Consider the following 277,077-nt stretch of genomic DNA (forward strand, 5'->3'; position numbering starts at 1 on the left):
TTAAAAGAAATGACAGTGGATATAGATGACATGCTTGATGTGTACTTTCCCTTCCTAACAACACTAATGATGAGACTCTTGCCTCTTTTCCACTAGTATTTATTCAATTTAATCTTGGCTCGACTATACTCTCAACAGTTTGGGTCATTTTCCATTACAACTGAGTATCACCTCAATGTGTGTGGGGTCTTCGTAGCAGCACGGCTGAAAGTCCTGTGAAGTAATTTGTATGCGACACAAACACAACACAACAATGGAGGCTGTGGAGGCGATTGAATACCTGCAGGTCATTCTATGGCTTTTTGTCAGTTTAAAGGACCACAGTGTTTGTTTTTGTGCAGCCATTTCCCTCTTTGCAGGGTATCAAAAATGCCGCTTTTAATGTTTGTGATGGAGTTGATCTCATGACTTATCAAGCGACTGGTTAACTGGTGGATTATAACCAGTATGTTGAGTGGTTAATGAACTGACCATCACAAGCATCTGTTTTTACAGATCCATTCCAGTTTGTCACAACTGGTTTGAAAATACAAAGGTGATCAAAGCAGAAAACGCTCAGCTTGAGGCTACATAACAGGACACTACGGGTGGGTGAAGTTACAGTGACTATGTACATATTTTTTTACTATAGTCTGAAGCTAAACTTTGAGTAATAGCCAATAAGGTCTATGACCAGTTAAATGAGAAAGTGATATACACCATAATGGCAAGTTTCCATTTAGGGTTCTTTTAATACAAAAATCAAATATGCAAGTGTGACCGGTAATAAATCTGGGGACACAAAAAACTGAGCTCTATTTCTGTATAAATTATCCTTGTACTACAGTTTGCAATATATATTAAAACAACATGCAAGTTGTAAATTGAACCCACTACTAAGTCTTCACAATGGCAAAAATTACAGAACCCATTTTGTTCTATAGGACTAGCAGACTTCCAACAATTTGTTTCAAATGCTTGTATTAAAGAGGGCAACACAAAATATCATTAGTGAATGTAATATATATCCCAAAGTAATAGCAGTGACATTTCAAAGTTTAGCTCTAAGACCACTGGACTTAACAGAATCTCCTGAGAGGTGTGATTTGAGTTGAATATTAACTAATGACTCCAGGACTTTCATCACCACCCTTCTGCGGAGAGACTAAAATTGCAGATTTCCAGACCTGAGGGAAAACTACAGAAGATTAAAGAGATATGTAATTTGTTCAGAAAGGTCCATAGCTTTAAAAAAAAATATGCAATTGGTCTAGATTATCCTCACCAGTTGCAGTGTATAGCTTTAAGTGCTTCCCTGAGAAATGTGAATTGAGAGATGTCATGTCACCAATGTTTATTCTGAAGAACTCATTAGACTGGGTCACTAGGCTAGATTAGCCTGTTGGAATTATTTAGGTTAGAAAAGCCATCTTATAGGTGCTCCTTTTGGGGTTGTCACAGCAGATCATCTGCCTTTATCTCACCCTCACATCCTCCTCTGTCACACGAGCTCTGTGCATATCCTCTTTACAACATTTATAAATCTTATCCGTGGTCTTCCATTTTTCCCTCCTCCCTGGCCGCTTCATCTTTGACATCCTTTGTCCAGTGTATCCACTATCTTTCATCTCCACATGACTAAAGCATCTCAGCCTTGTCTCTCCAACTTTGTCTCCAAACTGCTCAACCTTAGCCGTCCCACTGATGTTCTCGTTTCTAATTCTCTCCATCCTGGTGCCAAAGTGATCTTCAGATCTCCCACCGCTACTGTCTTTTTGTCACTGCCATTTTCACCAAATCATTCATCATAGTAGGTCTCATTACTGACTTGTAAACCTTTTATTTCACTCGTGCTGCTGTCCTTCACTCACAAATCACCCAACACTCATCTCCACTCACTCCACCTGCCTGCACACTTTTCTTAGCCTCTGTTGTACACTGTCTGTGCACCGTAGTGCTCTTTCTCAGCATGAAGCCATACTGCTGCTCGCAGATTGTCATCTCTTTTATTAAACTAGCTTTAGCAACTCTTTCTTCTGGCTCATCAGCTTCATCCCTGTGTAGTTAGTACAACTCTGCACTTCAACCTTGTTGTTGAAAATCAGAACTCTTTCTCTATTCCTGAAGCATCCTCTCTTCTGGTTAAAAACTCTACTGTCCTCTTTCCTAGAGATCTCCATGCCTCCACGGGTATGTCATCTGGACCAGTCAATTTCCACTTTTTATATTCTTTATAGGTGCCCTCACTTCCTCCTTACTAATACTACACTTTATTATTCACTAACTTTCCTCCATCCATCCCTTTCTCTCTTGCTCTCTGTCTCTCTCTCATTTTATTCATTAACTAGCTTCTCAAAGTGCTCCTTCTATCATCTTTTGTACTTTTCCAGCTCTATCCTTAATCACCCTAACCTGCTGCACATGCTTTCCAGCTCAATTGAAAAAGGCATCTCTGAGTGAGTTTTGCTAATTGAACAACGTTATAGAAACTGGTAGGGCTTGTGTTGTTGGTGGTATTTATAACAGGAAGCACAAAATGTACACCACTTCAACTTCTCACCAGTAACAACAGCATCACAACGTAAAACCCCCTTTACCCTTGACCCATTGCCAAACCAGTAGTTAAATGTTAATGGATATCAGAGAAACAACAGAATAAGACAGTGATTGCTTGCTGCAGCATAAAAATAGTCAAATCATTCTATTGGAAACAGGAAATGTGAACAACAGCAAAAAGTTTGTTCATTATTAAATCATTTTTTTTCTCCAATCCTGCACTTTCTGAGTAAATAAACTTGAACAATAAGAAAGCAGTCTTGTGCAGACAGCTAGATGAATAAAAAAGAGATGGGCAACTAAAAAAGTAGTACTTAAAGTACTTTTGAGTAGACTTAACTTTATTTATGAGGATTCTTGTCACAGGTTTCACTTCCCATTTAAAGAATTCAATAGTTACTCCTTAGCAGTCTTGGTTTTCTATTTGCTGCAAACGTTTCTCCGCACTCGTGCAGTTTATTATGGTTGTAGTTTTTCTTAAAGTTAAAGATGTCTTTAACAGTGTGCTGCAAAACAGTATCCAGGTAAGAGCCGCTGGGATGAAGCACATCTTAAAGACAGAGATACTGTAACAACGAAGCTCCAACTTTCAAAGGAACAACTAAAAAGGGTTCAGGCTGTAGTGCAAATGATAAAATTGATGTTGAGACAGCGATAACCCTGGAGACTAAGAAGTCATTGAATTTGGAGCAGCAAGATGTCAGACCTTGTGAGCAAGAGCACTCTGTTTGAAGGTAAAATCCTCCGTTCGCTATCATACTCAGGTTTGTTGTTGGCTTTTCTTCTAGTATGAGGGAACAGAGACCGATCACCAATTTTTATGCGGGTTATAGTTCTGTTTATTACAACATGCAGCATGTCCATACACAGAGCAGCGGTACTTACCATATACCATATCAACTGCATAGTCAGCAGTTTTGGATTGCTTTGTGACTCTGAGTCATATTTGCTTTAGAAACATTTGATACATATTTTGTTTTTTCACAGTTAGAAACAATTCACAGGGGTTTGAAAAGCATAATAGAGCAATTTAAATATATTCATAAGATGTAACCTCTTTCAGCAATGCTTATCTAATTTCATTATGCTAAACTGTTTTGCTGTTGCCAGCTACACCTCTGGGGCTCAGTCACATCCACATTCTGCTGATAATACCAAGGGCTTGTATTATTATTCCTGCTCCTCCTGCATTGTGCTAGCAGTAATACGAGCTTGGTTTCATATCCTGTCACTGAGGGCGGCAGCTGACTTCACTGGCTTGCTTGCAGCCCCTATTCTCCGTCAACTTCCAAAGACGATGCTGAGCATGTGGGCTGGGAGCCTTATTCCACCTCCAGCAACCTGCCAACAGTAAAATCAACCTCCTTGTATTTTCTGGTTTGGAAGGAAACCTTGGCCATCGGCTGCAGCTGAGGAGTTCTCTCTCACTCTTGCTCTACTTGTGTCCTAAGGGGACAGATGGGCTCAGAAGAGTAGAAAATAGAGACTAAGGGAATAATTGATATCAAGGAAATAAATGTCAGTGTTATACTGAGCTGAATATTTAATGCAAAACACTTGGTTAAGAAATTAGTGTTTGCATGCTTTTGATTATTGAAATTGAAAACATAAATTCACTAGGTATCTAATTAGCTTTTGAAACGGTCTGACTAATTAGGTTTGCTGGTCTGTCAGTTTCCCCTTAGGCCACCTCCTGTTGCACTGATGCTCCTTTGGTTCATGTTAGACTTCATCTTCTACATTGTAGCCTTCTATTTATTTTTAAAGTTTCAGCTACGATACAGTATTTATCTATAAAACTGATTTATTTATTTTTTTATGAGAGCTGGATACTTTGCAACATTCTTAGTCCAAACAGCTTTAAAAGAAAAATGTAAACACCCAAAAGAATTCAGTGTGGACGTCAACATTGGGATCATAACTCCTTCATAGCGAATAAATATAGTAGAGCTGTACATTTCAGATTTTCATAAATACTTGATGTAATGGAGAATATCACTGATGAAGTTGACCTCCATGACAATGCATGGGAGAATGATTGTCATGGTCTGGTTGGGCACCTGCAGGTCTCAGACAGCGGCTCCTCCTCCTTTAGGCGGAGTCCGGTTGCCCCTCCCTGGCTGACCACCTGTGAGCAATCGTGCCAGCGGTATATCAGACCTGCGCTCTCAACCATTCATCGCCTGAGTATCTGCTATCCCCATGGTAGTTCAGTGGAGCATCATAAACCTTGTCCTGACGCCGTGTGATGACTCACCTGTTTTTTCTTGTCCTCAGAGATAGCACCCGGAGTGGAGATCTCGTTCCCCTCCCTCCCGTCCTCCTGGACCTGGGCCGCCTGCTGCTTACACAACGTGGCCTGCCGGCCCACCGCTCACCTGCCTGCCTCCCCACACCTCGACCGCTTCCGGGCTTTCCGCTCCACCTGTCCCCTCCATCTGAAACCAAGTAAGGCAATTCAATTCAACGGTGGAGGATTGTTGGTTGTCTGCTGGATCCCTCTGATCGTGATCTCCTCTTATTCCAGTGCCCCCGGTCCCTACCTAGTCCTGTTTCTACCTCCCCGCTGCCCCCGCTGTTCAGCCGTCTCCTAGAGGTGTCTAGGTCACCCTCATTATTCACCGACAAATCCTACGCGCCACTAGTGTGGTGGCGTCACTTTGTTTTTTACCTTTGTTTACCTGTGGGCGGAAATAAATCATTTGTTCTCTGTCACCTCGCTTCCGGGTTGGTTTCTGCACCTGTGTCCATCCCTGTTCCCTCGTGCCGCTGAGCCGTGACAATGATAAGGCGACTCTAGTCATCTCCAACCTCAAGAGGTCTGCAGGATAAGATCAGATCGATGATACCTAATGAATCCACATCCAATTACACAGCTCTATTTTATTCATTTATTGAACAGGAACCAGTTACACATCCAAAATATAAGTGTGTGGCTGTGGAGTGCAGTAAGAGGGTGTATGCCATGTGATGGAGTGATGGTGTGGTTTCTGTTAAAGAAGCTTCACTAACTCAGTAAATCTATGCCAACTGTCCCCGCAAGTAGCTCCGACAAAACTCTTTGCGCCAAAGCCTGTACCTGATTAACAGATGGAATCATGTCATCTGATTTGTGCAGAGAATGCTTTGAATCAATGGTGATTGGCCAACCAGCTGCTGTATGCTTATTTATTTTCTCTATAGATGTGGCTACATTATGACTACAGATAACTGGCTGGCCTTTCGTAGAGATGACCCCAACTTTGCGTAGCAAAGGTGCAATTCACTTAATTTGGTCAGCCAGTAGGCTGGAAAAAAAAATCGGTGGGAGTGCTGGAAGTCTGATGAGGCTCCTGGAGTTCAGAGTTGCCACCTTTAAAGTAGGTACCTTGATCAGATTATAATTCGAATGGCTTTCTGCATCTTGCGATGAAACAGTCCCATCAGGAATGAGTCATTGTCCATGCTCGCCAGCATGGACAATGACAGTGCTTGGGAATGACTGGCTGGCTGCACCACTGCTTCCAGAGGAGTGCTAGCTCCGCTTGCCTGTAGTCCTCTGTCATGGGTGTCAAATCAGCAGCTGCCCTATAGATGGCTAGAACGTAAGCTTTCAGTAAGTCCTGGAAGGAACTGAAAGCACCGGGATCAGGTAGCTGTGGATCGGGGATTATGGTGATCCGTCCACAGAAGATGACCTTGCATAGCACTGATGGATCACGATGGGATCCATCAAAGGGATCCACTTCCGAAAGTAACACATCCAGGAGCATAGAGCCCAACAAAGGACAAGGGAGGAGATGGCTAGTACCACTGTGTGCAAATGAGCTACTGAAGACGATGCAGTCCTTGCCATTGTGATGAACCAAGTGGTGCAGTATATATCAGGTGCTGACATTAGTCACCATGTCTGCTGCGGTGAGTTTGCTAACATAGCCTGCATCCACTTCTGAATTTCACAGATATACTTGTCTACTCTTACAAATCAAATCAGAATTTATTTATATAGCACATTTAAAACCCTGCCGAGTCCAACCAAGTTGTGCCTAAAGTGCAGCTGGTCCTCCTTGTGGACCCAGATATCCAGGCTCCACTGGAGTCAGGAACTGGGGGTAGTCAGAGCCAATCAGCAGCAACAGGTTGAGCTTGACGGAAGGAAGGGGAAGACCTCACAGGTCTTCTTCAGTGCTTCAACAGGATGTGAGTGTCACACTAAAATGTTATATAATCATTAGCTAGGAAGCACGTAGCTAACTTCCTGCTAACGTCTAACTCTGCTACACCTTGTGAATCCTCTTTTTTATGGATGCCTGGATGTTAAACACCTGGGAGAGCAGCCACGCTTGCCATTTAATTGGAGCTGAAAGAATTCAGACTATTTCCAAATTTCAGTGGCGCCTCTAACTTTGCTTCATTTTGGAAACAAAAGGAACACTCAGATCCAGAACTGGCTAATAATGTCAGACAAAACCACCAGATTACACGTTTCCCGGTAGCCCTCCACACTCTGTTTCCAAGTGGTAAAGCAACTCCATCTGGCATGCACACACCTGCAGTCAGAGTGAGAATTTATAAGTGACCTGCATTTAACTTTATGTGATTTCAAAATGTAAAACACCTTACAACCTTTATTATATTTACATACTGTGCGAGTAATACTGGATATTTATGACTACTCAGAGGAGGATGTGTGTTTAAGTTGCTGTGCTCACTGGAAACTATTGCTGGGTGCAAACAAATTAGCTAATTGAAGGGAAAGGAATGATTAGTGATAGTTGCAGGGGTGGAGGAAAGGTAAAGAGTGCTCCACAATGACAGCCATCAAAGTCTCTCCCACTGGCCTGACACTGCACTGCTAACAAACAGGGTGTCATTGTAATAATAGGTGCTGAGTGGATAACCTTTGATCCTGCTGAATTAGTGATAAGGCTTACTGAGTGAGCATATACCTGCCTGTGATGGAGGACTGTGCCTCCCACAGCCACTCACTCCAGTAACTGGATGCATCAGGAAGGGTGAGAACAGAAGGTGATAAATGTGTTGGGGGAAACTTTTTCAAACAGAAATAACACTAAAGATGACTTTTTTTACATAAATTAGGGGGACTCCTGCCATTATTCCACAGCACAGAGGCCAAAATTATGCACAAACCCAATTTACCAGTGGCGTGTACCGTACTGTCTGAGATTTTTTTTTTTAAATGCCATCACATCATGGAAAGCAAGATGAAAGTTAAGTTAAATTATTGTTGGCTGAAATTACCTGCTGCACAAGACACTAAAACCATAATCTGTTTTGTACGACATCAAATTCAAAGTTTCATTACCTTCTCAAGACGTTTGAAAGAAACAATTTGACAGAGAAATTAAACTAATTTAGCTGTCAGTGTGCCGCGGCACCCGTGGCACAAAGTCAAACCCTCAAGGCCGCCCAGCTCATGGCAAACTCTTGGAAGCGTGCTTATCCCCAATGTGAGGCGCATGACTCACTACTGATGTGTTGTGACATTTCAGCCCATTCTAGTGAGCCTCACTGTACAGGTATGGAGATAAAGAAAGTAAGGAGTGAAAGTTTGTACAGAGAAAAACTAACAAACACACAAAAAAATGATGAAGTAACAAAGGAATAGTGAAAAAAGGAAGCAGAACTAAAGAGGGTGACAGATAAAAGAAAAAAGATGGAAAATGAAATAGGGCTGTGACCTTTTCACTCTTTCTCCATCTGTTAGTCAAATGTCAGCTGTGACAGGAGAGAGCAGTGTGTTATTAGCAGTGTGTATTAGCAGTGTGATAAACAATACGTTGAACCTTGAATCCTATTCTCCTTCTTCAGAGGCTTTTCTTCTAACTAAAATGACTAGAACATCCTGTATAATAATCATGACATGTCATCGCTTAAGTGTTGTTAGATCTGCAGGGCTACAGCTCTGAATATTTTATGAATAGCCTCAAATCTCAAAAATGACAAAAAATCACTAAAGAATAGCCTATGGTCTGTCACGCCAGCTATGCATTAAAGCCCCCAAAATAATACATCTTTGATCAAAAGGAAAAACTTGGATGGGTGAAGGTGGAGGTGGATCATTAAAGCAGGAGATCTTACTGTAAGGACTTTGATTGTACTTCACAGAACTTGGCATGCATGCATTTTATGTGAGAGCACTAGTTGGAGGGTTTTTCATTGTTGGCATCTGGTGGGAAGGCTACTGACGGTGGAAGAAGAGCTATCTTCTGTTGCATTAGTGGCTGATGAGCCAGGATGAGAGAACTGTCACTGGCTCTGCTTCAAGCTGCTGGTGATGAAAAGGGCTCTACAGCTGATTAGCATACCTCAGTGGTTTTTAATATTGACGCACAAGGAAGCACGTTTATGAAAACCAGTGTATCCAGTGAATACCTTTACATATCATTGTAGTTTAAATATTAAAAGTTGCATAGATTGTGATAAATGAGTGTCCAAAAGCATCTGTTTTGAATACCCTTTGAGCCTGACAGTACTCACTGTGATATTAATAAGAAAGCAGGATGGCATTGCTTCGCCTTTGTAGATTTCAACTCAGAAGTCTTCAAGTGATAATTAGTTTTTGTATCTCTTTTCTTTTGCTTGAAAATACCGTTCTTGAGGTTTGGATTCTTTTGCCAGAGCGTGTCTACATCTAGCATTCATTTATGTCATAGTAGTTATTTTATTTAGCTTTATATTACTGGGAGAAACCTGAGATTCTGTGCAAAAGCTAAGAAAGCATGAGAGAACATACAAACTCCATGCAGATGGGTCCTGCTCACCCTTGAGTAGGACTTCTGTGAAACAGCAGTGATAGCCATTGAGTCACTGTGATGTATGAAGCAGATCCTTCTCTGCAACTGATGTGGCAGCTGAAATGAATGCCATACAGAGAGAAAAATTGAGGGACAAGACTTGGAGGACGAACGGGAGCACGAGAGCTGAAGAGATGAAGCCAGGAACATGAACACAGCAAATAACAAATAGCATAGAATGTGTGCGGTAAATACTGGCCAGTTACAGACATACTGTTATTATGATGTGTGACTGTCAGGCTATGTGAAAGAATAACTATTTAGTCTAAAAGTGTATTAATAGTTAACATAAAATACCATTGACTGGCTCCTTTATATCAAAAGAAGCTAGTTGAGGTGGTTCAAGCATCTGACTAGAATGCCTCCAGGGCGTCTCCTGGGTGAGGTGTTTTTGGGCATGTCCTACCGAGAGGAAGCCCCGGGGCAGACCCAGAAGAACACTGAAGGGATCGCTGGGATGGCTGTGGATCAGAAGTCAGAGCAGGTCATCCACTAATCAGAAGGTTGGTGGCACCAGGTGTCCCCTTGGATGAACTGGAAGAAGTGGGCTGACAGAGGGAGGTCAGGTGTCCCTGTTGCAACACGCCTGAATACAATCAGTAGGTCATTAGCAAGACTTTATAGACCTTAACTGCATGCTGTGGTGGTGATTCAGCCATTGGATTCATGTTACAGCAGCTCATGAGTGAATGAACATGGTGCAATAAAAGTACTTTTAGAAGTATATTTTTCTCAAACACTTACATTAACTTAAATTTACTTGAGTAGGGTTAGGGGTTGCCACTTCAGCATGCAGTCAAGTTCTATACTCTTGCTAATTTTACTAATTTTACTCAGGCGTGTTGCAACAGGGACACATGGAAAAGCTTCAGGACAGCGGCCCTCGAGGACTGGAGTTCGAGACCCCTGGCTTAGACTGTTGCACCTGCAACCCAAATCCTGATAAGCGGCAAAAATGGAAGGAATTTGACTGCTATGCTCAGGCAATCTGGTTATGCTTGTTATTTTATTATCACATCAAAAATGTAAAGATTTTGCTAGACTTTAGTTGAAATGTCATCCACATCCTTAGTATGATCAGAGAACAAGAAGAAAGAGGTGGAACTTTTGCTCCTTAGCCTTCCTGTGGTGCCTTAGATTGAGTTCAAGACCCTGATGCTGTTCAGAGCCACACCGCTGACAGCTGTCAATGCTCAGGCCACAGTCTTTCATCAGCCGTTTGTCAGAACCTTGGTCCTCTTAAACTGGGACCGAATCCCCTGGTACATGATATCATGCAGACAAAACTCTCCTCTTCTCCTGATGAAGTATTCAGTGGACTGAGACCAAAGATTAATGAATGCCAGATCGTGCCAGAACACGATTTCAACTCTGCCCAAGTAGAATTGGCACTAACTGGCATTTTGTATAATTTGGCACTTTATCTGTTACTAATAAAATCTCTGAATTAATTTTCTAAAAATATATCTCTGCATTCCAATTTCTAAACTAAGAACTGGCTGGGGCTAATATTTTGTTTAGTCTATGTTCACACAGAATCTGAAGGTTTTATTTTCACATATAGTAGCTAATATTGAAGTACACTAAAAACTTTAAATAAACATGTGTTTTTTACAATCCACCTGAACAGAAATTGTCAAAATAAAGGTCAGCTCATGTAGTTGAAAACAGTATTTGGAAGTGCTAAAAAAGACTGTTTATATAGATTAGTAGCTGAAACTAGAGGCCTTTTCCTGATTTGTGTTTGGCATGAAAGAGCAGGTGTTGGAATACATTAAAATATTATTTATTAACATAACTGTTGCAGCAGTTTTTTGTGGACAGATTACCAATACTGTGCTTTATAAATTCAATTTACCACTGATTTAGCTTAAAAGCACATGACAGTTGCAGATGATGTGCAGTTTTCATGGTTCATATGCTGGTGAGTTTTTTCCTGGATGGTTTGAGGAAAAGTTACGTAACTGTGGGGGTTAAAAAACACCGAAACTCTGCCAATAGTTTGGCACACAACTTCTTCCTGTAGTCTGATCAACTCCATAATGGTTGCTTCTATTTATTGAAGTATTTACCACAACGTCTAGAGTTTGCAAACTCTGTATAACTTTCCCTCTGTATAACTATTAATGTCTAAGCTTCTGTACTGAAATATATTAAAACAACAGTAAAAGATTACATAATCATACACTCATCTCTTCAACCCAGCTGCCGGGGCCACAGCACTAGTTTACAAAAATCAAGAGTTGCACGACAGGCCGAAGCACCACAGTGGAGCATGCCAGAGGATGTGATATCAAACATGACAAGGAGACTGCAGCAAGAATAAAAAGGATACCTAATATGATTGGGAACTGAGTAGTTTATATCAATACAATGAGATCAACACAATGTGGTGCTTGTATTTTCTAAGCTCTATACAACTCATTCACACCAGCACTTTTTTTCTATGTTTAAGTGTTTTCCAGCTACCATTCAAACACCAGTGAATGCATTGGAGAGCAACTTGGGGTTAGTATCATTCCCAGGGATATTTGGCATGTAGACTGGAGCAGCCAGGGATCAAATCACAAACCTTCCAGCTCGATTATCTGCTATGCCTCCTGAGCTACAGCCATCCCAATGTGAAGAGAGAAATTGTCCCATTGGGGATGGAAGCTGTTGTTGGATGTGTGTCACTGGAAAAACTAAGGTTTGTGGCATTCAAAACACAGGTAATTTCTGCAGTCATGTGGTTTCTATTTATATTTTTCCCCACTGTATATTTTGTTTGATGTCTGAATTTTAATTACTTTTATGCTGTAATTTCAAACAATTTTCATCCCAGATTTATTTTTTTAATTCTGTTTGTCCTAATGCCATAAATCAACCACGTCCTTATTAATTTCATGTCTCCCTTGCTCTATTACATTTTCCATTGATTGCAAGATCAGAAAGAATAAACTTAGGAGGCATGTGATGATTAATTTGCCCATCCCTGCTGTTAGCTACATGCCGGGCCAACAGTGCATTACCAGGGAATTACAGAATACTGTAATTACTCATTTATATTCACATTTATAGATTTAAGAACCATATCTCCTTTTGAGCTGACATCTTTGATACTCTTAAGTATCGATTTGGTAGCTGGGTTTTTGTGTAAATTCTATTTCCACAACTTTTGCATAAATAAGATGTAATAGCGGCCCCAGTCTTGCACACTTTCTTCATTTAGATTGAGTACATACATAGGTAGGCAATGAAATGCAAGCACTTTGAAAAAGCTCAGCTATCCAGAGGACAGAGCTCCAGGGAAAAGACTTGGCAGACCCTGCATGTGGTATGATGCAATGGGCCAGCACTACATGACATCAAGAAAAAAGGCAACTTTAGATCAGTTTGAGAATGCCAGATATGAAGAAAATGTAATATTTTTAGGGCAAACATCCATTCATCTTCTTTCACTTTTTGCAGTGCAGTTATTTATAAGAATTGCATGCTTGCCCATATTAAGCACACTGCACACTGTAAAATATGTACTCCCAGAAGCATCTCTTTGTAATCCAAACCTTCAGTAAATGTAAGCCATGCATACAGACTGCCTCCTAACTTATTTTCAACCTAGCCCTGAACTTAAAGAAGAAGAAAACAACTTTACTGCCTCCTGTAAATTGAACAGGATACAGAAGCAGTGTCTAGGTGAGGGTTAATACAGTGTGGTGACAATCTGTCTTGCATTCGCTCCAGTCATCAGACTGCAGCTGACACCCATGTGCATATTGCCTTTGTCGTCATCCATCTTCAGAGCTGCAGAGCCCTTGAACTTAAAAGTCCCAGACACATACAACCAAACTTAAACGGCCAAGTGTTATCATGTAAACTTCATAGCAGAGATACTAAAGCTTTTAGGTAGTTTTGCTTTTTCTCATTACGTACTTAAAGTCGGCCGCTAAATATTAGCATTGTGTATAGTCTGATCCACTAAGTGTGCTTACATGTACATGAAAACACACTCAAGGGGTCACCTCATGTAGTTTCCTGAATTTCACTGTTGGAGTGGAGTGGTTTAAATAAAACCTTGACTTTAGAAGGAGAACTGTCCATCTTGGCTGTGTAACAGTGGTCGGCTGATGTGGAAGGAGAAATGTTGCCCCAACATTAAGGACTTCAAGTAGCTGGAGATCCAAATTATAACTGAAGGCAGACATGGAAAACACACAATCAGTAAGTTGGAATTTTCAGTCTATGTGGAGGAAGAAGCAAAATGCCAGTCTATTTACATTCCTACTATCAATGTGGTCGTGAGCTCTAAGTTGTGACTGAAAAAACAAGGCTGTCTGTACATTCATCTGTACATGGTCTATAGGCTCACAGCCAGGGACACAGTGAGAAGTAGTTATAGTAGAGGGAGCCCAGAGTAGAATAGCTCCTGCTTCAAATTTTAAGGAATCCACTAAAATGGTTTAGGCATCTGACCAGGATATCACCTCCTTGGAATTTATTTCAGGGAATCCAACTGGAAGGAGATCACAAGTCACACAAAGACTGCACCAGAGGGATTATGCATGCCCTCTGGCTTGGAAACACACTGGGATCCTGACCAGGGTTCAGAGATCTGGATTACTTTGTTTAGACTATTGCCTCTAAACCTGATTCTAGACAATGACACAAGAGACAGAATCAAACTGGCAAACAGATCAGGCCTCTTAAAGTCCACCAGTGTGTGAATGTGAGAGTGAATGAATAGTGGAATTGTAAAGCGCTTTGAGGGTCTCGAAAAGCGCTATATAAATGCAATCCATGATTATTATTATTGTTATTATTAAAGTTGTGCCTTTGCTGTGACGTTAGCAGGCCTATTTTTTTTCTTTTGACTTTATTTGTTTTATTTGTCCTTCCATCCACCCATCAGTCCATGCATCCATCAATCTCAGACTTGCAGGGCAGTCTGGAGTCTATCTCTGCTGTCATAGGGTGAAAGCCTCGGTACCCTGGAAAGGTCACTAGTCTATCACAGTTGAACCAGAATATGCAGAGAATTAAATTGAAGATAAAAATATATGTAACTGCTTGCAGAAGCAGAACTATGCTCTACAGCACTAAAAGATGGTGCTTGTAAAGACACGTCTCTTTTTCACAACTGTGATCAAAGCTATGGTAAATGGACTGGTTCTTATATAGCACTTTTCTACTCTGTCTGAGCACTCAAAGCGCTTTATACAACTAATTCATTCACCCATTCACGCAAGCACTTCTAAGTATCTAACATTCATACACATTCCGATGGATGCATCGGAGAGCAACATGGGGTTAGAATCTTGCCCAAGGATATTTGGCATGCAGACTGGAGCAGCCTGGGATCAAACCACCGACCTTCTGGTTAGTGGCTGATCTGCTCTGCCACCTGAGCTACAGCTATCAAGTCCTTCAGTGATCATTTTTATAATAATAACTTAATTTTGTTAAAGTATACGCATGCATATTGGTTATAAGGGGCTGCTTTGTTTATTTACATTCAGAGGCAACTATTTGAAATGATTTACGGAGGAGGTTTTTGTGCTTCTTGCCTTGTTTCCAGAGCTTACATTCCTTTGTGTAGTGGTGACGTCAGTTGTGAGCTGCAAGGAAAAGGCACAGGATGTTGCTAAGTCCAGAAATACTTGACCTGATATAAACTTCACTGACAGGAAAACTTAACATCACCCACACCACCCCCACCCACCTCTGAGGTGAAAAATAGCGTAGTCTTATTAAAGCTGCCCTCTCATTAAATTTTAATCTTGCAGTTCAAACTCGGATTACTAATAATTCTTTGACATTTTCACATTTAAATACTTTAATACGTTTTATATAATAACGTTTTACTTTTTATTTGCCTGCTGTGTCCAGCTGTCACATTGTATCATATTTTATACTGAGGGCTTTAAAGCTCTGGCACCATCGTTCACTAATGTCAAAGTGTATTTGTACTGGTACATTGTAAAAAAAGCATAATAAGTACTGATCATCATAATAGTGCTTGTGTATCACTATTAGTGGGGAACACCATGTGAAATTGGATCCACAGTTGTACCTCTGAGTCAAACTGCCCGTGACAGGAGGTTACACTCTGCAAACTGGTGTAGTGAAGCGTGCACTTCAGTGTACCTGGGTACAAAATTAGGATTTGAGCCTGTTTGCACTTCTTTCTGTGGCTGTTTCTGTGTCAGTACTTGTTTTTGAATGAGACTAAAAAGAATCAGACTGAAGATGATTTATGTTTCTTATGATTACGAAATTCCACAAAAGACCAAAAACAAACACTGGTTTGAGACTAGGCTAAGTAGTACTTTAGTGATGCCAAAGAGAACAATCTCACTCCCTGTATAAAAACAGACTATTGCTGCTGTTTTTATGACTAACAGACTACTTTAAAAATCAGCAAACCTTTAGTAAAGTTCTGTTAGACATGCACCTTTGCACTTACAGTGTTTTTGCTGCTCCTCTTTGCAAGTCATTTGCTAAATTGCTACAGTAGTTTTAGACCTTTTTAAAACATTTATGACACGAATTCACACAATTGTAGAGAAACAACGGTTGAGTTTTTTCTTATCTGATAAAAGGAGTGGCTTTTTCTAAAAACAAACGAGGCTTCCTTTTTTTTCTGAGATCGCTCAGTCTTTGCATGTTTTGAATCTTATTTTAAATAATCGGTACAAAGGTAATATTTTAGTTGATGATGTACAATGTGATTTACCCCTCAGGTGTCCTGTTAAAGTTGCCACATGTATGTTTCACAAAATTTAAAATCAGAACTTGCTACAGTTCAGTGCTTACTCTGAATTCTGAATGTGTTTTTATGAATCAGTGCTGTCCTGGAAATACAGTATTTTATGTTATAGTGGTTCGTGTAATGCTATGTTATATTAAGTAGCACTTCATCATGCTACAGTATTGTTTGGCCTGTTTGTGTTGCTGGCAAACTGATATATTTAATCACACTGACAAATGTAACAAGGCAATTACTGCTAAGAATGCGTAATATTTGTGAATGTAAATTAGATTTTATTTTGAAATTTATACATTAGGATGCTTTAATGGAGTTCTATGAGTGTATGGAGGCTTATAAACAGGTCATTTAAGTCAGTTGCTAGGCAACACAATGGCACCATAATGACTGATTTAGATAAGAACCTTGAATGGCCCACACTGGGTGAGGCCTTACGAGGTGGTTTTTCTGATTTAAATGGGAGGAGAAAACCTTTTTAATTTGGCTAATCTCATTTTGCTGACTAAACATTTGCTCGGTTAGTTAACATAACCTGAAGTAAAGTCAAAGTGGAAAGCCGGACAGAAAAGTAAATATAAAAAGCCAATATGTTTACTGTGTTCTGTGTCTGAGTGGAATTAAAATCATCTATCCTTTGCACTGAACTACGATCAGCAAAATTTCTTTATGCAGGCATGTCTCAAGGGGAGATTACAGGCTTTTCCAAGGGCAAAGGAATGCTGAATTTTGAAAAAGAGGATAATTTAGAAAGAAAACTAAATTTGCTCTTGTTTATATTTATGTAAGAGACAGTAAATCAAGCCTACATAGTTTAGCATGCTAAACATCTGCAGCTGCAGAAGATCATTTCATTTTTTGAGTTCCAGCTCTGATCTGCTGGTTTATGAAGCTATAGTATTATCTCAAAGCACAAGTAAGATTTGCATAGGATGTTGGTGCAAAAGACTTTTTCTAATTAGTAATTGATATTAAGATAAGGCTACTTGGAAACTTGCAGACGAGAGCACAGATTCATGAATCATTTTAGAGCATGTTTCACTGGAAAGCACAGTTGATTGCATTTAGATGGCATTCAGCAATTTTTGTTTAAGCCTGGAATTAACGTTGGACTGGAATTTGAATAATCAGCAGAGCTCATTTCACTGATCTGTAGTCTGACAAATACAAATTGTTCTTTCTTTTCAAAAATGATGGGTAGCATTAATTCCAGGCTAAAGAGGAGATGCTGTGGATTTGTATTAATGAGCATGACACAGTGAACTTTGCAGTCTGTAAAGATGCCCTTCGAGCTCAGCGTTATAGTCAGGTAGCCTTTTGTTTTTGGGTGATGACACAAATTTATCTCTGTACATCACCACACTGAATATGATGTAGGCAAGGTTATAATAAGGGCAGGTAGTATTTGTGCAAGGTTTCTGTTCTGGTACTCTTTAAATTAGTAAATATTATTCAGTTTACAAAAATCCACCTAAATAAAATACACATTGCACAGATGGAACCGCAATCTGAAAAGATACTAATTTAGGCTCATTTGTAACTTTGGAGCATAAAACACATAATAATGGATTGGATTTATATAGCGCTTTTCAAGGCACCCAAAGCGCTTTACAATGCCACTATTCATTCACTCTCACATTCACACACTGGTGGAGGCAGCTACAGTTGTAGCCACAGCTGCCCTGGGGCAGACTGACAGAAGCGAGGATGCCATATCGCGCCATCGGCCCCTCTGGCCGACACCAGTAGGCAAGTAGGGTAAAGTGTCTTGCCCAAGGACACAACGACCAGGACAGAGAGCCCGGGGATCGAACCGGCGACCTTCCGGTTACAGATACACTTCCCAACCCCCTGAGCCACGGTCGCTCCATAAAACACCACAAAGCATAAAACACCACAAGCTGAGTGTTTATTGAGAGCAGATTGTTTGCTTAAATGTCAAGCACCCACCGCTCAGCTAGTGCTGCACATGGACAAAATGAACAGCTGCTGACAAAGGCATTAGCTGACACACACAAGCACACGCAAGCAATCAGGGCAGTGAACATGAACAACCCAACTGTAACCACGTGTGTATCATTAACATTGTATCTCCAGAAGTCATAGATGCCCACTCCCTCCAAAAATGCAAACTTTGACCTGTGAGTTTCATTCTGCTCTTCCTGGTGTACGTTCGATGACAAATGCTTATTTCAAACTACAATAAAAGGAGACAGGATGTGTGAATGTGAACTATTGATACAAATTCTGACCCTAACATCTGAATGTCATAGCAAAAACTGAGACTCATTAGACCAGGTAATATTTTTTCTAATATTCTGTTGTCTGATTTTGGTGAGCCAATGTGAACTGTAGCTTCACTATCGTGTTCTTAGCTGACAGGAGGGATGTGTGTTCAGAGACATGTATCTGCATGTTATAATGAGTGGCCATGTACTCTACAGTATGTATTATTGTAGGTCTCTATCTTACAATATAAAGTGCCTTGAGGTGACGGCTGTTTTGATGCGGTGCAACATAAATTGAATTAAATTGAACTGAATTGGGGTTAGTGTTAGCAGTCTGGCTTCTTTCACCAACAAAGATTTATTGCCAAGAAAACTGCAGCTCTCTGTTTGTTTGTTTGTTTGCTTGAAATCATGACCTTTAAATCTTAGAAATTGTTGTGTGGGAAAACCTCAGCAAGTGTACATAATAAAGTGGCTGGTGAGTATAGATATCAAATGTATTTGTGAAGTTTAACTGGTCCCGAAATAAACTAAAACTCTGATGCCTTCATACTTGGATATAAAACAGTTTCACCCTTTTTTTTTAAAGGTGTCTGAACATCTGTCATAACAGACTGTTCCACCCTACTTACAACTGCTTGTTTTTCAAATGTTAATGACATATAAACAGCTCAGAAAATTATCAGGAGTAGATTATTATGCAGTTGTTGTTTTTTTACTTTTTTTCCCCAATTTGTGTTTCATGAAATACAGGTAACATCCATGGTCTTGTACTCTAAGTACTAAGATTTTGATTGGGTATTAAAGAAAACAGACAGAGAGCATTACTCCATGTAATGGTCTGCTCAGAGACATTATAAAGCCTGAATTTAAGCCATCACCTTTTCTCTGCATTCTTTGACTGTGTGACATTAGACAGATACAAGTACCTGCTCATTAGCGTGAAGTGCCATAAAAATAAAACAGTATAATTTCGCTCACTAAACTTGAAGCACAGAATTTTTTATGCTTGTATTATTAGCCAGCCTCAAAACAATCCCAAAAGACACCAACCTCTCACCCTGGATGTAATTTTTCAGTCCTAAATTTGAAAATGTTGTAAACAAGCCTTCTTGCACAGACCCATGCATACTTGATGAGTAGCAAGAATCCTTGTGTATAATTACTATGATTGGACAATTGACTTTTGGATTAAAGGTTTTCTCGGGGCTGAATTTCAGTTTTTTCATATTATTATTTTATTTCACAACATGGTGCTAGAGCTGAGATGTTTTGACCTGTAAGAAGGGTTCAAGAATCAGTTGCGTGTCCTCTTACATAAGGGTAGGTTTACAGCAGCAGCAGAGATGCAGTAGACAAACCATGGAGCTCACTATCACTCACATATTGTTCAGGTCAGCACTGCAACACGTTCCACTATGATGACTTTTAACATGAACTCCAGGCCGTGCTTACGTCCAAACCTTTGTCTAGTCAGCATTTAAAGGTCGGTATGCTTGGTAGGATTTAAACTGACAGACCGTGAGTGAAGACTCAAGTTCCGGGGCTTTCACTGGCATCAGGCGTAAGGATTAATGATCTGATCCTGATTCGATCGTTTCCACCACACAAGAGAGCTGTAAGGAGCTCTCTTAGTGCACTGTGTGGGCATGTGTGTGCACATGAATGTATGGGTATATGAGAGAGTGGACTCGCCAGAGCTAACCAAATCAGACAGGTGAGCCATGTGGAAACAGCGTTATCCCGGGGCAAAGTGAGGGGGAAAGAACCTCACTAGGATTTACTGTACAGTCATGCATAACTTGGAGTGGAAAGTTTCTAAGAGATAAAGGTGTCTGGCTGTGTGCGAGTCCTCAAAATACAATTGAGCTAGTGTTTTGGTGCTTTAATTTCCACAATAGCAACAAGACTTTATACAGACCAAATATGGGTGAAGTTTTCAGAGACATGCAATTTCTTTTAGCACAGCAACAACACTTCATGTCAAAGCCAGTGAGACCAAATAACCAACCTCTTACTCTCACTCAAGTCCATAAAAAAATCACGTCCTTCATCACCTTAGAAAGGCTTGGTTAATTTTCCAGTTATTTATAATCTATATGGTGACAGAAAACTCATTAGTGTCTTGTCTGTGGAAACACATCCCATATTGCACGCCTGAAGTGACAGAGAGACCACCAACTCCATTCCCTCTAGATGAGATGTATTGATGTCAACACAGTTTGCCTCTCACTGCTCCTATTGCTTTCATTTTTATTCTTTCAAATACCTGATCCTTCACTGTCACTAAGCTGCTGAATGAGTGCTGTGACCAATAAGATGTGGCTGTAATATAGTTAATCACACAATTTTGTGAATGTGGTGAGACTCAGTTTGTCCCTTGGTCTGTCCAGCCAAACAACAGTATCAACAACTATCTGATTGGTGAGCTAAGACACACACACTGTACATTTGTAGTCCCTGGAGAATGAAACCTACATATTTCAGTGCAGCTGTGAGTTTTTGTCTAGTTCTCCCAGGAGAGTTACATGGCTCAAATTCTTTTGACAACTACTGGTTGGCTTGCCAAGAAATTTACAGATATTCTCTCTAACATGCGGTCGGCTCTGGTTGCAGCCTACGTTTTAATGCTCCTGGTCTGGTACTGCTCTGAGTACAAGTTGATACTTGTGTATTTTTTAACCCTAATTGCAAACATACAACTTTTCAACTGGATCACATCACTTCTTAATCGAGGATAATAAATATTCAATGCATTAATCAATTAAACAATAATTTGCCTGAAGTGGATATGCTTATCACACTGTACAGCTGTCACTCTGTCTATTTGCTGTTAGCTGCTATTTTCCCTCAGCTGAAGTACAAGTTTTGGACTTCAGTTTCATTTTTAAATGTACATCTGTGGTATCTGTACTTCTATTTACTTATCTGAACATTAAACCTGCAAGCTACTGGAGTTTCACCATTTGTTATACTGACAACATGTTACCTCATTGTTCAGACCCGCTTCTGCTACAAGTAGCTGTCGAAGCTAAGTAATGCATCATGTTTTGTTTGTAACTTGCTGTTTTTGCATCTTTGGCAGTACATACAACCCTGCACAGACTGGAAGCAATTGCATTTTGCTCAGTGTTTGGCACTTTATCTTGAAGCACTGTCGACGTATGTGTGAATCACCTGTTTTAATCTTTACATCACCAGTTACACACTTTTTTCTCCCTGCTTTTATTTCTCAACTGTAATAGAAATGTGTGCTTCAGCAAGCATAAAAGTGAGGTGGATGCTCACTGATTAAAATTTAAGTACTTTAAATGCAAAGTGATAATTAACACTACTGGAAGTAATGTCCAAATAACTGTCCATAATCAGCATTTCACACTTTATATTGGTTAATCTGTGAACTTTCCTTTAATCTAAGTAGATCAGTATATAGGACGATTTAAACACACATACATATACCACCCAAGCATTTCAGCACATCACACAGCCCAAATCATCCCAAAAAGGTTTATTGAACATTAAAATGAGTTCACTGTACTCATATGACCTCCACACATACCAAATCGCCCCAGCTGCCGGAATATTACCGTTTTCAGCAGCTGGGGCGATTTGGTATGGTATGCCAAAATACTACCGTAAAATAACAGAAAATAACCATCCCATAGAAATACAGTTATTTTCAGTAATGAAAATAGAGTTTGTTGTGCTAATTTTACATGGGATTCTGCCTTTTCCAAGTGCTTTTAACATTAAATTAGGAACATTTTAACGTGATCAAACAATGAAATCACCTATAAACAAAGTCAATGAATGTGGCAATATGAATCATAATACGTAAATGTGCAGAAATATATAGTTAACAGTTGGTTTGAATAATAATGGATTGCATGCCCTGGGACAAACTGACAGAGGAAAGGCTGCCATATCGCACCATCGGCCCCTCTGGCCATCACCAGTAGGTGAAGAGTCTTGACCACGGACACAACGACCGAGGGTGTCCGAGCCGGGGCTCGAACCGGCAACCTTCTGATCACAAGGAGAACTCCAGACTCTTGAGCCACGATCACCCTAAACAGCAAAAATAATAATACTTATGTGATGTAACACAAGCTTATAGGAATCGTGTTATATACTTTTCCATAGCATTACATTTGAATTCAACAGTTCAATCTTTCAAATCAATCAATTCCTACCTATACATTTATTTTTTAAAATATATAATTAGCACAGCGTGGCCGTGCAATGTTTTGTATGTTTTTTTAGTTTTTATTCCTATTAATTATATTTTCGCTTGTTACTTCTGAATTATTGAATCAGACCTAGATGACATGACATTTTCAGCAAAATTATAATTCAAATACTCCTTTAATTATTGATTATTCTCATTAATGTTCGATCATTTTATATATTTTTCCATAGTATTACATTTGAATTTAACAGATCATTCTCTCACATAACAGACAAATATTTGTGAAATTATGATACATTTCTGAATGTATTTTTACAATCTAAATATGTACAAAAAAATATATTTAAAAAACAAGTAAATTGTGTTCTACTATATTTACAGTGATGTTATGTTATTTTACCTTTGACATGTAAAATCACAGTCTACTTATGTAAATTTTATGATATTCTAGAAAGACAGTACAAAATTGTAAAATATACAGTAAGATACTTTGACATTACTATTTTTTGGAACAGTGCATAAGCATGTTTTTGATGGGTACTTCATATTAGTAAGGTATACCAACTAAAATATCTGGTGAGTGTATAATCTACAATATTTAATTGTGTATTTGTAAAATAAGTTAAAATATTAATTTTGTCATCAACTCATATGTTTAATTAGCATAATAGGATATAGGATATACTTATGATAATGATTGCTTAGACAATTTTAATAAAGCCCTTTAGTAAAAGGAATATCACTGTTGACCACTGAAGTGTCTTTTATTATTGTATATTATGAAATCATTATAATAACAGTTAGAAGCACACGATTTTTTGTGCTGTTTAATCCAGCCTTTCCATGAGAATATTTAACTTTCGATTAATTATTCCAAGATACAATGAATTTTTAAAACTGTGTGCTTCAAAACAGAACAGCTTCCAGTAAGAAAATCCGGGGTTAACAGAGAAGCACTCTAATGATAAAGGACTTCGGGCCTCCGGTAGGCAGCAGTCATTAGTTATATCTGTGGCAGGTTTGTCATGCAAGGCTGAAGATTTTAACCGCCAGTGAGACAGTGTGACTTATTCACTGAATGAGCACATCTCAATATTTCAACAAGTTTTGTGGGCCATGAGCTGAGCAATCAGAACTGGCTCAAAATTTATGACGCTTGATAGAAGCAGACACGAAGGTCTCCAACTTTCCTCACTGACTGACTGCACAGTTATATTGTCCCATATTTTTCATGTTCAGTGAACTTGTAAATATATGATAAAATATAACAGTACTAAAAATAATACTCATCTATTCTTTTGCATTCATGACTCAAAAGAATATATATAGGATGCTTTATCACAAAGGAATTAGCCATTAATGTGCTGATATAAACTGCTGGGAGATAGTCATGTACATTTGTGAAGTATTTGTTCTTTCTAATAACATTCATGTTATACTTTAATTCACTGTAGGTCATTAAAGACCCTCAATCATTTGGCCATGATGTCTTGTGCATATTGTTCAAGAGTTGTCTACTATTACTGGACATAATACAAAGATTTGGTTGCTAGGGAAAAAATAGTGATGGGCAAAGCAAGGCTTTGTTATACGCTGGAATATTCAAAGTAGTTGTGCCAGAATTGTCAGGGTTTCAAAATAATCTAACACCCATCTCCACAGCTATACTTGCTGGACATGATTAGATGATTTTGCTTAATAATGATAAATAAAGTGTTGCCTACTTCTAAACATAGCTACATACTATACCAGACAATTAATAATTATAATCAACAAGTGTTTTGGTGAATTCCCCATGCAAAAAAGCAAGAAAAACTGAGACTGAAGCTGTAATGAACAGTTTGTTTCAGCAAATACTATCCTCTCTTTTTGTGTTAATGTACATGTAATCTTTACATATTTGTCATATGTAAAGATTTTTGTTTTAAGACAGGAATCAATTATGACTTCAAAATTCGGCACACTCGTTGGTAAACATAGGTTTTGCTTTGTTTTCTTTCTTTTCTTTTAACAAAATATAAAGCTGTCAATGTACAACACATTGTTCCTGTCACTAAACTAGTGGTTCATGTGTACTTTGAACAAATGCAGGGGGTGTTGTTTGACCTCTACAGCTCCATCAGCAGTTCCACAGTGGGTGCTGTCAAAAAGTTCCCACAGAGTGTCTTATACTGTGGTTACAGTGGCTGCTGCTCGTAACGTCTGTTGAGCTTTCTGTGAGTTTGTAGTGTCATCAGGTTTGTTCTACACTCTGTCACCCTGCCAAGTAGATATACTAGAGTAACATGTGAACCATCTCCTAGTGTAGAGAAATTTGGGGTTACCCTGAAGTTAACAGGATAAGACGAAATCCTACATTTTTGTACAGACCTCAGGACACAATGCTGTTTTTAGAAGTCAATAAAAATGATAAAGTTGAAATTCAAAATGAGTTTGGAAAAAGGTGTCCAATAAAACTGAAAGCACAACTCAGCATCAAATCAAAGTGGAATTTTTGAAAGGCACGAGAATTAGGATCAAGTGTGTGTGTTGTGCTTGGCAAGAACTTGGTGTATAAAGATCTTGCAATGGGTGAGACTGGTGTATATAAGCAACATATACTGGACACTGGCGCAAATACCAAAGCAAAGTGTTGTGAGGGTGGGAGTGAAGCTAAGGTTGTATAAAAATAAAAATACAGAAAAACAGTTGCTAATCCCACTGCAAGTGAACACAAAGTTGACCAAACCAGCTACAGCAGCAGCTGGAAAAAGTTCCAAGTCTACTTTCTTGCATTATTTTAAAATATAACCTGTTTTATATAATTGATGTTGTTCAAATTAATTGCAGTTTAACCAGCTCAGATGAATAAATATGGAACATGATGATCAGTGTACATGAGTAATCACAAAAGAGATTACAGACCATAATTCTGTCCACACACATGTACATGTATGAGCACCGAGTGTAGGAAAGAATAATGAATAACTGAAATAAAAAAAAGAATAATGAAAAGTAAATAATAATGATTGCTTTGGAGTTCACCCTGATTGAAGTGGTATAAATTAAGAGGCTTTACTTAATGCTTTTGATTGCTGAATGAAAGATAGACAGAAAGACAATAGACTGGTCAGGTTTGATGCTTGGCTTCAATTAAGAGCAGTTTCATTAACAATATCCTGGTTTAGCAGATCTATTGCTCTGTCTGATCAGATTGGAGTATGGGGGTATGGCTTACTTCTGTATGTTTGATGTAAAACATTATTGCAGCTAAAATGCATTATTTGCCATTTTGTACATTAGGTGTAATGTCATTACCTTCTAAATTATTATTTGTCTAAAGCCACTTTAATGTTGTTGCGGTTTTTGGGTTTTTTTTTGGAAAACAAGCATAAATGTTTGATCAACAGCAGAGCAGACATCTGCCACAGTAATATTTAATATACTGTACACATGCACATATTCCTTAATGCTTGCTTTTATATTGAGTATGAAGTTTACTTGCTGCTTTTGTGAGTTCATAAATGTTTCATGAAGCAAAGTTGTTTGTTTGTTTTGTTTTTTTAAAAAAGCATGAAAAAGCCTGAAGTGCCAAATCAAAGAATAGCTTTTGGAGCAGCTTGTGCAGCTGCTGTAACCAGGGGTTAAAGTGGTCTGGAATGATCCAGAACGGTGTTTCAGATAATGAGCAATTAAATCTGATAGGCAGGTTAATGCAAATTACTGTTGAATGAATTCATTTTTCATGTGCTGTACCCCGGCGCTGCTTCCAGTAATGGCATGGAGATACCTGTTCATGAATAAAAAAAATAACGTCATCCCATTACCTGCTTATACCTTTAATGCATCAGTTTCTTCGTCCTTGTGATGCGTTCATGATGCTGACGTAAAGTTGTGGTTACTGTATTTTAGCATCTAGCAAGTGATACAGAAGAGGAGAGAGCTTGTTTTAGGTTGCAGGTCATTGAAAAACAAAACTTTTAAAGGCAGCTCAACAAATATCACCAAACACACGAATCGTTTCTGCACAGTTAATCACAAAATGTGTCTTTTAGCTAATGTACAGCTGCTGTTTTCCACAGGGAGAGAGAGAAAAAACAAAACAATGTGTGGCATTAAGAGCTGGAGAAAGATGTAAAAAAAAAAGAGAGAGAGAAGAAGATGAGATTATTTTCAAAGGTCAGCACTGCTCAAGAACTGACATTTGCTAAACTGGAAATTTAAATCTTACTGTCCTGATTCTTTTCAAATCAGATATGGGATCTATAAATGATGTATTTCTGAATCATATTTTACTGAAACATCTTGCAGGCCAAATAGAGGTATGCTTATTTTATGTGATTCAAGCTTTGAATGAAAATACTGTAAGTCTACTAATCACAGTGGTGCAGGAGTGCATGTTAAATTGGTTAGTTTGGTTAACATTAGGTTACATCAAGGGCAGCAGATATCCATTTAAAGTGATGATATTGATTAGATTCACTGCCCAAATACTTTTATAATAGCTTCATAGTGTATAGGGGCTGGGAAATAGCTTGTAAAACAAATGCTTGTATCTTGTTGAATTCAGTTGGCTAAATCCACTGCTGTGACTATCAGTGTAGCAGCAAAGATCAGCTGATTACAGCTTCATGATACAGGCTATTATAGGACTTACTGTAGCTCATTATGACACCTGATCTTAGGGTTCCCCCACACCTGCTAAAATCCCTCTTATGGTAAGTGCCTGCTAAATATTTAAGTCTTATTTTGATAGACAAACAAAGGGCCCATTGTTGTTTATGTTAATGAAAATGCAAAGAATTTTACATCTCATATAATTTATATGTAGCTTTTGCTTCACAGTTCACAACTGTAATGGTTTGGTTAACATAGCATGCAAGCACAGAGTCATATTTAGCTGCTCAGGAGCCAAACTTTTCCCTCTGGAGCTGGTGGAGACCAAAAGCAAAGCAAAAATTAAGAGTGAATATGTGTATATATTGACTGGGTTATGTTTACAGATGACTCCAAGCCTTTACCACAGTTTAAAATGCAATGTAGGGAGAGAAGATGGAAAAATATTTTCAATAATCCTTGAATGGTAACTACGCTGCAGGTTGTTCTGCATTCACTCAGCAGGCTTTATGGATTTGATACTGCACATACAGTATAACTTAGTGCAGCATTGCATATAGAAAGTAGATGCCTGTTCTCAGATTTTCTTCTGTTTATATGATTCTCCAATGTGTGTGTGTGTGTGTGTGTGTGTGTGTGTGTGTGTGTGTGTGTGTGTGTGTGTGTGTGTGTGTGTGTGTGTGTGTTGTTTACACCACACCCTACAGGAAATTAACTGACTGCTGATCTGTGGACATCATGGAAAGAAATAGATGACATCTTATTAAAAATGTGTGCAGTGCTGCAGGACGTGGATTCAAATATAAAGGAGAATAAGAGTTTTTCTTTGCCATCATCTCTTTTTGTTTTGAAATTTTGCAGGGAAAAGGCTTATTTATGTGTTAATGTTTTTGTGTACTAAGTGAATGTCCTGATCTCATGTGCTCTGATTACCTACTAGAGCAGGAGTGAGCTATTCAGGGAGAGGTGAGCTCAGCAGCCTCACAACACTGCTGAGAGTTGGTTTCTCTAGTCAAATACTCCCTTTTCTATTTTTTTATCACATGCAACAATAAAACCATCATTCACATAATGATTTTATTGTCCACAGCAAAACCCACAAAATTTTCAGTAACAGGAGCTGATACAGCCTTTTAAAGGCAGCTTTGCAACACCTACAGTCCTATTGAATTTATGGTAAATACTTATATTGATGGAAAAACATCCTCTATGATGCTTTTTATCTTTTAACTCGATCACAGACCTTCTGCAATACATATTGTAAATTAGTCCTTTGGGAGCCACAAACATTTGTAAAACCAGCCAATTAGTCTTTAGTCTTAGAGATTTTTTTCTTATGAAATTAAACAGTTTGTGGTTTTTGTTTTAAGAAAAATCTACAGCTGTGTGTTATTGACAATATGGGACTGTATAATACATCTCACCAGTAACAGTGTAATTCCCCTAGAATTAAATTGAATTTGATTGTATTAAATCTGAAATTACAATATCATTACATTTATCTACAAATGTTTACTGGTAGATGTATTAGAATATGATTTAACATAGGATGAATTATTTAAGTAGTGTATTTTAGTGTAAAACAAATACAACTTATTCTGTTAATACGCAGTATTTTAGGCAGACAGGGCATATTATGGAGTGACTAAACCTTCTAACTTGTCAGGATAAGTTTAATTTTTTTATTATAAGATGGAAAGACAGAACAGTTCTTATCACATTTGTATATATATTAAGAGAATGTAACTGAATAGTCAACAATCCATCATGCAAACCACAAGAATGCATAATTGCAATACAATTTACAAGACAGAACAAATATTATTATTATTTCTTCTTCACTATAAAAACTTGAATCTCTAATCCCGTTTTCTAGTGAATCTATCAGTAAGCATTTGTAGGAAAGTTTAATTACATTGTAATTGCAGATAAAATACACTTTAAGTCAAATTACAACCTTAGTTGTATTATAAAGTCCCACCACATTTTCTAATAAAAGTGGGGAAAGAAGCAAACACGGATGTTGCTAAAGAGCATCTAGCCTGTCATACACAATATAGTATGTTTTTTATCTGCCTTTTATTTGGGGTTTTTGTTGTTGCTTTGTTTTTTATTTTGCCAGTAAAAGCATGCAATTAGCACTTCAGTGAAGCAGCCTTAAAATATCCTTTTTATGTGCTTTGTATTGTCTACCTTTGTGAGCCCGAAGAGATCATTTTATAAAGGTAACAATGTTTTTGTGATTCTGCTGAGAATGACTTTGTGAATCCTTGTAAAAATCTTCAGTGAAGAGTGATAATAGCAGCTGAAAGCTTCCCTCTTTTTCCCACGGAAACCTCAAAGCTGCCCCGGGCCTGAACCTGTATGCCTCTGTCAGCTGGAAAAATATTTAGGGCAGTTAACCTTGTGCACTATAGGAGACAGACGCTTAAGAGAATTTTAATGTTCGTGCCCTCAACTGAGATGTTTTACCCCAAACATGCACTGCTATTATGAATATGAGAATTTATGCTATAAACATTCAAGATATTATAAAACGACTCTCTGCAGTATAGCAGAGCTGAGCTTTACTTTTTTTAAATTTCCTTTGGCCTTTAACACCAGAGGATTCTCTGTGGCACATTTTGTTCTGTGAAGATGAAAAGCCTCTCACCGGACAAACAGTGATAACCCCAGTGACTAGTTGTTTTATTCAGCTTCTTATTAATTACATGCTAAACAACCCAGAGCGGCAGACTCAGACTGTGTTTTCACCAAGTGTGATCGTTTTAAACTTCAATCTATCATGAACACGATGCGTCTGATTTGTGGTAAACTCGTCGTTCTCTGGAAACTGTAAGGCGATCGAAAGAGGCAGTTATGTAACAGCTGGTTATGGTCGCCACAGAGGTGAATGTGGGCTGCTTCTTCTTCTTCCCACACTTCTCTTCCACCTGATTATTTGGCCACCATGCTGACTTAAAGCTTGTTGTATGGTGACTTGATGGCTATCACACCCACACTGCTGTCAGATGAAAGCTTTGTCCTGTGTTATCAAACTGGGAAAACCTCTGAGAAATCACAAAAAAAATCAACCTAATTTCAATCAAATTGCCTACAACAGCAATTAGCATTTTGCAGCCAGATTTTGACACTTTAAAGGCCAAAATGAGACTGATGCAATCTGTGAAACGCAAATGTGGACGACTGTGAGATTATGTTAACATCATCCTTAAAAGAAATCTGGAAAAAAGGATGTTCCATGGTGAACCAAACTTAACCTTTAAATTCCAGGGATTAGAAAGGGGAACGGCTCCTTAAAAAGATCAAAGGGTGATTAAAAATGAATTTCTTGCTGTCTATATATGGTGGAGTAATTGAACATACCTCAACCTGCATCATTTCTTTCCAAAATCAAAATAGAGCGGATACATGGTTAAAAATACTGGCATTAATGAAGATGCAAATGCCGGTTTTCTGTGTTTTGATGCAACACTCAGAAGCAGCTGTTCCGATAAACAGTTTAAAGTTTTAAACCCCTTCGGAGATGGTCGTTGACCTGGTATTGATCATGTGCTTTATCATATGAGCAAGTGTGAAAAAGATGTGGGTAATTACCAATCACCAGGGGTTAAGGGTGAGACAACTGTGAGCTGTTCAGGTGACTGTTAGTTGGTGTCGTAAGCCACCACCTGTGTTCAATGATGTGCTAGGAGTGGACAAAGATGGCGTCCTTTTCTGCCCTTTCAAACATTCTGCCTTCTCGATCCAAAATGTGAACATTGGCACCCTCGAAAGAGTGACCTTTGCCCTTTAGGTGTATTTCTACCGCTGACTCGTAGCCTCTTGAGGCAGCTCTTCTATGTTGTGCTCTGCATTCGTGGCGTGGTTATTTTGTTAATCCCACATAGGAGTCCAAGAATTTCTCTCTGCACCAGACATGAGAACCTGAACATCCACACTTTCCTTCATGGTTTTTATAGAAATTACCATTTTCTGTCTTTTAAAATTACAGTGCCGGTTCAGAGAGAGTGACACAGGAGAACCCAGAAACATACACCTGCTAAGTTTGAAGGAGATCAGTTGAACAATTAATAAGACAGAAGGTTTAAATATGCTGGCCTGCTATCTGCATGTTGACCTGGCCAAGTTGCATCCTGACTCTTGACCAATGACCATGAATTGAAAAGACAATTAAGAAGATGGATGATATGATGGTTAGCACCTTTGCCTCAAAGCAAGAAGGTCCTGGGTTCAAATCCACCGTGTGGCTGGGGCCTGTCTGTTGTTCCCACTGGGTTCTCTGGCTTCCTCCCACAGTTCAGTTATTGAGGTTAATTAGTGATTCTGAATTGCCAATAGATGTGAGTGTGAGACTGGGAGCCTATCCAGGTTTTACCTTGCTTCTTGTCCTGTGGTAGATAGGATAAGCTCCAGGCCCCCATAACCCTGAAAAGTATAAGTGGAAGAAGATGGATGGAGAAGCCATTAAAGATCACATCTCTTTAAACTGTGCTTTTGGTTTCTTTCCCTGTCCAACATTTCTGTATATTTCAATATCTTCCCTGCTTTTCTCGTATTTGTGATGGATACTGTCTGGTTCTATTGGAGACTAATGTTCTTATCCTGGTATTTCACCTTTTGGCTCTCTGCTGGTCAGAACACCAGTCAAGATAAACAAATCCTCCCACTACAGATTATGAGTTCCTGTCTATCAAACTTTGCTTTGATTCTCCCATGTGGGTTTGTGCAAAACAGAATGACAGGTCACCAAAACTTTCCAATTAATGAGATAGCTCTCAGTCAGTGTGGCTTTGTGTTTACAGCTCTGGGTTTTGTTTGTAGACACTCTGAACTCTGGACAAGCTGCAACTGAAAGAAAACAACAGATCCTTTCTGCTGTCTCACTCAAGAGAATAGAAATACAGCTGTAAGGATCACCTCAGACAACTGAATGTATCTGTTTATGTGTGCAAACTGTGCAGTGTTTGATTTACAAGTCAAACAGCTACTTTAATTCACTCTGAAAACTTTTGTCAGTCCTTTAATATTGCAACGACAAGGAGGTCACATATCCAGCAACAAATGCGTGAGCCAAATATGCATCAAGCAATGTGCGTCAACACACAAAAATACCAATGCATCCATGGATATCAACACAGACGTCACTCAAAATTGACTTTACACCCAAATACAGTCAGCACTGGCAAAAAAAAAACAGCCCGTAAAAGGTTGTGTGCCCATAAAAAGAAATGAAATCCCAGATTGATTTGTCTCGCAAAGACAAAAATGGGAATTACAAACAAAAAGACATTCCCCGTGACAAATCGATGAATCCGCTGTCATAATTACAACAAGGATCAAAGAAATAAAGGCTCTAAAAACGGCTGAAAATGGGTTCAAACAAACATAATAAGAACACCGCTGGAGCTGCTTCGGGCTGGAATTTACTCTCTTATTACTTGTACTTCAAGATATTGGAAAATGTCCTCAGGCTGTTGGAAAGCTCAGTTAAACAATCTCAAATGTATCAAGTACTGATGATAAGGAGCAACTATCTCTGAGAGTAAAGTGCGAGTAATGAAAACTTGAGTGCCTTTGCCACAGCTTCATCAATTACCATAACAATGACTAAAATAACAATCAACAAGCACAAATTCTGCAATTAAGTGCTTTACATTAGGTAAGTTCTAAGTTGTGTATTTTTCTTCATGTTTTCCTGGACTTTTCTTGTCCAGTTTGAGTACCAAAAAAACAGCCCTCCTGTTTTTCCCCACGTTTAGCTAATGTGTGGCCCTCCGTCCTGTGTGCATTTATTCTGTGCCACATCATCTTTGTACCGTGCGTCGAGTGTTCCAGCATGCTCTCTCCTTTTTCACTTGACCCTGTTTTTATTCTCCTAGTTTCTGCCTGTTCCCTTTGGTTCAATTTGCCTTGCTTGACTGAACACCAGTGTACTGAACCCATTTTCTTTCTACCAGTAAAGTCGTCACTTTTGAACTTTTACTTGGTCTGTGGTTGAGCATTCAAGTCCCATGGTTTATGAATGTTATTATGAGTGAGTGACTTCAAATCAGATTTCTGAATGGCATGGCTCTCACAGTTTCATAGGTAATTTCTCAAGGACCTAAAAAATTAAGTTGATGTTTATATATATTTTTCCTTCCTTTTATTGAAATGCACACATACATAAGGCAACAGTAACTCAAACAGCCACTCATTACAAACAGGGTATGCAAAAAAGGATAACACACAATATCACAAAGCTCAGATCATCTCAAACTGGTTTCTTGAACATGACAATGAGTTCACTCTACTCAAAATACCTCCACAGGCACCAGATCTCAATCTGATAGAGTATCTTTGGGATGTGGTGGAACAGGAGAATCACATCATGAATTATCGTCACCAAATGTCTTTAGCACCTTAACTGATTCAGAACCACTGTCTTTACTGGAAGAGAAAATATATATAAAATCACAATTATGAAAACAAAGGAAATTGACTACAAAACCAACTCAAAATTTAGTTTTTTGAGGAGTTTTTTGTGGTTCTAATTAGGAATTAGATGTAGGATAAAAGTCGACATCGAGCTTTTAAAAAGGCTGTTTCTAGGGAGTTCACGGTGTCCAGTGTAAGGCTGTGGAAAATAAATCTTTGTGCCGCTAACTGACAAAGACATAGACCATGGTATGCCATAGACCAAAGTAAGTAATAAATACAATATTCGATAATAATAAATCATGTGGGCAGTTTTTGTTTTGGGGGGGTTTTTGTTATCATCGTCCCCGTTTTTGTTTGTTTGTTTGTTTGTTTGTTTGTTTTTAAAGCTCCCAGTTTTTCACTATTTACAGTGAAATTTCTGTCTTTTACACACAATAAAAATTATTGCTGAAATTGCACTTTTCTTTCTTAGTCGTGTGACGGATTCTATTTAAGTTCTTTACACTTCAAGTAAGGAGAATAATTTGGAGTTGTTTTCTTCATGGGGTGTTGGGTTTACTCTTTACTTAAGCTTTCCTTTCCACTTAATGAATGAAGCTGGGCTGTATGTGAACTATAATGTAAAATAAGTTTGACTCCCGTGCTTCTTTGTAGTCATTTTACTACATGATCTGCTGCATTAGCTGGTTATGCTTATGTTATCACTCCTCTTCTTTCTTTGTGATCAGTTAGTAGGTAACACTTTGAACATATATGAAGTCATAAAACACCTCTTGTCACTGCGCCAATTTCCCACTGCAAGACTGGCTGGCATTTTTCAATCTTGAATTGCTCCCACAGTTACCAGCAAGAGCAGAGCTGCTGGTGTGAAAACACCTGAAGGCTCAGGCAATCTGAATGACTGAATGCGGCTGTCATACAGGATCCACGTGTAACCAGGGTTATTACTGCTCTCATTCATTCCTTTGTGAAAATTAAGTCCTTGAAAACTTTGGAGACATGTTGTAGCTAGAGGACGTAAAAATAGAACCTAGCCTCCAAATTGAATGTAGTTAGTTTAGAGCCGGTCTCATTCCAGTCGAGTCTTCTTTTTCATGGCTCTGAAGCTCGTTCCTCCTTCCTCCACATGAGGACAGTGATTTGCATTTTAAGGTTTGTTTCTTCACGATTCACGAGCCTGCAGACTGTCAGCGACTTTGCAAAGATGATGACTTTTAGCAATACAAGCTAATTGGGTGGAGAGGCAGTTGTTTTTGGAAGTATTCCTCAAGCTCCTACATTTTCTCCATATTTTGTTTTTTGTTTTGTTTTTTAACTTACATGATGTCTAAGATTGTTGCAACTGGTTGCCATACTAATTTGGCAGATGGCGATGTGTCAGCTGCTCATTGTTTTTCTTTTAGTAAGTGTGTATTGCAGTTCCAGAAGCAAGAAAAGTGTGATACTTACTTTTTCTGCTGCAACCATTTATTTTTTTTGTTTGTTTGTTTGTTTTTTGTGATATATTATGAAGAAAGAATTTGCATTGGAAAGGGATGAACGGTGGTAAACTTTTTCCTTGAACACTTGTGAAACAGAAAGCTGCCTGTTTTAAATTCATTTCTGTCCTCCCTCTATCTCTGCTTCCATTACTTGAATTGCCAGATAGGATATAGGAACACTTTTCCCAGAGATGTGTTGCTTGTAAGACAAGCCTCTGTGCAGGAGGGTAAATGTAAAAGTAAAGTGATTCACAGTGGGGGTTCGTGTATCCCAGGCACGCTCCATTGCACAGTACAAGCCATCCTGTACATCATTTTTCATGGAAAGTTGTCATGAATCGCTGTGCGGCAGGCAGGAGTTGGACCCAAAATGCAGGACTCACAGACTCGGGGAGGTGAACTCAAAACACAGCTTTATTTGCTGGTAGAACAAACATACAAAACTAGACTAAACTGGGAAACCATAAACTAAGAACTCACAGGGAGACACAGGGAGATCCACACACAGCATGAGGGACGACGTGACACTGACTCAGAGAAACACAGGGTTTAAATACACTGGGAAGTAACGAGGGGAATGAGACACAGGAGGGCACAGATGGGAGAAATCAGGACTGACGAGACAAGCAAAGCAGGATGCATTCACATGAGACACGGACCATCAAAGTAAAACAGGAAGTATCACACAGAGACGCGAACTTGACACAGTGGAGACAGCAACTAAGAAATACAGAGACATAAACCATAAGGCAGAGGTCTAAGAACCAAAATACACAGGGAAATACTCAGCTGGGAACACAAGAGACTAGACTAGAGAGAGTAACAAAAAACCAACCATGAGAACATAATGCACAATGCAGAGTGACAGAAAACAAGAAACTCAAACATGCAAAGACACAATTACACAGAACAGAGGGGACACAGAGAGACATGAAGGGCAAGGGATCAAAACTAGAAGCCATAGAATAAATCACACACAAGTACAATAATACAAAAATCACAAAGAACTAAAAACGCTGGGTCAGGAGACCCAGGACTGTGACAAAAGTAATCAGGAAAATGACGATATGGTTACAGCTCATGCATTTCTTGGTGTCTCAGTTACCGGGACATTTATGTTTAGTCGTTAACTTTTGACTGTACTTCTTTAGTAGCAACCAAAACCACATTTCCACTAGATAAACAAAATTATATTTTCTGTCCAATATGTGTGATACTGCATGGAGTTATCAGTCTTGGTGCATATTTGTGTGCTTTTTCTTCTCCACGGTATTTGCAGTAGAGATATTATTGTGAGCAAACTATAACTTACTAAAAGTAATAAGACACATGCTGCACTAAAGCCTTGGGCCACTCCTCATTTCTTTATATTTTCTGAGGAAAATGGGAAATAGGTGGAGCAATTTATCAAAAAATGTGGAACTATAAAATGAAAATGTATAAGGCAATAACATAGACTGTGCATTTATAACCAGCTTGAAAATCAATATTTGGTATGACCACATTTATTCTTCAGAAAACTCTGAACTTTCTTGTAACTTCCTTAAACAATCTTCAGGAATAGTTCTTCAGGCATCATAAAGGACATTCAGAGCTCTTCTCTGGATGTTGGATGCCTTTTTTCTGTCCTCTGTTAAAATGATCTCACACTGCTTTAGTCATGTTAAGGTCCAGGCTCTGGGGAGGCCAGTCAATGACTGATAGTGTTCTACTGCGCATTTTTCTATGGAAATGTGTTTGGGATCATTCTGGAAAATTAAACTGCTGCATTCAAATGCTTTCCAGATGGTATTGCATGGTGGCTCAAAATCTGACTGCACATTCCAGAAATTTTGACAGGATCCCTTAAACCAGCAGTCCCCAACCCCAGGCCACGGACTGGTACTGGTCCGTGAGTCGTTTGGTACCGGCCCGCAAGAGTTGAGGCTCTGGTGGGGAATTTATGATTTTCACTGTTTTTATCGTTAACTCGGTTTCCCTGGGTCTTTTCCCGTGTTGTAGTTGTGTGACTTATTTTGAAAGAAATATTTACACGTTACCATAGTGACCACAGAGCATTAAGGGGCAGAGAGGAGGATGTTACTCTCAGTGTTGTTGGCACATTTCAGGAGGACGCTGCTAATAAGGTTACACAGTAACACAGTGAATTTGCATTTATTATTATATTTACAAAATACCACAGTTTTTGTCTTGGTCGTATCATTTTATTTTGGTGTATTTATCCGTGACACCTTAAAGGCCGGTCAGTGGAAATATTGTTGGACATTAAACCGGTGTGTGGTGCAAAAGAGGTTGGGGACCGTTGCCTTAAACCACTTGTTGAATTGCAGCCCCAAACCATGACAGAGCCGCTGCCATGTTTTACAGATGGCTGTAAACACTCACTGTTGTCTCTTCTGGCCTCTTCTCTACATACATACTTTTTTTTCCTGTTTCTTAAAAATATGGCTTTCAGAGAGCTTTTTATGCCCATTACACCTTCAGACTTTCAGCCTACACAAACACAGCCGTGTATTTGCAAATTTAATTTGTCAGCAAATTGATTTTTGAACATTGACATGTTATAGCCTCCATTTGTGATTTGTATGTTACCCATGCACACAAGCAGCTTCTGTGAAATAGGCTCCTTTAGACACAGCACCTTACCAAGCTGATGTGATGTGTGTTTTTTTCTCAAGGTCACCCACATCTAAGTACTCTATTACTCTAGCTAATAAAAGTAGTAACCCTGGTTCTTCTCCATTTTGCGCTGTGCTGCAATTGTACTGTCACCTAGTTTCAGGAAATTACCCTTCAAAGTAAATCTAGTTTCACTTAATTCACCTCGTTGCCTTAGTTTGATTAACATTTAATGCGGTCAAATTGTGCTGTTTTTTTGTTTGCTTTAGGCCTTGCTTTGACCTGCGGTGCTCTCTGAATCATGGCAAGCTTTGTCTTTTTCTAGGTCATCCTGTGTGTGTGTGTGTGTGTGTGTGTGTGTGTGTGTGTGTGTGTGTGTGTGTGTGTGTGTGTGTGTGTGTGTGTGTGTGTGTGTGTGTGTGTGTGTGTGTTTTAAATCAAAGCTTTCTTCTTGTTAACACCTGCTCTATTTTCTGTACTCGGACATCTTATTAGCATTGATGCAGATGACACTCAAAGTTTCGCTTGCATGTGTAATTACTCATTAAGAACTACACTGACAGTGATTTATAGTATTTTAGTACAAGTGGGTTCTTCTTTCCAAGTCACATAAGAAAGTAGAACAAGGGGGGAAAGGAAGATGCTGAAAGAAGGAGAAAAAGACTGACAGAAAAAGGAGACCAGTGTTAATGAGATTGTCTGGGACAGGAAAGCAATTTGAGATGTTTGCCTTGCAGACTGCGATCAGCTGTCATGATTAATGGTCTGAATTTGTTTTTTCTGCCACTTCATTGCGCTGATCACCTCTTCTTTCTTTCTACATTTCAAATAAATAAGAGTCATTGCTGTAGCACTGATACACATTTGATGCACACAACCAATACAGAGACTGCAGGAGAACCGTAACATAAAAGCAACCAGAGAAAATTCAGAAACACTGTACAACCCTCCTGTACTTGATTTTCAAAAAAACCTATTTTCATTGCTGTGTACTTTCATTTCACATTTGACATCAAAACTACTTAGTTGGGGCTAGGAACAGATTGTGATTTGGATTAAAATACACCCCTTCACACCGTTTACAGCGATGTGCAGACTTACGGGTCAGTTAAAATGTGACACCAACTTGAAACTGGGGCACCAAAAGACCCCTTGAGCGTATCTCAGAAACCAACTACATGAAGACAAGTTCATATTTCTCATTTTATACTATTTGTAAACCTTTTATAAACCACATCTTTTTCTTAAATTGCATGTTTTCATACTTAAACTTGCTATTTTGAGTAGAAAGTGCATCCACACTTACAAGCATGGCTACCTGAAGTGCTCTATGAGGACAGTGGTGGATTTTTTTTCCTTATCTTGGTGCATAGCAAAAAGTGTTTGAATGAATGTTTCATTCTAAAGAGCTCACTTTTAAAGTTTGAACTGGAACAGGATGCCACCGTTGCAACAAGTCAGTTTGGGAAATTTCTTCCCTCCTAGATATTCCAAAAACAACTGTAACCACAGCAGCTCTTCATCTATGTTAAACTCTCATCTATGGAAGCAGCTGTGTGGTAAGAGTCACACCAAGATACAGAAACTAGCATGAAATCTCAGTGAAACATTGCAAACACAATTTCAGGTAAGTTCATAACACACCATGTTCAATTTAAGGCAGCATTTCTGTGGTACAATTCACATACTACCAAAAGAAAGTGCATGGCGTGAGCAGAACTGTGTGTTACGGGAAAGTGTACTAAAGGCCTGCATGTCTTCTGTCTTCCATATGGTGGTTTGTTAGAAACTATTATATGCACGTCCAGAACGTTAAACCAGCGGTCTCCAATCTTTTTTGCGCCACAGACCGGTTTATGCCCGACAATATTTTCACGGACCGGCCTTTAAGGTGTCGCGGATAAATACAACAAAGTAAAACTAGTACCGGTACCGAAAAAAAAGAAGATTTATTCATAACACGTGTGAAAAGACCAAGGAAAACTGAGTTAACGATAAAAACGATAACAAAATAACGCTAAAAACCGATAAAAACCCTGAAAACCATACATTTCACACCTGAGCCTCTACTCTCGCGGCCCGGTTCCAAACGACTCACGGACCGGTACCGGTCCGAGGCCCGGGGGTTGGGGACCGCTGCGTTAAACTACTTTACTAGTTAAAAGTACTAAAGATGTATTATTCTCGTAAAAATAAACCCATCTATATACTACATCTATTTACTGCACTGCAGTGCAGCAAAGCCAGTCACAGTAACGCTGCATCAGTTTTCTCCGTCTCTTCCCTCACTACGGCTCCCAGTTGTCGTTTTTGTCAGACCGAAGAAAAGACCTTTGTTGTTTTTCTCATCATGAGGGATTTTTACTCTTTTAATCTGACAGTGGATTACAGCTGTAAATGGAGCTCGCCTACACAGACTGTCAAGAAAAAGCAGAGACACACAGAGAGCAGCTACAGTCAAGCGCCAAGCTGGATGCATGTTATATTTTAGGATTCGTTCAAAAGCAAATGATAAAAAGGTCAGCGGAAGTCCACATTAATATGTCTATTGAAGGTTGATCTTTCTATTGCAGTTTAAAAACAAATAAGTAAAAAGTAACTCCATCTTTTTTTCGATGCAGTATTTCACTTAGTGAGCAGGGTGTTGAGTCTAGACGACCCGCTGTACATGAACAGTCAGTGATTTTCAGAGGGCAGGCAGAAAGAGAGAGAAAGAAGCAGAGTGTGACAGAAAACAATAAAGGAAACGTGATTACCGGCACCTATCATTGGCTTGTTTGTCAAGACAAACAACATTCATGGCCCTTCCAACATTCTTCACCTCAACACTGATGATGAAAGCCAGAGCCCTGCTGTCTCCCTTTACCTCTTTTCTTGATACTCATATGCACACACACACAATATCATCTAAAATATATCTTCTTTTTCTCACTTCTTCTTCTGATACTACTTCTTTCACCAGTACATTTGATCTCTCAAGGGCCTTTGACACGCAACTGTGGAAGAAGCGAGAGAGGAAACTACCTGAAGTTCAGTTCCAGGTTACAGTAAAAGCAAAGAAGGTGAGTCATTCCTCGTGTCTTGCCTCCAGGTTTCACCCTGACTCTGCAAAGAGGGAAGTTTGAGGAAGAGATTTGTTCATACCATGGCTTCTGCTGATGGGTTATTCATGGGAATCTTATTCAAGTTGAGCTGTTGACTTGCAAGCAAGTCATATTGCTGAACTCCCAATTCTGTGTCAACCTCTCAGAGCAAATGATGGTGCAAGTCAGCAGTTTCTTTCCTGAGCAGAGCTCCCAATTGAGAAGAACGCAAATCAAAAAGTTAGTTTTTATACAGCGATAACTGGTAACTTCTTTACCACAAAGTCAGGAAGCTTTTCCGCCATTATCATTCAATTTCCTTCAGTGTCCAGTGTTGTGTGGTCAATTTACAGAAAGGAAACTAGAGACGATGAACAAAAAACACAGATTTTAATCCGCTCAGTAAAACAGATCTACACATGCTTTTTTTTTTTTAATAATATTAAAATATATCATTAATGATTAAAAAATAATAATTTTTACAAATCACAGTTGAAATAAAAGGATTGAGCAATGTGTAACTTGGTTAACTGTCCATATCTATAAGGCAATAAAAAAATAATTTTAAAAAATAGGTGCTGTATGAGCAAAGCAGCTAGGTTAATTTAGTACATTCATCCAAAAGTGACTTCTCAGAAAACTTTCCTGTTTTATTAAACAGAAACGTTGAAGTTAGCAGAAATTGCTTCCTCTCCTTTGTCGAGACTTTAATACAAACATGCAAAAGGAGCAATAAGAAAACTTGTCTCTTAAGATGACAAATCACAGTGGATTCTTTTACTTGCTAATGTCAGCTCTGTTTCCACAAACACATAGATTTTTACTGATTTTCCGTCAGTCTCAATCAATCAATCTCCCATCAAAGACCAGAGTTTTATCTACAACATGCAACAGGACATGGACATTAAATAGAAAGTTGCACATTCCAAAGGATTCAGATGCAAGCAGAGTTATTCCTGGTTCCAGAGACAACAGGCAACCTTCGTTCCAAGATGGCAGTAATTTAAAGGACAGTGCAAACAGGCAATGAGAAGCATATAATACATAACTCATATGGGGAGAGCGATCACTTTTGCTTTGGTTTTTAATCAATGTCTATTTTTATATTTCTCTGGACAAACATTGCTTCCCTGCTGGCTCTGACAGAACACCACTGTGTAACCACCTCGCAGAGCGACACTCCTATAAATTAATGTGATGGCAGTTTAGTGTGTTGTCACATCTGTCGTCAAGCCGTCTTATGACTCTACTGTAAAAGTCGAAATGGTGCTCTGAAATCAGTCTGTAGAAAAAGAAAAAAAAACACCAAAGATCCTCAATAGATAAGCCTCCTTCTCCATGCTGACCATCACTTCTATTGACCTCAACAGAAAAAAAAAACCTCAATACCACCATGTTGGGGGACTGAAAAAGTAATTTTATTATTCTACTAAAAAGTTCAGTTCAGATTTCTAATTATATATTAAGATATTAATATTTGGGGGTCCCTCTATTGATTAATTATTGCCATGCAAAATCTTACAATGTGTGATGTTAAAAACAGTGTGGTGCAAGTTTACTCGTCAGAGGATCCAGGTCAAAGTTGAAATTCTTAGTTTACAGTTTAATATTTTAAACAAAGTTCACTGTCCTAAAGATGAACCAGCTTATGTTCATTTCTTCAGTTTGGTTGTATATTTGTTATGGCCTGATCTGAGCTGTTACTGACAGACTTACTGGTTGTTATTTTTGCAACATGGGTCATTGGTATCAGTCTGTGGCAGACAATAACTGGTGTTGAAGAGCATGTGGAAGTTTGTTTGCCTCATGAGTGTCCCATCTGAGATACTTTGTTCAGCTGACACTGTATTAACATTAGCTCGCTGTTGTTGTTGTTTTTTCTTTTCTTTATTCTTTTTCTAGGCTGCAAACACCAACTTTTTCTTTGTTTATGACCTCAGGCGCCATTGCCCTACAGGGACCTTCATGCTGGCATACTGTTCCTGCCTTTGTGCTTGTTAGAGCTTATACCAAAGTCCCGAAGGAAATTCACGTAGAAGACTGGCAGCACAGAAGGAGAAGCCTACTCCTCTAATGACATAATGCATGAGAAAAGATGGACTGAAAAATGTACAACTGGTGTGTCTATCTACAACAGTGGGGAGGAAAATACAATGAAAGAAGGATGTGAGCAAATATTTATTCCCATTACTTGTAACAAATATGTCTAATTTTTGTGGTCATATCCTGTGTCACTTTTTTCAGAAAAAGACTTGCATTTTGTTCGATTCTCACAATGTCTGCTGACACAGTGGCTGAGATTTAAAACAAAGGAGGCACTGAGAAGAGAGTCAGCCTTGAATGGATAGGAGACTGTGGAAATGTTGCCTATTAGACAGGTACCAAGTCACACATTGACATACATTTGATTACATGTTGCCACACTGAAGATCTGCACTCTCTCTCTTCATTCCTTCCCGTCACCCACAATCTGTGTTTAAATACACCAGCCTCTCCATCCTCTTGTGGTAATTGGATCCAGTGCAGGGCAGAACAGATGAGGCGGTCACACAGATGGCTTCTCACAGGCTTAATCATGCATTTCAGATTCCTCCTAACTGGCAATTGGAAGTTATATACTATTGGACACCGCGCATCAAGGAAAGGGGGTTTAGCCAGAGTCAGCCAGATGGCCTCTGAACCCTGCTCCAACCCAGATGGAGTGAGGAAAACGTTTACTGTGACAAAGACCCCTAAATGTTTCAAACATTTGGCTTTTCAGATGCCAAAGATTTAACAGCATTGAGGCACAATGATCAAGGATTAGTGGTGGGTTGTAATGACGTAGATTTAGCCAAGTTTGAATCTGTGGTACAAGTGTGGTGTCTTAATGGAGCATTCCCACGACTGAGACAAAACTTCTTTTCGATCCAATTCTTGTAATTAACAGAGTGTGACCATCAAATATATCAAAGATGGATGGATCGATAGATGGATGGATGGATGGACTTGAAATGCTGGCTTGTATGGTGATCTTGCCTAGCAACTGAAGACTCTTGAGCTATTTGTCTTTTTCTTATATCTGAATGCTCTACATCTAGGTGATTATGTCCACTCAAAGAAGCGTTACCGGCATCTTTCTCCTAACGCACCACTGAGCAAACATATTGTACTTTGAGTTTACACCTCCCGGGGCAGTGAATTGTGCCGTTTCTCTCCCCCCTCTGCTTTCCTCTGTTTTTGTCTCCACAAGTTCTTGTTGCTTTGAGTGAAAACTCCTGAGAAATGAAGGGAGATGGGGACCAGAAGAGAACGGTTTCTTAGAAAGAAGTGATTTATTCCCTTGACTTTCCACCGGAACGTCATGAATAAATTCAGTTAGGTAAGCATCTATACATGGCTTTCCGATTGTTTGGTCTTTTCCTTGGGGAGAAAAGATGGGAGGGGTGCTACGGTTCACAATGTGTGGATATTTTACTCTTGCAGCATCTCAGAGAGACAACTCAGCTCATATTTTACAGAATCTCTGCCCTACAAGGCAAAGTCTATACAGTTTCCATAATGCCCGTGTCATAATTCCAAATCTATTCAACATTTATCAGATAAAAGGGTAAAAATTCACTCTCAAAAAAGGTCCAAGGATCTGAGTAGCATTGTATCGAGACTTAAAATCTTCCCAAAATTAATCTTCCCAAAGTTGAATTTCTAACCAGACAAGAAGATGTCAACTGTATATAACACTACCTACCAGTGTATGAATGTGAGAATGAATGAATAGTGGTATTGTAAAGCGCTTTGGGTGCCTTGAAAAGCGCTATATAAATCCAATCCATTATTATTAATCCATTATTACCTTCTTCCATGGTAAATGAAGAACTTGTGCTTTTCGTTGTACAGTGGAGGTTATATGTGGTTATAATAATAGAGGAAATTATCTACTTTACAACATTTGATGTAAAAGCAATTTTAAAACAGCCCACCAAGACCTCAGGTTGGCTCATGATGTCCAGCAACAATAAATTAAATTAAGCACTGCCACTCAAGTTCTTGCCAAAAGACTCCCTTCTCCCTTTTCACAGTACTGTGTTTTTGTCCGTTAGTATGTGTGCTGTTTTTACTCAATCCAGCTCTCTGCTCTGGGCATACAGTAAAAAAGAAAGTGCACATTTAACAGACAAATACATGAGGTAAAACGTCAATAAATAGGATGTTAATTAGCCTGACTAATTTATTTTATAGGGGTGGGTTTAATAGTTTTCAGTAATCTTATTTAGAAAAGCCTTTAGTCTCCAGAAGCATCTTTTTTCAGAGTAGCCTGTAGGAGGAGCGCTGTTCCTATCCCCGTTATTTAATATACTGCCTTGGGAGCAGAACAGTCGCTGTGTTGTTCTTAACTGAAGTTATACTCTCCCATTCCCAGAGGTGCAACACACACTCTTTTAACTGTAAGGTTTTTCATGTCAGGACGCAATACAAAAATCTCCTGATCCTTAACGTTATCTAAAATCATTTAAGTACAACCTCAGGTGAAGGAAAACAGATTACACGCCTCATTATTTATTTAGCAACAGCCAAAATTAAGAATCAGTCCTGTGAAAAACCAAGTACACCCCACGATTCAGTAGTTTGTATCACCACCTTTAACAGCAATATGAATTAATCATTTTGTCTCTCGTGTCATTGAGGAGGAATTTTGGACTACAAAGTGAAAATCTTGTAAAATCGGGAAAAAGGCAAATATTGTCGGGCAGTTTAAATAGGGACAGGAAACAAGTTAACCTTCTCACTCAGATAGTACTATTTACCTCCAAATAAGCATTTTACCACTCTTTGTTTTTCTGGATTTGCTGTCAGTCTTTCCTACAAATGTGTGCCTACAATTCTTCACTAGAAAAACAGCACTGAGGAGTTTTAATGATCCTTGAAGCCAGCAGAACAGCTCAGCGAGCCGCATGAAAGGATGAACAAGAAAGGAAAAGTATTATTGGAATTTAGAGAAGCCATGTTATGTCTGTATATGAGAGGTATAAAAGTTACCATAAAATTTCATCATGAACTTGCAGTGTTTAGATTTTGAATTAATGAAGCCCTCCACACTGGATTAGAGCGCTGTGGATGCCCCGCGGTGCAGCATCCCTGAAGGCAGTTCAGGGTTCAGTGTCTTGCTTCAGAGCATTTTATCTGTGATGGTGTTTTATTATAGATGCAATACCACCAACTGAGCAGAGATTTCAGAGAAGTAACTGAGCAGTTTTTATTAGCGTTGTCAAAAAATATTAATATATATATAAATGAGCATTAAAAACTTCAGGCGAGGGCGTTCCTATTCTACTGTATAGCACATAGCAAAGACACCCACTGTTTTAACAGAAAGACAAGGACGAGCCCCTCTGCTGGTTCTATGAGACCTACAGGCAAAGAGATGCTTTGAACATGACATGCTGATGTTTAGCAAGTATTATCTTTATCATGTCCAGCATCTTTATTTTGGCATGTTAACATATCAACACAGTAATTATAATTCATCCTGCAGAAGACATGAAGGTGGGGACCAGATTTCGTGGCTGCCATGCTTAAAATTGTCACGCGAGAGCACAAATGTCAAACTCATGGTGACACTGAGACACATGAAAATCCATTTTACGACTTGAGTGTTGATTATAAGTTGCGACATGTTGCTTTTTTATAGTCAGTCACTCTTGATGTCTGGGCATGTAAAATCTTTTACACATGCTTTGTCTTCTTAGCTCCTTACTTTAGCAGAAAGGCTACAGGAATTCCAGTCATTCTTTTTAAGATTTTATTAACGTTTATTACTGTATATTTAAAGGTTGAATACTCAGTGAAACTCCTGTGTATATAACTTTTTCATTAGTAATATTTTAATAGCATTAATAAAGCCATTTTACAACCTATAAAAACTAATAAATGATGCCTTATTTGAAAATGCTCCTACTGTTACTGTTCTGGATTATCTAACTCTGCTTACATTTTTAGAAAAACATGCACATAGTTGGACAAAGACTGTCTGGTGGATATTCAGAAACTGTGGGTATTAGCAAAAGTGTCTTTCTTTAAAGGACAGCCCACAGTGCTCTCTCTGTTAGCCTGCCGGCAGTATGGATACAAGGCCAGCATTTCATTTAATGTTGATTGATTAATGTCTCTGTAGTGAGAACATGGAAAAAGCTGAGGGTCCCATGTGACTCCATTGCAATATAGGAATAGAGACGGCGCTTGTTCCCTTGTACAACCATCTATGATTGTCAAGGAGTGGCTTAAATATGACTGGAGATGTCTCCATACACAGTGTTACAGGAGAAAAAATCAATACTAAATGTTTAACTCAGTGAGTTTCATTACTGCTTATCATGAGCAACTCCTGATTCTGGGAGCCTTTCTTCCCTCTTCCCTTGATGTTCTTATAGAAATCATTTTCCTTTTTGTTTGTAATGGAGGAAAAATATCCTGGAAAACCTGCTTTTAAACTATTTTCTCCAGCTCACAGGTGGATATGTGGGTGAGCGCAGCGCTTTGGTCTGAGTACACGGATACACTGCTGTTCTTTAACGTCCCAGTTTGAAGGCCTCATTAGAGATGTTCATCACTGTGTGGGGCTTCTGTATGCAAACATCTTTCTTCCTAACTCCCTGTGTGTGTCTTCTGAGATTCTCCACCAGTAAAACAGTGAGAAAACCCGGTTTGTCTGCAGGCTTGAAGTCAGCTAAACTTTTCTCATTAAACTGCAAAAGCGCTGCCAAACTCTTTCCGTTTTATTCAGTTTGTTAATGAAAAACTTTAAAGTTATGTCGAACAGGCAGTTAGGGCTTTTTCAGCTTCTCTAATGGTGCATGTATGAAGCAGAGAAAGACAAAGCCAAGTGGCTCCTGTGACTCGATGCAATTCCTCAGCTCTCACCTGATCTAAGAGTAATATTTACATTTATTTTGTTGGCATGGAATGTGTAAGCTTTTGTTTCTTTATTGAGGTAAGGTTTGTTAGGTGCACCTGTTCGACTGCCCATTAAGATGAATATCTAACAAGCTACCGACATGGGGGCAACGTGATGCTTTTAGGCAGGTGGACATGATCAAGACAACCTGGTGACGTTCAAACTGAGCATGAGAATGGGGAAGAATGGTGTTATAGGAGACTTTGAAAGCAGCACGATTGTTGGTGCCATTCAGACTGCCTTCAATATCTCACCTGTCTCCAACCAAGGATGTGTAGTAGCTCAAATCAGGGGCCATTCCTGTCATCTCAGAGCAGGACACTGAGGCTACAGTTCACACAGGATCACCAAAATTGGACAACGGAAGACTGGAAAAACATTGTATGGTCTGGTAAGTCTCAATTTCAGCTGGATTAAATTTAACAAGACATAAATTGTCAATTAAAGTCAGAGCACATTAGCTTGGATAATATATTTTACACACTTGGGATGTTATGCAAATTACATGGGAAATATGGTGTCTTTTAACTCCAGCTTTTAAAGGTGACCTCGCTATTAAAAGTCCACATCTCACTGATTTGACACACAAACTGGCTGTGTAGATAACAGACGGCTGACAGGTATGACCACCATCATGTTTAAGCATTCTCTGTTTCATTTCCCTACCATACATTGTATTTGTATTCGTGCATGTCCAAATCCAAATCTGAAAAAGTTGGGATGATGTGATCATCATTTTGTGAGCTTAATATTTTATGTGTTGTCAGTGTCCTATTGTGAATAAAATATGGGTTTTATGGGATTTGCAAATCAATATATTCTGTTTTATTTGCATTTCTCAGTGCATCAATTACCTTCAGAATCAGTGAAAAATTTGCAATAGTTGATTAAAAAGCAAATTTGTGTTTGAAATTTCCCATAAATCTTTGCTGAAAGCACATGGAAAGTCACTTGAAATTAGTTTTTTCACTTTTATCACTTTCCTCTGTCTATATGAATGATGATCTGTACAGAGGTTGCTCTGTGTTGCTCTTTATTACAGGTCATTTTGTGCAAGCGAAATCAAAAATAATTTTGAATTTCACAGCTCACAGTGCAGGATTCCAATTGATTCCTTTGGAGAAGGAATTTGCCCTGGATGAGCTCCATCGGTGAAGGTGGTTCGTGTGTGCGTGTGCACCTTGAAGGTGCATGGGTATATCGTGAGCTTTACTGGCTTACATGCTGTGCTGCTGGGAGGTCTTGGTGAGCACCAGGATAAACACATACCTGCATACTCATTCAAATGCCAGTTTGAAATTCCTACTCCTGCTGACAAAGAATGGAAAGGCAAAAGTAAAGCTTTCCAGATGCCTCTGGCAAAAACATTAACTATATGTGAAATGCATTTGTTTCACATACTGTAGCTCCGGGGTGACTGCCTTCTCATCTGAGAATCACCTATTCATGGCGATGCTTTACGGCATACGCTTAGATATTTATTTGAGGAAATCCACTGAAAGAATACACTCTTTTAACTTTAATGGTAGCCATATTTCCTCTGTGTTTGCAATTATGTGAAAATCACAATCAATACACCGAAATTGCCTGTCAGCTCTGATAACCCTGCACAGTTACAGGTCTTTACCCCTATCTGCAAAGCCAAGTTACATAATCAGCGGAGCTGCAGAGCAACTCCTAAGCTCAACAAAATCAGTGATGCTAAACGATGAGGGAAGAATGCCAACCCCATTTAGGTTCTTTTATGTTTTTGGCTTGGCAAAGATATTCCTTGTACCTTTTCTCATTTTAACTACCCAGAGTTGGAGCTTTGCTGCTGACCATTTGTGCCTCTCTGTTCAGGGATCTGTCAGTATGTGGGAGTAAAATGGAGGTTGGCCTTTTTGCACTGTGGCCTGAGATCATGTTGGCTGAAACCTTGGGTCACTACAAAGTTCGTGTGAGCAGGCATTCTCTTCGTTCTTCCCTCTAAAGCTGCTATAATTTTAAGTTCAAAGAAATAAAAGTGAAACAAAAATAAAGCACTTTCAGCTTCACAGTGTCACTAATACAGTAATATAGTTATATCAAACCAAGTGAAATTTAGATAGATAGATAGATAGATAGATAGCGACCGTGGCTCAGGGGGTTGGGAAGCGTATCTGTAACCGGAAGGTTGCCAGTTCGATCCCCGGGCTCTCTGTCCTGGTTGTTGTGTCCTTGGGCAAGACACTTTACCCTACTGCCTACTGGTGTTGGCCAGAGGGGCCGATGGCGCGATATGGCAGCCTCGCTTCTGTCAGTCTGCCCCAGGGCAACTGTGGCTACAACTGTAGCTGCCTCCACCAGTGTGTGAATGAATAGTGGCATTGTAAAGCGCTTTGGGTGCCTTGAAAAGCGCTATATAAATCCAATCCATTATTATTATAGATAGATAGACTTATTTCATAATTTTCACTTTTTTATGAGATTTCTGACATCATGCTTTTGATATTTGATATTAGGCTCCAATCTTAGGACTGATCAGTTTTGGGGGTTTTTTGTTTTTTCGTAGTTTTTTCTGTCATAACTTCTTTTGCTTTTAGTCCCGTAGACTAATATATGATTAAAACATTTGCTGATGCTGCCTGCAGCGTCCAAAGCCACCCAACCCCAGCGGTGGATACTTTTTACTCTAGTCCATCTACCATTTCCCTTGCAGCCAGAACAGCATAGTTAATTCACATGTGGCATTCGATTTAGCATGTTATTGATCAGTTTTTCCAACACAAATTCAATACTGTAGAATCTGGGTTTAGCAATAAAAGAGGAACTGATTTAGTTTGTTGCACCGCCTCACACACTATGTAATTAGGGATTTGTTTTCTTTCTGCTTTCCCATGAGACACTGGTGCATGTGCGTTTACAAAAAAGAACAAGTACTGGGTCGACCATCTGCAACCACTGAAGGGTTTTATTTTGCTTAAGAACACTGAGCAAAGTGTGCATACATGTTTGCTGCCACAGTGGATGAAACAAGTCTTCCAAAATACAGCCTTATCACGTCGTGAAACAAGGTAAGCAAGTGCTTCCCATTTTTTAAACAGTCCACATCAGAAGACAGGTAGCACTTGACTTTTGTTCAGGATACTGAAGTCCAAACTTGGGATCATAGTTTAGGTGAAGTTACACACTAGATGTTAAAAAGGTTCACTCTCATTACCATGACAACTCTCTGTTGTCATGGTAATGCCATCAACCTTTAAAGCATAACTTTAGGCCCTAATGACCTATGGGGGAGGACAGTCTCATCAGTCAGGAGTGCTTCATACAGTGAAATAAAGGTTTCTGTGATTAGTCGTTTTCTCATCATGGATTTCAATTTCTGAATCCAACTTGTGACTGCAAACCCAGTAGCAATCTCTGATCACTGCCGTCTCTGAATTTTACAGCTGCTCTTGTCTGCCAATGGATATAATGACTAACTGAATGAACAGAGTTGCCCCTCTGTCACTATAAATCCATTCAATTACACTCAGAGGTCAGTGAATAAAAATAAGGCACTGACATGGCCTACTGCACCTCATGTTTATATCAACGTATTGCTGCTGCACACCTTGAGCATGCATCATCTTGCAAGGGATTTTTTTGAAAGGTGTTTATGACCTTTATGTGGGTTCAGAGCATGTGGTTATGTATATTGCAGTCATAAACACGCTCTATCATTATATGCACTTTTTCTGTAAAATGTATATGCATGCATATATACTGTATGCATACTGACTAAAAACACAGGCTAAAAGCAGAAGCTGTTGAGATAGGATAAAATAATAAAAACATTTTATGAAATGGGAAATATGTTTTTGTAACAATAATAAGAAGAAGAAGTAGTACCAGATAATCATTTTTTTCAGTGTATTGCTGCACAAATAGAAGGATCTCAGCTTCCTTATAGAAATATTTCTATATACAGTCTCTGTGCTGGTCTTCCAGTTCAGCCTGTTGTCAGTGTGGATGCCCAAGTACTTATACTCATCCACCACATCAACATCCTGTCCCAGGATAGGCCATGTAGCTGTCCTTTTCTCTCTGAAGTCTCTCTGTGATGTTATTCACATTCAGAAGCAGATCACTGTCGATCGAGGACGCTGAAGATATCTACCTATTCGGAACCATGATAACAGGGTTCTCGCTGATCTCTGATTTCATTGCAATGTTGACCCTGTGCTAACTTGCATATGACAAATAAAACTGAAAACTGAAACTGAAGCTGATCGGAGCTGGCTTGACCCTGGCTTATCGGAGAATTAAGAAAGCGGAACCGGCTGTTCAAACACCCCCAAGGCTGCCCGCTGGGATTCCCATTCCCATTCCATGCAAGGCCACCTGGGTTGGCTGGAAGACTGTTTACTTAGCCTGGCAGGGCGAAGGACACTGTCTCAGCTGAACTATGGACACGCACACACATACATATACTGATACTGATAAGCACTCACCGACGCACCTCCAACGCTTACCTCCCCTCTGATGTGGACATCGAGTCAGCTGGAGGCGCAGTCGAAGATTGCAGCGGTCCCAGATCAGATGTACACACTGGAACACTTTCCCATGCTGCTTGTCTGTGTTTATTGTGCTACGGTGTGTTGATATCTGTGCATTCCTGTATTATCCTTTTGTGTAACACATTTCAATGTTTTTTTCCTCGCTACCTAGCCTGACCTGTCTCCCCAATGTGATGTTTGTGTATTGTATGTACGGCCGGCAAGGTCTGTCATCTCGGTTTTGGCAAAAGACCTGCAACTGACAAATAAAGGCTATCTCATCTCATCTCAGACCACTCCACAAAATCATCCCCTAGTGCTCTGTACTCCTCCTGCCCATCACTAAGCTGTCCAGCCACTGCAAAATCATCAGAGTATTTCTGTAGGTGGTATGACCCGCAGTTGTACTGAAAGTCTGAGGTGTACAACATGAACAGGAAGAAAGACAGTACAGGCCCCTGTGGACCGCCTGCACTTCACCAAATCAGACAAAGCACCACCCAGTCTCACATACTGCATGCAGCCTGTCTGTCAGGTAATCAGTAATCCATGAGATGATGGACGTGTTTGCTGACATTTCTGGTAGCTTCTCTCTCAGTATCAGCAGCTGAAACATGTTAAATACAGTAAAAAATCTGAGAATCTGATCCTCACCATGCAGCTGTTACAGTTTAAATGGGTGTAAGCTATCTGCATAAGAGATAATTGTCCTCTCTTGAATATATTGGTAAATGGAAATTCTTTTATGATCAAATCCCAATTAGTAATTAATGAACATAAATAATTTTTAAAAACTCAGCCATCATCTCTCATTCCAGAAATCCAGTAAATTTCAAGTAAATGAGACAAAGCAGAGGGAGACATTAAATACAGAACCAACCCATCCTAACCACTGCAGGTTATTTTAATGGGGAAATTATTTTTTTATTATTATATCATCATTCATATAATCAGAAGTAAAGGTGTATATAAATATATTTTTTTAAAGCCTGAAGGCACGAAAGGAAGGCTGATGATTTATCTGTATTATTTGTGAAGAGTTGTGTTTTAATGTGTTGCTAATCAAGAGTAAATGCAAAAATAATACATGTGAGTGTCGTATTTTCCCCACGGCGCAGTGAACTGTGGAGAAAATCCTTGGACTTTTTTTCTGTGGGGAACAGTAGAAGTAGTTATTGAATGCATTTATGCTGTAAATATGGTTTATAGATTTTGAAGAGAACAGTTCTAGTAAAATAGCATGTGTGAAATGTGTGAAAGCTTTTGATTTTTGAATGCTTGCACTCTCAGCGAGGCCCGTGTTTTTCACCATCTCACCAAACAACATCTCCATCTTTTCCTTTTGCTCTTTATCTTTTTCTTAAAGTAACTACTAAGAAGTTGTCCAAGGGTGACCTCAACAGAGACGGCAAAACCTTTCACCGGATGGTTCAAAGAGGACATCTTCCCTCTGGAGCACTTCTGTGTGGATCCACATACAAAAAAAATGGGAAGTTTTCATCAGGAATAAAGTAGATATGTTATTCAAACTGTGACCCAGACGTGCTCCTCTTAGCTAATCTGATTTAAAGCTATTTTGGTTGAAAAAGGATTCAGCAGTATAAGCTTGAGACTGACTCTGTAGAAATAACACATTACTAAAACATCAAATAGAAGCTTAAACTAATCATCTCACGCTGGCATGTGGGAAAAGGTCTTTTATCGCTCTCATTACTCACACACTGTGTGAGTTTAATGAACACCGTAGGCAAACGTTACCAATATACGGTGACCGTGTTGTGATTTCTCAGGTGTGTTGCTCCAATAAGACCGGTCAAATAAGTTAGTGCTCACGTTCTTTATGAAGTCAAACTAAAGCTTAAATAAGGTTTTGTTTCAAAACCAGAAACATGTTATTCTGAAAACGTGAGGAGAGTTTAAATTTAAGCTGAACTTTGTATGTTTTCCTTATAGTAGCTTCACAGTTGAAGCACCTTCTTTTGGGATGAGGGTAGGGCATTGTCTATAAATGTTGGAACCCATAATAGGCTTGGCTTGCAGGAGCAGTTTCAGACAATCATGGTCTCTTCAATCTGTTTCAGATGGTGTGATTAGAGAGTGATCTGCTGCTGGCAGCATCACAAAATATCTCATTTTTGGAGCCGTCACAGTAATTTCTCCATCTGTTGGTGGAGACATAACGTCCCTCCTTAACGCAGGTAGACAGGCAGCAGATTGGCCTCCTGCCTGATCCTCAGTGGGCGAGCTTTTATAGAAGGCATGTGTGCTTTTAGTATGTGGATATCTATAAGTAGACAGGATAGGCCAACATAGAAAGGATGGTGTTATCAGCTTTTCCTTCATGGACTATATACTTTAATCAGGGGGTTAAGCAGTATTTTCAGCACAGTCACAATCATGTAAAATCAGGAAATACTATAAGACTCGAATGCATTGCCAAAACATGCACAACTAATCATTTTAACATACTACGAAGTACTTGAATAAAAACCCAAGGCAGGTGCATGCAGAGGTTTTTTGCTAAAGGATATTCTTGGGAATCTAACCAGAGGAAGTAAGACGGGAGCTACATGGTACTGTCCTGCTTTAGTATAACAGATTTGTCACCACACATGTTCCGTTGTGCTATAATAAGATTAAAGTGCAAAGAGCACAGACAGAAAAAGAGAAGAGGTGACCTGAGAATCTGGGTTATTAACTTAAAAAGAAGTCAAAGAAAACTCCCACAATGCACTGTGAGTTTAAAGCAGCTAGGGCGACGTAGAAAAACAGGCAACCATACACCATCAAAAAAGCAACTTAAGTTCACCAACATATACCAAGTCACCACAACAGAATGTCACAACACCATATTTTATTAAAAATAACAATATTATTGATATTTTTATGATATCGAGAGAAAACCAGAGAAAGAATCAAATTGGTGAAATTGCCATTGAACTTTTTATAACTTTTTTATGTGTTTTCTCTATTTTTAGGCAAATGAATTGAATTCTAGATGTGTGTTATCATAGCTGTACAAAGCTGTACAAAGAATTGAGTCTTTGTACAATCTTTGAATTGAGTCAGATCACTTCACGGATAAACACAGCAACGTTAGAAAAGGGCTTACAAGATCTAACATCTACCATTACTGTAAGGGTGTAAAACCACTAGCTAATACAGCAATCTAATAGTTAAGCAGCAAAAGACCCACAGGGCATGATGCTACCACCATGCTTGACAGTTGGTACAGTGTTAGGTTTGAAAGTCTTACCTTTACACATCTAAAGATACCCTTTCTTAGTTGGCATCGTCTCAGTCTGTGGTAATGTAAAACTTGCTTCACTTTGGATACTGACACTGCTCTTCCAGCAGTTTCATTTATGGAGCCTTGAGCCTTGTTCCTGGGTTATTCCTGAACATCCTAACCAGTTTTCCCTCATGTGAATGTGACATATATCTATCTGTCTCGCTACATTACTGACTGACTGACTGACTGACTGACAGGCAGGCAGGCAGGCAGAGAGAGAGAGAGAGAGAGAGAATTAGTACACAATATCATAAAAACTGGGCAAATTCAAACACAGAGCAGATGATAGCCACACTCAGACAGCAGTTGAACATAAAATTATCATTAATAAATGATGATTGAGCTCCTGTAATGAGCCCAATATAAATCTGATGACTGAGCTACCCTGGAAGATGATTAATTGCCTTTATTTCTTATGAAAGATTGGTTCTCTTTTGTGTCTTATTGGGTTTAAAACTCCTTCAGATGAAACCATGTAAGGAAAAAAAAATCTCTAAATTTTCTCTTATTTCAAGCCTCAATAGTGGGAAAATGGGGGTTAATTTATAAATGTGGGTGAACCTGCAGCCAAATCCTTTGCTGATTTAAGTTATTATCAACAGTCAGCACAGAATGCTTAAATAATCTGAACATATGATTGCAGAATCCCACCATGCAAAAGATGGGGTTATTAAGTAATTCACTTAATCAGATGACTGAGAAAACAGGTCGACATGTGTCTTTCAACCATCTCTGAACAGGTGCTTTCATTTCACTGGGTTGCTTTTATATATTAAATCTTTAGAGGACAAGGGATTTTTAATGCTTTAAAACACTCACCTGGTTATTTTTAACCTCAGAGCTGGTCCTGTCTTAAGTAGAGCAGACAGCAGAAGCCAGCTATTCAAGGAGATTCAGTTGTTTCAGTTCAAATCTTCAGTGTAATTTTAAGCTGCACACGATAACCTGTAGCCTACTTTAAAAAATAACAATAAGTAAAACCAGTCTCAGTATGATTATGTCCTAAATAAAAATGATCCAGCGGTTTCTAGAGAATAATACTTTAACAATATTACAGTTATATGAACACTACTTGGAAGTGTCGCAGTTCAACACTGCCCTCTGCTGGTAGTTAAGCTTGGTTCCAATGAGAAGTTCCCACATGCATAAATTGTATTTTTTCTCAGTTTTTTTTAAATTTTATTTCTCTACAGCTGCACAAAATTGTTATACAACTCAAAAACTAGTGGGTCAGATGTCAAATTTCATTATGTTTTGATTTTACACATTATGCAAAATCATGTAAGAAAAATAAGCAACTCCAATGTGCTTTTCCTGGCTTAGATTACACATAGCTCTGCACCATAAACTTGTTTTTGAAGAACATCTACATTCGTGATGCTTCTTGACAAATTTATTTTTTAAAACCCTTTCAAAAGTCTGAGTGATACTTTTCATATTCCAAGTAAATATAACCATGAATACACAAATGCTACCTTCTTGTGATAGCTACTAATACAACTGCCTACACACAATTTTTAAAGAGAAGCTGCACTCACAGCAGTGTCTTCGTCTTAAACATATTCATGTTGTAGTAAATGCAGTTTACTTCAATGAGAAATAAAATAGTCATGACACATTTTATAAACATGTATTCATCTTTATTGGCCAGATGAGTTTAGCTCAGACAATAACTCCATATTGTTTCAGAACATCTGTGTATTTTGCAATCTTGGACTCGACGTTCTTTTCTGCCTGCTTGGTCAGATTGATCAGTGTCTTTTTCTTGGTGTAGCGGAGCTTAGACTTCTCCTTTCTCTTCTCCTCCAGAGTGGCTGTGATAGCCTGGTACTTCCAGCCAACCTCATGTGCCAGACGCCCAAGGAGGGCGAACTGAGGGAGAAATGAAAAACCATATGAAATCAACAGTTCACAAACTGAAGAGAACAATGTTACACAAACTAAATGGTTGTGCCTGCCAAACTCAAAATTTACAGCCGAATAATCGTAAATGGAGTAACCTTATTGTCACCCTTTATTTTCTTTCCTTAACAAAAAACAACCTTGTAGGCTCACCTTGCGAGAGGGCTTCAGACGCACAACTTTAAGAGCAGCTGGGACAACCATGCGCTTCCTCTGTAAATCAAATAAAGCAAAATCAGATAACGAAGACAACAGCACATCTGAACTGCTATAGGCAGCGTGTCTCAGACATCATTTCTTTTCATGGTTACTATTCAGACAAGGCAGTTAAGATGTATGGCATCACAGACAGCACAGTCAAAGCCACTTGTGGGGGCCGTAAAGATTAAGGAAAGACATTACCAGCATACCTTGTCATAGGGTGGGGGGATACCATCAAACACCTTCAGCCTCTCCAGAGCAGCCTGACCTCTCTTGGTTTTGTGAGGCAGCATACCTGTTTAAAGAGAGATTGTGCTTTAAAAAAATAAAACAACCTCAGTTTCCATCAACATATGCTAAACTGAAAAAAAGTCAGATGTCTGAAGTCTGCTTCATCAATAGATCATTAGCTTTGCTATAAACAGCTTTACTGTGCTAAGCAAGTATCATAGATGAATGCAAATACACCCCTTCATGTGCCGGTAGTGTCACTTCCTCACCTCTAACGGTCCTCCAGAAGATCTTGCTGGGAGCCCTGAAGTGGTACGGACCACGAGAGGGGTTGGTGTTCATCCTCTTGCGCAGGAAAGCCAGGTACTTCACTGCAAACAGGCACATGATCCAGAAGAGATATACATTAGCCACATTACACATACATCAAGATACATGCAAGGGGCAACCATTGCTTTATTAAGTAATGCTGATGCCTCAGATGGTAGTGCATGTAAGGTTTTCTCATGGTCTGTGAAACTCAAACTAGTAAAACATCACCGACAACAAGCATTTTAAAGGACTGAAAATAGGACATAACCCTACTTACGCTTGTTACGGTAGAAGTTGCCAGAGATGTTGATGCCTTCACATCTCACCACCACCACTTTGTGGCCTAAAAGACAAAATGCCAAAAGTTAATCCCAACAGTTAAAGAGAGTAGCAAACAGGTGCAGATACTGTTTGTTTCCTGTCTCAGATGGTAGTGCATGTGAGTTTTCTCATTGTCGTTAAACTCAACCAAGGCAGTTAATACAGTCATCATCGACAGAATGACACAACAGCAGCCAACTATGAACACATTGTTCATCAGTCTTACATGCTGCAAAACACACTGTGCGACATGGATCTGACACAAGTCTGGAAGTTAAAGGTAAAGTTTCATCGTAGCATTGGTCGGTCTTTGTAGCCATCTGTGTGTCTGCATGTTTTGTGTGATTGCATCTGGACCATGTGTAGAAAGAGCATACAATGCTCTCTGCAGGACTTTTGCACAAACAGTCATTTTTCACATACAAAATGCAAGTGTTTTTTTTAAAGACATTACCCACCTGAACTACACATGAGGACACAAATATCAAATTTTTTGGAATGGAAATCAAATACTCATCCTTCTAGTGCTCGAATAACCGTATAATTCCTAACTGATGCTATGTAACAAGAGCCAGTAACTAGAGAATTCCCAGAGCAAGTGGACATCATGAGTATTTTCAGAAACAATACTACTGACACTGTCCACAGTTCAGGTGTGTAAAACTATACTAGATTATGTGTTACAATCCAAACCACCTTATTTTGCACAGTTTACCTCCAACAGCACCCCACAATGGCTCAGCTATTTCAGGTTAGTTTGCACTGCATTCCTACTGAATGGTCAGCAGGTACAGCAGCAGTCTCATTATGAGATACTGCTACAAAATTTCTGACACTGTCAGGATATTGCTCCAAGGAGTCCATGCATGTAGTGTGATACAACAGCTAAATTCGAACCTCTTGACTAGGACAGTCCAAAAATCGCACAGTGTATACTTAACTTAAATTGTTTATTATCAAACATTTATATTGTTTATTACCAAAATTCCTATTAATCTCTGAAAACTTACCCAGAAGAACCTGTTTAGCCACAATGGCAGCAAGTCGGCCGAGCAGATGGCCCCTGCCATCAAGCAGCAGAACCTAAAATAAAAGGTGGGGGAAAAGGATATCAATGCTTTATCCTCACCGTGAAAAAACATCCTAGTAATTCCCCTATAATCTTGTATAGTAATGTTAATCAACTTGCATTTACTATCTACTTGACAATCGTCACATTATCAGCCTTGCACTAACATACAAGTTAAACGGTAATAAAACGCATTTAACCCCATCACTGTTTAATAAAGGGGTTTACTGTGAACTGAACTGTATTTCTGGCTCCACGTCACTGTGATAAATGGCACATGGGACACTATTGACTTGCCGGTTGAGACATAACGTTTGCTTAGCATCTAAACGAAACCGCGCTGACGATTAACCTTGTATTTTTTGAGTTGAAATGTCATGAAAGGTTCCCTACACAGAAGCAACGAAATACCACCCATTAAATTTAGTTAAGTTTGCCGGTACGTTTCCCATACGACCATATATCCAGTACACACGTTAAACCTAGCCTCGCAAGCTAACAGCGTTGACTCAGGGAAGCTGCCATGATGAAGGCACGCTCACTCGGCTATAGCGAGCTGCCTCAGACATTCCCTAAAAATAGGTCTCAGAAAAAACACTGAGCAAAACAACGACTACACAAAGCTGTCCCAAGTTATCGCCAGTCGCTTAACTGCAAAACACAAGGTTTTATTTTGCCTACAGAGCTGAAAAATGATATAATATCTCCAGAGCAGCTTCCCACCTTATTGAACCGGTCCGCCATGATGTGCGAAAAGAAAGACAAACGGGGTTGCTCGTGGTAAAAGGCAGGGGTGGGCGGAAGTGACGACAGCTTCCTTCGTTCTCGTGGCTCACAGGCTATGAAAAAATAGCGCCACTGTTGGGCGAATTAAGTTCAGTATTATAAATTACGGTATGTATACTATTATGTATTATATAATTATATATTAATTATATAGCAATCGCAGTTTTGCTTTGCTGCTCCAGGACCTGGACAACTTGTTGTAATTCTGCTCTCTACCAGAAAATGCTGAATGAGAATGTTCCATCATCAGTTTGTGCCCTGAAGCTCAAGCACACTTAGTTTAGGCAACAGGACAATGATCCAAAATGCACCAGTGTCCACTTCTAAAGGGGAAGGGAGAAAAAAATAAGTGGTAAAGTCCTTTCAAGCTTGAAAACTCAGTAGATGTACCTATGATATCAATTTGAATATCCTAGGTAGGCTAGGTAGGCAAAAAGCAAACAAAGAAAAAAGAAATCATAAAGGTGTTAAATACTTTTAAAGATCTTAATAGTATTAAATTTATATTACCCTACTTCAGATCAAGATGGCTTTAAGGAGCAGTTTGAAACACATATTGACCAGGTCACATATTTGTGGTGCCAGATAACTTTAATTATCTTTTTTTTTTTTACCATTTTTATATCTCACATTAAAGGTGTGCTGGTTGCAGCTTAGTCAATTTTATCACTTGATTTGCTGCCTATTGTTGCTCATTGAAAACAATGTTTCTCACAAGTTCACAAACTGTTCACTGAAATAAAACAGTTGCATGAAGCACAGATTATATTTAGTCTTTTTCACTTTGGCATTGTACCTGTGACATACGGCACACCAATGAACAACATCACACAGGAAAATGTTCTTGGAGAGCATGCCATGGAACCCGTACTCATTTCTTTTAATCAATTTTAATACCTTTCAAGAATTTACATAAGTACCATCACTCAAACATTCATGACTGGCATAACACAGTGCACGCAGAAACTAGTGTGGTTACTAAATGAGTCTTGGACAGTGAGGAGAAAAAAAACAAAACTTTTGTTTTATTTTAAAGGCTTCACTCAGTCATCATGCTTCAGCTTTCTGATCTTTCCCTTGTGGCGGTCAATCTCGCGCTGGAGACGTTCAATCTCCTTTTTGTGGTGATCAATTTCGTCCTCATGGTGCTGCTTTAGTGCTGCCAGCTGCTCCTTCTCCTTGCGCCTTATATGAAGAAAGACAGATATCACGCAAGCTTATTTTCATGTAGAAGAGGTGGAAAAAGTGGACAAAAAACTGTCTCTATAAGTTGAATTTCATACTTGAAGTACATCTCCTCCTCTGCAGCCTGCTTCTTCCCCATGGATCCACCTGCCTCTCTGATAGAGCCTCCACCACCACCACCTTTCCCGGCACCTTTACCCAGCTCACCCAGCTGAGTGGGTGGGGAAGTATTTAAGAGAAAAACAAGTTTAGTGAATTAACTCAGCAACAAGCAAAAAAATAAACAAACCCCAAAACCCAATAATAAATGCATAAATAAAAAATAGAGCTCTGAGTATTTTCTATAAAGACATTTCTTTAACAGATGGCAGCTTAAAATTAAACATTTCTTAAAGTTACTTTCTTTCTCAACTTTAGTGATCAGGGCTTTCTGTGTGATATTAAGGTGAATCTGCTGGACACTGTGAAAACAAGCCCACGTTGAAGGTCAAGGTTTTATATTTTTTGAGTGGGTTAAAAGGCTTCTTTGTTTCCAAGGTGATAATGGAGATATATCGAACAGACCAGAAACGCTTTTTGAGCAAAACCTAAACGTCTGAGAGGACAAAGCAGCTCACAAAACCAAATTCTTTTTCTGAATAGTCTGACAGGTGGCAGTGCATACAAAATTAACCCCCTTGGCATATATAACCTATAATTATTAGGTAATAATGTTCAATTAGAAAGCTAATACCACAGTGCTACAGCAGGTGAACCTGTCATTAAGGTTTTCAGCTAGCAAAAATGATGAGGCTAAACATGTCACACCGCTGTATAACGGTTACACGGTATTTGCAATGAAGTGAGGCGGTTGCAGGACGTTTATTACCTGGTCGGATGACATTCTCAGCTGTGAGGTGACAAAAGTCCTGATATTAGGCCTCAAAAACCTCGCCATGTTTATGAAAACACCACTGACAAGTAGTGTCGAGCTTGTCCTTGTCCACAAAAATACACCACAGGACGGCGCCATTATGTCCAAGGCGGGGGTGCCAACAGAAGATACGTTAGTTCAATTAAATGATACATTTAAAAAATCTATTCATACGATGATGTATTATTTCAATTTATCTGCTAAATATATTTCATATACATAACATGGAATAATAACATAGTGCAGAAAAAACACAGTGTTTAATTCCCGCAGTGGTATGGTCTTAAAAATGGACACCGCATTGCCTCTCTTTACGTAGCAGCTGACCTTATAATTTTTGTTATGCTACATACCAATAACGCAACACGATGTGTGATTTTTTTAATTCATTTTTTAATTAATTTAAATACTATATACATTCACAGCTAGTGAACAAAAAGGGGTTTAAAATGTTTTTTAAACAAAAAAACAAAATCAACAATAACAATGGTTATTTCTACTTTTTTACATAGCTTAATTAAATAACTTGTGAATTGGGTTTTTTTTAAATTGATATTTTAGTACACAGTAATTTTTTATCTAAAGAAATAAGTTTATAAAACATCAATTTATTTTTAAGCTGAGCATCAGGATGGGGAAGAAAGGGTATTTAATTAACTTTGACCATAGCATGGTTTTTATAAGTACTTCAAAATCTGCTGATCCATTGGGAATTTCCCACACAACCATCTCTAGAGTTTACAGAGATTGTAGGAAGGCAACAGTAATTCAAATACATGAATGTACATGCCAAACCATGAACCAGATGGGCTACAGCAGCAGAAAATCACATGAGGTGCCACTCCTGTTAGCTAAGGAAACTGAAGCTACAAATCTCAGAAGCTCACCAAAATTGGAAAAAAAAAAAGAAAAAAAAATTCCCCTGATCTGATAAGACTTACCTTTTGCTGTCATATTCATGTTAGGGTCAGAATTTTTAAAACAGCATGAAAGCATGGATCTGTCTTGCCTTGCATTAATGGTTCTGGTGTTGGTGGTGCAGGGGATATTTTCTTGGCATCCTTCTAGCCAAAGATCAGAACATCTCTGTACTCACATGACCTCGAGTCTCCAGGTCTCAATCCAATAAAGCATATTTGGGATGTGGTGGAACAAGAGATTTGCTTCATGGATGCCCAGGAACTGTGTGATGCCATTATATAATTATCAAAATCTCAGGAATGTTTCCAGCATTTTGTTGAATCTATGCATTACAGATATGGTGTAAAATGCCTCAATTCATACAGAGAATATATCTATATGAATTAAGGCAGTTTTGAAGGTATAAAAGGGGTCCAACCAGGCTGTGCCTAATTAAGTGTCCAGTGAGCATTTTGTGTGTGTGTGTGTATACACACACACACACACACACACACACACATATATATGTAAAATTAAAAATATATTCCAAAGTCATCACTGGATGTAAATCTTATCTTTTGTGTGATTTTCGCAAAATTTTTTCTAAGTAAAACAAGCACCCCAAATAAGATAAATGCTTAGAAGATTTTATTCAACACTGCAAAGAAAGCATACACCCCCTCTCTGAGCAAACCAAACTCTGGCTCACGTGGTGAAATCTTGCCATCTCCCTCCCATAAGTCCCCTATAAATACTTTGCTTACCAGGTATCGCTGGCATGAAACAAAGAGAAAAACCAAACAAAAACTATGAAACTCTACACGAACTTAAAAATTCAAATCACATTCAACATTTTTTTTTCAACAATTCACTCCATATATCATTACTCTAATCACCAAAGTTACATATGTACAGGTATGGTTGGACCCTACATGACAAGCAGGTGCTTAAGAAAATTAAAACAGCAGCCCCTCATTGCATGTAAAAAACAAAACAAAAATAACACGTCTAATGTAATGTTCAAACGAAACATTTCGCACCGCTCTGTTCACTAGGTGATCATTATGGGTACAAAGAGGAGAATTGGAGGCACTCGTATTTTGTCACTGTGACAAAGAATCTACAGAGTTTCTCTTTAAATAAAAATTAAAAAAAGCACTGAATTGATTAGTAGACTCATGAATATTCACTTGAACTTGACAATAAATGTTGCACTTGCTGTACAAATCAATCTGGCCCGTGCATCTGTAAAAAGCATTGTAATGAGTAAATATACTGTATGACTAATCATCTTAAATTAATATAAATAAAAAAAAAAACAACTTAACATTTAACAGCCAAATAACTTGTCAATTTCATTTGAGCTTCATACTTAGAAGGGAAAAAGAAGGATGTACTGAATAAATTGTACAAAAATAAAAGGATTTCTAAAAACAAATCTATGAGTGCAATCTGAGAAATCTGATATGTGCTCTGACAATTGCTTTTTTCTTTACACGTTGTCCAGATCTATCACACACAGCAAGTGTGTAAATGGTTTTTCTGAATAAAAGAAAAAGAACAGTACAGGCTTAGATTTTTTTTATGGTTGCCTTGTGCTGATATGTTTTGGTTTTGTTTAAAACTAACTTTCAAAGAAAAAAAAAAACAAAACAAAGTATGGCAAGTGAAGAAAAGGATAAAATAAGATAAAATTTGCTAATGGGGGGCAGAAGGGAAGGAAAAAGACCAGGGTGCATCACAGGGCCAGGAGCGGTCTGCGGAGGCCCTTCGGAGGAGGCAGCGGTCGCCGCTCCCCCTTCCTGCCCCGTCAGTCTTGCTTGGTGTTGCCCAGTGCTCTGAGGCGCTCAAGGAGAGGAGGGTGGGAATAGTGCCACATGGAAAACAACCAATCAGCAACAGGGAAGCCCAGGTTGTCTTTGTTCAGCTTGATGAGAGCCGAGTAAAGCTCTGAGGCTTTGCCCATGCCGCGAGCAAAAGCATCTGCCTGGAACTCAAACCTGCGACTCAGGACCGTCAGACAGAAAGACAGAACCTACAAAAGCGAGGAAGAAGAGAAATATTTAAACATCTCAAAACAACAGGGTTTAATTATTCAAACTTTCATGATCTCACACATACCTCGTTGTAAGGAGAAAAGATGAACTGGAAGATAATCATCAAGCCTATTAATGTGGGCTGGCTGTCATCGAAGCCAAAAGCTACAAACAGCTCCTTACGTCCAATCAGAACAGCAAATAAGGAGAAGCACAGGAAGGAATTCATCTGAAGAGATAAAAATAGATTCAGTTCAATCTCTGAATGTCTGTAGTATGATCTAATCAGGCTTTTATATGCTTTGGGATAAAACAAAAAGACATCCATCTGGGAGAAATCACCTGACTAATGACGATATTCTTGACGGTATGACCAAGCTTCCAATGGCCAAGCTCATGACCCAAAACAGCAAGGATCTCTGGGTTGTTGCATCCTTGTTTTTTGTTCTGTGACAGAAGATTCAAAATCAGTCACCTAAAATTTCCAACAACATCAAGCCTAAACATTAATACATTTAATACTTTGGGCTTTTCCCAATCCTTTATTAAAGGATTTTAAAAGCAAAACAGAGCTTAATGACAAAAAAGATATATATCTTTCAAGCTCTCAGACCAGTTGTTATCAAGCAAAAATCAACCAAAGTGTGTTTCAAGACAAGTAAGAATACTCTGTCTTTAAAAGTGTTTTTATGAATCAAGTGAAATTCTTCGCAACCTTGGGCTTGGCTTTAGACTCGCTGGATGTCTCATCACTCTCTGGCTGCTCAGGCTGTGACTCTCCAGCCTTGTTGAGCGGCGAGTAATCCTCCAGCAGTGTGTCAAACAGCACAATGCGTTTGTTCTTGAAGAACCCGTAGAAGTATGCATTGCTGTGTGAAGAACGTTTAGAACCTGGAAACAAGACAAAAATTCATGGATCTCCAACCAACCATCGCTCCACAATGTAAAAAAAAAACAAAAAACAACATACTAATGATTGCAATGTAATAATAAGGGGCTTGATAATGTAAGGAAAAGACTCTAGAACAACAGAGAGAAATCCCCAACAAACGACCCACAATGAGCAAGCACTCTGTGACAGTGGGAATGATAACTAAAAAGACACATTCAAGACATACCTTCAACTACGTAAATTTTGGTGAGGGGGAAGCTTATGCTCTTGGCCATGGCTTCGATATCTGTCTTTAACTCTCCATCTGGCAATGGTGTGAATTTGTCAAACAGGGGAGCAATGTAATCAGCATAGATGGTTACAAGTACCTTAGAAGACAGAGATGACAGGATGTATTACAGGTGTAGTATCAACTATGTACTTCTTTTGAGTTTCTCACTAGTTATCTGACAAGAAACCCATTTTCTTATTACACAGTGATGCATTTTCAACGTTTTCACAGAGCAAGGCGAATGCGCCACTAACCAGAGAAACGACCAGGGTAAAGAGCCAAGCATAAATGAAGAAGTAGTCTCCGCCGATCTTTATGATGTACAGCAGCAGGGAGGTCACAGGAAGCAGGATGCACTGAGTGACAGCAAACTTCTTCACGGCATCTTTGAGGAAAAACCCCAACGTCTGAGAGGAAGAGCAGACATTAAAAGAGAACAGAGTAAACAGGAGATTAATACAGTGTGTTAGAGTTCTGATTTCTTTTTACTTCTTCACAGATTCTCCGGTCTTTGAATTCATTTTGGGTTTAAACAGACAAAATTTCACAGTCAAAAACTTCAGTCCATCAAAGTTCTTATTACATTTTAAATCGTTTGTGTTTTTGACATTAAACAACAAAGACACAGCTTCAATATGAGCTCTGGAGCCCATCAACTGTGGTAACTTCAATCCAATCAAACTCAAGTTAGTCTCGGCAACAAACAGTGAGTGCATTCCAGCCAGTGTACCTGCTGATTAAAGCCGTGCTTCTCCTCAATGACGAAAGTGTTGTACAAACTCCAGGGGAGTCCAGTTATAGCACTGAACAGGGTAGCAAGCGTCAGAAACACGAGGGACTGGGTGATCTCGTATTCTGGACCAAATCCAAAGCGAGCAGTCACAGAACCAGCGACAGCCCACAGAAATGGTATTCCACCCAGTAGCAGAATCAGCTGAAACCGTTTTGAGCACAATATTTTAAATGTGTGGCATACAGAATGAGTTACTAGGCTAAAACAACGGTGTCTTTTAGTTAAATGATCTTACCGTCCCCTCGGTCTCAGAATAGAGTCCAGACCAAAAGCTGAAGTTGCTTTTATCCAGCTGGTAAAGACGTGACTTCTCAAATGTTTCAGAATCCATGATCTTGCCCAGCTCCTGCGGTACATGGGTTGTTGTTCTATATATCCTCCTCTGCAGTGTAGGAAGACGTGCGCATAAAGTTACATTAACAGTGAAAATCCTCAAGGTACTGATTTAGGGATCCAATGCAGTCAGTGTAACTGTCCAAGTTACGTATTTCAGATGTGCATTTTTCAAGTGTTAAACTCAAAACTTGACAAGTATCACATAATATAATCAATACTAATCCAATTTGATGTTTTCCTTTAAATATGTGTTTCAAAGAGCAACTTTTTAACTTGTTGAGTCAATACTATACAATCGTGTGAACGATATTGCAACAATTCGACCTTTGAGCTGGTAGGTGAGGCCAATAATTTGTGTGGGGGGTTTTTATACTAGGGATACCAAAATCTACTTTGCAGTCTTTTAGCTCTTAATCACTAAATTTGAACTAAAGAAATTTCACAGAACAAGTAAACATTGCCTACTGCCATGAATCTAATGATTTACAGGAAGGCCAATTGTGTTTGATAATCGTGTGAATCCTTGTCCATATTCTCATAAAACTTGCTCTCTGCACTCTTTCCATGTGTGTACTAGCATATCAAGACTACGTGATAATGTTCTCGGTTAAAGACGTTCTCTGTATTATTTGCTACATCAGTTCCTGTTCCTAGAGGAACTACACCCATCCCAACACTGTCGTGAGATACTTTTCAATGTGGCTTAACTGAAGTGAATAAAAAAATGTTTTAATAGGATTCAAATAGCTTCATATTTCACATCCACGTGTCTGGGCGTGAAATAGACCAGTAAACATTTCCAGCAAGATGATTATGGACTCATAGCTTTGTGGTTTCGTATTAAGAAATCTTACGCTGTTGTGTTTTGAAACTAAATACCTAGAATACTGAATAGCAATAAAAGTCTAACCCTGCTAAACGGACCCCTTGGTCGCATCACATATTCAACTGTCAGAATATCCTATATTAAATGCAGACTTTATGAAAGACACAGCTCATAGTGAGTTCACGGGAGATTAAAATCAAACGTTTTAACCACTGTCAGCGGTTCGTTGATTTACGCTCTGCTTTTATTATAAAGCAAAGGGATTTAATCTGGTAAACAATTGACTCACCTGTCTGTAAGAAAGATATGCCTCCCAAAGGTATACTGTCCATGAAAACCCTAGGACAGCGTAAAATATCTGCTTTTCCACCGGCAGGTCAAACATAGTTTCAACCATCTTTGCTCTGTTACTCTAGCAGTTAGCTAAGCAGGCTAGCAGCTAATTAGCTTCCGCTCTACACACACTCACAGACAGCTCTTTAACCGTGAATTATGGGAACTATGCCCCTCCGTCAAATAGACAGATACAGACTAAAGTTTAGATCTTTGCATCCAGTTTTCATTCCTAAGAAAAGTCTAGGCTTTTACAACTAACATCATTCCATTCATCTCAACTACCGACCCCGTTGGTTATGCGTATCAACGAATTCGGCACCCAAAGGAACGTCTTCTATAACTTGGTTCCGCAGTGGATTTTCTTAATTTGACTGGCTCACTAAAGAGTTCAAATTTTTGTATTTCGAGAAAACACCTTTATTTCAACCCCCATTAATAAATATTCTACACAAATATTCGTGTAAAATGCAACTACGAATGCAAATGTATATTCACACTATTTAAACTCCTAATAAAGCATAATTTATGGTTTTAGAGTATTACTTTTTTTTTTAAAGCACTAGAACTACACGTTTATTGCTGGCGGTAGCGGCCCCATTTATCCCATGAGCATGATAGCTAAACAGACGTGGCAGCGCAGGAAATGTTGACTTTTGCTACTTAATTCCTCTTCTCGGTTCATTTTGATTATTTACATGCAATCACCACCGATAAAATAACGGTTTTTACTTCAACACAACAGGAAACGTGTCGGATCCTGTACCACACCCATTTTATTCAGTACAAAGTACGCACACATATAAAGTATATATTAATGTGGCTTTTCATATCTATATAAATATGGATTTAAATAACTAATAATTTACCTTTAATTAAAAACACTTTAGACATGTAAAATTTTAAATACTAAAACCACACAGCTGCCCCCAACCCTTCCCGTGCACAGAATCTGTTTATTTGCAGTGTCGCATCTGCAAATTTTAACCACACATGTGCCAGGCAAACTGGATTCTGACAGACCTTCCGGCAGGGCCTCCTGAATACTTCTCATGAGCGAATACTGTAATTCACTGAAAATTAAGCCCAAAGAAGTGTTGCACAGCTAACGCTGGACTGTTTGGAGTTTAGGAGTTTGGGACTATAAACGATGTCCGTCTTTGCCTGATCCATAAAATAATGTAAAGCGCTAAGCTTACTTTTTCAGTTAACAGTTTTAATCTGAGGGAAGACAATAACATTTACCAAGAAATAAGAAAATTAGTAATTTACTTGGAAATTTAACAAACTAATAAACAATCCAGAGAGTCAAGACTGTAAATTCATTTCCACATTTATTTTATTAGAAAGTGTTACATACATGTTGGCCAACACCTGTCCACTGCAACCCAACACTGACTTATTATAAACTGAGGTGAAAAATAACCAAACGTATTCCTTCATGGACTTTGTAGTAAGGAAATATTTTCAGTCACATTTTCACAAAAGTGAAAAGGCCTTGCAATTCGCTACTGACCATTTCCAACAATCTGAAAAGCTGTACATTTATCTCAGAGAACTACAGTATATACACTTGTGACCAGGATTTAACATAATAGGTGTTATCTGAATGCTTCATTACAGATGTCTAAAAAACCCAAACAATCAGCTGGATCTAGTGTGCAGTGTTTAAGCTTGTTTTTTAATTTTATGCTAATTACTACAACTGTTCAGTTTGGCAACTTAAAAATAGCAAAAACATAACAGCATCATCATGGTTGGGAGAAATAAAAATACTGATACACAGCTGTGAAACTAAAAAGTCATTTACCATAGCCATGTTAAAAAGGTGCTCGGTTAAACTAACTTCCAAGAAGCAGTTTGCTGTTGTTGGTGTCTGTTGGGAAGAGGTCAGGCAGGGCGGTGGTGCACACGGGTCTGCCCAGGACCACCACGGGTCTGAGGTACTGAAGCTGTTTAATTGCCAGGTCCCCACACCCAGCCAGGGCTTTGTCCAGGATGGACTTCAAGTTTTGGACTGACGTGAAGTCCCCAGTCATAGAGTGGGGCTTCAGCAGTGGGGAATGAGTGCGTCTGCTGCGGGTGTGAGAGATTCCTAGCTGGTTGTTCTCTTTGACAGAACAACTACGTCTGAAAGTGTCCCGCCGTTTTGCTAATCCTGTATTTTTGTCTTTTGGAGCGGTTTCTTGTATGAACTTAAGAAATGAAGACTCAAACCCCATAGGCTTATAGCCAGCAATGTCAAAAGCCCGTGGAGAAGCACTACGAGACTGAGAGTCTTTTACGTTTGAAGGCTGTTCAGACAGCTCGTTCATCCTTTTCAGGGGCTGGCGAACGGGAGGACTGGACAACGTTACGGATCCATTTAATGTTTTACTACCATCTTTGTTGCCCGATCCATCTTGGAAGCCCTCTTCAGTAGTGAAACGAAGTGAACATGGTGGTGAGAGATCAACAGTGACCGGGCGGAGCAGAGGCTTGATTTTATCCAAGCTCAGTCTCTCCTCTGGTTTCTGAGTGCTTGGTGTTCCTGCAGCAGCGTCTTCAGCATGCCCGCCTGTGCTCGGCTCACCATATAGCACCTCGTCTGCACCAACGAGGACACCATTTCTCTCAACAGGTGGCAGCTCCTGCTCTTCTTCTCCAGGGAAGCTCAGTGCATCATGATTGTCCTCATCCTGCGTGTCCCCTTTGATGGAATGAAGACTCACGGGTGCAGGCTGTGCCCCTGCGCTTTCCGACTCTGCTTGGTACTCCATTTTAAGAACCCCATTAGGGACGCACGTGCCTGCAACAGTCGGTCTGGCGGACTTCCTTTGAATGAGTTCTTCGAGCTGCTCGGCAGTAAAAACAAGCTTATCTTCATTCTTAAAGACATCTTCTCGGCGCATGTGGTGGACCTTCAGGTAGTGACGGTTCAAGCTGTGCATGTACGTGACGACAGAATCACAGTCCTGAACCATGCATGGGTAGGCCACTCGCAAGCAGCGATCCTGGCACATCTGTAGTGCTTCTTCGTGAGATCTAAACACGTAACTGCTGAAACAATTTCTTTTCGCTCGCTTTTTTTCTCCTGAGACCTTTTTCTCCGCAGCACCCTCATCACCCAGTTGTTCTGACGTAGCTGTCACTTCAGGCTTTGGACTCTCAGCCTGTGCGGTGGGTGAACCAGGTTCCTCTTTCTGAGGACTCTCTGGTGTGACTATAAGCTTCTTTTGACACCCGGTAATAGACTTCTTGTGAGTGCTCTGCAGACGTACCACCAGCGAGTCGTACAACTCGCAGTGACTATAAAGAGTGTGCTTTTTAAGCGCACCGTCATGGCTGAACACTCTTGTGCAGCCGTCATACTTGCACCTTAATAGCTCAGGTGGTTGCGAGTGGTAATCACGAGTGTGACGCACTAAGCTGCTTTTAAGGTGGTAGGAAGCATTGCAGTTTGCAAAGTGACATTTGAACTGGGGTTGAGGTTCATCTGAGTTTGGGAGAGGCCTTTTTTTGGCAGGCTCTTTTCTCACTTCTGGACTGTGGTGCACATCAATATCTTTTTCCAACAAAAGCTGAGAGCGATTGTAATGATGTACTAACTGGAGGTGGCGCACAAGACCTCCCTGGGTGGAAAAAGCTGCATCGCAATTTTTTGCCACACAATGAAAAGGTTTACTGAACTTATCAAGTATATAGCACAGATTACTTTTGGCTACCAAGCGTCTTGTCGTTCTGACTTGCTGTGTGGTCTTATCTTCACTTTCCTGTCTCTGCTCATCTTCCTCTCTACCCTTTGCCTCATCTTCCCCTTCCTCTTCAGATGGGGAGTGATTATCAAAGTCTTTTCCATTTTCACTTATCGCTGTTGAGTTTTTGGTCTCTTGTTGGTGTTGCAACTTGGGGAGCTCTTTCTTTTTTACCTTTAGGCCGTGGTTTGTCAAAGGCGCTGTTAGTTTTTTTTTAGATTTGGACACTTTGTTTCCCTCATGCTGTACAGATGTTACACTAATCTGATCTACGCAAGTCTCACTCATGTTATGGAACTGAATATAATGGGCCCTCAACACGTGTTTTTCCCTGTGGCTCTTGGAACAAAGGTGGCACACGTAAGGCTTAAAACAGGTGGTTTTCAAAGAAGTCAACCTTTTGGCCTGTTCAATGGTACGGCCATGTCTGGTGTTATAGTGGCGCAGTAAGCTGTAACTTTGAGCCGTTCTAAAGCCACAACTTTTCATCTCACAAACATAGGGCTTAGCACTGGCTAGTGATTCACTACCACCTTCCTCAGTGGTTGCTTGTTGAGTGAGGACTTTAACCTTTTCCTCTGAAAGATGTGGTCTCTTCTGAAGCAAGACAACAGGGGGCTTTGCCATAATTGCCTGATGAAGAGATATTTGAGACGTGTTTGAGTCCACGCTGGACTGAGTGGGTTCGTTTGGCAAACTGTCGGAATTCAGGTCCAGTCTACTGAGCCCGATGAGAATCTCTTTGAGAGCATCGTTTTTTGTTTGAAGGCTTAAAGAGTTTGTTTCACTGCTTTTGGGATGAGTGGAAGCTTTTTTTTCTTGGCAAGTGTCCACAGGTTGAAATGGAGTTGGGTCGTTTTGTCCCTTCTCTTCATTCTCCGGTTGATTTTCAGACTTTATCCATTTGGACTTGGATCCCTGCTCATTGTCATGTTTGTGTTCTTTGTTCTCCAGTTTGAGATGTTCTGGGTGAGCACATTTAAGATGTCTCTGGACATCTCTGGCTCTGGAAAACGTCATGCCACACTTCTCAAAGCCACAAGTGAATTTACTTCCATCAAAACACACAGCCACCAAAGTCATTGTTGCTTTGGGCTCTTTGACGTCAGATTCCTGCAAGGAGGAGGAGCAACTCACTGACGAAGCATTCAGGACGTCTCCATTTACAGTGTCAGATTCAACTGACTTAGTAAGGCGAATGGCTGCATCAGTAACAGTCTTAAAAAGTTTCCGCTTTGCCTTCCTTTGAGCCTCAAAGTCCTCTTCAGAGAAAGTGATGTTGTGTGTTGACAGATGCTTTATAAATTCCTTTTTGGACAAGTAATACTTTCTACAGTCAGTACTAGAGCAGGTAAATGCCGCATCTCTGAAATGCTGTGCTTCATGGTGATAGATCTGTCCCAAGTCAGAGTATGTGACATAACAGCCTTTGAGCTGACACTGGTAGTTGAGCTGATAGCCATGGGTTTGCTTGTGTGTGACAAGTTCATTGGAAGTATTAAACTGCGCACCACAGCCTATAACCACACACGCGTAAGGCTGATCACCATAGTGAACTCTTATATGTTTGCGATGATGGTAAGCTGAGACAAAATGACGTCTACAGAAGACGCACTTTTCCCGCTTGTCTCTCATCTGGTGAAAATATTTCACGTTTTCATCACCTTTGTGCTCCGACTTTAAGTGGACATACAAGTACTTGGAATGTTTAAAAGTTCGTGTACATCCAGTTCCTGGACAGGGATACTCATCCCTGTTCTGCAGTTTGAAATGTTGGTCGATGTAATCGAAAGTTACATGCTCGTCGCTGTCCACATGTTTCTCTGTCCCTGTTTTGGCTTGCTGCACAATATGCTGCAAGACATCTGGATCATGGGTGGATTTGTAATACAGCATTAGAGAAGGATCGATGGTGATCTCACCCGGTTCAACGTCGTCATCTTCTTCTATCGTTTTCTGTACTTCCTCAGTCTTGGCATGATTTTTGACAAGATGTGTTTCACTCTCAATGTGTTTTTTAATGTGAGGAACGAGTTTCTTCCGACTCTCGAACTTTTCCAAGCAAATAGGGCAGGGGTGGTTGTTATCCTCTGCATGTCTTTTTGAGTGGTGAATTACTTGGGTGTCCGAGATAGACCTTTTACAAATGTGACAGCAGAAGTTCTGTTTTTTTGCCTCAGAATCACCTTTGATGTCTGTTTGGTTAATAGACTGTTTTTGATCTAGCTGTTCATGACTGTCAAGACCTCCATTTATCCCATTTTGGTGCACCGATTCTACTTTAACAGTGACTCCCTGCAGCTCATGCAGTTTATCCTTCTCAACGGCCTCTTCCTCTTCCCCTTCTGACTCTGGCCTCAGCCCCAGAAGGGAGATGCAGTGATATTTTAGAGTTTTCCAGTCCCAGAATTCGGGGTCAAAAGGCCAGTAAGCTTTCAGTGCTAGTAGCAACTCACAGCGTAGTGAGTTGGGAATAACCTCACTGTCCTGGTCATACTTTTGGTCTGGGCGCAAGTAGAGCTCCTCAAGACAGCTGAAGGCTTCCTGAGCAGGGCCAAGCAGGAACTCTGTGAGTTGGCAGGCACGCAGAACCTCAAGGTCGTCTGGAAGAAGGCAGGACACCGTCTTACAGACAGAGATCTTCGATTCCGAGTCATCCTGCTTTGGAAGTTGAAGGGCTTTCACGCAAAGCTCTACCGACGCAGGTATCCCTGGTTCCTCCGCCTAAAAAGTGATATGAAGAGTTATATTCCCATTATAGAGTGCTGGGAAATACAAAAAAATACCCTGTTACACTGGCTACATAAGCCTCTAAATACACTGCTAAAAAAATTAAAAAATTAAATTAAAATTAAATTAAAGGAACACTTTGAAAATACATCAACTTCAATGAAGGCAGCAGGGGGCTCATATCCATACTGATCTACACTGATAAGGACTGGTTACTGTGTCAGGAACAAAAGGATTCCACATCATTTGATGAAACTGAAAATGATGAAACTGAAAATGATAAACCTACAAAGTGCTGAATTCAAAGACACCCTGAAAGTCAAAGTGAAAAATAACAGGCACGCTAGTCCATTAGGCTAAAATTTGTCCTCCCAGATCTGGGCCAGGACATCAATGAGCAGGGCATCCAATCTGTCTCATACATCTTTGTTTTCACTCTCCAGTCAAGTAAGAAGTAATGCAAATATAGTCTGCCTGCCCCCATAATGCCAAACAACTAGAGCTGGGCGATATGAGATTTTTTCATATCACGATATGTTTTTTTCATTTCAGGCGATAACGATATATATCACGATATAAGCCAAATAACTATATTTGTAAGATTTAAATGTGCCGTTGCTCACAAGTAAAATGTGAAATAATCAGCAGCTTGTTTTTATTTAAATATTTATTTCCCATAATAAGTTCAACAGGGTAGATGTACTTAAGGAACATGAGACTTTTTCAGATAAATAAAGGCAAATATTACAAACTACACAAAAGGCAGCCGCTAAAGCGTTTAAGTTTCAAAATAGAACAAACGAAACAGACTACTAAATTGTCAATTCCACTTAGAAACAAAATATTAATTCTAAAAATAAATCTTAGTTTGTTTTACAGAAGAACAGACAAAACTGACTAACTTTTGTCAATATCAAATAAACTGAGAACTAAAAGGAAATTCTCAATCTCTCCTTGTTGTATAGCTTAGCTTTTCAAACAGTTTTAACAGTTACTTTAGTCTGACAAAAGCCGAATGACGAATTAGCGCTTCCAGTCAGAGACTGAGGCTACGTCCACACGTACACGGGTATTTTTGAAAACGGAGATTTTCCGTTTTCGTTTTAAAAAATAATCCCGTCCACATATAAAGGCAGAAATGAAGGAAACCGCTGCTATGAACATGCCAAAGCAGCAGGTGGCGCTAGATTCCTAACCGTGCAGAAATGTTGGCCAATCAGAAGTCTAGAAGCCTCGGTGGGAAAAAGTAAACAAAGCTGGGGCATAGAAGCAGAACCGAGTCGTATGTGTGGAGGGACAGTAACTGTGTGTATATGTAAGCATTTAAACACTGCAGAGAGTAGAATTAACAGTAACAGTATTGTAGAAATTCATTTCACCGAAACAATAACGTGGCGCAGTGTGACGCATGCACCGGTTTATTGTATTTCCAGACTTGCTTTCGGCACAATTTACAGTGCACGCTACTCTATTTTTTGTCAGACTTGAAATAGCCGAAATACCTTCACACTACGGAACTTCTATGGCTCTTCCGTTCGACAATCTCTCCGGCGTTGGAACCATCATCTGTTTTCTCTTCGGTCACGCTCGGTTGATTTTTCTAGTCGGCACACTCATTTCCTCCATTACCCGCTGGCTGCTTCCCAAACAAACACACGTGCGGCTTGGCACTTGTGCTGTACGTAACAAGTCACGCGACGTGACGCTGCGGCTGTGATTGGTTCGGCTCTGCGCTACTTAATTTGGATTGGCTGACCTTTTTTTTTTTTTTTTTTTTTTTTAAGAGGACAAGAGCGGCGAAGTCTATCGCGATAGTTTAATTTCTCTATCGAGTAAAAGTTATATCGCGATACATATCGTTATCGTTCTATCGCCCAGCTCTACAAACAACCTGTTCCATTTTAGTATCACAAGTGTAAAGCACGGGTTTTCACACTCACCTCTGTCTGAATCACACGGACCAAGTAAAGCAAATGGTCGACTGTTTTGGCAATGGCACCTAGCTGAAGGCATCGTTCCAGAAGAGACACTGGTGAGGGGTCAAGCCTCCTCTGAAGCTTACTCCACAATAAAATCAACTCCCTTTAATTTAAAAAAAAAAAAGAAAAAAGAAAAAGTTTACACATATAGTTGTTTGTGAATGCAAAAATTACCAAAGAATCACTTTCTTTTAAATAAATTCCTACATCAAGTCAAAAAAAAAGAAAATTAAAAGAGAAAACTTGTCTTTAAAGAGAGCCCACTCACCAGGAGCAGTAAAGACTCTGCTGCTGTAGCTGCTGTGTCAAGAAAGTTGTGCACAGGATGAACGCTGTATTCTCCTCCCCCTCTGTCTCCAAATTACACGTGATCTCAAGTACGTCCTTGCAGTCCAGTCTCGATATCTACAGGAAACATAATGTTGGCTGCTCAGCAAACAACGAAAGAGGCAACACATCTCCAGTCACTCAACAAAAAGTTACAAATGCCAGAAAAATCAACATCCATGGATAAACGTGTATCTTTTTGTATATTTAGTTTTATGTCAGTCATATACTACCACCAGAATATGGTGATAAAATGTTCTCCCAGTATGATTTAATACAAAATTTGCTGTTTTCTAAGATGCAGACCTTTGAAGAAGTAGTGCTGTTGTAGCTGCAGTACAACATTTTAAAATGTTTAAATGTTTCTGGAGGAATTTCATGACCCCATGAGGACAGAAAATAGTCTTAAACTCTAATGGGGTGAGCATGCCCTTGGAGGCATATAGAAAAAGCGGGGTAACTGAGCCACAGAGGCAGGAGCGCCAAAAAAAAAAAAAAAGAAGATAAAGCACATGCAACATCTGGATAATATTCTCATACTAGTCCATCGATCCATCCATCTTCATCCGCTTTGTCCGGGGCCGGGTCGCGGGGGCAGCAGCCTAAGCAAAGAGGCCCAGACCTCCCTCTCCCCAGCCACCTCCTCCAGCTTATCCGGGGGAATACCAAGGCGTTCCCAGGCCAGCCGAGAGATATAATCTCTCCAGCGTGTCCTGGGTGTGCCCCGGGGCCTCCTCCCGGTGGGACATGCCTGGAACACCTCACCCAGGAGGCGCCCAGGGGGCATCCTTGTCAGATGCCCGAACCACCTCAGCTGGCTCCTTTCGATGTGGAGCAGCAGCTGCTCTACTCTGAGCCCCTCCCGGATGGCCGAACTTCTCACCCTATCTCTAAGGGAGAGGCCAGCCACCCTTCGGAGGAAGCTCATTTCTGCCGCTTGTATCCGCGATCTCGTTCTTTCGGTCACTACCCACAGCTCGTGGCCATAGGTGAGGGTAGGGACGTAGATCGACCGGTAAATTGAGAGCTTCGCTTTTACACTCAGCTCCCTCTTCACCACGACGGACCGGTGCAGCGTCCGCATTACTGCAGCTGCAGCCCCAATCCGTCTGTCGATCTCCGGCTCCCTTCTCCCATCACTCGCGAACAAGACCCCGAGATACTTGAACTCCTCCACTTGGGGCAGGAACTCATCCCCGACCCGGAGTGGGCACTCCACCCTTTTCCGGCTGAGAACCATGGCCTCAGATTTGGAGGTGCTGATCCTCATTCCCGCTGCTTCACACTCGGCTGCGAACCATTCCAGTGCGAGCTGGAGGCCCTCACCCGATGAAGCCAACAGAACCACATCATCTGCAAAAATCAGAGATGAGATTCTGAGGCCACCAAAGCGAAAGCCCTCCGCCACTTGGCTGCGCCTAGAAATCCTGTCCATAAAAATTATGAACAGAACCGGAGACAAAGGGCAGCCCTGGCGAAGCCCATCACCCACCGGGAACGAGTCCGACTTATTGCCGGCAATGCGAACCAAGCTCTTGCAACGGTTGTATAGGGATCGAATGGCCCGTAGCAATGGGCCAGACACCCCATATTCCCGCAACACCTCCCACAGGACACCCCGAGGGACACGGTCGAATGCCTTCTCCAAGTCCACAAAACACATGTAGACTGGTTGGGCAAACTCCCATGCACCCTCAAGTATCCTGGAGAGGATAAAGAGCTGGTCCAGTGTTCCGCGACCAGGACGAAAACCGCATTGTTCCTCCTGTATCCGAGGTTCGACTAACGGACGAACTCTCCTTTCCAGCACCCTGGCATAGACTTTCCCAGGGAGGCTGAGGAGTGTGATCCCCCTGTAGTTGGAACACACCCTCCGGTCCCCTTTCTTAAAGATGGGGACCACCACCCCGGTCTGCCAGTCCACAGGTACTGCCCTGATCTCCACGCAACATTGCAGAGGCGTGTCAACCAGGACAGCCCTACAACGTCCAAAGCCTTCAGGAACTCGGGGCGGACCTCATCAACACCAGGGGCTCTGCCACCAAGGAGTTGTTTAACTGCCTCAGTGACCTCGCCCCCGGAAATTGGCGGGTCATTCCCCTCATCCCCAGACTCTGCTTCCTCCTCGGAAGACGTCTCAGTGGGATTAAGGAGGTCCTCGAAGTATTCCTTCCACCGCCTGACAATTTTCTCAGTCGACGTCAGCAGCGCTCCGCCAGCACTATACACAGTGCAGGTAGAGCACCGCTTTCCCCTCCTGAGACGTCTGACGGTTTGCCAGAATCTCTTCGCGGCAGTCCGAAAGTCTTTTTCCATGGCCTCTCCGAACTCCTCCCACACCCGAGTTTTTGCTTCAGCCACTGCCCGAGCCGCATTCCGCTTGGCCTGTCGATACCTGTCGGCTGCCTCCGGAGTCCCACAGGCTAACCAAGCCCGATAGGACTCCTTCTTCAGCCTAGTGGCTCCCTTCACCTCTGGTGTCCACCAATTGGTTCAGGGATTACCACCACGGCAGGCACCAACCACCTTGCGGCCGCAGCTCAATGCAGCAGCTTCGGCAATGGAGACGCTGAACATGGTCCATTCGGACTCAATGTCCCCAGTCTCCCTCGGAATGCTGTTGAAGCTCTGCCGGAGGTGTGCGTTGAAGATCTCGCGGACTGGGGCCTCTGCTAGACGTTCCCAGCACACCCTCACTACGCGTTTAGGTGCACCAGGTCTGTCCAGCGTCTTCCCCCGCCACCTGATCCAACTCACCACCAGGTGGTGATCAGTTGACAGCTCAGCCCCTCTCTTTACCCGAGTGTCCAGAACATATGGTCGCAGATCTGCTGATACGATTACAAAATCGATCATCGACCTACGGCCTAGAGCGTCCTGGTGCCACGTGCACTTATGGACACTCTTATGTTCGAACAGGGTGTTCGTTATGGCCAAACTGATTAGCACAGAAGTCCAATAACAGAGCACCGCTCGGGTTCAGATCAGGGAGGCCGTTCCTCCCAATCACACCCCTCCAGGTCTCGCTGTCGTTACCCACGTGAGCATTGAAGTCTCCCAGGTGGAGCACCCTCCAGCACCCCCCCCCCCCCCAGGGACTCTAAGAAGGCTGGGTACTCTGAACTGCCACTCGGCGCATAAGCGCAGATGACAGTAAGGACCCGTTCCCCGACCCTAAGGCACAGGGAACAAACCCTCTCGTCCACCGGGAAAAACCCCAACGTACCGGCAGCAAGCCGAGGGGATATTAGGATACCCACCCCAGCCCGCCGCCTCTCACCAGGGGCAACTCCGGACTGAGACAGAGTCCAGCCCCTCTCCAGGAGACTGGTTCCAGAGCCCAAGCCATGTATAGAGGTGAGCCCGACTATATCTAGCCGGTACCTCTCAACCTCACGCACTAACTCAGGCTCCTTCCCCACCAGAGAGGTGACATTCCATGTCCCTATTGCCAGTCTTGGCAGCCGGGGGTCAGTCCGCCAGGGCCTCTGCTCCTGGCCGCCACCCGGCACACAATGCACCCGACCCCTATGGCGCCTCCTGCGGGTGGTGGGCCTGCGGGAGGATGGGCCCATGTCTCCTCTTCGGGCTGTGCCCGGCCGGGCCCCATGGACTAAGGCCCGGCCACCAGACGCTCGCCCTCGGGCACCCTCCCCGGCCTGGCTCCAGGGCGAGGCCCCGGTGACCCTATCCCGGGCAGGGTAAACTATTCCCTCGGTGTCCTTTTCATAAGGGTCTTATGAATCGCTCTTTGTCTGGTCCCTCACCCAGGGCCAATTTGCCATGGGAGACCCTACCAGGGGGCAAAAGCCCCCAGACAACATAGCCCCTGGGATCCCTGTGACACACAAACCCCTCCACCACGATAAGGTAGCGATTCAAGGAGGAGCTCATACTAGTCTGATTTATAAAATGTATAAGAGAGCAAACTAAAAACTTCCTCCTGACAAAACAACAACTTTTTTTTCCTTCACTGTATTATAATAATGAATGTTCTCTCTTCATGGCAGAGAAATTATGTTATATTTATTTAAAAGGCCATTTTTCCATTTCACTCTCTCACACACACAGAAAATGCAATAGGACACTCGATCTAAATATCACTGCACCGCTGACTCAAGTTTTCTTCACAGCTTTATATTTATAAAGTATAATAGCCTCTTTCTTCGCTCACTTAGACATTATGTGTGGAAATGTGAGCCGTTTGATTAAACAAAACTATTTTTGTATCATTTTTTTATCCCGAGTTCAAAGCTGTGTGGCTTTTGTATGAATATAAAAAAAAAAAAAAAAAATGCCCAACATACTGACAACTCTGTGTGTGTAATAAAATTACACTTCTTTCTTTTCTGATCATGCAAATCCTATACCTAGTCTGCACTTTTATCTGAAACACTGGCGAGACACTGTAATCAAAAGAATAAAAGGAGACAGCATGTAAAACAAATCCAAACACTGCTTAGTAGAGCAGGGCGATATGGCCAAAAATATTTATCACGATATATATTTGAAAATTTGCGATAACGATATAACCGACGATATAATTGATGCGAGACAAAATACAACTCCACAACATTACTAGCGCAAAAAGACAACCTTCCATTTATTTTCACTTAAACAAGAAGCTGGTTTTTATGTACATTAAAGCTTTATAAAAATGTAACAGTGCAAATGCAAATTCCTTGCTGAAAGTTTAACCAAAAGGCATTTCCAGTAGAAATGGGCTGACATATCCTGAGCATAACCATATATAATATCCACTGAAGTTAAAAATAGGTGCTTTGCAACATTAAACTGCAGTGTGCAGTACGCATTTTTCGGACCATAAGGTGCACGGGATTATAAGGCACATTAAGCGAAACAAAGCAGTCAGATAAATCAAACTTTATTAAACTCATTCTTCTTGCTTCCTCCACTTCTGTACCATTGATTCATTAATGTTGAATTCTCTGGCAGCTGTTCTATTCCCATGTTGTTGCAGTATATTAATGACTAACCTCGTATTGTGGATGGATTATCTCAGTTGTTCTCCTGACTGAAGTTTGGTCCGTTTACAGCATCCTGCCATGCGATTGCATTTGTCTCTAACCATGAAGAACCTTCACGTTAACTTTTATAAGTGGAAAAGTGTTAGTGTTCGTCCTCCAGCTTCACTGTTTATGTTATGCTAACATAGCTGTATCGCTAGCGATCACGTAGCACATCATTATATACCAGCTAGCCCAACTTCAGTAACCCTACAAACGTCACTGCTTTTTAGTTTCCTGTCTTCATTTATGTTGGAAGTGATAGCAGAGCTGTACGTTTGATTTTTTTCAGAAATCTCTCAGTCAGAACATGCAATATCATGCTTAGGTAACTAGCGAAACTAGCGAGCTAACTTCCGCTAGCTTCCTGCTAACTTCTAACTCCGTTAAATGTAATAACTTTTGTTTTCATGGATGCCTGGAAGTTAAACTTTATAGTTACACCTGGTAAAGCAGCAATGCTGATCGTTTTATTAAAGATGAAAGAATTTAGACAGTTTTTAACTCTAAGTGATGCTGCAGTGATGTTTGACCTGAAGCATACGGAGTTTAGGACCCAGATTACTCCCAGATTTAAGAGCATCTTAGTCCGACAAATATGACAATGACAACGGCCGCTTGCATGTTCTGCAAAAAAATGTGCTTTGTCGTGTATCTGACGGACAAACACCAAACCAGTTCCACATCACGGAAGTTGCACCATTTTTACAAACCAATTCTGGTTCATCTGTTTCACTCAACAATCGGCCATGTGCGTATGAAAACAAAGGCACTGCGCATGCGCGTTTTACTCCCATTCTATCGCGATATTTCATTTTCCTATCGTTGCCTAACATTATACCGGTATTACCGTGAACGGTATAATATGGCCCAGCCCTACTGCTTAGTACAGGAATTATCAATAGTAACTGACAAAGAATAATTATTATGCTAAGGTTCTTCTGTGTGCACATGGGTTAGATTTATGTACAAAGAAGCAGGCTAAAACACTTTTACAGCATACAATATAATGCCAAACTGAAACTAGGCCACAAAGCACCCAAATGTTCTATCGGCTGGAGGATTTTCTGAGTCCTCCAACTGAAAGCCAGAAAACTGAAAGCTCAATTTGCATGTGGGTTTGAAGCTCTATTTTTGGAGTCAGTGCAGAAAACCCTTATGAATAGGTAAATTTTTTACACTCATTCTAAAAAGATTTGACTTGCAAATATGCCCCATTTTTCTTTATCAGCTAATATCAGTTACAGATTGCTTGTGTATGTGTGACTGAATACTAAGAATGGATGCTTTTGTCTGTCCTCTGAAAGCTTTGGGAGGCCATCAGTCGTGATCACCTGGCACACATTCTGTGTCACACTGAACGCTTCTTATATTTTTGATACTCTTCACGTTGGTTTGGTGAAAATGATAAATGTAGAAACTCATTAATTAATTTACTGAAACACCCAAAAGTCACCAAAGCAACCAATCCCAGCTCACAAAAAGAAACTGCTGGAATACCTCCATTATGGCCTCTTCGTTGGGCAACAGGTGACAAAGCAGGGAGACATATGTCTGACGAAACGTGGCTTGATTAGAAAAGGTGCTGCATTCAGTGCAAGCTTTGGCCAAAACCACAGCTTTGGCAATCTCGCCCATCTTTTCCAGATGTTTCACCCGCATCTCCATGAAGCCCTCGCCCTCCAAGCTGATATATGCATTAACTAAAGACAGAATTCAAACAAAATCCAAGTCACAAATAAAGAAAAAGCCAACGTAGTTCTAAGTAACTATAGTTTTAAAATAAAAAGAACCTAGTTGATTAGATCCTAACCTTCTTCTGGGTTAGTCAGCTGCCCGGTGAGGAGAGATGTAAGGACAGGGTTGCTCCATGCCCCTCCCTCTCCTGTGATTTGGAGTAATGCTTGAAGGTCTGTGCTTCCATACTGTAGCAGGGTATCATGGGCAATCTGCACACAACACAAAAATGGTAACGCTAAATACAATAACATTGTTCGGTCAGCATCTTTATAAACATTCATTTTCATGAATACAAAAAATATAATTATTAAGGGCTATGTTCCCTTTATGGAGGCAGCAGTGCTGCTTTCTCTCTGTTGATGTGTGATAAAATGATAAATGAACAACTCAAAAGGCTGTCACAGTTTGTGATTCAGCACAAGCGATATTTCATTATCTGCTCTACACCAAGCGAAACGTTTGTCACTGTTCACATCTAAAAAGGAAAACAGGTGACAGCTCAGCACAGCCTGGTTTAGAATTACTTTTTCTTTGCTGACAAGTCTGTCTGTAGAAATTAAGACTTTTTTTCTCCTTTTTGAAATGTCAATCAATCAATCAATGTCATTCAGCATGTGGGTGAACTAAACTTAATATAGTGACTTCGCAGCCCAAAATCTAGTATCAAAGAAAGTAAGAGTACTTAAAAACCTATATGAGACTTCAGCTACAGAGCTATTACATTCCCATAAATCTTCTCAGTATGTCACAGTTTTGCTCAGCTTGAACATATTGAATCAATTTAGCAACGTATTCTGCCAACTCTTCAGTGCACATTTGCCACAAGAAATCAAGTCCACAGCCATGCGACCCACCCCATGAGACGGAAGCGCTTCACTTCATCCTTTGGAAACAAAACTGCTGAATGTAAGAAAAATTGAAACACTATTCTTTTTAAGTCTTGTATCTTTAAATCCTTTGAGAAAATAACTAACTATTTCAAGCCTGATACTGAAGATATTCACACCTAGATTGGTTTCATATTGAAGTACAGATTTGACAACCTGTGAAGAGTGAGAGGTTATAAAGACAGATGTTTTAGACTCACCACGGGGTAAATAAAAACAAAACAATGCTGTCCACACCAATTTGAAACAGCTCGTCTTTGGGTTTACTTTTAGGAGGGCTTTTACAGAAAACGCCCAAAGACTCAACTTGACCCCCCCCTTCACAGACACACACAAATTTACTTTTCTCTATGCAGTCACCCATCAGCAAACAATGCTTTGAAGGTCCTGTACCTGAACAGAGTGGTGGAACTGAACCCAGGCTTCATATGGGATTTCATTCTCAGGCACTGACAGCAACAGTTCAAAACAGCTCCTGTAGTAAAAACAAGGAGATGTTTTATGACACTATAATAAAACAGTGCAAAACAGAACAGCCAACGACAGTATGAAAAGTGTGCAGAGTATGATCCAACCTTCAAGCCACCATGGCCGCCCCCCTACAAGGCAGTGTTCCTAATAATTCAATATTAATATTCACTAATATTCCTGTACACATGGATCTGTGTGCATGCCAATTAATATCCTTATAAGTAAGTAAGTAAGTAAAATTTATTTATATAGCGGTTTTCACAGATAAAAATCACAAAGTGCTTTACAACACAGGAAATGGGAATATAAAAACAATATAACAGTAAATAAAACAATGTAAAACAATAAAACTATAAAAACAGCATAAGAAATTAATCAAATGCTTTTCTAAATAAAAATGTCTTCAGCTGTTTCTTAAAAGAATCAATGGAGTCCGTGCAGCGAAGAGACAGTGGGAGAGAATTCCACAACCGTGGTACCACAGTCTGAAAGGCCCGATCACCACGAGTTTTAAAACGAGTGCGCGGTACCACCAGCAGTCTCTGATCTAATGACCTTAAAGCCCGAGAAGATGCATGTGGTTTCAGCAGGTCAGATAAATATTGAGGAGCCTGACCATGTAGGGCCCTAAAGGTTAGAACTAAAATTTTAAAATGAAACCTAAAATTTACAGGCAACCAGTGAAGGGAGGCCAAGACTGGAGTGATATGCGATCTTCTCTTGGTGCCTGTTAAGAGACGTGCTGCAGCATTCTGCACAGTCTGAAGACAATTTAAGGCTGATTTGTTAAAACAAGTAAAAAGGCCATTAGAGTAGTCTAAACGAGAGGAAATAAAAGCATGAATAATCATCTCAAGTTCAAGCTTTGAACTTAGGCTTCAGGGGATCCTTGTCCAACAAGGATCCCCTGAAGCCTATTACCGCTGACATTAGAGTGGGGTGCGCCTTCAACAGACAGCCGGTTGCTGGCAAAAAGAGAGAGGCAACCATTTATACCCACATCCACAGACAACTACAATTGTGGTGGGAAGCTGGAGCATCCAGAGAGAACCCACACGGACCTATGGAGAACATGCAAACACACTGAAACACTGCAGCTGACCAGATACAAAATCTTCTCGCTATGACGTCAGTGACAATAACTGCATAGTACACAAATATTGAAAAGTGAAGGTGCTTCAATTATTTTGTTTCGTTGCATCAAAACATTTTCAGCAGTGGCCAACTCGTTTGACCGTACGTCCACAGCTTTTTTTAATTCTTCAAGCACCATTCTGTAGGCTTGTGTAAAGATATTTGCACACAAATTGTCTAATTACCAAATAATGGTTATACAAATGTGTCCATTCACATACGAGTTTCTGTTCAGATAGCATATTGGTTTTAACCACCATAACTGCGCTTTACGTGTCAGTTAATAAGTGGGCTGATTTCACTTAAGGTCTTTGTATGTTATAACTTGGCTCTTCTCCATGGCTGGCTAACAGACCAACAACAACATAAGCAAGAGTAGCCCACTCCATCTGACAAAGCACACCCTCTACATGTAGACTGGCAGTCTGTGACTGCCCACAGATTCTTTTAGCTACCTCAAGAAAAGAAAAAAAAAAAAACTCCCAAAAAACAAAACAACAACAGCATTCCATGTTTACAAGTATGTGCATCCCTCCTAACCAGAAATGTATGCTTTTCTTCATCACTAACCTAGCATTGCAAATTGTTGTGTAGTTTGTGTACAAGCAAGCGGCCACATGTTGCAAACTGCAGCAAAAACAGGTAAACAAAATGTGCATTCAAACAGTGTTTTTAAACCTAAAAACAAATCAGCATGCTGAAGAAGTTTAACATACCGTTCACATGACTAATACAGTTTATTCAGGATAACAGTGGATTTTCAGTGCACATGTAATGAGACAACTCCCTACACCTTTGATCGCATCATGCCTCTAAACCTTTCCTGGCTGAAGACGTATGACTGGTCCTAGCAATGAACACAAAGGCACAAATCTCTGACCTAGTTCAGCTCATGTTGAGAAAGTCACAAAATATCTTAGATAACTCATTTGTAGTACGAGACCTTTAATGCCCCTTCAAGGACGTCTTGAAGCACATCTAATCCCAAACAACAGCCACTCAATCCCAGTCAGTGTGAGCTTTGATTTCTTTTTGTTTTGGTTTGCAAATGACAGTTACTTAAACTAATATTTTTAAATGACAAAACCAATAATGCTATAGCCTTTAAAAAAAATAAATAATAATAATAATAATCATCAGTTAGTACCAGGAAGCACAGCATGCATATAACTGTGCACAAAATGAAGAACAAAATTAGCTGAGGTTATTATTACAGTTACCACTGCTTACGTTTTACACTTAGTATCACTGCATACCTCAGATTTAAACCATAGCTGTGACATTTACATCAATTTACAAAACCACTTATTTCCTGTGTTGGCAATTTACCCTCTATATTTCAGCAATGTTTTCCCATTTTCAACGTATAAATGTACTTTTATGCCCTGGGCAGAGGCAGGCTGCAATTGCACCAAATCGGTTGGAGGATTTCCATAATATTTAGTTTCTTGTTTGTACTCGGACTGTTGTGAGAAAGCTAAAAGTCTTTCATATTAGGAAAGCCACCTATTGTACTATGTCTCTTTCTGGACTCCTGTATGCATATAAAAGCTTTGCTCACTCTACAGGACGAGTGCTTTATTGGTGTTTCGTTACCCATTCAAATATGGGGGAAAAAAAAAAAACAAAAAAACAAAAAAAAAAACAACACACGCACACAGTCATTGATATACATACTGCAAAAACATTTGTTTAATGTTCTTAGACCAATGACGTATCTGGAATATTTCATTTGTACATTCTCCCCAACTCCATGTTCTGCTTTGAATTTATTAAGCAAAGCAAAGAAAGAAAAAAAAGGAAGCGAAACTGAAACAAAAAATAAAACTGAACCCAACAGAAAAAGACATGTTAAGAAGGCTGAACGGAAAAAAGCGCCAGGATCATCAGTGCCTCGGAATAGCGGCAGGCATATGGAGAACACGAATAAAGCATTTAGTCAGATTGCAAAGTGTACTTGTGAGGATTGGCAGATGGAAAAGAGGGAGACTAGACTCACTCCCACTGGTTAATAGTTATTACCACTTAGGAAAGAAACAATCAGCGTTGGTGTCTTTAATTGTCAACGCTTGATCTCATTTTCAGACAGCACAAGCCTGCTGTATAGGTGTAATGACTTGAGTTTACAGAAAATGCTTGAATTTGAGCTACATTAGACAAAGTTGAGTGAGCAGGCTATTAAGGACTTTGTAAATAATTGAAGAAGCTGAGGGGAGTGCAGCTGTAGAGAAAACAATATAAAAAATTAAAAAATAAAGGAAAATGTGTTTTTATAATCTGTGTAAAACAATCCTTTCTTGAATTTTATTAATATAAAATATGTTTTGACCAAATGATTTGCCTGCTGATTGAGGAATTGGTATTATTGCTTCTCTGATCAGGAGTGAGGATATTGTTCGTGTAAAACTGCTCTCTCGGTGGTGCTGCAGGTAAAGCCGTTTGCAAGTGGTAAAAGATGGAGCCCTGCAATAGAACTGTAGTAAACAGGCTTCCTGTCTAACCAGAGAAGATGAAGGCTGAAGACACAAACTCTCAGAAGAGCTATTCACTGGAAACTAGTAGACAGAGAGAGGACAGGCCCACCTGCCCCATCCCTCTCGCTGTGGGGAATGAGGCACAAGGGGGGGATGTTACTGTGAACAGGTCTCAGGTGGCCCACCCCCACAGAACGCATGCAAAATAACCCAATCTGATCCTGCAGGAGGTGTTTGTATCAGACTCAGTCACTTCTCTAGTCTACTGCATTTCTTTTCTGTTTGGTGCTTTCACTTCCTTTTGCAGTGCACACTCAGAGCCTGTATGACACACTACCAAGAATGTTGATTCCAAGTTCCAAGTTCCAAGTTCAACTTTATTGTCACTTCAACCATATACAGTTTAAAAATACACAGTGAGGCGAAACAACGTTCCTCCAGGAACCAAGGTGCTACAAGACAAGTTAGTGCAAAAAAAATAATAATATATAATATATCTAGTAATAATATTGTGCAAAAGAGCATTTACAGGTTGGTGTGTGCGATGGTTTGGTGGTGTAGGTCAGTGTGTTTGCGCTTTGTGTTGGTTAGTCAGTCCAGTCTCAATGTTTTGAGGTATTTGAGTTAAGCTGAGTGATAATGTTAGTGTATGTGTGTGTGTGCGTGTTTATCAGTCAGTCCCTTTTTGCTGAGGAGACGGATGGCTTGTGGAAAAAAGCTGTTGCACAGTCTGGATGTGTGTGCCCGAATGCATCGGTACCTTTTTCCAGATGGCAGGAGTGTAAAGAGTGTGTGAGAGGGGTGTGTCCGATCAGCCACAATGCTGGTGGCTTTGCGAATGCAGCGTGTGGTGTAGATGTCCTCAATAGAGGGTAGAGAGACCCCGATGATCTTCTCTGCTGTTCCCACTATCCGCTGTAGGGTCTTGCGGTCTGATATGGCACAGCTCCCAAACCAGACAGTGATGCAGCCGCTCAGGATGCTCTCAATAGTTCCTCTATAGAAGGTGGTCAGGATCGGTGGTGGAAGCCGGGCCTTTCTCAGTCTTCTCAGAAAGAAGAGACGCTGTTGGGCTTTCTTGTGCAGGGAGCTGGTGTTGAGGGACCAGCCGAGGTCCTTCTCCAGGTGTACACCCAGGAATTTGGTGCTGTCAACGATCTCCACAGAGGAGCCGTTGATGCTCAGCGGTGAGTGGTCGCCTCGTGTCCTCCTAAAGTCAACAACCATCTCTTTTGTCTTGTCAACATTCAGAGACAGGTTGTTGTCCTTACACCAGTCCGTTAGTCTCTGCACTTCCTCTCTGTACGCCGACTCGTCGTTCTTGCTAATGAGACCCACCACAGTCGTGTCATCAGCGAATTTAATGATGTGATTTGAACTGTGTGTTGCTACACAGTCATGAGTCAGCAGTGTGAACAGCAGAGGACTGAGCACACAGCCTTGTGGGGCCCCAGTGCTCAGTGTGGTGGTGCTGGAGGTGCAGTTCCCGATCCGTACTGACTGAGGCCTTCCGGTCAGAAAGTCCAGGATCCAGTTGCAGAGGGAGGTGTTCAGGCCTAACAGGCTCAGCTTTCCGATCAGTTGTTGGGGGATGATCGTGTTAAATGCTGAGCTGAAATCTATGTACAGCATTCGGACGTGTGAGTCCTTCTTGTCCAAGTGTGTCAGGGCAAGATGGAGTGCAGTGGAGATGGCGTCGTCCGTTGAGCGGTTATGGCGGTATGCAAATTGCATTGGGTCCAGTGAGGGGGGCAGCAGGGTCTTGATGTGTCTCATGACGAGCCGTTCGAAGCACTTCATGATGGTGGGTGTAAGTGCGATAGGGCGGTAGTCATTGAGACAGGACACAGAAGACTTCTTGGGCACGGGGACGATGGTGGTGGCCTTGAAGCACGTGGGGACAACGGCACTGCTCAGAGAGATGTTGAAGATGTCGGTGAGAACATTTGCCAGCTGATCAGCACATTCTCTGAGCACTCTGCCTGGGATGTTGTCTGGTCCAGCAGCTTTACGTGGATTGACTCTGCATAGAGTTTTCCTCACCTCAGCTGTAGTGAGACACAGGACCTGGTCGTTCGGAGGAGGGGTGGTCTTCCTCGCCGCCACGTCGTTCTGCCTGTCGAACCGAGCATAGAAGTTGTTAAGCACATCTGGGAGGGAGCCGTCACTGTCACAGGCAGGTGGTGTCGTCCTGTAGTTAGCGATGGCTTGTAAGCCCTGCCACATGCGTCGTGTGTCGCCACTGTCCTTAAAGTGGTTGTGGATTCTCTGGGCGTGTGCGCGCTTCGCCTCTCTGATGGCCCGAGAAAGTTCAGCCCTCGCTCTTCTAAGCGCCACCTTATCTCCCTCTTTGAAGGCAGAGTCTCGGGTCCTTAGAAGTGCACGCACTTCCGCAGTAATCCACGGTTTCTGGTTGGGTCGTGAGATGATGATCTTGGAGACAGTGACGTCATCGGTGCACTTGTTGATATAGCTGGACACTGATGATGTGTACTCCTCCAAGTCAGTGAAGTCGCTGTAAGTTGCAGCCTCTCTAAACATGTTCCAGTCAGTGCTCTCAAAACAGTCCTGAAGAGCAGAGATGGCTCCTGCTGGCCAGGTTTTCACCTGCTTCAGAACTGGTTTTGATCGCCTGACGAGTGGTCTGTATGCTGGAATTAGCATAACAGAGATGTGGTCTGAGTAGCCGAGGTGGGGGCGGGGCTCTGCCCGATATGCGCCGGGGATGTTTGTGTAAACAAGATCCAGCGTGTTTTCTCCCCTCGTTGCAAAGTCCACATACTGATGGAATCTAGGAAGCACTGACTTGAGATTTGCATGGTTGAAGTCCCCAGCAACAATAAACAGTCCATCCGGGTGTGTATTTTGCAGTTCACTGATCTTTGTATACAATTCCCATAGCGCTTCCTTAGCATTAGCGCTAGGTGGAATGTACACTCCGATAATGAAAACAGTGGTGAATTCCCGTGGTAAGTAAAAAGGTCTGCATCTAACAGTCACAAACTCCACCAGCGATGAGCAATAACTAGAGACTAGCACAGAGTTCTTGCACCATTTCTCGTTGATGTAAACACACAAGCCGCCACCGCGAGTCTTACTGCACAGAGCTGCATTTCTGTCGGCGCGAAACGAGGCAATTTTTGTAATGTTAAAATTAAAAAAAAAATAAAAAAAAAGGCTGTGTATCCAAAAACATTAAGTTACACTAGTAAAAAAACATGTTGGTATTCCTTTTGTTTCAAAGCATAATAACTGAGTTTGATATACCTGACATGACATTTGTTGTGATATGACTATTACACATGCACACAATACGTATAGCCTTTGTCTATACAAGTTATATTGAAATGATTTCAAATTGCTCCCATGCATAAACCAGACATTCAAACTACTTTGACACCTATGACACCTCGCACACATTCTCATGAGATAATCAATTGCTTATCTCTCATAATTCAGTATATTTTACAGTACTCACAAAGCTAGCCGCTTCAAAACGAGGGCCACTCTGTCGGACTCTGCCGTGAGGTGGGATCGAGCTGAAGCAAAGCAGTTTATGGACAGACAGTAGACCTCCAGAAGAGGCAGCCCATGTTCCATGGAATTCCTGCTTCCAGCATAGTGCATCAGTGCCTGCAAAGACACACAAAGGCATCAGAAACTGAAAAAAAATTGTTGATGAAGCAGATTTGAAAGTAGAGTAGAAATATGTAGTAGCAATGTTCAAAAACTACAACCAGAAGAGGAAGCATTTGCCATGGATGAGCAAAGGTTTTCACCTTAGGGAGATGCCTGTCTATACCTGATTGATCCCAGCTGACACACTGTCTGGTGTGTGCCTGCTGTGCTCCAGATTGGGCCTGAGGGGACTTAACTGTTGCTTTAAAACAAAAAAAGGAAGGAAGACTTCATACAGTACATGATCATCACACATACATAATGATCTCATACTGTATATGACCATTAAATTTGAGTTCTTGGGATGATTCAACCTGGTATAATTTCACACAATTTAAAACAGAATCAAATTCAATTAATTAAATTAATATTACCTACAAGAAACAGGTGTTTTATATAACTCAACATTTACTGTTAACAGGGAGGAAGGTCTCGTTTCGCGCAAATACTCAGCGATCAGCTGTCCTTCAGGAACAGAGAAGTCAACATCTACACCCATCTGTCACCTGCTTGTAGTTGGTGGGTATACACATTAAAATCATAGCGCTATCAGCATCCCAGGAGTCTCATTTGCCAGATAGAAGGAACTTTTCTAGGTGGTTCTCGTGCCCACAGAGGCACTAAATTAATTCCCCTCTGTCTAAATATACAGTACCCTCTCAAAGGAAGGTAGGAATAAAGTCTAGGCCCTAAAGACCTACATCAGTGTACTAATTACATCCCTGAGATTTCCGACTGGAATTGGGAGTCACACAGATCTTTTTGCCTTTGTTTTACGAAAACCTGGAAGATTGAAGTTAAAACTGTACTGAAATTGAGTTTTAGTGTTAAATCAAGTGTCATTTTACACAGTTACCAACACCAAACATGGGAACGCATACAATCTTTCAACTTACTTATAAGGGGGAAGTTAGAGCTGTTGAAATCATTGAGAAATATTCAAAAGCAGCCTAATTAAAGAAGACCTGTCAGGGTGAACTAGCTAATGAATTACTCCTGCTATACCATTCTCAAAGGCTGCTGAACAGGTTTCAAGGGAAGCTCTCTAATGGTTGAAAAACTTGCAGAGTCCCTTAAGCAGCAAAAATGAAAGTGATACCTAGTTTTTAGTTAAATCAGATCCTTTAGAAAGCGGAAGCCACAGTAATTTCCCTACCATGATGACTAGATTTGTGTTTTAACTGGACTCCAATCTAAGATTTCTTTAAGGGAGACTAAAAATCTCCATTGTCGTAACTGACAGATGCGCAGGTTTAGAAACTGTCACATTTCAAGAGCACAGGAAAAGCTTATTTTCTTGAAAGTGGTCAAAATGCAACACTCCTTAGTAGCTAAACGCCCCCCAACAACAAAAATATTATGATAAACATATCTCGACGCTGCCCCGCCCCACAGGCATGCAGTAATACATGATCTGCAAACTGTGTCAATAAATTCATACAAACATCTGTATTACATTTTCTTCGTTGCCACCATAATCACTTCCCAAATAAAGCAAAGCTAAAAGACCTTTGATCTTTGAATGTAAGGCGACTCGAACCTGCAAATTGAGCAACAAATCACTGAGCTGCAAATAAGTCCAACGGCCGTGAGTTGTTTGGGTGTAAAAATAATAATAATAATAATGATAAAAAACACAAAAGCATATGCAAATATGCGCAAAAATAAACGTACTGCAATTGGGTGTAATCCTAACCTAAACTTGGCCAGTTAGCTAACAGGCCAGCAATCGTTGCTGGTAATTCTGCTTGCGGGATGCGAGAGGGAAAAAAACAGTCCTCGGTGAGCTAACGATAGGCTAATTGTAGCTTCGATGCTGCATGTACACATTACCTGACAGAAGTTATCGCAGTACTCCGTGGAAGACGCTACGGAGATTTCTTGTTGCCTGAGGACGTCCTCGAAAGCTCTCAGTGTAGCCAGCAGGTTTTCCATTGCAACTAGGGTATCTTCGGCCGTGTCCAGGGCCCAGTCGCTCCATTCGTGCTCTGGTTCGACATTATTCTCCGCCATCTTCACTCTCCACCACAGCGCGTATGCAGTGCAGTCTGACGACCCCATTCAATGCTGTCGGAATATTTAAATACGTCAGCTGAACTGACACCAAGATCACCTGAAAAGTAAGTAGAGGGGGTGGTAAGAGCAGAAATACAAAGTGGGCTTGTACTGTTATATTCAGGCCGTTGTTGCTATTCCTTTTTAACCGCAATATCGATATACTTTATTTTCTATCCAATATAAACTTTGCTCTCTAAATTTATGCGAACAGTAATTCAGTTATTCTGCTTGATTTTAGCTCTGTGTGCTTTTTCTTACATCCATCTCTTTCTATTCTATTTTTTTCAGTCTGAAAATAATAACCTTTATTACAGTTTTTCTCGGGTGGTACACTGACACTGATAGTTACGCAAAGCACCAAAAGGTAGCGTGACATAGAGCATAACACACCTGACAGTTTATCAGACCAGAAAAAAATCAACTGCACTGTACCCCCCCCCCCCCCCCCCCCAAAAAAAAAAAAAAAAAATCGTAATAATTGGTTGATCAAATATTATTCAACTTTATTCAACTTCGGTGGCAATTTTTCGCTAAAACTGCATGCCAAATAAGTGCTCAGCTAGCGCTATTAGTAAAAATCCGATATTCTAGGAAAATAAATGTTAATCTGAAGTGAATTACGATTAAATATAATTTTGTTAGCGTTTAAATTAAAATAGTTAAGGTGTTTTTATTATCGCCCCACTGTTAGAGACCGGGAGTTTCGCGCCCTCTGGAGGTGACTGCGTAGTGTCGTTCTACTCCATTGACCCGGAAATAGATTTCACTTCTCTCGGTCACACGTGTGGAAGGTAAGCAAAGTCTGAAAATAACATCTGCGACGGCTTATTAGATGTAGATCGGCTGCAGTAACGATTGATTAGACGTTGAACGCATATTTTTGATCGGTATTTGTAAATAGATTCTAAGAATATTAACTGGGAAGTATCAGTGAAACAATCGAAAGATTTTAATGTTGACACAAGTCTGTGACGTGTCTGCGTTCATTTTGGGTGTTTAAAACCCTTTTGTTTCACACAGTACCAACTGGTTATCATGGGGAAGTCCAAACAAACCCGAAACCACAACAATGGCAAGAAGAAGAACATTGCAAAGACCTGGAAGACAAAGCGCAGGACCAAAGACCTGGATCAGATCCACTCAGACATGAAGCCTGACACAGCTGCTAAACTGCTGCATCAGGAGGTTGACTACGATGTAACCGGATGTGCACAACACTACTGCTTACACTGCGCGTAGGTATTTCTCTGTTTACTGTAACAGTCCATCTGTTAACTGACTTTGCTTGATATATATGCTGCTTACTAAACTCTTAGTCTTCATCAGTATTTCCTTTAGTAAGATATTTAATATTTCACCTTAAGTTCTGCCGAACTTTTCCCATTGGGGTTGGAAAAGAAGTAAATCTTCCCATATGAAAAGCTGGAATGGAGAAATATTCTGTATTGTCCAAGTCTGAGGCCACAGGTCTCAGCTGGAAAAGGGTGGCGTACCCAATGATGAATGATTCGAGCAAATTTCAGTCCTAATCCAGGGTTCCAGATCCTCATGGCTTCCTTAAAATGAAATGCCCTCTTCTTATACTCTCTTATGCTGTGAGCTGTTCATCTGTTAAATTTTTAAGAAATATAGATGTGATGGCTCTTCTTGTTTTGCAGGAGATATTTTGTGGATATGAGATCCTTGAAAGAGCACTTCAAAACTAAAGTGCATAAAAAACGGTAAGCGGACCACTCTACAGTCACATATTTGGACTTACAGCTCGTAATCCTATCCATGTAAGTTTCATGGCTTACCTCCTTTTTTCCCCATCCAGACTGAAACAGCTCAGAGAAGAGCCCTACACCCAGGAAGAGGCAGAGAGAGCAGCAGGCATGGGCTCATACATCCCTCCAAAAGTTGTTGAAGTGAAGACCCAACCATTAGAGGAGGACATGGAATGAAAGCCTCTGACATTAATCCACAGACTGATTAACTCATAAAAGAGGCATTAGCAGTTAATGCTTGCAGTTATTGTTGTCACATACTTTAGTAGCAAATCTGAAAATGCCTTTTGTGACAGATAATGTTTGTTTTTCAGCCAGCTGTGAGAAACGTGGTTGTTAAACTTCCATCACCAAGTTCAGAAGACTTCTCCTTACAATCAGATGCATTGTCTGCCTATGTAAATACAAAGGATGGTGGAATGTTTTCTACAATAATAAATTTTGTGGAGTTGATTAAGTCACATTACACATGTGGAGTACAGCAGTGCAGTTAGAGCTGTACCTGAACTTACCAGACAAAGAAATAGAGGAAAACATGCATTTCTGTACACAAAGTAATATTTATTTTTCACTCTAGTTGTTCATTTAAAATACTGGACAGTTAACTAAGTTTGACTATTGATAGAAAATGTAATTCTGCTGTGTACTGTAGACCTTATTTTGTTACTGCTTCAAATGGAGGGAATTGGAGATGTGCATAGTGATTCAGATGTCTGCGACCAGGCTAACTTATACCTCGTTAAACTTCTAAATGTTCTTAATTAAACAATCTCGAGACAACACTGCACAGAGATCATATCATCATGTCTCATTTTACAGGTCACAAGGATTGGGAATGACACAGTTGGAGTGCTTGTGCTTTAGTTGGAGGCACTGGGTTTCACACGTAGTCCCCTATTTTCAGTGGCGTAGTAACTGAGCAAACTATCATAATTTTAAATATCAGGAGTATTTTTAATGCTTCAGTGGAAATTCTTGGCACTCGATGGCTGTGTGAAATCTACAGTCCATGAGCGTTACCAGTGCTGTAGCCACCTTCGGCTGTTTGTTTGTGAGTCTCTTCATTCAGTTTTGAATTTAATTACCGAAAAGCTAATCTGTTAGGTTGAAATCAGGTGACGGATTGAAAAATATCCCATATGTTTGTCTTGAGAAACGCTTGGGTTGCTTTTGAAGTATGCGTTGAGCAAGAATCCGTTTACTGTGAATCTGTGAAGCTTTGATCAGTTTTGCAGTATTTGGCTGAATCTGAGCGGATAGTATAGCCTTGTACACTTCACAATTCATTCTGCTACTTCTATCAGCAGACACTTCCACTGTCAGCCATACATGCCCATGCCGAAACATTGTCTCTACCATGTTTGAAAAATAATGTGGTTTAGTGTAGATCTTTCTCCATACTTTTATCTCACTGGTTTCATCTTTCCGACAATTTTTTTTTCCTTTGCAGCCTAATCTGGTCTTCCTGTTCTTGAGTGTAACCAGTGGGTTTCACTTAATTGTAAATCCTGTATTCATGAAGTCATCTTTTGATTGTAGACTTTCATAATGATATTCCTTCCTCCTCAACAGTGCTCTTGACTTAAATAGCTGTCGTGAAGGGGATTCTGAAGCAAGGCAGTAACTGCGATCTTCCGCTGTATTTGTCTTGTGTGGTTTTTCAGGCATTTTGCGTTTCTGAGCTGGTCACTGCATTTTTTCCCCCCTGCAGAACTGTACCAGGTTGGTCAACCCTAAAGTTTTAGCTCCCACTCTGATAGGTTTGTTCTGGCTTTTCAGCTAATCATAGCCTCCCTGATAATTTCTCTGGGCCTCATATCGAGAAATCCAGTGACCAGCTACCAAATGCAAGTTGAAAAATTGGAATAAACTGCAGGTCTTTTATTCATTTTTAATAGAATAATCAGGTATATCAGGTGTCCAATTATTGTATAAAGTTGGCTATAATTCCTAAGCATTTACTGCAATACTTTTGTTCAATCCCTCACATGAAAGCTGGAAGTTTGCATTTTAATCACAGCTTAACTTGATGTAAAATCCATTGTGGCGGTGTACAGAGGAAAAACTACCATAACAACATATTGACCTGTCCAATACTTATTGACCTGACTGTATATGAAAACCCACATTCACCTGTTCACATTTATATTTGCACTTCAGTGGTTTTATCTTGTCACACACACCTGTGCGTGTATTGAGGGCAGTTTGTGGTTCAGTATTTTTCTCAGGGACACTGTGATACACAGACTGAAGACATTTAATCTGTACCTTTTAAAACAACAGAAAAACCACAAAATAAAGTTCCAGAGAAAGAATACTGGAATATACCGCTGTAAGGTTCTTGGCCATTCAGGAGTAATGGACACACATAGAGAGACAAGTAGCTCTTTAGTCCTCCTTTGGGCTCCAGATGCGAAAGTCAGAGTTTATCATCAGAATAAGAATACTTTAATAAACCCTAAGGAAACTATGTGGTTTACAGTTGCTCCAAGACAATAATAGTAACAGATTACACTAATTGTATAATACAATATATTACAAACTTTTAAAAGTATAAGAATTAGCTCATTTATACATATCAAAAATGTTACAGAGGTCAAATATATATAATTAACATTTTACTCTAACCTGTACAACTTTGTCTTTGTTATTTTACTGTAGAGGATGTGCAAAAGGGTGTAACTATAGCAGTGTGTACTGTGCATTAGATGGAGGAGTTGTACAAAGAGACAGGTACAGGCAGGAATGATTTCCTGTGTCATTCAGTGGTGCATTTGGGTAATCTCAGTCTTTCACTGAACGTGCTCCTGTGACTGGCCAGCAGGTCATGGAGTGCGTGCAAAGGTATTGTCCAGCATTGTCCTTATCTTGGACAACATCCGCTTCTCCAACACCACCCTAAGGGAGTCCAGCTCCGTCTCCACAACACTGGCCTTGTGGATCAGTTTACTGAGCCTGTTGCCATCTGCAACCTTCAACCTGCTGCCCCAGCATGCAACAGCGTAGCGGAGGGCATTGGCCACAACAGACTTGTAAAACTCCTGAGCATTGCACGACAGATATTGAAAGACCTCAGCTGCTTCAGAAAATGGAGACAACTCTGGACCTTACTGTAGAGTGCAGTGGTGTTTGGTGTTTTCTATGAGTACACCAAGGTATGGTGTACACATAGATGATGAGCTGGAGATGATTCTGCTCACACCAAGTGACAAAGGAGTCAACCACAGCCCGGTACTCCATCTCATCACCCTCATTGATGCATCCAACCACTGCAGAATCATCAGAAAACTTCTGAAGATGGCAGGTCTCTGTGCAGTGGCTGAAGTCTGTAATATAGATGGTGAAGAGGAAGGGGAGGTGCTCCTGTGTTGCTTATCACCTTGTTAGACACACAATGTTAAAGACGCACATATTGTGGTCTTCCTGTAAGGTAATCAACAATCAAGGACACAAGAGATGCATCCACCTGCATCACTGTCAGCTTATCACTCAGAAGGGTTGACCTGATGGTATTGAATGAACTGGAAAAGTTGAAAAACATGACCCTCACAGGTCTCACCGGCTGGCCCAGATGGGCGTAGACAAGAATGAGCAGTTAGATGATGGCGCCCTCAGCTCTGAGGTGGGGCTGGCAAGCAAACTCAAGGGGATTCTGATGTGGCCTGACTGGGTCGGGGCTGGGCAACGATAAGTCTTTCCAGGGTCTTCACAACGTCCCACAGGCCTGTAATCCTGTGGCACTGAATTGATATTGCACTAAAATGTTGAGGATTCTGTGTGAGATAAGGCTACTTTAGTGCCTTTTGCTTGGGGGAGTAACCTTTTAAATGGGCCTATTGTACATCAATGATAAATACATTTACATTTATAAACCCATGGATTTTCGTAACTCATATGCCACCTTTTGAGGTGAGGAGGTGTCCATAGATCAGCTATAGCTATAGGTTCAAACCCCAGCTCTGCTGAGCTTGGCTCTTGAACAGGACCCTTATCCCCGCAATGTATATATTACAAAGCAGCAGATAAATAAATACAAACCGTCAATGCATTTATAACCCAATTAATTAAGTGATACATGAATTGATTTTTCTGTTTAAAAGTAAGAGCGGAGATTTTCACTTTAAGCAAAAAGCTTCTTACATCTTAGCACACGCTTATGACACAGCATCAAAGTAAAGGTTTGATAGTTTTAATGGAGTGTTTAATTCTATTGCAGACAAATCTAACCATTAAAGAGAAGATAAAAAGAAACAAATGTTAAACCTCTGCTTCTAGATTAACTTACATGAAATAAAGGTAAGTAAAATCTAAATTTTGGACAGAGCCATTTGGCAGATACATTTATAATTTAACTGATTGTAAAACAGTTGCATTGTTGCGTGAACAATGCAACCCTACGTCTTTAAATACAGCTAGTGCCCCAGTGTACCCAGTAGAAAGATTGTAAAGTTATACTTCCGGTTATTACTTTCAAAATAAATCGTAGCGCTTAGCTTAGTTTAATTGAGTTTTTCTTTTTTGCCAGTAACCAACAACAACTTTGGCATTTTGCTAAAAAAAAATATTTGAATTCAAAACAAGTTGATCATAATATCATCAAAGAATTGCTACATTACGACACTCTTGCGCTTTTATTTTGAACGCCAAAACACTATACATCCGCTTTACCGTGCCAATTACATGCTAGCTTGACACCTTAACTGCATCCATATGGCTCGAGATTGGATGTGGGAAATAAGAAATCTGTGCTGCTAGCTAACGTTGCACAGCTGTTGCCAGCGGGGGTAACGGCCAGAGAAGAAGCGAGATCCTCTCCTGCGGGACAGAAAAAGTCCCGCTAGACTCGTCGCACTTTTTAAAAGAGCAAGTTTACACTGAAAGACGAACATGCCTTCGACTAAATAGCTGTGGTGGAGGTCGAGGATGGCCGCAGACGTAGATAAAAGAATCCCGGAGGAAGAGAAAAAGATTGCGCCGCAGAATGGGAAGCAGAGCCCGGGCTCGAGATCCTGGATCTACAGGGGGATGTGGACTTGGGTGGTCGTCTGTGCTGTTCCTCTGTTCGCTTTTGGGATAAAGTACTACCAAGATGCCCAGCTCCTCAAACGTCATGTAAGACCCAAATCTGTAATTATGTTATATCACAGTTTAACAGTGATCTCGACTTGGTGGGTCTAGCTGTGTTAATAGAAACTTTGCAGTGACCTTCTCGTCCTTTTGAGGACCCATGATTACATTAAAATCAGCGCAGGGACATTCTGCTGTTATCTTGCAGTAGTTTTCTCTGTAACCGATGTGTTTCGATTATTTATTTAGCGGACACGCAGTCACCATAAAGCTCCACATCTGCAGTTTTTCCACCCCCGTAGTGTTTTATTATAGGGGGGTGGGTCTTTGTCACAGCTGCTAAAACTCACCCCCTTGTCCAAATCCAGACTTGTTTGGTTACTGAGGGTCTCCAAGTTGTTCTTGCACCTCCCTCCCCCTCTTCCCTCCATTGTAAGGTCGCTGGTAGGCACGCGTCTGCTTCAGAAAGGGTGGTTTGACTGAAATGCATGCTAGGAATCTGCCTCCTCAGGGATGATCTTTATCCAGGCAGGATGCTCAGTCATTTGGGATAATGTAGCACATTACTTTAAATGTGTCACACATCTGAGCGAATGTTTTTGTAGTTGTAATAATTTAAAATATTTGCATTTCATGTGATGGGGTCTTAATGTCCTAATATTTTTTATGCTGCATTAAAAAAAAGCATATGAATTGACCGTGAAGATCAGTCTAATGCATGTGTCCCTCCAATAGGAAGAGAGTGTTCGGACACTGGGTGCCGAGGGGCTTTTTCTCTTCTCCTCTTTAGACACGGACCACGACTTCTATCTCAGTCTGGAGGAGTTTAAACCTATTGCAGAGAAGCTCACAGGTGCATCATGTTACCTTTCTTTGTGCTTGTCACTTTTGTCCAATCATTTTCCTTCAGTCTCCTTTGTTACCTATCCTTGTGGTCACAAGCTTACATATACTCATGAGGCATGAATTTCAAAGTAGGGCTGCCAGAAACGATTATTTTGATAGTAGACTAGTCACCGATTATTTTTGCGATTAGTCGACTAATTAGATCATGCATCCATTGGACGTAAAACGTACAGTTCATTGCACCAGCATGCATCTGCTCTTATATAACTATCATTAGCTTACAGCTTTAAGTGTGTAAGGTATGTGCTAACTAAAAATAAAGACAAGATGATAGTTTATTACATTTTAATGAAATTTGCAGATTGTTTCGGTGAAGTTTAATAAACTCCTTGCTATCTAAAATATAACAGGACACCGGAGTATATTCTCGAGCATCTCACACTTCTGATAATCAGTTGTCTGCTTGACATTTATTCAGCTGTGTAAAAACTATAACTTTAATCTCAGCCAAACCGATTTACTCAGGAACAAATAAAATACTAAAAAAAAGCCAAACAATAACATTTGTAAGTTATCTAAGTGAATTATATATGTTTAACCTGAGTAGCGAAAGACAGCAGTGGGTTTGAAAACGATTTGCCGGGAGTCCGGTGCTCTCATGTAGTGATGGGATTTCCGGCTCTTTTTAGAGATCCGGCTCTTTCGGTTCGGCTCACTAAAAAGAGCCGGCTCTTTCGGCTCCGAACCGGCTCTTCAGGTTGTTTTGTTGCTTTAATTAATTTATTATTAACAATAATATAAAATTATGCACAAAAGGAATTACTAACATAAAAACAAGTGGTTTTATTTATATATGTTTATATATAAATATATGCGGTGGCCCCTAGAGACAAAACACGTACAAACTCCAAAACACATTTCTAGCATGAACTGAACTTCCAAAGCAGAGCTACTAGATCACTTAAATTACACAATTGAAAGCATGTGTGTATTGTTTGTGTATTTATACACAGGCACTCATATATATATTCAAATAATTTTAAAAAAAGTTCATTTACCTGTTATTACCACACACCAAATCCGGTCGTTGGTACTTGCTGGCTTGTGTAGCCACAAGATAACAAAGGCTCAACACTGCGCCCAGCATCCTGGAGCACTTCTGTTGTCTTTTGTACGTGTTTTGAGTTTTTATATGCTTCTGAGTTTTTATGTGCTTCGGAGTTTGTACGTGTTTTTACGTGTTTTGGAGTTTTTACGTGTTTTGGAGTTTGTACGTGTTTTTACGTGTTTTGGAGTTTGTACATGCTTCAGAGTTCGTACGTGATTTGAAGTTTGTATGTGCTTTGTCTCTAGGGGCCACCGTAAATATACTTTTATTTATTCACTCCACATAAAATGTAATAAATAAATCATATAATACAAAAATCAACTATTCACATTTCAAGTTTTAACTATTTAAATTTTCAGCTTTTTCCTTTCACAAATTTAAAGTGAAAAGAACACAAAACACTGCAAACCACAACACAATTAAATATAAATTATAATATGAAAACTAAAAGAACATGCATATTCTCTGTCATATGGACCTGCATGAATAAACTTTCTCAATCCTTTATCATCTGCAACTGAAAATAGTTGTGGATGATTACTATACCTTTCTAATGTTGTTGTCCCTGCCTCTCTTTCTCTCTCTCTGGCTCTGTTCCTGTGCTACTGAGTGTAACTACCGCCCCTCCCCCCTCTGCCCAGCGTAAAGCACAAGGCTCGCGTGCAGAGTGAAGCGGAAAAAAAGTGCGAGAGAGAGGCTGAGAGAAAGGAAAAAAAAAAAACCCCACGTGACGGCTCGCGATAAGGAGCCGGCTCGCGTCGTTCACGTCAAAGAGTCGGCTCTAAGAGCCATTTCGTTCGCGAACGACCCATCACTACTCTCATGGGCTCCAGTGAGCCTAGCCCCCGGCTAGCTATCGAGCTAGTGGGTAACAGACGTCTCCGAAAACGTCGGAGCGCTTTTGAAAATATGTGGTGTCCTGATAAACTAAGCAGATATTTGAGGTTTACACAGTTACATTCTCGCCTGAAAATATGTTAAACATTTATTTTGTGACCCAGAAAGAATAATAAGAGTAATATTAAAACTAGCTGCCACCACTGTTGGAAACTGAGCTGGGCTGCGCTATGAATTCTGGGACACAGCTTCTTCTTCTTCGGGGTTTAACGGCAGCTGGCATCCTTGTACATGCAGTGCTGCCATCTTCTGTTTCAGTCCGTTATTACACTCTTAAATCCTACTACTTATTCCTGCGGCTTTTGTGATCTTACAAAGCTTCAAACGACGCGTCGACTATTAAATCAGTCGTCGACGGTTTTGATAGTCAACGTAATCGTGACTATTCGACTAATCGTGGCAGCCCTATTTCAAAGTAATCAGATTTTACTGATTCGTTTGAATAGTTCTTTTTTTCAGGGTGGAATGATTGTGCAGCATACATCTTTAAGAGAAACTACCAGCTGTAGTCAATTATGATCACTAAGGAGAAGTTAATTGGACTTGGCCTTCAAGGTTAAAGACATTACAGAACCTTCGGCACCACTTAGCTATAAAGCATGTCTACTTGTTCCATCCTTGAAAAAGAACAGTTCAAAGAAAAAATTAAATGCCCCAAATCATCATGACATTCACGTACATAATAATAATAATAATGGATTGGATTTATATAGCGCTTTTCAATGCACCCAAAGCGCTTTACAATACCACTATTCATTCACTCTCACATTCATACATGAGTGTATGTAAACTTGTGACCACAAATGTATAGCCTCACACTGACTCTGGTTTACTTACAGGGATTACAAACCCAGCGGATTTTGAGGAGGAAGCGATCCATGATCCCAACGGGGAGACTTTAACCTTGGAAGCCAAAATGCAGCCTCTCCTGCTTGACTCCATGACAAAAAGCAAAGATGGTTTCCTTGGAGTAAGACAATACCAAACTCTGCGTGCTTCCTTTATGCTGCTGGTTTATTGTTCTCTTTCTCATCGCTGCTCTACAGCGTCTGCAGAGGACTGCTTTAATCAAAATCACAGCACAGAAAATCCCAGAAGGGGCTAAATTATAGCATGTTGATGCAGTTATTGTTGATAAATGTGCTTGTACATTGTCTGACTGTCTTACTCAGCTCTTTGTGAATGCAGCTCATTCAAAAGGTGCAAGCAGCCTTGAATTGAATCCAGAATGAAACTGCTGAGAATTTGTAATGCTTGTGCTTTCCAAAATTACCTTCCTCCATCTCTTTCAGGTTTCTCACAGCTCTCTGAGTGGGCTGCGGTCTTGGAAGAGCCCAGCAGTGCCTTCTTCGTCCTTCTCTGCAAGCCAGTTTAGGGTGTTCTTGCCCCCGAAGAACAAGATAGAAGTCGGTGACACGTGGTGGGTGATCCCCAGCGAGCTCAACATTTTCACTGGATACCTGCCCAATAACCGTTATCACCCTCCCACACCGAGGGGCAGAGAGGTAGCCTAAAAATCCATCTCTGTTTGGCCTATGGTTAGATTGTAACATGCGATTATTGCACTGTATAGTGGCTGATGGTTCTTTGGCTCTTGGTGCAGGTACTCATCCACTCCTTGTTGAGCATGTTCCACCCTCGGCCCTTCATCAAAACCCGCTTTGCTCCGCAGGGTGCAGTCGCCTGCATCCGAGCCAGCAACGACTTCTATTATGACATTATCTTCAGGTGAGGAGGGAGTAAGGAGGATGGCGGTGTTTTTTAATACGTTTGAACTATTAAACTGCAAAATATGTGTATTATGCATTAGTGCTGATTGATGTCTAAAGCACACAGTGAATTTTAAATTTATTACGAGTCACTGTGTTCACTTTATTATTCTGTCAAAGGTTTTACAGGAATTCTGTGTGGATGAATTCCACTTTTAGTTCGTAAGGAAGCAAAAGATGGAATTATTTGTTTTTATGCTCATTCATGACTTTTTAGTTTCCAGCTTTAGTTCCATATGACAGCCACAAACCATAGACAGAGTGAGACCGGTTCTGCCCCCCCCCCCCCCCCCCCCCCCCTGCTATCGCCAAGTTCTTGTCACAGGGAGTGGGCTGATTGTTGGGGTTTTCTCTTTATTATTATATAAAGCGCCTTGAGGTGACTTTTGTGGTGATTTGGTGCTATATAAATACAATTGAATTGAAAAAGCACTCTAATTGTAAATATTTAAAGCAGAAGTTTCAAACTCGCTCAAAGGCATGTTGGAAAATGAGAAAAGCACGTATGTTGATGTGCTTTAAATAAATATGTAGACTGCCCTACGATCAACTCACAAGAACCCGTTTCACAAGCCTGAATGTGACAACTAGTGGCAGCTTTTAGAAGACAAAATTCAATCAGATAAAACACAATAATGAAGATTTACTACTTGTGATCTTGCATGTATTTCTACAAATCTCACGGAGCCTGTTTCAGGGGCCTGAAAGCAACAACTCAGTACTCATGTGGGAGATTTCAATTAAAAGAAAAACAGTTAGTAGTTATAGTAGTTAAAATTCTTTGACAGTAGCCTTTATCTCATTGCAGATGGTTGTACAGACCATTCCTTACACTTGGTAAATAAAAAATCAGTCTCCCGCCTCTCGCAAAATTGTCTGCCTCCAGCATCAACTGGCCTTTTCTGTTACTCTGAGCTTAGTAGCTTGCAGGTGCAGTGGAAGGGCACCCTTTTGTTTAACTTGCTGTGTGCGTGAGATGCATGTTGCTATGGGGACCATTCCCAGAAATGGGCTGGCCAAAATGTCCTGAAAACCCAAAGTGATATGTGGGTAGGATTCAGTTAATTCTTGAGTTTGACACCTGTGGTTTGAAGTCTTTGTGATGCTGCTGTAGTAAAATAAAGCCTCTGACAGCTTTGTGAAGGTCGAAAATCAAAACACCGTGCAAATGTTATGACCCGACTCCCTGGTTAGTTCTTGTAGGGATTTCTGACAGAGACTTACGTGCTCTCAATTTTTACTCCTTCTGTTCACCCCCTGCAGGATTCATGCAGAATTCCAGCTCAATGATATTCCAGATTTTCCCTTCTGGTTCACACCAGGCCAGTTCACTGGCAATATTGTCCTTTCTAAAGACGCCTCTCACGTCCGCCTCTTCCACCTTTATGTCCCCAATAACAGGTAAATCCCTCTCATACACACACAAACTGTCACACGTGTTCATATACTCCCCTATCGATGGATCGTTGTGAAGTTTGGGTGCCACCTGTGCTGTGTTACAGGTCTCTGAATGTAGACATGGAGTGGCTCTACGGAGCCAGTGAGAGCAGCAATATGGAGGTGGACATTGGTTACCTGCCACAGGTATGGCTGTTTATCTCAACACTAACTGTTCTCATCACTGTGTAGCTAGATCAGTATTGTTTTTGGCTGACTGTCCTAACTTAGTCTTTAAGTTAAGTCACATCTATTTGATTTCCAGTCAATCAAACAGTATTAATGTCACGGTAACTGCCTGTTTTGACTTTAATTTAAAATACATATGGATTAAATACTTATGAACGTGTGGAATTTCACAGAATGTAAAAGATGATCCTCAGAAAAGACACACAAGAGTGTCTGATGTAAAGCGTGTGTACTATGTCTAACGAGAACTTGCGTTTGCAGTTAGAGCTCCAGTCGGCGGGCCCGTCCACTCCCTCCGTCATCACTGACGAGCAGGGTAATATCATTGATCGGCGTGACAGCAGCAATGAGCCCATCCAGTTTGTCTTTGAGGAAATCCACTGGACCTCTGAGATCAGTCAGGAGGAAGCTGCTCGCCGCGTGGAGGTCACCTTCTATCCCTTTAAGAAGGTAATTCTCTATGTTCGAATAAGTTGGTGATTGTGTTATTGCACACAGTGTCGGTGTAACACTGTGCTCCTTCCCAGGTGTCCTACCTGCCTTTTTCAGAGGCTTTCGATCGAGCCCAAGCAGAGAAAAAGCTGGTGCACTCTATTCTGCTGTGGGGAGCTTTAGATGACCAGTCATGCTGAGGTGAGATAATGTCATGCTTCAAAAGTGCATCACAGTCATTAAATTTAAGCTGCTAGCTTTCTAAAGGCATACCATTACCAATTAAATATTACTGTAAAGTGCACTTAAGCCCATTTTCTGAAATGGCAGGTAAATACAGGTGTTACTAATGATGTACTAATTATGTTAATTAAGGATCTGTGACAGTTACTCATGTCATTATTAATACCTGTGCTGGTTAATTATAATTCATTCAGTCTGCCAACTTTGACGACCATTACACCTATTTGGAGTTCTACCTTGTTCCTAATATGTTCACCGTATCTTTGTCTCCTCCCCACGCTTTTATAGGTTCGGGGCGAACTCTCCGGGAGACAGTCCTGGAAAGTTCGCCCATCCTCGCCCTCCTCAACCAGAGCTTTATAAGCAGCTGGTCTCTGGTCAAAGAGCTGGAGAACCTGCAGGTAAGCAGCTACAGTGATGAAAAATCCAGAAAGTTGTGCAATTACTGAAAAATGTGCTTATCTTCTTACTTTAAGTACAGCTGTGTTTCCACTTAATAAATATCCTGCTTCCTGTTTTCCCAGGCTGATGAGCAAAACCCTGCGTTGAGTGAAAAGGCTCGCTTACACCTTGAAAAGTACAGTTTTCCTGTGGAGATGATGGTGGCTCTGCCCAATGGAACCATTGTAAATATTATTTTTCATAGAATTAAATCATAGGCAAAAGCACACTATTGGGAATATTAGGATAATAAATGTTGGCTATCTGCATTCTCCATGTTGCATTAGCAGTGAAACGACACACTCAACTGTAAGGCTGATGGCAATGAAATAATAAAAATGAAATACGGTAACATTAGCTTAAGTGGATGCATCATATCCCTGTAAGTGCCCACACACTAGCCAAGCATAATAAAACTGGCAGAGATATGGAAGACTCTGCCAAAAATGTACTACATAGAAAGTTATTTACAGTTTTATTAGCAGCTATTGCAGAAAGTCTTACTTTGAAAATGCCATATTAACCCTGACTGACCAAGTATAGATGCGAAGAAGAAAGAAGCCTCTAAAGCCTTTTATCCTCTTTTATGTGGTTTCAGGTTCATCACATCAATGCCAACTTCTTCTTAGATCAAACTGCCATGAAACCCGAGGAGGAAGAAGCAACTTTCAGCTTCTCTGGCGGCTTCGAAGATCCCTCCACATCCACTTATATCAGCTTTCTGAAAGAGGGCTTGGAGAAAGCCAAGGAGTACCTGGCACAGTAATGTGTTTGAGCTTAACCAGACTGGGCAAATGATCCAAGATTAGGAAAACCTACTAAGCATCTGGTGGCGTTCCTCTTCTGTGTGTGTTGGCAGCTGGAAACATTTTTGCCTTCTGTACTCTTTGCTACTATTTATTTGGACGACTCTCTCGGTTAAAAAAAAAAAGAAAGTTTTATATAGTATTTGTATTGTGACAAGTAGAAATCCAAAGGCCTTCCACGCTGAGCAGGAACAAATACAGTATGTCACACATTTAGACTTGCTCTTTATCCTTGTAGCTGCTGAATAACTTAGCTATAAGATATAGATGGAGGCCTACCAAGTCCCAGATTAGTGTCAGTACCATTCTTTAGTGCGTTACATCCAGTATTGTGTTCAGTATTTCTTCTTTTATGTGGTGGTGTTGCATGTGCAGTATTTATTGACTAACTGAGCTTCTCTGCTGAGTGTACCCAGAGACGGAGCTGCTGTTGTTGTTTCCTCCAGCTGTGTTTCTGCAGTTAGTGAAGGCTTTGCCTGAAAGCTCTCCCCGAGCTGGGTAACGCCTGATGTTCTTGTTGAGGCTGCTGGAGGGAAACACCCTTCTCTGACTCGGGACAAAGGCATGAAGAGGAACTTAGAAACTGGACTGGAGAACGTAAAATGAATGAATCAGACGTTTTCCCATATAGCTTGTGTTTAAAACCAAATGTTACAATCTATTCACAGAACGATATGACCACACCAAAGAACTTCTCTTTTACTGTGTAAGCAGATGAATTTGTTAGGCTGCTTTCCTATTATGGCTCATATCTGTGTAAATCAGGGTGAAAAACAGTTGGATTGTTTCTTTAGTGAGGAGCAAATAATTTCTCTGTCTCTCTTCCCATCGTATAAACAGAACAGTTGGCATCTTCAAGTCCTAATTTCAGAACAGAAGAGCCCAATGATCTCACACACACACACCCATGTGAAATATCTTGCTGCTTGGAGCCTTTAGAGAGAAAACTCCCCCAATATTCTTCTGTAACTAGCAGTGCCGTTTGATTTTCACTTGTATAACAAAAACATTTTTTTTAAACAAAAAGAATTGTTTTCTTTATAACACACAAACACACACACACACACACACACACACACACACACACACACACACACACGTTTAAATTCACATTGTGCTGATTTTTATTAACGCATCTACAGTACTGTAGAGTGTAGTTAGAGTAGATTGGTCTATCAGAGTAAGATACAGCCGAATGACATAATTACATGAATCTGAAGTATTGATTTTTGCACGTTCAGAAACCACAGTGGTGAATAGTGACAAATGAGGCTGTTAAAGTCAGAAGTACAGATGATCTTCTATTCAGAAGGCTTTCTAAAAGCGGAGCTCCAAGTGTTCGGCGTTCATTTTAGCCGTCTGCGTCACCGATGAACGAAAAGCCATTAAAGTGATGATTAGTGGTTAAGGAAGGGAAGTGTTTGCGAGAGTTTGGGCTGTACACATGCAGTTCAGAAAGCATTGAAGTGGGGGCATGCTTTAACTATGAAGGGAGACGTTTACACAATAAATAATGGGATATTGTGATGTTACCGATTCATATTAACAGCAAAGTGCAGTCTGAGATTTATAACTCACTCCATTTGTAACGTAGTCCATCCAAAAATTAGGATTCAAAGAATCCAGTTCAGCTCTACAGTTCACTGTAGCACAACTTAGTTTGTTTGCCAAACCCACAGGAATGAGTCGGCCACTAAGCAGTCCACCCTCAGAGCCCACTCTGACAGTAGGCTGTTACGGATCAGCTTTATTTCAGTTCACTTTGTTAAAATCCACAGCACTTAATCACATGGATTAATCCAGAAGTTTAAGGTTGATTGTTTTCGTTTATGGATGTTACCATGAAATGAAGGAGCTGCTGCATGTTTCCGCTCAGTGATAATTCTGTCTCAATTAAAGCCGATCAGCAGCGACGACGTGAAACAAGCTGAAACGTCGTCCAATCTCCTCAGCTGAATTTCCACACTTCTAGCTCCATGACTCGGAAGTCATCGGTTTCTGAAAGGCAGCAGTTATTAAAAGTGTAGCAGGGACTGCTACGGCCCAGGTATAGGTTCTCATCCACCCACAGACCGAAGTGACCACTGTGGAAAAAGAGGGAGACGGTGGTTAGCGAAAGGAAACCGACCCTTCTTGGCTTGGTTTGAAAATTAGAGCAATATTATTTTTTGTAAGCCACAGAAGTATAAATTATGGAAGAGTGGAAGTCGAGAAAGCTACTTAATTACCTGCCTCCACCAATAGCAAAGCAATCCAAGTCTCCCTTAATAAAAAAGGAATTCTCTCCAGTCCACTTGAAACACTGCAGAGAGACATCAGATAATCATCTCACATTTATAACACACGGAGTGTCTCTGTTTTACCTCCATCAATTCATTTTCCCAGGAAGCATCATTCATCACAACTCAGATCCATTCCTTCAGTCATACCATCCTGTTATTTTGCATTTTAAACGGTTTAGAATATATTTTCTACACTAAAGAAAAAAAAAATCTGGATTGGTTACCTTGAAGCGAGGATGCAACATGAAGAGAAACGTTTCTCCTGTACCGTAAAACATCTCACTAGACCTCAAAGGGTGAGAGAGGAAGGCCCCAAATATCTGATTAGAAAAAGTCATAAGAGAAAATTAAAAAACTAAAGACTAAAGATATATATTGTTTATTTGAGATAGAATAGTTCATTTTTACCAATCGATATGTTGGTAAGTCGCTAGTATCGGCCAATATTTGCAGATATATTGGTATTTTCAATTCAATTTTATTTAAACAGTGCCAAATCACAACAACACGGAAGACCGTACAATAATACATACATATATATTCATTTATAGCAGCTGATGAATGATAAATTAAAAGACGAGTAAAGACGAGAAGGGAGAAACACCGTTCAACCATATTATACGCGTTAATGTTTCAGAGTTGGCCATCCTGCAACCTCCGTACTGTAAATGTGTGTTTGGAACACCACAAACACGACAACCAGAATAACCAGCTGATCTGAGAGTTCGGCAGAGCGTGAAAAAGTAATTCAATTCAACAGTCACCTCAAGGCCTTTTATATTGTAAGGTAAAGACAGTACAATAATACAGAGCCAAGCCTGACAATCAAATATCCCCCATTAGCAAGCACTTGGTGACAGCAGGAAGGAAAAACTCCCTTTTAACAGGAAGAAACCTTCGGCAGAACTAGGCTCAGGGAGGGGCAGGGCCATCTGCCATGACTGGTTGGGGGTGAAAGAAGGAAGACAGGACTGTGGAAGAGAGCGAGCGATTAATAATAACTAAAGATTAAATACAGAGAGGTGTATAAACACATAGTGAGTGAAAAGGTGAGTGAAGAAGAAACAGTGCTTCATGGGAAGCTCTCAGCAGTAATCTATGACTTGTGGCAATAAAGCAAGCACAATCATATTATCTTAACAAGTACTTATAAATACTACACATAACAAACATTAGGGAAATCTGCTGATAGTCTACTGATTTATCAGATTTTAAAATCACCAAATATCGGTCATGGAAATCCTAGACTGGTCTGGCTCTAGAGCTGACAGTACATTTTTACCTCATCGAGCGCATCCTTGATGACAATAATAACAGGCGAGTCCGTGCCGCTGAGTTTTCTGTAAAGAGACTTGAGGCTGGCGCCGTGACGCGACGTGCTGTAAGCCAGCTGCCATGTGTAGCCAACAGTCCTGGGAGGAAGCTCCTTACACAGCTGGAAACAGATGAAAGGCGGGAAGTAAAATAAATGAAATGAACATTAGAAAGGGTGACATAGCAATTAAATACTGGAGATACCATCTGTGTGTGTTTTCTAGAAAATGTTAGGAAACTGGCATTTATTCATTTCTGAATAATGAACTACCTGTAATAATAATAACAACAATAACAGGCATTGAAAAAGTAATGGTATCTCTTCCGTGTCAACCCCACAAGTTTTATTCTGCTCATGTGATTGTAGCGTTTTCAGTGTGAGAATCATCCCAGTCACTCCTTCAGCATCTGCTGACTACAGGTCATTATGCACATGAACAGAAACGTCTTTCTGGGAATTCCTTAACTGCATGATTGAGCTTGCATCAAGACATTTCTTGTCAACCTTTAATTAAGCAGAAACACCACAGAATGAGTGCCACTACTCTAGGACATCTATATAAGAGCAGTGTGTGAGCCAACTCAGCTTTCTTTAAATAGTCTCCTGAAGATACTTGGCCATAAAACACTAAGCAGTAAATCTAACTGTATTATACTGTCGCTTATGAGGTCAAACAGTTCTTTTCTTACATCATTTTAAATAAGATTAGCTATTCCTCTTTCAAAGTAAGAAAACAAAAACCCACTTTACATTTATCTTATAATCTGATGAAACCCTTTAAAACTTGGGAGGCTAAAATGATTTTCAAATGCATATTTAGTTTCATCAATACTTACTTATATTTACTTAAAAAGTCTCAAAAAGGCAAAAAGGACAGTAATTTCTGTTGCATAAAGACAAGCTGTTGTTTATCATAAGCCCGGTTTTAATTTCTTTATGTCTTTACTTAAAGAACCTTTAACTTCTTGTGTCCCCTTGAATTCTGAAGCTAAACCTAGATGCTCTTACATCATCAGATGATTAAAACTCACATATAAACGCTTGTTTGGTCTCACCAACCTCTCTGACGTGTGAAGCCTCCAAAATCTGGCTGTTCTCAACAATATTACTGAGTCCTTCGGGGTCTCTATCAACGACCAAGAGCGGCTTGTCTCTACTCTCCTCCATCAACACCATCTGCAAAAAGACACTTGTACATTTGAAAAAAGCTGTTTTTCTTCTAGAATATTCTAATAAAAACAAGTTTTTCTTCATCAGGAAACAAATGTTTTAACCTGCAGTGCAGGTCACAAACTTACAAACGTTATTCTCCATTATCGGCATAAAAGTCCGACTGACCTCATCTCTCATCGTCTGCTATCCTGTGAGACCCAAACAATAATAATCCACTCACTTCCCAATCGTCCCCTGAGTGTCTCTGAAGCAGCTTGTCCTCATCCTCCTCTTCCTCCTCCTCCTCGTCTTCAATGAGTACGAATTCCTCATCATCATGGTCTCCCTCCCCGTCCTCCTTTCCTCCCTCAAGCATACACAAGTCTGGTCGGCAGTGTTTTAAGTAGGCGTACAGCTCGTCGGAGCTACAGCAGGGAGGAGAAGGCACTCGCTCAGAAATGTTGAATCGACAAACAACACGACAGCTGCACCAACACAGTGAGAGCGTGGCACCCGGGTGTGGTTTTCTGCTCAGCTGCAGGCGGAGAGGTGGGGAACGCTGGTTCAGCTCGTTTATGTGGCTTTCAATTATCCTTTTACTGCCGCAGATTTTCTGGTTGCATTGTTTTCCTGAGATTCAGCTTTCTCAGAACGGAGTCAGTGCTTCGGTGAGGATCGCTCAGTTAAAGAGTCACTGTTTGGACTGCATGGATGTTACATTTGAATAGCCGTGTGAGAAGTATTCACAATCATTTACTTGAAAGTAGTGATGCCAGAGCATGTAAGAAAATCAGAAAGAAAAACAGCAGTAGGGTCGAATTTAGTGTTGTTACATTGTTTCTATTATTACTGCATCACTATTACTGATGCTGGCTTACGCACAGCTAATTGGAACTACTTCATACTATAGATGAGAAGGATAAATGTAGCTGTGAAACAAAAACACTAGAATTTATGAAATGTTATAGAGTAGAAATCTAGAGTTGACTAAAACCATTATACAGATTCAGGTACTGGCACCGAGTCTGACCAACATCGTTTTATTATTGGATGCCACAGTGGCCCTTATTATGCACACACAAGCTGACAGACTGACTCTATTTTTCTGAAGACAAAGTAATGTTTATGTGTCCATTGTTCGCTGAGTGGCAAAAGATAAGCGTGCCAAGTAAGCATTTAACGAAGTGACCCTTGTTAGCACGAGTACAGTGCTGGAAAAAAGCACTTTTGTCACACTTACATGTTTCATTTCATCAAACAAATTTAAATATTAGGGGTTCTTCTGACCTCCTAAATAAGCCTCAAATGCACTCTCTGAGTAAATTTGGTATGCTGGCCCCTCCTGGGAAAGTTCACCACTGTTCCAAGATTTCTCAGTCTGTCCATAATGATTCTTGCTGGAGTCCCAATGCCTTGAAAAAGACCCTTTGCAGAGTAATAAATCTCAATGACTTGGCATTTTTAGATTGCCCCATAATATGATGCTTTTGAGGTCTACTTCAACTTTGCCACACAAGTTCTATTTAAGTGATTTCTTTATTCAACAGGTCTAGTAGCAATGAACAAGTGGAGGGCTTTACTTTTCACACAGGGTGTTCACAGCACTGTAGATGGATGACAACATAGCCAGTTAAAATAGTTGGCATGTCCTCTCTAGCTCAGAAGATTTTATATTATGTTAATAAAAGTTGATCAGTGCTTTATCGGTATCTGGAAATATGACGTTGATACCTGAAATTGATGGACAAGACTGTGGGAGCCGGAGAATTTGCTAAAGCAGAAAGACGAGGACTTGTGTAACAGAATGACGACAGGGTGGAATATTTAAATACTTTAGTTCTCTGGCTGAATGTGCTCCTCTGAGTAACCTGGATTATAGAGCACAGCGGCGTGGGCTCGAGATTTAACCAAGAGCTTTCATTATAAAGTGCAGTTGTAAAGGTTAGGAGTCTTTAAAAAGCTCTCCTGATTTGCATGACAAGAAATGCAGTGATTATTTTAAGTCTGATGGAGTTTTTCTTTAAATCTTTGATACTTTTCTTAGAAGTGCTTTGGTTACCTTTCCTGTGACAGTGCAAGCCAGGTATCCCTTTTAGGTAATGCTTTGGCTGGTCCGAGGTGAAGACCTCCGACACCCTTTTTCTTTCCTGCCGATGGCTGAACCCGCAGCCTCACAAACATCAGACCCCCAGGACTGCTCGCTGATGACCTCTTAGGTGCTGTGAAGGAAACAAAGAGCAAAGATGGCCTCACGTCAAAGGAATAACACATCTAACACATCAGCCAGACAGACATACACTCAACAAAAATATAAACGCAACACCTTTGTTACTGCTCCCATTCCCCATGGGATGGATGTAGAGACCTAAAATTCATTCCAGATACACAATATAACCATCCCTCCCAAACAGTGGTCACAAATCAGTCCAAATGTGTGGTAGTGGGCACATCTGCTATATTGAGATAATCCCATCCCACCTCACAGGTGTGCCACATCAGGATGCTGATCTGACATCATGAGTAGTGCACAGGTGTACCTCAGACTGCCCACAACAAAAGGCCACCCTGGAATGTGCAGTTTTTTGCGCTATTGGGGGTCTGGGGACCCAGAACCAGTCAGTATCTGGTGTGACCACCATTTGCCTCATGCAGTGCAACACATCGTCGCATGGAGTCTATCAGATTGACAATGTGGCCTGTGGAATGTTGGTCCACTCCACTTCAATGGCTGTGCGAGGTTGTTGGATATTCGTGGGAACTGGTACACGCTGTCGTATACGCCGGTCAAGCACATCCCGAACATGCTCAATGGGTGACATGTCCGGTGAGTATGCTGGCCATGCAAGAACTGGGACATTCTCAGCTGCCATCTGCCCTGAACAATGTGAACCATGATTCATCCGTGAAGCGCACACCTCTCCAACGTGCCAGACGCCATCGAATGTGAGCATTTGCCCACACAAGTCTGTTATGGCGACGAGCTGGAGTCAGGTCAAGACCCCGATGAGGACGACGGGCATGCAGTTGAGCGTCCCTGAGACGGTTTCTGACAGTTTGTGCAGAAATTGTTTGGTTGTGCAAACCAATTGTTCCAGCAGCTGTCTGGGTGGCTGGTCTCAGACGATCTTGGAGGTGAACCTGCTGGATGTGGAGGTCCTGGGCTGGTGTGGTTACACGAGGTCTGCGGTTGTGAGGCCGGTTGGATGTGCTGCCATATTCTCTGAACCCCTGTGGAGACGGCTTATGGTTGAGAAATGAACATTCAATGCACGGGCGACAGATCTGGTTGACATTCCTGCTGTCAGCATGCCAATTGCACGCTCCCTCATTGCTTGTGGCATCTGTGGCATTTTGCTGTGAGACAAAACTGCACATTCCAGGGTGGCCTTTTGTTGTGGGCAGTCTGAGGTACACCTGTGCACTACTCATGATGTCAGATCAGCATCCTGATGTGGCACACCTGTGAGGTGGGATGGATTATCTCAATATAGCAGATGTGCCCACTACCACACATTTGGACTGATTTGTGACCACTGTTTGGGAGGGATGGTTATATTGTGTATCTGGAATGAATTTTAGGTCTCTACGTCCATCCCATGGGGAATGGGAGCAGTAACAAAGGTGTTGCGTTTATATTTTTGTTGAGTGTAATTCACATTCAGACCTGCAGTTTGATTTTTTACAGAGGTCTTCTCCATTTCTTCAGATTGCAGTTGGTCCATGTTCACTTTGCTCGCCACCTCTTGACTTCCACAGCAGAAGGTGGCAGCACTGCTCAGGACAGCCAGGCTGCCGACCGATGCTTCAGTCAGCACCTCCAGAGGGCTGCTATCCAGCTCCTGTTCAACTTCAGCCATGTCCTTGCTCTCTGCCTCCTCATCTTCAGAAACCTCCTTGGTCGGGCTCAGAGCCAGTCTGGATAATTCAGCTGGAGCAGCAGACACCAGAGGTGGGCACGACTCCCCCTTGTGATTCAACTGACCTTGTTTTTTGGCCATTTTCAGCTTCTGGAAAAGTTTTTTCCCTTTTCTCCTGAAAAAAGTGAAAAAAAGTGGTTATACTGGCATTTCATGTAATCCGATATCCACGTGCTTAACTATGCATCCCTGCTGACCTCTGCTGAGAGGTGTTGAAGTGAACATGTGAGATATCAGAGAAGAAGGAGACAGATGCCAGATTGTCAACAGAGTATGACAGAAGGTACTCCTCGCAGCCATGCTCCTTCACCAGAGGATGTGTCTTACACGGATCAAAGAAGATTTTATTAGAAGTCACCAGCAGGATGCCTGAAACACAACCCTGACAAAGAGAGACAGAAAATGCTAACGTTAACTTACAAACGTCCAAAAAAACCCCCAACCTTCTTAACCTGTTCTTCAGACTCACCTTACGATCAGTGATGTAGCGGCAGATCAGTTTGAGATATGGCATGGGCTCTGGTCCCTCCCCCTCACAGCACTCTGGTGGCAGAGCCAATAAGCAGAGCTGCCCATCAGGCATCGGTACTGCCTCCACATCCTGTCGGGATCGCAGGTAACAACAAAATACAGCGTTTAATAGAGAGTAAAAGGACTTTTAGTCAACAAGCTTTTTGGCTTTAGTCAATGTAAATGTTTGACCTGTTTCTGTTTTTAAGGTCTTAAACTGAAGATAACATCAAAAGCATTTTATATCTGTATCAGTGCATCATTTGTCAGATGTTGCTGTTTGTTCACTGCCCACATCACTTTTCCAGCCTGTTCTCAGAGCTGTGATGTTTTTGCTGCTCGTTTCCACAGTAACAGTCATTTGATTCATTTTACAGCCTTCTGGCCTCATGTTTTTCTCACCACGGCTAATAACCGTTATTAGCCCCATAATGAAAGCTTCTTGTTTTTTTCATTACAATCATAATCTTCTTCAGCTTCTTTATTATTAATCCATCGTTTTTCACGTTGACTTGGCTGTGGATCACCTTGTCATATTCAGCTTTAGTCAGGTCTTAAGCAAAAGCACCAATATCTGAGTTTATAAATACTTTTATTAATAACAGATCTGCAATAAAAATCTGACTCTCAAAAAAAAGCTCAAAAGGTTAGCACGAAAATGCACCCTGGGTATCAAAATGTCACTTGGAAATGTCAAAATATTAAATATGAGTGAATATTTTCATGCATATAAATATAAAAAGGATGGGCATCACATTAATTAATTAATGCCATGAACAAACATATCTAACACATACTTTGGGTGCTGAGGATATTTACAATCTACAATCTAATTTATGAGAGACTCAGTATTTAAAATGTTGACCCTTCTTCTTATTAACTTCTGTAATTCTCTGTGGCACGCAGAATATCAGCTTCTGGATGAAAACCTGATTGATGGGGATCTATTTAAGCATTATCAGCTCCAACATGCTAGAAAATGAACAGATTTAAACAGAATTGTCCCTGAATTGTTGGAAGAGAATGTTTTTTTTTCCAGTATGGTGCCACGGGGAAAAAAAACCAAACATTTGGGTGTTTTGTTAAAATAAAACTCCGCAGGGAACGTTTCGACTTGGAGTTCAAGGGGTAATGTGATGTTATGACCAGACAATGATTAACCCTGAGATGATCCTGAGGACATTTTGTGCCATTCCATTTCGTTATTTTCATGCTATTTTGGCTGTTCTGAATGAATATAGCTCATATCTGTCATTACTTTACGATATTATTTTCTGTAAATTTAAGAATTGTTGTCTCAGTTTCTTAAAATGGCTGAGCTATGCAAAAAAAACGCCACATTTTATCCAAAGGACAACTATATTTTTAAAAGACTGAGTCATTTAAAGTGGAAAACAATATTACTATATAATATTTTTACAGCAGTTTTGGGGAAGATGGCGTTTTCTGTCCTTAGAGTAGAGAGAGTCAGGATTTTTAAGGATCCTCTAAGGGTTAAATACAAATTACATCAAGAGAAGCTGTTATGGTTCAAAACAGCCACTTATTTTTTTGTAAGCATTTACTGCATTTCCCTCTGCAGCTACCCTGGCCAAATGTTTACACAATACAACATGTTCTGCTGCACTTATCGGCTGTTTATGAGGAGAAACCGAACCTAATAATTGCAATAAATGCACAATGTAAGAGTAAAAGGCTGATTAAAAACTGTGATCTGGAGCCTTACAGATAAGTAAGGATGCATATCACATGGCCTAAAATGCCTTCAGCAGCTGGCTCCTGGGTTTGACTCCCAGCCAACTGGACCTTTGCTACAAATCATTCCCCGATGCTTTTCCCACTCTTCCCGTCTGTCTCCACTACGCTCTCTGAAAAAGGCAAAATGTCTCAGACTACCACATTTAAGTTCTTACGCTTTCTTAATATGGCACCAATTCCTTACATTAGTCATTTCACGGTCCTTTCTTTACACTGTCACGTAAATACTTTTTATGATAAAAAGAAATCCAACAGTTCCCTTTGAGCAAACACACCTTAATGACTGTTTTCTCTCATTAAACTGCAGGGGACAGTTAAATGCCTCACAAACCAACCAAATTATACGTCATACAGAGTCCCATATTATGGTGCCATGATACTATCCCTGATTCAAACACTGATGCATCAGTTTTAAATAGAAATGTTTATGAAACCACTCTTTTATTATGGCTTTGTAACCTGATAACAGGCAGAACTGGAAACTGAAGTGGATTCAAAAGTCTAGACCCAGACACATGTTACTGAACGATGCTACAAAGTCTTTATTATAATCTTATATACAAAGTAACTATGATCCTCAGCTATGAAAATATCAAATAGCAAAGTATATCTGTATAAACCATAAAGAAGCATAAAAGTGGGCTTTTTTTTACCACTTACTTTCACTTCAGTCACATTTTTTAAAAACAACAAAACTGCAAAATCAGTACTCTCGGGATTGCACCACATGCTATTATTATCAGTTGTATTTCTGCTTACCAGTAGTTTGTCGTATTCTGCTTCTGGTGACGGGGACTGAGGCTGAGCAGCGAGTGGATTCAAAGGGTCTTGATCTACTTCCGCTTCTGGTCTCTCCTTAGTATTGGAATCCAGTTCTGGATGCGACGATCCTTCTCCAGGAGAAGTGTTTTTTCCTTTTGGGACGACCAGCTGCTTAAGAGAAAATGCCATTGTAAGAATAGCTGTGACACTCACGTGGGCACACCGTGTAACACTGGAAGAGAACAGAGCAGTTCCTCATTCTACAGCCCCGCATTTTCCTACTTCTTTGTTTGTAGTGACATCTAGGCTCCATATAGGGCTCTGGATGCGAGGTTGAGCACTTTGTTTTACAGCCACAATATACCAATTTAAAGCATTAATGTGACAACACTTAAAGAAATTATGACTTTGAGCCTGTTCTTTCTCATAAACATAAGTTCTGGTTGGGTAGTGATGCATACATTGGTTTAAGGTGGAGCAAAAAAACAAAACAAAACACTTTCACAGGCAGGCAAGAGGGAGGCACTGCTTTGCATTTCAAATCAGCTGCAGCAGATGTGTCATTCTGATGTGTGTACACGCTTAACAGGCGCACTAAATATGTGAGTCAAATGTCAGCAACTATCGTGTGCTTACAGTTGACACTTACCTCTCTGGCGATGAGGGTAGCAGACGACGAGGACGGTTTAGTTCCTGTAAGGGTGGACTGGTGACCCATGTCGCTCTCCTCCGTTGAGGATGCATTACTGTTAAACTTAGATGAGACGCTGAACACACCATCCCGAGGGAGACCCTGAGTGGGGAGAAACACAAACACAAGAAAGTCTCCGTCAGTAAATTGAAATGTGATTACACAACACAAGGAGAGGTCATATTTTAATAATGAAAGATATAAATGGGCCTGTTTTGGATTTGCCTAGTACACTACCGGGACCAAATAAAATATATAATCGTTCTGCATTTTTTTTATTTGATTGTTTGTGTGCAGCAAAAGCCATTCGGTTCCTTATCAGAGAGTTGGTTTAATATAAATACAGCCTCCTTAAATGCACATGGGGACATCATTTGTTATGGAGCCCTCTGTGCGCTTCCAGTTTAAACAAGTTCAAACATCAGAGAATCGGATTGAATTTCCAATAAACCTGTGGACTCTCTCTCTCTCTCTCTCTCTCTCTCTCACACACACACACACACACACACACACACACACACACACACACACACACATAGACACAAACACGTAAGATCATCAATTTGAAACAGTGGGAGTAAAGCATAACGACTGTCATCGGCTGACAGATGGATCCATCGACCTAAATTTTATTAGTGGTGCCTGACATATTATATAACCGTGGAAAATCACAGTGCTCTCGTGTGGGCGTGGGCTTTTAGCCGCGTCTTAGGACATGGACATGTACGCATTAGTGCCGGCTAACGCACAATAATTTGGCGAGTTGCAGCAAACATCTCATTAATACACAATACCTTAGTTTGACAACTAAGTGTACACATAAGTGCTGTGAGTGCAGTGCATATTAGATGCAGTGGAGAAAACAGCGAACGCACCCAGATTTCAATGTATATCAATTGGTCTTTATTCTGGAAACTTGGCCCGTGGAGACGAAAAAACTCATAAAAAGACAAGAAACAAAATTAAAAACAAACAAAATACACCCCAAATCGCCCTCCCACAAACAGCCAACTACATCTGTGTCTCATCAACAAAGACGGATAACGTATGTGGTTTCAAACCTCATATCCATTGAGCCCACATTCTCATTCTCAGAGGTGTTGAGCCTCTAAATAAACTTACACATGAGACTTCTAAATAAAGCTTCAATTGTACTGACTCCAGCCGTTACAAACATCTCACTTGCACCGAGCCACCTCGGTTTCTTCAATAATAACCTCAGAGTGTCATTATGAGCTACCTGAAGTTGAAGCGTGCTTTCCTGTAGTTCTCCATGTGCCGTTTACAGAGGTGAACAATATGCTGTAATTAGAGAGATCTTCGCAGTATCTTTACACACATTTCATGCATGTGTAATCTGGCATTGCCTATAAACATAATCATCACCTGCCATTTAATCTGTAATAACATGTCCCAGATCTTTTTCCTTATTATCTGCAATGCTAAACGCCTGTCCTCAACTTCTTTGACATACATCAACATAAAGATTTAAAAGAGCTGGAGACTAAATCTCTCCTTGTCCAACTCCATTGTTCGCCGCTAATAAAGCTGAAACGCTGTCTCCTGACTTTACTCGAAGCCGCTGGTTGGCATGAGAATAAGCCTCAACCGTCACGATGTATTTGGGTAACCTTTTTGAAAACAGAGAAGTCAGCCTAACACTGGCATATTTATGACGCTTGACAAAAATGATCATAACCTTCATGCTTTATTACCTGGTAGGTCAGGTATAGTATGTGCCCTAATGACCATGAAGTCAGTGCTTCCAGTATTATCCACCTTCTACAGCTCACTAGGAAAACAATTAAATAAGGTGCTATAATGCTTCTGTCATTATGCAACAATGTTATTTGTTCCAGAAATCCCTTCGACTGTATTTTGGAGCGATATCCTGCAGTTACTACAAACTCTCACCTCTTTCCAGAAACCTGTCATATTGTTACATAGTAGCTTCTCCTCCAGCAGATCAGCTTTTTTTTTTTTTACAAATATGGACTGCATATTTATACTTAGCATTAGTGAGCTTCTTATCCTCAAACACGGACACCTGTCTGGGTACATCAGCTAAAACCCATTTATGAGCTTCAGCATGATACTCTGCTACATATTTATTCCAATCAGATGTGTAGAATGAAGTACCCATAAATGCAGCTATTTAATAAACTAAGCCTGCTTTTTAGAAAAGCCCAGATTTGGATAAAAGTTTCAAGGCTCCCTGTTAAAGGAATGTCTAATCACATGGACGCTAAGACACCGATCAAACTGTCAAAGGTTTTATTGTGCGAGTGTAAAATATGTGTTGATATGGGATTATAGGTACAGGTAGGTGTGGTGTATGCTGCACTAAATCAGGTGACGAGTACACTACAGCACTTTTTAATCTGTGTTAAAGATACACTTCTATGAAAAGGCCACTCCTAGAGAGACACCTATATGTGGAGAGCTTGTGTGTCCATTGTGAGTTTATGTAAGTTGTTAATAAGTGTTCAGAGGACTGGTCAGATGTTAGAGCTAGCAGGTCTGAATTAGCTCCTTCACTTGGTTTATCACCCCTGATAATACATGTTTAGTCTTTTAGCCGTCTACACATTAAATAGAATACAATTCAACTCTCTCCCAGTGTGATTTCAATTACCAAAAAAAGAAAACTGCACTATATCAAAGCATAACAGCATTTAAAATAAATACAGAGCAAATTTAATTTCAATGAAAAAGGAAAGGATTAAAAGTGGGAGAAGGCAGAGGGAGGACAGACAAACAAATCTTCTCATCTTTTACCTCATTGCTACATGCTTTGTCATTCAATTTTAAAATCCAAGCTGACAAACCTTAGAATGAACGTCTGAGAATGCAATCCTCCTGTATTTGTTGCAGAAGCTCTTAAACAGACTCTCTTTGCCCATGGTGTCTGACAACAGCTGAGCGATTTCTGATTCTCAATCAAAGAATCTGACTCTCAACTCATCGCTGAACCTTGGACAATCTTTATCAAATTCTCTGAAGACCATAAATTATGAAACCAATTACTACCCTCAAGCTGCTAACTCTGGGACACCCAATGATATAAAGTTACATAAATCAGCCAATAAATCCATAAATTCCAAATTTTCTCTTCCATATTCCCACAGCTGCGTGCCTCACCACCCACAAAAGGTCAAATAAAGTTTAAAAGAAAACCATGTGACTCACCCTGCTGCTTGGGCCGTCACCTGACGATCCACCCACTTGCTCGTTTGTCACTACAGTATTGTTCAGATCCCATGAAGTCCCTGTGTGGAAAAAAAACACACATTTCTGCTATGCCATTCTGGTATGATAAAGCACTCTGAGCAGCAGCAGAAGTATGAGGAAGCAGCTTAATATCACAGTTACTACAAGTCTGCTTGAATACTAGTTTAAGTAATGAACATGAACCAGCCAGCAGGCTCTACATGTCTGTTATAAAATGCTAATTCAAGCTGCAGTTCTTCCAGCAGCGCTTTGCTTCTACATGATGCAAACAGCCTGCCTGAGGATATCGAACACTGCAGGAGTACCTGCGAGGTAGTACTGCCGCAGCTTAGGGTTTCTGATGTGCGGGATGTGGTTGAGGGGTCGACACACAATTGTCTGGTGCTGGAGCTGGCTGCTGGTTGTAGCCTCCTGCAACACTCGGCCTGATGGTTGTGTCTCCCAGGGCCGTTTTGCAAACTGTGGAGGCTGAGAGACACCAGCAGGCAGCTTGGATCCCAACCTGAGGCACAGAGAATCAAAAACAGATTTAATGCCTTTATATTAAAGCTCTGCAATGTTTAACAAGGCTCTGTACTAACACGCCAATAATCCAACTAATATTTGGTTAAATGTAACTTGACCAAACATTTTAGTAGCTGCCAAGAAAGTTTTTGCATAACTCTGGGGGGATCTTTGACCACTCTTCTTGGATGAATCAGTAGGATTAACTTAAATTTGTTGGTTTCCTGGCACAGATTCGCTTTTAAGTATACTGCACAAATTTTCAGTAGGACTGCGGTCTGAGCATTGGGAAAGAAATTACGGAAGGTTAATGTTAGCCTACTTTAGCTATTCCAAAACCAGTTTTGATGTTTGGGATCACTGACCTGCCGGTACACCCAGTTGTGTCCAAGTTTTAACTGTCTAACTGTTGATTTGAGGAGAAGGTGAAGAATTTGGAAGTAGTCCTCTTCCTTCATTATTTCATCCACTTTGTACAGTGTACTCGTACCACTGGCATCAAAACACCCCCAGAGCATGATGCTACCACCACCATGCTTACAACTGGTACAGTGTTCTTAGTTTTGAAAGCCTCACCTTTACTCCTCCAAACATGCCTCTTGCCATTGTGGCCACAAAGCTTAATCTTTGTCTTGTCTGACCATAAAACTTTCCTCCACTGTGGACAATGACACTGATATTCCAGCAGTTTCTAGTTCATCGCAGGCTTAATCCTTATTGGTTCCTGTGCAGTTCCTGAACATCCTAACCAAAGTCAATTTAGGCAACAATTTAGTCTTCTTCCAGACTTTGGAAAAAGTGGTGACATATCTGAATAACATCTACTTATGCACAATTGTTTGAAATGATGATCGTGAAATCTGCAGTTGTTTAGAACTCTGCTTTCTAGATCTTCACTGAGTTCCTTGGACTTCCCACTGGTCTGAGCCTGTCAAACAAATCTTTTTTTTATTGCTAACAAAGAGAAACTACCAGGTTTAGTCAATCATGATCACCAAGGAGAAGTTAATAGGTCTTGGCCTTCAAGTTTAATAACACTTTAGAACTTTCAGCACCACTTATTGAAAAGTGGATGTGTATAGTTGAATCTTTATGTTTACTTTTGACCCTGTCTGGATTAGAGAATCCAAGATAACTTCAACCTTGTGACCCAATTCTGGCATTTTAAAGTAATTTAAGAAGTGTTATGTCCAATTATTCCATCCTGGAAAAAAGAACCGTTCTAGATATAGTTAAAAGTCAAAAATTACCATGACATTAATGCCCATAATGGGTGGATGTAAACTTCTAACCACAAATGTATGTAACCATTGGCCGAGAATGAATATTAACACTCAAATATAAATTATATTTTAAGGTGGACTTTCCCTTTAACAGCAGGGATTCAAAGATTGTGTTGTTTAGAGTATCTGAAGTGTGAATAACAGACTACAGCAGCGTTCACAGCCAGAGCCCAGTTATTTATAGGGGAGTAGGAGTTGTCTTTGCAATGGCTAGAGAAGAGACTGAAAGAGTTCTTGGCAAGATGCTATGGCTCTCACCCACATGATGTGACTGAGCGTGGAGTTGTTGGAAATTTGCATTTTGGGATTCTGTTTAGTAGTCAGGCATCACACACAAGGACTAAATTGTAGCTTACTCAAGCTAATATCAGTCAAACATATCACAGACATGCTTTCTTCTTTGCTTTCTTTCCAGTAATCCAAGTATTAGAGGCCTGACCTGGTCTTCACATTGCCGAAGTAGCTAGTCCTCGCCTTGTCTCTCTGGGGCTCACGGTCCATGGCTCCTAAAGTCCCAGCCCTCCTCACAGACTGAGCCATTTTCTGTTTTTCTTTAGTCTGTTGCTGGCAGCAGTGGCAGATGCAGAGGGACGAGTGGCTCAGCTGGCATCCTTCCTCCTCCTTTTATTCCCCATGCCTACCTCCTGCCCCAGTTATGGCACCTACACAAGACAGCAATAAAGTCAGAAAATGTGGAGGGATTTTACAAGCATCCACCTAATTATGAAAGAGAGATGAGTGAATCAAAAGCCTACACTTTACCCTAGAAAGAAGTGAGATACACATTAACAGGGTTAATCCAAGCAGGAGAAATGTTTTGCACACTCTTAAATAGGTTGCAGCCTGACCAAAATGATAAGACCTGGGAAGAAAAGAGCCATTTAAATCTTCAAATCAAACAAGCAGAGCACAAACTTATATGATGCCTCATCAACGGCCAGTCACATGCTACTATAGCCCTGTTATAGGTCAACTATCACAATAGAAAGAACGCAACAAGATAAGCATTGAATCTAAAAAAGGTTTACTTTTTACGCAGTCGGAACAGTGGGATATTGCAGGAAAACAATATTACAACATATTGCAACACTGAACTGTATTAATGTTTTCCTTCACCACCGTCTTTTTGCTCAGAGAGATCTATAAAGTAAGGTTACACACACTATCTGACTTATTAACCCTCTATCCTCTCCCAGTGGCATACTATGAGATAATAAAGGGTGAGAATACTCAAGGGAATTAAGACAGATTTCCAGTTCAATAAAAATATCCATCAAAATACGTGCTTACAGTCAATGGGAACTATAGTGATCAAAGATTGCTGACCAGTATTAGATTATTCTGTTATTATATGTTACCTTATATATGTAATCAAAGTAGTTGAATTAGAATACTGCTGTAGATCACATTATACCCTTTAATATAGAGTGTGTGAGCTGTATGTAGTTTAGTTCTCATTATACTTTTGAGTTAACAGAACATATTCACATATTAGTTCATTAGATAAATGTGCATCACTCTGTATCCTTGATCTGCTGGGAATGTGTTACACTGTTTTCTTGACATGCTTAATTGTTGAATCATGAAGAGAAGGTTGTAAGCAGGAGACTCTGTGTCTAAAGACAGGGGAGATAGACAGACCACATTCCACACCCCCACCTTACAGAAAGCAGAGAAACAACTGCCGAGGTCATAACTTAGGCGCTGTAACAGAGAAAAAATGTGATGTTTTGGCTTTTACGACTAGCTGGGGGCCACTAGAGACTATAAAAAGCTGAGCAACCCGTCACCATTTTGAGACATGTGCCTGACCCTCTGGTAGCATCTCTCCCGTCCGGACGTTGTAATGCTCTGACTGTTGAATTGTATGGAAATAAATGATTGTTGATTGAGCATTGATACACCGAGTATTGTCCCTCCTTCAGCCCAAAGATTCAAAGAATTGGGAGATTTCAACAACTTGGTGCCGTGTGACCCGGATCTTTGGTGTGCTGAGGAGGTGCAGATTTGACCTTTGGTGAGATCGTGAGGCGAGGTGAACAGAGGACCGGTCCAAAAATAAAAAGGTAAGCACAGCCTGTTGTATTATAAATACCAAATGTGCATATTGGGCTTTCCAAATTAATCTGTTCGCTGAGTCACATGTATTTTCACAGTAAATTTGTCGGTGTCTGGTTTTTGGCGCAAGATACTAACAACATAAGTTGAGGCTGAATTCCAGTGTGTTAAATAAACTGCTTCTACCGAGATACTAATAACATACTACGTTGGACTAGTTGCAGTAAACTGCTTCTACCGAGATACTAATAACATACTACGTTGGACTAGTTGCAGCCACTTTACCTTCCACATTTAATTTTGTCTAATACTGGCTTCTGTAGCAATAATACATTAGAATTTATTCTGAAGACGCGGCCATTAGTCCAGTACATTGAAGTCGAGGTTTGTTTATTTTGTTTATGGTGTCAGTGACGTCCTGGCTTTTGCCGGCTATGAAATAGAAGTTGATTTAAGGACAAGCAGATGCTGGCTTCACGGTGCAGTTGGACGCTGGCAACGCGAGAGCGAAACACGTCCGTAGGTTTGGTTTATGATACGGCGTGTTCCGGTGGTGCGGCCGTGAAGTGCAGTAGTGGTTGGTGCTAGTTTTAGTACATTGGATAGAGGTTTTGACGGTGGTTTGTGGCGTCAGTCGAGTATAAAGGGCTGCGGTCATAATACAAAGTAAAATTTAAGTACATAGCAACACCTGGTTTATGATGTCAGGTATAACTTCGGGGATGCAAGCATCACTTTTATGATGCGACTTTGCCCCGTGGTGGCGGTCATAAGCGCAGAGAAAGGGGTATTTTGGTCTATGGTGCAGTGTGCTTTAAGAAGATCTAATAGTTGAGCTCAGAGGTTTCTGTGTAAAATTCCCGCTGAGGAAAAGTGTTGTGTGTGAGTGTGAAAGCGCGCTCTGGGTGAGAGAGTGTGTGTGAAGCTGCGAGGCGCGCTCTGGGTGCTGTCTTGTGGGTAAAGCGCGCACTGAGTGAGAGTGTGAGTGAGGCGCGCTCTGAGTGTGTTTTTTGTGTGGAGTGTGAAGCGTGAACACAGTGACAGTGACGGTTGATGTGTTTGATTAGGAGGACATTAGAGCAAATACACATTTTAGGATCAAAGGTTGATGCCTAGTGTACCTGTGGAACATTTGCCCTAGGAGTGGCGACCCTCCTGTCCGTGGACGCGTGGCCAGGACCGGCGTCGTCCGGGTGCCGAGGTGGTGACTTGGGGAGGTGAGGGCCCCCGCATAGCTACGGAAATAACACTGGAACGGCCGTGTAATCACGGGTTCACATTTATTCCGGACTAGAACAAGACACATTTTGCGAACAAACGTTGAGTCTAGATTAGTAAAGAAATAAAAAGGTTGAATTCCTCGTTTCAGTGGTTGAAATTGTTGTGTGCCTGTCCCCTGACGAGTGTGAAATTAAAATAAAGAGGGAATTTGGAGCCACATAGAGATAGACGGGCATAATTGGGTGTATTACTCTGTGGTGTAATAAAAATAAAAAGGAGAGATAGTAAGAGGTGTGCAGTGGAGAATTATGGAGGAGTAGAGAGAGGAATGTGTTGGGAGACTGGCGTACAGTTTACGCTGTCAAGGTAGGCGTGTTGCCTGCTTATCGGTTTAAAAGTGATGGAAATGAAATTAAAATAAATCTCTTAGTGTGTTAATACAGGAAGCTGCGGACCTGGACCAACTGCCCCCACAAGCACAGCGGCCGAAGCAAAATTATAGGTAATGGGAACCACACCCAGCACGAATCAGCAGCTGTGAAAAAGACAGCAGCGAGGAGAGAATTAGAGGAGAAATTAAGAGAAGTTTTAACACATAAAATTGGGGCCAACGGACTTGTGGAGGTTGGGAAGGCGTCCGGAGCATCACAACAAAAAGGTGAAACAAAAACACACACAAGCAGAGAAATCTGAGAGAAAGGCTCCTTTTAAGGTAACGCCTAGTTTGAGAAAAGATAAAATTAACCTGCTTTTATACAAATGCACATACACGCAATGAAGAAACAGCTTACACTCATGAACACGTGAAGATTTTCCAGCAAGGTTAAAGAAAAATTAACATACTTAAATGATGAAGTCTATACATTACTGACAAAGAAACCCTCTGGGTTGCAGGACAACAATTTAACTAAAAAAAAAAAAAAAAGGAACACTGGTCTAACCAACCAGGCAAGACACAACAAATTTAGTGGTTAAAAGATTCAAATTGTGACATGTTTTCTGTTGATTGATTAATAAAAGTGATTACTGAATGAAAGAAAGTTCCTTTTTTGGGCTTTTAAACATGATCTTAAGAATTTTAACATATACCGGTGTTGTCCTGTCAACTTGGTGGGTTAGGAGTTGATTATATCGGGAGACAAAAAACAAAAAAAGGGGGAGAGAAGGCTGACACAGGGCCTGGCCCCATTGCCTCCCCTCTGAATAACACAGCCAACACAACAACATTTTCCTGTTCGTTTGTTTTTGTTTTTTGTTTGTTTTTGTTTTGTTTTGTTTTTGTTTTTTCTATACATATTTAATTACAGGCTGCTTTGCCGGCCCTGAAAGCCGAGGCTGACTGGACTCCTGCTCTCCCCCATACGTGACACTGACCAAATGCTGCAACAGCTGGACCCACAACAACGACCTGAGAATGTCAACAGACCTGCAGGAATGTGATCTCATGCAGCCGAGACGGAGAGCACTAAACCTAAGGCCCGTTTCACTACACGGGGGAAAATTCCCAGACTGCGTCAGCTGACAGAGCTGTGACGAGACGCCCGCCAAGCCCGAATGAAAAGTAAGGCCGAGCGAAAGAATGCTGACCTTGATAACTTTACCGTTTTGTTTTGCATTTCTGTAACTATGTAAAACAGGATATTGTTATGCAGGAATGTCCTTATAGATGGATCAGATAATGTATGTGCTGGCTTTTTAGCTGGGGAAGGCGCTACTTAGGCACTACTTAAAACTATGTTCACGTCGTAATATATGCACCATTGTAGCTACAGCCTAATTCCTGCATTTCATGTGGCATCCCAAAGCTCACATCCCTGAGCGATTAGTTATTTGTTATATCTGAATTAGCGGCAACAGCAGTGTTAGCTAGCTTAGCTTTGTACTGCATACTTTAGGAACATTACACGATCATAGGTTAAAAAAACGATAATAACATGCTTCATGTAAATGTATAAGGTGTCATTATCAGCGTGGAGGAAGTAAGCATTTGAGACGACATCACAGAATCATCAAGACAACAGCTATGGCAAAAATATATATATTTATATACATTAGCGGCAGATTTGGGGGAGATGGGGGATTTATAGGAGCAGCAGGTTAACCGAGTGTTGTCTTCACTGACCTGTGTCTAGCCCAGGGATGGAGACGGGTGGCGGTCATATGAGCGCGTCTTCATATTGCAGTGTTATGATATCACTGCAGACAACAGTAACAAGTTCCGCCCTGTTCCCGGCGTCGCGCCGATTCACAGCTACCTGTCAAGATTGTTCCTCCACCATCGGCAGGCAACGGCGAAGGCGGAAGTATGTAGCAGGGAAACATCTTGTCTTTTCACCGCATCTTTTCTCATTGCTTCTGAGACAGGATGCAGCCGACGTTTTGGGACACAGCTACAGAGGACTAGTTTGTCCAAAGAACCCTTACTATAAACGTCAGAGAATACAATATTACGCATGTATTTAGATATAAATACAGGCATATGCATTTCTTAAAGAATATTATAATCAAAGAGTACTCTTTTCTAAAACAACAAATATTATAAAAGATTACTGTTTCCCTGAAATAAAGTAGGGAAATACAGTATGCGACAACAAAACAGCAATAAAAGACAAAATATTTCCTACTTACCTGCACATGGTTAAGCTTCACAGCAAAAACAGAACAAACAAAACAAAAATTAATGTAATCAATTTATGAAAAATATAATGCAGGTAACCACTCACTTTATTAGGTATACCTGCTTGTCAAGAACTGTCTTAAATCCTTCATGCTACAGATTCAACAAGGTACTAAAAACATTCCTCAGATTGACATGACAGCATCTTACAGTAGCTACAGATTTGTTAGCTGCACATCCATGATGCAAATTTCCTGTTCAACCACATTCCAAATGCACTGTATTGAACTGAGTCTGTCTGTGTGTTAGTACAGTGAACTCAATGTCATGTTCAAGGAACCACTCCTTATTATTTGTGTTTTGTGACATAATGTGTTATCCTGCCAAAAGCAGACATTAGAAAATGGAAACGCTCCCGTCATGGTCATCAACAATTACTTAAGTAGGGTTTTGTTGTGTGCTTGCTCAGCTGGCATGAAGTTACCCAAAGTGTGCTATCCCTCACACCATTACATCACCATTAGCAGCAACCTAAACTATTGATACAAGGAACAATAGATCTATGATTTCATGTTCTTTATGTTGAATTCTAAAACCGGAATGTTGTATCAAAAACAGAGAGTCATCAGATGTTGTATCCCAGTCTTCTATTGTCAAGTTGTGGTGAGTCAATATCAAATGTACCCTCATTTTTTTGTTCTTAGCTCTTGGGAGTGGCCAGCTGTGGTCTTCTACGGCTTCAGCACATTTGCTTCAAGGTTTGGTGCTTTTGGAGAGGTTCATCTGCATACTTTGGTTGTAACCAGTGGTTGTTTGAGTTACTGTTGTGTATATATATATGGTTGTGAAGGAATCAGAATCAGAATCAGAAAGGGTTTTATTGCCAAATGTTGAGCGGGTTTACAACATTAGGAAATTGCTGCGGTGCTTCAGTGCAAACATACTGTTATAAATACTGTTATAAATTAAGCTTAAATAGACATGAAAATAAAAATGAGAATAAGAATTAAAAGTGCTAAGTAGATAGATAGATATATACATGAGTGCAGGTGGTGATCATTGCCAAACATGGAATGATGCAGTGAACACAGCGTAGGGTCATGTGTTAGTGGTGGGAACAGTCATACGGTTATTGTTCATGTGTTCAACAGCAGAGGGGAAGAAACTGTTCTTATGGCGAGAGGTTCTGGTGCGAATGGACCGGAGCCTCCTGCCTGAGGGGAGCAGGTCAAACAGACTGTGTCCAGGGTGAGAAGGGTCAGCTGAGATCCGAGCTGCACGCCTCAGTGTCCTGGAGGTGTACAGGTCCTGCAGAGATGGGAGTCTGCAGCCAATCACCTTCTCAGCAGAGCGCACAACACGCTGCAGTCTCTGTTTGTCCCTGATAGTGGCTCCAGCGTACCACACGGTGATGGAGGAGGTGAGGATGGACTCGATGATTGCAGTGTAGAATTGCATCATCGTCCGTGTTGGCAGGTTGAATTTCTTCAGCTGCCTCAGGAAGTACATCCTCTGCTGAACCCCCACCCCCACTGCCCAGATCATTAGTCCAAACTTTTGGCACAAACATCCATCCTATGTTCATGTCACTTAAAACACATTTTTTTCTTCCCCATTCTGATGTTTGGCTTGAACATCAGCAGGTTATTTTAATCATGTCTAAATTAATTGCACTGGGTTTTAAACATAAATCCATACGGGATATTGAAATGCACTACCTTATACTGAGAAGTACTTTTTGGCCACTTATATCATTGCATTGTGCAATTCATAATCAACAACAAATATCCGACTTTTGTAGTAAATAGCATTAAACACCTGCAAGACTTTATAAACCCTCAAATTATAATTGTACTATTCTTAAAAGTAGGTCATGTGGTGTTGAGGGTTGGGCTCAACACAGCAATATACTGAACATAGTTTGACAACAATAACAGCTCGTGGTTTTTGGTAAAAGATATTCGTGGATTTATTTGTAAGCACTGTTCACTTCCACCTGTAGGAGGTGCTCTAGAACCAAGGAAAGGAAGCCCGTGAAGCTGCAGCCAATCAGATCGCAGGACAGAGAGGTACAGGTTTCCGGCCTGCTGAACGACAACAATCTGAAAGACGAAGAGGAGAAGCTGCTGCTTCCACTTCATCGTCGGGATTGTAGTCATTTATAATCAGCGGTAAGTTACAGTTTTCAAGCTTGTGCTGAATTCTGTTAAGTTGTACGAAACATGCTGAGATATTTTGATGAATTTTACATTTGAGGGGTCAAGCAGGGGGCCGTTTTTGGCGCTGCTAAAGCTAGGTGACGGTGCCTGTGTTTGGGACCATTTTTTAGGTTAGCTACCCGGCTAATGACAAACTCAGCAAAGCTGTTCGCAAATCACAGGACTAAATGTTATCTTTCTACCGCTTTGCACCTGCTTTCATCCAGTTTAACGTCAGACAAAGTAGCATGCGTCGTTTTCATTAATAAAATTACCGGTTTTAGCTACCTAGCAATTTTAGCATTCACGATTATTACTCCGTTATTTGATGTTTACCAGATAGACGATGGAGTGTGATTAAGCTGTACCAGCTCTGACTAGCTCCCGAGGCGTGACAGTTTATAACACTTGTTTACGACTCGTTTTTTAAAAAGAAATTTCTCAAAAAAGCCACAATCAAATGAGTGCTGATAACTGTGTATTTGAGCCTTTTATGGCGATTTCTGATGTGTTTGGAAAGTTTGGTAAGTAACACGAATCGCCCTGCATTAGTACTAAGTAACAAGTCATCGATATTCACAACTGCTTTATATCATATTTTACTAAAACAAGCAAAATCAAATTTATGGGAGAGTACTAGTTCTTGTGAAGTAACCATGTGTTCAGATTTTTCCTGTTACTCTTAAACAGTTTTGGGCAAGTTACTTTGAAAAAGTAATTAATTATAGTTACTAGTTAGTTCTTCAAAAAAAAGTAACTGAGTTAGTAACTGAGTTACAATATTCTAAAAGTAATTTATTGAAAAGTAACTATTGCGTTACTTTAAAAAACGTTTAACCCTCTGGGGTCCAGGGTATAATTGGCAATTTTTAACTACTTTTGATTTTCCCTCCCTTCTTATTTGCATCCATTTACCTTCTACCTTGATTTTTTAAAATAACCATTTCAAACTATTTACAGAACAATCAGCTGTTCTGCATTCAATAAGATGCCACACAAATTATTTGTGCCACTCTGAAAAAATAATTTCTGTCCACTATAAGGGAGAACATCAAAGCCTGATACCTGCAGGTCTGACAGCAGCAGGTGTATCACACTCCAAACACGCTAAACGTCACACATCTCTCACATCTCAAAACTCGCTCTCTCTCTTTTTCTGCTGTCTCTCTCTCTCTCTCTCTCTCTCTCTCTCTCGCTGTCACTCCTAAAACTTCCCCTGGTTTTTGCTCATAAGCAGAGAGTGCTTGCTAGCGCTGTGCTTAGACCAGGGGTGGGCAATTCCAGGCCTCGCCGGTGTCCTGCAGGTTTTAGATCTCACCTTGGGTCAACACACCTGAATCACATGATTAGTTTGTTACCACACCTCTGGAGAACTTCAGGACATGTTGAGGAGCTAATTTAGCCATTTAAATCAGCTGTGTCAGTTCAAGGACACATCTAAAACCTGCAGGGACACCGGCCCTTGAGGCCTGGAGTTGCCCACCCCTGGCTTAGACAGTAAACGTGGCGAAACTATTGAGGAAAAAACACCGCGTATATATTGTTTATCATGACTCTGGTTTTACGTGGCCTATCAACACAATTTAAAAACTGGTTTATATCACCTTGTTGCTTTGTCTTTAAGTGGTCATGTGATTGGCTTACCACGACTACTTTATTCTTCCTCAGTCAAACAGCAGCACTCATGCGATTGTTTTGCACCCTTAGCTCCAGGTGTTGTGCTAGACAGTGATCGTGATTACCGTCTGCGGGAGTGCGTGCAGCTGCTTAAAGCTGTAGCGTCCAGATTACTTACAGCTACTTCCGTGCAACTGATATAAGATGCAGTAAGCTGAACACAGCTTCAACCATCTGTTTGTTGAAAAATAGTAACGGACCATATTTTCTTGTTAGTAACTGTAACGGCGTTGTAACGATAGGAATAGTAATTAGTTAGATTACTCGTTACTGAAAAAAGTAACGCCGTTAGTAATGCCGTTACATGTAACGCCGTTATTCCCATCATTGCTCTTAAATAATAAGCAATTTTCGGTCCCGAGAACTGGCAGTCTCTCTCACATGACATCTGTTTACTGAAATTCTCTGTCTTCAGACACTCCCAGCAATAAACTTTGGTGTGCAACTTCCTGATGAGACGAATGAGACTGATCCACAATTAACATGGAAGCAGAAACGGTAAGTTTTAAAGAGTGTTTTACACACACGGATTGTTCAGAGAAACAAATCCAGCAAGAAAAAAAAACTTATGTGTTTTTATTGTTTGCAGGAAGTTATACCCATCTGGCAAAATAAGCCTCACGGATCCACGCGCAGTGTTGTGAGAAGAATAGGTTCCACTCTTCCACTTAAACCTCCTCAAAGGGCATGCTTCCAGGTATATGAAAAATACTGTATTCTCCTAATTATTCTGTCCTTTTTATATAAAAAAACGCTGCTGTATACATTAATGTCTTTGTGCATTAGGAGCTACCAGGTCTGCCTTCTCTTCGTCCAATGGACGGGCCTATGGTTCCTACCTTGGCAGACATAGCCTGGATTGTTGCAGATGAAGAGGAGACATATGCCAGAGTGAGGTGAGTCTAGACTGAACCGAATAGAAAGGTAAACATGAAGGTTATGGAGTAGTGCCGGGTTAATTCTTCTCAACAGCATTAAACCAGACACTTATTTTCCAACTTAGGAAACTGATATATTGTCCTATTTTCCTGTACTAGACAGGTGTTGCTTCATCTTGGTGGGTTTTTTTTGTCCTTTTATTCATGAAATTTGAAAAAGGTCGGCTTAATTACAGTGCCAATGTTTCACAATAGACACCTCTATCTGATGAGCTGTTGACAAAGATCTCTTCTGGGGAGTTGTTAAAAGGAGACATTTGTACCCTGGGGAGATAAACAGACTCAACACCTCAAATCTGTTTTTTGTGACAGTAAACACTTGCTCTTCTGTTTTTAGAAGTGACACACGTCCTCTGAAACACGAATGGCGACCCACACCGCTCCTGGTGCTTCACAGGAATTCATCTGTGCCCAATTTCCGCCGTGAGGGCAAAAGGATGGAGGGGCTGAAGAAGCCTGGCGTGACTGCACTGAACCGTACTACAGCACTGCAGGATGAGCTCAGCAGACTTCGAGCGCAGATCGCTAAAATTGTGGCAAGTGATTCAGGTAACACAATCAGAGATTTGCTACCACACTGGTAAGGTGTTGTCAGCTGTTGCTATATCAACCATAGCGCTGTGGTGGGTGGAAACTGGCAGTCTGGTTAAATGAGGTCCGCAGAGGATTGGAGCTTTAAGATTGCTTTATTGAGCCTGTGACAGAGTTACTTTTCCCATGACTGTGTTTCCTTTGTTGCCAAGTCAGCAGCCCTGATTTTGCATGGCTCTTTGGTACTAAGATATCTTGGCATCAGTTTGTAGGTCAGTGAGTAAAGATAATCTCTGAGAGTTACCCATTTAATATGAGCTCTATTCATTTGCATTGTGTTCTTTGTGTTGTATTATAATTCAAATAAATGGATTCTGACTTTAATTCTGATTTATGATTAAAAAAATGGAAGTCTTCATCTATCAGGCAAACAATTCCACTAGAGTAGGGATGGGCAACTCCAGGCATCGAGGTCAAGTGTCCTGCAGGTTTTAGATATCAGCCTGGGTCAACACACCTGAATCACATCATTAATTCGTTACCAGGCCTCTGGAAAACTTCGGGACATATTGAGGAGGTCATTTAGCCATTTAAATCAGCTGTGTTGGTTCAAGGACACATCTAAAACCTGCAGGGCACCGACCCTCATGGGCTGGAGTTGCCCACCCCCTGCACTAGAGTATGATCACACCTCCACCTTAATGTCATTAATGGGGAAATGGGCTATAGAAACCAAAACGAAGAAGCTGTAGACATGTTTACCTTTGTTATTTAATAGGCCACTTGAACAAGTGATCTGTGGATCCAGCTTGAAGTGGCTCTTTGGAACTGATGTTTAAGTACTTAGGTACTGATTTAAAATTTCCAACTGCCTGATGAATTGATTTTGTGCACAGCTGTGATGTGTGAGCACTGGAGGGAGCTCACACATAGGGGATTACGTGAACTATGAATAATTAGGACAATAAGACGTAGAAGCAGTGCTTAAAACGCTTTATGCTTGTTTATGTTTATACTTTGACTTTATATTAGATTCAAAGGAAATAATCAGACATGGCTCAGTTTGAAAGGTGCAGTTGTTTATGTGGGACATTACTGAGAGGCACAAACTAAACAACTGCTGCACAGACCATTTCTCTGCTTTCTTTCAGGCTCTAACCCCCTCACCCCAGATCTGCTCTCGCCTGATGACACAAGCATGAGCTTTTCCATGGCGCCTTTCGAGGCGGCGTCCTACCAGCCGGCCCCCACGGCGGCTGCTTCCTTTGTCATCAGCGACGTCACAGAGGAAGAAGAACCGGAGGAAGAGGAAGATGAGAAAGATGCCGTCTCTGTGGTTTCAGAGCTGGTCCCTGACCCTCTGCCCCCTGTTTCTATGACAGCATCAGCTACCTTTGATTTGGACAGGCCTAGCATGGACTTCCGGGAGGCAGAGGAGGATACAGTGTCGCTATCAAAGTCCACCAGTTTTGCTGATGTTATGGACATCCTGAAGGACATGAACCGCATGAAGATGAGCAAAGACAGGTAGGAGATGTTGATGTGCAGAAAGCCTCAGAGTTCTCAGGTTTGTAGTCATGAATTTAATGGTTTTGGTGTTGTGATGCAGGTACAACAGAGGCTGCACTTCCCTCAGGGAGGAGGACTCGGCCTCGCTGATTTCAGAAGCTCTGAGGAAAAAGTTTGTCCTGAAGGATGAAGATGCTGCCTCTGTGAAAAGAAAGTAGTGCGATCATGTTAATAAGAAATACCCAATCCTGCTGCTCCATGTAAGTCTGGGGAGAGACTCAGTTTTTGTAGTTCCTGTTTTAAAAGAAAAAAAGAAATTAAACCTTTGACCACAAGTGTTAGGTAACTGTTTTTTCTTAGTTGCTTTTTTCTCTTTTCCTCGTGATTTTTAGGCCTTTGCCTGTGGATAATGTACCCGTGGATCCACAACCTCGCTCCTCAGACCCAAGGCAATAGCTGTCTGCCAGAGATAGAACAAAAACACTTTGTCCCAGACACTTAAAACCAGTGCGGGTGCATTGTGAAGGGGAACAGCCAACTCTTGGTAACAGTCAGTTTAAGCACTGCGTCACACAACACTTTCAGTGTGTTTCTCTCTAAAATTTCTTAGTTTTATTTTCAAACAGACTTGATCCCAATGATGACCAATCACTCGGTCATGTAAATCTGATTTGCTTTTGTTTTTATAATACTACACCGGGGAGGCTGACATTAAACCAGTATCATTTAGTTTTTGGACCCAAATTGTGGAATGCCCCTCGCTTTGGAGAGGGTACTGCCCGTCTTTCTTAGTTTTGTTTTCAGTTCTTTCACTAAGGAGATGCAAACCTGTTTTAGCTATGTCAAGAAGTCCTCTCGCATACTTGAAAATGTGTATGTACAGATGAAACAGCTGTAGTGCATATGCAAGGAAGTACTGCAGGTTTATCATAAAAATCATTTAGGATGTTTGCTGTTGATGTGTGCATTTCAGTACAGAGTCTGTGGAAATGCACAGCATCATGTACTGTTGTATTGCTCGATCCACTACACTTCTGCCCTTTAGTTTCAGAGTAACATCCAGATCCATAGTCAGTGATTTTACAACTGAAAGGGGAGAGATTACATTGATAATAAAGAGTACAAAGGAGGGAAATATGCCCCCATCCTGAGTTGTATTTCCAGTAAAGCCAACAACAGATGCAAGCTTGTACAACTAAGACTCTTAACAATTTTGCCTGTGTGCAGCATGACTAGTTGTTAGGGAAAACCATCTGTATAATGTTTATAATGTAATATTAAACAGGTGATTTTACTTTAGGCAGAGACTAAGCTTATGTGTAAGAGAGCTTTTACATCGTGCAGAGTTTTTACAGAAAGTCTATTTAGATCGGTCCACGCCTTACCTGTTCAGATGCCTAATTTTATCCCCTTGTTTATTCAAAGTGCCATGGGTTTGTTTCATCCATCCTGCCCTCCGTTTGTCCTAAATGTGCCCTTTGTTCTCAGCTTTTATATTAAGACTCCCAAGCATACAGTTAGCCTGTTAACCAGCTGTGTGTATGTGTGACATTCACAAGTGTTAGGTTTTTTTTATTTAAAAAAGAAGAAGAAAGTTGTCGCAAGAAAAATACTTCCACACGTGTCCCTCCTCCTCTGTTGTTGCTGTCATGTCCTGGCTGACAGGAGTGGGGATTTTCTTTGGTGTGGTTTTGCTGTGTGAAAAGATACTGCTAGGATATTTGTGTTTGAACTGAACAAGAATGTGCACATTCCTGTCTTCATGTAGTGGAGTTCAAGTTTTTCTTTGACTTGCTGGAACTGGCTCCAAGCTGAGTCTCGGTAGATCATGTCACATGCTTGACTTGAACACTGAGGAAAATGCCATATGCAAGTTTAAATAGATTTACTAAGTCTCTAGACTTGAAATGATGACCCATACACCGCATTCACTACCAGCTGCGTCACCGGTCGTCAGACTTGCTCCATTTGCTTTGAAATTCTAGTTTGAGCATTTGTCGCCATTGTATCTCCATGTAGTCTTGAGCCTGTCAACACCATTTTTTTTGTCATGTAAGGACTTGTAAATAAAGAATGTGCTGATGTTTTGAAACAGCGTCATTTTTTTTAAAAATTACCATGCAGTGATGGACGTTACCACAAGAGGGCAGTGCAGGTAAACCAAGGAGTTGATGCTCTATTCAAAGGCATGATGGTTCTTTGTTCAGAAACAGTTTGGCAGGTCTAAGTTCAGTAAGGAGGCAGCCTACTATTAGTTTTAGCACTGGTGCAAAGTAACTTACAAAATAAAATACATTTCCTCATGTACTGTGCCAAAGTGTGATTTGAAGTTTCTTGTTCTTTGGTTTAGAAGCTAATTTATACTTCAAAGGAAAATCATGGACTTAAAAAAAACTCTGTATACAAAACCTACATTTAGATGAAACTAAGCACACATTAACTATATAAAGTAAATGATCTAAATCCATATTTCAACAATAAATTCATATCAGGTAGACAGTGGAATTCTCATAGATTTATGAATGGTATCCACTTATTTTGCATTGTATGTTCTAAATTATTCCACTGCAAGTCACAACTAAGTTTTGTGGATTCAGCTGTTATTGTTGCCCAATACAGAATATTTTATTGATATATTATTAGTGATGCCTTCACATGCAAGTAGTATCATGGTGTCAAAATAGAGCTAATTTTATCTTGTGCAAAAATGGGTCATTTGGCCCTAACAATGAGAACCATTTTATAAAGAGGTCAAATGTCAAAATGCTCACATTCAACCAAAACAATGCTAACAGTTGTCAAATAAATACAGGAGTTACAAAGGTTCTCTGAAATGTAGTTGGATGGAAAAAGTAGCATAATATCAAAATCCTCAGATTTAAGTGTCTTTAAAATTACTTCTGTAAATGATGTGAACAGCTGTATTTAGTTGCTTTCCTTTCCCGATGCAACCTAACTCTAGCCCTCATGTAGATAATGTTAGATAAAGTTTAAGTGCATGTAATATCACATCATACCTACTAAATCTCTTCACTTGATTACTCCAGTGGAGTGTCTGTACTCATGTGACTTTCCACAATTATTGTTAACCCACATTCTTTCCCATTTCCTGTTTTTTCTCGGGATGATCCGGCCCCTCAGTGAATTGCAGTCTATTTTCTGTGAGAGTCCTTGGCCTACTTTGTCCCTCTTCACCTCCACGATGGACTTCCTACCTATTTTAGATACAGGGAGATGTCTGTGGAGAGCTCAATTAATAGGTCTCAGTGTCAAAATGAGGCTCTTCTAAACCTATAAATAAAGGCCTTTAGTTCAAAGTGACATTGACACATTTTCATCACTACGACACTCGTTAGAAGAATTTCAAAGCGGGCTAATGCACTTTTGAATGAGCAGCTGCAAAAAGTTCCTTAGAAATGTCAAAAGTGATTAAACTTGACAGAACAAACCCAAACTTGGAGTTTCACGCCAGAGACGTGAGTTTTTACTTAGAGGTTGCTGTTCTTATAAATCCTGTCATATATGAATTCTATATTTCTGACTTCAGACGTCACATCAGACAGCACAATCAGCACCCTATCGGACTATAGACCACACCTCAAATGTGTTATTCCTGACTCAACTGAGTAATGACTTATTTCCAGTTGCAGAAGTGAGCGCAGCAGCATATACTATGTAAAATATTGTTACTGGCAATTGTTTTGGTGATTTATTGCTTAATTGCTTTACCTAATTGCTTTACCCCCCTCCCCCTGTTAGTACACAGTACATTTACAGATGTAAGCACCACATTCTGGCACCTGCCTCTCAAAGCAGCAACACCTCTAAAAATAGGTCACTATAAAGCCCCCTTCTCACAACAACAACACTTTGGCTTGCGCTGTGCACGAGTGATTTGCTGCGAGCAAATTGCAGCACAATGCAAGCGGTGCTTCCGGGAAGTACTTCCATGTGACTTTGACCACTATCACCTTAGCACAAACATATATAAAGAAACTGACTTTAGAGATTAAAAGCACTTTTTATACCTACAAAATGTTTTTATTGCAACTTTAAAGTTAGTTGTTTTAACAGACTGACTCATCCTTCAGCCTCAAGTGGTCATTTGAGGAACTGCAGCTTTTGGGACCTGTGTGGCTTTGGAGTTTGGGCCATCGCCCCAAACTGGGAAGCAGCTCCAGCCAAGTTTCTGCTCTGGAAGAAGAATCGAAGCAGCAAGCATGCAAACAGTTAGAGCATCTGTCATTCTGACTGGTCAGCATGTCTTGTCCATGTCCCTAACCACTAAAGCTTTTTGTCACTGTCTCTTTACATGACGGGAAGCTCTACAGAAGTCTGTCTTTGGAAGAAGAAACATCCCTCACGTGTCCCAGATGTTTTTTCATGCTGCCCAGAGGCATCTGTTACTTTCAAGAACAATATGATCTGTGGGACTGCTTTTAGGTTGCTTTGTGGCTGTAGAATTGGATGGGAGTTTTACTTTGAGCAGAAGGGTTGTCAGGGCTTCTCGTTTTGATTAATCCGTCTGACAAATGTGCAAACAGCTATTGCAGAAAGGAGGGTGTGCCTGAGTTACAGCTGATGGAGTGATGGGAAGCCAGCCTGCAGCCATCAGTCTCACAGCTCAGGTGTAACAGAGAACATGTCACAGGCGCAAGAATTTATAATAGCACATTCATTGCATCTTTCCCAGGGAATGGCTTCATTCGTTGCTCACACCTCAAAATACACCATTAGCATTTGAGATCAAAATACACGCACTGAGGCTCCAGAGAAATGTGACATTAATATATCCGTGCAAAGACTCAGACACTGAATATTAAAGAATGATACAGTAATTAATGTAATAACATATAAATGACACATTTTCTATATCTATCCAAAACAGACTTTCAGTTTTTTAAATTGTTACATATATTTTGAATATGTTAGTTGAAATTTGCGCTTTGAGACAACATTGAGATTTGTATATTCTCCCTTTGCTCGAGCTGGTTCTCTCCAGGTACTCCAGCTTCATCCTACAGTCCAAAGACATGCTTGTTAGTTTAACTGATGACTCTAAATTTGCCATAGCCAAAGTGAGCATTGACAACCTATCCAGGGTCCAGTTTCAGCCCTAGAATAGCTGGGATAAAGCATTCTTTGTCAAAATATTGCAAAACTACTTGGTTTTCAGGTAGAAACCATGAAGCTGCTTTCACTTCTGCATAGAAATGTCACTTTTGCAGCTCAGCTGTGGAAATACCACAGGAAATACCAAAGGTAAAGTGCACTGGGCTTCATGATGATCAAAACAGCTCCCAAACTCTGTGCTCCTCATTATCCACCCAAGAGAAAGAGCAACCTGTGGAAACATGAGTGTTCCAGCGTTTCATTAATAGGTCAAGTGTTTGCTTTTTTTGTATGTGTGTGTGTGTGATTTATATTGACCACGGCAGCATTATGTAAAGTGCTAACGGCAAAGCAATCCCAGTATGGCTTCACACCACTCTGATGTGCGCAAGACTTTTCAATTGTGTCTACCATACAAAGAAGAAAAAACACAGAATGTGTAAAAACGTAACAGCTTTTTTGTGTTTGCGTGTTCACTTCAAGTGTCATCTTCCACGTAGTATCGTAGCAACAACCGACTGAATGAAGCAGCAACTGAGTGGATGACAAGGGTCTGGGGTAACACAAGCACAGCATCTGCTACTTCTACCCGCCCACCCTCCCCAAGAGTCACCCACGCATCCGCCCGCGTCATCAAGACACAGAACCAACACTTATGACTCACAACAGCAAAAGCTCCACAAGAGCTGTTGCAGCTCAATTGAATTCACTCTGTTGCTTCTATTTTGGGGCCTTTGTAGTGCTTCTATCTTATTAGTGGGTTAGCCCTCTACATGATTGCTTTGTGATGCAAAGTAAATTGCGTCTGTAAGTGGTGCTGTTGATAGCACTCGAGTGCGGCGTTACCCTGCCTCTCACTTTAACAGCGCGGCGAACCTGTTGCAGCTCTTTCCAGAACATCAGAGTAGAATACCTGTAAATTTACACAGTGTTAATTTAACTCTCACTTTATCTGCCTTTTATTTGATGCTACATTTGCTGAATTTCTTTTCTAACTTCAATTCGCAACAATTACTTGCTTTCTTAAAAAGTCAGGACTTAATTATTTCTGTCACTTTTTTATGTCAAAAACAACATAGACCTTTAAATATGGCTCTAAAAAGTGCAAGTGAATTGATAAATGACAAGAAAAGATGACATGAAAGGTGAGCGATGTAATGAAAATGAATTGCAGACAGGTCTAATGGGTTCTGTACGGGCAAAGCAGAGCACCTGATACCTGTCATTTGCTCAAATGCGTCATTTGACATCACAAATTGGAGAAAGTAATCTTCATGGCCTTAATTCAGCCTGCAAAATGATCATGCATGACATTTGTTTCATTAGATGGCTTTGTAAGTAAATATCTAGAAAGCAGTTTAACGATCGGCTCATCTCAAAATGTAGACTCCCAAATTTGGTAAATCTGGTAAACAAATAGGGCTATGATTGTTTTCAGAAATGATAAGGAGATGGATGCATGAATTAACCCCGAAGCTCTGAGTCATGTTTTGATTAGAAATTGATAAGAGCCAGTTTGTGAGTCCCAGATGGTACCCAGTATTGTGGCCTACATGGCAGCCATTAATAAGTGATGCAATTTCTGTAGCTAATAATATAATATGCAGAAATATGTGTTGACTCAAAGGAAAGACTGGATGTAAATAACAGTTTTCTTAAAGTGGCCTGTTACTGACATGAATGAAAAAAAACTGATGAGCTTACTTTGTACAATTTATTCAGACGCATTTACTGGTCCCGTTTAGACCACTTTACATAAACATTACTAGCAAACTGCGGGTATTAACGGGCAACTTTTTTTTTTTTTGGTATACTTTATTAATAATCCCTTGTAGAGAAATTTTAACCCATTGCGCAGCCACCAATCTAGCGCCCAGGGAGCAGAGTGTAGGGACTGTAACTTGCTCAGACGTACCTCAAGGGAGCTGTTCGGTGGATTTGAACCCCCGCATTTCATCCCGATCATTGGGCGAACCTAGTGAGCTTTCTCCTCCCGAAAATGAGACCGACGAGGATGGGATTCGAACCCACGCGTGCAGAGCACAATGGATTAGCAGTCCATCGCCTTAACCACTCGGCCACCTCGTCATGTGCTGCTCGAACGCTCAGGGTATTTGAGAGACCCATATTATTATTATTAAGGAATTTTGAAAGCTCAAGTTCGTGTTGTTTGTGAACTACCACTAGAGTTAATGCATCCTCATTCATCAAGCATCTCCTGTTTTAAAACTATGCCTTTAAAAATTAATTAAAATTAAATTAAATTAAAAATGAAATAAGAGTACATATATTCACAATATACAAGCAGTGGCAGCACTTAAGCACATCCTCACGCTTGCGTTATCTTCAGCAATCATATGATTGCTGAAGATATATATATATATATATATATATATATATATATATATATATATATATATATATATACTGTATATGAATTAAAGGCAGGGATTAACAGCGCAGTTGGAGTCCTTCTCTCACTTTAAATAAAACATCCCATTTCATGCCAAGTGTGCACTTCTAATTACATGGCTGATAAAGTATGTAACCAGTGATCAAATATGAATTTTATGGCCCAGTCCTGTTTATCTGTACTTGTTCAGATGTTCCACTCTGTCACTGTTATGAAGTCATAAAGTATCACCAGTATTTGAGTCACAGACACATTTATTAACCAGTAAATATGGGCCAACGTCTCAAAGCATGAATTTTCTGTATGTGATTCTCTGTCTTTCAAAATGTCTGTGGAATTTATAATTAAAATATCTATAATTAAAGTTCTTGTTTATAATTCAAAACAATGAATATCGTTTAACTCCTGGCTTATTACTCTCTCTACTTCTACTTCTATATATTGTAGGTATTTTAGGGAATATTATGTTTTCTTAGCCATTTAAAAAACTGTGCATCCTGTGGGGAAAAATGGACTTGAGATCTCAATACTAAGAGACAGACTAAAGCAGTGTTGATGGTAAAATTTTAAAATGATGACCATTTTTGTCCTTGTCCTGGTCCTCTGAGTTAATGTTATTTCAAATGAGGAGTGGTGGTGTTTTCAGTTCTCATTATGTGTGAAATATGTTCTTGATGTATAATTCCTTTTGAAAACTGTGGTGTATCAAAAGTACAACCTTAGTTTCAAAGTTTTCATATCAGGTCATCAGTCCATCCATTTACAACCATTTTCTTCCACTTATCCAATTCAGGTTAGTGGTTTGGTCGGAGCCCATCCCAGCTATTAGGACATAATAAAAATACCCTCAGAAGAGCAACAACACATGACATATTACATCATGTCATTATTTATTTAACAAAAGCTAAGATAGTTTAATTCACTTCTAAAGATGGATTGGTCTGACCAATGAATCAAGGGCTTGGAAAGTGGAGGGAGTAGAGGAAGCTATTAGCTTAATTGTATATTTTTGAAAACAAGAGTAGTTTGAGAAATCACTGGTATTGTGGTCAGCGTGTTGCTTCGTGGGATTTTGTTGTTGGTAACGAAAATATATGAGGAAAAAAACATAGTAATAATCTTTATAATATAAATTCCACAAAAACATCAAAAGCTAGAGAAGCCCTTACAGAAAACTTCAGCTCTGACATGATGATTGTCCATTATTTGCCGGTCAGTAAATGTGTCTGTGACTCGAACACTAGTGATTTCCCTCAAACACATTTTCCTGCTTCATAACAGAGACAGAATGGAACATCTGGGCAACTACAGATAAAGAGTACTGGACCATAAACCATCCTTTTTGACAAAAATGTGATCACTGGTTGCATACTTCATCAAATATGCAGTTCTTGTAGAAGTGCACACTTGGCATAAAGTGGGATGCTTTATCTATATTCTGGGATCAGTCCAGCCATGCAACCTGATTCATTAAAGAAGGATTCCAACTGTGCTGTTAATCCCTCTATAACACGGCTAGCCAAGATTTACTGGTTGCTTTAATAAGGGAACTGGTTAGCTTTCTCTCTTTTCTGCCTTTAATTATATACAAGTATAAGGTTGCTGAAGATAGCACAAGTGTGATGCTCACTTGTGAGTGCTTCAACATAGATGCAATTACCATATCCAGTAATGCAAAACCTTTAAAATCACGACTGTAACTTTAACTAAGTTACTGAAAATATTAAAGTCAGTTAGTTAAACTTGACGTTATCTAGATAATTCAGTCTTGATAAGTTATCATTCTTGGAAGACAGACCTGAGGAAGAGATTATTATTTGTTAAATACACTGTAACGATGAACAGTTGTTCATCCTCTCACAGAGATGTGATCCTCTTAATGAAACAGGGGATCAGCTGTTCTGTGTTGCTTTTGGCCTCTGTTGTCTCATTAGTCCTGACTGGCACACAGTAGGCTAAAAAGTGACCAGCTGGAGACCAGCTACACTGTCAGGAAGTGCGTCACTGGATCAAATACAGTGATGCAAGAACGGTGTATCAGTTTGAAAAGCTCCTACTTAAATCAGCATTCAGTAAAATGAACAAAATGTTCAATATCTCAATCAGCCGAGTTTTACACCTCTCGAGTGTGAGATCCTGTGAGGTGTTGAAGACTCATGAATCAGCAGAGACACATGAGGCAAAGTTGTTGTTTTAGAAACCTGCCATTAATATCAAACTGTGGTGTTCACAAAACATAAATGTGTGCACGCTTGAAGGGACATATGGACACGCCACAGGTGTATTATGTCTTAATTTCTCCAGAGGGTTTGGTGGAAGAATTGATGTCACTTTTCTAAGGGGGACTCCAACATATGATTCTCCATAAAGCCATAGCTGTTTTATTTTATTTTGTTTTTTTTTATCTCTAAAAAGAGATCATTAGTGAACCTCAGAAGTGTTCAATTTCAACATAGGGCAACTTTTCTGCATTTTTACTATTTGTACTAAGCTAACATTTTATTTGTGCTACTCTTTCTTATGCTGTGCACAGATACAAACTAGCAGGAGTAAGGAATATGTCTTAATATGTCTTAAAGGTAGAGTGAGGACTTCATGAAAACAAGGGCGTGGGGTAATGGTGTTCACCAGCTTGTTTCTTATTCCCTAGTTATTGATCATCAAAACAGTGTTACCCTGGTTGCAAGTCAAGCAGGGTAACACTGTTTTAATGATGCCAACCGTGATTTAAAGCAACCTGATAACAGCGACTAAGGAATGAGAAACAATCTAATGATTAACCATGTATGCTAAAAAACAAACATATGATTATTTTCAACTTAATAAGATGAAAATTATTTTCATAACTTTTTAAGAGGTCAGAAACAAAGAGGATTTTTAGTAGCATAATTTAAACAGAAAGTGTTTGTAAAAGCCATAATAACAAACTGTTTTACTGATTTCAGTCCTGCTAATCCTCCTGCTAATGCATGAAATGAACTACGAGATATTTTTGTATATGTTGTGTAGATGACAGTGTAGCTCACGACAGAAATACTATTAGATAGTGGAGTTTACCATGTGACAAAGGTCCCTGAATCAAAGTAGGTACTGTGTGTAGAGATAAAGTTGGCTACACGTGGTCAATTGTGAAAAAGTGAAAGCTCTCTCTCCCTCACACACACACACACACACACCTACTCCTAGCTCTCATTACTTTATTGTACCCTGCAGAGACCAGTCTTGGGGTGGCTCTTAATAAGATAGGCTAATTAGACTGGGTTCTTGGGGAATCCACTTGCCCATTACTGTAACACATGCTGGGACATTTGTGTGTGTCTGCATAAATATGTGTAGGTGTGTGTCTGTTGTATATGCTGGTTCATTTGTACTTGATCACATCACTTTTTGAAGACTTACATTTCCATCCATCCATTCGCTTCTGCTTATCCTTTTCAGGGTCGCGGGGGGCGCTGGAGCCTATCCCAGCTGTCATAGGGCGAGAGGCGGGGTACACCCTGGACAGGTCACCAGTCTGTCGCAGGGCCAACACACAGGGACAGACAACCATTCACACTCACATTCACACCTAGTGGCAATTTGGATTTTCCAATTAACCTATCCCCACAAACTACATGTCTTTGGACGGTGGGAGGAAGCCAGAGTACCCGGAGAGAACCCACGCAAACACGGGGAGAACATGCAAACTCCACACAGAAAGATCCCAGCCTGATGGTGGAATTGAACTCAGGACCTTCTTGCTGTGCGGCAACAGTGCTAACCACTGTGCCACCGTGTAGCCCTTACATTTCATCAAATATGTTGCTTCTTTATTTCTCTACTGTTCGTGTCCAGTGAATCCAGATAGAATTACAATATTTGAAGGCTTCAAATTTGCTTGTTTGATCTGAAAATATTCAATTCAACAGAAATGCTTTGTAGTGGCTTATAATCTCTCTTATAATAATTTACTGTACAGAAGCTTAAATGCGATGATAGTAATCTTTTATCCAGGAAGTAATTTTCTTATCAATTTTCCACTGTGTTGTCAGAAAGTCACAGTTGGAATGAATCTTAAAATGAGTAATAATTACACAACAGATCTATCATTAGTTATGATAGCTAATGATCCAAACATTCACTCAGTCTATCAGCCCTTCAATTCATCCCTGAATGTGACAACACTGATCATGTCTTCTTGGCACAGAAACTGATGTGAACGCCATGTGTGTGTGAGCAGGAGACTACACTCCAAGAATAGCTTGGTGACATGTTGAGTCTCCCAGAGGAGCTGCGAACCCAACAGAAAGAGGCAAAATGTGGAGTTTGGCACATGCAAGTGTGACAAAGTCTGAGAGGGGATTTCATAACCTCATGGTATTCAAGACACAATGAGCGGAACCAGTCACCAGTGGCACCAGTGGATCAGACCCACTCTTCAGTGAGTAAAGCGAGGTTTTAATCTCATATTTGGTGATTTTTTTTTATAAGGACACATCATGAATGAAGAACAAGTCAGAAGTGTTACTCATTCATGTCGCGATAGCAAGACATTCATGAAGATCTTTATGACTTAACATGAATCACACTGCCTTCTTACAATTACTACTAGCATAAATACTTTTGCGCCCTTTTTTGTGCCACAAATTTGTGCCACAAATGTCATGTTTTCAGTAACTTTGGTGGATATAAGGTGTTTACAGCCTGTTCCTATTACTGAACTTTTGGTTCTGATGGAAATCTGGTAAAGAAATATTTCTCCAGTTAAATAATTATTAATATATTGCAATCATTGTAGACAAACAGATGTTAAATAAAGATATGCGAACAACCAGAGGATTATTGATGAAAGCTCTTTTGCATGTAAATCACTGTTAAAACAGCCAACTAAGTATGCTGATAAAATGTAATTAAACCATTGTTGTGCTACCACAATCAACAGGTTGTGGACGTTTTGTGCATTAATAGAATGTTAATGTTAGCATTTTGAGCATGTTAGCATCAGAGACTTTATATAGATGGATGTGCCCACCATGACATGAGCCTCATGGTAAAGCCTCTAGGTGAGCATTTTGGCTGTTACCATTTTATGAAACAAAATGTGTTTGGAAACCAGACGTTGTGAGGGAAGGAGAAACACTGCACACTCATATCTCAGTTGTGAGGTCAACCTGCTCTAAAGCATATCCTGTTTTATCGTCTTTTTTGACTCCAACACGGTCCATGAAATAGAAAAACCTCATTCTGTATCCAGAAATGCTTGAAACTACCTTGTTCCAAGTGTTATTTTCAAATTGTCCCATGTTGTCTTATCTGGTAGTGGCCGATGGCTGGTTCTGGATGCTTCTTCCTGTTAAAAGGGAGTTTTTCCTTCCCATTGTCACCAATTGCTTGCTGATGAGGTCATGTGATTGTTGGGATTTTCTCTCTATTATTATTGGGTCTTTACCTTAACATATAAAGTGCCTTGCGGTGACTATTATTGTGAATTCGTTCCTGTAAAGACTAAGCCTACGCTTGAAGCCACTGAGGTGTTCGATGGCGGAGGTGACATGATGCCACTGTCATGAATGACACTTGAGAGTGCAGCTGTACTTATCTTGTCCGTTTAACACATTTATTGCTTTCCATCAGTTGCATTTGTAGTTCAACAGTTCTCTTAGTATACAACTTCATTTAACATAAATCACAACAGCACAGAGATCACAAATTGTTTGCTCCTTCCGACCAATAACACTTGACACTAATTACACGTGCCTACCTTAAACACTGTACCATAAAACATATTATACCATAAAAACACAAAAAGTGACCCCTAGTGGCACACATAAGGTAACAACACAAAAAGGCTCCTACAGTTCCTATATAAATAAAATTAAACTGAATTGAATTGAATTAAATGGAATTAACTAACTGACTATAAAACCAGATTTCCCGAGGAGCTGCCCACTTCTGGCCAACTTAGAAACACTTAAGCTACATACACAGTCGAAGTTATTTGTAGCATTGTGGTGACTAGAGACCGTAGAAACTGAATTGTAAACATTTCTCATCTTCCAGGAATCTTTCTGCCATTGAGAAAGAAACATACACAGTAAATTTCCCAGTGTTAAATCAGCAGTGTTAAAGTGTATTTACTCTAATAGAGTCATTATAACGACAGCTGGAGCAAAACGCCTCCCAGTGTGGGTGATAATTCGCGGAGTTAAAAGAGGCAGTGTCAATGTTACTCTAGAAAGCTCCTCCCACCACAGACTCCTTTTCAAACCAAGAGGATTTTTCACGACGCCATTTTCTTTACATCAGTTACACGGTAAGTTGTTCATATTCACTTATTAAAACCAACAATTTGACATTTTAAACACAAGTAGCATGTTAAAATAAGGTTACATTCCTTTTGTCCATGTTTATTATATATTTCATTTTGTACCTGAAGCAAATGTGACATTGTCTGTATGCTAACGTAAGGTTGTTAATTAGTGTTGGCTAAGACTGTAAGGCTTGTTAATTTATTTCAGTGTGTAATGGTGATTGTGTTGTGTTCTAGCATGTTTGAAATTCCATTAAATTAAACCCTCCATGTGTTGGGAGCTACATATTAACATTAGCTAGCTAACTAGCATTTTGGCTAACCTTGATGCACGGGCAATTCACTTGTTATTGTTACATTTTAAATTATGTAAGGCAAGCATTAACTAATTAAAATTTTACACTAATGTTACATATTTCACTTCTTTTTGGATACCTAGCTATAGAGGTCGTTTTCAGTAAGGTTATTGTCTTATTTCAATTCCGCTGCCTTTAGCGATTTTACAGTTACAGTGATTACAACCAGCAGGCAGTATAAACTTGATAAAGTATCCAAAATATCCAGGATTCAGTTTGTAATGTTTTCTTTTAGTAGTTTGAACTTAAGATGGCAGTGTTTGTATTTGTAGTGAGTTAACTTGATGTTAACTAATGATGGTATTGACACAAGTTACCTTTTTCCATTTTGGTTAGCAGACTGTTCAGTATGTTAAACTAAAGATGAACAAAATACTGACTCCCTAGTGCTAAGTTAGATCAGACAAACGGTAAAAGTACTAGTAATTATTTTAGTTTTGTATTGAGAAATATATTTCATGTAGGTGAAATACTCATTTAGTAAAGGCTTAAAAACTACAGCCAAGGGGCTGAAACACCTTGTTACACTGAAAAAAAAGTAACATACAGTGTAAGAAATAACAATGCAAGGCTGTTTTACTGGTATTTATGGGACTGGTTTAATATTAACATTTTCTGTTTTCAGTAGTTCAATGAAGAGCACTGACTATAAGAAATTACTGTCTACAGGAAGCATGCTGCTTAAAGCAAAACTGGGAGGTGTGCAGAAATTTGCTAGAGTATCTGAGCCAAGCCTTAAGGAATTTTGATTGCCGGTAAGAAACCAACATTGTATAAAAAAAAAAGGTGTTCAATGTGCTTTAAGTTCTTTTTGTTATTTAGTCTCTTCAAACTGCATTTTATGATTAATTGAAAATGATCTACGTTTTGGAATCATCTTAGCTACGAATGTATATTTAGTGGAAAAACTGTATAATGTGAGTGTCACTCCTAATCTACCACTTATCAAGCATGTTAGTGGCGCTTAGTAATTTAGTTTTTTTTTTTTTTTTATTTGAGTCACTTTTGAAAAAGTATCTTGAAATGATCTTCATTTTAGGCTACAAAACATTAGATGTCATGTAATCTTTTTGTTTATTCAAACTTGTGTGCTTGTTTCCAGCATTTGCAAAGTTTGGTGTGCCAGCCGTAACAAAAGGAGTGAAAGTTTTTGATAGTTCAGGGACTGAATTGGATGATGATATATTTGAGGATATAGTAACAGATCCCTCAACTGGGGTACTAACCATCAAATATGAAAAAGGTTTGTTTGAGTGATGTGTGTTTCACTGGATGTCATTTTTTTTGTATCATTATTACATTGCTTATTAAAAAGAGTTTATAAAATGTGTCTATGTAAACTCATTTGTTTTGCTCCTGTTTTTGAGGTCTGGAAACAGCTGCTGCAGAAGTGTCTCCTGAGCTGTCCCAGTTATCATTGCCACATTCATCAGATTCACAGGGTACGGTCATCCTTTCAGACAGCCCTTTTAGGAAACGTCAGAAGCTGGATGCAGAAGCTAAGCAAGTAAGAGTTAGCAGATTTCCACATTCTTCTAACAGTGTCATTTTTGTTTGTAGTTTAAGTGTTCTGAACTGCAGTGGTTATATCAACATGTAGAATGTCTTTTTTATTGTGTTTTCCAGTTGGTGGAATCGATTCTCACCAACAAACCTGGTGGAGAATGTATAATAAATGAATACAATCGGACCAAGTCTCTGGTGTCTGAAACCAGAAGAAAAACATACTGGTCAACATACTGGTAGCTGACTTGACAGAAAAAAATGGGTAATTTATTTCTGGCCCTGTGATTTTTACTATTATTTTAAATCTCTATGAATTCCAGGGAAGCTGACTAGTTCTTTTCCTTTTGATCTTGCAGTACATCACCACCACGGCAGGTAAAAGAAATGTATGCCAGAGGAATTGTAACCTTTTTCTCTTACCTCAGTGGCCCGTACTCCAAAAATGGCTATGTAAGTAGCTCATAGTAATAACTGATACAACCAAAATCACGTTTAAACATTTTAAATCCTGCTAAAATGTATGTCCTTATCAACTCTTCATTGTTACATAACTTATTTTGTTTATTCATTTATCAGTGTCTGTACATGTCACTCTCCAAGGAACATTATTATGATGGCGAGGGTGGCACTGGGTACTTGGCCTGGAGGATTAAAGCCATACAGAGATGCACTGCTAAAGGGAGGCGATTATCATCTAGAGGTAACATTTATAATTCAGTGGAAATACATAATACTGTTCCACATTGTGGTTCTTTATTAATAATGGTTATTAAATGTTGTTATTAGTTTTGATAAAGCTGTATTTCATATTGTCTAGCACCAGGAGATGGATCATCGAGTGAAGACCAGTGTGGTGGACCAACTGTCAGACGAGAGTTGCAGTTTGTTACAGAGAAGTTACTGAGTGAGGATGAGTGCAAGGAAGCAATCTCTCTGATGAACAATTCAGCTGATGAAGACACAGTCACAACATGGTGTCTGTTTTTCCACGTTTCAAAGATATCAAAGGCTTGGTGAATATTTGTCATTACTTTGACAATGTAAACACACTTTAATATTTTATAGAAAGCAGATATAATTCTCTATCCCTGTTACAGATCGAACAGGATTTTGTACTGATGTTTGGTGAGGATGTATCAGGCAGGTTGCTGGAGAGGTGGCCAACAACATTCAAAAGAAGGATTATCCAACAAGGCAGAAACCTTCCTTCTACCAGTGACCTGGAAGAACTCTTGCTGGCAGCTGACTCTCCTGAGGATGCCACTGAGGTTAATGCTGACATTGGTGAGCTGTTGTTTCTTTGATTAGCACATTCAAAGCATATATAATGTTTGTCACAGAACAGTTATCCTTTTTGTCTTTTGGGTCTACTCAAACATTTTATCAATGCATTGAAATATATTGTTGATGATGATTCAACTTTATTAAAAACAAATAATTTTTGCAGGCTGGGACAGTGACCTCTCAGCAATTCTATTGCTATTACATCTGATTCCACCATCTGGTCAGGGTCGGAAGAGACCAGGAAAGGTGTCAGCTTCTCAAGCAGAAAGGCGTCTTGTGGTCTTCAAGAAGGTTTGTGTTTCTTTTCTATTTTTATGTTATGAATTACCAATTTAAGAAACATTTGATTCTTATTGCCTGTCTGTATTTGTCTTTTCAGACTGGAACAAATATCCAAAAGCACCTTGATGCCATCACTACCAGCACTCAACCCTACCTCCTGGCTGTTGGGGGTGAAAAAGAATGACATCCACCGGTTCTTCATTATTCTTGACAAGAATGCCATACCATGCAAGTCTACCTCTTCACTTGGTGCTTTTGATGAACTATTTAAAGCACATTTTGTGTTTGGCACATCTTACAACACTATGCTTCACAACATGTACACGTTCATCCAAACCACAGGTTTTAGAAAATATTTAAATACCAAACACCTTAACTATTTTGACCAACAGGCTGACACTGATGTTAATCTACAGCATGATGTGGCAGTTAAAGAAATTAGCACTATAGGGGACGTGATGTCAACTAATGTAGAAGAAACACCCACAACATCTGAAAAGGTCAAATAAGAGCACTTTGGATATGTGTGCCTCTGCTGTTGCACAGCTACTGTGAGCCAATCTACTTTGAATAGTTTTGTCTCCTCAATGGAGGAAGTGTTTTTTGAGATTCATACTCAGGCTAAAGATGCAGCCTTACAGAGTGTACCTTTACAGTACACCACAAGTAAAAATAAATATAATAGTAATAAAATAAAGCATTGGGAGTCCTTTAGCCTGGAAAGATTAGCTTTAGGACCAGGAAAGATGGTGACACTTGGAGAGCTGGAAGAAGGTCCAGAAATTGCTTGGAGCTGTGTTGTCTACCAGTTTGTTTTCAGCTAAGTGGATAACAACACGGTATAGAGTACCGCCCTGACTTTATCATCTGTACAGATGTAGTGTCTGAGATTCCGGTTTTTTGTAAGATCAAAAGTACTGTTGTGAAAGATGGCATTGTATTGCTCTGTGGAAAACTGATGGAAACCCTGTGTTTTGATGACCATTATCATGCATTTAGGGTCAGACTGCATCCCAATATGGTGCTGAAGATGTTGAACATAAATGAGCTGTGTTGCTTCTTCAAATCAAGTATGGCATTTCAGATTCCTCCCTGTATGTCGTTCCATATTGCCGTTTTATGCTGAACTAATTCATTGTTTTAAAGTGTTCTATACACTACATGAGATGTTTTTATATTTTGAGCCTGACATAAAAATAAAGCTGTTAAATGTATTATCTAGTTGTGGTTTTTGCTCACTTGTTTTATATGTAAAAGCATTATTAAAAACCAGGTTTTCATGCTGCAAAACAGTGAATTGTGTGTAAAGGTAACACTACAGGAAGAGTTTTAGTAACATTATTTGGTGTAAAATTAATTACAAATTTTACTCTATGGGAGCTAATTTTTCACTAGAGATTAGTGTATGAATAACACAGTATAGAGTAACATCAACTCCCATCAGAGTTCTTTGAACCCCCAGTGTTAATTTCAAATAACACAATTCAGTGTTAAAAATCAGTGGGATTTTACTCAAATAGAGTTAATTTATCACTAGAATAGAGTAAATAATATGACACTACTAGTAGTGTTAAGTTGATTTAACACTATGCGGTGTTACTCTGTTAAATTTTTACTCTGTTTAGAGTTAAATTTACTCTAAAATTTTAACACTATAGAAAGAGTTGATTTAACACCAATTCTGAATGGAACCAAATAGACTCGGAAACAGTGTTAAATTTAACTCTAAGTGTTAGTTTGACACTGCAAATTTTACTGTGTACCCCTGATTAATGTATGACCTGGTAGTAAATATGTTCGAAGGTCACCTAGGCAACTGGAGGCTGGAAAGTCTGCAAATGACAAGCCATCAGCTTCAAAACAATGTGCAGTGAACAAATCAGTTTTATGTATTAGCTTCACTTTTCAGACCTGGAAACTATGTCCAACCTTTATATACAGTCTGTTTCTAGCATGCACATTAACATGTGTTATTTCAAAGCACCCCAAACCCAAGTACAGCTTCACTGGTGATGCTTTTATAACACTATGGAACCAAAGTTGATTTGAAATGTATATGTGCAGGGAGGTCTACTTAAGAAATATAAGACATCCCAAAATGCATTTTCTCGTTAACATCCTATAACTCTTCGTCATGCATGAGAGGCCAGGTGTGATCAGGTAATGGTTCAGCCTACTTGTAAAAAAACCAAAAAGAATTCTGCATTTCTATGGTGTATGTGGTGCATGTGTGTGATATGTTTTTTATTCCTACCCTCAACATCAGCTGTTGCATTAGTATGAAAAAAGAACACATGTTTAAAATTTAGGAATACATGAAAATTTAGTGTGCGCTCTTTTATCTTTGTGAAGAAATAAAATCGTATTACTCTGGATTTAGTTACGGTCACAAATAAGTATCAAACCAAGTCTTTCAAATATTACATTTTTCCTGAGAAAGTAAATAGAAATTTGAGAAATTAATAAAAATGTGCTCTGTGGTTATAACAGTTGAAAGAGGTGGCTCATTGATGGGCATACCTCTTCTATTGTTCTTTTGGCTGATGCCTTATCCACAAGATGTCAACACATGGATCTGTATATTTGATTTGGCATACGGTATTCTTACACCAGAAGCTCTTCCTGATAGAACCCTCCCAAGGGATCCTTCACATATTAGGCGAATGTGATGCAAGAATGTGGCAAGAATGTGGTTGATGGTTCCCATATGCAGGACTAATGCATTAATAACAAGAAAGACAAATACTTAAAAACCAAAAAGCAACTGTGGACCTGAAACTGCACAACTCAGATCTTTGCATCTCCTTAATGAAACATTTCATTGGGAATAATTAACCCCTATTCCTCCAGCCTATCGTCCTCCATCGCTCAGTATTTCTCTCATTTTTTCACGCCTTCTTTGCACTCTTGACGGACCAGCAGCTGAGAGAGGAAATTACAATGTTCTTTCCCTGTCTCGCTTTCACGCTTGGCTCTCTACGCTTGCTTCCTGGCACAATCGGTCAAGCACTTGGTTCTTTCTGTTGACATGAGTCACAATAACCACACACATACACCACATGGACTGAATGTATCATTGACTCGTGCTCGGACTGACTAACCCGGGGGATTGTCTTGTGTTCTCTCCAGGTGGTGGGTTATCGTGTGAAAGCGCAAGACATCAGCTCATTTGCGGTGTCAAATGAGCTGATGTCATTTTTACACCACCCTTACTACTGTGAGAAAATACAGAAGTATACCCTTTGACAAATTAACAAGTCCAGGATGAGTCTAAGTGTTAAAACAAAGTCACACTCTTTATTAAGACTGATTGCTCTTTCTGAAAATAGGTTAAATCTGCTGACCTTCTGCGGGCTAATATAGAAAAACTCTAGACAAATAAAACCATCTTCACACCATCTAAACTACAGAAACACAACCTCTCAGTCATTCACCTCAGCTGTATAGGTACTGTGTCATGACATATGTCAGTCAATCTTTGCACTTTCCTTTTTCTGTGTTTTCTCTGATGTATCACTCTTTAGCGTTGAATGCATGCCCAATCACTGAACTTCATTTTGGATGATCCCGCAAAATGTAGAAAGAATCTGTTTCACCGTGGCTTGTTAAAATAATACATCCACAGTTTGGTGATAAAGATTTGACAAACAAAACGCGATATTAATCTTGATGTTAGGAGGTAAACCAACCTTTCAGGAATGTGACTGACTTTTCTGGGATTGAATCCATTCTGCTCTGGATTACAAAAATCAATATGTAGTCTCACTCCTTGGGACTGTGTTGGTGTTTGCATTCCTGTCAGAGTGAGGAGGCTGCAGTCTGGCACCTGCCTCCTTCATCCTGCAACATAACTTCAAGGACATCACATCACAAGGGAGCCCGGAGGGAGGCATCATGATGTATCACTACAGTGAGTATCACATCTATCCCATCGGAGGTGAAGTAAAACGCTTTATGTTTCACTGCGAAACCTAAAGAGTAATAACACTGCCAGTTTCCTCATCAGTAGCTTACCAGTGTGTGAATATACTGGATTGTGTGAGTGTCGGCTTGGGGCTATTCTTTCTGAAAGTAATCCGCGACAGATGGACCTTGAAGGATATTTACTTGCTTAATACTGGTTTGACATTTTGGGAAATGGGGTATCCTTATTCATGTTATTGCTTAGTGTTAGATGAAGGTACAGATGCCTAGTACTTCTGAAGCTCACAAACTAGTATTATTTCCTTTGTTCACACAATAACTGAATGTGACAAAGTGCACTATTTCTTACCTGAAACAATGAATTTCTTCATTTTTTCTTTGGTTTTGTAAGTGGTTTGGTTTTTTTCATGTCTTTAATCTAATCTAACTGGTCCATGATGTAGTTTAAAAGCTGATAGTCAAACATAAAAGGGTTATCAATCGTTTCATCTAAAGTCAGCAAGGGCTGTTACATCATCACCTTAATAATTTAGTATTTTGCTGGTAAAAACAAAGCTTCTATCTATTTTCAGTACACACATGCTTATATTTGGCTGTCTATCTTTGTGAGGATATTTGGTGACGTAATTTAATACTAGCCCATTATCCCAACAATACAACTACAAGAGTTAGCATAAACCTAATTCTAACCTGGACCCGAGAAAAACCTGTAACCCTGAAACAGGCCTTTGAAGAGAGTGTGAAAAAGTGAGGACCAACTCACTCAAAATGGTCTAGAACCTCAACCTGGTCCTCACTATAATAGCTAAACAAGTAAACACAAATGTGTTTGACCTTGACTAAAGTTCATGAGGTGAAAGACGTTTTTCTGACCTAAAAGAAAGTCTGATAACTCTAAAAAGGAACTGCATGTATATCTGTAATCATGCATTTTTCTCCTTTGCAGCAGAAAAAATATCTCAGGTAGTATTTTAATTCGAAGCAGCTTATTTTTGTGCCATCATCACACAGTCAAAAAAAAAAATCTATTGTGAGAATTCTTTAGTTAGCGTTAGGTTGGTGTTCAAGCCTTACTCGAGTGAAGTTTTGCTGTCTAAAGCATTTCTGGAAAATTCTCTCAGTCTTTGTCAACTGAATTAATAAATAAAGCAGGTGGACCAATCTGAAGAACAATTTATTGACATTAATCTGAACAAGTGTGCTATACATAACATTTGGTTTGGAAAGAAGCGCATGCACTCGTGCAAAGAGCGTAGGTCCTTGACTTTTCTTTTAAGAAGAGCAATGATCCATTTGAGAATGAGCTTTTTCCCTTTGAGTGCATCTGGACAGACTCGTTGTGTCTCCTCCTTCTCCATCCTTCTCAGCCCTACCCTCCCTTGATCGCTTACAGCTCTCCGCCCTCAAAGTATTGACAACGCGAGGCGCACGGCGCACAGCGTGGACTTGGAGATGTCTTGGCAGTTACGCACGACGCCACGATAAACACGAAAGCCTCCTTCAGACGGACAGGGCACTTTGAAGCCGATCTGGAATTACTTGCAACTTTTGATTCCCAAACCACTTTTTTCCACCCTTGTGTCTTTTCAGTACGTTTTACTCCTCGTTTCTTCCCTCTTCACAATATATCAGCAACGGATCTAAACGACTTATCTTTTTTATTATTTCCATTAGAAGAACAGAAACGATGTAAACCGCTTGGGGGGGAAACGAACTCAGTTGAGCAGTATCTTTTTACAGAGTACAGACAGAGAGGATGATTCCGCCGGCCAGCACAATTCAGGACGAAAGTGGGGGCAAAGAGGACGAACGGGACCAGAATGAGACACCCAAATCCCCGACGGCGAACGCCAGCCAGCAAGAAAGCAAGGTAGGACTATCCCGTTGTTGTTGTTGTTGTTGTTTTCTTCTTTACCACGAAAATGTTTTTCACTGCACGCCAGTGCAACTCTGAAAAGGAAATTAAGCAGGCTAAAAAAACTTCTTTTAATACGAGATTTAAATGGGCTCAATTGGGATGAGCTCCCAGAAAGAAGACCGCACATTTCCTCCTCCTTTAAATGACCGATAACACACTGATAAAACATCCTAAAACAACCTGATGTGATTAGATTTAAGGAAGCCATAACAAATAATACGAGCTGTAGCTTACAACTGGGAGACAAACCACGAAGATAACGAGGTTAAACAGAAGATAACGCTGAGATCAGTTTAAACTCACAGCAGCAGCTCACATGCTCTCTGTGGTTTTATATGAGAAGTGTACTGTGGTGTTTTTCTTTGGAGGAGATAATAGAGAATAACCTGCTTAGTCCAGCTCTTGTGGGTACTGGTTTACATCAAGCATGGAAAGGTTATTTAAATTAAAACTGAATTAAAAACGGGAAACAATATGGTCTTAAAAATATGTGCATTTTCATAAATAAATAAAAGGCACATGGCTTGGACTTTCTACTTGGAAATGAGGCTGTGTGATAGAGCTGGCAGCTGCCTCTGGCGTTTTACCATCTATGTGGGTCACATGTTGACCCCCAGACTACTACATTTAGCAGTACAATATTGGACTACTGATCATGGCAGTGGATAGCTGTGACAGCTCTTCCCACCACGACTCCCTTGCTGGGCAGATGAATCTCATGCTCCGTCTCCTTCTGACAGCGAGGTTGTGGTTTTTGTATGATCAAGTTGTTGTTCAGTTTTCTTAGTTTCAGCTGAAACATTTCAGCATGGGAACTCGTACTTTGGCACGTTTCGCTGGATATTTCAGCAGACTCCTGGCTGACTTTATGCAATTTCCAAGCTTCTGCCAAACAACCAGACTCACTTCCAGCATCATAGGTGATTTGTCATAGAGCAAAAAAGGCATTTAAAGAAAGTGTTTTAATTTTGTTACAGTCATGATAAGTAGAATAAATTCCTCAGAAGGCTGAACAAGTTTACAACCATTAAGTAAAGTTGTGTTTGTGTTTTTATCCCTCCTTTAAGAATACTGTGAGGCCTGAACATCAAAAGCGCAAGGTGAGCCTCCACTCTTGTGCAAACTGGCGCATACTGCTGATATCAGTCCGTCAGAAGAGTCATGATTGCATGTGAATAAAAGTTGTTCACTCCACAACTTTTATTCCTCTTAACGAAGTCAGTGCCAACCAGGTTAAGTCCATCTTCACCCATATTTTTAGAGGGCACTCTTTGTTTAAGCTGCATCGTATTTGAAGTCATTTGAGTTATAATCCCATGTGATAAATGGCTTTGGCGGATTGTGTTGCAGTGCTCCACCCAGCCCCCATTAACCCTCCCTGCTAACAGAGAGCTGAGAACTCATAGAGATTTGGCGCCATCGAAATACAGCATGAGCTCCTCCATGCATGCACACATGCCTTCACTGTGCTTTATTTTATATACATTAAAGCCACAGTAGAGCAAAAAAGAGGGCCTTTATCATCACACATCATCACACATTTACCGGTAGAAATAGGTTTTCCATCTACTTTTACTACTGTTTTTCTTTTCATGGATCAGCAGGAAAACAGCTGTAACAGGTTGCAGGAGGATGTATTTGTTCTGTAGGTTCATGCTTCTGTGTGTATGCGTTCATGCGTGGGTGATGATGACAGAGAAAGGGTCTAAAATTGATTGTTTCCAGATTGACTTGCAGGACTGATTGATCTTCACCATAACAAAGCCGCAATGATAAGCACTCTAAGCAATTTGTGCAGGCATGTTCACAAAAATGACAAGCGCAGAAACAATGCACCACGTATGACTGCGTCTGCGTGCTTTGCAACAAACACCAAAGAGGACGAATAAATGCTCAGAGGTGTTTACAAAAGGCGGATGTAAAGACGAGTCGGTGCTGTGAGAGAGAATCATTAGGAGTCTTTCCCGACCTATCAGAAAACATAATCTATTTTTCAATCGGGGATTTATAGCCACACACCAGCCTGGAAGCTGAACCATAAAATCACATTAGAGTGGCTTAGCAATTCTTTATTATGTGTCTGAGCCCAGATTTGAGTGGGTTTCAGGGGTACACACACTGGTTAAATTAAATGATTTGTCAGCGTGGAGCATTATGAATAGCGTTACTGTAAAGGAGAAGCATAATGAGATTGATAGGGGCTGCTGCCAGAAATGACAGCACAGTGTGTGAGGAATGGTGTTAATGTGATACACTGGCCTAACCAGAAAATCACATTACCCTCCCAGGTAGGGAACCTGGAAGGTTTTCTACTGAAAGGTGATAAGTTGAGACCACGGTAATAGTCATGTTATCGGGCATCAGTGAATGAGATTTGCCTGACGGTTACTGCAGTAATGGACACTCAAAGATTTTCTGTCTCCTCATTTTCTCTCAAGCAGTCTGTCTTTTTCTCTTCTTTGCTCCACTTTTCTTGAACTCATCCTCTCCTGTTTCAGCTGCAAAGACTCAAACGCTCCCTGTCCTTCAAGACCAAGAGCGTCCGCAGCAAGAGCGCCGACAACTTCTTCCGGAACAGCAGCGAAAACAAGACGGAGCTCCTCTCAGACGTGAGCAGCAGCACGGGCCATCTTTGCAACATTGGGATGGCCCCGCCGCACAACACCAACCTCCCCATTCCTCCAGTTCCTCCGGCTATTCCCTGCGCTCCTCCTCCCACGTCGCGCTCACAACCACGCAACCCGATGCAGTTAGACTCAGCAGGACACTGCTTCATGGAGCACATCTTTAAGAAGCCCACGTTCTGCGACGTCTGCAACCACATGATTGTAGGTAGGGGTAAAAGCTCTGCTCTCCTTCATCATAACATCAAACACAGCTGAGAAGGCAAATGCCTGATCATCCAATGAGCCCTGCAATCATATCGTGAGGAAAAACCTTTTAATAATGAGCTCTCCACTAGGTGTTCTTCCACCAGAGAAACATGCATTAAAGTGTGCGAAGGGTTGAACGCAACGTGACATGTGGATTTATGCTCCATTATCCAGTATGAATAGTTGGCAAAGCTCTAAAACACACACCATGAGTATCTAAACAACAAAAAAAAGACAATTGCACACCTGACACTGAGCATCTGACTTAATCTGTTGACACGTGACCAAAGTATCTCCATCCTTCTGATTCACACACTGAGCCCAGTCCCTCCATCTGTCTGCTGGGGTGTCAGATAGCCAGCAACGTCTGCGCCAGCACAGCTACCTGTTTTCCCCTTGCCAGATGTTCTGGTTCCTTTGGCTTAACCATCACTGCTAAGGCTCTGCATCTCAGGGAGTCTGCAGTTTGATAATTACAATTTGCTCAACTAGCCCCATGGCATCATGTTTGGTAGCAGATAAGAGAGATCAGACTTCGTACCGGGAAGGTAGACATGTAAACGAGCACCTACGTTTATAATTGTAGTTATGCCATCAGTTTAATATCTTGCAAGAGTTTCTGCTTCTATTTGCGCAATTAGAAGTTGCAGTTCAAGCGCAAAAAGTACTTCATGGTTATGAGGCAGGTGGATAAATGGTGACACTGCTGCTGTGTCAAACAGTGGTCCATTCAGGGTTTTCTTACAAACCAGGCGATATTTATCATATCACTGCAGTGAAAAAGAAACACGTGCACGTCTTTGATTGGTTATAAAATAGTTGTGATCAGATCAGGTACACAACCGTCACTCCATATATACAGACTATTATTCCCAGACACCCAGGTTTTTAAATATAACAAAACACATTTATGCCATTTATAAATGTCTTCATGTAAATTATGTGTCTCAAGTTTTGGATGAAGGCTTCTGGACTGTCACAGTGCATAACAATTATCTGTTTGGCTGAACAGTGTAAGCATACTGCTTTTACTGTGGTTGGGATAAGATGTTGTGGTGTGGCTGATTTATAAAATGAATACCTTGTAAACGGGCAGCCTCTTGCTAGAAAGTCCAGAGAGGATATCCACTTTGGTGTTATTTTGCAATAAAGTTAAAGTCAGTACTTGATAATGAGTTTTATGAAGTTCTTACCACAGTTAAATGAATTTATATTGGAAAGTAGTTGAGTTCTACAGATTAATTTTATGATTTTAACCCGGTTTTCGCTCACATTAAAGGAAATTTAGAGGCTTTTCTTGGAGTAACACAGAATGTATCATCACCCAAAGATAGAATCCGAACAAGAGGGAAACTTTTTCTAATGTGAGGCCACAGAAAAAAACTTTTCGCAGCTTTAGCTCACATACTGCTACACATTTATGAACTTTGTAACATACGCTGGTCTGTTTTATCTGGTGTGATCGGTGAGGCGCATCCAGTGGCTTTGAATGAGACTCAGCTGGTCTGTTGGTGGTGAGGATGTGATGCTGCGCTGCCCTCTGGTCCACACATGAAAAAAAGATGCTGCCCTCGTCTTCAGTTGTCCCACCTTAATGAGAACACTATCGCTCTCTGTCTGTCCCTCCCTGTGTGTGTCTGTGTGTTTGTGTGTAATGATATGCGATGGTGTTATCAAATTCTGACTCAACATCCCAGAGTCAAAGAGCAGCACACAGGAGACAGAAGGAGAGACACTAGAGGAGGAGAAAGGTGGACTCAAACTGATTGGATTGATTATTAAATCCTAATGGTCACCCACGAGGAATGTCTCCAGGTTTATGGAGTTAGATAATCATGCAACAAGTTTTTATAACATTTTTCAAGTAAAGTTCACATTTTTATGCACTGATATCCTGTCTTGCACCTCTAAAGGTACACAAATAGTGTTGCAAGCAGATATTTGACTTTCTAACAAAATAAATGAATAAGCTGTTATAAAAAATATCACATACACTCAAAATGTAAAAATATAGCAAGGATGTGCTGTTTTTCTTTTAGACACTAGGATCAATCTAATATGAATTGTTCCTATTTCAGAAAAAAATGCCATATAAATCTATGTGTTTAGTGTATTTATGATGCACCTTCACTATTAAATAATCAGTCTAATACATGTATGCTATTATTGCGTAAGGCAGACATAAAAGAAATAAACACCCACCTTCTTCCTACTGGAGTCTTTTATTACCTCAATGCGTCAATTTCGGTGTGTCATTTAGAATAAAAATAGGTTTAATTATAGTATAGTGCTCGCTGACTCATTCATTAGGTCTACTAGATGAAGGTAAGGTAGTAGAACAAAGAGATTAATTCCTATTTGAGCAATAAAGATATTAGTTTTTAATTCATTTTTCAAAATGACCTGTATGTAAGATAGACGCCCGTTTACTTTCACGTACTGAAATTTGGATTTGCATAACATTAGATGTACTCACAGAATAACCAAGTTTCATTCTTCATGCTGGGATTTTCTGCATCAGCAAGGATCAATAAAAACAAAAGAGCTGTATTCAGTTTTCAAACCACACTTTCCTGCCACTTTAAACTTCTTCTCATTCTGTTCCATGCTTGTGTTTTCTGTCATTTATTACATAGTCTCTATGGTATGTATGGCATTTGCACATAAAGCATCCATCTTCACAGTTCGCTCGTTTCCCTGGTAATTTTCGCCTTTTTCTGGCAAGAAAGAAAAAGCTTAAAAATGTATGACTATTCTTGCTCCTGATTTTCTGCGATAACAGAATATGCAGGATATGTGCAGAATATGTCATGAAATCTCTGTCAGCTTATACGAGTTAAACAGTTATTTACTTTCAAAATCCCCTAAAAGACCCAAAGGATCCATGCTCACTCCTGGGATTAACAAAACTCGATATTCTGGCAAAATTAACACGCACTAATCGGTGCAATTAAACTCCTTAAATGTGCATGACAGGTTTAGTTGACCACGGAAAGAAATTAATCTTGTGCTAGGAGGTCAAGGTTTTCCCAGTAGAGATGCTTGGCTGTGGTGTTGAATGACACTTTATTACATCTCCCTCTAATACACATACAGTACTCGTGCACTTACTATGTGAGAGTTTTGTTCGTGCTGGTGTCTGTGGCGTTTTCCGGTATTTTGTTACATTTCAGTGACACACTGCACGTCACGCACACATCTCACACGCACCATATAGCTCTTTCTGTCACCCAGGATGCAAACAGTACGTGCTGTGACATCTCTGATTCTTAATTTATCTATTTTAGTGTTAAATCCAGCAGCTGACGTTGTCCGCCCTGCCTTGAAAGTGTCTCACGCACCAGCACGCCACTAACAAAAAACCATTACCAAATGTTAAACTGCATGGGAGCCATTGGGGAAAATGTCATTGGAGAAAGTCGGATCATGAAAAGTTTAAAGACAGTTAAATGTGAACAAAAACTGATGTATTGAAGTTTGAGCATTGGCTCAAAGCGGTAATTTCAGCATCTGTCAGTTGACGGGAAGGTCATTTATTTCCTGGACTGTAGACTGTATACAAAAGATGGACATAAAGTGTGACAATTTGTCTTGTCCATGAGAGGGTAAGAGGGTGGAGCTGCGTCATTACCAGCTATTAATTAAAGCTCTTCCATAATTAATTGTGATGCTATTTTTATGCTTTTATTAAGGGATGCTGGTGAAAACCCTAAAGCAGCTATGCCTGTAACGTCACATCACTTCATGACTTAATACAATAAAATCAGATTAGCTGTGCATAAAATTCTTTGAATGAAAACTTGCTATAGATGCCAGTTGAGTAAAGGTTTTTCTGCATCTCTGTACTGGCTTAATTTTTCAGTCCCAGAGGTTTCCACGTGCTCCAGACTCTTATATCTCAGCAGTTACTGTGGCTGTTGAGATATAACAGCAACAATGTTATCTGACATTAATCAGATATGTGAATAAATAAATAAACAATGCTAACAGATACACTGAAAGGCTGCTTGATGACCGATGCTGTGGAAGAAACTAACTGCAAGTCTGCAAGTAATTGTAAAGAAAGCTTCTTGTGGTCAGAGTTTAAGAAGAAGACGAGGTGGAGGGGTTATTGTCTCAGTTAGGGTTATTTGCACGGGAAATCAGGAGGCGTGAAGTAAGGACGACGGCTTAATGGATCAATGTATGGCTGAGAGAAGGGCTGTCGGGAGGAGAGAGGAGGAAATGGAAGGAGAGAGGTTATGAGGTGAGATGAAGACGGTACAGAAAAGCTGGCAGGAGTCTTGTCCTTTACTGTACTGTAAATGAATAATAAGCTTTAATGGCAGAGTATCCACAAAAAAAAAGAGCAAATGCCAGAGAGATCAGCACTGTCACTCAGATTCCCCGCAGCTATAATGCCTTCAAGCCCTCAATGAAAAAGCACCTATACACACACGTACACACATCCAGACTAACATCATTATCCTTCCATTACCTCAGGAGGATGGCAGTGTCACCTTCCTATATGTGCCTGCTGAAACACAGCGGTTTGTTCCCTTATTAGTTAACATGGAGGCGTCTCATTATTCCCCCATGTTGGAATGAGTCAGCTCAAACAAGCCGATCAACAACAGCTTGACAAGCGCTTAATTTGCTCCCTGTCCCAGTGCACGGACGAGAGCTTGAATCCGGATGTCTCAGAGATATCTCTCAGGGAGATCGTTTGTTGACCTGAAGGGAAATGAAACTCGAGGTGCTCGTTAAGCAACACAATCAGTTGACCTGATTTAGAGCGACCTAGAAATCGGCGCAGGTTGCTTCTCATTGCCTCCGCGTCTGTCATTGTTGTTCTGTTGTTCTGTGGCGAGGGTTCAGGGCCGGGATCGCGTTTCTCTCAGTTTCTGTCTCAGCATCACTAACTCCACCTCAGCCAAGCGACACAACAGCTTTAAATGGGAAATACAGATACTGTTTTCCACCCATTACTGAGTTTCAAGTTCCTGTCACTGCTGTCCAGATCCAAATAGCTGTGACGCCAGTTTACATTACAGCACATGAAGAGCAGGCAGAGATTTTTCCCCCTTGTTGGCTAAGTAAACTACACACAAAGAGCTTAGTTTCTTAAGCACACAGTATCTCATGTTAACAGTCCTTTTGTGGGGGGTCAAGTTTCCTCTGATTACCTCTGCTCGATGACCCCCCTCGACCCACTCGTGAAACTGAACGTGCATTTCTGAGGATGATCTGGATTGAAATCACGACATTGTTTCCTTGCCACTGTGGCGGGTCCACAGTAAACAGAAACGACACATACTGACAACACTTCTGTGAGGAAACTTGGAGCAGACAGATCATCTTATGTTGTGTCTGTTCCCTTTGATGCTCACAGAAGCAGATCGATGTTTCCTTTCGCATGTCCACATTTTCACACGCACATATGAAGAGCGTGGGCCTAAGCAGGGCACGTGCTTATTGATTAATCAATGAAGAGCCAGAGCTGCATAGCTGCCAGATTCCAACTAATAGCAGCTCTGGGACTTGGAAACATTGTACTCTTTTGTTAATATGAACGAGCTCTCATAGGATATACAGTGGCTGGTTGTAAGTGATGTTTGTTTTTTTAGCGTGGTACGTGCTGTATGTCTCATACCAGTTTATTGATTTTATCTTGCCATGTTAGATTTATTACTCCACAGACTCCCCACTTATTTCATAAGAAGATAAATTAGTCTTTTTTTCATATCTTGCCTCATGTCGCTTGATGCACAGCAGTCATAATAGCTGTCCATTAGCTTAAGCACTAAAGTTATTAGCTTACCAGCTTTGATTTGGACTGATTTATCACTTTTATTGGAAAATAGGTCAAGGCTTTGGCCAGCTTACTCGTCTCTCATTTGTATCTGACTGGAATAGAGGGTAGGGGATGATAACTCTGAGTCTACAGGTAAATATGTCATATAGCTAACTTCTTTTGCCCTTGGGCAAGAATATGGTCTGTGATTGACAGTGATATCACGTTACATTTTTTAGGTTAGGAAGTTGACACGCTGAACTTCTTACCATTAGGCATAAAGCAAGGTCTTCTTCCTTCAAATGTGAAAGAAAAACATTGTTTTTTTATAATGAACCAACGAAATAAGCCGGAAGTTGGGCTACGTTTGCGAAAAGCTTCACTGAAGATTAGCTGCTGCAAACTTCTGAGGATGGCAAACAGAGAAAAAAGGGCAGGAAGGGTCGGGCAAAGAACTCAAGGTGTGTGGGGCATGTAGGGATTTATAGACATACGTGCTCCTCAACTCCTAAAAATACCTATATTCCCTATTTAATGCATATCTACTGCTGGTATCTTTCTTTGTGAGGTTCATTCTGTTATACCTTTAAGACTCCGCCCTGTCCTTCTTATTTTCGTTTCTCTATCCTTCGCTCCATTTCCCTTTATTTTTCTTTTATTAATCTACACACCTGCGTGCACAAATACACACACACTCTTGCTAAATGATTGCACCTCCATCGTTGCATAACTTTTGGATCTCAAATTAATCTTCAATTATCTCATCAGCTGTGAGTCAGGCATTAATAAGTGACAGCGAACCTGCACACAGGTAGCAGTTTGACGAGCGATATTAACACGGTGGAGACACGCCTGGCTCAGTCACAGTCGGACTAATTTTTGTAGAAGTGCACGCTGTGAGTTGCATTTTGTAAATTTTTGTCCCTGTTAAAATGTTCCACATGTCATTTCACAGGTTTTTCTCAGTGCATGCTGGGAAGGGCTCCAGAAACTAGGAATAAGAGTGTAAAAACAATGAATAAATAAATGAGACGCCGTTCTGGACAATATTTTCATCTCCTCTGCTTTTTTTCTCTGTAACTTGCTGTTTGGTTGTAAGAACACAATTTGATTCCAGCTCCCGACATTGCCTCTTTGTCTGTATGTATCAGGCACAACAGCCAAGCATGTGGTGTTCCTGGCGGGAAATACGGCGAAACACGGCCTCCGCTGCAAAGCCTGCAAGATGAGCCTCCACCACAAGTGTGAGAACGGTGTTGGGCAGCAGCGTTGCATGGGAAAACTGGTAAGATGCATGATAAGACTCTTTCGGGAGACTGCGTCTCAGGAATATAATTATTGATGTCAGTACTGTGATAGCAGATCAGAACTGGCTGTCTGACCGCTTCCCAGCAGAATGTGCTTATTCAGAAATCACACTCTATGTGTGAGTGTGCAAGTACATCTGTGACCACCATCCATCCTCGTCATCCTCCTCATCATCGTTATATCATCGCTGTCTCTGTGTTAGATAATGCAACTCATCGTTTACAAAAACACTGACCTCCTCCCCTCCTCTCTCAAGTTCTGCCACGCTTCTGGACAAACGTGGTCACCGAGAGGCAGCTTCTTAAACCCACTATTGATGAAGTCACATGGGCAGGCTTTATGATGTGTTTGACATTTCAGAGTAGCGGCCTTACTTTAACACTCGGGGAACTGTGGAATTACAGGGTGGAGTGGTTATTAAGGACCTTATCTGATATTTTATGTGCTCATCTAAAGTCTGTAAAATGCAAATGGACTGCATCTATGCAGCACTTTTCTAGTCTTATCAACAACTGAAGTGCTTCACACTACAAGCCACATTTGCATGCCTGTATAGCATGTTTTTTATGGTACGCAGCATTGACATGTGGTGAGTTTTTGGGGTCCAATGCGATACCGAACATCTTTCCTCATACAGACACGAGGATCTGGGGATCAGATTAAGTGAATGAATAAACCTCATGATCCACAACCGCCTTTCTTAGGGGCTTTCAGCAAAAAATCTACAGTGTGCTTTAAATCCAGAACCTGTATTGTTTAATTTAGGAAGTTTCCCTATTAACAAGCTGATGCTCAGGAACCACAACATTCAGTGAGAGAGGTTTCAAATGTATTCATGTGATGAAAAACTTGGAGAAAATAATTATTATTGTGTCGTTTCACCCCAAAATGTGGTTTCTCCCCAAGAAACACATCACAGCCTCATTATAGAGTGATAACAACCTAAATTAGTGTTCTGTAATATGATTCACAATCTTGAATGGCTCGCATCATCTGTGAATGAAATTAAAATGAAACCTGGTTGTGGAATGGGTCCACCGGGGTGGTCCGGGTGTTTTTAACTGGGGAGTTTTCGGCCTGACTTGTAAAAGCAACTGCCAAGAAGCATTTTCACTTCCATAGCAGTCCAAAAGCTGGAAGACTGGATCGAACTGGGACCTTTTAATCATTTGTGCTCATCCTGCACTGAAGAAAGAGACTTTAGAGCCACATGTTTGGATGTATACTTCGTGTCCACACCTCAACTTAGCAAATTTGTCTGAAATTACTAAAGGAAATGGAATAAGTTGAGTCGGATAAAGTGAATCAATGCGTGTAAATAATTTGGCAGTATAGGCAGTGTTTCTCCTTTTTCTTTGTGTCGTCTTTCCACCAGATGCCTTAGAGATGAGGCCTGTAGATATGATCGGCTCTCAGGAGTGGAAAATGAGGTCGAGAGGTCGAGCATAAAAAGGGAAGTTTCCCCAGTGGAGTACAGCTCTAAATTCAACTAACTCTAAACTTGGACTCTTCTGCTGCCATGCTTGTTTCTCTTGGCCTGAGAGCCACTCAGAAAGAAACTAAGTTAGCTCATCCTTTGAATCTTTGCTAACATGAAACCAGTGTGTTTCTGTACCCACTCATACATTTGTAGAGACTCTGTATCGAGTGCTGCTGATAATTACTGCTATTCAGCATGTAGTTCAGCTTTGCTGGTTACATAACATTACTTCAGTTAAATGTTTTACTACAGCTAAGCTGGACACAACCTTTTCAGGGCTGACAATAATCAGTTAACAGCAAGTTTTTCTTATTCTACAGGAATGTGTTTTCTTTTTTCCACATAAATACTACACTGCAGTTTGCAGTATAGTATGGTGGTCACTTAAAAAGAGAAGTTGACGCCTTTTTTCTGACGCACTCGGTTTATGTTAACATTCAGCCCCGACAGCTCCAGTACAAATAACGTTTCTGGGAGACTTGCCAGTTTGGATCAAACGTGATTATTAATCAATATGTGTCAGTTCATTGTGAGTCACTCTGTGAAACGCAGCTAAAACCCTCACAACAGTGCATGTTTTACATATTGGACTTAAAAACTCTGCTTCGACAACGTGATCCGAAAAGTAGTTTAACTAATTTAGCTCATTACTCATAATGAACGCGGTGATTCACTCGTCAGCTTTTGATGAGCAGTGTTTATTGCAAATATCAACAATAACAGGGGTTCTGCACAATGCTGCAACACCTCCAAGACTTCCACTGCTTCATCCAGATGTTTTAGTGTTTTGTGTTTCCTTTGTACTCGGCGCAAATGATGGTTCAAAGTCTCAGTGCTACAGTCTCTGAGGTCAGAAGGGACACGCAGCAGATCTCTGAGATGCGGGTGCTTTGCCAAATTTGGTTTAGCTTCTCAAAAAGGGCGAAGTCACTGAAGTGATTTGCCATGTGTTGTCAAGGAAGTAGCATGTAGACAGCCACCCAAATGCAAGACACGAAGGTAGATGATGTGAGATCAGTCCAAAAACAGGTAGGGGATAATGGAAAACTTGAGGAGCAGACAGGGAACCTAGACAAATGAAGCAGGACTTTGTCATAGACAAAACCTATGTTTGAATTCTATTTACATTTCATTTTTAATCTCAGATCGTTAAACACCACCAAATGTAAATGTAAAATGTAATTATAACACATCAGTTTCTCCTGTGTCATAGTGACAGAGCGGTGATGTTGGCAAGTCTGTTAATTCCACAGTCGGCATTTTTTCCAGCTGTCATTGCTGCCTCCAGATATACCAGACTTCATTAATTTAGTAGTTATTTCCCAGTCTTACTGACCAAAGAGCTTAGAGCACTCACACATTCATACAGTGCTTTTAGTGCTACTGCTTTTCCTCTCGCGCAAACTCACGCTGCTGATTTGTCTGCAGCAGCTACGTTGCTTTTAGCCTGTATTATTCGTTTAACCTCTTCATATTTTTCTCATAGTACAGTTTTATCTTCTTTTACGCAACCAGCCGCTCTGCTGGCAGTACACTTATCAGTAATTGCGATTAGTCAGATGTCTGAACACCAGAGAAAACCGATTAGGTTAACTTATGCGGCGCTCCAGACATCTCAGACCTCGGATGTCTGAACCAGGGAGTGACGTCACACCTGAGTTCGTTGAGTGCGTAGCAGAAAAAGTGAAGAAAAACAGGTTTTGGTTTGGTTCTTAAGCTAGGTAGAGCTATCACTATTTTTTTTTTTTTGCACTTAAAACACCGTCGCAGCACATTCACGGATAGAGGTGGGTCAGTGCTCTGTGTATGGTTTATTTAGTGAGGCACAAATACACAACGGTGGCAGTACAGATTAAAAGTTTTACAGTTTTACTACTGTTTATGTTCAATGCCGCCAGCTTGGATTGTTGACTCTGGGTTGCTGGGGCTGAGTTGAGGGAGCATTCCAGATTTAACTTCTGACTGGGAACTCAGAAACTCTGACTTCTGACTTATTCAGGAACACAGCATTAGTGAGCTGATAACCAGCTTGAACTCACGTCAAACTTCTTACTCTGAGGACAAAGAGAGAGAGACTGGATTATTTATACAAGGACCAAGACACAGGTGAAGGGGATTACATGGGTGAAAACAATCAGGACAGTTACAAAGTGGGAAGCAAAACGAACACGAGGCATGAAGGAAACAGTGCTTCGAAGTAAAGCGGGAACGATCCAAAAGACAAATACTAAACATGGAGACAAGAAGACTCACACTAAACATAAAGACTGAGATGGGGAACACTTGAGAACAGATGGCTAAGCATAGGAAGATGAGCTGGATGATGTAATAAAGAGAGAAACTCAAAGTAGGAACTGAAGCTAAAATAGCTAAAGCTAAAATAAAGCAAGACAAGACATGGCTCAAATGCTAAAATAAAAGCTTATCTTACTACAGTATCAATGGAAACATGAACCAAAACACAGGATTGCAAAACTATGAAGCAAAAACAAAACTCAAAGACTCAGTAGTATCAAAGGTATACAGCAGCAGTCCAAAACGTCAAAAAATACTGTTATACGGGCCAAAGTCAGAACCCAGAAACAAAAATCTCTTGGACCCAACCAAGAGCTACAGTGCAAAAGTCATGAGCCACCATTCATTTCTGCATATTTTGCTTCTAAGGAGCCAGACTTTCTGGTATTAAACAGATAAGATTTTAAAATGTCCTTCAAGAAGCCAAAGACTACTTAATGAAATTAAAAGAAAGTTCATATGAATGTGCTCATACCAAATATTGACATTCAAGGTTTTCAAGCCAAGGTTTTGCCTTTTATACTAAATTTTCAAGAACTGGGTTTCTTTCAGTAATCACTACATTTTTCCCAGTTTTTGTAAAAAAGAAACTTTCAAAGAAGACTTTGACATAGTACTTTTTATGTGTTATGTGTTGACCTTTTACATGTGATGCAGATTACTTGAAAACGTGTTAGGATATAGCTATAATAATATTGTATTGATCCCTTCTAATTAATACATTTTCTGGATACTTCCAGAAACAAAACATTACATTTTCCCTGGACTATTTTCCCAATAAACAGGAAGTTGACAGATGAGTGTCTTTTTCCAGTTTTCTAAAGAAGTTTAGAAACTGCAAAGAAACTATAATTGTCATATACTGGATGGTTTGTAAAATAAACTTAAGCTGTCTGTGACTTCTGGCATCGAGCAGTGAGTGGTATCACTTTGTTTGTTGCCACGTGAACCAGATGGGCTCCAACGAGCACGCTCTTTTAACCTTTTCCTTAATGATTTTGGCCCTGGAAGTCTGACGCCTCGTTTCTTGAGATGTGCCCGAAGCGCTCAGGGGTTGCTTATTTTAGCCGCCTCATCACGAGAAGTGTCAAACGAAGAATTAATCAGGACTGATTAGCGACGCCGATTTCACCACCCGCGACTTGAGTACTCGAAGTGTAAACAAACGGGAAAAAAAGGCAACCCTATGAGCAAGAAACGCTCAGTGAGCCGCACATCCAGTTGGGAAATTAAGCTGCTTTAATCAAGCAACACTGACAACAGTACAATATTGATGAATTGCTGCAGTGTGTGAAAATAAACTGCAAATATATACATTAATCATTACTGGGTGTGCTGTAGATGACACCGACATCATTTCAATCTTCTGTATGCTTACCAAGGATTCAGACCTGATGGGGTGGTATTGATTAGATGGAACGCAGGCAGGTAATAGATATATAAATGATAAATGTTTGAAGGCCTGGGAGATCAGGGGAAAACTTGACAGGCAGATAAATTACGATAAAAACTTTAGAAGTTGTCCTTCTCGGTTTCATAGCAGTGAACTCCATGAACCAAAGTATTATATTTGATCCTGTTTTCTACTGCTACACATTCAGATTTTAACTCTGTGTAACAAATCCACTGCTCTGCTATCATGGTCGTGCACAGTTCTAAAATTATACATCATTAGCATGGAAGAAAAGTAAAGCTGAATAGGACTAATGTTGCTTCTCAGCCTCAGCTTAATGCAGTATTGAGTGTGGACCGAGTCTGACGTCACTTTGTAAACAGAAACAGCCCCTTCAGCATCTGTGCTCCACTCCGCCCTTCATCTGTCTCTCCAACTATCCTCTATATGTTCGTTTCGTCATTTGCTTTGCAGAGTAAGCCATAAAAGCACATACCATTGACCACGTATTCATGCCTACACGCTTTTTGGTGCTGCTGTAGTTATTATGTCATTATGGTGTGATGAATATTGTCAACATTACAGAGCGTTATCTGTGTATGAAAACTCGTGATTAGTACTGGAATTGCTTTGTAGTGTTTGCCAGCTTTCCCCCTCTTTACCTTATGCACAGGTTACAAAACGCAACACATGATCGATCTTAGAAAATGATATTCCCTGTCCTCCTCTTATTCTCACGAAAAGACGAAAAAAGCCATTTAGCTGAGGCTTTAAAGGTTTTGTTTTTCATGTTAATATTAGGCTCTGCATTCATTCACAGTGTTTGACTTCCATCCTGTGCACCATCCAGTGTAGCAGAACTTTATCCCTATGAAGTGAGAGCCACATTCCGAGACTCCAAATGAACAGAGTTATGTGCTGTATTTAATGGTCGGAGCACTTTACTGCCTGCGGTGCTGTATATTGATTTGTCTCTAATGCCTGTCACCGCTCTGTGTCTTTCTCGCTTCAGCCAAAAGGCTTTCGGCGGTACTACAGCTCTCCATTACTGATCCAGGAACAGTATGGCTGCATCAAAGAAGTCATGCCCATTGGTGAGCAGCTTATCTTAGGATACTTTTGGTTCATTTCAACTTAATTCTCCCAAAACTGGGTTTCTAATTGAGCAGTTTCATAAAATGGATGCACAAGGTTTTACAGTCTGGTAATTTGCCACATGGTTTTGTGTCTGTAACATGCTTTTCTAAAGCCTGCGGCAATAAGGTGGACCCCGTGTATGAAGCCCTGAGGTTCGGCACATCATTGGCACAAAGGACAAAGAGAGCCAGCGGTTCTGAATCTCCCCACAGAAACTCTGTAAGAGCAACATACCCCTCTCTACTTTTATTTAAAGATTAATTCGATTTATTTATTTATTTATTTTGCCAGTTTCTTTTTGTCCATATCATAAAGTATCCTCTTTATTGTGGCATATAAAGACTTTCTATCAGGAAATGGACTACACTTTATATTTTGTCTCACTGTAGCAGACACTGTGTAGCTGATGATCTAAATAGATATTGCTACTGCAGGGCTGTAAACACTACCAATAAAGGCAGTCTGGTCCAGACCTATGACAGGAACTCTCACGTTACAGCTCTGAAGATGAATTAAAATGATTGTTTAGCCAAAGTCCCTTCCGGCCTTCTTCTATCGGTACGTTTAATGCACAGGGAAATGTGTTCTTCACATTGTATCACTGCTAATGTAAGCTAAACTGCACGAGAAGTCTGGATACACACCTCTGTATGATGACATTTGAAAGCTGTTGGGTTAGGGCCATTCTGTCCTGTCCTCTGCAGCTGTTAGTGAATGGGTGTATGTGTGTGTCAGTTGAGGCTTACAGAGACAATGTGATCTCAACGGGGGTTCTCATAATAGTTTCCAAATGTAGACTATGAAACAGCATGTTTACTGCTCGCCAGACTCCCAGATAGCTGGTTATTCTGTAAAAAAGAATGAATTTTAACTAATCCTGTGCTCAAACCTTCAACTATCTATCTAATTAGTAGTACATCATTCCCTCTCTATTTCTGCACTTATCTAATTGAATTTTGCCCGTTCAATTTTTGTCTTTGCAGACCAGTGATTTGGATAAGGTTCCAGAGGAAGTTGTGGCTCACAGCAGCAGGCAGGAGCTGTCGAGAAAACACAGCGATGATGGTGAGTATTCACTGCAGTACACAGTGTGCATCTGGATTAATGCCACGTAGTGACAGGAAAAAATGCACCGCTGTTGCTCTTCCCATAAATGAGAGAATTGAAGAAGGTTGCAACATCAAATTCTCCATCTATGAACCATCAACGAAATTTTCTCCTTATTCTCCATTAAAGTCAGTCTTTAAAATAAGATGTTCTGTGAACTTTTCTGTGTTCTTTACTGTGCTTAGCTCTTGATTCAGCAGTGGGCAGGGTTTTCCAGCTGTACAATAGCATCTGTAGTAAAGGGCAATGCAGTGACCCTTTATACTCCAGAGTATTAAGCCTAAGACGATAGACCTAAAGACTACAAAAAGAAGACATTGTTTTGGAAAATGCTGTTTGAAGCATGGTAATAATACTGCTGAACTAACCGAACAAAAGAAGAAATGACTTCACTTTTAGCTTGTGTCATGTGCTCGCCTTCCAACTGCTCTTGTTTTATGATTAGCTCAAGCTAACAAGGAAAAAAGCTAATTATGTTAACTGAAAACTGTATGTGGATTTCTATGATCACAGTGATGACATTTAGATTTGAAGTGCCACTTTCAGGCCAATGGTTCCCGCTGTAGACATGTTTATGCTCTTGATTTAGTCTTGATTTTCTTCCACATGTGACAACATTAGATCCATTTTTTGTCTTCTGATACAGTTATATCCTGCTACCTTAAAACTAAGTACAACTTTATTCAGACTGTTTAGTTGGGCAAAGTTCATTTTGTGTTGTTTTCTCAGTTTTTACGGTCGTTGAGAACGGGACAGAGCAGTACCACCACCCAGAAAGAAAACCCGACAGTTTGCAGGTACGAAACCATTATTTTACATTTTATAATAGATTGGTTTTGTGTGCATGTGCATGAGTATAGTACAACACTGAGAAGTACTGTTCTTGGAATACCAGTTTATCTGGATTGATGTTGTCGTTTTATATGCAGGAAAGAGTTGCACGGTTTCTTTTTTCCTTCTTAAATCTATGTAAATGTCAGATGGACAGACAGACAGTCCTTATTTATAAGTAACACGTGTTCCTCAAAGCCAAAAAGCACAACAGCTGTCGGTTGTTTCAGCCCAGTTTGTTCTTCGGAAGCCACACGAGCTTCCAGTTTAGTTTAAAAACAGACATCTGAGGTACAGATTGATTTTTCACATGCAGATACAATTTGTTGTCCTTTCACAAATTACAAAAAAGCTTTTTAGAGAAGCACTAAACTGGTAATTATATAGGTAAGAGCGAGAGAAAGTAAAGTGACTGCATCCTATAACTGTCTTTTCAGCAGTTTCAGCAACTCTGACTGTGTAGTGAACTTTTCCACATTTTCCCTCTTAGCTTTCACAACGTTAGTTTTTTTTTTGGAGCTCAGTTCCTGAACTTTCTGGCTCACCTGAGAACTGATACCCTGCCAGCCCGTTCTTCATCTCCGCCTCCATCATCACTGCTAAATTTCCCAGGACTTCGGGGGAGCACTCTCTTTTCTCTTCCTGCCGTAACAAATCAAACCCGGTCTGACACGACCACTGGCCAGCGCTGATACAGACAACTCTTGACCTTGATGTTTGGATTCGGTCTGTTTATTCTCCACAGTGTAGATGCAGTGCAAAATTCATGCCAGAGAAAGAAAAAGGTTAAACCTCTGTGAATGTCTTATCGCCCCCTGTGGAGCATCCATGAATATTTCATTGGCATATTTCAACTCTTCTCCTCCTCTCTGCCTTTTCCTTCCACGCTGGAATTTGTGGGAGAGGTGTTCTTAGTATTGATGCTCTTTGTAGATATTTTCTATGTGCCGCCATCTATTCTGTTTACTTTTATTGCTTAACATGTTTATCTCCGTTGTCAACAATGGAAAAAGACCACAGATACTCAGACAAACACAAAAATGAGCAAATATCCGTACAAGGGAACACACACGCGCAGATGCACATATAAACACCTCGACTCTGCAATATAATCTAGCAGTCCAGTCGTCCATTTCAGAGCTTGAAATGCATTGTGCAGTGTTATCAGGCTGGACCGAGCACAGCTGGCAGCAGGCTGTTTGTCTGTCAGCCGACAGCTCCATTAGCTCAGGCTGGCGGACAGACAGATGGAGGCACTGCAGGGTAATGAGCAGAGAAAGGAAAAAAGGTTGAAAACGGCTTCTTCCCTTGAGAAGGAGCAGTTTTCAAATTGAGATGAGGGACTCGCGGTCTCAAATGGGAACACATGACAGGGTGGCCATCTGTTCACACTTTTCAGGTTTAGTGTTAAATTCTCAGAGATCAATAGCCAGTAAAATGGTCTGATTCTTGCTGATTAATGACATCTTTTTCCTTCTATTCTCTTTTTTTCTTGGTACCTTCTCTGTTTTCTTTTAAACTGCTGTGGCCTCTGCTCATTCACTGCTGCTGGACACATAAAACGTATCATCATTTGGAATCAACTCGTAAAAAATACTGATAAATATCATTCAGGCCCCAGACCTGGAGCCTTTAAGTATCTTTCAGCTGTTTTTATCTTTATTTTTTGCAGCTTTGCTGTTTTGAATCAGCCTTAGCTCTAGACAGCAGGCAGCTGATTTAATGAAGATTTTCTGATGGCCCACTTTATTTGCCCACTCAGCAACAAATGGCATGCCTAGTTAGAGCTGGATCGTTCCAACAGGAGTTGTAGCCACCAGAGCTGAAGACAGCACTCGACTTACACTCGTGAGATGGCCAGCATAACACAAACATAACACATAACACAGAGATTCCTAAACAGGAGATGCTTATTCAGTTGCCAGAAGTTTTGTTAAAAGATGAACTATTCCAGTTAAACTACTAACTGAGTGTGCATGAACAGACCTGACAATTTGAGTAACTGAGGTTATAGTTTATAGAGATTCACCGATTCACAGATCCAGATTTAAAACCTTGTTTTTCGCCCCAATCAAGCTCCAACCTCCCACGATCCTGATATAGGGCTAAAAAAAACTGATGTATGAATATAAGATTAAACAGTAAGTATACAAGTAGTATCTATAATGAGCTTTTTTACATTTGTCCCTGCTTCTTATTTTGATAGCTCTCTTGCAAAGGAGATTATTATCTCACCCAAACCGACCTCACATCCACTGATCCCGGCGGCCACAACATCGGGACCTCACAAGGCCTGTGAGCTGCTCCTAGTTAGTTGTAATGGATCGCCACTGTCTGATGCAGTTTTCACCCAGAAGTCACAGAAGCACTTTTCCTCATGGCCGCAGATAACTAAGCTCATCCATCACCCACATTTCCAGTCCACATGGCTGGTGCTGGGGGACCAAAACCCACTTTTTTTCATTACTGTAAAGTGCCACGATTATAGAAAAGTCTCCTGCTGTCCTAAAACAGCTATTATCCTTTTTTTTTTTTTTTTGCATTTTCCTTGCTGTTACCATGCAAAAAGAGGGCAAGTTATTGTTTGGATGGATTTCATGGGCACAGCAGGCACGATTCAGATTCAAGGTGATGAAATGGGAAAACACACCCACCAGGTTTTATGAGCAGGTGTGAATAGCGCCAGAATGGCGGCATATCTCCCTGCTAATTGTGCTAACACCTCTCTGAGAACTTCCTCTCCACCCACAACCATGTCCTGTTTAAACTTCCCAAGTGTTTGTAAGAAAAAAGAAAAACCCCGATCTTTCTCCCACTCATGTTGATGGAGGATTAAAGGGAACAGATTGTAAAGCAACTTAAGCAGCTCCTCAGTCTATCAGTGTGCTGTAAATACACTAATGTAAATGCCAAAAGACTATTTTAAGATATGACAACAGAGAAAGTAGTGTTAGACTGCATTTTGGTCTGTCTTGTAGATGGAGCAGAGCATGCTACAGAAAGACGTCCTCAAGCTCAACACGTATGTGGCCTTGTACAGCTTCACCGCCCAGGAGAGCCACGACCTGGAGATGAGGTTAGCGCACGTACACACACATGCACAGACGCTCTAATAATAAGAACACCTGCACATGAACTTAGACTGTGAATTAACTGACTTTGACATAGTGATTTCTTTAGATAGATTTCTCTTTTCTTTTAAATAAGAAATAGAAGCAAATACGAGGCTCACGCAGTGCAACCCAAACATGATTTATCTTCACTGAAATTTAAGTTAAACTTTCCGAACAAAACAGATGGAATTCAGCGCTTACTCATATTCTCAAAGGGAAGGGAAGCAAGGGAAAATTTAAAAGACAAGAAGTCATGTTGCTCAATTCCACTTTGTTCTCTCTTTATCTTGTGTCATTTTTATCTTATATAGACTAATTACTGTCTTCAGAGACAAGAATGGATTCACAAAAGGAACTAATTAGTGCCCTCTTTTTATGTAACACTCCTCAAAGATTTATTTCTCTGGTGTGGCCTCATTAATGTTACCTGGGTGTGTGCCAGCATTATTTATTAATATCAAATCTGTTACATGTCTTCTTAGATTTATCTTCAGAGAGTATGAGGGTCTTTGAAAGTCCATTTATAGATCCTTTAAAGGGTCCCTTCAGTGTACCAGGCACACATGCTGTTTCTGAAGGATAACACTGAGTTTATTGTAGTTAAAGTGATGAGACATTCATACTTTTCAGGTCGGCGCAGAAGCAGATACTTGCATAATTTGGGCACAGATGCCAAAAGCCTCACTTGTTCGTGTATTGTTCACAGTTTGCTCCATAACGATTAGACATTTTAGTTATTAGTAATTACTAAATGTAATTACTAATTAGTAACATTTAGTAATTGGCTATTAGTGGTGGAAGAAGTCCACCACTAATTGCTTGAAATAGGTTGTTTTGAATTGTAATAAGAATGTAAACAAATATTTTGAAATTCCATCAATTAAAGCAAAATACTAATTTCAAAAACTGCATTTAAAGTGTCAAAAACTGCATGATATCTAAAGGCATTACATTGTGGAGCTTGTCTGTCATTTTCCCATTTTCACAGTGACCACCACCCCATCTAGACTATTGTTTTGGTAGTTTTTAATTAAATCCCGAGACAGTGATCACCTAATGGGTCACCCATGGTGTCCAAATTGGACTCAGAGTCAAAGTTTCCTTGGTTATTTTCAATGGATTTCCCCTCAGTCATTAGTTTGTGCCGCACTAAAACCAGTGACACTTAAACTTTAGTGCTTCATGCTTTAAAATAACCTTTGAATTATAATGGATTATGAGCTTGATAACATCATTGATGTTTATGTTGCTCATAGTACAAATAAGTTTGTAAGCTCAGCCATGGCATCAACACAATCTTAAGTATCACCTCAGACATTATTCACATATGCATTATTCTAATTTTGAACACTTAGTCAGACAATATTGTGTTATGATAGTATATGAAAACAAATTTCTGACTTTTATACTAAGCAGGCTTATTTTGAGCTTTTTAGCCTTTATTTTTGACCGGACAGTAGAGTAGAGAGGAAAGCGTGGAAACAGAGGAGAGCAAGGAGAATGAAATACATGCAGGAAAACCATCCCTCCTAGTTCTGCCTGAGCTTTCTTCCTGTCAAAAGAGAGTTTTTCCTTCCCACTATCACCAAGTGCTTGTTCAGAGGGTGTCGTCTGATTGTTGGGGTTTTCTTTCTGTTATTTTCAGGTTTTTAACTTACAAGAAAACATGCCTTGAGGTGACTGTTGTTGTGATTTGGTGCTCTACACTATCCCTCTGAACTGAACTGAACTGGTCACCTGCTCAGCCCAGTGAGCAGTCAGTCTCCCCTCGCTCTCTCCCTGCTTTCCTGTCGGCTCTCTACACTTTCCTATCGATAGAGCCAAAAAATAACATAGTATTTCCTAAAATGTTGGCGCAGACTAATTTTAAGCAGAACAGGTCAGTATTTTCTGAAAAAGTTGTATTTTTACTCAGTTGTATAAAGCATTTGCATTCTATTTTTATCCTATTGTATATTTTATTCTATTTATTCTACTGTATATAGTATTTTATTTTATTTTATTCTATTCAGTACAGTATTTTATTCTTATTGTATTCTAATTTTGCTATATAACTTTTGCACTGTCCACTTCCTGCTGTGACAAAACAAATTTCCCACGTGTGGGACTAATAAAGGTTATCTTATCTTATCTTAGCTTAGCTTAGCTTATACACAAGGCAACAAGTTGACAGTCTGAGTCAACTTGTTCTTGTTGCTGAGACTCGGGGGGGGAAGCTGGTGTTTAATTTCCAACCCAGCATGTGAGTTCACTGTCTGTACATTTCCAGACATGCCTGGCTCATAGGGTTGCCAACTCCCTGAAAAATAAATAAGGGACACCTCGTGGCCAGGGCCGGGCAACCCAGTTGTCTTCACCCTTCCCAGTGTGGTAGCTCTTTTTTTTTGTGTGTGAAATTATTTTTTTAACCATTTGACTTGAATTTGATTTAAGCAGATGCATATTCTTTGTGATATGACCATATGGGAAACAAATGATCATTTAGCCATTTATTTTTAGCTCAAAATGACAACATTAACACAGTAAAACAGGTCTCTTTCTTAAACAGAAGCCTGTCATGCTTAACTTTTGAGAATATAAGTAAATCTTTCTTTAAAAGAACTCTGCCCTGCTTAACTTAAAATTATATAAATTAATAGAAAGCAATACAACAAAAATATTCTTGTAACAGTGCACATATAGTGCATTTAGTACAATTGGCTTCAGTTGAGGTATTATTTCAGCTTTTCTAATGCTAATCAGCTGCTCCTGTTTGTAAACCCGCTTGTTCCCATGATTACGCATCATAACTCATCATCATTATTAATCTATGTATTACTTTTATGTATTAGTGATCTATTTGTTGTAATCATCTATCCTTGCAGTTGTTTATTACACAAAATAAATTATATTATCACACTTCTGGCCACATAGCGCTGATATTCACTGCACATGCCCATATTAACCTTAACCAGAGGGTTTAAAAAATAAACCAGTGTTTACATACCATATCTGCTTCTGCCGTGGCCTGGTGGACAAAAAAATGGTTAAGGGTTCCCCGAGCTTTCACGCCCCTCATGTTCTTCATGTGCCCACCACTAGAAGCATGCCTATGGAAAAAGTGCGCCGGCACACAGTGCAGTGCGCTTTATAGGTGTTATCGTGCATGTTCCCAGCCCAGTGGTTTCCTTTTCCCATTCCTCCCTGTATTTATTCTTATTGTATTCTAATTTTTGCGTCATAACTTTTGCACTGTCCACTTCCTGCTGTGACAAAACAAATTTCCCACGTGTGGGACTAATAAAGGTTATCTTATCTTATCTTATCTTTCGCAGCCTTTTTTTCTTTCTCTGAGCGAACAAACATTGCTGCTCTAATGCTGGGCTTACACTGTGCGATTTTTGGCCCATTTTGAGACGATTTATGAGTCGTGCGACCGATTTGGTGATCGGCCCGATTTTGGCCTTCATCGTGCGTCGTGTAGTATACGTGGGGTAACGAGAAGCGATTAACACCTCGAGCAGCTCCCGATCATCAATCGCTCGTGAGCCGCTCACACTGCTCACGCGCAAACAGGTAAACGTCGGTGAAAAAGACGGTGCAGCTCGGCTGTGCGGCGTGTGATCTGGACACAAGCGATGGAGGCACAACTTGTAGAACTTTGGAAAGCTCATCCGAGCCTTTTCGATGTGGCCTCACAAAATGATCACGACCACAACAACCGTGAAAATAGTTGGATTTACATCGCTGCTTAATCACAGCTGCCTGATCAATGTTTTTCATTAGCAATTTAGCAAAGTTGATGGTGGTGGCGTGTCTGTGTGAGTGAAAGACAGAGGGAGAGCGAGCGACAGATTTTCTGTTATAACCTTCATTTTATGGAGGCACAGTGTGAGCACTCAGGTCGCATCAGAGCATCGGGCGGTATAGTGTGAGACCTGCATCGTGACCTACCAACTTCTAACCCCTGCGAGTCAATCGTGCAGTTTGAGCAGGAGCTGAATAACGTGACTGAAAAAATCGCACAGTGTCTGCCCAGCTTTAGGTGTACTGTCGTCCGAGACTTGCACCGCAGTGTCGGCGTTTGTTTCCCTGTTGGCCATGCTTCTTGTTGTGGTCATCTGTTGTCTTCCGGTATTTTCTCCGTAAGCGACCTTTCCTCGACCAATGAGATGAGCGGTAATCTGAATTGTCATACTCGAATTGTCATAAGTGTGCTGTCAGCTCATTGGTCACAAAGCAGGAGAGGGGCTGGGAATTGTGTTTTCAAACAAAGCGTTAATTCCATTAAAAGTTATAGACTACTTTTGATTCTCACTGGATTACGGGACAAAGTGCGTCCCTTATTAGCTCAATACCGGACGTGTACTTTTGTTTCTAAATACGGGACGATTCCGTTTTTTAAGGGACGGTTGGCAACCCTACTGGTTCATGATGTCAGCAGTTGTTTTTGGTTTTAACAAACAACTAATTAAAATCACCTGATGTAGCACCGGTTGGTCTGTGGTCAGAACTGAAAAAAAAGGTTGCATTTCTGACCCAGAGCTACACAGCCTTGGTGTCCTCAAAAACATATTTAAAAATTGCATCCAAAGATTTATTAACATTGACAGCAGACGATGATTTTTACGCACACATACTTGAAGAGTAATTTAAAGTAGGCAGAGCTTCACATGTCTGGCCTGCCTTTTTATCAGTCTGAAACGAAGGGTCCAGGTTTTACTCCCCGCCTTAACCATGACTGATTGGGCGTCATACTTTGAAATAGGCCCTCGGGAAAGAACAGTCCTTCAGCCTAAGTGCCCATTTGTTCTTGCTCTCGCAGAAATCTTCTGAGGATTTAAGGACAAGCGAGCAGGAGTGCACTTGTTCTTTTCATCTCTTTCCTACATGCACACAGTCGTGGGTCGCTCCCCTCCCTCGTCGAGAAAAAAACTTCAGTCGTTACACTTCATTTGAAATTCATTCATCTCAAGTACTTCAACTCCTCCAATGCCTTTATTTCAAATCTATTTTCTTCTTCTGAAAGGCTGCATGAGGGTTTTTTTCTTCCTCAGCTGGGCTTATTTCAGGCTGTAATCAATACCTCAAACAAAAACACATAAAACAAAGATGATTGAACTGATTCCTTAATCAGAAAGTTCACATTTCATTTTAATTTTAAAGTGTGTGTGTGTGTGCGGGGTGCGGGGTGGGGGGGGTGGGGGGGGACAGGTTTATGATTAGTTTCACTTTCCACCACACGCTTTGATTACTTGATTACCTTTGGCCACAGTGATTGTAATGATGACGAATGTTTTTGCAGTTTAGCAGCACAGCAACCCTCTTCTCGCTTTCACAGCTCATTTTTTTCGTAATTAAATTATTTGAAGTAACATTTCCCCTGCTTCTAATTGGAGCATTAATCTGCATTGTTGCCATCACCTCTCAAGATTTTACAGTGTTGGGCACTTTGCGTTTCTCACCTTCCATGAAAGGTGTTTTTTTGTGAATCATTTCCTTTTTGAATCACAAAAGGAAGTAAAAGGAAGACAATTACATAAACCAACACTTGGCACCGCAGCGTTGGTCCTTTAGATTTTTATTAGTCAAATTTAGCCCGTAGCTTTGAACAGATGTTTGTAATTATGGCACACAGGGCAGTGGGATAGACTGATTCATGCATTTCCTGGATGGATGAAGGAAAATTACTCGGAGCAAATGGAATTTAGGGGCATTACATGCCATTTAAGTGTGAAAATACCCTCTCTATCGAAGTCTAAATGTCATTATGTTTCCAATCAGTGATGGATTTGAGTATTTTTCCTTTGTTTTCAAATAATTCATGGATGTTTTCATGTATTGCAGAGCAGGAGACAGGATCTTGGTGGCCGATGACTCCAATGATGACTGGTGGAAGGTAGGTATTACATCTCTGTGTTACAGCAAAGTTTCACTAAGTTTTTTTTACACAAAGCCAAGAAAAAGCTTTAAAAGAAACAGACCGATAAATGATATAAGTCTGGTTGTGAATTATAGGAGCAAGGAAACAGGGTAACTCGGGACACAAATGCATAACAGATAAATTAGGGAGACGAAAGGGCCGATTGCATGACAGCACAGAGACAGCCTGTCGCCACCAGACCATGAAGAAAATCATCATGCATTTTAACACCATTGTGCTCTGTAGGCTGTAGATAAACAGAGACATCTGGCCAGTTTGGTCTTTAAACAAGAGATACCAAGGAAAGAGGCAAACATTAGCACCTGATGAAGCACCTGCATGCAATGTGAAAACATCATAGTGAACCTAATACATGATTTACAACAGCATTTACTCTAAAGGTGTGTGGACGGTTTTTATCAAGGCTTCGATGTAATCGTGCCAAGTTTGAACCCTCTCATGTCCTGCCGTTTTATGACTCCTTTTTTCAGGGTGTAATTGAGGACAGGATCGGATTCTTCCCAGCAGCCTTTGCTCATCAACTGCGGGCTGGTGACCAAGTCTTCAGGTGTAACAGGACGTTCATCGGCTGCAAGGAACAAGGCCAAATCACCCTGAAGGAGGGACAGGTACTGCAGGCTTGAGCAGATGTGTCCTCGTGGGGGATGAGTAAAAGCTGTTTTAATCTCGAGACAGTAGTGAAGTGTCCAATGGCAAACGTGTAATAGACATGAAATGGGCACTCATACAGAAATTGCATTACCAGCAGGGAAAGACAATATATTTAAAGCCACAAAAAGCGTACTAAGTACATTCCAGGGTCCTTAATGGTCAGACTCGATTAAGATATGGGGCTGATATGTATTTACATGTAAATGTGTTAATAATGTCTGTTTAAACACGCTCCTGTGATTATTTCATGTTGGCTTAAATTAAAATAAAAAATGATCTTCATTGACCTAGACCAGTGAAACTCTCTTTCTGTCATCATGAAGCAATATCTAGAAAATCAAGTCACATGACATCGTCTGTTGTTGCACTTTCCCAAGTGGAGCACACAGTCGGGATTTAGCTACAGTACCTGACAGGTTTAGGAAAGAATGGCATCTGGGTAAGCATGCGAGAGATATGACACGACCACCTTTGGCTCATTGTAGATTCACCAGATAATTAGCTACTGTATTCTCACATAAAAGCGATTGGACACTAAAAATGTTTCTTCTTTTCACGCGAGAAGCTGAGAAAAGTTCAGAGCTGCAGTGATTATGATAAAGTGTTCTAGGAGGGAACACGGGGCTTACGTCAGCCTGGATCCAAGCTAGTCTGTAATCAGGTCAGGTATGGGAGATGTTTGCTGTAACACATCTCAGGTCTGTGTGTATGTTTAATATCAGGATGGATTCAAGTACACTCTCTTCATCAAGGCGTATAACACAGTCGTACATGTTCAGCTACAGCTGCGTAAAGGATAGACGATAGAGCTGCATGCTTTAGTGGCAGTGTTTGTTTGGGTCAGGTGCAATTTATGAAAATCAGATTTGGAATATGTCCAGTATTCTGATTTTTTTTAATGCAATGCTAAAGAAAACTGCAAACAGTCGTTCTTATGATTAAAAGTAAGGATATGGGTCCTTTTCATGGCACTTGTGGAAGCTTTTAGTAGTCTTCGGGCTTAACATTAGCACGATTCATATAGGGAGCAACATCTTCATTTTGGGTTGGGGAAGCAATGACCTTATTATGGATATTAACATTTCCACATTAGGCCTGTATCTAATTCACGAGCACACTCCAGCTACTACATTGCATCTGATTCATATTATCCAGCAGCTCTTCAGACATCATATTACCTTCCTGCAGCTCCCGCATTGCCTCTTACCTCCAGTGACTCTTCAATTGTAGACAATTATTCACTGAAAAGCTCAAGTGGATTTGGCAGACAGAGGAGCATAATGGCTGCACTTAAATCAGGGCCCCTTTTTCCCACAATACTGTCCAGGGCATGTTGGGACTCTGAGGAGATTTAAAGTAAGCAACCCCCAGTGGAGATTTAACCACCAAACACAAAATGATCCTATGACCCACTCACTCTCCTTCCAGCCTCTCAATCCCAAGGGAAGTTGTTAGGGAGTACTCAGATCAAGCTTGCAAACACAGTGTGCTCTGACTTATTGTGAGTGTCAATGAGTGAATAAGCTTGATCATGTTATGATCTTATTTCCTTAAAACACACTCCTGCTGTCTATAATTGATTATTAGTTTGATAACCATTATGTATTTTTAAAAGAGGCAATTTATAACTCTCATAAAATATACATTCTGGATTTTCCTTATTATGGCTATGGTTTTCCAGCATCTTACCTTCCAGTAACTCAGAATGGATCCATAGTAAGACCTGTTTGTGCTTTATTAGGTACTTTTTTCTGATTAACTGCTTTCTACATGTCCTGTTTGTCTGTAAAGTAAAATTTTTCTTCTGGCTTTCAGATCTGTGTGAGCAGCGAGGGCGAGCACAGCGGCTTCATCAGAGTGGAGAGCGGAAAGAAGAGGGGCTTCGTGCCCTGCGATGTCCTGGAGATCATCTGAGACAAACTTTCAGAGAAATGAAGACCGAGACGGAGAGAGTCAGAGAGAGAGAGAGAGAGAGATCAGGATGAGCCACCTGGAGGAGTTCACCCCATCAGAAACTGGAGTTCGAACTCGTAAAAGCGGCGCTTGTTTTATCAGCACGCCTTCCTCTTTGTTCCCTCTCGAACCAAAAGGAGAGATGAGATGAGAAACTGCTTTTTGTTTGCAAGGAGACGGGAGATCACTGTGTCACTGGATTTTATTTAAATTTATCCTAGATGGGGTTTGTTTTTTAAAAATTTCCCCTTAGTTCTATCCAGCCTGTTTACTTTTTGAAAGCAGGGCTAACATTTTAAGCCTAAAACACAAACACATGCTTGAATGATTATTTTTCAGTATATAAATGGAAGTCCTTCAAATAATTTAGTTTCTCATGCTTTTATATTATGCTCCAAGCAAAAATAGAGTAAATGCAACATAGTGTAAGCTCAAAGATGGCTATTTTGAATGGCAGAGTGCACATCATGGGAGGGCAATGGAAAATAAACTGAAATGAACACGTACGAGCAACTTGTATAAACTGCTTACTGCAAAATTAGATTATTTAAGCCTCCAGTTTGTCCTTTGTCTCTCTACAGAGTCCTCCAAAAAAAAGGAACACGTTTCTCTTGTAACAGGTACGAAACAGCAAAGCGCAGGAAGTTAAAGAAAAGCACATAAGGGAGTAATTTCAAAAGAGTTTGAAATTCTCTGTGGTCTTCCAAAATAATTGCCCGCACACTCCCAAGCTTCACTGTCCTTTCACCATCTTTACTTTCAAGACTTGTCTCAAAATTATTATTTTATCCATTGATTTATTATTTGCTTAAATTTTTCATCAAAGATTTACAGTATGGCAGTATAATAGGAACAGAATAGTGTTTTTAATGATCACAATGTGTTTGATCTGCTGGGAAAGGCCTGTGGAGAAAATGTGTAACTAAATGACACATTTCTAGTTAGCGTGTTAACTTCGAAGTGCTAACTGGTGTGCTTTTCCTCCTCCTCGGCACAGACTCTCATGAGCGGGACTTCATATTCAGTTTATAGCCAAGTGCATTTACAGCAAGCTGTTGCATCAGAGTAGATATAGTATATCTGTTAAAGGCTGTTCTGCACTGAAACTTGGCTTTATTGAATGTCCAAGGAAGCTTAACTGTACATAATATATGTACAAAAATAAAATTCTTTATTAAAGTATTCTGCAGAGAGTTATTCCCGAAAAGCTTCATGGTCGGTCTTCTCGTCTCACAGCAAAAAGATTATGGGTCCTGTTCAGGATGTACCCTTCCACTCACCTTATGATAAGCTGACATAGGCCACAGTTATAGGCACAGTTTATTCTGGCTTTCAGTGGAAGTGAATGGTTGTGACTCAATTTATTAGGCGTGCGAAACAAATTCATCTTTGCAGCAGTATCAGAAAATTACTTAGGAGGATATGTTTCATTTATCTCACACTTACATTTTCTCGCTCTTCACATCAGTTTCCAAACTGGCAGCTCAAAGGTTGCAATCAAACATCAGAGAAAAAAATCTATGTTGAGTTTTAGCTTAATGTATTCTCAGGTATTTAATGCTAAAAATTAGGCTAAATGAGCAACTCTTTTAGGACCAAAGTCTTGTTTTGTAGTGCCTAAAGCACCTTGAGACGACCGTGGACCCATTCTGATTTGAGAAAGAATGAGCCTTGATTGTGTACAAATACTTTTTATACATTTGTACACAAATATAAATAAAAGGTAAAAGTTGATATTGGGTTTGTGGGTTGTCTGCTTTGCATAGACCATGTCGTTGTTTATAATGTATAATCACAAAATGTCTAAATGTACTGACACTTTAGACAAACAAAGAGTAAAATAAGGAAGAAAGGGGGCTAAAAGTTCGGTATTTGCAAGAAAATTGTGACGCATGGATGTTAACGGTCTTTAAATGGAGCCTGCTAACAAAATGTAACCTGTACACTCTTTTAAAGGACTCTTTTAAGTCTGTAAGCAGTCCTGGTTTATTCCTGTTTGATCTAGTGCAAGCAGAGTCAGTGCACATCCTGCATTCTGAGAATTTTATTGCACATTCAGAGGCTTCAGCAGCTCCATTAAGCATCTGCTCACAAGTTTAAATAGTTGCCTAACTATAGAGGTTGAGACAACCACAAACAATTTGCTATTTTGGTGTTTCCTAATCTTCCTGTTCTTTGTGAAATTGCTAACGCCCACCAGGTCATCACTGCAGGGCGCCAGCAGGTCTCATATATTTGACTGCAACGCCCCCTGGTGGCTGATTACAGTAGAAACAACCGTTTGAGGTGAGGCGAAGAACACACAATGAAGGACAGGCTGTGGGAGAGCCAGAGATTAATTATACACAGAAAGTGAAAACAGGTGAATGAGGAAGAAACAAGCTTAATCTTAAAAATAGAGAGGGTGTCTTTCTCCCAAATTGAAACTGGGAGCTGGTTCCAGAGAAAAGCAGCTTGAAACCCGAAGGCTCCCATTCTAATTTTTAGGAACCACAAAAAAGTCAGGAGTCTGAAAGAGGAGTGCTCTGAGAGAGCATCACTCTGAACTGTTTCTAATTTTAGAGATACTGTCGAAATGCAAGAAGGCAGTCCTACACATTTGTTTAATATGCGCATTGAAGGGGATATCCTGGTCAAAAAAATTCCTTACAGTGCACTAGGTATCTGCTTTGACACCATATTTGCTAAAAAACAATATGGTAAATGGCCTGTATTTGTATAGCACTTTTACTAGTCCCTAAGGACCACAAAGCACTTTACACATCCAGTCATCCACACACACATTCACACACTGGTGATGGCAGCTACATTGTAGCCACAGCCACCCTGGGGCGCACTGACAGAGGCAAGGCTGCCGGACACTGGCGCCACCGGGCCCTCTGACCACCACCAGTAGGCAATAAGGTGCAATGTCTTGCCCAAGGACACAATGACCGAAAACGTCCAAGCCGGGGCTCGAACTGGCAACCTTCCGATTACAAGGCGAACGCCCAAATCTTGAACCACGATTGCCCCAATGACCTCATAGGAGGCCATCTGGGCCCTTCTGTCTTTAAGCCATAAGTCTAACTAATCAATGAATGCCATCGGATGTCATGGCAAGAAAAAGGTGGGTGGAAATGTATACTATGCCTTGTAATTGTACTGCCTAAGACAAGTAAGATCAATGTAAATAGTACAGAACTGGTCCTAGCACAGAACCCTGTGGAACTCCATAGTTAACCTTTGTGTGTGAAGAAGATTCGCCTTTTCACAAAAACTGTTCGGAAATTCTGATTTATTCCACTGCAGTGCAGCACCTTAGATTCTGATTGGCTACTCTGATAACCCCCAATTAAAACCTTAATATCTTTAGCACGGACACCTCCTCCATCTGCCCTTTGGTTGGAGCTACTGCCAAATGTTTAATGTTCTCAACAAAACAAAATAGGAACTCACAAACTGTGCAAAACTTAACTGTCATAACTGACAAAGTGTCTGTTTTGAGCTCATGTTTTCTGAACTGATATTTACTGATACTGATATTTTCAGTGGTCACATTGATTAGTTCCACAGCTTGACTGCTTGCTTTTTACCTCATTGTTTGCACAGGATCTGGACTACCTGCTCAGCACTAAGCAACACACAGTTGCTTATGAGCAGAGTGAAAAAGTTAAAGAGCCATTCACCGTGTGCTTCCTGTATTTATCACATATTTCTATATTTATGCACTTTTAAAAGAATTTGAAGGGGGTTCATGCGGATACATGCATTTTTTTCATTCAGATTAGTTTTTCAATTCTTTCACATCGTGTCATTTCACACATACGCTGCATCTCTGACTCACAAATGTATATGCAGATGTACAAAATGACAGCACCTGCTGTCAGCAGCAATAAGACGACTTCTTGTAAAGTTTTTTTCTTTTCATAAATTTGCCAAGTGTGCATTTAAAAGAAGGCACGTACATCATGTGCTTGAATAGGTGTGATGCAGGAAGGTGGTGGTGGTCTGTGTTTCCTTTTCAGCTGTTGACCCATAAAACCCTCATGAATACATAAACCTTTACAATCAAAATACAGTACATATTTAAATTATGCATGTGGACAAATATGAAAAGTGGTATGTGGTGTGAGAGGTCCAACATGCACCCTAGTAGTGATTGATGGTGGTGGTGTGGAGACCGAGACCTCGAAAAGCTTTGACGTTGAAAAGAAAAGCCTGACAATATCACCTTGGGAATTTTTAATTTAAAACTTAACTAAGACCATCAAGAAAGAATTAACAGCTGGATGTGGTTCAGATCATTAAGAAGCTGAATGTTATTAAAAATGTTGATCTGCAGGGCCCTGGGTTCAGATTGCAAACATGCTGGGCGTCAAAGATGGCTTTATGAGATTTGCAAATAATTGCATTCTGTTTAAGGGTCACATATATAGTAAAATAAGCCCTGATACAGTTGACAAACAATCTCCATAAGCTGAAAAGAGAATAAAAGGCCCACAAAACAGCTGTGATGAAACAGCGTGGACAACTATGAGTCCTGCCATCACCATCGGCCTTCTCTTGCTCTCCACAAGTAAGAAAAGCATCAATATTTACTAAACCTTAATGATAATTCAGCTACTTTTCTAAAGCATGTTCTATTTCTTAGCTTTTGTTGAGTCATGGAAGTCTCTGAAGGTCCAAACTGTACAGAAGCATTTTCCACAGCAGTTATGACGACATGAAAACAAGAAAGATGACCACAACAAAGACCACAAAGAGGAGGTGAGAAAGCTAAAACTTCCTCTGCAGAGATAGTGACTCACTGACATGTGAGCACATTGCATTTATTATATTCATCCAAACGAGTGCTTTTTTATTTTGAAAGCGTTTTTTTTAGCTGAGACTTTTAGCTTATTATGCAAGTAAAGCAGGCTAAAAGATCTCAAAAAGCCACACATGATGTGATCTAAAGAAATTACTAAGAAACAACAAAGTCATCAATATCTATAAGTCTGGAACAAGTTACTATTTCTATGGCTTTGGGACTCTGGTGAACTACAGAGAGAACTGTTATCCACAAATGGGAAAAGAGGTGAGAAAACTTCCCAGGAGTGGCTGGCCTACCAAAATTACTCCAAGAATGTACCAATGACTCATCCGGGAGGTCAATGAAGAACCCAGAACAACATCTAAAGAACTGCAGGCCTCACTTGACTCAGCTGAGGTCAGACTTTATGATTCAACAAAAAGAAATAGTGAAAAGACAAAAGCTGAATTTTCTGGAAGGTTTAAATTTGGCTACATCCGGCATAAAACTAACACACTATTTCTTAAAAAGAACATCATACATGGTGGTGGTAGTGTAATAGACTGGGGCTGCTTTGTTGGTTCAGGACCTGGACAATCATCAGTTCATATCCTGAAACTCAGGTATGCCTACGTCTGATGTGAAAAATTAATTGCCCCCTAAACCTAATAACCAGTTCTTCAACAAGACCTGCAATCAAGTATTTGTGATAACTGACCCACTCATCTTTGCAGAATTCCTTTAATTCCGGCCCATTGGAGGGTTTCTGAGGGTTTAATCACCAATTAATATTAATATTAGACAAAAAAAACAAAGTAAATACAAAATACAGTTTTTAAATGATGATTTCATTTATTTTACTGTATCTTGTTTGTATAAATAAAATTATTTTGGAGAAATCCATCTCTCATAATTCCTGTAAATCTCAGTAAATATGCCACAAGTCAGTAGTGCTTTTACTTTCTGCTTTATCACTTCTATAGTTTTGTTGTTTTACAGTTTATATACATGCAAATAAATAAGTTATTTTGGCGTAACCTTGAAGAAACCCATAGTGAATCTGCTAATTTACTATTTTAAATGTATTTACTTAAAGAACAAAATGAGGAGGCCTTTAATGTGCCAGCGAGTGGCAGACTTCTGAAGCTGGGCTAATGAAGGATCTTAAAAACGGTAAAAAATCAAGTTGATCAATGTCTTAACAAACAACCACTCTGCCCGGACCATATGTGCTAATCTGAAACTCTGTAAGCATTTCATCGTCGCACAGTTTAGTTGGACATCTGGATATTGAGCATTTCCACCCCTAAAAAAAATCTACTAGCACTTACGCTACTCTCATGGGGCCCAAACTGTTTGCGGACCTTTGACTGATGAAAGTTCTCCACAAGTTGTATGACTATTTGACCATCTTTGAGTCATTTATTCATTCTGCAGTGCCGTGGGATGCTGTTGTGTTAGTGGGGAATTACAGATGCATGCTGTGTAAGCAACATGCAGCAGTTGTTCATTTTAGGTAGTCAGTGGTGAGCTATGTGTACATATTGTGTTTGCACATTACATTTTAAAACTGAAGCTGGAACTTGATTCACAGGGAGTGAATCTTATGCAACCTACCACAGACAAACGAATGTTTGCAGGTGCAGCAGCCGCAGCAGTCTCTGTGGGTGTGCAAGATACATTCTTTATCAACTCAATCTAACAGCCAGTCCAAACAGACAGAAACATCTGAGATAATGACACTAAATCAGCCCTTTGCATCCATCAGAAACAGGACAGTATAGTTACTTTCTATTTATCATTGCAAAATTAGTTTTTATTTCTGCGATGTCATTAATTTTCCTATGCGTATGCTTGGACATAACTTTGAATAAAGGTCATTAACCCACACAGGTTCCATCTGGAAGTTGACTCCTCTTCTTCTTGCTAAGAAAATTGAGGTATGCATACTTTTTTCATACACTTCCTTTCTTCCTATCAACAAGCTGCTAATGAACCCTTGTTCTTTCTCACCTTTGATCACTGACAGAAATTTCGAAAGTCCACTTGGGCAGCTTTGAGTCACCACACCGGACACAAATACCTTTATAACGTCAAACATTACGTTGGAGGAAGTTATTCGTTTAGAGGCAAGATGAGAATATGTATGCACACAGTTATGATTACCCCTGTACACATCAGTGTTGGATTTATTTATTTATTTTATATGACTGCAAAACTGGCAAATATCTAAACCCACATTCATGGATCAGTTATGGGTAAAATTACATATATATAATATATACCATTAATCAGTGGCTACATGGCAGGGGCTTTACCAATAAGTCAGAAACACTGTGAAATACAAGTCAAAAAGCACTAACAATACCACATCTATATATATTATAGTAAATTTATAATCAGTTTTCTCTGAAATTCTACTGTTAACCAGTCACAAAAACCTCTAAAGTGATGTGAGAACATTGTGCATAAAAGCATCGCCCTGCTCTAAATGTGGACAACACACTAGCTGTTATTAGATTTTGCAAAACTTAACTAAATAAACTCAATAAAGATGGTCATATAAACATTAATATTCAAATAAGAGATAAAATATTGCCCCAAGATGCCATTGCCTTTTATGTTAATAAGGGAGTGCACTGACTGACTAAAAAAGACAAATCCAAATATGTAGGTTGTTGCGGTGATGTGTATATTTTCTGCTCTGTGGTAACTGGGTTTGAATTTCAGAAATGTACATGTGCAACCCATGCACCTTTTCCTATATAAAAGCATCTATAACCACAGATACTCAGGCATCATCTCTCACTGGCTGCGATGGAAACATCTTCACTCCTCCTTCTGTGCCTTGTGGCAGCATTTTCAGGTGTGTACCTTAACACTTGTTTGCATGAGAGTGGATATGAAACTGCAAAATCACCGATGTGTCTTTATGACTTAAATTGTAATTTGGCATTTCTACTTGTTTGAATCGCAGTCCGTGCTGTCCATGGACGGACCTTAGAGGTCAGCATCGATGATGAAGAGGACGTGGACATCGAAGTTTCGATGGGGGCAAGTGGTTAATGTTACCGCTTTAAAGAACTGAGCTTGCACTTTGAATATCAGGGGTGGCACTTCGCGGTCTCAGTGAAAAATCTGAACTTTTTCATTTCAACTTAATTTCTAAGTCAACCTGACTAAACAAAAAATAAGACTTATGATCAGTAATGGTAGAAGTATTCAGAGTTTACCTAAGTAAAAAAAAAAAAAAGATTCCTGGCACAAGTGAATACAGTGAATTTAAAAGTGAACTTAGTAAAAGAGAAAGAGAAACAAAGAATAAATATATTAATAATAGTTTCACCAAGTAGGCTCCATTGTCTCAGTGACTTATCAAACTACTTTTGCACTTGGGATGGAGATGCAGGGTACACTGGTCAGACAGCCAATCATCATCATCATGTGAATGCCACAGAGACACAGAGAAACATTCACTCTCACATCCATGCCTTTATTAAAAACGTATTTTATATTTTTATACATCATTATTATTAATAAACAGCAGTACACATACAGTATATCACAAATATACAGATACAGTTGTGGTCAGAGGTTTGGATACACTCATCTTCGGCATGAATATCCGGGATTTTTTTTTTTTTTTTTTTAAGGATTCCTTTGAACTGATTTTTTTTTTCACCATGGTGCCAAAATTGAAAGATATATGTTGTTTAATGATTCCAACCTGGAAAAAGTACTACTATAATTAACGTCTTATTTAGAGCCACCAATAACCCTAACATGCATGGGTGTGTCTTATATTTGCAGCTTCCAGGAAAGTGCTGGGCTTGCAAGTGGATTTTAAACAAGATGAAGAAATTTGCAGGACCAAACGCCACTGCAGAGGTAAAATGTCTGATAGAGTACCTGCAGCAGTTAACGGCATCATTCAGTCAGAACAGTAATGCAAGTTTTACTTTCACAGAGCCTGAAGTCAAAGTTGCTCTCTATCTGCGATGAAATTGGACTCTTAAAACCTTTGTGCCGCAAATTTGTGAAGGTGCACCTGGAAGAATTGATCGAGGAACTCACGACAACTGATGATGTGAGGACCATCTGTGTCAACACGGGAGCATGCAAGTAAGTTCCCACTATTTTGTCTTGTTGATCTGAAACCACATAGTTTAAATCAGGGTTGATCTGAATGGTTTCTGCAGCATTGCAGAATTTTAGAGATAGCTATGGGACCAAAGTAGCAGTTTATAAGTAGGAGCCCTAAAAAAAACAGACCAGCGTGAATTTTGAAGTGCTGGCTTGTTTATGGGAAATAGAAGACACAGAAATATCCATGCAAAATAATCTATGCATCTAAGTCCCAGAATAAATAAATATCTCTCCGTGTCCAGTTCAGGTTTTTCTGTCATGTGTTACCGCGCCAGATCCGCGGAAACCTCTGGCAGTTACTTGAAGGTTCCGTAACTGACGCGTAGCCGGCAACAGCTTACTATACAGGTCAACTCCGCTAGCAAAAAGATCGAAGGAGGCGTAGGAAACTGCTTCACCGAACTTTATTTCTTCTCCAAGGCACGAACACCGCGTACAGTGGGCTGAAAGTTTACTCACAGCGAGCATCGCCGACACAACTCTGGCTGTCGAGGGAGTTATTATATTCCTTTTATTTATTTTCTTTTCGTCTCTTCTGTAGCTAACAGTTACTTTTTTCCCCTTCTCCGCTCTCTCTCTACACACACCCACCAGGCAGTCCCGCTACACACATCCCGAATACATTTCCCATCAGGCTTCATCCTTAAAGGGCCATGCCTGTAACACATGCTAACCATCATCAGCTCCTTTGCGGTTAATCTAGATTTCTTCTGTCTGCTACACTTGCAGAATGACTGGTTGGGAACGTTCAGTAGCACTTCAGTGGGTTACCAATACAATTACAATGAAAGCGTTACTGTCGATACTTTCAAAGAGAGCGCAGTGACAAGATTGCCTCCAACAGGTGTGAACTTCTTAGAGAAAAAGACTTTTGCAGCTGACCGTGTTGCATATGCATTTCAGATAGTTTTGGGAGGAGAATAATTAAATTAAGTGCACAAACAGATTTAATAACGTTTGCGACATGAAATTTACTAATCTTTGCGCTGATATTTCACGCCGGAAAGGGGAGGTTAAGGTATTTTGCTCTTAAATTTGAAGGCGTCTGGATGGGGGGGAAAAAAAAAAAAAAAAAAAAAAAAAAAAAGCACAGCTTTTATAAATAACCCGGAAAACTGACCACTCTTATGCGCGCTATTTGGGGATCACATGTGTAAAATCAAATGTTGGCTTGAGTCCTTGCGGAACAGAGATTAAAGTGAAGTGCTACCAGAAGTGTGAATCATTTCCTTATCTCTGGGACGTGAGTTGATCCAACAGTCTCAGGTTAACAGCGTCGGGTTTTCAACGCTAGGGTCTCCACGCGGCACAACTTGGCCAAATCCTCATTCAGACTCACAGTAGATGTTATCCACAAGGACCGAAGCTGGACACAATCACATTAAAATAAAAAATTTAAAAAGGCATCTGTTCCCAACGTGCTCGGTAGTCTCTCTTCACTCACAGGCTCGTACGTTCGTGCGTTCTCCCCCCCTCTACTTCCACCAGCGAGTGGCTGTCTCTGGTAAATTTGATAAAGGGACAATACACCAAATAGAAGCGTGCAAAATAACAACAGCAATGTTATTTATGAGTGCAAAATACAATTCACATTAGATTATATTAAAGTGGGTTACAGTTCATTTTCAGAAATGTCTCAGCAGTGTTTACTTCACTTTGTTACAACTTTAACTTGATAAATGCTAAATACATAGGCTAGCTTCAACATGCAAACATACCCTAATATTATCTGTAATAGCTCATTATATGTTTTTAATGTTTCTGTTTGTTTTGATTTGCTCTCTTTAGCCCAAAGGAGGTGGACCTGTTTTTTTATCCAGAGAAGGGAGCTCCACGCATTGACGTTAAGGAGTTTCACTGACTTCATCTGCACGAATACAATCCACAACGGCTTTGGAAAAAACAAACAACAAGTCATCCCAGTCGCATTTGCCAATAATTAACCAATTAGTTTCTTCTTCTGCTTTCTTTTCAAACGGCATCAATTTACCTTTATTTCCTTTGCAATGCCATACGTTCAATTTCTTTATCTGTATCTATGCACTGGTATCACAAATAAACCGCTGAAATCATCACATTGACTCTGTTTTGTTGTTGTTATTGTTGTTGTTTTCCAAACCAAACTTCAGAGTAGCCACTCTGATCAGAGATATGAATGCCAGCACTGTCGCTATGAAGCAGCAGCACTTCAATAAAGTCATGCACATAAATTTTAAACAATTCTTCAGGGGGGACTTTGTTGAAACCTTTAATCCTGTAAAGAAATCCATGTAATGATCATTTAAATATTAAGAGGAAAAGCATTCATTAATTCATTCAGCCCATCAGGCTTCACCATAACAGGATGCTGGTGTGTGCTGCTAATATCCTCAGCCAAAGACCATTATTTCTTCTTGGTGTGGCATGTGTCAGTGAAAATGATGACTTAGTGAGCTGTCTGTGTCGTTCTTGAACATTTCGCCAGCAAATAACTTTGCATGAAAAAACTAAAAATAAATAACCGATCATGGGTCAAGTGTCTAACCAGAGAAAAAAAAACAGAACCCACATTCTATGCAAAGTCTCGATCGTAGATAAGTTTTGTGTAGCTCAAACTAAAGATTCCCACACTGTGCTCATCATCAACAGTAGCATCATTTTACTTTGCTTAGAGCTAACTAGCTTTTAAAAAAAAAATAACATCAGGTTAATAAATGATCAGTGTGTAAGAACAAGTAAAGAACTCGCTGTTCAGTTCAGCTCATTGAAGTTAGTTATAGTGCTGTAGTAAAAGGTTGGAGCACACTTGCTTTCAGAACTGTCTTCACACTTTGTGACAGAGATTCAACAAGGTGCTGGAAACATTTCTCAGAGATTTTGGTCCATATTGGGGGTGACTGCTGCAGATATGTTAGCAGCATATCTATCTGTGTGATTGAGATCTGATGACTGACTTCCAATACAATGAACTCATTGTCATGTTTAATAAACCAGTTTGAGATTCATGACATGGTGCGTTATCCTGCATCATCAGAGGCTGCACTTCCCACAATGCTGTCCAGGGCATGTTAGGACTACGAGGAGAATTAAAGTAAGCAACCCCTGTAGAGATTTAACCACCAAACACAAAATGATACTATGACCCACTCACTCTCCAGCCTTTCAGTCCCAAGGAAAGCTGTTTGGGAATCTTCAGAGCAGGAATGCAAATACATTATGCTAATTTTCCTGTTGACAAAAACGTATTTATTCCTTAAAAAACACCCACATTCCCTGTCATTAATGATCAGTTTTATAATCATTTAGAAAAAGATGCACTGTATATCCCATCAGCAGCAGCTTCATCAGAGTGGCAAGTGGAAAGAAGAGATGCTTCGTGCCCTGCAACACTCTGCAGATGATCAGAGGCAAATGTTCAGAAAAATGAGGACAGAGATGAGAGAGGGGGAGGCAGCATCAGCCAGGTCAGAAGAAATGACTACAAGTGAGGGAGTTCACCATGTGAGGAACTTTTCGTTGATCTTTCACTCCAGATTATTAAGCTATCTACCAGATAAAGGGTGGGTCCTGTGGTGTGCAGTTTATCTGAGACTGCAGTCCCCAATGCACATGTGATGTTCATCCTCACATGACTAAACAAAAAATACGACTTATGATCAGTAATGGTAGAAGTATTCAGAGTTTACCTAAGTAAAAAAAAAAAAGATCCCTGGCACAAGTGAATACAGTGAATTTAAAAGTGAACTTAGTAACAGAGAAAGAGAAACAAAGAATAAATATATTAATAATAGTATCAGCAAGTAGGGTCCATTGTCTCAGTGACTTATCAAACTACTTTTGCACTTGGGATGGAGATTGTGATGGCTGCACTTACAGCCACACAGTGGTAATATCACCATGTTAGTGTAGAGGCTTATAAGTAACCTTGCATTCACATTTCTTTCTTTAAATATAGGAATTAATTTACAGGACAATAAATAACTGGTTTTGGTTTAGAGTTAATCCACATATCCACATAACACTGCATTCTAAAATAAGTGCGCACATTTTAGTTTACACTGTTATGTATGATTAATTTTTTGTTTTCTGAGTTACCTTAGTTCCAGCTGTTCCAGTCCCTTGATTAAGGAGCCAAGAGGCAGAAAAGGGGCGGAGCGAGCTTTAAAGGAAGACTACAAATTGGTTCACGCCATAACTCAGGACCATGGGGGGGAATTGGAGTTCATTATGTTTGGTTTAGTTAGGTTTTGTGTGTTTTACCCCATCTCCTGTTTTTGTGGGCTGATCAGCCACTATTTAAGTTTCCCCTTTGTCTTGGTCAGTTTGTTTGAGTTATCAGTTGTGGTGTCAACTTTGAGTAGAGTTTTGTTATTTTGACCTCTTTTATGTGCCCAAGATTTTGAGTCTTTTTGCATGAGTTAACCAATTATGTTTTTTGGGTTAAATAAAAAAATCATTTTTTTGGACTTTAATCTGTGCCTAAGTTTTCTTCATTGCTTGGTCCATCACAGAGATGCAGGGTACACTGTGGTCAGACAGCCAATCATCATCATCATCATCACGTGAATGCCACAGAGACAGAAACACAGAAACATTCACTCTCACATCCATGCCTTTTTCACCATGGTGCCGAAATTGAAAGATATATGTTGTTTAATGATTCCAACCTGGAAAAAGTACTACTAAAATTAACGTCTTATTTAGAGTCACCAATAACCCTAACATGCATGGGTGTGTCTTATATTTGCAGCTTCCAGGAAAGTGCTGGGCTTGCAAGTGGATTTTAAACAAGGTGAAGAAACTTGCAGGACCAAACGCCACTGCAGAGGTAAAATGTCTGATAGAGTACCTGCAGCAGTTAACGGCATCATTCAGTCAGAACAGTAATGCAAGTTTTACTTTCACAGAGCCTGAAGTCAAAGTTGCTCTCTATCTGCGATGAAATTGGACTCTTAAAATCTTTGTGCCGCAAATTTGTGAAGGTGCACCTGGAAGAATTGATCGAGGAACTCACGACCATCTGTGTCAACATGGGAGCATGCAAGTAAGTTCGCAGTGGTTCATCTAAATGCTTTCATTTTTCAGATTATTGGGATTAGTCACTTTGTAGCGACTTTAAGTTCCCACTATTTTGTCTTACTGACCTGAAACCATATGGTTTAAATCAGGGTTCACACCCTTGATACTTTAATGATGATTACAATAAAACAATGAAATATAGTTTTTATCATAACTCATTATATTTAAACGTATGTGTTTCTGTTTTTCCAATTTTCCCTCTTTAGGCCAAGGGAAGTGGACCTGTTCTTTTATCCAAAGGAGGGAGGTCCAGACACTGAAATTAAGGAGTTTCAATGACCTTACATGCATGAAAAAAAACCCATCAAACTTTATTCCAAAAATAATTGACAAGAGCTAGCTCCCACACTTTAAAGTATCATCACTTTTATCCTTCAAAACAGCTTACCTTTATTTCCTTTACAATGGCTGCATTTTCCATTCTTCTATCTATGCAGAGCTTAAAAAATAAACAGATTAAATCATTTCACTGACTCTGTTTTTTTGTGTTTGCCAAATCTAAATGAAACTTCAAGTTCAGAGCAGCCATTGTTATCAAAGATATGAATGTTCGAACTGTCACTATGAAGCAGGAGCACCACAGCTTTTGCTGAGTCAAGTCATGCACATACATTTTTAGTGATTCTTCTGGTGGCACTTCTTAGAATTTTTAATGGTGTAAAGAAAGTCAGACCTCTATTTTCTGTTTTCAGTGGGGAATATTAAAAGTAAATGAACAAAAACACCCCTTTTCTATCTGGGGTAAGGGTAACGCAATAAAAGCCTCATACTGGTTACACATGTATGGATGAGTTGCCAGTCTCTGTTTTAGCCCTGCGACAGAGTATACACCACACACCACACTGAGCACTGGAGCCCCTCAGGGCTGTGTGCTCAACCCACTGCTGTTCACTCTGCTGACTCATAACTGTGCAGCAACCGATGACACGACTGTGGTGGGTCTCAGTGAGGACCTCACCTGGACACCAAACAGCTGGTCAAGAAGGCTCAGCAGCGGCTGCATTTCCTGAGGAGGCTGAGGAAATTTGGTATGTCGACCAAGATCCTCAGCAGCTTCTACAGCTGCACTGTGGAGAGCACATTGACCAGCTGCATCACTGCATGGAACGGCAGCACTACTGCTACGGACCGCAAACGCCTGCAGAGAGTGATGACTGCGGAGAAGATCACCAGGAGTCCGCTGCCCTCTCTGCAGAGCATACCATCACAGAGTCCAGAGGAGAGCTGCCTCCATCCTCAAAGACCCCACACACGCTCAACACGCACTGTTCCAATCCAGAAATTCACAACTCAACAACTCCTTCTTCCCCACTGCTATCAGACTCCTGAACGGCTGACCTACCTCAGCTGCAATTTGCACATCAGGACACTTTGCACACTAAGTTCATTTTGCACATTAAGCTCCTTTGTACATCTGCATACCTCACTTGTCTTCACTTACTTATTTTTGTACTTATTTAATTATCTTTCATTAATTTTTATCCTTATTTTTATCCTTATTTATCTTGTTCCTTTAACCCTTACCTACTGTAACTTGGCATTTGTGTATGGACAGCAAAGGAATAATTTCATTGCACAGAGAAATGCTATTTCTTCTGTACACATGACAATAAACACTTTGAATCTCAAATCTTGAAATCAAAGCTTCACAGTAAATCTATGAGTGTTTTATAGTAGGTGTCCATTGAGTAAATTAGCCCTTAAAAATGCAGTGTTTCATATCTACTTTAAGAAAACTGTTTTCTGCACTTCCTTTGTTTCAAGAAGAGCCTCGCCATTGCATGCATGAAATTTTTTCAAAGCTATCTGCCACTCAGAACAACTTGGCTTTAAAAACCCGCAGGAAATTTCCCCAGTTGTAAGTGGTGCCTTTGTGGCGGCATGTGTGAAACTGACTCTTTCACGGATGTGTTCTCCAATAGGACGTTGGAAATGAACCACTGTTCATTTGGTAATACTTTTATTTTAGTGAATCATCTTGAATGTCCTTTTGGATATTTTTATCAATCCATTTTCATCCGCTTATGTGTGACAGACTGGTGACCTAACTGGGGTGTATCTTGTTCTATTTCAGCTGAAATAGATTCATAACAGCACCTACAAGAGGGGATGACCTTAAGCAGCCTTAGTTTATTCCCACCTGACCAACCTCATGTCTTTACTGATATTTTCATGCACAGCACCTGCCGGCCCACAACTTGACTGCTTAATTTCCCCCTCACTGTTTGTACAGGCTCTGCACTACCTGCTCAGCAGTGTGTAAAAGCTAAAGAGTCATTAACCTTGCGTTTTCGGTGTTTGCCACACATTCCCATATTCTCTTTGCAGTTTTAGAAGAACATGATAGGATTTCATGCAGGTATGTCCATTTTTAAGTTGTTTTTCAATTTTGCAATTCTGTCAGATTGTGAACTTTCACACATACTCTCTATACTCTATGACACATGTCAGCAACTGTCAGCAGCATTTTTTTTCTTTTTACAATGTTGCTGACTGTGCTCTTGAAAGCGAGAATGTACAACACGTAAGCGTTCGAAGCAAGAAGGTGTTGGTCTGCGTTTCCTTTTCAGCTGTTAAAACTATAGAAAGCTCACTAGCAAATATATCTTCAAAATTGAAATACACAATGGAAGACTCAAACCATACATTTGGCGAAATATCAAAAGTGGCATGCGGTGTGAGAGGCCCAACAGCCCTGTAGTGTGGGGATTGAGATTGCCATTATAATGTCAGGACGTTACTAACTTACAGGTAAAATGAGAAAAGGTGCCTGCACAATTCTTTCACATTGCACCATTTTGCACATATTCTCACACAAAAACACATACAGATACGAATATTGACGGAACCTCAAAATATACACGTGGTCAAAATGTGAAAACTTGTGGTGTGAGAGCCACAAAAAGCATAGTGGTGGTGGAGAGGGCCGGTAAGATCTTTAAAATGTAGATCTGAAGTAAAATCTGATAACACTGCCCTTGCAATATTTACTTCAAAAATATGCCAGTCACTAAGAACAAGTTATCAGACAGAGATGCGGTTCACATCATTAAGAAGCTATTTTTCCTTTATTTTTACATTGCATTTTACATTTTGCATTGATTAAAAACATAAAATAAAGGAGCTGCTAGACCATGCACTTATATTCTTTTAACATTAGCTCAAAGCTGCAGCTTACCAGTGGGAGAATGGGCTGCCAAGACAAGAAATGTAAGAAGAGCTATCAAATTTGTGCATGTTTTTCACCTCTTCATGCGCACCCACGATAAGGTGCAAGTCAAACCAGGGGAGCATAAATAACCACAGCACACAAAAGTAGATCCTGGTGCTCATGTTCCCCAGGGAAGCTACGCACATACACCCAGCCATCCATGTGATGTAAATGAAAAGATTCAGTAGACCAGGCGACCCTCATCCATAACTACAGCAAGCACTGACCTTTTTGGGAATTTGAGCCACTTTAGGGCCTCCTATGACTAACATTCACACACATTCATACTACTATGGATAAATCAGAAATAAACATGCAGTTAGTATCTTGTCCAGGTGACCTGCTCTACCACCTGAGCTACAGCCAGTATCACAATTTGACCCTTGTCATACTTGCTTAAATCCTTACGCTTGCTCTTATATTTTTTTATGCTCCTAACATCAACTCTGAGGACAAAAAAAAAAACACTTTCCCCGTAAAATAATTCTAAACTTCTTTTTTGTCAGTGCTCATATAATTGTGCCTGATCAGTGATGATATGCCTCTCTCTTTCTAGTCCCTGTCAGTATTCTCACTGCAGGATTTTGAATCAAGTGAAGGTTTTCAGGAAGCTTTCAAGACAACCTCAAGAATATTGTTTGTAAATTATTCCACACTTCGCAGGGTTTTTTTGCAGATCAGTGAACCTTGGCCCATCTTTACTTGTAAAACCTTTGCCTCTCCGTGACACGCTTTTTTATACTAAATAAAGCCAGCTGGTTTAATCATTTGCAAAATGTTCTTCCAGCTGTTTCCTTTGAGAACCGCTTACTTTTCCAGCTTTTTTTTTGCCCCTGTCCTAACTTGTTTAAGATATGTGGCTGAAATCAAATTCAACATGAACCAATATTTTACTCGAAAGGTTACAATGTATCAGTTTAAACATTTGGTATGTTTTTTATGTTTTACAATGCAAATTATTTTATTTACTAGATGTGCAAATCAATGAATTCTCTTTTGATTTCCTTTTTTTCACAGAATCCCAACCTTGTTAGAGTTGGGGTTGTATTTCAACTGACAGTTAATGCTGTTTAAAAAACACTTTATTCTGCAAATTTTAAAAATGCTGTTTAAGGGTCACTATGTGGTAAAATAAGTGCTGATTTTTTTTTGAGAAGTAAACTGAATAAGCCGCAGAGAAGTATAAAAGGCCCAGAAAACAGCACAAATCTGACAGCGTGGAAAACCATGAGTCCTGCCATCACCATCGGCCTTCTCCTGCTCTCCACAAGTAAAAAAGTAGCAATATTTACTCCACCTTTAAGATAACTGAACTACTTTTCTAAAGCATGCTTTATTTCTTAGCTTTTGTTGCGTCGTTGAAGACTCTGAAGGACCAAACTAAGGAGGAGCATTTTCCACAGCATGAAAAAAAGAAAGGTGACCACAACAAAGAGGAGGTGAGAAAGCTAAAATTTGACAAAGTTTCCCTTGTAGAGAAGCTTATTTTGTTATTTTGTGCAAATTGAAAACTTTTTACCAAAACTTTTATCTCAGATTCTGTGGGATGAAGTTTTTCCAGGCTCCTGCCGTACTTGCATGACTATTGTGTCCAGAGTGCAGAAGCAGATTGGAAGTGATAAATCAAAGGTAATGACTGTAATATATGGTGAACAGTACTGCTGTAATAACCTCTCAGAATTTCTTGTAATTTTTCAGAAATTCCACATAAAGAACCTGACAGTGCTGCCAATAAAATACCAGCATGTCAAGCTGTTATTGGATTGAAGTGGTAGGGTATAGGAAATTATTTAAATGTGTAGAAAAGTCTTCTTCAGCACATAAATGTGACACTGACACAGAAATAGCCCTCTGGGGTTTGACATTTGGGAGGGGATTTTTAGATAATAGGAAGTTATATACAGTGCAGTCAGGGGCAGCACAAATGTGATCCCCTTAAACTGATTTTTTTAAGTTTTATTGTCTCTTTTCCTCCTATAGTTATGGATTCTGTCACTAGTTAGCTAACATAAACAAATGTAAGTCTATTAGCTGCTTCACAGACAGTTGTATCTATGTCCGTTTTTCAAAACAGGGCATCGTGGTGTAAATTAGCCTTTATGTGTTAGCATTTCATGTCCTCTTTAAGGTCCTGCTAAAGCATTTGATGGGTTTAGACTTTGACTAGACCACTTCAAAACCTTCATTTTGCTTTTTGGGGTGTTTTTTTGTTTTGTTTTTTGAGTCATTCAGAGGTGAACTTGTTGTTGAATTTTGAATGACCATCCTGCCACATAAACCATGTGCACTTGAGCTTTGGGGCATGAACTAAAACATTCGCCTTCGGGGTTTTTTTGGTAGAGAGAAGACTTTATCGGTCTATTAGTTACAATAAGCTGTCCAGGTCCTGTAACAGCAACACAGCCCCAGACCGTCATATCACCGCCACCGTATTTGACCATGATGGCCTTTTTATGAAATAGTGTGTTAGTTTCATGCCAGATTTAATGGGACTCTGACTTCTCAAAAGTTCCTCTTTTATCTTGTCAGTGGGCCCACTGATCATAAAGATGTTTTTTGGAATATGTGAGGTGAGCTTTTGTAATCTTTTTGCTCAGCAGTGATTTTCACCTTGGAACTCGCGCATGGGTCTCAGTTTTGCCCTGTGTCTTTCTTATTATTGAATAATGAACTCTGACCTTAACTACGGTAAGTGAGGCCGACACTTCCTTTGAAGTTTTCTGGGCTCCTTAGTGACCTCCTGGAGGAGTCAGTACTGTGCTTTTGGAGGAATTTTGGTAGGCTGGGAAGGTTCACCGCTGTTCCAGGTTTTCTCCATTTGTGGATAATGGTTTTCCCTGTAGTTCATTGGAATCCCAAAGCCTTAGAAACCCTTTTCAGACTGAAAGAGGTCAATGAGCTGATTCTTTTACATCGTTGCATGATGTGTTGCTTTTGACACTTTTTTTTAGCTTACTGTAAGGATTTCTGGCAGTAATGAGGCCTGGGCTGGGTTAATGAAATTGAAGTCAGCTTTCCAAAAATGTGGTTAATCAATTAAATCATAACTTAACAAGAGTGGAAATCATTTTTTCACACAGGACCTGGTAGGTTTGGACAGCTGTTTCCCCTAAATTAATGAAATCATCATTTAAAAACTGCATTTTGTATTTACTTGGGTTCTCGTTGTCTAATGTAAAACTTTGTTTGATGATCTGAAACATGTAAGTGTGACAAATATGCAAAAATCTAGAAAAGGGAAGGGGGCAAATATTTTTTGACGCATCTGTAGCTTTGTACATATATGCCACAAGCCAGCAGAGACATTATTGTCAAGTTTTATTAATGCTGTGCATTTGCTGTTTTTGTCATACTTTTTTCGTCTATAGTCTCAGTGTTGGACACATAATTTAAAGCTATTTTAATTTAACCTTTAAGAAACCTATACTGAAGCTGCTTGTTTACTGTTTTCACATATTTTTACTTGAAGGACAAAATCAGGAGGCTGTTGGATGGTGCCTGTAATAAACTGAAATTCAATTTCCTAAAGTCGGCCTGCAGAAAGATCTTGAAAACAGTAAAAAACAAGTTGATTGACGCCTTGACCAACGGCAAGTCTGCCAAGACCATCTGCACTAATCTGAAACTCTGCAAGGCCACCTTTTTATAAAGTTCTGAAGAACTTGTGATGCTTCAACTGTTTGTGTTAATAACACAAGCCTGTGTTCATGTTTTCTTGCTTTTTCCCTCCCAATAAAAAAAACATATTTTTACTGTGATGTCATTGGTTTTCTTATACATATACGTATTATGAGACTCATATTCTGTCAACTATAGACTAGATGAAAATTAAAATAATTGCTTTTGAGTGTGCATACTGGAAACATATTGCCTAATTAGTCATCACCATAAAGCATGACCGTCTTCTGTAACTACTAAGCTATTAACAAAGCAATTGACTCTATTGATTAGAATTAGAAAGTCTTATTTTACTCATAATGTGTCCTGTTTACTTGCAACAAATAAAACTACATAATAATTTCACGTCTGACATATAATTAATCCACACAGGTTCCATTGGGAAGTTGCCTTGTCTTCTCCAAAACCTCTGTTGCACAGAAGCAATGAGGTGTGCAGATTTTACTCTTATTACTATCAGTAAGCAGCTAGTGAGCTTGAATTAGCAGCTAGTAAACCTGTGTACTGCAAATGCTGCAATTCTTTGAGCTTCTGACTTTAAGAGTTCTCTCTCACCTCTGATCTCTGACAGAAATGTGAAAGTCTATTTTCAAAACTGAGTCGCCTCACTGGACCCTTATAAGGTCGCACATTGCCTTCCAGGAAGTTATTAACTTATAGGCAGGTTGAGAAAATAGGCCTGCACAGTTACAATTACCTCTGTCCAAAATCAGTGTTGGTTTTTGTTTATATATGACCACAAAACTGAAATACATATTTGTGGATCAATAAACTGCATATTAAAGGTTTAGAATAAGATTTACACATAAATTTATAGCATGATACAGTCATTGATTTTCAGGGGTGTTAACAATGAGGCAGGGACACTGTGACAGCCTTAAGCCATAAAAGGATCACTGTGTTCTAAATGTGGACAACACACTAATTGTTCTTTAGTGGGTGGGCGAGGTGGTGCGTGACTTTCTCACAGCGTGGCACCCAAACCACGCAAAATGTGTTCTCACATGTGGTTTGAATTTTACGCCTTGCAATGAGGTGTGTGTAGAGCCCATGCACCTTTAACTGTTTAAAAGCAGCCATAACTACAGATACTAGCATTATCTCTCAGTGGCTGCGATGGAAACGTCTTCCCTCCTCTTTCTGTGCCTCGTGGCAACATTTTCAGGTGTGTAACGAAAAAATTGGTTTGCATGAGAATCCGTATGAAACTGCCAAATCTTCTCTTTATGATTTAAAGTGTGATTAAGTATTTCTGTTTGTTTGAATCGCAGTCCGTGCTGTCCATGGACGGACCGTAGAGGTCAGCATCGATGATGAAGAGGACGTGGACGTGGGAATTTCGATGGGGGCAAGTGGGGTTAGTGTTAATATTAAAGAACTTAGGTTACACTTTATCAGTCCACCTTTAGATATCAGGAGTCACACTTTGCAGTCTTTGTGAAAAGCTTTTTCATGTCAAATTAATTTCTATGCCAACAACAATCATTGGATTAGAAATGAGAAAAACAAATGAATTTTGTTCATTTGTAACACAATGTGGGGACATATCTGACTTCTGAAACCCCAACTATGCTGATATTTTGAGGTTAACCACACACTAAGTCCAACAAAACCATAACATTGCATGGTATTTAACGAGCTTGCCAAAGAAATGAGTATACCAGTGTATCCACGGAATATACTGAAACATGTCTCTAAGTAGGATAAATTCCCTGAATGACTTATCAAACAAGTTTTGCACTGGGGCTGGAGACTATCCCAGCTAATACTGGGTAAGATTAAGAGGGTACGCTGTGATCGGGTAGCCACTCACAGGGATGGCACATAGACACACACGACCATTCGCTCGCACATCTACAGCTTATTGATTAGAGTCACCAATACACCTAACATGCATGGGTGTGTCTTATATTTGCAGCTTCCAGGAAAGTGCTGGGCTTGCAAGTGGATTTTAAACAAGGTGAAGAAACTTGCAGGACCAAACGCCACTGCAGAGGTAAAATGTCTCATAGAGTACCAGCAACAATTAACGGCATTATTCAGTCAGAGCAGTAATACAAGTTTCTCTTTCACAGAGCCTGAAGTCAAAGTTGCTCTCTGTCTGCGATGGTATTGGACTCTTAAAATCACTCTGCCGCAAATTTGTGAAGGTCCACCTTGGAGAATTAATTGAGGAACTCACAACAACTGATGATGTGAGGACCATCTGTGTCAACATGGGAGCATGCAAGTAAGTTCCCAGGGGTTCATCGAAATGCTTTCATTTGTCAGATGATTCACTTTGCAGCGACTTTAACTTTAGATGTTAAGTTTGAGACTGAGACCAAATTCAGCATGCAAACATGCCTTAATACTACAATGACACCGATGATACTGCAACCCTGATTTTACACCACAATTATTTTTTTCTCTCTTTAGGTCAAAGGAGTTGGAGCTGCTCTTTTATGCAGAGAATGGAGCTCCACTTATTGACGTTAATGAGCATGACTAACTTTAGATGTATGAATAAACATTGAAAAAAAAATCGCAGTAATGACTGAGAAGACTTAGCTCAAGTAATCATTACTTTTGACTTCAGCTTTGTTTCCAATCTGCATTAACTTACCTTTATTTCCTTTGCAATGCAATGTTTTTTTTTTAATTCTTCTGTCTGTATCTGTGCACAGCTAACACAAATAAACAGCTGAAATGATTAAGCTCACTCTGTTTTACTGTTGCATTTCACCAAACCTTAATAAAACCTCAATTTCAAAGTAGATGCTCTGATCAGGGATATGAATGTCAGCATTGCGACTACAAAGCAGAAGCACCCCCAGCTTTTTCAAGTCAACTCATACATGTAAGGGTCTTGTGGTTCTTGTGGTGACACTTCTTAGAATTGTTTAATGACTCAAACCACGCTTTTTCCTGTTCTCAGAGTGAAATATTAAAAGCAACAACATTAAAGCAGCTTTTTCTATGTGGAGTAAGGGTAAGGTTTTAAAATACATTGGACTGGCTGCATGAGTGGGTGGAGGGTTTCACGAAGCATAATATTTGGCATTTATGCCTCACATTTTAGAGTCATAAATTTGCCAAAGAAAATCAAAGAAGTACTCATGTAAGTAATTAAAATGAGCACTTTTCAAAAGCACCCCTCCCCTAAAAAAAACAAACCACACTAACCAAATGCAAGTCTAAGGAGATGAGCTTTAAGCTGTTTTTTAGACACTGCCGAGGCCACAGATCTGAAGCACAAGTCTGGGGGCCAGTTTTACAAAAACTCTGTGGATCGAGCTGGTTAGATATGAGGACAAAGTGAGGACTTTGAGAGAAGAGGGGTTTATTTATCCTAAAACACACAAAAATATACAAAATGAGCTCACAATACAGGGCAAAAGAGGGCAAATGAACATAACTAAACTCAAGCCAAATAAGCAACTTTGCATAACTGCAAGCTAACTGCTAAACAAAAAAAAGGTGACCTAACACACAAAGAACAAGAGCACTCTGAGACGACAACGCCCCCCTGAGGGCCAAGGGCTATACTAAAACTTTGATGTTGTACGATGTATTTATTAGAACATGCTGGTATCAGCCTGCTTTTATAGCAACTGACCTTTGATCTGTGACCTCAAAGGATTATTACTATTTTCTTTTCTTTATCCATGTGATTGGAGCTGAATTGGCTGAAATCTTTGGCTTCTATAAACTATAAAAACTTAAGATTTTCAGATATATTCACTCAGTGGGTGATTTTGTGAAGCATTACGGCGTTATTGTGATGTAATAAGGTATCATATTAAAAAAAATTAAGAAGTCTCTCCACGCCCTTTCATATGATACATTATCAATGTGGTTTCTTGAAAAAAAAAAAACATTTTCAAGATCAACTTTGACCTTGGGCTCTAACCATGAAGGTCAAGGTCAAATGGTCATTTGATGAAAATCAAAGATTAAATCAGTTTGATTTGAAAGTTACATCAAATAAATAATACTCAACACAACACTAAGCAAACAGGCAACTCATAAGTCAAAGAAAATTTAAGAAAAAATACTTAATTCTGTGACAGAGCTGCACTTGGTGTGATCCAATCAGCTCTTCCTGTATATTACACTGCTGCATGGTTCTCTCTTCCTGATGCCAGCATCCCTCAGCAGCTGAAGGCTCCTGATCGAAGATTCAGCAAATGAGGTGAGGGGATCAATGCATTAGCTCACGTACAAATCTGTCAGGTGCACAAAGAAGGACTTCAATTATTTCACAAACACTGTGCATTTTTCAGAACATTTGAAAGGTTAGTGGTAACATCTGTGTCATGAACACTTATCAAAGCAGTAGTACTGGGAGTATTGACGCTAATCATAAATGCTTATGAATCACTGTCTGTAAGACAGAAACAAAGAATGGAGAACCATCATCATCATCATGGACACACATCTCCCACCCCCTTGCATTTAAGTCACCAAAGCCACAACAGACAAGCAACTAAAAAAGAAAATGCCTTAACCTCTGTTTATTGGGTGAATAAACAAAGGAGTGAATAAACACCATATAATGTTATTTCATGGTGGATTTTGTAGAATTATGCCTCCATAGTTCAATTCAATTTTACTTATACAGCACCAAATCACAACAACAGTCACCTTAAGGTGCTTTATATTGTAAGGTAGATCCAACAATCACATGAGCAAGCACTTTGGGAAGGAAAAACTCACTTTTAACAGGAAGAAACCTCTGCCATAACAAGGCTCTATGGTGTTTTCTTCACTTCTGACTCTTGCTTAATTAGTAAGAGTGGATTAAAAGACTTATAATAAGCTGTTTTCCACGTCCTCCTTTCACACATCAGCACAGTCCAGAGCACATGACAGAAAAAATCGCAGTGCCTGCCCAGCTTTAGGTGTACTGTCGTCCGAGACTTGCACCGCAGTGTTGGCGTTTGTTTCCCTGTTGGCCATGCTTCTTGTTGTGGTCATCTGTTGTCTTCTGGTATTTTCTCCGCAAGCGACCTTTCCTCGACCAATGAGATGAGCGGTAATCTGAATTGTCATACTCGAATTGTCATAAGTGTGCTGTCAGCTCATTGGTCACAAAGCAGGAGAGGGGCTGGGAATTATGTTTTCAAACAAAGCGTTAATTCCATAAACATTTATAGACTACTTTTGATTCTCACTGTATTACGGGACAAAGTGCGTCCCTTATTAGCTCAATACGGGACGTGTACTTTTGTTTCTAAATACTGGACGGTTGGCAACCCTAGTTGTGACAATCAGTTTCTGAGTGTTCCCTCAGTCAAGCTATGAATAATGGGGGTTTTCCCCCTCTCTTCCTATTCATGTCTATAAACTGGCAATAAAGGGTTTCAAACTGGTCCAGTGATTACCTGAGTTTTATTCTTCTGGAACTTAATGAGCAGTTGAACTGGTATACCTAATGAAGTGGCAGGTGAGTGTATGGACTTGAGTTCTGATTCAAAGCTGTTAAACATCAGAGCTGCGCAGCCCGTGTTCTCTGAGTTTTGGTATTTTGTAGTGAGTCACAGCATTAAAAACAGAGACGTACTAACTGACAGTAATATACCTCAAAGTGGAACATCATGTGGCCTTTAAAGTATCCTGAATACAAATGGGAGGATTATGTCCCAGCCCTGCCCACAAAGAACCAATTACCAGGTGAAACAGGAAACACATTAACCAGTCATGCTGTTTCACTGATGCATGCAGAATATAGTTTCATGGCAGTTTGTGGTGTCTACACGCTATAATAAAAAAGTTTACTGTTTCCTTTTCTTTGATTTACTCAGTCAATATTGTGAATTAGCATGGTATGTGTTCAATGCTCTCATGAGATTTACTGAACAAACACCACTCTGGATTGAGCCATTAAGAGATGTGATGTTTTGTAAAAATGTAACTTTCTGGGGAATTAAAAGGATCTTATTGTACTTTTTACCAAAATTAGCAAACAAGATAAATAGCTCCTGATTAGTAAACTTACATCAAGAAGGATTTTGCTCTAAATACTCAGACATACTTAGGGGCTGACAAACTAAATAGATGTATAGATATGTAAACATGTGCTTCTTTCATATAGGCCCCATGAGAACATCTCCGACAGCACCAAAGAATGTCCCCACCCCACAGAGGCAGATAGCATCAATCCGCAGGAACCCTCTTGTGACACGTAATGGAGGAATCACTGCGCTCATAGAGCTCAACCAGCAGGTACCGCTGCCCTGATAACTTTTCAAGAAAACCCTGTAACGGAGGTCCTGTCCAGCTCTCACATCAAAACTGCATAATTACTCAAACCCTTCAGCATTAATGAAGTTGGTAGTGGTTTGGAAGCTTCCCAGATTTCTTTTTTCAGTGTGAGTACTGGTGCTGGATTCTGATTACTACTCTTTAAGAACCAGGCCACAGTTCTGCTGATCTGCTCTGTGACACAGAGTCATTAACAGACCCAGGAGTACTTTTGGTTGGAAATCTCTTAAGTCACTCTGCAGTTTCCCTCTCATAGCTACACACGTCAATAGTTTCAACTTTGGACATAGAAAGTTTGTGCTGCCACCTTTTTGGCAGCACAAAAAGGTGGCAGTGGAACCAGTCTTGGAGCTGGTTCCTTGTTTCTGTACCAGGACTGTGTCGGTGGGAAAAATGTAAGAGTGTTACAACAATTTAACTTTGGAATGTTTTTCTGAGTCACACAAGTCAGGCTGAAAACATTGAAAAGGTCTGATGTGACCAGCTCAAGAAATCTTCACATCCTGTTAGTTGACTGTGGACATTAGTACACAAAATTTATATGTAGCTTTTTTCCTTAAAACGCTGCAGCTTTGTGAGCATGTTATGATATCATTTCTTCTCTTTTGTGTCTTCTGTTTCTTTGTTTTTATTGTTGAACAACATTGTTGTTTCAGCTGCCTCCCTCATCGTTTTTTTTCCACGGTTGTTTCTGGTCATAGTTGCTCGATTTGAAGGTGACCGTAGACGAGCTGGAGAAGGAGAGGGACTTCTACTTTGGGAAGCTGAGAGACATTGAACTCATCTGCCAGGAGAACGAAAACAACCCAGTTTTGAGCAAAAGTAAAGTCATGGACATCCTGTATGCTACAGAGGTAAATACAGGCCAAAGTGTTTACTTACATTCAGCAATTACAGCACAGACCAGTAATTTGGGGGTGTGGGGGGGGGGGGGGGGGGGGTGGACTGGTCTCAGGCTTTCATAAAATATCTTGAGATATTACAAGAAATCAGACGATATGTTTATTGGTTGTTAGAACATTTATTTCCCACAGTATTCAGATTAATTCCTTATCCCCTGACTTTACCGAAGGCATCACATATTTATGTCATCTGCAGGTTGGTGAACATTTGAATAGCCAAATGTTCACCTGCCTGCGTTCAGAGTTACATGCTCCACACTCCTTGCAGTCATGCACATGTTTTCAGGTAATGAGCCAATTATAATTCCTTGAATTCCTGATTGTGGAATTTTAAACATTTTAGGCTGATCGTAGCCATGAGCAAAGTCCAGTTTGTTTACCTTGTTTGATCACTGTGACACGGTTCTTTTGGATTCAGGCATGTGGTACGATGCTAACAGTGGCTGAGCATAGACCTTTGACACATCTGAAACTACAGCTGCTTCTATGACATAATAATAGTAAGACACAAGAGCAAAAGAGAGGACAGCTTGTCACTGCTTCCAAAAATGGCTCTAATTAAACCACAAGATGCATAAAATCACAGACCTTCTGTGTTCTCTGTGAGTGCTTTTCAAGCACTCCCCAAAGTTAGCAAGTGTGAGGCAGGAGGGGTGAGGTGCTGGGACAAACTCAAGAGTACTCTGGTACTCTTTGTTAGGTGCATTATGAGTGGAGACCAGCGAGGGAGTGGAGGTGGGTGATGGTTGTCCTTTCCATGGTACAAGACCCATGTCAGAAAGAGTCAAGAATGAATTATACATTTATTTAAAGTGTGTTTGTAATATTACGAGGAAAATCCCATATTCCAGCTGTTACTGAGAACCTGCTGTACGTATCTCATGATTATTCTTCGATATGGCTGCGTTTTACTCCTTTCTGTAATCCATCACAGCATTTTGCAGCCTTTACCTAAATCTGGTTAGATTACCACAAAATTAGAAATCAGCCTGTCAGTAAAGCAATAAACCACCTCAGTGAGGTACAGAGACATCTGAGTGAACACTGATCTTATCTTTTCCAGGAGGGATTTGCACCACCAGAAGATGATGAAATTGATGAAGGAGCACGAGGAGTACAGGAGGGGTGAAATAAAGCTATGAGTTTCAAGAAAAGTAACAGACCTCATCACTGTGTGCTGTCTGCTGCCGTGTTTTTACAGAGATATAGACTTTATTTAATCCCACACTGGAGAAATTTCCTTGTTACAGCAGCACAAGGGACAGGAAGAAAAGGTAAATAAGATACATAATAGAAAAAAACAAAAATAGAAAAAAAAATAGCAAAAATACTGTACTATGCACACATGGTTACTATATACAGTAAAATACACCTAGATTTTACTTTTTTATATGTGCATAAAGCGCAATAACAATGTACATGCATTTTTAAACAGTACTTCTCCTGTCTGGGTGTGGTACAGCCTGACTGCTGTCGGGATGAAGGACCTGTGCAGGATCAGTCACACTGTGGCTGTTAAGTATACTACTCAGAGACCACATAGTTTCTTGTATTTCCTGTTTTTTATTCATTAGGAGCAGCGTTTTCTATTTACATCATTTTTGCTTATGCAAATCAGCAGCATACTGATCACATCACACACACAACAGTCAGGCCCAGCACATGTTTGCTAAATAGGGATAGGTATCGTTTAGGTTTTATCCAATACCAGTACCAAACCGGTACTTTTGAAACGGTGCCGGTGTTTAAACGGCATGTAAACTACTTTCCTTTTACATTTTTAGTGCAATAATTTTTAGAAAATTCATCAAAACATACAATTTTCAAATGTAGACTCCTCATCTTAAGAGTAACATAACTGTCCTCTGCGTAAGGACTTGTCATCGTTCAGCCTTCCAGAAAATGGAATTACAGAGGCTTTGGTTATGAAATGTAGTAGTTTTTTCTTCAGTTCCATTATTGTGAAAGATAAAAGTGTTATTTCAGTGTTGAGTATCTGTGCAGGTGCCAATTTTCCTGAAGCACTTGGTAATTTTGTGTGTTTATTTTCTGTGCTTTGCAGGCTGAGTTAAAGTCTCCTGCAGCAACCCTGAGTCTCATTGCAGATATTCTGGCTCGTATTGCAAACACAGACAGAGGATTAGCGCTCTTCTTATTTGAGAAGAATCTCGTCGCAGCCCACAGTGAGAGGTGAGATGTTGTGATTAAATTCGCAGCGTCGTTTTGTCTTTCTTGATAGTAATGAATAAATTACATTTTCCTAACTTAGCTGGAAGATTTTAGTACAGAGTTAAATTTGCATAGCAAATCCTGCTTATTCTGCACCGAGAGCAGAACATGAGGGTGCTGCTGGTTTGTGAATAGCTGTAAGTCAGATGTGTACACTGCTGAGTTGTTCCATTGCCTCAGCAAACACTTTAAACAATGACTTTATTCGTTTTATTAGTTGCTAGTTTCAGGTCTTATTAAAAACCTCCAGTGTAGGCATTTAAAGCCACAAATTGAGATTGCTATACTTACAATCTAAAAATCTCATGCTGTGGATCTATAATAAACATCTTTGTCTTTTTTCACCCTTGTCTGCAGAACCTTTGCTGCTCATATCATCGTACAGTTAACCCAGAGGCTGCTCGACAAGGAATTGCCATCATTGTGTGAATCTGATATGCCCCATTCATTATGTGGAGCCTTTATTTTAGTTTGTCGGCAGATGTACAACACCTGCGAGGGTCTGCAGGTTCTACGACCCTACGGCCTGCACAAAGCTTTAGCTGCTGTGTGGAAAAAGGTACATGTACCTGATTTTTGTTATTTGCAGAGACTTTATTATCTGACATGGAGCTGTTATAGAGTTTCAAAGATTCAGGATTCAAGATTCTAAGTGTTTATTGTCATGTGTCCAAAGAAAAAAAAGCATTTCTCTGTGCAATTATATTCTTTCTTTGCTGTCCACCCACAGATGCCGATTAATATATACAATAGAAATAGAACAGATAAAATACAAATATCCATCCATCCATCCATCCATTCGCTTCCGCTTCTCCTTTTCAGGGTCGCGGGGGGTGCTGGAGCCTATCCCAGCTGTCATAGGGCGAGAGGCAGGGTACACCCTGGACAGGTCGCCAGTCTGTCGCAGGGCTAAAATACAAATAGCACAAATAAATAAATGAATACTCTTATCACTCTGTGCAAGCGTTTGCGGTCCATAGCAGTAGTGCTGCCGTACCATGTAGTGATGCAGCTGGTCAGTGTGCTCTCCACAATGCAGCTGTAGAACTTGCTGAGGATCTTGGCCGACATACCAAATTTCCTCAGCCTCCTCAGGAAATACAGCCACTGCTGAGCCTTCTTGACCAGCTGTGTGGTGTTCAGTGTCCAGGTGAGGTCCTCAGAGATGTAGACGCCCAGGTACCTAAAACTGCTCACCCTCTCCACTTCAAGGCCCCAGATAAATAGCGGTTGGTGAGGCCTCCTCTTGTTCCTCGTGTCCACTATCATCTCCTTTGTCTTGTCAGTGTTGAAGGTGAGGTTGTTGTCCTCACACCATGACACCAGACTGGCCACCTCTCTCCTGTTAGTCGCTTCATCCCCTCCAGTGATGCGACCGATCACTGCAGTGTCGTCCACAAACACAGGACACAGTCGTGGGTGTACAGAGTCTAGAGGATGGAACTGAGGACGCAACCTTGTGGAACTCCTCCGTTTGTAATAATGCTGGCTGAAGTCCTGTTGCCGATCCTGACAGATTGGGCCCTGTATTATTTTTGGATCACAAATAATACAGGAGTGCTTCACTGTATGAAAAGTGCACTCAAGAATCTCACATCCTGCTGTTTTGCTGACTTGAAACAGTTTAAAGAAATCCATTTTATTTCATCAAACATGTTTTTTTTTACCTTTTTATTTGACTGGGTGTTCCATAAAGGCCAAATCTAACCGCTAACCAGAAGATCGGTGGTTCGATCCCAGGCTGCTCTAGTCTGCATGCCAAATTAAGGGCAAGATACTAACCTCCTATGCATTGATCGGAGTGTGAATGTGTATGGATGTTCTAGATAGATTTCTTCAGAGACCTGAAAATCGCTGTGATTATTCACCATAGCCTGCTGAGTCTTACAGTGAAAGAACGATGTCAACGTATAGCATCGTCAGTTACTTTAATTGTGTTTGGGTTTTTTTTTTTAAATCAACCTCTCACACACTAACACAAACTCTTTATACAGATACAGAGCTTTACATGTATAAATAAGGCAGACAAAAATGCATAAAACACAAGCTATCAACAGACTGTTGGTGGACACCATGTCACTTTATTTTGTTTTTATCTTGTTTCTTTTTGGTGTAGCCTCATTAACCAAAATGTTTATAAAAATTACCACTTTTATTATGAATTATTATGAAATTAATAATTCATTATTAATTATTTATTATGAACACACCTGCCACCCTCAAGTGGAGGTGGCAGAGAGGAGGCACTTGGAGTTTCGGTCGAGAAAGTGTCCGTGTGACTGAGTCCTGTCCCATCGCTGCTTCAAGGTCTGTCGGTCCAGCTTGTTGAGGGCCTGAGAGCAAAGACGGATATCCTGGACCAGCTCTGACAAACTGTCCAGGTCTTGACTCTCCCAGGGGCCAGAGACCTGACAACCTGCAGGTTAAGCAACAAAGAAACATTTTATTTCATATCCATAATTTCCATTTTCCCCCCTATAAATATTTGACATCCAAATGTAGCCTATTAGCTAGCATCCAGCAATGTTTTCTGCTCCATAAAATGGAAAATTAATTCACAACTAATCTTTTTTTTTTTTTTTTTTTTTTTAAATCTTCAAACCACACGTCTATATTGTAATGTCTGTGTGTGTACTCATCATGTAACACCTCTGTGCATACATACTAAATGTTCAAACTTAGAAATGTGTCAAAAGGAAACAGACTGATAGCAAGAAACAAACTGTTGCCAAGTACAACTTTGCACAGGTGATAAAAAACATCAAAGAAATCCAAATTGTGAATTAGTGTGAAACTCCATGTCCATGGAGTATCACACATATGCATACCTTCGAGGTTTAGAAGTGTCAGTGGTCGACGGGCCTCTCTGACAGACGCCAGGATGTTGTGAAGTCCCGCTGATGTAACAGACGGATTTCCTGACAGATTCAGACTCACCAGTGTGGGACACGACGAGAGGCACCTGTGAAATAATAATAAAAAGTCCAACAGGCCAGTAAAGAGTGACAATTTAAACAAAGGCAAAGCCCTAATAACATGAGTAATAACTGAGCCGTAGAAATGACACCCGCACACACAAACCTCGCCAAGGTAGCTACGCTGCTGTCTGTCAGCCCATTTGCAGCCAGGCTGAGGTGGGTCAGAGAGCACTCGTCCTGCAAAAACACAAAAATCTTAACCTGATTGCACAGTTATATCTTTCGACAATAAATGACATTGCATGATTTTTGCGTGCACACCTGTGAAAGGACTTTGGCGAGGTGTTCCAGTGCCGGGTAATCAGCAGGCCCTCTGCAGACAGCTGACAGGTCCACGTGTGTGAGGCAGTGGAGGGGCAGAGTCTTTAACACCAGCTCAAAGCCGGTGGAGCCCAGGGGATTGTGGGACAGGCACACTGCTTTCAAATGGCCTGTGCCTGAACGTTCAGAAGATGTAAAGTTAGTTGCAGTTTTGCTTATGGGTGGGAGTTCAGTGAAGCTTAAGGCTTCAGTCAGCTGCTTGTTAGAGAGTCACCTGTGAGCGCGCTGGCTAGCAGCAGTCGATGCTGCTGAAGGAAACGAGCAGTGAGGCCACAGGCCTGCAGAGACAGCTTGGCTAGCACAGGGCAGCAGGACAGCAGACAGGACAGAGACTCAGACACGCCGTCCCCCAGTGGGTTCATACTGAGGTCCAGCTCCTCCAGGCACTTTGAGAGGAAACGAGCAGAAAAAGCAAATGATCACGAGAGCCAATTCTCTCTGACAGATATCATTGATACGAATCACGTTAGCTTGTTATTAAGATCTAAGGTAGTTATTAAGAACAGAGGTAGTTAAATACAGGTTAGATGGTAAACCTGGAGCTGCCAGTATTGGCTAGCTGAGGCCCTTACCGGGAATGCAGGTGCACTCTGTCCCTTTAAAGCATTTACAGCCTTCTCCAGGCCGTCCCCTGTAATGCAGTTGGCAGAAATGTCCAGCAGCTGCAGACGAGGCATGGTGAGCGTTGTGGCAATCAGCTCAGGGAGAAGGTCGTCAGACATACGGTTTCCAGAAATTCGCAGCTCAGTGAGGCTGGCCTGAAGTTTTAGGGCACGGAGGAGCGGGCTGAGGGAAGAGGCGGCCAAACCGAGTCCGCACACTGACACGGAGAAACCCCGGTCCTGAACCTCACATAGCTGGGAGACACGCTTGTTCTCATCTACAGGTAGAAAGAGATGGTACTTCATAACAGAATACAAAAATGCACATGTGTGCGTTTTATAATGCATTTCCTCTGTGTTGCTCACCCACTGACAGACTTTGACAGGCCTTCTTGTATCGCTCAGGGAGAGGAGGGAGATCCCACGAGCAAACTTCAGCCAGAACCTGCAACACAAACCCATCAGTTATCCTGCACTGGTGCGGGAAAGTGAAGCCAAGGATTCAATCCCAAAAACTGTGATTCCTTCAGTGTCTCCTGGAAGCTGGCTCCTAAAGCAAGTCAGCATCCAGTCTGGTAATAGAAATGGTTCTAATCTTTACAGTTTCTCAGATTGTTGTTTCTCAGGCAGCTTGTTAACATAGTCAGCCCTTCACCTTCTTACCAGAATCATACAGTCTAAAACCTGCATGCCTCATCTGGGTAAGAAAAACAAAGTCATTGTGGAAGGACCTAGAACCTGCATTCCTTCTATCAGTGATTTCAAAAAGACCTCTGTGTCTATGAGAAAGTCTATTTTATGAATTTGGGTCATACTGTGTCTAAGAAAAGGAGTATGCTCACTGGCTGACATGCAAGCTGTTTCACAGTCATAGCAGTCCTCTTGTCACTGTGTTTTGTTTTATTTTTTAAATCCAAGATAGCAACGGTGACAACATTTGCCTTAAAGACTCGTGATCAGACTTCATAAACCAATCATGGTAGTCTTCAGCATCTTTTAAATTGTCTGTGGTCCAAGTATGGTCACTTCTGGCTCTCCTCAGTGTCACCTCACCTCTTCATTTGTGTGCAGGACGGCCAGTAGCTGGTCCTGCGGGGAGAGCAGAGCGCCTTCTTTCTGCAGAGAGAGACGAGGCAGGAGGCCACATTTCTGGTAGTAACGCTGAGCTGCCTGCTCACACAGCCACGACACAGAGCAGGAGTTGGCCTCACTGGGATGCAGAGCAATGGGAGGTGATTAAACAGAAATTAACAACAACAACAACAACAACAACAACAAAAAATACTATACCAATCAGATTGGGATTTATTTTTATATACTGCTCAAACTTAAAACTTTTCACCGACCTTTGTGGAACTGGGATCAGGAAGACGTCTTCCTGAACCCGGACCCTCATTCTGATTGGTGGAGGAAGTGACGTGGGCATAGGAGCAGCCAAAGTTTGAGTTGGAGGCTAGAGTAAACAAAATAAAACATTCAAGCACTGTTAAAACATCTGTATTTAATGTCGTCAACTCTTAGTAGAAAGACAAAGCAGAGTCTGTGGAGGAATCAGAAAGTCTAAACATCAGGAAAGTAAAAGTTTGTCAGCTGATGCTACAAAACACCAAGGTATAACTATATATAAGATCCGAAATGAGCGATGTCATCTTTTACTCCTGACAAAGCCCACGGCATCCAGGCTGCAGAAATATGTAAAAACAGCTCCCCAGTTTTGATCAGCTCACACTCATTTACGTCCACATTCATCACTGTTCAAATGAATCAGAAATGAAGACATCATCTTTAACTTAGATCCCCTAGTGACACTGAATTATAGTTATTCTCTCACTGAGTGTGCATTTCCTGAATAATTCATGTGTAGTCTCACTCTGACTATCACCTTTTCACACTTGGAGTGACTTATTCACAATCACTGTGTTGTGTGTATTTCCTTAGTGTTACTCCATCCGTAACTAACAAACAGCAAAAGAGCATTCCACTTCTGACCTGAGCATGGATAAGGAGAGGTGGGGGCGGTGTGTCTGATCTCGAATCGTCATCTTCTGTAACAGTGGGACTGTGTGACCGGTTGACTTCTCTTCTCTCCAGTCTGGCCACACCTGGTATCTGAGTCATTTTGACCTGGTGAGGCTTCCCCAAGCTGTTCTTTCTCTGAGAGAGGCCTCTACTGGAGAGGGAGGAAACTGCAGATCCTGAAAGAAAAAGGGCACAACAAGCTACAAAACTGGCAAAACCAAGAAAAAGAAAAACCAAACAAATCCAGACTAATTACCTCTGCAGGTTGTGTCCAAGTTTAAATGCTTGTTTTGACTTCGAGCTGCAGAAGACGAAGCAGTTTCCTCTACTCTTGGCCCATTCTGCTCCATCCGAAGCCTCCGCTTTTTCTTCGGCTGGATCTCCACCAAATCGTCTTCCAACCAGTCATCAGCCAGATACTCGTCCTCGGGAACAAGAGCTGATTTGGTGCTGGAAGAAACGGCAGGTGTGCTGGAGAGCTGAGGCTGCGAGAGACCCTGGAGAAGTGTTTTGGCGCTGCCCAAGCCTCTGATGGCACTGTGGTACTCTTCTCGGGCAAACACAGACGGCGTAGGGGCCTGCCTGATGCCTTCCTGTCCTGAGGTGGGAACTGAGGCAGCTTCTTTGTTCGCAGGAGGTTCTTTCTGACTCTGAGCTGCTGGGAAACCTTGTCTAGGACGGACAGGACGGAGAGGACTAACCGGGGTGTCAGGCTCGCTGTCATCTGAGCTGCTGCTATTAATCTAAAAAAAAATATATTACACATCAAAGATCTGAAGAATTCTGCTTGTACAATATAGATGAATCTACTACACTTGTGAAAAGACATGATGTATTCTGTCTGTCCACACTGAAAGCATCATCAGACATTACCCCATACAGTACAGCAGCTTCTGTTCCCCTGGCTCTGTTCCGCTGTGTTGAGCCATTGGTCTGCCGCTGTTTGCGGCTGGCGCCTGACGCTTTCACCTCCGAGCTCCTGCTTCGCGGCCAGTCTTGGCGGGAGAAAGAGCCCCCTCCAGTGGACGAGAGTGGCTCAGAACTCTCCGCATCAAACAGCTGGCTGTCCTGCAGGGCATCAAAAGGCTTGGCCGGGGCCGGAGCTGCAGGCACTGTGGTCGGCAGAGATAAGTGAGAAACACGAGCGTTTGAAAGCAGGTATAAAAAGGCAGACCGAGGCTAACGCAGTGCAATGATGCAAGAGCTTCACCTCCTCCTGCTAGCGCCTTCCTCAGAAGTCTCTCTGTAGCAATACACTTCTGCCTGGTCTCATGATCCAGCTCCCTGCTGTAGGTCCTCTGCCACTGACGCAAGGTGTCCAAAGCAGTTTCACCCTGGTGGAGATAAAAATGTGAGATTAAGGCGCACAAGTTCAGCAGACTGGACTTTCTCCAAAGGAGGTGGGGGTGAATTCAATATTGCCAAACGAAAGCATGGTCCAGGATTTCATTCCTAACCAGAGTAACAGAAAGTAAAACTTTTATCAGAGAGATTCATAACTTTAAAAATATTTTTATAATCAGCCTCAGCAGCGAGAACCAGGAAAAACGAACAAATTACTCTGATTTTAATCACCCTACAATTACAACCACTTTTTAAATTGATTTTTCCTCATCCAAGTATTAAGAACAGTCTTTATATTTAAAATGATGTTTGTCCAATAACTTTTGAACCTATGAAGACTGTGCACACTAACTGTATGTAAATCTTGTCAATGTGGTCAGTGTGACCCGTAAGTTTGTAACACTGTTAGGAAAGTCATCCATTAAAGTGTGGAAGACATGTTTGTTTTTTTAAAATAAAGAAGATATTTTACTGCCACCTTCTGCCAGCAAAGAAAATCCTGCTGAAATGGACTTTCAGGTTGAACACAGCCAAACACACAAACCTTGGAGTTGCGCAGTGTGACACAGGCCCCTCGTTCCACCAAGAGCCTTGTGACTTCTAAATTGCCACATGCGACGGCGTCGTGGAGAGGAGTCACACCCTCGCATAAAGGGCCACCGGGGTCGTTAACGTTAGCGCCGTGCTCCAAGAGCAGAGCCACGATATCTGCACGAAGAGCAGAGAAAGATGAGCGAGGGAGCGGGTGCAGTTTTCCAGAGACTCTGACAGAACTTACCATAGTGACCATGGTTGCAGGCTTCATGGAGGGGAGTCCAGCCACAGTAGTCCCTGGGGTTCACTGGGTGACCCTGATATGCAAAGAAACAAAAGCTTTCATCAGGCTCTTCGACGTTACAGATTCTGTCTGTACATTTTTTTTCCTCCATACAATCTTCATGAACACTCCTAATAAATCATTTATATTTGAGCCAATCGATGTTCTCATCAAACTGCATGATGCAGGGTTGTTGTTTTTTTTAAGGTGGTAAATATTTAAAAAACTCAGACAAGAAGTTCAAGTCCAAGAAGTTTGTTGCTGCACTTGTTCTGTTGAGTTAAGCAGAAAGCCTCAAGCCTGAACTGTTTATTATAGTGACCAACCATCAACGAGTGAATCAGTTTATATGTTGATGGTGCTCAACTTTATGTTTTCCCTCCTGATTCCAAGAGTTAAAAACTTATTGGATTAAAATAATGAATCATCTTCTTTATACCTGTTCTACCAGGTACTGGACCTGCTTCAGATTCCCATCTATGCATGCTCTGTGAAGAGACGTCTCTCCCTTCTCGTTCCGCTTGTTCCACTAAAGCAGAAAGACAGACACAAAAAAGGCCAAGAATGAAGATCTAAACCGCAGTCTACAAAGAAGAAATGACAACTCGCACATCGCTCACCCGTCCTGTTTTCCTCCTCCCTGACACCATCTTGTCATAACCCTCCAGATCATCGTCTACAAACCACATGAAAAGTAACGTGAATCAAAGCATCCCTCTGTATAGAGATGTCAGTGCTTTCCGGATAGAGTTACCCGCGCACATTTTACCTGAGTCTGAGAGGATGACATCACTGTCATCCAGCGGTTCGCTGTTCTCCATTTCCTCCTCCTCTTCCTCCTCACCATCACTCCCATCTGGATTCCAGCCCTCCGAAGCACACAGCTCCTGCAGCCTCGCCTCGGTGTTGTCAGCATCCGATGAGCCGCTTCGTCTCTGGGACGCCAGCCAGAGCCTCAACACGCGCTTCTGTGGAAGTCAATGTGCGTTTTGGTCGTGCATGATATTCATCACCGCGCCTTTACAAGACATCTTAAATTTCTGCTTAGTTTTCAACACAGCTGACTAATTTATCTCTCACCTGCAGTCTGGCCTGTCCAGACTCCTGAGCGCAGCGTAAAGCTGTATTGTAGCTCCTCTCCACATCCTCCAAAGCACAGCCGCTCTCCTCCTGAGCTGCTGCGATGTTTAGCCACGTGCTACACTCCTGACGCGCACAAATATAAGTAATAAGTCACACATTCATGTCTACCACAGGGCAGACGGGTGAATTTGCAGATCACCTCTGTAGAGCTGCCCTGTCGTAACGCCAGCTCCTTTCTGTAGTGCTCCACTGACTTGCTGTGTTGTTTCAGGTCTGCGTAGGTGGCAGCCAGGGACACGTGGATGACAGCCAGCTCCCTGGCAGGCTTTCCCAACGCCTCAGCACCCTTTAGCTACACAACAAAACCAACACCGCTTTAGACAAGTCACATTTAGACTCTACGTTGCAACTATTAAAAAAAAAAAAAAAAAAGTGAAAAAAATGTGAGAATTAGCCATGTGACTCTTTTGATGCTTCTCACCTGAGCTTGATAAGCTTCCAGAGCTTTGCTGTAGCAGCCAACTTTACAGCAGAGATCCCCAAGCTGCTCTGCCAACTCGACAGCCTGATGGGAGCTGGGTTTTTTGCCCTGATCTTCCCCCAGCTCTTCCTCTAATTTACAGCCTCGGTCAGCTACGTGATAGGAAAGAAATACACTGTACCATCCATGCAGCTACAAGCAAGTAAAAAACAAAACAAAAAAAACATATCTAACCGTTCACTCACCATATTTGAAAGCTATCTTCACCGTCTGTCTGTCCAGCGGCTGCTGGGAACCCAGCAAGACCGCTTTCTTCAGAGATCGTCGCGCTGCTACAAAGTCACCCAGAGACAGCTGCACCTGTTAGCATCGCATGTTAAGAATTAAAGACACACATGCACTTCAAAACCTGCATGATCGCAACAGGAGAAAATAAGAGGATATGGTGGAGCTCGTACCTTGCCGATGCAGTGAAAGCACTCGCTCTCACTAAATTTGTCTTTAATCTTCCGGGCGCACTCTTTGGCCTGCTCTAAGCAGCGGACCGAATTAGAGCGTTGACCGTTACGGAAGTAGATGTTGCCCAGGTTAAAGTTTGCACGGTAGAGATCCTCCAGCAGCTGGCTCTTCCTTTACAGGGGAATAACGGCGATATCTCAGTTGACAGTTATACAAAATAAGCCGATTAAAAGCTGTCGATGAAAAAGATCGACATGCTTAGACGTGGAGCAAAGTTTAGGATGTTCTTACTCGGCAATAAATACACTTCGCCGGATGAACTCGCTGCAGCGTTTGTGCTCGCCCAGATGATCACAGACCAGACCCAGATTGAGGAAGAGACGCGCCTTCATCTCATTGATCTCTCGCTGTGGCACAGTCCCTGCAGCCAGGTAGAGGATTAGGAATAACGAAACAAAGAAATCGCCCATTAAAAACCACTGGGACGATACAACCAGTACACACCTTCCAGCCGGTCATCCACAATGCCCAAGCTCTTCCTGAAGGCCTCCTCTGCTTCCTCCAAGCTCTTCCTCGATTGGTCCGTTTCATAACGGAAGAGGTAGGTCCGACCGATAGTGGCCAGCGCCCTTTGCTCTTCAGCATGATCTCTGACAGATCGAGCCAGGTCCAGGTGAAGACGCTGGTGCTGAAGAAGAGACACACATCCACTTATGCAGGTCCTAAACACCACTTGAATTAGAAGTTTATCACTTTGATAAAGCGTCAGTTTACTTACTTTTAAAGCTGCCTCAATGTTGCCCAACTCTGCAAAGCACTCTCCTATCTTACGATTGGCCACAGCTCGTCCAATCACATCAATTAACACTTCAGAGAGAGCCAACTCCTGCTGGTGCTCCCTAATGGCAGCCTGATAATCACCTGAGACACACATGAAGCAGAAAGGTAAATGTTACACTTTGCATGAGGAAGGCAAAAGAAAAAATTACACTGCAAACAAAATGTTGTTGGTATGAAAAAGCATATAAAGAATAAATGAATTACTAGACTGAATATCATTGCATCCTTTGCTCAAACTGTTTACGTTAATCAAAGTCATCAGATGAATTGTAGTGCAGCACATAACCTTGCAGTTTGCTCATTTCAGTTTAGTTTTTATTAGTTTCAGGGCTAATTTTAGATTTAATTATTATTGTATGGCGGGCACATGTCAGAGGCAGGATCCATACTGGTATCATAATGAAAGTAGAACTTTTTAAAAGCAGTTGGCTCACTGTGTTGTTGACATCCAGAATCTTAATAAACATGTACTTCAAAGCTTCATCAGGCAAGCTGTGATAAAAAATTTTTACCAAATAAATGCCAAAGCGTCCACTATTTATCGTTTATTGTTTTAGTTTTCCAAGTTCACAAAAATCATTAACTTTTTTCTACATTCTAGTTTTATCTTAGTTAATTTAAATGCTTTTCACATCTAGTTTTGGCTTTTAGTTAATAACCTTGATCGGCACCAGATGAAATTTGACTCACTTGAAGACAAAAGCATAAGAAAGCATATGAATGTAAAGCCTCTGAAATGTATCCCGTGATTAAACTCTACAGTGACACAGCTGTGTACTAAGAAGCAGCCATGGTCAAACTGGAAAATACTGAAATTCAAGTGGCTCCAGGTGGGAGTAAATATGCAAGTAATGGCACTTTTATCCACTTTTGAAAGATTGTTTTAGGATCACCTGCACAGTTATAAAGTAAAGGGACAAAAATTATTAGAAAAATCAAGATTATTCGAGAGTGTTGGTGATCTATAAGACATGGTGACGCTGTGACAGGAAGAGCGGAGAATCAAAAACAATCCATAACTGCAGTACTCGCAGTGCTAAAATAACACAGTGCTGATATTGGGCAGACTATACACACCGCTCCTGGACAGCAGCTCTCCTAGCTGATTACAGATGTTGGCTTCCTCCTTTAAGTTGTTGCTGCTCTGGGCTTTGCTCTTTGCTTTCTGCAGCTCTGCAAACAATCGAGATGTAACAGTTACTTAATTTTAATAGTCACATAACAATAGCCGTTAAACGTGCCCAAAAAACGTAAACTGAAAGCGGTACTTACGTTTAATTTCCCGTGAAACACTCATCTCGATTCAGCTCTCAGTGCTAGCACTTTTTTCCAGCTGGTAGTAAACGACAACCCAGCGCGCCTCCCTTTAGCTTAGCTTCAACTCGAAACCGACCAAAACAAACCTTTAGTTCATTTTCACCGGAGCACGTCTGTGACTGTGTAGCAGTGTTTAAGCTAACCTTTATGCAACCGATCGTGGTTGATATCATAGAAACATATTCAAGACTTCAGTATCCAAGTAGCTGTTTTAGCTTTGAGCTCTCAGTAAACTTTACAATACCGCGCCAGGACTGCGTCAACCAATGACTAAGCTACAATATTAGCATGATTTAACCCTCATCGTTGCCTCTCAGGCACAAATCCAGCCCATCGTACTCTAAAGGAAGGCGTTAACAGGTGGGAAATGCAGTCCAGATCACCTTTAAGATTTTAACAGAGGACACATAACTTGACATTTTGCATAAAGTGTGAGAAAACGGGCACGCTGTCAGTCTGACAGACTAAATTCAGGGCAAAATTGAGCAAAAATTGAAACGGCGATTATTCATTGGCTAAGGCTAGAGTGTGACGGAGCTGCAGCGCAGGGAAAAAAGAAAAAGGGCTCAAACCCAGCACTCATAGGCACAGCGTAAACACGTGGGAGTGTTTTAAGAGCTTCTGGCTACATTAAGGCACAGATGTTGCAGCCAGCACAGGAGCTTAATGCTGTGTGTGACCGGTGCACGGCGACCTCTTGTATGTGGGTCGAGTAGAGGGGTAGAACAGGTAAGATACCCTGTAATCCCCTGTGCCAGTTTGGAAGAAAATCACTTATTGTGAAAGTCTGTGCAACAAGGGGCTTTAAAATAGCAATTTGACCTATATTTCACTGATATTTTTAGTTTGATAGTTTTGCTTTTGGTGTTATTACTCTGTTTGTGCCATGGGAACGAAGACGATTTCCACAATAAATAAATAACAGTTTAAAAATATGTCAGCCCCTCATGACGCAAAATAGATGTCATACTACAGATTAACATATTCCAGTCTTTCAATATCAGTTTTAACAGGGACTGACACTCATGGATGCTATATTAATGCAACAAAAACAAATTATTATAAATAATTGCTTTATTGAGAATGCGGAAGACACATTAGTGATTTTGTTACGGAAGTTGAAATGATGATGCATTCTTATTGTTGTTTGGAGAATGTGCGCCACTCCTGTCTGGCAGTGTGTATGGTTCAGGATCCATCATCTTGCTGTACACATCAAAGAATCTCAGCTTCCTTAGGAAACAGAGCCTTCTCATCCTACCCTTTTTTGTTGTTGTTGTCAATGTAGATGCCCGGGTTCTTGTACTCCCCCACAACATCAACATTCTGTCCCAGGATAGACACGAGTCGTGTAGCCGTCCTCTTCATACTGACGTCGATCACTATTTTTAGTGCTCTGTACTCCTCCTCCTGCCCATCACTAATATTTCCAACCACTGCTGAATTGTCAGAGTATTTCTGTAGATGGCATGACCTGGAGTTGTGCTAAAAGTTTGAGGTGCACAACGTGAGTAGCAATGGAGACGCCGCAGGCCCCTGTGTAGCTCCTATACTGCTCAGTCTCACATACCGCAGCCTGTCTGTCAGGTAATCAGTAATCGATGAGATGATGGACATGTCTGCTTATGTTTTATGTATTTACTCTATCACTAGCAGCAGCTTAAATCATATTAAATGCACCTGAGAAATCAAAAATTGGCAATCCTCACAATGCAGTTACTATCTGGATGGGAGTAAGCTTTCAGCAGCATGTAGATGATTGCATCACCCACTCCTGGATTTGATCTGAATTTGAACTGCAGAGGGTTGTGTGTGTGTGTGTGTGTGTGTGTGTGTGTGTGTGTGTGTGTGTGTGTGTGTGTGTGTGTGTGTGTGTGTATGTTTGTGTGTTTTGTTTTTACTCCCCCTTCCCTTGTGCTAAAAAAACATCTTTTTGACACATAAGAAACATTTTAATGGCCTTAGCTCTTTATGGCACCATGTTTCAAAGTGCAAAAATGATTCTATACGGCAGATATGCAGCTTTTTATAAATGTCATCATATTTGCAGATAGGGTTAGGGTTAGACATCACTCATTAACTAATCACTATGTCATGCCTATTATTGGGTTATCAGGTCCGTAATCACAGATATATTTGTACTGCTATACATGTTGGATAATAACTGAAAAGAAGTAGTAAAGATGTAGAAGTGATATACACAGAAACCGTCCCACTGAGCCTTGTAATTGAATTTTATGGAAAAATCAGAGCTTTGATAATGAACTGAAAGATGCATCTTTAATGCATTGCCATGCTGTGCTAAAACTTCAGAACCACTAAGAAAAACTTTGACAGAAAGTCTTAAGTGTGTCTTCCGGGACTAAAGAACAATTTCTCCAGCGCTGGCAGACTTTATTATTCAGCTTCTAACATGGCTCTGTTAAAACACAAATATGAACCAAAGAGTCACAGCAATTAGCCCAATAATCGGATTTTCTCCGCTGACGAGCAGCGATGTTTTTTCATCTTTCCAAAATTTGGTGTGAACTCACTCTTTAAAAACCTCGCAGAATATAATAACAGCGATTTAAAAAGAAATCAAAATTCTGATTGTGCTTTTAAGCTGTAATTTGATTCAAGCTTAACTAGAAGGATGGATTTTATTGGTTTTTAGTGTTGTATGCTTGGGTGTTGATTGTCTGTGTCAGTTTTTGCAGCAGGTAGCTGATGCATTTGCTCGGTCAGCACTACTACTGTAAAAAAAATGAATAAATACAAATCTGTAAATCTCAAACAAACCATGCTTAACATTACTTACACCAATTTTTAGATTGACGTAGATGGAGCTAACCCAAATTCGTGATCTTATAATCCAACTGTTCAGAGTGCCAAAAGGGGGGAAAAAAAGAAAAGGGGACACATGTCCGGGCGGATGTTGACGTCAGCGGTGAGGCCTTTTTTTGACTGGCTCACTCGGACAGCACGTTTTGACAGATAAATAGCGAGGCAGCCGCACGTGTGTTGCTAAACTGAATAAACACAAGCACTGAACTTCCAGCTGGCTTCATTTTTTTTGAAGACGATTGATGCTTAGACTTAATGTTGTATGCTGTCATTACCAGATACGTGTAGTGTTTATATTTATTATCATTAAGAAAATACATAGGACCAAATCACTGATTGTAAACATGGTAAATAATAAAAATATAATTAGCTTTACTGATATAATATATTTAGTATTATATATAACCTGAAGGATGTGGATTTAAAGTTTCCTTGTTGAGGAACTCTGTTGGCATCGTTACTGCTGGATCTGGCAACACATCTACCTGTGTAATTATTTTTTGGGGAAATCCAAAAATATTCCCATATCTGTGTCTCTTGAAAAAAAAAAAAAAAAAAAAAAAAAAAAAAAAAAATATATATATATATATATATATATATATATATATATATATCACCACAGCAGGATGGAAGATAATCACTCACCCGTCATGAAACCTCATAAAATCCTGCAAAAAGCATCAAGCAGAAATGCATTTTTGGAAAAGTGTCAAAATCAGACTCCAGCACCAGAAGGAGCTGGTAAGCCTCAGAGCTTCTTCATTCTCAGCTTCTATGCCTCTGTATCTCTGAAGCTTGACCTTACAAATGAGCACACTGCATCACTGTGAGAATTGGTGTTTCTGGGCGGTGCAAAGTGGAGTAGAGCACATCAGAGTGCAGGGTATCTGAGAGCAGCAGAGCACAGAGAGGCAGGCACATCCGCCGCTGGAGGGATCAAATCTGTACCATCTGACGCTCAAGGATTTATGGGTTTAGTCAAAATTGCTTTTCCCACTGTGCAGATTAAGCACCGTAGGATGTTTTCTACTCAGGCCGTAGAATAGCCCAGTGTGCTGCTGTCGCCGCCGCTGCTTCTCTTGCTGTTTTTCTCCTTCTTATCGGCTCAGGCGCTGGAGAAGGGAATGTATCAGGAAGGCAGAGTGCTTCGAACCCAGGAGGGGAGTGGATTCTGATTGACAGGAGAGGTCCGTCCTCTGGGGAATGTGAACCATGCAGGTGGATGCGGCGTTTGTGCTCTTCTGTGTTTGGCTGGCGGGCGCAGCTGGGAAGATGGTTCAGTCGAGAGGTCACAAGCTGGAAACCTACAAACAAAGCAGGTAACAGCAACAAGGTGTTGAATATATAGGGCTTTTTAAAAAACTGATTGCATTGCCTCAGCAGGATTCAACTGAATCATTTATTGGAAGATGTGCACAGAAACCGATCTGCAGAAGTTTCTAGTTTTTCATTAAGAACTTCATTTTATTCTAGTTCATTTTTCTTTTGTTTTAGGTGCACACAGTGTTGTCCACTGTTTCCTGTGTCACCTGTGCCGCTCCCTCCCCCCTTTGAAAATAGATTTTTTTTTTTCAGACAGCAGATTGGAGAGAGGATAGAGTGGGAGACCTAAATCCCCACATCTATTTATGTATTGTTGGTGAATGCTGTGCTCTCTTGCCCCGCAAATGCTGCAGATCAGTTAATGACCGTTTTCCCCTACCGGCAGCAGTTGTAGTCAATTTCATTTTCAGGTGATTATTTAGGCTAATTGCTGCCTTGTCAATGCACCTATTGGATTAGACTTTTACCCCCCACTCTCCACCCCACTACCACCTTTTTTTTAGGACTGAACTAGATGTGGGAGTCAATAAAGTCGCTTCATTTCTGCACAGTATTGATCAAACAGGCTCTGACATCAGTGATTTAAACGGCAGGGATTTTTTTTTTTTTTTTGCAGTTTGACTGTGTAGCATAGCTGAAGAAAGGTGACCTTCACACTACAAAACATAAACACTAAAATCAAAATTGAGCCACAGGAGGTTGATCTTTTAATCTTTGAATGTAGTTTCCAATCCGATGTCAGGTATTTAGAAAGCAGAATATCTTAATGTTATCAAAAAGAATATAATTTTAAAGATATTTTACAGACAAAGTAAGGCTCTAAGTAACAATTAAAGAAATGACCAAAATGAAGAAATGAAAGAATGACCTGGAAAAAAAAAGTAATTAATTTTGGCAATATACTTGGAGATTATAAACCTGTCAGTGAAGTACCTGATTAATTCACATGTTGGTTTAGCTCCACTGAGAGTATTTCATGTTTTTATCAGTATGCAAATATAGAGGTACAGGTGTTTATTACACTTCAGATACACTTGAACTGGACTGAATCACGTTGGTAGGAAATAAACAAAGTATCATACACTTTGACAAAATGTTACCATTTTTTTTTCACTCATTAATTTCAAATGAAAGCACAAAAAAAAAGAGATTGTATCAAAATTCTGAAATATGTTCGTCATGTATTTGAAAAGCAACAGTTTAAATTTCCGGCAAAAGTGTTTCAAATGAGCAGAGTGTGATTATATCTTCAAGTGGCTTCTTTGGTGAAATATGCCAACAGCCCACTCAGTAGCAGAAAAAATACTCAGTTTGCTATTTCGTGAGATTTCGTAACACATTTTGAAGCTGAATATGTTAAAGACCTTTTGTAAATAATGGCTAGAATATTAATAATTATTGAAATTATGATATCGGTTGATTAAGTCATTCTATCAGCTCTACTACAAGATTATTTGCACACTTTCAGATGGTGTTAAAACCCAATGAAAGCAAGACTCTGATCAGCGCACAACCCTGACATTTTTGCAAATAAATGCACTTTTCCCCATAAATAACCAGTGGAGATTGGCCTGTTCCAGTGTAGCTTTTACAAATAAATGCTTTTCTTGTAGAATATATGCAAATAATTCAACTTTAGCCTAGAGCTGCCCCAGCTGAGAAACTGTATTTGCTTTAATCTCTGGTAAAGATAAGATTTAACCAAGCGGCAAAGTGCAAAACTGTACGCTATCAGCGTTGAATGATTTGCATCCACTTAATATTTTCAACAAAGCCTATCAAACCATAATCCCCCAGCCTTTAGATACAGTATCAATTTTTCATGCTATAACTGGTGATATTTATAGATCAGAGCTGATGCCAAACAGCAATCGGCTCTCCATTAAAACTGAGTGAAATAAACAAGCTTGACGTGATGTATCTGCTGGTCTTTGATACACCTAGTAGTCCTTAGGTTTAAAGGATAGTAAGCGAGCGTGTGTGATGCTATTGGAGGCAGTGTCTGCTGCCTCTTTAGATGTAAACAAGCCACGATGAAATTCCAGTCATTTAAAGTGATCCTCTGAGCCCCGAGATGATTAAGAAGATCATTAAGCACAAGAGGAGCACAATCGTAATCGTCTGTGGAAAATCTGGAAAAAGACAGGAAGCACAACTGGCTCAAAGCCGCTGCATAATCTTTAAATGCCAGTGTCATCTTCTTTATCACATCTGTGTTTCGCTGTTTGTTGTTTTCTTCCCGAACTTGTTAAAAGTCCTCTCGCATCAGTCCTCTCTCTGCTCTGACATGCACAGCCTGTGAATACAAATCAAATGTAAATCTCTCATTTCTCTTCTAGCATGGGAAGGGGGGGGTGCAGGGAGGGGGATCACATATGCGTATTTAGAAATCAAACCCTTTCTCCCTGTGTTTCTCATCACTCCACTCCTCTTCTCTTGAGTGTGAAATCGCAGAAGCGTCTGTGCGCTGCTGGCGTGGGCTGTGGGGGAGTGTTAACTGTTTTACTTTCTTCACTCGCCGCCTTGAGGAGGATGAGCTGCGGGTTGGGGAGAGGGGGGAGGATTTGTGTAGGACAGCAGAGTCAAGAAAAGATCTGAGGAAAAACCTTCATGAGGTTTAAAGGATCAATTTTAATGGTCGCTCTGATGATTCCTTGGAAAGAAAAAAATTTAATGAGAAAAAAGAATCACTCCTTGCCGCACAAAGACAAAATTTAGTTGCTACATGCTTGGTTAAAGCTGACTGGTTGGGCTTTTTTAAAAATGTTTTAATATTCTAGAAATTCAGCTTATACGTGCATAACTGTTAGCAAATTAGCCTATTAGCCAAGAGTAAAGCGGTTCATTTCTGTGACGTTAGCAGCAAATGTTCAGTAGTTGTTGTGAAGCTTTTTTCAAATGTAAATGAACGAATCGTTCTATAAACTTTGAACGCCCTCTTCTTTACTTTAATGTTTCGTTCTGCTTTCTGCCCTCGTGGACCGGCATACATAAATGTGTCCAGATCAACCGCCACGCAAATATGGCCCATTAACCCTCATGCAGACTCTGCAGTGACGTGCGTACACGAGCCCGCGGCGGCAGAAAACATAAAAAGAAAAACATTTGAAAAAGCAAACAATGTGGGGCCATAGAGCAGAGCAGTGTGCAGACAGGCTGTGTGGCGTAGGCAGGCAGAGAAAGGATTGGAGAGGCATTTCTGCCAAGAGGATTAGGAACCAGCTGCTGGATAGACGCACACGAGGAGGGCCCAGCACCCGTTGCCCATGAAAGCGCTGGAGCCAGCAGCGATGGAAACCCTCTTCTCACTGTTTCATTTTGCTCTTGTGCTCTTTCTGCTTTGTGTTTCTCCTCCATCTCTCTCTCTCTTCCTCTGTGGTATTTCCTTAATGCACTTCTGTAGTTGTCACAGGGATTTGGCTCTCTGTCTGTCACAGCATGCTCTACTCTATTAATCCATTTTATGCTTTTTTGGAGTTTATCATTCTCTCGCTGTGTGTGTGTGTTTGTGCGGACTGAATATGCTGCCTGAAAGACATTTATACAGAGGCAGCCCTCTTGAAAAGTGACACCAGAAAAGAGCTGGATTGCTCTAAATTGGATGTGATGGGCATTATTTGCCCTCATGTGATTTGTGGATGAAATGTGCCTGACGTAACCGGATGTACTACATCTCCTTAGGAATGGAGAATGTTCAAAACAACACGTGAGAGCAGCATAGATTTAGGCTGGGGGTGGGGTGCAGGGACAGATGGTTTTCATTATTGGCTCGTTTTTTTTTTTTAATCTGTAAAAAAAAAAAAGTGAGCCGAAATTCATTTTTACAGACACCAAGGCGAAATGTTTTGCTTTTCTTTGTCACCCATATTTAAAAGCAGTTATTTACAACAGACAAACCTTAAAAAATCTCCACACGATTAAAAAGCAAATCTAGAAAAATATACCCAGGGTGCTTTTCTGCTTGTCTGCCTCTTGGTATTCAATATTCAAACACAGTTTCTGCTGTATTTGGCCTTTGATCATCCCAGACTCTGAATAAAAAATAGTATTCGAAAGTAACCTACAGAAACGCCACGAAGCATTCCTCAGTGTATTCAAATAAATATGTGAATTTACAACCAACAAAAAAAGGAAAAGGTTGAATTTCTAAGGTAAAACAAAAGAAAGCATCACAATATCTTTGATTAAAGCTCTGCTGCGTTGTAAGGTGGTCTCATTTGCATATCTATTTTAATGGAACAGGTTGCGAAGAGACGCCTGGATGGATGGCGGAGGAGGTCACAAAACTGGAAGGTAAGTTGTACAAGTCTTTTCTGGGTTATATTCAGCATTCAAATCTGTGTAACAACATGTTTATTGTGCATTTATTATTTTTTCCAGCCCAATTTACAAGCGAAGCCCAGACATGACAAAATCTCTGATGACAAAATCCGAGCAGCTCCTGAGAATAGACGATCACGATTTCACCATGAGGCCAGCGTTTGGAGGTCAGAAGCTCTTAATTAATTAGGAAAGAAAAAGAGATAACATTAGCATCCTTGTGGATCAAGTGCAGCTGAATACGATCTGTGCGGCTTCCTTGTGAGCGTTAAGCTCTTGACTGACAACCTCCTTTCAAGTTGTGCGAGAGTTTCCTTTTCCAGTTCAGTGCTTCACAACACCAGAGTGTTAACACATTTCCTTTCGCTTCCCTGCGTGTTAGAGGGATTTGATGTCAGCTTTCTTTAGGATTATGTTGAAATAAAGGCACACAGGCTTTTGTTTCAGAAAATACACTAAGTAGTAATGTTTTTATGTATTTTTTAGCTCTCTTTATGCATCTGTCTGTCGAGATAATATGAGAGTGCCCTATTTAACCAAAAAAGTAAATAAATTTAAAAAAGAAGAAGGAAGCCACGTGCTGTTTTTTTTGTCAGACCGCTTTTAATCACACAACAATCTGCTGCTGCTGAAAACAACACCAGATGACCCCTCGCTGAATCCTTTTTGGCGGTGTCCGAGTTTAACCAGCAGGTACATCTAGAAGGGAAAGCTAGCGCTGTATTTTACTCACCGCCGGATCCGCTTTGAGCCGTTATTATGACCTGATTGTATCTGTGCGCTGGTGGAGGATGATCGTGGTGATGCAGAGTACAAAGGCTGAAATAGGTCAAAAGAAGAAATCGGAGCCAAACTGTAACCATCATGTCATGAGCGGCTGCTCTGTGTGTGTGAGATCACGGTTCCTGTCAGAAGCTGCGTTTCTGCAATAAAAAAAAATGGTGGTGGGTGCTGTCACATCCATAAGCAGGCAGAAAAAACAAACCATGTCCTTGCCTATTTCGATTAGTGCATTCATTTTTCTTTAGGACTTTTTGCTTGTAGTAAGTCATCTTTACTTTTTGCTTGCTGAAAAATAATGTCAGCACTAATGCATTTCTTATATGATGCCATTTTCCTTCAGGTCCTCCAATTCCTGTTGGTGTAGATGTTCAGGTTGAAAGTCTGGATACCATCTCAGAGGTGGACATGGTAAGTGTGATGCTGCACAATGCAGTGGTCAGCTGTTATACCGAGTGCAGTTTTAAGGTAGGTGCACTTTGGCCCCTGTCTTTGCAGAGGAAAACAACTACTGTTCGTCTTCCATAAGAGCAGACTTATTTTTATTCATGGCCATGGTTCAGGGGGTTGGGAAGCTCATCTTGTAACTGAAAGGCTGCCGGTTCGTTCCCCAGCTCTGTCTGTCTTGGTTGTTGTGTCCTTGGGCAAGACACTTCACCTACCGCCTACTGGTGTTGGCCAGAGGGGTCGATGGCGCGATATGGCAGCCTCGCTTCTGTCAGTCTGCCCCAGGGCAGCTGTGGCTACAACTGTAGCTCGCCTCCACCAGTGTGTGAATGTGAGAGTGACTGAATAGTGGAATTGTAAAGCGCTTGGAGGGTCTCAAAAAGCGCTATATAAATGCAATCCATTATTATTATTATTTTTGCTGCTTTCTGTTTCTTGGCAGCATAATTTCAAGGAGAAATATTGCAGTGCTATTATTTAAAACTTTTAATCTTGTTAACACGTCCTATTTTTCACACGCTAGTCTCGTCAGGAGTTTAAAAAAGAATAGCAGTCTATGCCACGGCTGAGTATTTCCTGGGTGACGTGAGCGTTAATGACTCTCATCACAACTTCTGAGCCAGTGTTTGAGCAGCTTTAGCACTTCTCTTTTGTCATAGATGGCGATGAGGAACACTAGCAACACCTCATCAACCTCATGAGTGTGAATATTGCTGTTCCTTTAGAATAACATTAAAAGCATACCATTACATTGTGCCATTCTCATATCTAAACCCTCTACAATTCTCTCCTCTTCTTTAGAATTGTTTTCTACTCAAACATATGAACATAAGCCTTAATTACACCTTAATTACTGCAGTATTAGAACTTGCCATTTCTTAACTCCGTTTAAGGAAGTTTTACTGAGTTTGATGAAGGCAGGTGAGATGATAAAAGTAGGCACAAATTAAATGAATACTCACTTTTTCATTTTAACTCAAGAGTCCATGGATTTATTTTGTGACCTTTATGTTGGGAAACATTGGACTAAACCACGTAAACTGTCCATAAAGTAGTGACCAACACACTGATCGTCATTATTATCAGTCAAACAGCATCATAACTTACCTTTTCCCAGGGGACACAAGATTGAATGCGAATGCTAGACTTTTTTTTGCAAAGCACGACATATAGTTTATAATAAAGTGAAGATCCGAATACTTTATAACACTCTCGTTTCTTTCTCCCTTGCAGGACTTTACCATGACGCTGTACCTGCGTCATTACTGGAAGGACGAGCGGCTTTCCTTTCCAAGCACCAACAACCAGAGCATGACCTTCGACAGTCGCCTGGTGAAGAAAATTTGGGTTCCTGACATGTTCTTTGTTCACTCTAAGCGCTCTTTCATCCACGACACCACCACCGACAACGTCATGCTGAGGGTTTATCCTGACGGCAATGTGCTCTACAGTCTCAGGTAAACCGCACTGCGTGTCTTAACATGGCAACCACCACAATATAAAAAGGTTTCATTCCAAAAAGAGAGAAACAAAACAACCTTAAAACACACAACCATACAAAAATCTCTAAAAAGGTCGCCTTTGATTTCCTGTGTGGAACATCACAGCAGGTCCATCAGCATTTCGTGGAACAGCATTTGATTATTCTAATTAGCGTGGCAGAGTGGAGGGGAGAAGTCAAGTCATTTTTTAACCTCTATTCAATCAGGAAAGTCATTTCTAAACCCGTTTGTGTTCCAGTGACGCTGTGGCATAAGGACACTTGATTAAAATTGGAGAAAACAAGTGTGAGAGTGGATAGAACTCAAACAACCCTCCAGTGGGAGACTGTATAACATAGGTGTCCAAATTTGGCCCGCAGCCTAATTACATTTGGCCTGCGAAGCCATACCAAATTACTATTAGAGCTGGCCTACTGGTGTTATACAGGTAATATATATATTGTTTAGTATTAAGCTTTGCTTGTTCCATATTCAGCTTTCCAGCAAAACGTGTTTGAGTCCATAAGAAAAGATTCATTCTTATATCTGGAGGAATAAATATATTTCAATAAATATTAACGTTAGCCCGCAACTTTGTATTTGTGTATTTGAGTTTGACACCCCTGCTGTATAAGAAGGGACCTGGAAAAAAAACCATCTTTAATAATGCTCTTTCAAAAACGGCTATATAAAAGGGACACGTCAAGTCAGAGTCTCATTATGATGCACAAAAGAACCAGCCTGAGTTTGAACTTTAGAAACCTGCATAAGGAGATTTTTGAAGCTGACATTCCTGCTCCTCTGATGTGTCCTGCCTGTTTTCCCTGCAGAGTCACAGTCACTGCTATGTGCAACATGGATCTCAGCCGCTTTCCCCTGGACACCCAAACCTGCTCGCTGGAGATTGAGAGCTGTGAGTGAATTGAACAGAATCTGGCCAAACATGTTTGTCAGACACACCTCTTATTTTCTCTGGGAATCTTTTCTCTTCATTTTCTAATTCTTTTCCCATAACTTCACCAGTCCTAAGTCTGGGAAAGTCCTAGGATTGTAATTGAAACTCTCAGCATCTACGAGAAGCTACTGGGGCTTTGGATTCGGCACCTTTGTCGTGTTTCTTCTGTTTTTTTCTTCGGACCTACGTTATCTGTCCTGATTTGGCTTGTTCACATTTCCTCTGCAGATGCGTACACAGATGACGACCTGATGCTTTACTGGAAGAAAGGAAACGAATCCCTGAACACAGACGACAGAATATCTCTGTCCCAGTTCCTCATCCAGAAATTTCACACCACCACCAAGCTGGCTTTCTACAGCAGCACAGGTACCGTAATCCACAACTCGCCTACTTCTAAGTCAGACACCGAAATCCAACCGATTATGTAAATGCGACAAACGCGCGCGTAATGCATGCAAAACTAAATCACAATTGAATTAAAACTTCAATAATTCTAATTTCCCTTTGTAAGTCTTTTTCAGCTAAAGGATCAAATCTTCCATACAAGAAAACGGTGTCCGTTGAATTATAAACCAAAACGACTACACTAATATTTTATCCTTACTGCGAAACAAAATGAATCAGCCTCCTGCCAACTACTTGTATGCTGCTAGAAAGCCACACTGAGAGCCTGGCAGCCTTTTGATTATCATATGTCACTTTTCAGAGCAACCTGAAGCATAAAAGGGATTTGGTGTCCTATCATTCTTTGCCAGAATAGCTGAGAACCTCTGCTTAAAGTGCTGATATGGTATATATGCCAGCCAGCGTATGACAATGTGTGAATAATGGTGATATTTCTTTTTCCTAGGCTGGTACAATCGTTTGTACATCCACTTCACCCTGCGGCGCCACATATTCTTCTTCCTGCTGCAGACTTACTTCCCTGCTACTCTCATGGTTATGCTCTCCTGGGTGTCGTTCTGGATTGACCGAAGGGCTGTCCCCGCCAGGGTACCGCTAGGTACGCCGTGCTACTTAAATCAACTATTATTTTACCTTACTTTTATTTTAATTAGACATGAAAAATACTGAGATCTATCCCACATTTATGAAACTGATTATTTAAACTGACATAAAATAAAGAACAATGAACAGCACCTAATAAACTGCAAAATACAAATGAACACACTAGATTATATATTAATACAGTAATTTAGATCATTCCAGAAATCCAATGAAATTATCTTCATTTCTTGCCATATTACCACCGAGTGAGATAAAGCTCAAAAATGAACGATGAAGTAAATCAATATGTGGGGTTGTTTTGGGTTTTTTTTTCATGTTTATAGTGCTGTGCAAAAGACTTGAGCCACCTTTCCTTTCTTTATTTTTTGCTTCAAACGAGTCAGACTTTCTCGTAACTCTCTTGAGCACTTGGGACATTTTTTTTTAATTCCTTGTGTTTGAACATTTTCAGAGGAATGTTTTGTTGTTTGTTGAGCTGCTTTACAATGACCAGTTTTATATCTTCAGGCACGTTGTTACTAGCAGCAAAAACACATTTGTTCCCATTTATTTAACCGAGCCTTTGAAAAATCTCCATAAGATAAGACAGCTTGACATGCATTGAATAGTATCTTTTGCACCAACCAAGTCTTTCCCAAAGAGCTAACTGGTGGAAACTTGGCTGACCTTGGCATTATGTGCAGTGTGTCCTTAAAAAATGTGAGGACAGAAAAGAAGACGTGAAAGGCCGAAAAAGCTATCTACAGTAGTGATGTGCGATACCACTGATTTCCTTTCCGATCCGATACAAAGTAAAATTCAGGGTGGTATCAGCGATACTGATCCGATACCGATACTCTGTACAAAAACTTAATGTTTCATTGCATTTCATAATACAATATATAATTGTATTATGTAATTGTAATAATAACATAACCATATTGCTTCATAATGATTAGAGGACATCAGACAACTTGTTTTTATTGCTTAATAATGCAGAATAATCATATAGAAATAAAAAAAACTGACGTTGTGCGCCATTTGAACATGTTGCCTGCCTGCAGCACTAAAGGACTCTGCGAGAGATGTCTGTCTCGCCCTAGCAGCACCTGTCCCTGTCCTCCTCTTCAGTTCGCCTCAACATAAGCTTATCATATTCTGTGATGTGATTTACTCCGAGGTGTTTGACGAGGTCAGTGGTGTTGCCACAACAACGTGTCCACACAGGACTCTGTTTGCGCTCAGCCATTGTTGTGAGTGTGCACGCCAGGGGCTGCGACACATTTATACAGCCGTATTTCGCATATGACTATGAAAGGCGTAAGAGGAAGTAGTTCCTTCCAAATTAGACGATCCGAATTGTATAGTTTCTTTCCACTGCGTTCATTTGAATAGAAAAACTACAAATTTACCCCAGAGTACTAAAATATCGATATTATAATATGAGAATCGATTCTAGAACATAAATTGCTGGTATCGGAAGAATCGATATTTCAGTATCGATCCGCACACCACTAATCTACAGCAGATGAACACTATCTGAAAGTCAACAGAAAAGAAATATGGGAAAGAAATATGGAAATACAGAAGAAATATCCTGCAAAGATGTGACACGTGAACTATTGCTAAAGCTTAATGAGAAATAATCTCAGTGGAAGAGTTTCTGTCAAAAATTCTTAAGGAAGGTAAACAATGAGAAAATGCTGAGGTATAGCAAATTACACAACGGACTAAAGTGGATTAAAAGTGGACTAAAAATCAGTGGCAACAGGTCTTATGTGGTGATGAATCTAAATTTACATTTTTTGGATCAAATCTTTGTCAGTGTACAGAGATCAGGAAAGAGGTAGAACAATAAGTGTCTGCAGCCATGTTCCCATGTATGTTTGCATATTTCAATGAATTACTGTATCTATTTCTCATTTTCCTAGCAAAATAATCAATGAGCCAAACTTTTGCATAGTACTGTATATGCTGTGGTTGGCACTGTTAAATAATAGAAGAAGCGTCTTTGTTTGAACCTCTTGGCTGGGGCTTGTGAAGCTCGCGTGTTCCCCATGCTCCCCGTCTCCTAGTGGGTTTTCTACTGGTGCTTTCCAGTTTCTTCCCACAATCCAAAGCCATGCATGTTAGGATCATTCCTCTTCTTTCAGCTGTTCCCATTAGGGCTTGCCACAGCAGGTCATCTGCCTCCATCTCGCTCCATCATCTACATCTGCATGCTAGGTTCTAAACTATATGTGGGTACTTCTTTCTATCTAAAGCACAGTGAGAGTGGCAAATGTACCACATAAGTAAAATTTCCATTTCATTCTTGAAGCAAAGAGTTATCAGCTATGCTAGAAAACACTAGGCTAAACACTGCGTATCATTATCACTATGCGTGTTAGCATGGTAAGGCTAGCTAACCAGCTACCAACACAAGAAGAATTTATTAAGAAACTAAAGACTCTGAATCTTTAGCTGATAGTGAAGTTATACAGGGAGTTTAGCGCTGACTTGGCAATCCATCCGACAGTCGTTTGATTCAAAACCCCCAATTTAAGCCAAGTGGTGCTAGCAGAAAAGACTGACACGAGCTGGGTTATTAGAATTCAGCCTAGGAAAAGCATGAATCATCGTACATTTCACAGTATTATGCAATAATTATCTGAGCTGAGACAAATCTTACTAGTGGAAAAATTTTAGGGAAGACATTTAGTGCATTTTTTCCTTACCCTCATCACTAATCATCTCAAATCCTTTCAGGGGGTCCAGACCCCCAGTTTCCCATCAGCTTTCACAGTGAGTAGGTGGAAGCTATTAGTGGAATCTCACCAAAGTCTATAGTGAACATAAAGATTCTGATTTATTACACCCCAAATGTAGCCATTTCTGAGCTATTTAGTCTGTGGGAGACTAAATAGCAACACAGCTGTGACTAAACTTTGTTCGATTCCCTTCAGGCATCACCACCGTGCTGACCATGTCCACCATCATCACCGGGGTCAATGCTTCGATGCCTCGGGTCTCCTACATCAAAGCTGTGGACATTTACCTCTGGGTCAGTTTTGTCTTTGTCTTCCTTTCGGTGATAGAGTACGCAGCGGTGAACTACCTCTCCACCGTACAGGAGAGGAAAGAGAGGAAGCTGAGGGAGAGAGTAAGTGTTCCTTTCATGTTTTTTTTCCTCCTCTGACTTTGCCTCTGGTTAAGAACAGACTTAATTTTTGATTTTTTTTTTAATGGCTCACACTGACAAATTTTACACAGATACTTTATCTTCACCACATCTGTGTAATGACTTATGCAGCAGCATGTTTTATTCTGACACATTTTTTTAGTTTTAGAAGTAGTGTAAGGATGCAAATATCTGATTTTTCTTTTCTTTTTTTGGATAAGCTGTGAAAGCTACAACCTAAAACAGTACTTAAATTTGTTTGTCCACTGCCCGATGTAAGGTTTATTTTTTTATGTATTTAGTGGTTAATGCTAAAATATAATTATTTTAGTCATCCATTCATTTTCAAATTTAGAGTAATAAAGCACACTATTATTTTTTTAATTAGAATCTCAAATTACTTATTTTGCTTGCATTTCCTGAACAGAACTATTAGTTTTAAAAAATATTATACTTGATTAAAGTCTTGTGTGCTGGCTCAGATTTGGGAATAAAACATTTGTTACTTAACTGATAAATAATAATACAATTTTTAGTTTTAAACAAGTTTTTTACAGAATTCTAAAATATGTGTTTTCTTGTTTTATGACAGGTTAGGCGCTGTAACTGCTTACCTGTTTGATATTCATTCTAATTTCTAATTTTCGAATTTCCACAGTATGTCATATTTTTGGTACAGTACATTTTTTCCCTTTGTAGTTCTAAAATTTTCATTTGAAGCTTTTGGCCATGTCGTAAATCTCAGGTTTGTATATTACCTCGCATTGTACTGGAATTACTTTATTAACTGAGCATTTCAAAACATTATCATCATGACCATAAATAAGGGAATCTAATATGTCATTGCTTACAAGAAGTGATCAAAATGCTCTGCTCATACAAAAAAATTATTTACATTTGGCCAATCATACCTTAAAGAGCAAAGCTGTTTCCAGCATAGTTGTTTTTAGATCACTCGCAAAAGTCTGTTCTGACAAATTATACAGACACAAGTTTGCAATTTCACCACGAACCTTAAACTGGCACGAAATGTGAACAACATCAGTGTCAAAATGAACAGACTTTCACTTAGAGGATCATATCGATGACAGCTGGGTCTGAGAGACCAAGCAGCTGTTTTCAGAGGAAGAGTCTATAATGTTCAAGCCCAAAGATAAGTGTGCGCAACTTTTCAATTGACATTGCTGGAGAAAGTGCTCCTTGAGACTTCCTCCTCTTCCACAAGATGCTAATTGAAATTCAAGATGAAGGGTTTCTGTTTTGACACACTGATGGACATTGAACGTGCACTGCAGACTAGTGATTAGTGTCAAAAGTAGCAGCTGGAAATGTTACAGAGCCGCACAAGTAACAACCTTCAACAGATGCACTTTGTGTATATGTTTATATACCTAATATATCTCAATTTTAATTGTACTACAAATCTGTGAAAATGCTCTACTTTTCTTAATTTGAATCTTGTTATTGGTACATGGTTATTGCAAATAATACAGTTAATAAAACCAAGGATGGAAACATTTACGAGACGTAATAATAGTTTCGTCTAAGTCGACTCTGATTAGGCTGACCTGAATTTTATACTGAAATATTTTCCATATTAAAATAATTATAAACTGATGAAAACATGATTTAATAATTTATATGCATTTCCAATAAACAGATATATTTTCTTAACTGGCTTACTTTAAGCTGCTCTCAAGGCTATGGGAAATTATTTCTGGGACTACAGCTCTTTAACTATATTGGTATTCTTCATCTGCCAACTGCTGCAGCATATGGAGCCAAATTGCCCACGTACCCCGAGGAAGATTTCCAGCACAAACATCCTTCCATAAATGTTTCCTACCAAAGTTATTTAAAGGCCATGAGTGTACAGACAATCATACATATAGGAGGAATTCACTTATTTATAATGATAGAAAGTCTACTGTAATTCATAACTCTTCGTGTGTTTTTCGCTAGCTTCCATGTACATGCGGCATTGGCAACCCTGATGAAATGATGATCGACCCCCAGATCACTGGATATGGGTCCACAGATGTCAACATCACAGGAAATTATGGGTTGCCAGAAAACGGGGGCCGCCAGGAACGAATTTTGGCCCAAGTGGCACTGAACGACCCACAGATCACAGGCCAGGTGAAGGCATCTAGAGGCTACGTGAACATCTGGATAGACACCCATGCCATAGACAAGTACTCAAGGGTCGTCTTTCCTGGAGCCTACATCCTTTTTAACATCATCTACTGGTCCATCTACTTGTAACCTATGATGCATGAAATGCTGTTTTGTGCATGCTGGGACAGCAGGAGCTCAGCTCAGGAAAGATGATGCTGCACTTGAAGTGTTTGGGACAGAGAAACTGCGCATGAGATGCATGGGGACCACTAACAGATTGGTGACCATTGCCTTCTTGACCCAGCCACTTAACACTGATGATTAAAAAAGAAATATGAGCGACCAACTAACAGGACAGTCATCGATAGTCACTTCATCAGTTCTCTGGTTTCTGCTGTATCTATAGTTCTGGTGACAGAAAGATGTCTGAATGCTGTTGTCGCCTGAGGACGCAGAGATGCACGTACATGGACTTGTGTCACTCTTCAGGCTAACTACTTCTAGTTCTAGATGCAGTGACTCCAAGCACACTTTCAACACCGAAAGTGTGAACTGAAAACATACTGACATTGGCTAGCATTGCCAGCAAATAGACGGATCCTTTTTCCTCTTCTTATGAGCTACACCTGACAATCAATAAGAGACTAAAAATATTTAAAGGTTTAATTTAACATGTTGAGAAATATGTTTGTTTGTTATATAGCGGCGAGAAACTTGATACCACTCTCATACTTGTAATTAAATATATGGCTAAATCCAGTAATAGCCAGTTAGCTTAGCATAAAACCCCTAACCAGGTTAAACAGCCAAGGTACTTGTTTCCGTCCAGCATTTCTATAATAACTACAGCAAGTTATATATTTTGACTGAATCCATACAGAAACAACCATAAAAGCCTGGTTTTATAGGGGGATTAGTGCTACTATTTCTCTACCGGTATAAATGCTTAGCTAATACTCAGAAGTCCTACTATTTTTCTAACGGTATGACTGCCTAGCTAACGCTCAGAGGCAAGAAAGAGTCTGGCAATTCAATTCCCAACAGAATGTCAATTTCTATAAAGATTAAAAAAACAGATTACATCTTGTTAATTAGTCAGCCTTTGAGGTGGTAGTTGGCAAATTTCGCCCAGCTGCTTCCCCCTTTTCCCCAGTCTTGTGTGCTCAGCTCAGCCGTCTCCTGGCTAGACCTTCATATTTACTGCAGACATGAAAGTGATATCACCACACTCTCCCAACTCTGCACGAAAGCAAATAAACATCTGAATGAAAGTAAATGTTTTTATTTTTAAAAAAAGGCAAATTCAGAGCTTATTCTTGAAGTTCCACGTTTTCTTTGCAGCATGTTAATATGATTCAGTTTAGCTTCAATTTTCTTGTGAAATTTGTATCAATGCAGTTATTTTGATGTCAAGCTACTGCGCTCCGTTTGTGTGACTTGACAACGTTGAGTAAAAAACGCAAAGTAATGCAGTCTATTAAAACAACAAATGTAAAAATGTATGTTTAGAAGTCCCATGCACCGACTATGATATTAACTCTTTTTATTTTTTAATGTTTCTTCTTTTTATTTTTTAAATACAACTGAAGCTCATCTCCTCTGTTTGGTGTTGTGAGGCTTTGAGGTTCGCTGTGACCTGTTAGTTGCTAGTTTTAACGTCTTTTTCAGCTTAAAAACAACTTTATACTTTGTTAGGCAAAAGATATTTTAAAAAAATATTACAGGTATTTAAAACTGTCATGTATGGGAAGATGTTTAATAAATGTTTTGGTTTCTGAAAATCGGAGCTTGAGTGCTGAACATCGTAGAAACAGAGAGATGCTTAAAACCTAAAACATAACACTTTGGATCATTTGAACACAGTTGATCCCTTTATTTTAATCACATTTTTCTGCTCACTTACACAGTATATTTAAACAGTCCTGGAGGATAAGTCTTTACTGTTATTAGTCACTGGGTTGCTCACAGCTCCAAGGTCTTTCTTCTCGCTCTGGCACATGTCTGAGTGCTGATGAGCATTTAAAACAAATCATATACACTGCGTATTATGTAATGCCATTAACCACTCACATGTGTGTAAAAGGATATATACATATACAATTACATTAAGGCTTTCCTCACAGAAAAGTGAGAGTGTGGGATATGCTGAAGCATGTTTTTGTTTTTTTTGATCCAAGCAACATCCCGAAGGTGTCAATTTAAACTTTGTGCACCATCTTCTAATCTAGTGAAAGAAAATGCGAACAAAGGCATCACCACATCAAAGCTGGCAGAAAAGGATAAAGCATCAAAAAGATGTCCATAACCTGATTTTCCACCACATCTGGGCCCACTCTTAAGAGCCAAGATTTTTTATCAAGCTGTGTAGCTGATGAAAGTACGCCTAGAAATCTCAATGACTGAGAGAGAGGTAGTATGATCATGCAATCAAGTACAATAGGGCTACCCGTGGATAGAGTAATACATTTAGGGTTGATTTATTTAGAGGTTTGTGGTGTAAAACTGTGAGTGTATGCCAAACTCATCATCAGTAAATTCATGTTGTCCATTACCACAGACTAGAAAGATATTAGATGCCTTCATGTGTTCCCTTGTTAAACTCACGATTGAATTTAAAATCCCTCTCCTCACATGCAAAGTCCTTCATATCTTAAAGAAGTCATAGTACCATATTGTCCTACCAGAGACTTGTGGTTCATAGAGTTTTAAATGTAGAATGGGAGGCAGAGTCTTCAGCTTTCAGGCCTCTCTTCTGTGGAACCGAAGCTGCTGGAGGAGTTCCAATGATGCACTACAGCATGCGATTACATTTCTTTTTTCTTTCTATCGTTTGCTTTCAGTTTGGTCTCTTTTCTCTCTCCCAGTTTTGATTCTGCTCCTCCCTGATATTGAGTCTTCTGGAGGTTTCTTCCTGTTAAAACGGAGTTTCTCCTTCTCACTGTCACCAAGTGCCTGGACATAGGGGACCATCTGATTGTTGTGGGGTTTTTCTCTTACGCTCAAGGATCTTTAGCAAAAAAATATAAAGTGCCTACTTGTTGTTATTTAAACCTTATAAATTTCTCCTAGATGTATTTCTAATTTCAGTGTCACGAGGGAGTTCTATCACTGTCACGGGGTGCCGAGGCAGGCCGTGTGAGAATATAAAACGGACCCAAGATGCAGACTGCTTAAGTTGTGAGCGAGCTTTATTAACAAAAGGGTGAAACAAACAGGGACAAGGAGGAAGAAAACCAAAACCTAAGAATGAACTAAACTGGGAAAAGCTACGCAAAAACAAACCTGAAACCTTGAGTCGAGAAACAGAGATGCAGGGAGAATACACGAGAACATGGAGGGGAACAACACAGACGAACCAGCAACGACTAAGACAGAAGACACGACTTAAAAACACTCAGAGAACACAGGGAGATTACACACAGGTGAGGGACACAGCTGGGAGTGATTAACGTGACGAGACTAGGGAGGCGAACTGAAAACACTCACATAAGACGCAGACCTTCACAATAAAACAGGAACTTACACATGCAAGGACACAGACTAAGAAACGCGGACTTAATACAGGAACACACGGGCAGGACAGAGTAAACACTAAACAGAGGAAGAACAGAACCAACAATCACACTAATAGAAAACACAAAATGCTGGGTCAAAAGGACCCAGGACCATGACAATCACTGCCTTCCAGTCACTTCTGTTTCAGTTTGGCCAGTCTAAAGTCGTCTCTCACTTTCTTAAGCAGATCAGGACAGCACACTACATCCACAGCTGTCATAGACAGGGCCTTGGCTGTCCTCAGGGTGTACAACTGGGCCTTTTCAGCTCCTGGCAGAGTAAGAAATATAAAGCACAGAGTAAACATGAAAGAGATGATGGCTAAATTTCCCTTATCACAGTCTGATTCGGTTTAATTATAAAACATCAGTTCACAAAAGCCACGTGCCAAAATACCTGCTGCTTCGGTGTATTCCTCCGTATGATTTAATGCATCAGTGCAGATGTAGAAAAACGGATGAATACCAGGGACTATGAATGACACGTTGCCAAAGTCTGTAGAACCTGCCAGGTGATTAGAATTCACTGTGATAGTGGTTCAGTGTCGATTCAGTGAACAACAATGCTGAAAAAACACTAAATCACAGTTCTGCTGTTAGACATTTTGTCATATACAGTTCTTTTGCACAGAGCAGGGACAGAAGTGATTTATAATATTGTCATTTATGCTTACCGCAGAAGCTGGCTGTCTGCTCTGGAAAGTGAATTCCCAAAGCTTTTCCATTGCTTTCATACATGCTTGCCAGTGTGGCATTAGGTAGAATGTTATAGTAGGTAGGGGTTGGGAAGGTGATCTCCACCTAAATGCAAGTAAATGTAAGACCATAGCACATTTGGCCTGTCATGTTTAACAGCACATAAGGCCATGCATGCATAGTAATGTAAACTGCCTGAAGCACATGCAGACGAAGGAGAAAAGGAGCCTGAAGATAATCATGAATTATGTAACACAAGTTCAGCACTTGGACAGTAATTATGGAGATGTGGTAAAAAGGGGGATTGTTATATAACAGCAGTACTCTCTAGCACTGCTGTATCAACATAGACTGCTTCTACATGTCTCCAACATACAGGAAAGCAAACTGAAGACGCTTTTACATAAACATACTTGGCAACCGGTTGCTCCGGCAGCTGCCCTGAAGCAAGCTTCAGCTTTAGCCTTCAGGTCACATAGGTCTTTGAGCAACGGGACGCGCAAATAAAACTCTAATTCAGTGTATGCCGGGATAATGTTGGGCTTCTCTCCTCCGTGTTTGATGATGCCTGTAGCAAAGACAAAATCAGAACGTCAATAATTCAGCAGCTCACCCGGCTCATGATCAATCACACTTCACAGGATACTGTGAAGTGTGAGATACAGAAAGAAAATCATAAGTTGCCTTGTCTTTGGGGGACTGCACTGCACAAACTAATGAGTATTAAAATCCACTGGCACGTCAAAGACCAACAATTGTTTTAGAATGGTTTGTTCCAAAGACCCCACTGAATTTGGGTATTGTGCTGTAACAGGATGCACCAAGTCAGTCTGTGAAGTTTTTTCCCTCTTAGATATGTCACAATCAAATTTAAGAAGTATTATTGCAAAGTGGAAACGTGCAGAAACCACAGCAGCTGAACCATGAAGTGTTAGACCACATAGAGCTACACAGCAGGGTGCAAACCTCTTCTGGCATTAAGATCAGTACAAAAACTGTATGCTGGGAGCTTCATGGCATGTGTTTCTACAGCAGAGAACCTCCTGCAGCTGTAAAGTATATGTAACTTAGTACTATGCATGATATAATATGCATATAGTCAATATAATGCATGTGAACACATCAGCATGTGATAGTATAAACCATATTAATGATTCTAGGAGAACTTGGTGAAATTATAAGCAGTGTGCATGGAGGTTATCGTATGAAAATGGAAAAACACCTTTAAAACGACAAACAAACAACAAACAAAATTTAGTTGAAGACCTATCAGGTGATCATTGTATGAAAGTTCTGACCCCTACTGAAGGAGGCATACCAGTTCCTGTGAATGTGAATGGACAGACAGATAATGATGAGCTAGCTATCTGCTAGATGAACTAATAAACTATGAGGAAGTAAAGGATAAGGAGGCACCTGACGGCACTGAAAAGAGGAGGGTTTTATTTTCCTTCCGGGATTTGTGTCTCCTCCTAGGATGGATCAAAGATGAGATGCTCGTTTTCTCCAAGGTCGACACTAAAGTCTGAAGCTTTAAGTGACCCTACCACAGCTTTTCCTCACCATGAATCCTCCAGTCTGGTTTGAGCTGCTGTCTGAGTACAGAGATGTTGTTATAGGCCAGGACGGCCGCATCCAGGGCATTCACTCCCTCCCAAGGGTATGCAGCTGCATGAGACGCCTTCCCATAGTACTTCACTAACATCCTGTGTAACATCAGCACGGTCGGTTAAGAGTTCCCGAAGAAATGTGAAGGTTAGGTGTTCGTTGTGAGAGATTAAGAGAGAAGTAAAAGAATTTGAAATGAAGCAGTGAAGAAGAACTCACTCTTCGATTATGATGCAAGGGTGAAACGAAGCATCCTGCTGAGCTGGATGAGCCATGAAGACAAGATCAATATCAGCAAAGGCCCCGGCATTGATTAGCTCAATCTTTCCTCCTAACGCCTCCTCGGCAGGAGTTCCCAGAACAGTTATCTATAATAAAGAGTAAAAGAATATTTTAATGTCAGGTCTGCTCACTGGAATGTTAGTTTCTTTTTTAGTAGATGTGAGTTTTCATCAAAACAGAAACGCTTTTAAATAAAGACTGGAGTAACAAATCCACCCCCCTACACGAGACCACTTTAAGACATTTAATCATAACATATTCTAAAGATAGAAGTTTATTTCCTATTATTGAAAAAATAAAAAATGAGACTAATTATTCACATCATATTACATTTGTTGCACTTGTTGAGTCACAGCAAACAGAGCTGGGGATTTAAAGGAGTGCTTGGGATTTTTTTCAGCTTCACAGTGTGTCGCACTCGGTTTTCATGGTGTGACTTGTTTAAGTCCGTTAAACCCGGCGACAGTTACCTTCACAGGCACCGGGAGCTCGGTCTGGTTCTCTAAAGCAGCCTTCAGCCCCACAGCGGCCGCAGCGCCCACCTCTGCTATCAGGTTGTGCCCGCACGCGTGGCCGATACCTGGGAGGGCGTCATACTCGCACAGGAACCCCACGTTCAACACTGGGTCTCCCACCCCTCCACCAACTGGACCCCAGCTGGCCCTGAACGCGGTCGGAAGTTTGTAGTGACTTTGGACCGTCCATGTCTGGTCCTGAGAAAAGAAGCGGACAAGCCGGTCGTGCGCATGTTTCTCGTTACCGGCGACTTCAGGATTGCTCCAAATGTCTCTACTCAGACTGTGCAGCTCGCCTTTGTGTGCGTCTATGCACCGCTGCAGGTCGTCCTTCATCTGCTGTCGTTTCTCCATATCGCCCGACAGCATGCAGGCGTTAGAGCTGGACTCCTAAAAACACAGGAAATGTATCCCAGTGAAGCATTGATGTGCTTCCCTCTGCTGGCTGATCAAAGGCCGTGTAGCCTACATTTAAAATGAATTTGCTCTCGGCTGGTGGTAGATTGGATCACCCAGAGGGACGCGCCGTCCGCTGTGGCTTCACATGTCCTAAATAAATGAACGCAAACAGGTTAAGTGCTTGAAACTGCAGTCCCTCAAATGGCCACGTGGTCCCATTAACTCCTATGTTAAAACGCCCAACTCTACAGCAAGAAAAAGAACATAATAGTCTCTTTTTTTTTTTATCAATTTAAACTTAATTACAGTGTTAGCTAGTGTCATAGCTATATTGACTGACACATGCTGAAACAGGCAGACAGAGCTTTCACCCGACTCACAAAACCTGACCTCTCGCTGTGTTTGTGATGCTGATGACTTTGGAGCATCTATCCTTTAAAATACTTTAACAGACCGTCCAGTCTGCAACACAGTTTTAAAACAAAATTTAAACTACACCAGTGTCATTGTGCAAAATTTGCAGTGGGCAGGCCCAGCATGAACAGACTAGAGCTGACCCCACTTAATCCACTTAATCCTGTCCCCAGTGGTGTCCATGATTCTGTTCTTTAAAAAAAAAAAAACACCCAAGGACAACAAGAGTGGTGTTTTACTTCTCCTTTAATAGGAATGTTGTTGGTGGTGATAGTGGCTGGAGGGGAATCCTGTGAATTTTGCCTAGGGCCCCAAGAGGCTGGAAACACCAATATACAGTTTATGGGTGGACTTTGCTACCAAAACTTGCTAGTGTTAGCACATTACTTGCAATGCCCTCTTGTGCAATTATGGTTCACTCTGGCTCCAACAAAAAAAGACGTGTGTGAATGTGTGTGTGGATGACTGGATGTGTAAAGCGCTTTGGGGTCCTTAGGGGACTAGTAAAGCGCTATACAAATACAGGCCATTTATTTTTTTTATGTCAGCATTAAGACGTTAATGCTGAGGCTTCAAAATGACTCAAAATGTCACAGTGATATACTTGGTTTGAAAAGTACTGATGACTACTTTTATGTCATGATGAATTTCTGAATTTGTTCCACTCATCTTCAAAGCACCTTTACAGGTGTAGATATAATATAGTGAAAAAATAGTGAACCAGAATTTTAAAAATGCTCTATATAATTGTAATGAGTCTAATATGAGCATAAATTCCCATTTAGTGCCAAGGATGTTCCTCTTAATAGCTTTTATCAATCAAAATTATCGGTGGAGATCTAAAATTATTCAGAATATTCATATTTTACGTGATACAAGTGAACTGTAATTCCACAATGTTAAAAAATTCTCACAATATAATGTCAATAAACCAAACTGCCTTTTTTGCTTGTAATGGAAATTGCGATTACTCAGCGATACCAATCAGTTACGAGGTCTCAGTTCGGTTTGAACTGATTAGATGAGAGAAGACACTCCACAGGCTTTTCTACTCACTCTGTTGCCACACTAGAGGGACCCAGAGCGACGTTTGGTAGGAGACTCCTTTTGCTTCCGCTTAGTGAAAGTAAAAAATGAAATAAATCAATGTTCTGCTCTTCGTGGGTTAACTTGAATAATTTAGTGAACTGAACATTTATCGAAAAAGCAAACACGGATGAGCCTCAGGGGGTCGATTTATTTGTTTGTTCATTTATTGCCCTGCAGTAATTTAGATGACTGTGCAGCAAGAAAACACTGCTTTTGTTTGCAGAGGATGAGCTGCGTATCTGCCCCTGAAAACAAGGTCAATTAGTGCCGTATGAATAAAGACGAAGCTCCACAGCTGACACACGCCTAGAGACTGCGCGCTACGTCGGTGTGTGTATGGATATGTGTGAGGCAGCGAGTGAATGAGAAGGAGAGCAGGTGTACATATATGTGGTTTCTGTCTGTATTTGAGTTGGAGGTTAATTGGGGGCAGTTGTCAGTCACAGGAGGAGACATGTTGAACAGCGCTCAGCGAGCTGACACCACGACTGCCTCCTGATGTGACCTGTCTGTCAGCTTACTTTACGCCCCGCCGGTGATGCTGACACTCTCCATTGTGCATCAGTTAAGTGAGGGACGGACCCATGTGTCAGTCCGCTGTCTTATTTAGGGATTTGCCCTACGAGCATGTGTTTGATTTCACATGATTACACATGTGTTTGGCCTCAAATCTTGCCCTGTGCATCCAGGAATTAAACATTTGGTTAAGATTTGCTTTTGGACTTATACCACCGATGATCCTCATCAGTTCAAACAAAGGAGCGCAGGCTGTAGATGACATAATCTGGCCTCAGATGAACAGAGGATGTGTTGCTTGAATCAAATTTCAAGCATGTTTCAGGTTGAGCTACCAAAACTGAAGCGATGCATGAGTTATGATATATCCATGCAGGCATCGCAACAGCGGGATGCCCCAAAGGAAGGCTGGCTACAGCTACAATTGAATGGATGTGCTCCTGATGACAGCATGCCTCTGAAACGAGACATGAAATAAACAATACTTGGGTGGGTCTTTGTTTTTATAGTCCACTGCATGAGTGCGGCACACATTAATATGGCAGTGCCTTCATTAGAAAACTCATATCTGCCAGTATAAAAAGTCATAATAAAGGAAAAATGTTTCACTTGATAGCACCTTCTTAGATTATTTCAGGTTCATGAAGTTCCTACAGTGAAGGTGCTTCATATTTTAATGGGATCCTACTGATGAGCAATAAACTTGCGACTAAAAAGGTCAGAAATTCTGTTGCTCCCTGTGTTTGCCCGTCATTTTAAATCCATGGTCTCTTCAGACTGGAATAAATGTGCACTCTCCCCAGATTGATCTGAACATTGATAAACACAAATCAATATCCGAGTGAGCTCTGGCCTGGCTCTGTTTGATACAAAGTAGCATTTTCTTCAAAATGTCTCATTTTTAGATGCTAGTATTTTAACTAATGAACTAACAGCAGACCAAAATATGTAAAGTTAATCAATAGATCATTATTTACATTACATATTAACAAAAAAAAGATACCCGGTTTTGCCAACAGTAAATCAGTACCATGTCTAAAACAAAACCTCAGCAGCTTGTCTTCTTTGTGCTTTTAGCAGACATCATTACCTCACCCATGTGCAAGTTTCTTTCCACTGGCGTCCTGAACTTTTTAGAATTGAAGATTTTAATCTCTTTTAAAGCTCGCCTGGGTCTGGCCCTAAGCTACATAACAGAACTATTGTCCCCATGTGAGTCTGCTCGCAGCCTTTAAAGTGGGGCCCTTTTGGCTGTTTCAAAGTTGAGATTTAAATAGAAAGGTGACCGTGCTTTTGCCACCAGGGCCCCTCAGCTTTGAAATGACCCGCCTGAGTAGTTCGGGCTTGCAGAGTCAGTGACATCCTCTAAATCACTTTTAAAAAGCTAACTCCTGTAGACTTGCTTTTGAATGTATTATGAGGCTTTTACACAGTAAAATTCGGAGTGTTAAAATAACACTTAAAGAGTTAAATTTAACACTGGTCCCGAGTCTATTTGGTCCCATTCGGAATTGGTGTTAAATCAACTCTTTCTATAGTGTTAAAATTTTAGAGTAAAATTAACTCTAAATAGAGTAAAAATTTAACACTGAGTAACACCGCAGAGTGTTAAATGAACCTAACACTACTAGTAGTGTCATATTATTTACTCTAACATAGTGATAAATTAACTCTATTTGAGTAAAATTCCACTGATTTCTAACACTGAATTGAGTTATTTCAAGTTAACACTGGGGGTTCAAATAACTCTGATGAGAGTTGATGTTACTCTATACTGTGTTATTCATACACTTTTTCTTGTGAAAAATTAGCTCTCATAGAGTAAAATTTTAAATTAATTTTACACCAAGTAGTGTTACTAAAACTCTTCCTCTTCCAGCATGAAAACCTGGTTTCTAATAATGCTTTAAAATATAAAACAAGTAAGCAAAAACCACAACTAGATAATACGTTTAACGGCTTTATTTTGATGTCAGGCTCAAAATATTAAAACATCTCATGTAGTGTACATAAAACACTACACACACAAAAACAGTCATAAAACACTTTAAAACAATGAATTTAGTTCGGCATAAAATGACAATATGGAACCACATACAGGGAGGAATCAGAAGTGCCATACTTCATTTGAAGATCAAATGGTTTGAAGTAACACAGCTCTTTTATGTTCAACACCTTCAGCACCATATTGGGGTGCATTCTGACCTTAAATGCATGATAATGGTCATCAAAACACAGGGTTTCCATCAGTTTTCCACAGAGCAATGCAATGTCATCTTTCACAACAATACTTTTGATCTTATAAAACACTGGAATCTCAGACACTACCTCTGTACAGATGATAAAGTCAGGGCGGTACTCTGTACCATGATGTTTTATCCACTTAGCTGAAAAAACAGGGTAATGTATCATGAAGTGATGCTTTGGTAGGAGACTGAGTGTAGGAAATAACTGCTTAAAGAGCTGATGATGATCAATAATTAAATGTTTGAGGTAGATGGTCATACCTTCTGACAGCACTGGTGAAAACACAATATTGACAATTTGTAGAAGCAGAAGTAGAAGATGCCAGTAGCTATCACCCACCTGTACCAAATCGCCAAACATCAAAGGTACATTACGCAATAAGCACCAAGATTGAATTGCATTTAGTCCTAAATCATTACTGCCATCAAACAACTTTACCCTTGGTGGGCGATTTCGCTGCTGATTGAACCCATAGTCAAAGGCATGTATTCTACCAGCAAGTTGTTCAGCACTTAGGAAGTTCTCCTGAATGTACTGCAGCACAAGTTTCACCTCTAACTGAGCAACTCCCTCCAAAATGTCATGCATGATATCTACAGAAAAATTGTTGGCTGTGTTGAAATATTTAAGTGAATTCAAGAGACAAGTGCGTTTCACACCACATACATGAGGTAGCGTAGGATCTCTTTGTACACTTTCACAGTGCTGCTTATGCATATCAAGAGTTCTTAGTGCAACACCAGAATCATCTTCACAGAACACACTTTGAAAACAATCCTTCTCAAGCAGACAAAAACGACAACAATATCGAGCTGCAAATGACTCCACGAACCCAAACAGACTATGCAAGCCAAGATTGTCCCCAGTGACCTGGATTACAGTGCCATGAACCAAGTGTTTAAACATGGGAAGTTTCAGTCCCTCTGTCTCAAGAACTTTCAGATCATTGACAAGTGGCTCAAGGATTGAATTAAAGCCATAACGCTTTGAGTCTTGTGCATGAAAAAGAGCACACAAATGAATATTGACCAACAACGAATTAAAGATTGGAGGAAAATTCCTTAGTGTAAAGTATATTGCACCTAATTTATGTACACCATTTTTAGAGCCCAGGGGATTTGCAGTTTCAAAGTCATCATAAAACAGTTGAATTTGTAAGGCATCTTTTTCCTGCAGAAAATAGGGGACATCTTTTAACATAGGCAGCATCGATTAAGTCTGCATACACACCTTCTCTGGACACATTCCTCGACTTGAACATGTCGACAACATGGTGGTTTTGAAAGATAGTTTTCAGTGTTTCCAAAATAGGAACATATGCAAACCTATCGGTTACAATGACTTGATCAAAAGTCCCTGTGATCTTGTTTCTTCTACTGTCAAATCTTGTGCCAAGCACCATTTCAACAGGTTCAACAGTTGCCCATTTTTGTTTAAAGTGCCTATTTCGTTTAGCTTCTGAATTTAACAGTGTGAATGGGTTTTCAAAGTTTTTGAATGACTGCTCTAATTTCTTTTTACTTGAAGTGTCCTGTGAAGGTAAGCTCTGTAAAGCTGCATCTTTAGCCTGAGTATGAATCTCAAAAAACACTTCCTCCATTGAGGAGACAAAACTATTCACAGTAGATTGGCTTAATCCAGCTGCCCTGAGCTGTGCAACAGTAGAGGCACACATATCCAAAGTGCTCTTATTTGAACTTTTCAACATTTCAGATGTTGTGGGTGTTTCTTCTACATTAGTTGACACCACCTGCCCTGTAGTGATAACTTCTTTAATTGCCACATCAGGCTGTAAATTAACATCAGTGTCAGCCTGTTGGTCGAAATAGTTAAGGTGTTTGGTATTTAAATGTTTTCTAAAACCTGAAAAAGTGCCAAACACACAGCCACAGTCACGCTGGGCACATTTAAGGCGAAGATTTCTTCCGGGTAAGTAACCATGGACTAACCGTAAATGCCTAACAAGCATGTTTGAACCAGTAAACTCAGCCTGACAGACAAAACACTTCATGATGGAGAATTAACCTTCAAGCCCTAACGAAGCAACCTTGTCCTTATTTCAGCAACTCTGGGACTTTCTTTGATTTTGCCAACATCTATATTGTACACAGTGGTTTGGATGAATGTGTACATGTTGTGAAGCATGGTGTTGTAAGATGTGCCAAACACAAAATGTGCTTTAAACAGTTCATCAAAAGCACCAAGTGAAGAGGTAGACTTGCATGGTATGGCATTCTTGTCAAGAATAATGAAGAACTGGTGGATGTCATGCTTTTTCACCCCAACAGCCAGGAGGTAGGGTTGAGTGCTGGTAGTGATGGCATCAAGGTGCTCTTGGATATTTGTTCCAGTCTGAAAAGACAAATACAGACAGGCAATAAGAATCAAGTGTTTCTTAAACTGGTAATTCATACCATAAAAATAGAAAAGAAACAAACCTTCTTGAAGACCACAAGATGCCTTTCTGCTTGAGAAGCTGACACCTTTCCTGGTCTCTTCCGACCCTGACCAGATGGTGGAATCAAATGTAATAGCAATAGAATCGCTGAGAGGTCACTGTCCCAGCCTGAAAAAAAAAAATTGTTTTATAATAAAGTTGAATCATCCTCATCAATAACAAATTTCAATGCATCTGCATTGACAAAATGTTTGAGTAGACCCAAAATACAAAAGGACAGCTGTTCTGTGACAAACATTATATATCCTGTGAATGTTCTAATTAAAGAAATAACAGCTCACCAATGTCAGCATTAACTTCAGTGGCATCCTCAGGAGAGTCAGCTGCCAGCAAGAGTTCTTCCAGGTCACTGGTAGAAGGAAGCTTTCTGCCTTGTTGGATAATCTTTCTTTTGAATGTTGTTGGCCACCTCTCCAGCAACCTGCCTGATACATCCTCACCAAACATCAGTACAAAATCCTGTTCGATCTGTAACAGGGATAGAGAACAGAGAATTATATCTGCTATCTGCAAAAAATAAAATGTGTTTACATTGTCAACGTAATGAAAAATATTCACCAAGCCTTTGATATCTTTGAAACGTGGAAACACAGACAGTATGTTGCTTGACAGCAGGGGGTCAAGGACCATGTTGTGTCGATAAACAAATGTCAACTTCATCTTCTTCTTGACTGTGTCTTCATCAGCTAAATGTTTCATCAGAGAGATTGCTTCCTTGCACTCATCCTCACTCAGCACGTTCTCTGTAACAAACTGCAACTCTCGTCTGACAGTTGGTCCACCACACTGGTCTTCACCCGATGATCCATCTCCTGGTGCTAGACAATATGAAATACAACTTTATCAAAACTAATAATAACATTTGATAACCATTATTAATACAGAACCACAATTTGGAACTGTATTATACGTTTCCACTGAATTATAAGTGTTACCTCCAGATGTTAATCGCCTCTCTTTAGCAGTGCATCTCTGTATGGTTTTAATCCTCCAGGCCAAGTACTCAGTGCCACTCTCGCCATCATAATAATGTTCCTTGGAGAGTGACATATACAGACATTTTGTTTATTAATTTATCAGTAAGTTATGTGACCATGAACAGTTGATAAGGACATACATTTTGGCAGGATTTAAAATTTTGATTTTAGTTGTATCAGTTATTGCTGTTAGCTACTTACATAGCCATTTTTTGAGTACGGGTCACTGAGGTAAGGGAAAAAGGTTACAATTCCTCTGGCATACATTTCTTTTACCTGCCGTGGTGGTGATGTACTGCAAGATCAAAAGGAAAAGAACTAGTCAGCTTCGCTGGAATTAATAGAGATTTAAAATAATTTGAAAATGATAGTAAAAATCACAGGGCCAGAAATAAATTACCCATTTTTTTCTGTCATGTCAGCTACCAGTATGTTGACCATTTTTCTTCTGGTTTCATCCACCAGGGACTTGGTCCGATTGTACTCATTTATTATACGTTCTCCACCAGGTTTGCTTGTGAGAATGGATTCCACCAACTGGAAAACACAATAAAAACATTCTACATGTTGATATAACCACTACAGTTCAGAACACTTAAACTACAAACAAAAAAGACACTATTAGAAGAATGTGGAAATCTGTTAACTCTTACTTGCTTAGCTTCTGCATCCAGCTTCTGACGTTTCCTCAAAGGGCTGTGAATCTGATGAATGTGTAACATTTAGTGTACAATTTTAATTAGTTAATGCTTGAGTTAGGTAATTTAAAATTTAACGCTAACTAGCGAATTGCCCGCGCACTGAGGTTAGCCAAAATGCTAGTTAGCTAGCTAATGTTAATATATAGATCCCAACACATGGAGGGTTTCATTTAATGGAATTTCGAACATGCTAGAACACAACACAATCACCACTACACACTGAAATAAATTTTGATAACAAGCCTTACAGTCCAACACTGATATCAGTCAACTTTTTTAGCTAATTAACAACCTTACATTAGCATACAGATAGTGTCACATTTGCTTCTGGTACAAAATGAAATATATAATAAACATGGACAAAAGGAATGTAACCTTATTTTAACGTGCTACCTGTGCTTAAAATGTCGAATTGTTGGTTTAATAAGTAAATATGAACAACTTACCCTGCAACTGATGTGAAGAAAATGGCGTCGTGAAAAATCCTCTTGGTTTGAAAACCAGTCTGTGGTGGGAGGAGCTTTCTAGAGTAACGTTGACACTGTCTCTTTTAACTCCAGGAATCATCACCCACACTGGGGGGCGTTTTGCTCCAGCTGTTGTTATAATGACTCTATTAGAGTAAATACACTTTAACACTGCTGATTTAACACTGGGAAATTTACTGTGTACCTTCTGGTTACCATCCCTTTGTTGCCCTGCTAGCTGCCCGCCCCAATCTTTGACTGATTTTATTTGTATTCCTTTTGCTTTTTATGTATCTGCATATTTGTGTCACTTTAATGTCTTTAACGTTTTTTTAGTTTTAAAATGACTTTTCTGTTTCAAAACCTATTTACTGTGGCATTTTGAATATTTTTAAAACTGACGTTATTTTCTCTTTTTTTTTAAAATTGACATATAAACCCATTAACTTCATTTTGTCCCTCCAGTTTTCCAAGCACAAATCCTCACAAGCTGTTGATGCGTCTGATTATAAACATGAGGTTCCATCTGACTGAAGGAAACTGACAATATGTCAGTCGTGCTCGCTCTGCCCTGTCAGCATCACTTTCTAAACAAAATGAGCCCTTTGAGGGGTCCCTTGGAAATCCAGCCTGCAGCACTTTACTCACCACAGCAAGACACTCGGTAGTTACAAAATATCCCAGAGGGCCTCAGAAATGCGTGTGTGGGTGCAACTCGACAGTTCTGTTTCCGTCATTAATGTCACATCAGCGCACACAATGTGCCTGTGCGTGCTTCAAACTGGAATACATTAGCACCTCGGCTTGTCGAGTCGTCCTGGATCTTCAGAAGGTGGAGTGGGGGTGGGATTACACTGTGCGAACATTTGTTCGTGTTTTTGTTATGATGCTTGATAGTTTACGACTGAGCGACAACTTCATCCTGGTCTCCAAGGCATGCAAAGCAACAAAAACAATTAACTATGACTATTTTTCACTCCGTTTTGGATCCATGCGTGTAAATTCTATTAAACAGCGACTTCTTCAAAGGCGTAATCCACATTTTCATATAAATGAATGTTTGCTCTGTTATTCTGGATCACTGATTGAAATTACACAGTTATTTACCGTCTCAGCTCATTTCTAGTCGATAAACGCTTTAACATATAACGCGCTGGGAAAACTAATCAGTAGAGTTCCACATTTCTGTCATCTCAAATTTCAGCAGACAAATAATTTGTTTGTAGGCAACAGACTAATTATTATAAGCAGTTTTTGATGTGCAAATCTTCAGAAAGACTGGAAAATTTATCTACCTGGAGCAGTGTATATATATTGCAAACAACTGCAAGCAAAGGAAAGCTACACTGCTATGTGAGCAAGTCTTTTATCTGTTGCTTGTCTTTGTCTTGGGGTGCAGTTTTATTTTGTAGTCTGCTTTTCCCCAGAAGTCCACGCAGCTGCCCTCGCTGCTTCAGAGGCAACCCCACAGTAGCGGTGCCCTGTCTTTGTTTGACAGCGCTGAAAAGGCTGCTGTCTGCTCCAATAACATCACCCATTGTGAGCAGAGTGTTGAACAGTGGGAGTACAAGTAGTCCCTCAAACCACTGAGGAGCCACAATCACCAAGGTGAGTGACAAGTGGAGCTCAAGTGCAAAATCTTACTCAGTTGTTGTGCTGGGGGATCTTTTCTAGCAACAGCAAATAATCTTGTGTGTGATCGTAGAAATGCTTTGGAACAGTAATGAACCAGTTCTTTAATTCTCATATTTAATCTGATTGTTTAATAAACAGGGTTTCTTTAGTGAATAAAAAAAGCTGTATAAAATAGACCACGTCGCAGAGTTTCATGCAGCCCATGTCTATTACATTTGAAAGACTGATACTCTCCTCGGTACACAGCAAGCTTAATTTGCAGTCCTCCTAATTCAGTAAGTAAGCTCCTGAGGGGCAGGATTAATTTCAGTTTTCTGCTCCAAGGAGGGAACAAACACCTCTTCCCCTTTAGAGGAGCCTTCGCTGCTTAAATAAAATATAGACCACAGACATGCTAAGGAAGTCTAAATGTCTGCGGGGACAACAGAGAGATCAAGCTGGGATCAGTTTTCCTCTGTTATAATAAAAGGAGAAAAAACCCCGCCTGAGATAACACAAAAGAAATGCCAGCCTCCTGAACATTTCAAGGAGGCTGGAGGGAAACTGCTGCATCAGACTGGATCTGCCTATAGTTAGGTTTGACAGTCTTTGTGAAGCAAAACAGAAGCAGAGCTGCTGTTGACGAGATACAGGCAAATGAAGAAAAGACAATGGGCTGCTTTTCACTAGACAAACAAGACTAAACACTTTGATCAGCCCCTCTTTTTTCCTTATCAAACACATCAGTCGATGTTGCATACCAAATAATCAGCATTACTAGTAAAATAAAGATTTTTAGCTTTTGAATAGACTTGAATAGAATACTCTAATCTAAAATAATGTTGCAGTAATTGCGTGCATTTGCAGTTGTGACAGAGTAACAGATAGTGATGTATCACCTCCTCCACTTCTGGCTCGTTGCTTTAACACTCACAAGCTACAACTAATTAGATTTACTCATGTTCAGTATGAAAAACCTGCTTCTGGATGTCTTCAGCATACATTAGCCACACTATAACAAACCCGCATGTAGGTCCAGCATTGCTACAATGTTGATATTTGATTGGTAGGTACAACTATTGCGTTTAGCATTCTAGTTATGCTGACACTCACTGAGTTGTTGATGAGAGATTTCACTGGTGGCACAAAAGAGATGATCGCTGAGTCATCTGGGGACCGTGCATGTCTTCATCGATACCTGGATAGAAAATTGCACAGTGGACAGACCTCCACATTACTGAAGCAGCATGTGAACATCTTAAAAGGGAACAAAAGAAAAAGCAGCAAAAATCCAAAGTAGAGCTTCAAATGTCCTTCAAGAAGCCTGGAGAACTATTCCTGAAGACTATAAGAAATCCCAACAAAGCTTGCCTAAGAGAGTCCAGGCTGTATTGAAGAATAAAGATGGTCATATGAAATACTGGCTTTCAAACTCTTTAGAATTGTATAAACTTTGTGCCTTATATACTGTATTTCAATTTATACACAGCACATAAATTAGTGAAAAAGCAGCCAATGTCCCAAGAAAAAGTTTGCTCATGACTATTTTTTTTAAATAATTACTTAATTAAGCCTGGCTCCTTAGAAGTAAAATATTAAAATGGAAGCTGACTGAAGACTTTTGCAGTACTGTTACAGTCTACGGTGCCCAACAAAGTTATTGTTATTCTAAAGAAAAGCCTCCATTCAGTGTCCTTGCTGCATTAATTTCCCTATTAGAAAATAATGCACATCCTTCTTGGATACATTTGAGTACACTCTCTCTCTCTTTCCCCGTCTTTCCATCGCTTCACATACTTGAACCAGCCGACACGTCGGGGAGAAAGCTCGCGTGTTAATTGGGAGCTCTCCCACGGGAACTTGTAGGCGTCTTTCTTGTCTTCAGTGTTTATGAACTAATGTGATTGCCACGGTTCTCCCAGATTCATAGCTACTCGCGATTAATGAAGATGCTTAATATTCCTTTCAGAGGCGTGTGATCTGTTGTGCATAAATAACACTTAAGACTTCAAAAAAGAAACCCCAGCTGACACAGCTGGATTTATTGTACTATAAAAGATACGGTGGTATGTTTTTTTGTAATTGTTGCTGTGTTGCGGGACATGAAACCGCCTTTGTAATAAATTCCTCTGACACTTGCAGAGTGTTAATGATGTCAGGAAATCCTCAGGGATAATTTATGAGGCTAGCTAGCCTAGCCTAACACTTTGAGACATGCTGGCTAGCTGATAGCCCTCTTTGTCTCTCTAAGTCTGGTAAATTAAGCAGAGAGGCAGTCTCTTCATGTAGCTCTTGACAAGAAAGCCAATCTGGGTATTTCCCAAAATGTCAAACTACAGCTCCAAATTAGCTCATCACGGTGATCGTCTTAATAATGACAATGTAAAGGTCGGGATTGATGAGAATGAACCCATTGTAGCAGCAGACTTTCATCTAATGCTAATAAAGGCTGAAAAATTTGGCACATTTCACCCAGCAAAGGTTTTAGCTGAACTCATAACACAGTGTAACCTTCCCTGCTTCTACAGTGTTGCCTACAGGCTTCTTATTTTGAAAGTGAAATATGAAATCTCTGCATGCATAAATAACATAGCTGAAGTGAGTTAATGAGAGATATTATCATGTTTGGGGGAGATTATACACACCCTAGTGTGTCATGGTTTTTCAGCTGAGAAATTAATTGAATAATTATTTCTGGGAGCTTGTTATTCAGACTATTTAGATGATATGAGTCAAACATGTTTATTAGACTGATGGATGTCAGCTTAAATGCCTGCCGGAAGAATACAAAAGGTTAACAAAATATAATGATTTAAAATCCTGTAGCTACTGGGACAGCATGATTGTGTAAGTATAGGTTGTTAGATATGTTTAATTCAGTCAATTAATAAGAGATAAATAATAAAGAGGAATCAAATAACTAAATAACTACAAGTTTACAGTTTCCCAGAGGCTCACTCAATCATTTGAGTCTAAAGAGCCAGACAATCATCCTACAGGATGTGAAGAGATGATTATACACCACAGGACGTTGTTTACAGCCTTATTCAAATGGGAAGCAGCAGTTGTGGAGCCAATTGTAAAACATGTTTCCTGCCTTTTGGGTAATCATTGATTAGCCCTCTGGAAAAAAAAAAAGCTAAATAATAGCTCGGTGCAAAGAGAAGAAGTGGAAGAAACGCCAGTATACAAAATGGGCCAAAATGTTTCTGCTTTGTTTCTGTTTTTCACCAACAGATGTGTGGCCATCTCTTTTTCACAAAACAGTATTTAAATTTTACCTCCTTTCCATCTGCATTTATAGCTACTTTGTTGTTATTACAGTGAGTATTTTTACTCTGGTAAGGATGAAAGTGTGTAACATTGGCAATAAATAAATATACACCTTTTTATATGATGCATGTGTTTGCGTGTGTGTGTGTGTGTAAAAAATTGGTATATAAACCATCATCATTTTTTGTTTAAAAATAATCGTTTTCTATTTGCAATCGAAGTGCATTTCATTCTATGTATTGCAAAGATGCACTGTTACATTTGGTAGTGTTTTCAACAGCTCATGTTCACATGAATCATGTTTGAGTCATGTGAATTAGACAACATGATTCATGTGAATTTGACATCATGTGAACATGATGTGTAGCGTTCAAAGAAAATCAAACAAGATATTTGACTAATTTCTCAAACTTACATGTCAGATTTCTCCTTAAACAAAGGTGGTTTGCTGTTGCTTGCATCTCTAAACGTTTTTGGTTAGGCTTACATTTCCCACAAGAATTGTATGCACATTGTCAAATCCATTATGTTATCAACAACATTAAAATGTAATCTAGACAGTATTGAGTTTCCTTCCAAATGGTTGTCTAATGCAGACAGGTTGCATACAGATCAACAGGCCACTTGCTGAAAAAATGTACTGAATTTATTCAGTGGTTATCCAAGGCTGGCTTCAAAATAAAACCAGTCACTATAGGCCAGCGGCCCCCAGCCCCCGGGCCACGGACTGTGAGTCGTTTGAGTTGAGACTTGGGTGTGAAATTTGTGGTTTTCAGGTTTTTTATTGGGGTTTTTTTAATCGTTTTTATCATTAACTCAGTTTCCCCTTGTCTTTTCCCGTTTGTTATGAATACATCTTCTTTTTTTTTGTGCCAGTACTGTTTTCCTTTTGTTGTAATTATCAAAGGTAGGTCTGTGAAAATATTGTCGGACATAAAGCGGTCCATGTTGCAAAAAAGGTTGGGGACCGCTGCTATAGGAGCTCATGTTAAAAAGCCTCAGCTTTAAATCAGAGATAAACCTTATACTCATCCTGTATCTGCATCCACAACCTAGTAATCTCCCCCTAAGCAGTTGGGTCTTAAATTTTCTAGTACATGTTGTTGTAGGTTTGGGTTTTTGCTAGTGAATGTTAAAATATAGATGTGCATTGCTAAATGAGCTAGCTCGCTAGGACTAGCATTAGCTGACTACTCCCCCAGGTCCTCGGCAAATATAGTTGAGGCTTCAAAATGTAACTTTGAGTCATAATTTTGGTTATAAAACTTCTATTCTAGTGCAGTCATCAGGGAAAATGTTTCCATTTTTACCACAAAGGACATACCACATACACACTTTATTTGGTATATCCTTTCCAGCTGCTTGTTAATGCAAAAAAAAAATCTAATCAGCCAGGTACATGGCAGAAACTCAATCAGAATGAGGAAGAAAGCTGATTTAAATGGTATGGGTCTGAGTATTTCAGAAGCTGTTGATCGCGACCAAGATATGCAGAAGAGCATCTCTGAATGCCTAGTACTAAGAACCTTGAAAACAGATTGGCCACAGCAGCAGAAGACCACACAGAGTGCCACTCATCCTAAAAACAAGAACATGAGCACGTTGATGAATCTGTGAAGAATTCAGGCATTCTTAACAAAGTGAATGGTAAGTGTAGAATAAGAAGATTCCCATTTATCAAACACCTTCCACTGAATCAACATTTCTTTTTTAATTATTACATGTGCTATTTGCTTTACATTAACCTCAACCTCACAAAGGAGGAGAGTAATTCTTTTGATCTTAATGATGCAGTGATAAGCACCGTTGCCTCACATCTTCTCCCTCGCCCTGCATGTGTTTCCTCCGGGTGGTGTAGTTTCCTCCCACAGTGCAAAGACATGCTTGTTAGGTTAATTGGTGATTCAAAATAGGCTGTAGGTGTCACTGTGAGAGTGTGTGACTGTCTGTCTCTCTGTGTTAGCCCTGTGATGGACATGCAACCTGTCCAGAGTGCACCCTGTATTTATGTCAGCTGCCAAGTTAGATAAGCAGTTAAAAAAATGAATGGCTAGATGATGCAACAGTCTAGCCTCATTTGTTACAGCCTGCAGTCCTCCTTTATTTCTTCAACCTCAAGGTAAAATAATTGTAACGGTGGACCCAAGAAATACCAGCCGGAGCGACTTTTGACAGTGCAGAACTTTTTATTAAGCTCGGGTTGTAGTGGACACATGTACTCCGCGCTCTCTTTCTCTGCTGTCACGTTCCTTCTCCGTCTGTCACTGCCAACACATAAAGAGACACAATCACTGTCAGATCCCAGCACACCTGTTCACCCTGCCC

The 277,077-nt window shown here is 40.3% G+C and overlaps 16 protein-coding genes, 3 non-coding genes and 1 pseudogene across 28 annotated transcripts; 9 read left to right on the forward strand and 11 right to left on the reverse strand.

Annotated features, from left to right (window-relative positions):
- Positions 1-57,033: 57,033 nt before the first annotated feature.
- On the reverse strand, positions 57,034-60,260 carry rpl13a (ribosomal protein L13a). Its single transcript, XM_085391402.1, has 7 exons — positions 60,175-60,260; positions 59,393-59,465; positions 58,339-58,404; positions 58,019-58,120; positions 57,728-57,813; positions 57,471-57,530; positions 57,034-57,287 (listed from the first exon to the last, which is right to left on the reverse strand). Exons 1-7 carry the CDS (start codon positions 60,193-60,195, stop codon positions 57,078-57,080), a joined length of 618 nt encoding a protein of 205 aa, XP_085247528.1. The 5' UTR covers positions 60,196-60,260; the 3' UTR covers positions 57,034-57,077.
- Positions 58,221-58,296, reverse strand: LOC146646959 (small nucleolar RNA Z195/SNORD33/SNORD32 family). Its single transcript, XR_014908975.1, has one exon. It is a non-coding gene; the product is annotated as a small nucleolar RNA Z195/SNORD33/SNORD32 family (small nucleolar RNA).
- LOC146646960 (small nucleolar RNA Z195/SNORD33/SNORD32 family) lies at positions 58,479-58,561 on the reverse strand. The gene has a single exon (XR_014908974.1). It is a non-coding gene; the product is annotated as a small nucleolar RNA Z195/SNORD33/SNORD32 family (small nucleolar RNA).
- An 818-nt stretch (positions 60,261-61,078) lies between the features above and the next one.
- Positions 61,079-62,449, reverse strand: atp5if1b (ATP synthase inhibitory factor subunit 1b). The gene is made up of 3 exons (XM_085391403.1): positions 62,291-62,449; positions 61,521-61,633; positions 61,079-61,422 (listed from the first exon to the last, which is right to left on the reverse strand). The coding sequence occupies exons 1-3, from the start codon at positions 62,432-62,434 to the stop codon at positions 61,281-61,283; spliced, it is 399 nt and encodes a 132-aa protein (XP_085247529.1). The 5' UTR covers positions 62,435-62,449; the 3' UTR covers positions 61,079-61,280.
- A 1,412-nt stretch (positions 62,450-63,861) lies between these two features.
- Positions 63,862-69,052, reverse strand: zmpste24 (zinc metallopeptidase, STE24 homolog). Its single transcript, XM_085392435.1, has 9 exons — positions 68,679-69,052; positions 67,463-67,609; positions 67,165-67,368; positions 66,689-66,841; positions 66,390-66,531; positions 65,987-66,162; positions 65,614-65,718; positions 65,357-65,500; positions 63,862-65,270 (listed from the first exon to the last, which is right to left on the reverse strand). Exons 1-9 carry the CDS (start codon positions 68,784-68,786, stop codon positions 65,046-65,048), a joined length of 1,404 nt encoding a protein of 467 aa, XP_085248561.1. The 5' UTR covers positions 68,787-69,052; the 3' UTR covers positions 63,862-65,045.
- A 985-nt stretch (positions 69,053-70,037) lies between these two features.
- rlf (RLF zinc finger) lies at positions 70,038-95,017 on the reverse strand. Its single transcript, XM_085392434.1, has 8 exons — positions 94,737-95,017; positions 92,704-92,858; positions 85,540-85,621; positions 84,333-84,468; positions 84,020-84,222; positions 77,434-77,570; positions 77,127-77,268; positions 70,038-75,180 (listed from the first exon to the last, which is right to left on the reverse strand). The coding sequence occupies exons 1-8, from the start codon at positions 94,962-94,964 to the stop codon at positions 70,564-70,566; spliced, it is 5,700 nt and encodes a 1,899-aa protein (XP_085248560.1). The 5' UTR covers positions 94,965-95,017; the 3' UTR covers positions 70,038-70,563.
- A 635-nt stretch (positions 95,018-95,652) lies between these two features.
- znf593 (zinc finger protein 593) lies at positions 95,653-97,523 on the forward strand. Its single transcript, XM_085392436.1, has 4 exons — positions 95,653-95,752; positions 95,982-96,196; positions 96,620-96,682; positions 96,778-97,523. Exons 2-4 carry the CDS (start codon positions 95,997-95,999, stop codon positions 96,902-96,904), a joined length of 390 nt encoding a protein of 129 aa, XP_085248562.1. The 5' UTR covers positions 95,653-95,752; positions 95,982-95,996; the 3' UTR covers positions 96,905-97,523.
- Positions 97,524-101,422: 3,899 nt separating this feature from the next.
- On the forward strand, positions 101,423-110,113 carry selenon (selenoprotein N). The gene is made up of 12 exons (XM_085390795.1): positions 101,423-101,839; positions 102,530-102,647; positions 105,485-105,615; positions 105,938-106,150; positions 106,249-106,373; positions 107,678-107,815; positions 107,917-107,998; positions 108,302-108,490; positions 108,568-108,673; positions 109,004-109,116; positions 109,240-109,341; positions 109,755-110,113. The coding sequence occupies exons 1-12, from the start codon at positions 101,651-101,653 to the stop codon at positions 109,920-109,922; spliced, it is 1,674 nt and encodes a 557-aa protein (XP_085246921.1). The 5' UTR covers positions 101,423-101,650; the 3' UTR covers positions 109,923-110,113.
- A 949-nt stretch (positions 110,114-111,062) lies between these two features.
- LOC146646966 (oxidation resistance protein 1A) lies at positions 111,063-132,927 on the reverse strand. Of its 5 annotated transcripts, XM_085390791.1 has the most exons (17): positions 132,769-132,927; positions 128,130-128,229; positions 127,807-128,029; positions 125,886-126,082; positions 125,539-125,618; positions 122,308-122,451; positions 121,656-121,829; positions 119,098-119,229; positions 118,826-119,010; positions 118,376-118,743; positions 116,771-116,930; positions 114,953-115,136; positions 114,619-114,735; positions 113,527-113,679; positions 112,469-112,564; positions 112,191-112,264; positions 111,063-112,046 (listed from the first exon to the last, which is right to left on the reverse strand). In XM_085390791.1, exons 3-17 carry the CDS (start codon positions 127,905-127,907, stop codon positions 111,911-111,913), a joined length of 2,301 nt encoding a protein of 766 aa, XP_085246917.1. In that variant the 5' UTR covers positions 127,908-128,029; positions 128,130-128,229; positions 132,769-132,927; the 3' UTR covers positions 111,063-111,910. The 5 variants fall into 5 exon arrangements, with proteins under 5 accessions (XP_085246917.1, XP_085246918.1, XP_085246916.1 ...); XM_085390792.1 differs by lacking the exon at positions 128,130-128,229 and having other exon boundaries at positions 121,656-121,826; XM_085390790.1 differs by lacking the exon at positions 128,130-128,229.
- Positions 132,928-135,284: 2,357 nt separating this feature from the next.
- mtfr1l (mitochondrial fission regulator 1-like) lies at positions 135,285-142,208 on the forward strand. 2 transcript variants are annotated; one of them, XM_085391788.1, is made up of 8 exons: positions 135,285-135,434; positions 137,554-137,636; positions 137,728-137,835; positions 137,925-138,034; positions 138,414-138,625; positions 139,759-140,134; positions 140,217-140,376; positions 140,509-142,208. In XM_085391788.1, exons 2-7 carry the CDS (start codon positions 137,622-137,624, stop codon positions 140,332-140,334), a joined length of 939 nt encoding a protein of 312 aa, XP_085247914.1. In that variant the 5' UTR covers positions 135,285-135,434; positions 137,554-137,621; the 3' UTR covers positions 140,335-140,376; positions 140,509-142,208. The 2 variants fall into 2 exon arrangements, with proteins under 2 accessions (XP_085247914.1, XP_085247912.1); XM_085391786.1 differs by having other exon boundaries at positions 140,217-142,208.
- Positions 142,209-147,234: 5,026 nt separating this feature from the next.
- On the reverse strand, positions 147,235-147,316 carry trnas-gcu (transfer RNA serine (anticodon GCU)). The gene has a single exon. It is a non-coding gene; the product is annotated as a tRNA-Ser (tRNA).
- A 5,351-nt stretch (positions 147,317-152,667) lies between these two features.
- On the forward strand, positions 152,668-158,563 carry LOC146646969 (uncharacterized; annotated as a pseudogene). The gene is made up of 10 exons (XR_014908723.1): positions 152,668-152,683; positions 155,389-155,529; positions 155,654-155,793; positions 155,913-156,054; positions 156,149-156,242; positions 156,393-156,492; positions 156,610-156,805; positions 156,890-157,076; positions 157,240-157,367; positions 157,456-158,563. The product of XR_014908723.1 is annotated as an uncharacterized LOC146646969 (transcript).
- Positions 158,564-162,690: 4,127 nt separating this feature from the next.
- Positions 162,691-194,724, forward strand: stac (SH3 and cysteine rich domain). Its single transcript, XM_085391653.1, has 12 exons — positions 162,691-162,871; positions 163,023-163,152; positions 165,699-166,032; positions 172,998-173,131; positions 179,335-179,416; positions 179,572-179,678; positions 180,443-180,524; positions 181,296-181,363; positions 184,376-184,473; positions 190,337-190,388; positions 190,904-191,041; positions 192,900-194,724. The coding sequence occupies exons 2-12, from the start codon at positions 163,039-163,041 to the stop codon at positions 192,996-192,998; spliced, it is 1,308 nt and encodes a 435-aa protein (XP_085247779.1). The 5' UTR covers positions 162,691-162,871; positions 163,023-163,038; the 3' UTR covers positions 192,999-194,724.
- A 5,880-nt stretch (positions 194,725-200,604) lies between these two features.
- LOC146646971 (antimicrobial peptide NK-lysin-like) lies at positions 200,605-204,032 on the forward strand. Of its 2 annotated transcripts, XM_085391204.1 has the most exons (6): positions 200,605-200,677; positions 200,789-200,872; positions 200,920-200,921; positions 201,622-201,699; positions 201,779-201,933; positions 203,746-204,032. In XM_085391204.1, exons 1-6 carry the CDS (start codon positions 200,629-200,631, stop codon positions 203,816-203,818), a joined length of 441 nt encoding a protein of 146 aa, XP_085247330.1. In that variant the 5' UTR covers positions 200,605-200,628; the 3' UTR covers positions 203,819-204,032. The 2 variants fall into 2 exon arrangements, with proteins under 2 accessions (XP_085247330.1, XP_085247329.1); XM_085391203.1 differs by lacking the exon at positions 200,920-200,921 and having other exon boundaries at positions 200,629-200,677; positions 200,789-200,865.
- Positions 204,033-211,453: 7,421 nt separating this feature from the next.
- gnly (granulysin) lies at positions 211,454-213,875 on the forward strand. The gene is made up of 4 exons (XM_085390903.1): positions 211,454-211,496; positions 211,571-211,665; positions 211,763-211,855; positions 213,696-213,875. Exons 1-4 carry the CDS (start codon positions 211,454-211,456, stop codon positions 213,873-213,875), a joined length of 411 nt encoding a protein of 136 aa, XP_085247029.1.
- A 1,061-nt stretch (positions 213,876-214,936) lies between these two features.
- On the forward strand, positions 214,937-216,599 carry LOC146646973 (antimicrobial peptide NK-lysin-like). Its single transcript, XM_085391429.1, has 5 exons — positions 214,937-215,069; positions 215,176-215,261; positions 215,823-215,900; positions 215,980-216,134; positions 216,323-216,599. Exons 1-5 carry the CDS (start codon positions 215,021-215,023, stop codon positions 216,393-216,395), a joined length of 441 nt encoding a protein of 146 aa, XP_085247555.1. The 5' UTR covers positions 214,937-215,020; the 3' UTR covers positions 216,396-216,599.
- An 8,593-nt stretch (positions 216,600-225,192) lies between these two features.
- tonsl (tonsoku-like, DNA repair protein) lies at positions 225,193-235,781 on the reverse strand. The gene is made up of 28 exons (XM_085391059.1): positions 235,498-235,781; positions 235,303-235,398; positions 234,164-234,306; positions 233,890-234,073; positions 233,677-233,806; positions 233,385-233,556; positions 233,172-233,286; positions 232,927-233,078; positions 232,645-232,797; positions 232,443-232,568; positions 232,132-232,330; positions 231,983-232,038; positions 231,802-231,891; positions 231,324-231,396; positions 231,090-231,253; positions 230,412-230,535; positions 230,075-230,313; positions 229,458-229,944; positions 229,172-229,377; positions 228,529-228,635; positions 228,236-228,392; positions 227,549-227,627; positions 227,153-227,460; positions 226,795-226,966; positions 226,521-226,696; positions 226,363-226,436; positions 226,110-226,243; positions 225,193-225,697 (listed from the first exon to the last, which is right to left on the reverse strand). Exons 1-28 carry the CDS (start codon positions 235,520-235,522, stop codon positions 225,501-225,503), a joined length of 4,338 nt encoding a protein of 1,445 aa, XP_085247185.1. The 5' UTR covers positions 235,523-235,781; the 3' UTR covers positions 225,193-225,500.
- A 293-nt stretch (positions 235,782-236,074) lies between these two features.
- LOC146646975 (gamma-aminobutyric acid receptor subunit rho-1-like) lies at positions 236,075-255,684 on the forward strand. Of its 2 annotated transcripts, XM_085391061.1 has the most exons (11): positions 236,075-236,271; positions 239,478-239,687; positions 243,934-243,984; positions 244,072-244,178; positions 245,135-245,202; positions 246,472-246,695; positions 247,550-247,632; positions 247,903-248,043; positions 248,528-248,680; positions 251,610-251,806; positions 253,787-255,684. In XM_085391061.1, exons 2-11 carry the CDS (start codon positions 239,581-239,583, stop codon positions 254,087-254,089), a joined length of 1,434 nt encoding a protein of 477 aa, XP_085247187.1. In that variant the 5' UTR covers positions 236,075-236,271; positions 239,478-239,580; the 3' UTR covers positions 254,090-255,684. The 2 variants fall into 2 exon arrangements, with proteins under 2 accessions (XP_085247187.1, XP_085247186.1); XM_085391060.1 differs by lacking the exon at positions 236,075-236,271 and having other exon boundaries at positions 239,006-239,687.
- A 1,428-nt stretch (positions 255,685-257,112) lies between these two features.
- Positions 257,113-261,146, reverse strand: LOC146646976 (peptidase M20 domain-containing protein 2-like). The gene is made up of 7 exons (XM_085392315.1): positions 260,553-261,146; positions 260,020-260,168; positions 259,756-259,898; positions 258,606-258,760; positions 258,171-258,297; positions 257,894-258,001; positions 257,113-257,767 (listed from the first exon to the last, which is right to left on the reverse strand). Exons 1-7 carry the CDS (start codon positions 260,964-260,966, stop codon positions 257,631-257,633), a joined length of 1,233 nt encoding a protein of 410 aa, XP_085248441.1. The 5' UTR covers positions 260,967-261,146; the 3' UTR covers positions 257,113-257,630.
- A 5,948-nt stretch (positions 261,147-267,094) lies between these two features.
- LOC146646977 (uncharacterized) lies at positions 267,095-270,065 on the reverse strand. Of its 2 annotated transcripts, XM_085392060.1 has the most exons (9): positions 269,845-270,065; positions 269,351-269,401; positions 269,098-269,234; positions 268,899-268,992; positions 268,656-268,755; positions 268,279-268,538; positions 268,002-268,188; positions 267,701-267,828; positions 267,095-267,614 (listed from the first exon to the last, which is right to left on the reverse strand). In XM_085392060.1, exons 3-9 carry the CDS (start codon positions 269,136-269,138, stop codon positions 267,297-267,299), a joined length of 1,128 nt encoding a protein of 375 aa, XP_085248186.1. In that variant the 5' UTR covers positions 269,139-269,234; positions 269,351-269,401; positions 269,845-270,065; the 3' UTR covers positions 267,095-267,296. The 2 variants fall into 2 exon arrangements, with proteins under 2 accessions (XP_085248186.1, XP_085248185.1); XM_085392059.1 differs by having other exon boundaries at positions 269,351-270,065.
- Between the last annotated feature and the right edge of the window lie 7,012 nt (positions 270,066-277,077).

Source organism: Rhamphochromis longiceps, linkage group LG19 (genome assembly GCF_057381845.1).
Source record: "Rhamphochromis longiceps isolate RC_006_pf linkage group LG19, R_longiceps_female_GT1.1, whole genome shotgun sequence".
In the NCBI taxonomy this organism is placed as follows: Eukaryota; Metazoa; Chordata; class Actinopteri; order Cichliformes; family Cichlidae; genus Rhamphochromis; species Rhamphochromis longiceps.

Coding starts and splice junctions, on each gene's coding strand:
- rpl13a (XM_085391402.1), bottom strand. CDS start 60,195: ATGGCGGACCGGTTCAATAAG. Junction 58,405..59,392: donor GGCTAAACAGGTTCTTCTGG/GTAAGTTTTCAG, acceptor TTTGTCTTTTAG/GCCACAAAGTGGTGGTGGTG. Junction 57,531..57,727: donor TCCCCCCACCCTATGACAAG/GTATGCTGGTAA, acceptor TTTGATTTACAG/AGGAAGCGCATGGTTGTCCC.
- atp5if1b (XM_085391403.1), bottom strand. CDS start 62,434: ATGGCGCCGTCCTGTGGTGTATTTTTGTGGACAAGGACAAGCTCGACA. Junction 61,634..62,290: donor TGAGAATGTCATCCGACCAG/GTAATAAACGTC, acceptor CCACCCACTCAG/CTGGGTGAGCTGGGTAAAGG. Junction 61,423..61,520: donor GAGGAGGAGATGTACTTCAA/GTATGAAATTCA, acceptor TCTTCATATAAG/GCGCAAGGAGAAGGAGCAGC.
- zmpste24 (XM_085392435.1), bottom strand. CDS start 68,786: ATGGTTGAAACTATGTTTGACCTGCCGGTGGAAAAGCAGATATTTTAC. Junction 67,369..67,462: donor ATTCTGAGACCGAGGGGACG/GTAAGATCATTT, acceptor AAACGGTTTCAG/CTGATTCTGCTACTGGGTGG. Junction 65,719..65,986: donor AGTCTAAAGCCAAGCCCAAG/GTTGCGAAGAAT, acceptor CTTCTGTCACAG/AACAAAAAACAAGGATGCAA.
- rlf (XM_085392434.1), bottom strand. CDS start 94,964: ATGGGGTCGTCAGACTGCACTGCATACGCGCTGTGGTGGAGAGTGAAG. Junction 92,859..94,736: donor ACTGCGATAACTTCTGTCAG/GTAATGTGTACA, acceptor GTGTCTTTGCAG/GCACTGATGCACTATGCTGG. Junction 85,622..92,703: donor GTTTTGAAGCGGCTAGCTTT/GTGAGTACTGTA, acceptor TTTTTACTACAG/GAGCTGTTTTGAACTGTTGC.
- znf593 (XM_085392436.1), top strand. CDS start 95,997: ATGGGGAAGTCCAAACAAACCCGAAACCACAACAATGGCAAGAAGAAG. Junction 96,197..96,619: donor CACTACTGCTTACACTGCGC/GTAGGTATTTCT, acceptor CTTGTTTTGCAG/GAGATATTTTGTGGATATGA. Junction 96,683..96,777: donor ACTAAAGTGCATAAAAAACG/GTAAGCGGACCA, acceptor TTCCCCATCCAG/ACTGAAACAGCTCAGAGAAG.
- LOC146646966 (XM_085390790.1), bottom strand. CDS start 127,907: ATGGCTCAGTCTGTGAGGAGGGCTGGGACTTTAGGAGCCATGGACCGT. Junction 116,931..118,375: donor TGTAAAAAATCAAACTGCAG/GTCTGAATGTGA, acceptor TTTCCTTCACAG/CACCTAAGAGGTCATCAGCG. Junction 112,565..113,526: donor TCAAGGATGCGCTCGATGAG/GTAAAAATGTAC, acceptor TTTTCTAATCAG/ATATTTGGGGCCTTCCTCTC.
- mtfr1l (XM_085391786.1), top strand. Junction 138,626..139,758: donor AATTGTGGCAAGTGATTCAG/GTAACACAATCA, acceptor GCTTTCTTTCAG/GCTCTAACCCCCTCACCCCA. Junction 140,135..140,216: donor ATGAAGATGAGCAAAGACAG/GTAGGAGATGTT, acceptor GTTGTGATGCAG/GTACAACAGAGGCTGCACTT.
- stac (XM_085391653.1), top strand. CDS start 163,039: ATGATTCCGCCGGCCAGCACAATTCAGGACGAAAGTGGGGGCAAAGAG. Junction 166,033..172,997: donor CTGCAACCACATGATTGTAG/GTAGGGGTAAAA, acceptor TGTATGTATCAG/GCACAACAGCCAAGCATGTG. Junction 184,474..190,336: donor AGCCACGACCTGGAGATGAG/GTTAGCGCACGT, acceptor CATGTATTGCAG/AGCAGGAGACAGGATCTTGG.
- LOC146646971 (XM_085391204.1), top strand. CDS start 200,629: ATGGAAACATCTTCACTCCTCCTTCTGTGCCTTGTGGCAGCATTTTCA. Junction 200,678..200,788: donor CCTTGTGGCAGCATTTTCAG/GTGTGTACCTTA, acceptor TTTGAATCGCAG/TCCGTGCTGTCCATGGACGG. Junction 201,934..203,745: donor GTCAACACGGGAGCATGCAA/GTAAGTTCCCAC, acceptor TGCTCTCTTTAG/CCCAAAGGAGGTGGACCTGT.
- gnly (XM_085390903.1), top strand. CDS start 211,454: ATGAGTCCTGCCATCACCATCGGCCTTCTCCTGCTCTCCACAA. Junction 211,497..211,570: donor CCTTCTCCTGCTCTCCACAA/GTAAAAAAGTAG, acceptor TTTATTTCTTAG/CTTTTGTTGCGTCGTTGAAG. Junction 211,856..213,695: donor TTGGAAGTGATAAATCAAAG/GTAATGACTGTA, acceptor TTTTACTTGAAG/GACAAAATCAGGAGGCTGTT.
- LOC146646973 (XM_085391429.1), top strand. CDS start 215,021: ATGGAAACGTCTTCCCTCCTCTTTCTGTGCCTCGTGGCAACATTTTCA. Junction 215,262..215,822: donor TTTCGATGGGGGCAAGTGGG/GTTAGTGTTAAT, acceptor TTATATTTGCAG/CTTCCAGGAAAGTGCTGGGC. Junction 215,901..215,979: donor GACCAAACGCCACTGCAGAG/GTAAAATGTCTC, acceptor TCTCTTTCACAG/AGCCTGAAGTCAAAGTTGCT.
- tonsl (XM_085391059.1), bottom strand. CDS start 235,522: ATGAGTGTTTCACGGGAAATTAAAC. Junction 232,569..232,644: donor GACAGGGCAGCTCTACAGAG/GTGATCTGCAAA, acceptor TGTGCGCGTCAG/GAGTGTAGCACGTGGCTAAA. Junction 226,437..226,520: donor TCGCCAAAGTCCTTTCACAG/GTGTGCACGCAA, acceptor GTGTTTTTGCAG/GACGAGTGCTCTCTGACCCA.
- LOC146646975 (XM_085391061.1), top strand. CDS start 239,581: ATGCAGGTGGATGCGGCGTTTGTGCTCTTCTGTGTTTGGCTGGCGGGC. Junction 247,633..247,902: donor CTCGCTGGAGATTGAGAGCT/GTGAGTGAATTG, acceptor TTTCCTCTGCAG/ATGCGTACACAGATGACGAC. Junction 251,807..253,786: donor AGAGGAAGCTGAGGGAGAGA/GTAAGTGTTCCT, acceptor GTTTTTCGCTAG/CTTCCATGTACATGCGGCAT.
- LOC146646976 (XM_085392315.1), bottom strand. CDS start 260,966: ATGCTGTCGGGCGATATGGAGAAACGACAGCAGATGAAGGACGACCTG. Junction 260,169..260,552: donor AGCTCCCGGTGCCTGTGAAG/GTAACTGTCGCC, acceptor TCTTTATTATAG/ATAACTGTTCTGGGAACTCC. Junction 258,002..258,170: donor GCAGACAGCCAGCTTCTGCG/GTAAGCATAAAT, acceptor ATCACCTGGCAG/GTTCTACAGACTTTGGCAAC.
- LOC146646977 (XM_085392059.1), bottom strand. CDS start 269,419: ATGTTACACATTCATCAGATTCACAGCCCTTTGAGGAAACGTCAGAAG. Junction 269,235..269,350: donor TGGATGCAGAAGCTAAGCAA/GTAAGAGTTAAC, acceptor TGTGTTTTCCAG/TTGGTGGAATCCATTCTCAC. Junction 268,993..269,097: donor GACATGACAGAAAAAAATGG/GTAATTTATTTC, acceptor TTGATCTTGCAG/TACATCACCACCACGGCAGG.